Source organism: Hypanus sabinus, chromosome 4 (assembly GCF_030144855.1).
Source record: "Hypanus sabinus isolate sHypSab1 chromosome 4, sHypSab1.hap1, whole genome shotgun sequence".
Taxonomy (NCBI): domain Eukaryota; kingdom Metazoa; phylum Chordata; class Chondrichthyes; order Myliobatiformes; family Dasyatidae; genus Hypanus; species Hypanus sabinus.
The window spans coordinates 92,977,313-93,265,670 of record NC_082709.1 but is presented as its reverse complement, the minus strand read 5'-3'; the positions used below and the strand labels follow the sequence as shown (position 1 = coordinate 93,265,670).

General features: G+C 41.7%; 2 protein-coding genes across 9 annotated transcripts in view; both read left to right on the top strand.

The window, feature by feature from the left end:
* pdia5 (protein disulfide isomerase family A, member 5) overlaps nt 1-106,426 on the top strand; it is a 194,758-nt gene extending 88,332 nt beyond the window's left edge. For both annotated transcript variants that reach the window (XM_059967674.1, XM_059967675.1), the window contains 7 exons: nt 1,763-1,899; nt 21,387-21,457; nt 21,688-21,851; nt 24,538-24,668; nt 81,943-82,013; nt 93,749-93,883; nt 105,389-106,426. In XM_059967674.1, coding sequence (XP_059823657.1) covers nt 1,763-1,899; nt 21,387-21,457; nt 21,688-21,851; nt 24,538-24,668; nt 81,943-82,013; nt 93,749-93,883; nt 105,389-105,460 — 781 coding nt within the window. In that variant the 3' untranslated portion in view covers nt 105,461-106,426. The remainder of the gene's footprint in view (nt 1-1,762; nt 1,900-21,386; nt 21,458-21,687; nt 21,852-24,537; nt 24,669-81,942; nt 82,014-93,748; nt 93,884-105,388) is intronic.
* A 29,764-nt stretch (nt 106,427-136,190) lies between these two features.
* Nucleotides 136,191-281,322, top strand: sec22a (SEC22 homolog A, vesicle trafficking protein). 7 transcript variants are annotated; one of them, XR_009511710.1, is made up of 8 exons: nt 136,198-136,484; nt 148,458-148,651; nt 185,551-185,714; nt 188,597-188,776; nt 219,981-220,099; nt 237,167-237,232; nt 242,321-242,431; nt 259,794-259,927. XR_009511710.1 is itself a non-coding variant. In XM_059967669.1 (8 exons), exons 3-8 carry the CDS (start codon nt 148,470-148,472, stop codon nt 259,992-259,994), a joined length of 912 nt encoding a protein of 303 aa, XP_059823652.1. In that variant the 5' UTR covers nt 136,198-136,484; nt 136,962-137,049; nt 148,458-148,469; the 3' UTR covers nt 259,995-263,572. The 7 variants fall into 7 exon arrangements, 6 of the variants coding, with proteins under 6 accessions (XP_059823654.1, XP_059823652.1, XP_059823655.1 ...); XM_059967669.1 differs by lacking the exon at nt 242,321-242,431 and adding an exon at nt 136,962-137,049 and having other exon boundaries at nt 259,794-263,572; XM_059967671.1 differs by lacking the exon at nt 242,321-242,431 and having other exon boundaries at nt 136,191-136,276; nt 259,794-263,572.
* The last annotated feature ends 7,036 nt before the right edge of the window (nt 281,323-288,358 follow it).

Genomic DNA, 288,358 nt, shown 5'->3' with positions numbered 1-288,358 from the left:
GACTTGAGAATCGGCAACAAACTCTCCCCACCATTTAGAGAAAGTGGTCATTCGACTACAGAGACCTCCATTCGCAGCATCTGTGCCACAAAATTCTGCTGTTTCTTCTCCTGCGATACGTCAGTTGGCACCAGTGGCCTGGAGTCAGTCGTCCACAGAGCCGTACCTGGAGAATGTCAGGAACGGCCTGTCGGTCGGTGAGCTCCAAGAGCAGGAAATGATCGCCATGAACTAAACGCAGTAGACATCAGTAGAACCCCAGCCACCCTGAGAGGATAAAGAGACATTAAAGAGAGGAATTTAAGCTGGTTCCACAGATGAGCTCGAAGAGGCAGTATTTGGTGCCATCTTAACTCTGTCCAATTCAATTAAATTCAAGTTTAATTGTCATTCAACCATACATGAAAACTATGAATACAGCCAAATGAGACAGCATTACTCTGGGGTCAAGGTGCAAAACACCATTCCAACAGTCACACACAAGAGCATATTTATTGAATAATGTAGCCGCCATGACACTGTGGCTTGACGCTGAGTTCTCACACAAACCTATGTAGAATAACAGACCTCCCAATCCACCAGGGTCATCTCTCCACCGGCCCCAACACCCAACCCGGCATCTGCTAGGCAATACTATGACTTAGAGGCCCAGTACAGGCACATATAGAATATTAGTAAAAACGCAACCAAACAAATATATATGTATATAGTCCAGACCCATCTTGTTGACCTATCAGTTGAAATCTTCAGTCGACCACCACTGCAGTGTGCCACCCCCGGTAGAGCACAATTACTCTGACACCTCTCCCCAGCAGCTGAAAAGCAAGCTTGGGGCCCGAGTCCATTGAATGCTGCCAAAGTAATCTGCAGTCAGCCTCAGTAGAGCTTGTTTTCTGCCAAGCGAAACCCTGGGAGGGCAACATCGTCTTTGTTCTGGATGCTGCACCATATCACTCACGGTGAAGAGCAACAGCTTTTGACTCCTCACTCTGGCACTGCATACAGGCAACACCAGTGTCCTCTGTCTTGGGTCAGTCTTTCAAGTTGTCCCAAGGTATAGCCCCTCTTTGAAGATCTTTCCTCTCCCAGGAATAAGGACTTCAGAGCTTCTGCTGGCATTTCAGTAGCTCTGAGTTTTTACAGGAAAACCTACTAGCCCCATGCCCAACACTCTCCCTTTGGCAGCTGGGTTTGGGACTGTCCATGGCAGAGTTCGTCTAGACAATACCGAACCATTAATTTGTCTGGTCCCATTGACCTGCACCTTGACCATAGCCCTCCCCCTCCATACCCCGCCTATCAATGTACTTATCCAAATTTCTCTTCGACATTACAGTTGAGCCTGCTTCCACCACTTCTACTGGCAGCACATTCCACACTCTCACCACCCTCTGAGTGAAGAAGTTCCCTCTCATGTTCCCCTTAAACATTTCACCTTTTACCTTTAACCTATGATCTCTAATTCTAGTCTCACCTTTTTCACAGTGAAAAAAGCTTGCTTACATTTACTCTATCTGTACTCCTTATAATTTTGTATACCTATTGTTATCTTGCACCTATCTTTTATTTTTGTCCATGTGAATGTTAATCTGGACAAGCTGTATTCATTCAACCTTAAGAAGATTTGCTCATAATGTTAAAAATAAATGCTCTTGTGATGTGGAGGGTATTGGTCACATCAAAGGGTCAAACAACAGCTTGTCCTGTGATTTATCTTGTGCATACATTTACTTAATGCAGTTGCATTTGCTTTTTCCATCAGCCCGCAGGCTCCACAGCCAAAGGCTCCAGAGGTCTCGTGGGCAGATCAAGACTCTGCAGTGTTCCATTTAACAGACGATAGCTTCGATCACTTCTTGAAGGAACATTCATCAGTGCTTGCCATGTTTTATGCCCCCTGTAAGTTACAGCTTGAGTTTAAATAGTCTTTTTCTTTGTCGCCTATACACATATCTGTAAGAGTTATGGAAATTCAACATTAGTTGCTTGTTTTTAAGGTTCAAAGTTAAAAGGTTCATTTTTTATCAAAGTATGTATGCAATATACAACTTTGAGATTCTTCTTCTCCAGATAGCCACGAAACAAAGAATATCATTGAATTAAGTTAACAGACGGACATACTTTATTGATCCCGAGGGAAATTGGGTTTTGTTACAGCTGCACCAAACAAGAATAATGTAGAAATATAGCAATATAAAACCATAAATAATTAAATAATAATAGGTTAATCATGCCAAGTGGAAATAAGTCCAGAACCAGCCTATTGGCTCAGGGTGTCTGACACTCCAAGGGAGGAGTTGTAAAGTTTGATGGCCACAGGCAGGAATGACTTCCTATGTCACTCAGTGTTATATCTCAGTGGAATGATTCTCTGGCTGAAAGTACTCCTGTGCCTAACCAGTACATTATGGAGTGGATGGGAGTCATTATCCAAAATGGCATGCAACTTGGACAGCATCCTCTTTTCAGACACCACCGTCAGAGAGTCCAGTTCCACCCCAACAACATCACTGGCCTTACGAATGAGTTTGTTGATTCTGTTGATGTCTGCTACCCTCAGCCTGCTGCCCCAGCACACAACAGCAAACATGATAGCTCTGGCCACCACAGACAGTTAAAAAAGAGATAGCAAACCCACACCCACCACACACAAAAAAAAACAGCAACACGATCATTAATGGCCCAAACCCTCTCCCCTCGCATAAAACGCAGCAAGAACATTGGTCCCCAAACCCCATTCCCATACACAAAAAAAAAGCAACAAGAACTTCAATCATCCCAAACCCCTGCACAAAAAACCTAACAAAAGTGCAAAAGGGACATCAATCCCCAAAACTCCTCCCCCTGCACAAAAAGCAATGAAAAAGAATGGGCAACAACACAGAACATAAAAATCATAAATCTGAAGAAGCCCATAGCCATAGTCCAAATCCATAAACACAGAACCTCTGTAGTATCGTGCAACAGATGGAATGAGAGAGACATGGCTCGAGTGCAGAGATCTACCTTTCGGCAACAGCGATAGGCTATACAGGCCCTTTGTACAGCAGCAGAATAGGTGCTGAACCCTTGCTCACCTTCCACATTCACCTCAATGTTTCAATCTTCCCATCATTTTAATTGGCAGAATTGGCTCATCAATAGAATTTAACTATGGGTTTTTCCAATTTGTACTTGCAACAGAAGTCTCTGCTTTCTACAATGAATTCTGTAGAATCAAGTCTAACTCGATTTTTTAATGTATCAAAAGGGCAGGTAGGTAGGCAGAGGGGTAGACATGGCTCTTTTGATTAAAAAGTGAAATCAAATGCTTAGAAAGGTGACATAGGATCACAAGGTGTAGAATCGTTGTGGATAGAGCTAAGAAACCATAAGGTTAAAAAGATTCTGATGGGAGTTATAAACAGAATCCTAAACGGTACTAAAGAGATAATCCGCAACTTACAACAGGAGATAGAAAATGCATCTCAAAAGGGCAATGTTGTGATAGTCATGAGGAATTTCTGTATGCAGGTAGATTGGGACAATCAGGTTGATGCAGAGGGCAAAGTTGTAAAATGCCTACAAGATGGCTTTTAGAGCAGCTTTTGGTTGAGCCCACTAGGAGATTGGATATCCTGGATTGGGTATTGTGAAATGAACTTGAATTGATTTGAGAGCTTAAGATAAAGGAACCCTTAGGGGCTAGTGCTCATAATATGACAACATGCACTCTGCAATTTGAGAAGGAGAAGCTAAAGTCAGATGTATCAGAATTACGGAGGCATGAAAGAGACGTTGCCCAGGATTGATTGCAAAAGAATACTGGCAGCCATGATGCCAGAGCAGCAATGGCTAAAATTTTTGGAAGCAGTTTGGAAGACACAAGATATATGCATCCCAAAGAGGAAGAATGTATTATAAAGGGACCATAGCTAACAAGAGAAGTCAAAGCAGACATAAAAGCCAAAGAGAGTACAATAGAGCAATGATTAGTGGGAAGTTAGAATGGGAAGTTTTAGAAAAATAACTGAAGGCAATTAAAGTCATAAAGAAGGAAAGAATGCAATATGAAGGTAAGCTAGACAATAGTATTAAAAAGGATACAAAAAGTTTCTTCAGAGAGGCAAGAGTAGATATTGGACTGCTGGAAAATTATGCTGAAGAGGTAGTAATTGTGCTGGGGAGACAAGGAAATGGCAGGTGAATGGAATAAGTTCACTGTGAAACACCATAGCAGTAGCCAGAAGTTTAAGAGCGTCAGGCGGCAGAGAGTATGTGAAGTTGCCATTACTAGGGAGAAGGTTCTTCAGAACCTGAAAGATCTGAAAGTAGATAAGTCACCTGGACCAGATGCCTACACTCCAGCGTTCTGAAACAGGTGGCCAAAGAGATTATGGAGGCATTAATAATGATCTTTCAGGAATTGGTTGATTCTGGCATGGTTCTGGAGTACTGGAAAGTTGCAAATGTCATTCCACTCTTCAAGAAGGGAGAGAGGCTGAAGAAAGGAAACTATTGGCCAGTGTGTCTGACCTCAGTCATTGGGAAGATGTTGGAATGATATGGTTTTGAGGTACTTGGGAACACATGATAAAATAAGCTATAGACAGCATGGCTTCTTTAAGGAAAAATATTGTCTGACAAATCTGTTGGAATTCTTTGAAGAAATAACAAGCTGAATAGACAAAGGAGAATCGGTGTGTGTGTGTACTTGTAGTTTCAGAAGGCCTTTGACAAGGTGCCACACATGAGGCTTCTTAAAAAGTTAAGAGCCCATGGTATCGAAAGAAAAGTACTAGCATGGATGGAACATTGTCTGACTGGCAGGAGACAAAGATGAGAATAAAGTGAGTTTTTTTCTGGTTAGCTGCCAGTGATTGGTGGTGTTCCTCAGGGGTCTGTGTTGGGACAGCTTTTTACATTATATATCAATGATTTAGATGATGGAAGTGATGACTTCGAGGGCAAGTTTGCAGATAACATGAAAATAGGTGGAAGGGCATGTAGTTTTGAGGAAGTAGAGGGGCTACAGAGAACTTTGACAGATTAGGAGAAAGGGCAAAGAAGTGGCAAATGAAATACAGTGATGGAACGTATATGGTCATTCACTTTGGTAGAAGAAATGAAAATGTAGATTGTTTTCTAAATGGAGAAACAATTCAAAGATCTGAAGTGCCAGAGGTACTTGGGAGTCCTTGTACAAGTTCACTAAAAATTAATTTGTAAGTTGTTTCAGTGGTATAGAAGGCAAATGTGAATTTAGCTTTCATTTTGAGAAGACTAGAATATAAAAGCAAGTATGTAATTTGAGGCTTTATAAAGCTCTAGTGAGGCCTCACTTGGAGTATTGAGACCCCTTATATTTTTGGGCCCCTTATATAAAAAAGATGTGATGACATTGGAGATGGTTCCAAGGAGGTTTGTAAAAATTATTCCAGGATTGAAAGGCTTATCGTCTGAGGAGTGTTTGATGGCTCTGGGCCTGTACTCACTGGAATTCTGAAAGTGAGGTTGACCTCATTGAAACCTATCAAATTTTTTTAAGCTGGTTTTCATCGTGCTGTGATCTGTTTTCTTTATGAATGGACGGGTTGGAGAGATCAGTTGACCTTTGCCCAGAACCTTAAGCCTCCTACCAAATCCCAGACCAATGAAGGGAAAAGATCCCTCAGAATGTCTGCTTTGCATTTTCTAGTACTCTTATCCCTTCTCAAAAAGAGTTATAAATGATCAGGCAAGATTGCAAACTCTGGCTGCTGCCACTAATGCTGTTGTAACCTTAGCTTCCACATACAGGTGCATCAGTATCATAGCAGTTAGCATGACACTATTACAGTTTGGGGCGTTGGAGTTCGGAGTTAAATTCCAGTGTCCTCTGTATGTAAGTTTGTATCTTCTTCCTGTGGGCACATGGGTTTTCTCCAAGTTCCTAACACAATCCAAAGGCAGTCTAGAAACATAGAAAATAGGTGCAGGAGTAGGCCATTTGGCCCTTCGAGCCTGCACCGCCATTCAGTATGATCATGGTTGATCATCCACCTCAGAATCCTGTGCCTGCTTGTTTGTAGGTTAATTGGTCATTGTAAATTGTCCTGTGAATAGACTATGGTTAAATTGGTAGGTTGCTGAGAGGCATGGCTTGTTGGGCCAGCCTGTTCAATGCTGTATCTCTAAATAAGTAAAATAAATATTACTGGGTCTTGATTGCATGGTGGCATTTTAGCAATGAGAGAGACTAGATGGCAGCAATCCACAGTGTCTTGGAGCTGAGCCAGAAAGCTAAACAAAGTCAGGCACTGAAATCATGAGTTAATCAATACAACACTCGTTATTGGCGGTACTTGAATTAGGGACAATGGGAGCTAAACAGCAGCACAGTTTGTGGCTTAATCACATTTCAGCAAGAAGTGACATCAGACCGAGCCTCTTCCTCAGCGAGGAGCTGATAAAATCTGACAGGTTTAGTCCTCGCCAGCTATTATTTCCACATTCTGTGCATTGTGGTTGCCAAGTGAAATGAATTCTTGAGGCTTTTTGGGAAAGCAGACATTACACAAAGCTGTTTCTTCCATCCTAAATGTGGCAACGAAGATGCAAAGAAGTTAGGTGCTATGCCCTAGTGATCATTTTCAGTCTTCCCTGGCTGATTGTATATAATAGCAAATTTTCACTAAATTGTTGCCCAATTACTTTGTTACACTTGCTCTAAAAATCTCTTGATTTCAATCTTGAATGCACTCAATGATTGTCAACAGCATTCTGCAAAGAAGTACATTCTCTGAGTGAGGAAATCAAACTACTGACCACGGCAAAATAATCAACAGAGAAATGACAAGCACCTGTAACTTACTTGCCCACGCAGAGGCATATTGAATCTCCCCATAAAAAGCTAACAGATGATGCCAAAGAAAAGGACTATGTCAGGAAGAAAGGAATTAAATGTTCTCTGGAGGGTCTGAAGAAACTAGGTTTATTCTGTTGGATGGCAGGGCTCAGTAGCATAGCAGTTAGCATAATGCATTGCAGCGACCTGGATTCAATTTCTACCACTGTCTGTAATGAGTTTATACGTTCTCCCCGTGATTGTATCATTTCCTCTGGGTGTTCAGGTTTCCTCGCAGACTCCAAAGACATATGGTTAGGGTTGGTAAGTTGTGGGCATGCTATGTTAGCAATGGAAACATGGGTACACTTGTGGGCTGCCCCCAGCACATTCTCAGAGTCGTTGACGCAAGCACTATATGTTTTGATGTGCGCACGACAAAGAAAGCTAATCATCTTCTATTTAATATATGTATTATATAACCGTACACAGTAAGAAACTCCCAATGATGTGGGTTAGGGAATGATCAGTAACAAAAAGACACAGCCAAGAAAAATTGACAAAGTTTGAAGTGAAATGTGATCACATAGCAAATTATGACCTGTACAATGTGAAGACAGAATTGAAGCAGATTTAATACTGATTCTATTGGAGAAAAGTGTGTGAAAATAGAGAGAAGTAAGTTCAAAATGGATAGCTTTCATAGAACCAGACATAACCTCTTGTAATGATATATATTTTCTTATAATCTGCTAATAAATAGGCTGAATGTATTTTATAACTACTGAGGTATCTATTAAAATGAGATAAATATACTTCAAACCTTGTCCTCTGTAAAGAGATTTAAAATCCAGGTTCTTGACTATCGCCTGATAGGACTCACATCGACAGTGATGAAATGCTTTGAGAAGTTGGTTATGACTAGACTGAACTTCTGCCTCAGCAAGGACCTAGACCCATTACGATTTGCCTATCGCCACAATAGGTCAACAGCAGACACAACCTCAACGGCTCTCCACACGACTTTAGACCACCGAGACAACACAAACACCTACGTCAGTGTAGTGTTCTCGTGCAGGGTGTAGAAACTCTGAACTAACACCAAGTTAAACCGAAGTCAATGAAGACAGGATCGCAGTAAGATTAACCGTATACTGTTCACTCTTCCACATTAACGTATGTTGAAAACTGTTGATAAAACAATGCAAAGTATATACAGTATTTTTTTCCTTCTTGGCATCACATTTACATCATAAATACTTGTAAAAGTAAAATGACAACAAACTATATTACATTAAAGTACAACATACAGTCAGAATCTACCTACGCCATCAACAGCTTTAAATACACTTCAACACAAACTATCCAGCAACGCTTTCAATAGCACAAGAAAATAAACTTTATCAACCATCATTTCTTTTAACAGAAACAGCGTTAACATTTTTACTGCAACATATCGACTGTCATATGAACTTACGGCATTGCCACTGTGATGATTCTTATTGCGTAGAAATGGAACTTTTCTCACGCTGCTCCTGCACACACAAGCCCCCTCCTTCCCATTTCTCCAAACCGGTATTTACCCTCAAGACGCGACGAAACCGGGTGTGACGTCATCACATGCCGCAATACATCACAGATAATGATAATGAACAACTGCAACGTAGTTATCAACCTTAACTTTAACTAGAAAATAATTACAAACGAATTACTAAAACAAAAATGTAATAAAGCTAAACAAATGTCTTAAGGGTAACACAGTCAGGATGCTGTTCATTGACTATGGCTCAGCATTTAATACCATCATTCCCACAATCCAGATTGAGAAGTTGTAGAACCAGGGTCTCTGTACCTCCCTCTGGAATTGGATCCTCAGCTTCCTATCCAGAAGACCACAGTCTGTGTGGATTGCTGACGATCAACTCTGGCACACCTCAGGGGTGTGTGCTTAGCCCACTGCTCTACTCTCTATATACCCATAACTGTCTGGCTAGGCATAGCTCAAATACCACCTATAAATTTGCTGACGATACAACCATTGCTGGTAGAATCTCAGGTGGTGACAAGAGGGTGTACAGAAGTGGTCACCAACCTTTTTAAGCCCAAGATCCCCTACCTTGGCCTTAATGAAAGGTAAGATCTACCTACTAAATCGTTTAGAGAAAAAACGGCTCAGATTGTACTTCCAACTTAAGGCCTTTTATTTGGGCTAATTGTATTTGAATTACATAAAATGCTTTTGTCAAACTTTCAAATTAATTCAACCAAGAAAACACTGTAACTAGCATATCAAACAGGCCATAGCTGTCTTTCTTTAAGAATATTACAATACTTCATACCTTTAATTCTGTTTCATTATTTAATTTTATTTCAACATGAAAAATAAATGAATAAAAATCGACTGTTGCGTTCAGTGTGATGACTGGAGCTGAATACTTCCTGCTAGTTTCCTGAAATTTGGCTCATAACTACAGGCAGCCAGTCTGAGACAGTCTGTGAGGTGTCTGTCAGTAAGGCAGCTCCTGTACTTCGATATAATAATTTTCATCTGTGAAAATGCAATTTCACACAGATAACTTGACTCAAAGTAGGCACTGACCTTTAGTGCACATGTGTTGAGATGAGGAAACTTCTCCCTGCTGACAAGCCCCCAAAAGTCACTTTCCCTTGATCTTGCTTTAAGCTCGATATCATTTTGCAAATCAATTATTTCCATTTCAATATCACTTGGCACACCAAATACTTGCTGGAATTTGGCTGCTATCTGTTCTATATCGATCAGCAGAAATGGGTTTGAAATAAATGCAGCAATATCTTTCATGCGTTTAACTCCCCAAAACACCGATCGAACTCTATTGCCAGTTTGTCTAGGTAAGCACAGTACCGCTCAAGGCGAAAAGCATTTTTTTCCTTGATGGCCTGTAACATTTTCTCCAAGTTGGGAAAGTGTGTCAGCCTCCCATTCTTTAAATTTGAAATCCAAACACCGAGCTTGGCCTTAAATGCATTTACTGTGCTTATCATGTGGGGCAGGTGTCGATCTTTACCTGTGAGATCATTGTTAAGTGCGTTTAATTTAGCCATTAGGTCTGCCAGAAACCCTAAGTTCAGTAGCCACGCATCATCTGATAGTTCCTTGTGCTCCTCATTTCTTGTCGACAGAAAAGTCTTTTATCTCAGGCAGCAAGTCAACAAATCTTTGCAGCACTTTGCTGCAACTCAACCACCGAACATCAGCATGAAGAATTATGTCTCCGTAAGCGGCATCGAGCTCATCCAATAATGCCTTGAATAAGCGGTGCTGAAGCGCTTTTGCTTGAATCAAGTTTATCAGTTTGACCACAAGTGTCATTGCCACCAGTTTATAAATGGGATGTCGTGTTCACAGACATTTTTTAAACTCATTGTATCCTCACCTCTCGTTCTCTCCTTCAAGTGCAAAAGAGTGAGGAAGTCCTGCTTTATTGTAAAATCCTGGAAAGCCATTCTGACAAATACAACAAGCTGAGCTGTTTGCGTTACATCCAGGGATTCCTTAACCTGTAGTGAAAAATATTCACAGTGACAAGTCCTTTAACACTTGTCGAACCACGTCCTCTGACAGTGACTCTACCCTCCTTGTCACTGTTGCAGGGCCAAGCAATATATTACTTGGTTTTGATGTCGTTTTTCTTTTTAAAGGCATTAAAAACAGTCTCTGCCGGAATGGCCTTTGCTTCCTTGAATAAATCGCCATCTGTAAAAGGCTTCTTGTGTTTAACCAAAATGTGACTTACACGAAATGATGCTTCAATAGCAGCCTTATTTTGAGCAGCATGTTTTCTGAAAAGCGATTGCTGGGCCTTCAACCCCGAACAGAAGTGGAATTCCGCAGCCCCGGAAACAATCTTTCTTTACAAACAGCTTTCCGTAGCGGGAGTATTGTTATATTTCCATTATCCTAATTAGTATTACTTATTTTTATAATGCTCACATTACAACAGTATTTGCGTATTTATTTTTCTTTTTTTTCGGGAGCTACTGGGAAAGTCTCAAAGATCAACCGCGATCGACTGGTTGGCAACCACTAGTGTACAGGAATGAGATATGCCAACTAGTGGAATGGTGCCACAGCAAATACCTGGCACTCAACGTCAGTAAGACAAAAGAGCTGATTGTGGACTTCAGGAAGGGTAAGAAGAAGAAACACATACCAATCCATTAGAGGGATCAGAAGTGGACAGAATGAGCAACTTCAGGTTCCTGGGTGTTAAGATCTCTGAGGATCGGTTCCAGTGATGTCATTGTCCAGAATGGCAGCTTAAATCAATAACTCCTCCGGAAAAATGCATATTTTGCCCTGTTAATCCATCAAATACAAGATCTTTCAAAAATATCTGAATTGATCGGGGGGCAAGAATGGGGAAAAAGAATAAAGATTTTAAAAAGCATCACTGCGGAGATGCATCACTGTGGATGAGAGGGGTGCAGCGAGCGGATGTCCTACCCAAACGCGTGGTAGTGAGGTTGATGATAGGCCTCGTTCGGGCAAAGCAACAAATATGATAAAAATAAGAGAGATATGGGGATTCCAAAAAGATATAAAACAGCAACTAAATGATATCAAGTCAGAGTTCGCCAACAGCAGTCAAAAAATAGCAGCAGAGACACGAATTGAGAAGGTGGAAGATCGTGTGCAAAACATGGAACTAAGTAAGATGATAAAAATATTAAATCAACAAGAAAGTAAACTGCTTGACCAGGAGGGAAGATCACTACGGAAAAATATCAGGATATGCGATGTTCCTGAAGGAGCGGAGAGTTTGTCTATGACGGAGTTTGTACGAAAGTTGCTGTGGGACGCACTAGAGATTCCTTCGACTGTAGAGCTTGAAATTGAGAGGGCACATCATACGCTCACCCCATGGCCTACTGGAGACAAAGGAGATAAGCCATGTTCAATAGTAATTAGATGCCTTCGATATAATACCAAGGCAGAGATTCTACAAAAGGCCTGGGAAAAGAAGAGGGTATTTTTGGACGGGAAATTAATATATTTCGATCAAGATTACCCCCGCCCCCCCCCCCCCCGGCAGTCCTGCAGAAACGTAAAGAATACTCTGAAGTAAAGCGAATATTAAAGCAAGGAAAGATTAGATTCCAAACTCTGTACCCTGCTAAACTTCGAGTGTTTTATGAAGATGGGATGCAACTATATCAGACAGTGGAAGGGGCAACTACAGACATGAAGGCTAGAGGGTTGCCTGTGAGCGTGATCAAACCGAGGGAAAGCCTGGCTGAGCAGTTATCCTGCTCTGCTTGGGAAATAGTGAGAGAATCGAGAAAGCAGGGGACGGGAGGAGCGCGAGAGAAATATATCAGGAAGAGACTGTGAGTTTTCCGAAGACAACCCTCACCCCCTCCGGAAGAGCCATAAGCTTTGGCTAACTTTAAAAAGGTTGATAAACTAGATGGAAGCAAAAATAGATGGTGCTATACCTATCTCGAGAAATACTTTTTATAATGTGGATTTTATATTAGTCAATTAATCTTTTTTATTCATTCATTCACTCCTTTTTCTCCACCTAATTGAGAACATACATATGGGAGGAATACACAGTGAAATCTTTTCTGTGTAATGGATATAGATTTGTTCACTTACTTTTATGAGTACTGCGGTGGGGGCCCTCAACTCACAGGTAGGAAGGGCTATCCCCCACTGCTAGACGTTCCCTCTAGCTCAACCCAGGGTCATCTACTAGAGACCTCAGCCTTGGAATCACACCTTTGTTGCCTTTTTTTTATTATTCATGTTTCTTGGTTCTTATTTGTTCAGGGAGTAGATCAATTAAGTTTTATTCTGCTAATTTCAATGATATACAGACAGATACATACACATGGCTAAGGACAAAGTAAAATTAATTTCTTTTAATGTCAGTGGGCTGTTCAATCAAACGAAGTAAAATTATATCCAAAATGAAAAAAGAACAAACCCATGTAGTATATTTACAGGAAACTCTCTTAAGTGATAATGAGCATGGAAAACTAAAGAGAATGGGCTTCACTAATTTGTTTTTTTCCTCATATAAATCAGGACATAGGAGAAGAGTTGCTATTCTTATCTCAAGCAAGCTAAATTTTGAAAAAGTATTCAAAATGGGAAATAAGGAGGGCAGATATATTCTGGTAAGGGGGGATATAGACAGAAATTCAGTTACTCTATTGAATATATACGCACGCACCCCAGGAAGTGATATTAATTTCTTTCAGAAAATTACTAATTTTATTGTAATGGAAACAGAAGGTCTCCTGATACGTGGGGGAGACTTAAATTTACAATTACAACTAAAGTTAGATTCTTCCAATAGAAAAACCTATGAAACAAAATCCTTACTTAAGGAAGTTAATACACTTTTTGGTCTAATTGATATATGGAGAGACCTTTTCCCTCAACGGAAGGGATTACACTCATTATTCTGCCCCCATTCTGTACATAGAAGAATAGACTATTTCATAACATTTGGATAAGGCAAAGACAAAATAAACACCTGTGGAATTGGGACAATAGATGTAAGGCTACGTCCACGCTAGACCAGATAAATCTATAACCGAAGCTTTTTCTCTTCGTTTTGATCCTCCACCCACACTAAATTGGCGTGTTCCTCCCCCCAAAACGGAACTTTTCTAAAACACCCTCCAGAGTGTGTAATTTTGAAAACACCGGATTGGCCGGAGCAGTGTGGACGGGGTAACCGGAGAAATCTAAAAATGCTGTCATCACGTGCCAGAACAGATGGTGACGGCAGCGCGCTATTTCATTGTTTTCTTGAACGCAACCTAACAATTTCAGAACAGACGACAACAAGACTGAAGCCAGAAGAGTTAGAAATGAACTCACCAAATACTTTGACCCATGACTTACCGAATAAATAAGTACACTCACTTTGCCCTGTTTTCTATCCTTGCTCGTATGAAGGTGGTTTACCTATTTATGCAAGTACTTCTCTGACAATAGATATGTAACAGCCTAATGTAACATTGTACGGAAATACAAGATAATACTGATGCAGACATGTTTTATACATTTAACAAGGGGCTTTATTACTGCAACAGAGTTCACCAGTTTTTCAATGTTCGTCATCAGTCAGGTCAATCTGTCTGCGAACTCCCTGTCGATTGCCTCCATACGCCCTAGTATTTTTTTATTTTTAGTTTTAAATCCTCCTGCACGAGATCCAATAGCTGTCCATTGTTTAAGTTTTTCTAGTCTGTAACTGAACAAACATGCACCAACTCTTTCATGGCGAGATTCGACACCAAACGTATTGCTTGTTTTCGGTAGATGTTCCCTGCGCATGCCCAGTAGGAGGAAATTCGCCAAAATATCCGTTTCAATTTGGACAGAGATATTTTCAAAACACTTAGTGTGGACACCTATTGTTTTTGTGCGAAACTGGTGTTTTCAGAATTATCCGGTCTCATGTGGACGTAGCCTGAGTGACCATGCACCTATATATTTATCTGTTGATTTTGACCTACAACCAAAAAATACTATTTGGAAACTAAATTCAAGTCTACTCAATGATTCCAACTTTAAGGAACAAATTTTAAAATAAATTGGTCTTTATTTAGAATTCATTGATATTGGAGAGGTTTCACCTCCCATTCTATAGGATACTCTGAAGGCTGTTTTAAGAGGGAAAATTATAGCGATATCTTCATATAAGGAATAAAACATTAGAGGAATTACAAAATAGGCTGAAAGAACTAGAAAAAACACAAATTGGATTTGACACAGGACAAAGAGGAAATTTTAAAAATTAGGAATAAAATTAATAGTTTGGCTAGGCAAGAAATCAGGAAAAATCTAATATTTCTGAAACAGAGACATTATGAAAGTGTATCTAAGTCTATGAAAATACTGGCGTGGAAACTGAAAAAAAGATAGCAGAAAATACAATTCATAGAATTAGGGATCCAAGAACAAAAATGATCTTAAAAAAATAAGCTAAGTGAAATTCAAGAAGCTTTAGAAGTGTTTAACAAAATTCTATATTCCAAATGGAATCATAACCCAAATTGACACCTTTCTGAGTTCTCGAGTTACCCACTTTAAGCGAAGAAGAAAAAAATAGAGTGATGACTGCTGACATAACTGAAGTTGAACTAAAAGGTGCAATTAGTTGGCTTAAATTAAGCAAGTCACCAGGATCAGATGGGTATATGACAGAGTATACGACAAAGGATTTAAAAATAAGTTAATTCCTGTCTTACTCCCCACACTGAACTGGGCTCTAAAAAAGGCACAAATGCCACCCAGTTGGAAGGAAGCGATAATCTCAGCTATACCGAAAGGAGGCAAGGATAAAATGGAAGGTGAGTCATTTAGACCAATATCCGTTCTTAATGTCAATTATAATTTATTTACCTCTATCATGGCCAAACGATTAGAAGAGTTTCTACCCATACTGATACATAATGATCAGACAGGTTTTAAACAACAATGCCAAACACAAGATGATATACGAAGGACACTTCACATTATGGATCATATACCAAAAAATAAAATTGAAGCAGTGATAGTGATAAGCGTGGACACTGAAAAGGCATTTGATTTGGTTAATTGGAATTTTCTTTACAGAGTTTTACATAGATTTGGTTTCCATGACACAATTATTAAAACGATACAGGCACTATATGACAACCCTACTGCTAGGATCAAAATCAATGAATATTTATCAAATAGTTTTGCCCTAGAAAGGGACACGAGACAAGGTTGTGCATGGTCACCACTACTCTTCGCATTATATCTGGAACCATTAGCTCAATACATCGATTATCAGCCTATATATTAAAAATTAAGGAAGATACAGCAAGATGGAACCTAATTCCTTGTTTTAGTCTCAGTTCAAGGATTGAATCTATTAAACTGAATATACAGCCCAGACTATTATATCTCTTTCAGACCCTACCAATAGAGATTAATCAAAATCAATTTAATGAACGGAACAAAATGTTATGAAGATATATTTGGCAAGGTAAAAGGCCTAGAGTTCATCTCAAAATATTGCAATTAGCCAAGGAAAAGGGGGGATGGGGCCTACCTTCTCTTAGAGATTATTATTTTGCAGCACAGTTGAGAGCTGTGATGTTAGTGGAACCCATCATATGACACTCAATGGAAAAACATTGAGGAGGGGATACTTCCCATCCCCACACAGGCAATTTTGGCTGATAACAACCTACAAAGATACATCAATGCTATTGATAACCCATGAGTGAAATGGACTTTTAAAACATGGAAAACTTATAAAAGAATATAAACTGGAGGGAGATACTGCAGTTCTTAAATGGTGCATATGACTTGGATTTTACACCAAATAAACTGGATGCTAGATCTAAGGACTGAACAGCTAAAGGAATAACAGTTCTTTGTAATATAATGAAAGAAGGAACACTGTTCAGTTTTGAAATGCTTAAAGAGAAACACTTATGAGAAAAACAAGATTTTTATCGGTATTTACAGATGCGACAATATGTTAATAGGACGGTTAAAAATGTAACCAAGGCAAGAACATGTTCGATAGAGCTATTTAGAAAAGCACATAATTCAGATAACATTAGTAGAATCATTTCAAGCATGTATAAGGGTTTGTCAAATCTTAAAACACATTCGACTTCATACCTTAAATGCATAGATGGAAATTACAATGGACGTTTACAAAATGGAGAAGATAACAGCATCTGTTAATCATAAATTGGAACAATTTGATTCATACTGGGAAAATGGTTTAACTACATAACACCTCATAGGCCTGATTTTATCCTCACAAATCAATGAATATGTTGTGAAAAAATGATCACTCCCTACTTGTACATAGTTTTCTCCTTTCGCTTGTTCTTTCTTTTCTCTGTTTTCTATAAGTGTATGCCTCAGATAAATATTATGTAGAGATTTGTGGCATATGTGACTTTATGATATATATGTACAATATCTAAATACATCTTACTGGAAATGTTTGTTTGATGATGAACTTCAATAAAAAAAATTACAAAAATATCTCTGAGGATCTAACCTGGTCCCAACATATTAATGTAGTTATAAAGAAGGCAAGATAGCGGCTATAGTTTATTAGGAGTTTGAAGAGATTTGGCATGTCAACAAATGCACTCAAAAACTTCTACAGTTGTACCACGGAGAGCATTCTGACAAACTGCATCACTGTCTGGTATGGAGGGGCTACTGCACAGGACCGAAAGAAGCGGCAGAAGGTTGTACAGTCAGCCCTTCTTATCCACGAGGGATTGGTTCTGAGACCCCCTCGCGGATACCAAAATGCGCAGATGCTCAAGTCCCTTATTCAACCTGTTCAATGCGGTGGACCTTAGGACCCAGCAGAACACCAGACCTTATTTAACCTGTCTCAGTGCGGTAGACACTAGGACCCGGTGGCAGAGATCTGAATCCGCAGTGTTTCTGTTCACAATCACAATTGAAAATAAAGTGGAAATAAAGTGGAAATTGTGTTTCTGTTCACAATCACAATTGAAAATAAAGTGGAAATAATAATCTGTGGAGATCTGAAATAATAATAAGTGGAGATCTGAATCCGCAGTGTTTCTGTTCACAATCACAATTGAAAATAAAGTGGAAATTGTGTTTCTGTTCACAATCACAATTGAAAATAAAGTGGAAATAATAAAGCGATTAGAAAGAGGTGAAATGCCATCGGTCATTGGAAAAGCGTTAGGCTACATCGGTCAATGATCGGAACAGTTTTAAAGGATAAAGTGAGGAAGGCTCTGCCCCAATGAAAGCTACAATTATTACTAAGCAACGCAGTGGTTTAATTATTGGGTTTTGGGGTTTTGAGTTGCTGATCCTCGACATCAACGAAGCGGAGTGGAGAGCGCACTCGGGAGTGATCTGTCACTGGATTTAACTTGGGAACTTCCATTCCCGAGCCCAGTGCTGAAACATACATTCTGAAGTGTTTTATATGCATAGAAAGGTAAAATATATACTATACACTAAAACAAATGTTTGACTAACTGACGCTAAATAATACTGGATGTACCTGTTCCGACTTACTTAGTAAGAGAACTTCCGATTTTTTTCGATCCCGATCCACAATAACCCACACACATCCTCCCGTATACTTTAAATTATCTCTAGATTACTTATAATACCTAATACAATGTAAATACTATGTAAAATAGTTGTTATATTACATTGTTTAGGGAATAATGACAAGAAAAAAAGTCTGTACATGCTTGAACAACAATTGCTGGAAGAGCACTTCACAGTTCTCGCGATTCGCGGTTGGTTGAATTCGCACATGCAGAATTTGTGGATAAGGAGGGCCGACTGTAAATTAAGCCAGTGTCATCTACAAACCCCATTTCCAGAAAAGTTGGGATATTTTCCAAAATGCAATAAAAACAAAAATCTGTGATATGTTAATTCACGTGAACCTTTATTTAACTGACAAAAGTACAAAGAAGATTTTCAATAGTTTTACTGACCAACTTAATTGTATTTTGTAAATATACACAAATTTAAAATTTGATGGCTGCAACACACTCAACAAAAGTTGGGACAGAGGCATGTTTACCATTGTGTTACATCACCTTTCCTTTTAATAACACTTTTTAATTGTTTTGGAACTGATAATACTAATTGTAGTAGATTTGCAATTGGAAATTTTGTCCATTTTTGCTTGATATAAGGCTTCAGCTGCTCAACAGTACGTGATCTCCGTTGTCTGATTCTCCTCTTCATGATGCGCCATACATTTTCAATAGGAGATAGATCTGGACTAGCAGCAGGCCATTCAAGCACACGCACTCTGTGTCTACAAAGCCACACTGTTGTAGCCCATGCAGAATGTGATCTGGCATTGTCCTGCTGAAATAAGCATGGATGTCCCAGGAAGAGATGTCGCCTTGACGGCAACATACGTCTCTCTAAAATCCTAATATACACCTCAGAGTCAATGGTACCTTCTCATACATGCATCTCACCCATGCCGTGGGCACTGATGCACCCCTATACCATCACAGTTCTGGCTTTTGCACCTTTCGCTGATAACAATCAGGATGGTCATTTTCATCTTTGGCACAGAGAACTCTACGCCCATTTTTTCCGAAAAATAGCTGAAATGTGGACTCATCTGACTACAACACACGGTTGCACAGTCTTTCGGTCCATCTGAGATGAGCTCGGGCCCAGAGAAATCGCCGGCGTTTCTGCATAGAGTTGATGTATGGCTTCCTCCTTGCATAATACAGTTTCAAGTTGCATTTCTGGATGCAGCGACGGACTGTGTTAAGTGACAATGGGTTTCCGAAGTACTGCCGAGCCCAGGTGGCTATAATTGTCACAGTAGCATGACGGTTTCTTAGGCAGTGCCGCCTGAGGGCTTGAAGATCACGGGCATTCAACAGTGGTTTCCGACCTTGCCCTTTACACACTGAGATGTCTCTGAATTCTCTGAATCTTTTCGCAATATTATGTACTGTAGATGTCGAAAGACCTAAATTCTCTGCAATCTTGCATTGGGAAATGTTCCTTTTAAACTGACTAACAATTCTCACGAATTTTGGCACAAAGGGGTGAGCCACAACCCATCCTTGCTTGCAAAGGCTGAGCCTTTGATGGATGCTACTTTTATACCCAGTCATGATACCTCACCGCTACCAATTAGCCTGCTTAATATGGAGTCTAACCGGTGTTACTTGAATATTCTGTGCACTTTTCAATCTTATTTTAACTCTGTCCCAACTTTTGTTGAGTGTGTTGCAGCCATCAAATTCTAAATTTGTGTATGTTTACAAAATACAATTAAGTTGGTCAGTAAAACTATTGAAAATCTTTTCTTTGTACTTTTGTCAGTTAAATAAAGGTTCATGTGAATTAACATATCACAGATTTTTGTTTATATTGCATTTTGGAAAATATCCCAACTTTTCTGGAAATGGGGTTTGTATGGCACTAGCCTACAAAGTACCCAGGACATCTTTAGGGAGCGGTGTCTGAGAAAGGCAGCATCCATTATTAAGGACCTCCAGCACCCAGGGCATGCCCTGTTCTCAATGTTACCATCAGGTAGGAGGTACAAAAGCCTGAAGCGATTCAGGAACAGCTTCTTCCCCACTGCCATCCGATTGCTAAGTGAACATTGAAGCATTGGACACTACCTCATTTTTTTTAAATGTACAGTATTTCTGTTTTAGCATGTTTTTAAAAACTATTCAATATACATAATTGATTTACTGTTTTTATTGTTATTATGTTTTTATTTATTTTTTTCTCTCTGCTACATTATGTATTGCATTGAACTGCTGCTGCTAATTTACATTCTGGTGATAATAAAGCTGGTGATTTTGAACAGTTGACAGGTGTGCATGAGTAAAGCTGTACTCATTGCTGAGGCAGCAGCTGGTAATAGTCACAGTGTCAGGAAGATATTAAACATGAAAATAATAGCTAAGGACTAACCCTGTCTTGTCCTGTCTACTTATCATTCAGGCAGAGTGGTTTGGTCTTGTTTGGTGCTACTTACTGCTCAGATGTAATTAAGCCACAAATTAAGTCATCATTTAGTTGAGCAATTCAAGTACCAATACCATCAATTACAGAGAGTCAGTTATGAGTTGCAATATTTTAGCATTTGTCTTTGTTTAGTTTATTGATAGACTGGACCTGAAGTTGTGCATCATTTGTCCAGTCTCTCAGTTTCCACCTTCTTTAGCTCACAACATTTTGTCCTTTCTTTCTGGCACTGGATATTGACTAATAGGTGAAAGCTTAAAAGAGTGATGTAATTTGAAAATTTGATGATCAGGAGAGTTCTCTCTCCTGCCTTATATTCAACTATCGATTAACACCTGGATTGCAGATTACCTTCATCTAATGACAAGGTTATTCCTTGCACAAAATGTCTGCAGTATCAGTAAAAGTAACTATTCCATTAGTTTTCTTTGCAAAGTACTTTAGCAGTTTGGGGGAGGGGTGGCACAGTGGCAAATTGGTTAGCATAACACTCTTACAGTGCCAACTAATACCAATTGGAGTTCAATTCCTGCTGTTGGCTGTAAGGAGTTAGCATGTTGTCCTTGTGATCACGTGGGCTTCCTCTGGGTGTTCCGCTTGCGAGCTGCCCCAGCACATCCTCGCTAATTTGATATGACACAAGCAACACATTTCCCTATTGATGTACATGTAAGCAATTTTGACCATCAATTGCTTTATTTAATAATTTTCTCTACCTGTCCATAGAATTTTGATTATTTATGGGCACAGAACTCTTTGCCTCCTTTAACCTCCAATGTTGGTAGTTTTTCACCACTTTCTTCGTGCATTAACCATTTAATACCATCTAGTTTTCTTTGAACTGTGCTAGATCACTTGAGATAGCAGTAGAAACCAGGTAATTGCAAAGGGTTCACAAACATTTTCTTGCAAATGTAAATAATAGATGTGAAGTAAAAAATTACCTCCACCTGTCCTATAAATTTTTTTTGATTGTACAATATTGTATGGAGCTGAAGGGCCAAAGCTAGTAAAGTTCATCTAATTTTCATTCTCTTTTCAACTCAGGGTGTGGACATTGTAAAAAAATGAAGCCAGATTACGAAGAAGCTGCTGAATTGCTGAATAACAACAATAATGTAAGGAAATGTTTCTGTTCTTTCCCAACACTTGTTTCTGTTTAGCCAAACTTGTGGTAATTGAATAGATACATGCACGAAAGGAGAACTTTCTTATCCCATAGCTTCTTCCTCTCTTTCAAAATTCAAGGTATTTGTTTAATTTCACTCCTTTTTTTCTTCCCTTTCTGTCCCCACCCTCCTTACCCTCTCCCCCTGCTTCCAGTCACTGTTTTCCATTGTCATCCTAGAGCCCAGGTGTGTTGGCTGCAGTGGATGTGACAACCCACAAGAACTTGGGAGAAAAGTACCAGATTACTGGCTTCCCAACACTCAAGTACTTTGAAAATGCAGAAGAGAAGTGGACACTTCCGCATCTACGAACCAAGGACAAAATCATTGAATGGCTGCACAAGTATGTACTGTTGCTGACTAAACATTGTAATCTGTGCTTCCAAATAACCTGCATGGGTTGCACAGAGTGCAAGATAAAGTATATTGCTTGACGGTGGGAAGATGGTGCAGTGATGAGGTTCAGAAGATAGACTTGCATTTGACTAATAACTTGCACTCCTGGGAGGTGCAGCTCACCTGCTTCTCACTTTAGATCTACAGAGAAAATACATTTAGCCACCAAAATGGATCATATTTATGGAATTCCTTTAAAGCAATTAAATAAGCTTACGAACATCAAGTCTTGAGTAAGACATAATAAAATGCTGGAGGATCTCAGAATCAGTTTAATATCACTGGCATATTTTGTGAAATTTGTAGTTTTGTGGCAGCAGTACATAATTTGCAATACATAGTTTTTAAAAACTATAAATTACAACTAGAAATGCATATAAAATATAAATACATAGAGCAAAAAGAGATCTAATAAATAATAAAAGTGAATTCGTGTACATGGATTCATTATCCATTCAGAAATCTGATGGCTGAGGAGAAGAAGCTGTTTCTGAAACATCGAGTGTGTGCCTTCAGGCTTCTGTACCACCTACTTGATGATAGCAATGAGAAGGCAGCACAGCAGTGTAGTGGTTGGCACGCTTTATAGTACCAGTGCCTGGGTTCATTTCCTGCCACAGTCTGTCAGGAGTTTGTATATTCTCCCTGTGGCCATGTGGGTTTCCTCCATTTTCCTGCCAAAAACGTACCGGTTAGTAAGTGAATTGGTCATTGTAAATTGTCCCGTGATTAAGCTTGGGTTAAATTGAGGGTTGCTGGGTGGCGTGGCTGGAAGGGCCTGTTCTGCGTCATATCTCAGTAAATAAATAAAGTAAAAAGGGCATATCCTGAGTGACAGGGGTCCTTAATGATGGATGCCACCTTTTTGAGGCATCACCTTTTGAAGATGTCCTTTACTGTAGAGACTAACACCCATGATGGACTAGGCTGAGTTTATAACTTTTTGTAGCTTTTTCCAATCCTGTGCAGTGGCCCCTCCATACAAGTCAGTGATACAGCCAGTCAGAACGCTCTCCACAGTATTTCTGTAGAAATTTGCAAATGTCTTTGGTAACATACTAATTCTCATCAAACTCCAAATGAAATATAGCATGTCTTCTTGTCACTGTTGCCTTGGGAGAGATAGGGGAGAAATTACTGGAAGTTGGAGAAATCGATGTTCAAGATATCAAGTTGAAGGTCACCCCGGCCAAATATAAGGTGTTGCTCCTCCAACCTGAGTTACTCTCTCATTCCTTCCAATTCCTTCCCCTCACCTACTCATCACTTCTCTCTGGTTCCTCTCCTCCTCCTCTTTTACTCTTCCATCTATCCTCTCCCAGTTTCTTACTTCATCACCCTTCCCCACTCGGCTTTCAGCCGTTACCTTGCACTTCCCTCCCTCCCCCTTCTCTCTCTCTCTCTCTCTCTCTCTCTCTCTATCTCTCCCCCTCTCCTCTCTCCCCTCTCTCTCTCTCTCTCCCCCCCCCCCCGACACATACACACACACACACACACACTTTTTTTATTCTGGTTTCTGTCTGCTTCCTTTCCAGTCCTGATGAAGGGTCTCAGCCCGAAACGTTTATTCTCTTCCATAGATGCTGCCTGACTTGCTGAGTTCCTCCATCATTTTGTGTGGTCATTAAGCAAGTTCAGTAGCCTGCATAAGACTGATTATCAAATCACACCAAAGTCTTTAGGATCTTTTAGGATGGATGAAGAAAATCAAATATATTTTAGAGGAACTCGGTAGGCTAGGCAGCATCAGTGGAGAGAAATAGACAGTGGAAGTTTCAGGTTGAGACTCTTCATCTGCACTAATTAATGACAAGGTGATTGGGACCAGTGAATTGGAAACTGATTTGGTATGAGGAGTTCTGTAGGTGGGAAGGGACAAAACAGGAGGATAAGTTGGATTTGCCTATGGATTGTAAGTTCAGTAGGGCAAAAGCAGTCAGAAACAATAGGCCTACCATGGCATTCTTCATTGTGAATCTTGGGAGGAAATGGAAATGGTCATCACGGGATTCAGAAACTATCATGTTTGAGATTTAGGAGGGGAGATCTGCTGAAGTGACAGTATATGATGATTTTTGGTGGAATTATGGTTCCAAGATGGATATGAGAAAGTGTCCGAGAGCTGCCATCCAGACTGCAAGGCAGAGGTTATTGAAGGGATGAGGAGTTACTTGCAGGACAGGGCCAATGAACACATATATATCTAGAGGAGATCCAGTCCCTTCATAGATCTGGGACACCTCGTGCTCACAACCATTTTAACAGCCTCCAATTCTCTGACTCTCATTGTCTCATCTTTAAACTAACTGAAAATCAGGTTTATTATTACTGACTTATGTTATGAAATGTGTCTTGTAGCAGCAGTATAGTGCATTACATAAAAATACTTTAAGTTACAATAAGAAATATATTAAAAAATAAACAAAAAGTGCAAAAAATTTGGTAGTGTTTTGGTAGTTTGGTAGATTCAGAAATCTGATGGTAGAAGGGAAGAAATTGTCCCTCAAGCATTGAGAGTCCATCCTGTACCTCCTCACTGATGATAGCAAAAGAGATCACTTACATAAGAAGCTGCAGCACAGATTATTTTCTGCAATGTTCTTTTTCATTTTCTTCTTTTTCCTTCCTACCAGTCCACAAGCTCCTCCACCACCCGAACAGTCTTGGGATGAACAGCAAACCAGTGTCACCCATCTCAGTGTCGAAGATTTTAAAGAGTTTCTAAAGAAAAAGAAACAAGCTCTGGTCATGTTCTATGCCCCCTGTAAGTTTTGCATTTTTCTAACCTTAGGTGAATTCTTGAACCTAGTACTTTCCCTGCCAATAGAATTCTGAAGAGAGAGTCTAGGAGTGAACTGTTGCACAGATTTGATATGTTCTTTTACTTATTCATTTGTAGATGGAAGTGTATATCCATCCTTAATGTGAACACCTTTCCTGAACCCTTGCAGTCATTCTGGTGGCAGTGTAGTTGAGTAAAAGAGTTCAAGGTTAAGACCCACTGACAGCAAAGTTATGATACTAATAAGGATGTTTCTTACAGTGGAAGAGTCTAGGATCAGAGGGCACAGCATTAGAATACAATGATGTCCCTTTTGAACGGAGATGGAGAGGAATTTCTTTAGTCAGCAGATGGTGAATCTGTGGTCAGCATTAATACAGACGGCTGTGGAGGCCAAGTCATTGGGTATACTTAAAGTGGAAGTTGATAGGTCCTTGATTGGTAAGGACATCAAAGATTACAGGAAAAGGGCTGGAGAATACGGTTGAGAGTGATTAATCATGATGGAATGGTGGAGCAGACTCAATGGGCTGAATAGCCTAGTACTACTCCTATGTCTTACTGAGGTCATCCATTGAATGGAATCAAATGCAGATATTGCAACTTAGCTGCCAGAGCAGAATGATATGGAGAGCAAGTTGTTGCCCATGCAGTAGGCTTCCCCTCTCCTCACAGGAGTTCAATGCTGAACTCACCTTAAGAACTCTGGCTCCAGATTTTTTCCTTAGGATTTACTCCTGAAGCCTTCTCCATGAGTAGGTATAGCCACAAGTCAGTGGAGATTTGAGATCAGACTTCTCCTTCTCATTGGTGAGCTGCTAACCACAGCTGATGAGCCCCATCTGCCAAAGTGACTAGTTTTATGGCACCTGTAACCTCCATTTGCCTCTTCTCTTGTCAGTAGAAACGGTTCCACTAGGATGAGCAGCTAAACTACATGTGAAGGCCAGGTGCTGGACTTGGTTGTCAGAGTCTATTTGAGACGCACCTTTGGGAGCATTTAATAGCTAGTGGGAGCTTATTCCCCTGTCAATGACAACTATAAGGAATCTCCTATGTCTGATAGTCTCAGTAAGTGCCATGTCGGAGCATATGGTGTCTGGCTTAGAGGTGATCTTGCAGGTGATGCCATTCCTGCTTGCCAATATACATGACAGTAAGTGTAGGAATAGCGTGAGATGGAGGATAAATGGGTGGCTGAGGGAGCAGGGGGCAGGGATTCAGATTTCTGGATCATTGGGACCTCTTTTGGGGCATGTGTGACCTTTACAAAAAGGAAGGGTTGCACATGAATCCCAGGGGGACCAATATCCTGGAAGGGAGGTTCGCTAAGGCTATTGGTGAGAGTTTAAACTAGAATTGCTAAGGGGTGGGAACTGAACTGAAGTGACAGAGGAAAGGGAGGTTGGCTCACAAATAGAGGAAGCTTGGAGACAGTGCAAAAGGGAGGATAGGCAGGTGATAGAGAAGGGATGATTTGAGATGTGTCTATTTTAATGCAAGGAGTATCATGAACAAAGCAGATGAGCTTAGAGCGTGGATCAGCACCTGGAGCTATGATGTTGTGGCCAGTACAGAGACTTGGATGGTGCAGGGGCAGAAATGGCTACTTCAAGTGCCAGCTTTAGATGTTTCAGAAAAGATAGGGAGGCAAGCAAAAGAGGTGGGGGCTTGGCACTGTTCATCAGGGATAGTGTCATGGCTGCAGAAAAGGAGAAAGTCATGGAGGGGTTGTCTATGGAGTCTCTGTGGGTGGAAGTTAGGAATAGGAAGGGGTCAATAACTCTACTGGGTGTTTTTTATAGACCACCCAGTAGTAACAGGGGCATTGAGGAGCAGATAGGGAGACAGGTTCTGCAAAGGTGTGATAATAACAGGGTTGTTGTGGTGGGAGATTTTAATTTCCCAAATATTGATTGGCATTTCCCTGGAATGAGAGGTTCAGATAGGGTGGAGTTTATTAAGTGTGTTCAGGAAGGTTTCTTGACACAATATGTAGATAACCCTACAAGAGGAGAGGCTGTACTTGATCTGGTATTGGGAAATGAACCTGGTCAGGTGTCAGGTCTCTCAGTGAGAGAGCATTTTGGAGATAGTGATCACAATTCTATCTCCTTTACCATTGCATCGGAGAGGGATAGGAACAGACAAGTTAGGGAAACGTTTAATTGGAGTAAGGGGAAATATGAGGCTATCAAGCAGGAACTTGGAAGCATAAATTGGAAACAGATGTTCTCAGGGAAACGTACGGAAGAAATGTGGCAAATGCTCAGGGGATATTTGCGTGGGGTTCTGCTTAGGTACATTCCGAGACGGGGAAGGATGGTAGGGTACAAGAACTGTGGTATACAAAGGCTGTTGAAAGTCTAGTCAAGAAGAAAAGAAGAGCTTACGAAAGGTTCAAAAAAACTAGGTAATGTTAGAAATCTAGAAAATTATAAGGCTGGCAGGAAGGAGCTTAAGAATGAAATTAGGAGAGCCAGATTGGGCCATGAGAAGGCCTTGGCAGACAGGATTAAGGAAAACCCCAAGGCATTCTACAAGTATGTGAAGAGCAAGAGGATAAAACATGAGAGAATAAGACCAATCAAGTGTGACAGTGGGGAAGTGTGTAGGGAACCAGAGGCAATAGCAGAGGTACTTACTCACTACGGAAAAGGATCTTGGTGATCGTAGGGATGACTTGCAGCAAAATGAAGAACTTCAGCATATAGATATTAAGGAAGGGGATGTGCTGGAGCTTTTGAAAAGCTTCAAGTTAGATAAGTCACTAGGATCAGACGGGATGTACCCCAGGCTAATATGGGAGGCGAGGGAGGAGATAGCTGAGCCTCTGGCAATAATCTTTGCATCATCAATGAAGACAGGAGAGGTTCCAGAAGATTGGAGGGTTGCAGATGTTGTTCCCTTATTCAAGAAAGGGAGCAGAGATAGCCCAGGAACTTATAGACCAGTGAATCTTACTTCAGTGTTTGGTAAGTTGACAGAGAAGATCCTGAGAGGCAGGATTTATGAGCATTTGGAGAGGCATAGTATGATTAGGAAGAGTCAGCATGGCTTAGTCAAGGGCCCATTGTGTCTTACGAGCCTGATTGAATTTTTTGAGGATGTGACTAAACACACTGATGAAGGAAGAACAGTAGATGTAGTGTATATGGATTTCAGCAAGGCATTTGATAAGGTACCCCATGCAAGTCTTATTCAGAAAGTAAGGAGGCATGGGATCCAAGAGGACATTGCTTTGTGGATCCAGACCTGGCTTGCCCACAGAAGGCAATTAGTGGTTGTAGACAGGTCATATTCTGCATATACATCGGTGACCAGTGGAGTGCCTCAGGGATCTGTTCTGGGACCCTTACTCGTTGTGATTTTTATAAATGACCTGGATGAGGAAGTGGAAGGATGGGTTAGTAAACACAAAATACACTGCAGATGCTGTGGTCAAATCAAGAAGTACAAAAAAGCTGGATGAACTCAGCAGGTCGGGCAGCATCCATTGAAAGGAGCAGTCAACGTTTGGGGTCGAGACCCTTCGTCAGGACTAAAGAAGGAGGGGGCATGATGAGGCCAAACTTTGGTTGGAAGAACAACATTTCATATACTGTCTGGGTAGTCTCCAGCCCCTTGGTATGAACATCGAATTCTCCAACTTCTGGTAATTCCCTCCCTCTCCCTTCCCCCATCCCACCTTCACTCTGTCTCCTCTTCTAGCTGCCTATCACTTCTCATGACTCTGCCTTCCTCTACTACCCATAGTGCTTTCCCCTTAGATTCCTTCTTCACCGCTCCTGCCTATGCCCTCCTTGCTTCCCCTCCCCACCCCTTGATCTTTCCTCTGATTGGTTTTCCACCCTCCCCCCACCTTCTTTATAAGGCCCCTGCTCCCTCCTTCTTTAGTCCTGACAAAGGGTCTCGACCCAAAATGTTGACTGCTCCTTTCAACAGATGATGCCCAACCTGTTGAGTTCATCCAGCCTTTTTGTACATCATGGGTTGGTAATTTTGCTGATGACTCAAGATTGGGGGTGTTGTGGATAGTGTGGAGGGCTGTCAGAGGTTACAGCAGGGCATTGATAGGATGCAAAACTGGGCTGAGAAGTGGTAGATGGAGTTCAACCCAGATAAGTGTGAGGTGGTTCATTTTGGTAGGTCAAGTATGATGGTGGGATGTAGTATTAATGTTAAGACTCTTGCCAGTATGGAGGATCAGAGGGATCTTGGGGTCCGAGTCCGTAGGACACTCAAAGCTGCTACGCAGGTTGACTCTGTGGTTAAGGAGGCATATGGTGCATTGGCCTTCATCAGCCATGGGATTGAGTTTTAAGAGCCGAGAAGTAATGTTGCAGCTACGTAGGACCCTGGTCAGACCCCACTTGGAGTACTGTGCTCAATTCTGTTCACCTCACTACAGAAAGGAAGTGGAAACCATAGAAGGGGTGCAGAGGAGATTTACAAGGATGTTGCCTGGATTGGGGAGCATGTCTTATGAGAGTAGGTTGAGTGAACTCAGCCTTTCCTCCTTGGAGTGAAGGAGGATGAGAGGTTACCTGATAGAGGTGTACAAGATAATGAGAGCCATTGATCATCAGATATCAGATATCATCAGATATCAGATTATCATTGATAATCAGAAGCTTTTTCCCTGGGCTAAAATGGCTAGCACGATAGGGCATAGTTTTAAGGTGCTTGGAGGTAGGTACAAAGGGTAAGTGATTTTTTTACACAGAGAGTGGTGAGTGTGTGAAATGGGTTGCCAGCGATGGTAGTGGAGGTTGAAACGATAGGGTCTTTTAAGAAACTTCTGGATAGGTACATAGAGCTTAGAAAAATAGAGGGCTATGGGTAAGCCTAGGTAGTTCTAAGGTAAGGACATGTTCGGCACAGCTTTGTGGGCCGAAAGGCCTGTATTGCGCTGTAGGTTTTCTATGTTTCTATATAGTTCGCTGATTTGGGAATACTTTTGATGCGTAACTTCCATTGTTTTATTGATTGGTGCACACAACAGCCACAGTTTACTAGCGATGGAAGAGCGAATTTTTCAGGTGGCAAATGGGATACAAATTCAGCATGTTTCTTTGTGGATTTGTCACACCACACTTGGAATATGGTGAGAAGTCTTGGGACCCTTATCTAAGAAAGGATGTGCTGGCTTTGGAGAGGGTCCAGCAAAGATTTACGAAAGTGATCCCAGAAATGAGGAACGTTTGATGGCTCTGAGCCTATACTCGCTGAACGTTAGAAGAATGAGAGAGGAACTCATTGAAATTCCTCAAATATTGAAAGGCCTAGAAAGAGTGGATGTGAAGTGGGCGTGTTTGTAATAGCAGGGAAATTTAGGGCAGAAAACACAGCCTCAGAAAAGAAGGACATCCCTTCAGAACAGAGATGGCAGAGCAGACTGGATGGGCAGAACAACCTAATTCTGCTGCTCTGTCTTTTGGTTTTCTGGATAAGGAATGAGTCAGTGCATAGTCTTAAAAATAGAAGAAGCTGGAGAGGGAATAGCTCCTGGAGAAAATGTGGGGTGAATTGACAGTTTATAAATGGGGGCTGTATTGATATCTTTTTGAAGAAGAGTTATGAATTGTGGAGACATTACTAATATTGTGCAGTGGAAAACTGTTGTCAAAGGGTGCTAATAGATTAACATCTTTTAAAGGTGAGGGCAGAAGATGAGATTGGTGTAAAAGAATCATAAATGGACTCTTGATATAGGTTATTAAATTTAAAATAATCTTATTTAAAACTAGCATTCAGGGGAAATGAAAATTAGGAAGCTCCAAGTTCATCTCATGGTTTGTATTAATTGACAGAGAAGCAAGCCTCCTATGTTATTATTGCCTGAAGCACAAGAGAAGAAAAAGCTTTATTTTTTAAACTACTGAACATTTGTGGACTACGAAGACATTCCATTTGAAGCTTAAAAGGAATGAGACAGGAATACTCAGAGATTTAATGGTTGGGTTCTGGTAAAGCAGGCTTTAATATTAAATTTTACTGAGAGCAATGGCTAGAAGATGTTTCACCACAGAAATGGATGTTGCAGGTATGATGTTTTACCTTAGAAGTTGTACAAGGAAGAAAATGCTGTAACTTTTCAAGGAAAGGTAGATTAGATCCTAAATAGATTAGAGTCTAAATGACAATAAACTGAACCTGAATCTGAAATAGCTGACAAAATTGAACTAAAGAGAAGAGAGGAAGTTTCCAGGTGAGGCAACACTTCACCTGTGAGTCAGCTGGTGTGATATACTGCATCCGGTGCTCCCGGTGCAACCTTCTATATATTGGTGAGATCCGACACAGACTGGGCGACCGTTTCGTGAACACCTATGTTTTGTCCGCCAGCGAATGCAGGATCTCCCAGTGGCCACACATTTTAATTCCACGTCCCATTCCCATTCTGATATGTCTATCCATGGCCTCCTCTACCGTCAAGATGAAGCCACACTCAGGTTGGAGGAACAACACCTTATATTCCGTCTGGGTAGCCTCCAACCTGATGGCATGAACATTGATTTCTCCTTTAATACCCCTCCTCTCCTTTTTACCCCACCCCTTATTTATTTATTATCCCTCCCCCCCCCCCACTTTTTTCCCTTTTTTTTCTCTCTCTGCTCCTCTCACAATCATTCCTTGACTGCTCTCCATCTCCCTCTGGTGCTCTCCTCTTCCTTTCTTTCTCCCTAGGCCTCCCGTCCCATGATCCTCTCCCTTCTCCAGCTGTGTATCCCTTTTCCCAATCAACTTTCCAGCTCTTAGCTTCATCCTTCTTAGCTTCACTCCTGCCTTCTCCTAACATTTCGGATCTCCTCCTGCCCCTCCCACTTCCAAATCTCTTACTATCTTTTCTTTCAGTTAGCCCTGACGAAGGGTCTTGACCCGAAATGTCGACTGTACTTCTCCCTATAGATGCTGCTTGGCCTGCTGCGTTCCACCAGCATTTTGTGTGTGTTGCAGAGAAAGCTTATACTGAGACTCAGATGAGAGTTTAGTGGGACTAGGTTGGGTTGTTTTGGGCAGCACAGTAGCGTAGTGATTAGCACATTGCTTCACAGCACCAGTGATCACTGATCAGAGTTCAGTTCCTATTGTGTCTGTAAAAAGTTTGTATATTCTCCCCGTGAACATGTGTGTTCCCTGTGGAAACTCCACTTTCCTCTGACATTCCAATAATGAGTTACGGTTAGTAAGTTCTGGGCATGCTTCATTGGCGCCAGAAGCATGGTGGTACTTGAAGACTGCCCCCAACACACTTCTCACTGATTTGATTTGACACAAACAATGCATTTCTCTGTATGTTTTGATGTACCCATAAGAAATAAAAGCTAGCCTCTTTTAACAACGAGCCAGCCATTGACTGAAGTAGACAAATAGCTGTCTTCTGTGTGATAGAAAGTGGCTTCTGGTTAATTGGGTCATCAGTTAATTGGGACAGCCATTTATTTAGAAACATAGAAACATAAAAAAATAAGTGCAGGAGTAGGCCATTCGGCCCTTTGAGCCTGCACCGCCATTCAGTATGATCATGGCTGATCATCCAACTCAGAACCCTGTACCTGCTTTCTCTCCATACCCCCTGATCCCTTTAGCCACAAGGGCTATATCTAACTTCCTCTTAAATATAGCCAATGAACCGGCCTCAACTGTTTCCTGTGGCAGAGAATTCCACAGATTCACCACTCTCTGTGTGAAGAAGTTTTTCCTCATCTCGGTCCTAAAAGGCTTCCCCTTTATCCTTAAACTGTGACCCCTCGTTCTGGACTTCCCCAACATCGGAAACAATCTTCCTGCATCTAGCCTGTCCAATCCCTTTAGAATTTTATACGTTTCAATAAGATCCCCCCCCCCCCCCCAATCTTCTAAGTGAGTATAAGCCTAGTCCAGGGGTCGGCAACCTTTACCATTGAAAGTGCCATTTGGACCAGTTTCCCACAGAAAAGAAAACACTGGGAGCCACAAAACCCGTTTGACATTTAAAATGAAAAATGCAATAACACTGCATACAACGTTTTTTTTTGCCTTTATGCTAAGTATAAACAAACTATAATGTGTTGCATTTATGAAATCGATGAACTCTTGCAGAGAAAACGAAATTACATTTCTGCATGCTTCAAAAACCTGTTGAACTCCAAGAAAAAGACGTTGGTTTGAAGGTTACTTTTAAGTAAAATATTCAATGTCTATTTGAGTTCTTCTTGTATTTATGAAAAACGCCGAACATAAATTGTCCGCCAGCAGCAAACCAAAAATAAAGTCAGCCAGCTCTCAACCTGAAAAATAAAAGGACTATTTCACTGAACAATGAAAAAATATGAATATACATAAAATAATAGGCAATTAAAATATTTATCATACTTGGTTAATGGCTGTGCGTCCATTCCCCTGAGCTGTGTTCAGCGTGTTCAGGTGCGCTGTCATGTCTACCATGAAGTGTAGCTTTTCCAGCCACTCTGGCTGTTCTAGCTCAGGAAAGGTGAGCCATTAGCTGCCCAGGAAAGTTTTCACTTCTTCCAGACACGCGACAAAGCGTTTCAGCACCTCCCCTCTGGACAGCCACGGGACTTTGCTGTGCAGCAGGAGATCAGAATATGCGCTTTCCAGCTGGTCCAGTAACAAACGGAATTGACGGTGATTTAAATTTTTTGCCATTATTTTATTCTGAATGACAACATCCATTACTTCTGTGCATTCTGGAGGAAATGTTTGAGCGCACAGTGCCTCTTGGTGCAAGATGCAGTGAAAAGTCAGCAGCTTTCTGTCCAGCGACTTCTGCAGTAAAGCCACAAATCACTTGTGCGCTCCTGTCATACTTGGTGCCCCATCAGTAGCTACTGACACCAGGTGGGTAGTCTTTATTCCTTTGGCTCTTAAACAATTCAAAACAGCCTCACAGATGTACTCCCCCTGTGTTTGGCCTTTTAGAAGTATCAACTCAATCATTTCTTCCTGTGGCCCGGCAGAGTTTACATACCGGCAGAACAGCACTATTTGTTCAATATCACCTTTGTCTTTAGACTCGTCACAGGCAATCGAGTAGGCCACAGCTGAATTCATGTCTTTAATTTGCTGCATTGTGATGTCTTCTGCCATTTTTATGGTTCTGTCTTTGACAGTCTTTGCAGAGAGGGGCATATCCCTGATTTTCTGCACAATTTCATTCTTGTTTTTATAGTCCATGAATAGATCTTCTGAAATCCTAATGAAAGATTCTTTTATATATTCACCATCTATAAACAGCTTCCCGTGCCTGACTATTTCCTGAGCGGCAACAAAACTAGCATACGTAGTTGATTTTCCAGACTTCAGCCACTTCTTGAAATGATTTTTGCTCAGATCAATCTTCCACATCAGTTCTGAAACGTCTTTTTTTCTCTCATCTCCAACCGGATATTTTTGAGCAAAGGCTGCGTGTTTATTCTGGAAATGTCTTGCGACATTTGACTTTTTGTTGTTTGCTAATTTCTCATTGCATATTAAGCATACCGGTAAACCAGTCTCGTCAGCAGTGAAAGCAAATGAATCTGCCCACGTATCATTAAACGTTCTGTTTTTTTCAGTCACTTTTCTTTTTTTAGAATTCTCCATGGTTCGCCTACCTTGGATCGAAAAATTAAAGAAATCGCTCACTGGCGGGTGTCGGGCATTGGCAGTGGTGACGTATATTAATAGCGACAAAAAATGCGTTTTATTTAGATTGTACAAGATCACCATAATCTTCAGATTTAGAATTACATTTCAAAAACTAACAAACTAACATAAAATACATTTTAATTAAATACTCATCATTTATTTTCCAAAGCCACAGGGAGCCGCAGCACAGAGATGAAAGAGACGCATGCGGCTCCGGAGCCGCGGGTTGCCGACCCCTGGCCTAGTCAATCCAGTCTTTCTTCATATGAAAGTCCTGCCATCCCAGGAATCAATCTGGTGAACCTGCTCTGTACTCCCTCTATGGCAAGAATGTCTTTCCTCAGATTAGGGGACCAAAACTGCACACAATATTCTAGGTGCGGTCTCACCAAGGCCTTGTACAACTGCAGTAGAACCTCCCTGCTCCTGTACTCAAATCATTTTGGTATGAATGCCAACGTACCATTTGCCTTTTTCACCGCCTGCTGTACCTGCATGCCCACCTTCAATGACTGGTGTACAATGACACCCAGGTCTTGTTGCATCTCCCCTTTTCCTAATCAACCACCGTTCAGATAATAATCTGTTTTCCTGTTCTTGCAACCAAAGTGGATAACCTCACATTTATCCACATTAAGTTGCATCTGCCATGAATTTGCCCACTCACCTAACCTATCCAAGTCACCCTGCATCCTCTTAGCATCCTCCTCACAGCTAACACAGACGCCCAGCTTCGTGTCATCTGCAGACTTGGAGATGCTGCATTTAATTGCCTCGTCTAAATTTGGGACAACTCTTAAACAGCAAAAACAAATCAAGAAAATAACCTGGATTCCCTTAGTTTATTTGGGGCATTATGCAACTTAATTGGGACTGAAGACTGTTGCCAAACAGTTTCTAAATGTCAGTTGCATGCTCTTGTTTGGTTGTTAGACACTACACAGTGCTTGGAGTGAACAGTGTTTAAATAACACCAGTTGCACATACTTGTGTTCAAAAAGTAGTGATTTTTGCTCACTGAGGTTTCAAGCATTCAGGCTTGGAGATGCGAGACATGGCTGAGAATTATAAAAGAAAGAATTTCACAACATCAACAAGTTAGAAACTACAAAGAATTTGAACGTATAGACAGTCACCTTGAATGGTACAATTAAAATGAGGATTTGGAGGATGCAGTCATTGAAAGCATTGTATGAGGCAGTCCATTATCTATACGAGGTGTCTACGCTGATTTTGTTCATTTACAGTCAATAAAAGCATAAACCTGGTTGATTTCCTCCATCATAACAATTCGGAATGGATACACATTTTTATAGTGTAATAGTATTTATAGTTTTCTAATTTATTCTGTATTTCATTGAAGTACATAATATTTTACTCAGTTAAACAGTAGTTTGTCTTTTTGATACTTTTTTAACAATTTCCCTGAAATTTCAGATAATTGGGGCAGCCATTGAATTGGGTCAAAATGCACTGGTCCCAATATGTCCTGATTAACTGGAATCCACTGTACTCTCTATTTAGGTGAGACAGGTACTTCAACAATATGCCCTATTCTGAGCATGGATAATGGAAATGCATCTCCTGCTATGGCTGTGCTGTCTACACACTGTGCTTAAACACTGTCTCTCGCATACATCTCTTTTCACATTGCCATCCCTTCACAATTTTTGATGTAGCACTAACTTGAGCACACTAGCAAAGATTAAACATTCTGGAGTTGTAGAGGAGAAATAAATCACCCTATGACATTCCTAATGATTCAAAGCAAAATGCTTTTGTTGCATAAATTCTGGAAAGGTGCCAAACTTTTTGAAAATACTCAGCCTGTCAAGCAGAATCAGGGAGAGAAAAACAAGGTTATCCTTTCATACCAGTGAGAATTCATAAGAACCAATACTGATGGAATGTTACTGAACTGAAACCTTTACTCAGTTTTTGTATTTCCATCATTTTTGGTTCTTATTTCTAATGTATTAATGAAAGCTGTTATGTCAGTCAGTGTGTAATAATAATGGAACTGCTGTTTGGGTATAAAATGATATTTTCAAAGGGGACAGCAGAAAAAAAATTTTCTCAGATGTGATATGGGACCTGCTCAGTGTTATATCTTCCCATTTGCTTTAGTTTTTCCAGTTTGCTTTTTATTGATGCTTCTCATTGCTTCAGAAGTTGATCTTATTTAGAATCAGGTTTATTATTACTGGTGTACTGTATATGTCATGAAATATGAAAGACTAAATGTTGTCACACACTGTGAAACTGCTGAGTTTACAACTCTGCCTTTGGGAATTTGTTTCTATTTGATATTCCCAAAATAAAGCAACAGAAATATCGTCAATAAGCAACAATTTAATTCCAGTTTTATTTAGTTGGTCAGAAGGTCAATTGTGTTCTGTTCTGGTCACTTAATTAGAGGAAGGATGTGGAAGTTTAGAGAGGGTGTGCAGGAGATTTACCAGGATGCTGCCTGGATTAGAGAGCATGTCTTATGAGGAAAGGTTGAGTGATCTGCAGCCTTTCTCTTTGGAGGGAAGGAGGATGACATGTGACTAGAGAGAGGTCTACAAAATGATAAGAGGCATTGATAAAGTGGACAACCAACACCCTTTTCCCAGGGTGGAAGTGGCTAATACAAGGGGGCATAATTTTAAGGTGATTGGAGGGAAGTATAGGGAGAATGTCAGAGATGTTTTTTACACACAGAGTGGTGGGTCCAGGGAATGCTCTGCCAAGGGTGGTGTACAGGCAGTTAGAGATATTTAAGAGACTCTTAGATAGGGTCATGGATAAAAATGGAGGGCTATGTGGGAGGGAGGTGTTAGATTGATCTTGGAATGTGTTAAAAGGTCAGCACTACATTGTGGGCTGCAAAGCCTAGAACTGTGCTGTACTGTTCTGTGCTCACCAGAAGACAACTGTTATGTGGTACAACATTCAGCAGATTTTCCTTACATCATTCACCATAACTTCTGCCATCTCCAAATCCCACCGCCAAGCACACCTTTCCCTCCCTCCCACTTTCTGCTTTCCACAAGGATCGCTCCCTATTCGACTCGCTTGTCCATTCATCCCTCCCCACTGATCTCGCTCCTGGTACTTAACCTTGCAAGTAGAACAGGTGCTACACCTGCCCCTACACCTCCTCCTTCAGAGCTCCTTCCAGATGAGGCAACACTTCACATTTGAGTCTGTTGGGGTCATATACTGTGTCCAGTGTTCTCGGTGTGTCTTCTTGTATATCGGTGAGACCTGACATAAATTGCCAGAAGAAGCGGGATCTCCCAGTAGCCACCCATTTTAATTCTACTTCCCATTCCCATTCCTGCAGGTCCACCTATTGCTTCCTTCACTGTCACAATGAGGCCACACTCCAGTTGGAGGAGTAACACCTTATATTCCATAAGGGTTTCCTCTAACCTGATAGCACGAGCATCAATTTCTCAAACTTCCAATAATGCCCCCCCCCTCACTCTACTCACATTCACCATTACCTTTTCCTCTCTCACCTCATCTCCTTGCCTGCCCATCATGTCCTTCTGGTGCTGCTCCCCCCCCCCCCCCACATTTCTTTCTTTCATGACCTTCTATCCTCTCCTATTAGATTCCCCCTATATCTCTTTCATTAATCAACTTTCCAAGTCTTTGCTTTAACCCTCCCTCCCACCCCATTTCACCTAACACCTTGTGGTTTATCCTCCCATCCCCCATTCTTGATTCTTCATTTTTTTTCCAGCCCTGATGAAGCATCAACTGTAGTCTTTTTCCATTGAGGCTGCCTGGCCTGCTGAGTTTCTTCAGCATTTTGTGTGTGTTGCTTGGATTTCCAGCATCTGCAGATTTTCTCTTGTTTGTGACTGGCCTATAACCTGACCTACATTTGCAAGAAAAAGTTTGAGAACTCTTTACAATTACCAGTTTTTATTTAGCATAATTACTCATAAAATGTGATCTTCATCCAAGTCACAATAATAGACAAACACAATATGCCTAAACTAATACACCGATAGTTGTACTACTACTTGTCAATACTGAGTACACCATTTAAACGATCATAGTATAAGTTCAAAAAAATATGTGAACCTCTGGGGTAATGCCTTCTACAAAAGCTATTTCAGGTCTGGTGTTCCAATCAATGAGATGAGATTGGAGGTGTGGGTTGTAGAGGTGCCCTGCCCTGTAAAAAAGACACACAAAGTCAGGTTTCTGACAGAGCCTGCTCTTCTCAAGAACTGTCTATGTGCACCATGCCTCAATCAAAACAACTTTCAGAGAACCTTCAAAGAAGAATTGTAGAGATGCATGAAGCTGGAAAAAACATCTCTAAGTACCTGAGAATTCAACAGTCCACAGTAAGAGAAGTTGTCTACAAATGGAAGAAATTTAGTACTGTTGTACTCCCTAGGTGTGGGCAACCTGTAAAGATCACACCAGGAGCACAACATGTAAAGCTGAAGGAGGTGAGAAAGAATCCAAGGGTAATAGCAAAAAACCTGCAGAAATCTCTAGAACTTGCTAAACTCTCTGATCATGAGGCAACTATAAGAAAAATACTGAACAAGAATGGTGTTCATGGAAGGACACCACATGAGAAACCACTGCATGCTTCAAATTTTAAACAGACCAATGGTCGTCGTAACGGCCATTGTCAGAGTGGACTGAGGCAGAGTGCGATGGCTTTGGCTCAATCAGGCTTTGGTGAGAACAGGCAGTGGCGAGGTTGAACGGGGCACCACTGCGCAAGCGCATGAAAGTTGTCCTCTGAGATCAGCAGGGGAATTTAAAAAACGAGCTTCACTCCAGGTGAGGTAAGGCCGGTAAGCTCCTTTATTTTAATTAGCAGGAGTAGGTAATGGAGGCAGCAGTTAGGGCAATTGAGTGCTCCGTTTGCAGTATGTGGGAAGTCAGGGCGAGCACAATTGTCCCTGATGACGACACCTGTAAAAGGTGCATCCAACTGCAGTTCCTGACAAACCGTGTTAGGGGACTGGAGCTGGAGCTGGATAAACTTCGGATCATTTGGGAGACAGAGGCAAAAATAGGCAGGAGTTTCAGGGAGATAGTCACCCCTAGGAGTCAGGAGACAGGTAGCTGGGTGGCTGTCAGGGGATGGAAGGGGAATAGACAGGAAGGGCAGAACACCCCTGTGGCCATTCCCATCACCAGTAAGTATACCGTTCTGGATACTGTTGGTGGGGACTACCTACCAGGGACAAGTTGCAGTGGTTGTATCTCTGGCACCGAGACTGGACCCTCAGCTCAGAAGGGAAGGAGGGAAAAGAGGAGAGCAGTAGTGACAGGGGATTCGATAGTTAGGGGGACAGAGAGGAGGTTCTGTGGAAGAGATCGAGAATCCCGGATGGTCTGTTGCCTCCCTGGTGCCAGGGTCTGCGATATCTCGGATCCAGTTCTCAGTATTCTCAAGAGGGAGGGTGAGCAGCCGGATGTCGTGGTCCATGTAGGGACCAATGACGTGGGTAGGAAGAGTGAGGAGGTCCTGAAAGGTGAGTTTAGGGAGCTAGGTGCCAAGTTAAAGGACAGGACCTCCAGGATAGCAATCTCAGGATTGCTACCAGTGCCACGTGCAGGTGGGTTTAGAAATAGTAAGATAATGCAGATCAACACATGGCTGAAGACATGGTGCAGGAGGGAGGGCTTCAGATTTATAGATAATTGGGCAGTTTTCCAGGGAAGGTGGGACCTGCTCCAACAGGACGGTTTACATCTGAACTGGAGGGGGCAAATATTCTTGCAGGTAGGTTGCTAGAGAGGCTGCATTAGATTTAAACTAGATATGAGGGGGGAGGGGAACCAGAGTGTAGGAACAGATGTATGGCAGAAGGAAGTAAAAGAAGACAGTAAAGTTCTTTGTACTGTTAGAGATAAACAGAGAGGAAGAGATGGAGAATTTCTTAAATGCATTTATTTTAATGCTAGGAGCATTGTAAGAAAGGTGGATGAACTTAGAGCATGGATGTAATAGAGAAATGGAGGTCATTTAAAGGCAAAATTTTGAGAGTACAGAATCTTTCTGTTCCTGTTAGGTTGAAAGGAAAGGTTAAAAGTTTGAGAGAGCCATGGTTTTCAAGGGATATTGGAAACTTGGTTCAGAAAAAGAGGGAAATGAACAATAAATATAGGCAGCATGGAGTAAATGAGGTGCTCAAGGAATATAAAGAATGTAAGAAGAATCTTAAGAAAGAAATTAGAAAAGCTGAAAGAAGATACAAGGTTGCTTTGGCAAGTAAGGTGAAAATAAATCTGAAGGGTTTCTACAGTTACATTAATAGCAAAAGGATAGTGTGGGATAAAATTGGTCCCTTAGAGAATCAGAGTGGAGCCAAAAGAAATGGGAGAGATTTTGAACAATTTCTTTTCTACGGTATTCACTGAGGAGAAGGATATTGAATTGTGTAAGGTAAGGGAAACAAGTAGGGAAGTTATGGAAACTATGACGATTGAAGAGGAGGAAGTACTGGCGCTTTTAAGGAATGTAAAATTGGATAAATCTCTGGGTCCTGACAGGATATTCCCTAGGACCTTGAGGGAAGTTAGTGTAGAAATAGCGGGGGCTCTGACAGAAATATTTCAAATGTCATTAGAAACAGGGATGGTGCCGGAGGATTGGCGTATTGCTCATGTGGTTCCATTATTTAAAAAGGATTCTAAGAGTAAACCTAGCAATTATAGGACTGTCAGTTTGATGTCAGTGGTGGGTAAATTAATGGAAAGTATATTTAGAGATGGTATATATCATTATCTGGATAGACAGGGTCTGATTAGGAACAGTCAGAATGGATTTGTGCGTGGAAGGTCATGTTTGACAAATCTTACTGAATTTTTGGAAGAGGTTACGAGGAAAGTTGACGAGGGTAAAGCAGTGGATGTTGTCTATATGGACTTCAGTAAGGCCTTTGACAAGGTTCTGCACAGAAGGTTAGTTAGGAAGGTTCAATCGTTAGGTATTAATATTGAAGTAGTAAAATGGGTTCAACAGTGGCTGGATGGGAGATGCCAGAGAGTAGTGGTGGATAGCTGTTTGTCACGTTGGAGGTCGGTGACTAGTGGTATACCTCAGGGATCTGTACTGGGTCCAATGTTGTTTGTCATATACATTAATGATCTGGATGATAGGGTGGTAAATTGGATTAGTAAGTATGCAGATGATACCAGGGTAGGTGGCGTTGTGGATAATGAAGTGGGTTTTCAAAGCTTGCAGAGAGATTTAGGCCAGTTAGAAGAGTGGGCTGAACGTTGGCAGATGGAGTTTAATGCTGATAAGTGTGAGGTGCTACATTTTGGTAGGAATAATCCAAATAGAACATACATGGTAAATGGTAGGGCATTGAAGAATGCAGTAGAACAGAGTGATCTAGGAATAATGGTGCATAGTTCCCTGAAGGTGGACTGTCATGTGGATAGGGTGGTGAAGAAAGCTTTTGGTATGTTGGCCTTTATAAATCAGAGCATTGAGTCCAGGAGTTGGGATGTAATGTTAAAATTGTGCAAGGCATTGGTAAGGTCGAATTTGGAGTATTGTGTACAGTTCTGGATGCCGGATTATAGGAAAGATGTCAACAAAATAGAGAGAGTACAGAGGAGATTTATTAGAATGTTACCTTGGTTTCAGCACCTAAGTTACAGAGAAAGGTTGAACAGGTTAGGTCTTTATTCTTTGGAGCGTAGAAGGTTGAGGTATTTAAAATTATGAGGGGGATAGATAGAGTTGACGTAGATAGGCTTTTTCCATTGAGAGTAGGAGAGATTCAAACAAGGGGACATGAGTTGAGAGTTAGGGGGCAAAAGTTTAAGGGTAACACAAGGGGGAATTTCTTTACTCAGAGAGTGGTAGCTGTGTGGAATGAGCTTCCAGTAGAAGTGGTAGAGGCAGGTTCAGTATTCTAATTTAAAGTAAAGTTGGATAGGTATATGGACAGGAAAGAAATGGAGGGTTATGGGCTGAGTGCGGGTCAGTGGTACTAGATGAGAGTAAGCGTTCGGCATGGACTAGAAGGGCCAAGACGGCCTGATCCATGCTGTAATTGTTATATGGTTATATGTTCCACAACATTTCTGGGACAATGTTCTGTGAACAGATGAGACAAAAATGGAGGTTTCTGGCAGAAATGTGCATCACTATGTTTGGAAGAAAAAGGGCACTGAACATCAACACCAAAACCGAAACCTCATCACCTCTATGAGGCATAGCGGAAGGAGAATTATGATTTGGGGCTGCTTTGCTGCCTCAGGGCCTGGACAGCTTGAATTCAAAATTGTATCAAGACATTTTACAGAAGAACGTCAGGGTAGTGGTCCATCACCTGAAGCTTAAAAGAAGTTGGATGATAGTCCGCAACACAAGAGTAAATCAACAACAGAATGGTTTAAAAAGAAGAAAATTTTTGTTTTGAAATTGCCAAGTTTGAGTTCAGATCTTAATCCTATTGAGATGCTGTGGCATGACCTGAAGAGGGCTGTTCATGCAAAGTATCCCAGAAATATTGCTGAACTGAAACAGTTTTGCATGGAGGAATGGTCTAAAATTCCTCCTTGCCATTGTGCAAGTGTGATCAGCCTCAATAGGAAATGTTTGGTGGAGATTATTGCTGTCAAAAGATGTTCTACCAGTTATTAAATGCAAAGGTTCACATACTTTTTCCAGCCTGGACTGTGAATGATTAAACAATGTGTCCATTTAAGACATGATGAGTACAATTATTTGTGTGTTATTAGTTTAGGCAGATTGTATTTGTCTATTACTGTGACTTAGATGAAGATCAAACCACATTTTATGAGTAATTAATATATAGAAAACCAGATAGTTGCAAAGGGTTCACAAAGCCTTTCTTGCAACTGTAAATTACAAATCCTTGTGCTACTCTGGATTTCTTGAAGTCTGTTGCAAATCAGAGCATTGGAATTTTGGTATTGTCTCGAGTCCTGCAGTTCTGAACGAGTTAGAGGCAAATCTGGAATAAACAAACTTTACCTTTTATATGTGTGGCTATAGCTTGTTTTACTTGTTTCCAAAGATAAGGCTCATAAAACAATTGTCGTGAAATCCCTTTCAAACTTCACAGCGCTTTATGTCCAATTTCCATTCATATCTCTAGCTCTATGCAACAATCTTTAAGGGCTAAAAGGAATAAAGATTGAATAGTTGCAGCAAAGTGTAAATTCAAACGCTGCTTTCTGCAGAAGAACTTTAATCTATTCTGTGTAATTAAGATAGAAAATAATTGAGTGGCATTTTTGAAAAGAATCCCCCTTAGTTGCTACGAGGATTCACATCTTGAAGAAATAAGAATTTTCAATTTTTTTTGAAGTTTGCCAAATATAGGTGAGAGCAGTAGGGAAGTAATGTTCTCATGGAGAAGGATGAAAAATACACATACACAAAATTTGACTATGGTTTATTTGGTAATATTGTTACCATAAGACATAGGAGCAAAATTAGGCTATTTGGCCTATTGAATCAATTCCATCATTCCATCTTGACTGATTTATTATCCTTTCCAGCCCATTCTCCTGTCTTCTCCCTGTAACTTTTGACGCTATTACTGATCAAGAACCTTTCAATGTCTGCTTTAAATATACCCAATGTCTTGGCCACCACAGCCATCTGTAGCAATGAATTTCAGAGATTTTCCATTCCCTAGCTACAAGTGTTCCTCCTCCTCCATTCTAAAGGGATGTCCTTGTATTCTGAAGCTGTGCCCTCTGGTTCGAGACTGTCCCACTATAGGAAACATTCTCTCCACGTTCACTCTGGGTCATTCAGTAGCTTCTGGCCTAAGCTGTTTGGCACCCTCCAGACCCAACATCTCCACCAATAAAAAGAACAAGGGCTTCAGCAACACCACCCCTTGCTCTGCTTGAGTTTGCATGCTGTCCTGGCATGGAAATACATTACTGTTCAAAAAGGCAATTCACAATAGACAATAAATGGTTGGCTTATAAAATGAATGAGTAAATAAATAAAAATCTCCTAGATTTGAGTCAGAAAATTTGCAGATTAAAGATTCAATAGTGAAATTACTGCAACTAATTGTAGGCCTGTACCAATGCAGTCCTGAGCGAGAGCAATATTGATGGAGTGCTGTCTGCAGGTGAGATGTTAAGCAGAGGTCACATCTAGGCTTGCAAAATGAAATTGAAAGAACCTCTTGCTAATTGAAGTGCTCTCTGCAATTTGCAGGATGACATTTCTCAACCCAGCATTACTGTAACAGTTGATCTTACCATTATCTTGTTTTGTCTTTTAGGACTCACTGTGTGCAGTTTGCTTGCTTTATTTCTTATGTTTCAGCATCAGTGTTTAAATTAGTTAATTTGCCTTAAACTATATGGAATGTCCCCAGGGTGTGAATTACATGAATGCAGATGCTTCCTCTCAAGTATGGATTTTATGGCATAATGGCTGCATAATATATTGCAATATATTAAAGCTTTTTAGTTAAAACTTTGCACAGCTCTTTACAGATACATGCAAGTATACAAGAGATTCTGCAAATGCTGGAAATCCTGAGCAAAACATAAAATGCTGAAGGAACTCAGCAGATCAAGGCTGCATCTATGGAGAGGAATAAATGGTCAACATTTCAGGCTAAGACCATTCATTGGGACTGGAAAGGAAGGGTAAAGAAGCCAGAATAGAAAGATGGCAAGAGGGGAAGGAGTACCAGATGGCAGGTGATAGGTGAGTGAGTGGGGGAGGAGTGATGTAGTAAGATGCTTGGTCCTGTAGTTGACTATTGCAATAAGTAATAGGACCAGTTAGTTGCAGTCTTTCTCTCAGAGTGCCTCTTCTAAAATGTCGGTTGTTTATCTTTTTATAGAATTTCTCTTTTCTGCCTGATATGTTTAACTTTTCCAGCATTTTTATCGTTTTTATTCAATTTTGTCTTGGTTTTTCTAATCCTGCATGTATAAAAGCCAAGCTACCCAGCAGATTTTGCTACTTTACCCTTAATGTTGCATAGGCTGCCTTCAAGCCATTTGGACTCATCCTATCACAGACATTCACTTTGTTCTACATATCTCTCCCCCCCCCCACTTCTCTCCCACTGAAATCTAACTTGCACCTCCTTCTTTCCCAGCCTCAAATGTTGCCTGTTCCCTCTTTTCATAGATGCTGTTTGACCTATTGAGTATTTGTAGCAATTTTTATTTTAATTTCAGATTTTTAGAGTCTTCAGTTTTTCTGTTTTCATCTAGGGTTGCTTCATGTAGCTTTGAATCTATATCTGCAAGTGGTTTCTATAGAAACCAAAGGTATATTATGGTAGGGCCCTTTGTACAAACTGTAAAGATGAAAGGCCATGAACAATAAGTCATCTTATCCGTGATTCTTCCAAAAAAAAAGGAATGAAACATGTGGCAACATTTACTTTTAATTGCCATTGTGGTTAATCTGTGGAATTCATTGTCAAAGATGGCTGCGGAGGCCAAGTTATTGGGTATATTTATAAAGGTGGTTGATAGTCTCTTGATCAGTAAGAGTCAAAGGGTATGGACATTATGCAGGAGAATTGGGTTGATATGTAGGAAATGCTGCAGCTAATTTAAATGCCTTAAACTCCCACACCCACATTCTAGCCTGCAATGCCTTTTAGTATTTGAAAGGTAAATATTATTAATCAGAGCCTGAATAATTCCTGCCCTCTTTGAAACAGTGCAGGTGAGATCTTTTCAGTTTACCTGAGAGAGGGCTTTTGTTTAATCCTTTTTGAGAAGGAACACTTCCAGCTCGGCACCATTTCCTCATTTTGCCCTCGAGTATCAACTAATTTGTGTTTGGTTTCAATGTAAGTCTAGTTACCAAGGAAGGTCTTGCCCCTTCTGGTATTTGTTACAATCTTTGGAGCCAAATAATCTGTTTTTGATGAATCAGGGAAATAGTAGTTTTCAACACAATCTACCTTAGCTTCAATCCATCAAGGCAGGTAGTTGTTCCACACATTGTGTATGTGGTGCAACACCAAAAATGACAGTGCTTTCCTGTGAGATCAGGGTGAAGCAATGTACTTTGTGGAGGTAGGAATGTGCATGATTTTAGCAACCAGAATGTTTCTGACTGGAATTCTATCTTGAAAACGTACATTCTCATGATGTGCTGACAGTATGTCCAGCTTGGGAAAGAGGAAATCTTAGACAGCTGTGCTATTTCTCAAATGTGGACACATTGTAATTATTGTAGTCCTAGCTTAGTGTTCGTACAGCACTCAGGACTCTGCTGTCTTGAGTCTCATTCTCATGCTGAACAGAATCAGGTTTATTATCACCAGCATATGTCTATATACTTCTTACTCATTGTTGCAAAAACAAAGGAGCTGGTTGTGGATTACAGGCTAACTCCTATTGACATCAATGGATCTGGGCTTGAGAGGGTGAACAGCTTTAAATTCTTTGGCATAAACATTACTGAGGATCTCATGTGGTCTGTACATGCCAGCTGTGTGGTGAAAAAAGCACAACAGCACCTCTTTCATCTCAGACGTTTGAAAAAGTTTGGTATGGGTACCCAAATTCTAAGGACTTTCTACAGTGGCACAATTGAGAGCATTCTGATTTGCTGCATCACTGCCTGGTATGGAAACTGTACTTCCCTCAATCACAGGACTCTGCAGAGAGTGCTGTGGATAGCCCAGCTGATCTGTGAATGTGAACTTCCCACTATTCAGGGCATTTACAAAGACAGGTGTGTAAAAAAGGCTCTAAGGATCATTGGGTCGCCCCAACCACAAACTGTTCCAGCTGCTACCATCCGGGAAATGGCACCACAGCATGAAGGTCAGAACCAACAGGCTCTGGGACAGCTTCTTCCACCAGGCCATCAGACTGACTCATTCATGCTGATACAATTGTATTTCTATGTTATATTGACTGTCCTATTGTACATACTATTCATTATAATTTACTATAAATTGCATATTGCACATTTAGACAGAGACCTAACGTAAAGATTTTTACTCCATATATATGAAGAATGTAAGTAATAAAAGCAATTCAATTTAATTCAATATTAAATAGTTAGATTAAAAGAAGTGCGAAATAGAAATAATATAACGGGGGCTAATACCTATGATGCAGCTGATTAATTTATGATTTTCAGTAGCTTCTTTCAGTCCTGTGCAGTAGCTCCCTCCTCAAACACTAAACAGTGATACAGCCTCTCAGAATGCTCTCCACAATTCATCTATAGAAGTTTTCGAGTGTTTTAGGTGACAACCAAATCTCCTCAAACTTCAATTGAAATATATCCGCTTTCTTCCCTTCTTCATAGCTGCACCAATATGTTGGGAGCGAGTTAGATCCTCAGAGATAATGACACCCAGGAACTTGAAATTGCTTACTCTCTCCACTTCTGATGCCTATGTGAGGATTGGTTCGTGTTCCCTCACCCTTCCTAAAGTCCACAATCAGCTCTTTCGTCTTACGGACGTTGCGTGCAAGACTGTTGTTGCTAGCTGGTATATCTAGCTCCTGTATGCCTTCTCATCTCCATCTGAGATTCTACCAACAGTGGTTGTATCATCAGCAAATTTATAAATGACATTTAAGCTGTGCATAGCCACACAGTCATGGGTATAGAGAGAGTAGGGCAGTGGGCTAAGCACACACCCCCTGAGTTGCCCCAGTGTTGATCATTAGTGAGGAGGAGATATAATCTCCAATCTGCAAAGATTGTGGTCTTCCGGTTAGTAAATTGAGGATCCAATTGCAGAGGGAGGTACAGAGGCCCAGGTTCTGTAGCTTATCAATCGTGGGAATGATGGTGCTAAATCTGAGCTATAGTCAATGAACAGCACCCTGACATAGGTGTTTGTATTGTCCAGGTGATCTAAGGCCATGTGAAGAGCCATTGAAATTGCCCTTGCTGAGGTGGGTACTCCATCGGGGCCTCCCACCTTATGAGGGTACACCCTCCTGAAAGACTGCTTAACATCGGCCTCTGAGACAAAGATCACAGAGTCACCAGGTGTAGCTGGGATCTTCACAGCTGTAGTTATATTCTCCCTCTCAAAGCGGGCATAGAAGGCATTGAGCTCATCTGGTATTTAAGCATGCTATTAGGTTTTGCTTTGTAGGAAGTAATGTACTACATATCCTGTCGGAGTTGACATGCATCCAATGTTGCCTCCAGTGTTGCTTGGAATTGTTTTGTTGCTCTTGAAATAGCTATCCACAAATCATACCTGGTTTTCATGTGTAGAACTAGGTCACCAGACTGAAATATCACAGATCTAGCCCTCAGCAGACGGCAAACCCCCTGGTTTATCCATGGCTTTTGGTTTGGGAATATGCATCAAGTTTTCATAGGCACACGCTCATCCACACAGGTTTTAGTGAAATCAGTAACAACTCCAACATACTCAACCAGATTTGAAGATGAATCCCAGAATACATCCAGTCCACCGATTCAAAACAACCCTGTAAGCACTCCTGTGCTTCCCTTGTCCATACCTTCTTGGTGCTCACCACTGGTGCTGCAGTCTTCAGTCTCTGCCTATACTCAGGGAGTTGAAGTACAGCCAGGAGGTCAGACTTTCTGAAGTGTGGACATGGACTGGTGGTGTAACAGTGGTCCAGTGTGTTGTTTCCTCTGGCACTACAAGTAATTTATTGATGGTAATTATTTTGTGACTTTTTCAAGCTGGCCTGGTTAAAGTTCCCTAAAATGATGGTGAAGGTGTCAGGGTGTGCTGTTCCTACATGTTGATCCCACTGCTCAGATTATCTAGAGCCTGTTTGACATTGCCCTGAGGTGGAATGTACACCACTACCAAAATGATCGCTGAAATCTCCCATGGTAAGTAAAATAGACAGCACTTAATTGTGAGATATTCCAGGTCTGGTGAGCAGAATTGGGACAACTCTGATACTTTTGTGCACCAAGAAGAGTTGATCATGAGACTTACACCTCCGCCTCTGCTTTTGAGCGGCTCATCAGTCCTATCCTGACAGTGTATAGTGAAACCTGTCAAGCTGAATCACTGTGTCTGGTACTGAAGGGGTTAACCAGGATTTTGTGAAACAAATTATGCAAGCAGTCCTAATGTCCATCCTATATGGCATCCTAGCTCTGAGATCTTCAATTTTATTTACTAGAGACTGTACATTTGCCAGTATGATAGTTGGTATTGGGAGTCTAAAACCCCATTTTCTTAAACACACCTGTATCTGTGATTGGCAGCTACATTTCCTTCGAGGACTCAGTCACAATCAACATTATTTCCGTCGGTTTTAAGCTGTGATGGTTTGTTCAATTGCATTGAAACATCTTTATTAACTGTACACCTGAGTGATTTATTAATCACCTGAGTTGAGATTCTCAGGTGAATCAAGTTGAATTGGGTACATTTAATGGTATCCATCAGTGCAGGTATAGTTAACTATAAATTGTACTGACTGAAGAGTATTTTTAAGTAAAGTCACAGGCAGATACCTTTCTAAAGCAAAAAGAATCTTAAATTTTTGTCAAAGTTAGTGCAACTCTGAAATTATTTACTGCATTCTCAGGGTGAAAATGTTAAATTCTTGAGGGCGTAGCTTTAGTACGGTGGGGGGGGTAGTTTTAAGAAGATTTTCCGGGCAAGTTTTTTTTTACACAAAGTGTATTACGTGTCCGAAACACGGTGCCAAAGGAAATGGTGGAAGCACTATGGCCAGGTGCAGATTGATGGGAGTTGGATGGGAATAACATTGTTCAGCACAGCCTAAATGGGCCAAAGGGCCTGCTTCTGTGCTTATAGTGATTTTAACAATTTGGCAATAACTAGATGGGCCAAAGGGCCTGTTTTTGTGCTTGTAGTGATCCATAATAGTTCGGCATGGACTAAATGGGCCAATAGGTCTCTGTCTATGCTGTAGTACTCCATGATTTGTTCTCCTAATACACCAGAGTGCCAATTTAGTTGAAGAGAAAAATGATTGATCTGCTTGAAATTTCTTGTAAAAGACTGAAACTGGGGATATTTTCCATGAGTACAGAGAAAATTAAGGGGGTAATTAATGCCGTTGCTCAAAATGTTGCCAGAAGAACAATGGCCAGCGAACATACAGTAGATTGAAGATCATTTGAATAAGTTCAAAGAGGAGATGTTGTGTTTTTTTCCAAGTACTCTGAATTATGATGAGAGATGTATTCCCTGAAATGACTATAATCCAGTAACACTTTCAAAAGAGAATTAGATGAATACTTGAAAAGGGACAAATCGAGCAGACCATAGAATATCTCATTCGAAGAACTACCACAAGTATGAAGAATCAAATGGTGTTCTTTTGTGCTGTATAATCACACACAGTGGATCTAAAGTGGAGTCCAAACTATCCTTTTGTGCACAGTAATTCTATACAAAGCAGCTGCCTTTTTTAGAGAACCATTGACATTTTCAAAGATAAAAGATAAAGATTATCTTCATTTGTCACATGTACATCAAAACATGAAACGTGCAGTAAGATGTGTTGTTTTGCGCCAATGACCAACTCTGTCCGAGGATGGTGCTGACACGCCCTGTAGGTATCACTATACCTCTAGCGCTATCGTAGCATGCCCACAACTCACTAACCCTAACCAAATACCTCTGGAATGTGGGAAAAAACCAGAGCACCCGGAGGAAACCCACAGTCATGAATATACAAACTCCTGCAGACAGCAGTGGGAATTGAACTCCAATTGATGTTCACTGGCACTGTAAAATGTTTACACTAACTACTAAACTTAACATGTCACACCTTGGATATTCATATCTGTAAATTAATATATTCAGCAATCATTCTCTCATCTGATGATTTGTGCTAGTATGAACAGTGTAAAGTTTACTGAGCTACTGTGAAAAACAGGTCTTGCATACCATGCATACATATCAATACATTGCAACAGTGCCTTGAGGAAAAACAATAATAGGATAAGGTGCAGACTAAAGTAGTTCAGTACAGAGAAAGTGTAATACAGGTATATGGTAAGTGGGGAAGTATTCAATAGCAGGAGAGAAGCTGTGCTTGAGCCTGGTGGTGCATGTTTTCATGCTTCTGTATCTTCTGCTCAATGGGAGAAGGAAGAATATCTGGGTTGGGTGGGATCTTTCATTATGGTGAATGCTTTACTAAGGCAGTGAAAAGTATAGTTAGAGCTGTGTCTACAACTCAGCAGCTGCTTGCAATCGTGGGTAGAGCAGTTGCCATAGAATGCTGTGATGCATCTGGATAGTTTTCTATGGTGTATTGATAAAAATTGGTAAAGGTCAAAGAGAACATGCCAAATTTCTTTAGCCTCCTGAGGAAGTAGAGGCTAAATTTCTTGGCAGTGATGTTAGTGTGGTTAAACTAGACCAGGCTTGTGATGTTCACTCAACACACAAAATGCTGGTGGAACGCAGCAGGCCAGGTAGCATCAATAAGGAGAAGCGCTGTCGACGTTTTGGACCGAGACCCTTCGTCAGGACTAACTGTAAGGAAAGATAGTAAGAGACTTGCCCATCACTCTGTCTGTTCTCCATCTCCCTCTGATGCTCCCCTCCCCCTTTCTTTCTCCCGAGGCCTCCCGTCCCATGATCCTTTCCCTTCTCCAGCTCTGTATTCCTTTTGCCAATCACCTGTCTGGCTCTCAGCTTCACCCCACCCCCTCCAGTCTTGTATCATTTCGCATTTTCCCCTCCCCCTCCTACTTTCAAATCTCTTACAAAATCTTTTGTGTTGCTTGAATTTCCAGCATCTGCAGATTTCCTCATGTTTGCCTAGTGATGTTCACTCCAAGGATCTTGAAACTCTCAGCCTCAACATTGCTGTTATAAACAGGAGCATGTGTACTTCTCCCTTTCCTGAAGTCAGTGACCAGCTCTTTTGTTTTGCTTACATTGAGAAAGAAAGAATGAGGGTCAGTCATCCCCTAAGTATGCCAGTGAGTCTAGCATCCAAGTCCTGGAGTTTGGAGTCTTGTTGTCAGCAAGTCCTGATGTTGATACTGAAGATCGGAGCCCGAATGTCAATCAGGTGTCCGGACTCCAAAGCCCCGATCTAGTCTACTAGTCCACTGGAGGTGTCAGAGGCTTGTCAAAGGGTGGGAAGCCTGTCTGTGTGTAGATGGATATGTGGGAGGGAGGAAAGTGGCTTGTTGCTCTTGTTCCCTTATTATTGTAGCTGTTGCACGTTATTCTGTGAACGTAGTGGGCGTAGTGTGTTGGTGCTAGACTGTGTGGTGATACTTGCAGGCTGCCTCCCCAGCTCATCCTTAGGCTGTTAACGCAAACAACACATTTCACAGTATGTTTCTATGTACATGTGATAAATAAAAGAATCTGATTGCTGGTCAAAAAAATTTGCTGGTGACTGAACTTGTAATGACTATTCAAATTACTGAGGGCATCTTAACCTCTAATAGCACCACTGAACTGACAAAGCCAGCTGATATCGTTTGCTCTGTATGACTCAATTCACATTTCCTATTTTTATACAACATAGAAGAGCAATCCCATTCATAGAGTTTGAGTCCATTTGCTAATGTGGGATGCCACTTTGTGATTCCATTACATTCAGTTGGAATGGTTGACTATATTCAAAGTACAAATGAATTTATTATTGAAGTATGTATACGTATGTTACCATATTTGTACCTTCAGATTCATTTTCTTACAGGCATTCATGGTAGATACATAGAAATACAATAGAAAAACTACACACAAATATGGACAATGTGCAAATATTTTTTAAAAATTTTATAATAACAAATAATATTGAGAATAAAAATTGTACAGTCATTGAAAGTGAGTCCATAGGTTATGGAATCAGTTTAGTGCTGGGGTGAGTGAAATTATCCATGCTGGTTTAGGAGCCTGATAGTTGAAAGGTAATAACTGTTCCTGAATCTGTTGGTGTAGGACATAAAGGTTCCTGTACCTCCTGCCCGATGACACCAGCATGAGAGAGAATGGTCTGGGTTGGTGGATGCGGGTCCTTAATGATGGATGCTGCTTTCTTATGGCAGTGCTGCTTGTGGATGTACACAATAGTGGGGAGGGCTTTTTCTGTGACGGACTGGGCTGAATCCACTACTGTTTGCAGTGCAGGAATTGAGGTGATAAACAGGATGGTGGGGAGGGGAGCTAACTAGAATGATTGATCAGATTTACTGTCTTCGGGAAGGAATCAGAATCAGATTTAATATCACCAGCATATGTCGTGAAATTGTTGTTTTGCAGCAGCAGTACATTGCAATACATTATAATAAAGACTATATGTTGCAATAAGAAATACATATTAAAAGTAAGGAGTACAAATAAAGAAGAAAAAATTACTGAGGAAATGTTCATGCATTCAATGTTCATTCAGAAATCTGATGATAGAAGGAAAGAAGCCATTCCTGAAACATTGATTGTTTGTCTTCTGGCTCCTGCACCACATCCTGGACAGTAGCAATGAGAAGAGAGCATATCCTGGGTGATGGGGGTCCTTAATGATGGATGCCAACTTCTTGAGGTTTCGTCTTCTGAAGGTGTCCTGGATGCTAGAGAGGCTAATTAACATGATGGAGCTGGCTGAACTAACAACTTTCTGAAGCTATTTCTGATCCTGTTCAGTGGCCCCTCCATACCAGATGGTGATGCAACTAGTTAAGATGCTGTCCACTGTACATCTGTAGAAATTTGCGAGTGTCATTGATGACATACTGTACCAGTTCTCTTCAAACTCCTAATGAAATACAGCCTCTGTCATTTCTTCCCTGTAAGTGCATCAACACGTTGGGCCCAGGAACTTGAAGACTGCTCACCCTTTCTACTTCTGATCCCTCAATGAGGATTTGTATGTGTTCCCTCAACTTACCGTTCCTGAAGTCCACAATCATTTCTTTGGTCTTAATGACATTGAGTGGAAGGTTGTTGCTGCGATACCACTCAACCAGCTGATCTATCTCACTCCTGTATGCTATCTCACCACCATCTAAAATTCTGCCAACAATAGTTGTGTCGTTGGCAAATTTATAGATGGTGTTTGAGGTGTGCCTAACCACACAGTCATGAATATAGAGAGAGTAGAGCAGTGGGCTAAGTATACATCCTTGAGGTGCACCAGTGTTGGTTGTCAGTGAGAAGGAGAAGTTATTTCCAATCGGCACAGACTGTGGTCTCCCATTGAAGAAGTACAGAGGCTCATGCTGTGGAAATTTTTGTTTAGAACTGAGGGTATGATTGTGTTGAATGCTGAGCTTGAGTCAATAAACAGCAGCCTGATGTCAGTATGATCCATATGATCCAAGGCCAAGTGGAGAGCCAGAGAGATTGCATCCACTATAAGATCTATTGGAGCAATAGACAACTTGCAGTGGTTCCAGGTCTTTATTGAGACAGATGTTGATTCTAGCCATGACCAACCTCACAAAGCACTTCATCACAGTAGATGTGAGTGCTGCTGGGCGATAGTCATCGAGGCAGCTCACCCTGCTCTTCTTGGGCACTGATATAATTGTTCCCCTTTTGAAGCAGGTGAGATCTTCTGACTGTAACAGTAAGAGATTGAAGGTATCCTTGAACACTCCCACTAGTTGGTTGGAACAGGTTTCCAGAGCCCTAACAGGTACAGCATCAGGGCCTGACACTTTGCAAGGATTTATCCTCTTTAAAGATGTTCTGATATCAGCTGCCATGACAGATCACAAGGTCATTGGATGCTGCAGGGGTTCACATAGATGTAGTTTCCCTCTAAATGTGTGTATAAAAGGTGTTGAGCTCACCTGGGAGTGAAGTAACAGCCTGCAAACCCTGCCAGAGCGGATGTGCGTCTGATTCAGTCTCTAACCTCAATTGGGATTATTATTTGCTTTTAAAATAGTCTTCTGTATGTTATAGATGCATTTAATGTCAGATAAATGTACATAATATACATCCTAAAATTCTTTTTCTTTGCAAACATGCACAAAAACAGAGGAGTGCCCCAAAGAATGAATGACAGTTAAACATTAGAACTCCGAAGCCCGCCCCCAGCTCCCACCTCCTACACACAAGCAACAGCAAGGCAACGACACCACCTCCCCTACCAGCAAAAAAGCATAAGCACCCTCCACCGAGCAGTCAAATATGCAGCAAAGCATGAATAAAGACACAGACTTGCAGTATCCCAAAGACTACTCATTCACCCAGTATTCAACATACCACAGACTCTCTCTCTCTGCCTAATAAGGGAAAAAGAGGTGTCCCCATTTCACAGTGAGAGGGAAGACATAGCAACTCGCTGATTTATGATGTTAAAAGTCTGTTGCGTCACCAGAAAGGCTCAGATCTCTGGACACACACCAGGCTGCTGTTCTCCAATGATGCCTCAGTCGGGGTACTGGCCTTGAATCAGCCCATCTCCCAAGCCATAAAAATCCGGCACCTTGAAGACACACTCATCTTCCAGGCCGCATCCTTGGCATATCTAAAAGCGGCTGGTCTTAAGGCCCTGAGCGCGGGTCCCATTCCTGCAAAGAACCAAAGTCAGAATGTAATTCCAGATCAGGGTCTTCAAAAGAACCGTGAAAAGGAAAAAAGGAGATATCAAAAATAGAAATAGAACTATTTCCAAAGATGCAATCAAAGGAGTCACTATTTAGCATATTGTTGTTATACCTGGACGACTTCTATAGTTCTGGATCACTGGTCTTGAATGCCACAGATCTAGCTCTCAGCAGACTTCAAATTACCTGGTTCATCAGTGACTTCTGATTTGGGTATGGCTGGTATGCTTTTGAAGACACACACTCATCCACACAGGTTTTAATGAATTCGGTGATAATTGTGGCATACTCATCCAGTCTCAAAAATGATCCCTGAATATTGCCTAGTCCACTGACTCAAAGCACTCTTGGACCATACCTTGTTGGTCCTTACAACTGATGCTGCAGTCTTTAGTCTCTGCCTGTACACTGAGAATAGAAGTACAGCCAGGTGATCAGTCATGAAGTAATGATTTTCACATTTTCTATTCATAGTCCTTATAACGTTCTCCTTCGCGTGTAACGAACGCCGAATTAAACGTCGAGATAAACCACAGTCAATAAGAACCAGATCGCAGTAAGATTAACCATTTACTGTTCACTCTTCACATTAACATATGGTGAAAACTGTTGATAAAACAATACAAGATTGATACAGTATTTGTTCCTTCCTTAATATCACATTTCAATTGTAAATACTTGTAAAGGTGACTATAACTACATTACACTAAGGTGCAGTATACAGAGAGAGTTTACCTGCTCCATTGACTACTTTAAATACACTTCCATGCAAACTATCCGCAACTCTTTAACTAACGAAAGCATAAACATTATCGACCGTCGTTACTTCTAACAGGATCGGCATTAACATCTTAGTTCAATATATCGATTATCTATTAACTTACAGCGTTGCTCTCACTGTGATTTCTCATGCCTGCAAAACAACTTCTGCTCAGGTGTGCCTCGTGGTGAGCCCCCACCCTCGTGCTAATTTCAAACCGGTACTTTCCCACAAGACGCGGCGAAACCGGATGTGATGTCATCGCATGCCGATATATTTTACATGCAATGAATATACTTTAAACACTTCTAATTCTAACTAGAAAATACTATCGAATGAATTACTAAGCGAAAATATTATAAACTAAATAACTGTCGTAAAGACAGCACAGTCCTTATACATGCTGTCTTTTCCTTAGAGTTGGGAAGTCAAGAATGAGAGGACTTGGGTTTAGGGCTAGGGAGAAGAGATTTATTCGGAACCTGAGAGACAATGTTTTTGAATGTTCAAACTAAATTTGTTATCAAAGTACGTATCCAGTATGTCACCATATACTACCCTGAGATTCATTTTCTTGCAGGCATTCACAGTAGAATAAAGAAATACAATAGAATAAATGGAAAACTACACATAAAGACAGCCAAACAACCAATGTGTAAAGGAAAACAAGTTGTGCTAAAACAGAAAAGCAATGAGAAGAGAGCATGGCCTGGATGGTGAGGGTCCTCAGTGATGGATGCTTCACCACTCTCTCTATACCCATGACTGTGTGGCTGTGTATAGCTCAAATGCCATCTATAAATTTGCTGATGATACTACCATTGTTGGCAAAATCTCAGATGGTTACAAGAGGGCATACAGGAGTGGGGTATACGTACCATTTAATTGAGTGATGTCACAATAACAACCTTGCATTCAACATAGGAAGACCAAAGAGCTGGTTGTGAACTTCAGGAAGGGTAAGCCAAGGGAGCACAAACCAATCCTCATAGAGGGATCAGAAGAGGAGACAGTGAGCAATTTAAATTTCCTGGCTATCAATATCTCTGAGGATATAACCTGCTCCCAACATATCGATATAGCAATAAAGAAGGCAAGACAGCAGCTATATATCTTTGGGAGTCTGAGGAAATTTGGTTTATCAGTCTTCAGTTTGGGGCATGGGATGGCATGGTATATGGACAGGAAAGGAATGGAGGGTTATGGGCTGAGTGCAGGTCGGTGGGACTAGGTGAGAGTCCCAACTAGAAGGGCCGAGATGGCCTGTTTTCATGCTGTAATTGTCATATGGTTATATGGTAAGTGTTCCTGATGATAGTATAACAGTTTGTTGGCTCCTCTAGTTCTACAAGTGATTTGTTGTTGATAATTATTTAGAGACTTTTTCAAGCTGGCCTGGTTGAAATCCCCCAGCCATCAGGAGGTGCTGTTTCTTTTCTGTTAATTATATCACTCAGTTCATCTACAGCAGGGGTTCTCAACCTCGGGTCCATGGACCCCCTTGGCTAAAGATAGGGGTCCATGACATAAAAAAAGGTTGGGAATCCCTGGTCAAGAGGTTGTTTGAGACAGGCCTGAACTGCCAGAATGATGACTAAGATTCCCATAGTAGATAAAATTTACTTCATTGCGTAATGTTCCAGATCGGGTGAGTATGACTTGGACAGAATTGCCATGTTTGTCCACAATAGACAGCCCTAGCAGATTCACAGGTGAAGTGCTGCCTCACCTGGAAGGACTATTTGGGGCCCTGAATGGAGATGAAAGTGGGGGGGGGGGGGGGGGGGGAGGGGAGGTAAAGTACGTTTGGTGGTAGGATCACTTTAGGAATGGCAGAAGTTGCAGATAATGATGCGTTGGATACGGAGGCTCATGGGGTGGCAGGTAAGGACAAAAGGAACTCTATCATTGTTAAGGCAGCAGGTATGTTGGGTGAGTGCTGATGTTCAGGAAAGGAGGAGTTGCATGTGAGGGCAAGATTAATCGTGGAGGAAGGGAAGCCCTGTTCTTTGAAGAAAGAGGACATCTCTGATGTCCTAGAATGCAAATCTTGGAAAAAGATGTGGCGGAGACAAAGAAACTAAGAAAAGGGAATAGCATTTTTACAGGAAACAGTGTGGTAAGAGGTATAGTGAAGATAACTGGGATTTGATGGGTTTATAAAAGATGGCAGTCAACAGTCCGTCTCCAGAGATGGAGATAGAGAGATTGAGGAAGGGAAGGGAGGTGTAAGAAGTGGTATCCCAGAATCTTGCAGCATTGAAGGAGATCAATACAAAAGTACTGCAGTCCTGAAAATCTCAGCAGGTTAGTGAGCATCTGTTGAAGTAACAGTGTCTGCATTTAAAGTTAGAGTTAGAAAATTGTATCTGTTTGCTTTAAGGTGTAGGGCAAAGAGAAGCAGAGGAAAGGATCTAAGGTGAAGGTTGTAGGACTGATGAGTATTGTTTTAAAAATTGGCTCCAGATGTGATATTATTGTAAAAAGTAAAACCATTGTCTTGAACTGAAAATACAATGTGATGCAATCAAAAGGAGAAATGAGTTCTCAATGAAATTAGTTGAAACAGGAGATGTAAGGACCCTCTTGAAGGGTCTCGTCCTAAAACATTAACTGTGTATTCACCTCCACTGCCTGACTTGCTGTGTTCCTCCAGCCCTTTGTTTGTGATGCATAGAAACTGTTTGTCATTGTTTACACTTAACAAAATTCATTTTCTTAACGAATTTTCTCTTCATCTTCTCAAAGCTAAGAATAGCCTAAGTGTCTTGGACTTCACCATTACTGGCCGTCCTGAAGTCTGTTACTGTCTCCCTCATTCATTAAAGTTTTGAGAACTTTTAAATTATGTCCTGAATGCCCAAGAAGAAGTCACAAATGTACATCAGAAGGGGAAGAGGTTCCAGTGGCAGTTCCAGGGATTATAAATGTGTCTTCCCTCCTGTCTAATAAACACTTTATTTATAGCATTATAGCACTGCAGTCAGCTTTCTGACCCTTAGCCAATGCAAGTCCCATGCTGCCACAGTGTTCTTACTATCAAATTCTTCAGTTTTGTTAACATCCTTTGGAGTGAATTTTGACAAATACACAGATAAGACATCAGCTGCACAAAGCTCATCAAACCTATCTCTTACATTCCCAAGGAACTTAATTAATGCTCACGCCTGTTTTTACTGACTTTCATTTATTATCCCACAGTTTTTCACTTTTTTCCTCCGATGATTTTCTTCAAGTGTTGCCCCTCACAGTCATTAAGTTTGACAAGCCTGTAACTGCTAATTTATCCCTCTTATCCACCCATAGAATAACATTAGCTTTGGAACAGACCCATTTGTCCTATGATGTTGTTCTGAACCAATTAAGCTAGTAAGCTCTTATTACACTAATCTCTTCTACTAGTAGTGGTTCCAGTAGCAATTCTAGGGATTACAAGTGTGTCTTCCCTCCTGTAGACCATAAGACATAGGAGCAGAATTAGACCATTTGGCCCATCAAGTCTGCCTCCACTATTCTTTTGTGACTGATTTATTTTCCCTTTCAACGCCAGTCTCCTGCCTTCCCCCATAACCTTTGATGCCCTTACTCATTAAGTACCTGTCAACCTCTGTTTTAAGTACACCCAATGACATGCCTTCACAGCCATCTGTGGCAATGAATTCCACAGATTCACAACCTCTGGTGAAAGAAAGTTGTGCCCTTTTCCCTCCAGAGATTTTTTTTAATCCCTAAGTCTATCCTGTGTATTTCTATTTGTCATTTTGATATCGATAGAAAGGTATTTAGTTTCCTTTTTTTTTGCATATGTATTACCACTCTTTCCCTTTGTATTTAGAATAGCACAATAGTCACTCTCTTGGTACGTCAGTAAACACAATGTCTATGTGGATAAGTGTTTCAGCATCACATTTTTTTTCTAAGAATCAAGGTTCTGCATCATTTTAATGGACATTCTGCATACATGTGTTTATAAATTCAGTTGGAGAAGACCAGCAAACACCTGAATTCATAAACATATCAATGTATGCTCCTTAATGCTTCCCTGTCATTAGCAGAAGTTGTTTTTAAACCTGCATTGTGTGAATCATTTCCAAATTAACTCTGTCTTTAATTTGGGGAGAAGAGCAATTTCTAAATTAACTTTAAAATTCACAACTCATTTCAATGGTTTCCTCAAAATGATGGATTCGTTCTGGAAGGAGATGTGGCAAATTCCCTGACTTGTTATTCACAACACTTGTTACAGGTACTTTGTAATGAAGTTAAAACACACAGGAGTTCTTCAAAGTTGACATTAAGTTTATCACAAGTACATGTATACATAGGTGCCATTAGTTACTTACTTGCAGCAGCATCATGGGCACATCAAAGTTCAAAGTAAAATTTATTATCAAATTACATATATGTCACTATATATGTTCAGGGAAGTTTCCTTAATCAGTACATAGAGGTCCCGACCAGAGAGAGTGCTATACCAGATCTCTTATTAGAGAATGAGACACGACAGGTAACAGAAGTTTGTGTGGGGGAACACTTCGCCATTTGTGATCACTGTGCCATTAGTTTCAATGTAATTAAGAAAGAAAGCAGGAGGGCTAAAAGAAGGCATGAGGTTGTTCCAGCAGACAAGGTGAAGGTGAATCGTAAGGGCTTCTACAGATATATTAAGAGCAAAAGGATAGCAAGGGACAAAATTTTTCCTCTGAAAGATCAGAGTGGTAATCTATCTGTAGAGCTAAAAGAGATGGGGCAGATGGTGCCATTGCTCTGTTTGCAAAATGAAATCAGATCTTTAGAAAGAGATGACATAGGGTCGGAAGATGTTGAATTGTGGACAGAACAAAGGAACTGCAAGTATAAAAAGACCCCCATGGAAGTTATATCCAGACCCTCAAACAATAGCAAGGGTGTGGTCTACATTACAACAGGAGATAGAAAATGCATGCCAAAACAACAACGTTACAGTAATCATGGGGGATTTCAAAATGCAGGTGTATTGGGAAAATCAGGTTGGTGCTGGATTCCAAGAGAGTGAATTTCTAGAATGCCTGCAAAATGGCTCTTTAGGGCAGCTCATGGTTGAGCCCACTAGGGGATCAACTATTCTGGATTGGCTGTTGTGCAAACCAGAATTAGTTAGAGAGCTTAAGGTAAAAGAACCCTTAAAAGCAAGTGATTATAATGCGATCAAATTCACCCTGAAATTTGAGAAAGAGTGGATAAAGTCAGATGTATCAGTGGAGTAAAGCAAATTACAGAGACATGAGGGAGGAGATGGCCAGAGTTGTTTGCAAAAGAGCACTAGCAGGGATGATGGCAGATCAGTAATGGCTGGAATTTTTGGAATATACATTCCAAAGAGGAACTATTCTAAAAGCAAGATGACTCATCTGTGGCTAACAAGAGAAGTCAAAGTCAACATAAAAGCCAAAGAGGACATATAATAGAACAAAAATTAGTGGGAAGTTAGATGATTGGGAAGTTTTTAAATATCAACAGACGGCAACTAAAAAAGTAATTAAGAAGGTAAAGATGGAATACCAAAGTAAGCTAGCCAATAATATTAAAGAGGATACCAAAAAATTCCTCAGATACATAAAGTGTAAAAGAGAAGTGAGAGTGGATATCGGACTGCTGGAAAAATGATGCTGGAGAGGCAGTAATGAGGGACAAGGAAATGGCAGATGAACTGACTAAGTATTTTGCATCAGTCTTCACTATGGAGACACTAGCAATATAGTGGAAGTTCTGGATGCCAGGGGTCATGAAGTATGTGATGTTAGCATTACTGGGGAGAAGGTTCTTAGGAAACTGAAAGGTCTGAAGGTAAATAAGTCACCTGGACCAGATGGTGTTCACTACAGGGTTTTGAAAGAGATGGCTAAAGAGATTGTGGAGGGATTAATAATGACCTTTCAAGAATCACTAGATTCTGGAATGCTTCCAGAAGACTAGAAAATTGCAAATGTCACTCCACTCTTCAAGAAGTAAGAAGGGCAGAAGAAAAGAAATTATAAGACATAGGACCAGAATTAGGCCATTCAGCCCATTGAGTCTGCTCCGCCATTCCATCGTAGCAGATTCCAGATCCCATTCAACCCCATACACCTGCCTTCTCACCATATTCCTTGATGCCCTGACCGATCAGGAAACTTTCAACCTCTGCCTTAAGTATACCCATGGATTTGGCCTCCACCACAGTCTGTGGCAGAACATTCCACAGATTCACCACTCTCTGGCTAAAAAGAATATTCTTCTTTAGGTCCATTCTAAAAGGTCGCCTCTCAATTTTGAGGCTGTGCCCTCTAATTCTGGATACTCCCACCACAGGAAACATCCTCTCCATATCCATCCTATCTATTCCTTTTAACATTCGAAATGCTGATTGTTAAGGATGAGGTCTCAGGGTACTTAGAAGCTCATGATAAAATAGGCCTTAGTCAATATGGTTTCTTCAAAGGAAAATCTTACCTGACAAATCTGTGAGAATTCTTTGAAGAATAACAAGCAAGATAGCTAAAGGAGAATCAGTTGATGTTTTATACTTGAATTTTCAGAAGGCCTTCGACAAGGTGCCACACATGAGGCTGCTTAGCAAGCTATGAGCCCGTGGTATTATAGGAAAGATTCTAGCATGAATAAAGCAGTGGTTGATTGACAAGAAGAAAAGAGTGGGAATAAAGGAAGCCTTTTCTGGTTGGCTGCCAGTGACTAGTGGTCAGGGGTCTGTGTTGGGACCAATTTGTTTTATGTTATGTGTCAATGATTTGGATGATAGGATTGATGGCTCTGTTGCAAAGTTCGTAGAAGATTGCTTTCAGGGCAGGTAGCTTTGAGAAAGTAGTGAGGTTATCCCGAAGGACAGTTTAGGAGAATGGGCAAATAAGTGGCAGATGGATTTATTTTGTGCATCCATTTGCAAAATGAGGTATCAGAAAAGCCTAAAAGAGCTTGTAAGGGTGTTACACTTAGCATAAAACTAGACATAATTAATCATTTCGAGCATGGTGAACGAAGTAAGGACATAGTGAGTTCGGCTAAGGAGGCTGGGTTTGTGGAAGTTGACGAAGATTATGTTGAAGAGGTTTTGGCATCCCATGACCAAGAACTGACAGATGAAGAGCTGATGCAATTGCAAGAGGAAAGGATAACAATCGAAACAATGCAGTAGTAAACAGCCTGAAAAGTGAAGTCGTCCAGGAACTGAACGTGAAGCAATTGCATGAGGTTTTCACTGCGATTGACAACGCTGCAATGATTGCAAAAAAGTATGACTTTAATTTTGAAAGGGTATGTAGGTTTAAGGCATATGAGTGCTTACAGAGAACTGTATGATAGAAAAATGCGCGAGGCTAAACAGTCAAGCATACTGTCGTTTTTCAAGCCTTCCACATCAGCCACAGCAGGCAACAAACTCGACCTTCGACACTGAGGCAGGCAGACAAAAGAAGGTGACCTGCCTGCCCTGATGGAAACAGACGACGATGAGATGACACCCCAGTCTCCTCTGCCTCCCACCACCCCAACCTCTGACGGCTCAGCCTAACACACCTTGCTGTCTTACCGATTGCAATAAGTGAAACTACACTGTACATACATTATTTCTACTTTATATAGGCTGTGTATTTTTATGTGTAATTTGGTATGATTTGGCAGTTTATAGCTTAAAGTTTACTGGAGAGAGTGCTTCTGCCAAGAGTGCTTGCGCCGCGAGTTCTGCCAAGAGCGCTTGCGTAAGATTTTCACTATGGTGGACAGTGCTGCAATGATTGCAGAAAAGTATTTCTACTTTATATAGGCTGTGTATTTATCAGATCATTCCTGCTTTTACTATATGTTACTGTTATTTTAGGTTTTATGTGTTATTTGGCATGATTTGATAGGTTATTTTTTGGGTCTGTGAATGCTCACAAATCTTTCCCATATAAATAAATGATAATTGCTTCTTCACCTTACGACATTCCAGCTTATGAACTGTTTCATAGGAACGCTCTACCTTCAGATAGTGGGGGAAACCTGTACTGTTTTGGGAATTGAATGCTCATGCATTTTGATAGAAGAAATGAAAGGGTTGACTATTTTCTAATTGGAGAAAATACAAAAATCTGAGTCACAAAGGGACTTGGGAGGCCTTGTGCAGGATTCTGTCAAGGTTAAATTGCAGGTTGAGCCTGTGTGAGAAAGACAAATGTAATGTTAGCAATGATTTCAAGAAGACTGGAATATCAAACCAAGGGTATAATGTTGAGACTTTATAAAGCACTGGTGGGGCCTCATTTAGAGTATTGTGAGCAGGTTTGGGCCCCTTATCTTAGAAAGGATGTGCTGACACGGGAGAGGGTTCAAAGAAAGTTCACAAAAATTATTGCAGGATGGAATACCTTGTCATATGAAGAGCGTTTGATGGCTCTGGGCCTGTATTCACTAGAATTCAGAAAAATGAGGAGTGACCGAACTGAACCTAACAAATGGTGAAAAGCCTTGATAGAGTGGATGTGGAGAGGATGTTTCCTATGTTGTGAGAGTCTAAAACCAGAGGACACTGCCTCAGAATAGAGGGTGTTCCTTTTAGAACAGAGGTGAGGAGGAATTTCTTCAGCCAGAGGAGGTACAAGTGGCTGTGGAGGCCAAGTCTCTTTGTCTGTATTTAAGATAAAAGGTTGATAGATCTTTGATTAGTCAGAGCATAAAGAGATATGGGACAAGGCTGAAGACTGCGGCTGAGGGAAAAAATGGATCAGCCATGATGAAATGGCGGAGCAGACTCAAAGGGCTAAATGGCCTAATTCTGCTCCTAAGTCTTATGGTCTTATCCTAAATGGATTTTTTGCATCTGTGTCTTTTCAAGAGATGTACACAGTTTTTAGATATGAGGCAATGCAGTAATGAAGTTGTGGACCCTATACAGAATAAATAAAAGGAGGTGTTTGCTGTATTGTGGCAAATTTGGGTGGATAAATCCTCAGGGCCTGACAAAGTGTTCCCTTGGACCCAATGTGAGGCTAGTGCAGAAATTGCAATGATCCAAACAAAGATATTTAAAACATCTTTAGCCATGGGTGAGATGCTGGTGGATTGGAGGATAGCTAATGTTTTGTTGTTTAAGAAAGGCTCTAAAAATAAGCCAGGTAAATATTGACCGGTGAGCCTGACATCAGTAGTGGGAAAGTTATCAGAAAGTGTTCTAAGGGACTGGATATATAGTATTTGGATAGACAGGGACTGATTAGGGATAGTCAATATGGTTTTGTGTGTGTTAAGTTGTGTCTAACCAATCTTGGAGTGTTACGAGGAAGTTACCAGGAAAGTTGACGAAGGCAAGTTAGTGGATGTTGTCTGCATGGACTTTGACAAGATCCTCCATGGGAAGTTGGTCAAGAATGTTCAGTCACTCAGGATTCAAGATGAGGTAGTAAATTGGATTAGACATTGTCTTAATGGCAGAAGCCAGTGAGTGGCAGTAAATGGTTCTCTCTCTGACTGAAGGTCTGTGACTAGTAGAGTGATGCAGGGATCAGTGCTGGATTCATTATTGTTTGTCATTTATGTCAATGATCTGGATGATAATGAGGCTAATTGGATCAGCAAATTTGCGGATGACACCATGATTGGGGGTGTTAACAGCAAGGAAGCTAAAGCTTGCAGTGGGATCTGGACCAGATGGAAAATCGGGCTGAAAAATGGCAGGTGGAATTTAATGCAAACAAGCGTGAGGTGTTGCTTTTTGGGAGGACCAACCAGCATAGGTCTTACACGATTAGTGATAGGGCACTGAGGAAGTGCAATAGAATAGAAGGATCTGGGAATACAGATCCATAATTCCTTGAAAGTGGTAACACAGGTACATAGGGCCGTAAAGAAAGCTTTTGGCACAATCAATGTACTGAGTACAGGAGTCGGGATGTTGTGTTGAAATTGTATCAGAGATTGGTGAGGCATAATTGGGAGTATTATGTTGCAGATTTGGCCACCTATCTACAGGAAAGATATAAATAAAATTTAAAGAGTACAGAGAAAATTTACAAGGATGTTGCCAGGACTTCAAGACCTGGATTACAGAGAAATATTGAATAGGTTAGGGTATTATTCCCTGGACAGTGAAGATTCAGGGGGGATTTACTGAATTATGAGGGGTGTAGAAATGGTAAATGCAAGCAGGCTTTTTCCACTGAAGGTGGAGCTTCTTCGCTCAGAGGGTGGTGAGGGTGTGGAACAAGCTACCAGTACAAGTGGTGAATGTAGGGTCGATTTTAACATTACAGAGAAATTTGTATAAGTACATGGATGGGAGGGGTATGGAAGGCTGTGGCCAGGGTGCAGGCTGATGGGACTAGGCAGATTAATAGTTTGGCATTGACTAGATGGGCTGAAGGGCCCGTTTTGCGCTGTAGTGCTCAATGACTCTATTCTTGTAGGCATTCACAGTAAATACAGAGAAACACAGTAGAATCAGTGAACAAAAATGGACAAATGATCTTTGTGCAAAAGACAGGAAAACTGCGCAAAAATGGAGAGTGAAACAAAATAAAATAAGAATAATAAATAAATATAGAGCACATGAATTGTAGTTCCAGAAATTGTGGAAGCAGTTCAGTGATGTTATGAGTAAAGTTCAAGAACCTGATGGTTGAGGGGCAATAAACATTCCTTATCTGGTGGTGAGTCTTGAGGCTCTTTCCTGATGGCAGCAGTGAGAAGAGCACATGGACAAGATGGTGGGGCTCCTTGATGATGGATCCTGCTTTCCTGTGACTGAGAATTCCCTGAGAATGTGCTCAAATATCTTGTCCCTAGTGCTTGTATTACTCTTTCTATGATCTTGCTAACCTGTGGCGCAGTTTTAAAGACTGATATATTTGTATTCAGAGATATCATTTCCCTTCCACCCCACGTGGAGTTGTATCTTTTAAGTAATAATTAGTGACCTTTCTATTATTCCAACAAAAATGTGTTCACTGACTGCCAGTTATTTAGTAATTTGCATATTTGTTAACATCCCCTTGTAATATTTTTAGTGTTCACCTTATTATTAACTATTTTCCTGTTCCAGTATTTAGTATCATATGAGAATTGCCTTATATTCAAAATATAAATTGTAAATGAAGTTGTAAACTGCAATGGTCCCAACTTTGACCTTTGTGGAATCTTCCATTCTCTTCTTTCTATCTTGAAGCACCTTGAAATCAATTTTACTTTCTCTGGCCTATTATGGAATAAAATTTTCGAAGACTTTTTGAAAATCTGCATAAATTATCTCTACTCCATTACTCTATCTCCATCACCCATTCAAAATTCAATAAAGTTGTTTGAGCAAAAATTTTCCTTGCAAAATCTTTTCATTACTATACACCTCCTTTCTAGCTATGTGTTCTTTCCATTAGTGGGGTTTTCATTGATTTTCCTACCATTGGTATTCAGCTGACTGGTCTACCATTACATGGTTATCTATTCCTTTCCTTAAAAATTACTGTCAATCCTTTAGCACTTTGGATTTTTGTAACAAATTTCTAAATGTGTCATAATGTCTTGCTACATTTTCATTAGATATTTTTCCCAAATGTCATGGATACAATCCATCTGGATCAGAGATTCTATCCTTTGACTAGTTGGTTTACTTTATTCCTTTTTTTAATATATACAACAATCTTGTTCTTGTATTTGGTTTTATAATCTGTTTTGTGTCATCTGGTTCTACCTTCTCTTAGGGAGAGTAATGTCAGAACTGTTCTTCAGTCTGCACTTTTTCCTCAGTGCAAAATGGCTAATACAAGTGGGCATAGTTTTAAGGTGACTGGAGAAGAGTGTGGGGTGAGGGTGTAAAAGCAAAACACACAAAATGCTGGAAAAAGTCAATAAGTCAGACAGCTTCTATGGAGCGGAATAAACAATCCACTTTTCGGGTTGCGATCCTTCATCAGGATCAATAGATGCTGTCTGACTTCTGATTTTTGAGTTCCTCCAGCCTTTTGTTTGTGTGTGCTGCCCAAGATTTCCAGCATCTACAGAATCTCTTTTGTTTAAGGGAGGATGTCAGAGGTAATTTTTTTTTATACACAGAGAGTGGTGGTTGCATGGAATGAACTGCCAAGGGTGGTGGTAGAGGCAGATACATTAGGGACATTTAAGAGACTTAGATAGGCATATATATGAAAGAAAATTGGAGTGTTACGTGGGTGGAAAGTGTTAGATTAATCTTGGAGTAGATTCAAATGCCAGCACAACATTGTGGACTGAAGGGCCTGTACTATTCTGTGTTTTATGATTAAGGAACAAGTTGTGGGTTGAAGCTCCAATTCAAAGGCCTGAGGCTATAATTGTGATGCTTAGCACATCAGCATTTATTGTTCTTATGAAGTCTCTGGAGACTCCAACCTTCAGCCTCTGATGAAAGTGCACTAGCCCTTGTTGATTCCGGCTGTACATAGAGTTTGCATTTCGTAAAAACAGTATCGTAGATTGGTAATTAGTTCATTATTGACTTGAGTCAATGAGAGCTTGAGAGCTGTGGCAGGGCTTGAATGCTATCACCTTCTCAAGTAAAATGGAAGACAGTAGGGCTTTGCTTCCAGGTGAGCTCAATGCTTTTTCTGCTTGCTTTGACTGTCAGAACACAGAGGAACCATTGCAAAGCCCTACATCTCCTGATGATCCTTTGATCTCAATATCTAAAGCTGACATGTGGGTTGCCTTCAGGAGACTGAATCCAAGGAAGGCATCGGGATGATCTGTGCTGACCAACTGACTGGAGTGTTCACTGAGATCTTTATCCTCTTCCTTTGACAGCACATGGTACCCACTTGCTTCAATTAAATCAGTGCCCAAGAAATGACCTGCCTCAATGACTATTGCCCAGTTGCACTTACATCCACAGTGATGAAGTGTTTTGAGAGGCTAATGATGAAACATATCAGCTCTTACCTGATAGGCAACTTCGATCCATTCCCATCAGAGTAACAGGCCCACAGCAGATGCCATCCCATTGGCTCTTCACTCAACCCTGGAACATCTAGACAGCAAAGATCCAGTTGCAAGACAAAGTTTGTGAACCCTTTGGAATTGCCTGGTTTCTGCATTAATTACTCATAAAATGTGGTCTAATCTTCATCTTCACAATACTAGACAAACACAATCTGTCTAAACTAATAACACACAATTGTACTTCTCATCAATACTGAGTACACCATTTAAACAATCACAGTCTAGGTTCAAAAAAGCATGTGAACCTCTGGGGTAATGCCTTCTACAAAGCTATTTGGAGTCAGTGAGATGAGATGAGATGAGATTGGAGGTGTGGGCTGTAGAGGTGCCCTGCCCTATATAAAAAAGGCACACAAAGTCAGGTTACTGAGAGAGCCTGCTCTTCTCAAGAAAGATCTATTTATGTGCATCATGCCTTGATCAGAACAAATTTAAAAGTCCTCAGAAGAAGAATTTTAGAAATGCACGAAGCTGGAAAGGGCTACGAAAACATTCCTAAAGACCAAAGTGTTCATCAGTCCACAGTAAGAGAAGTCGTCTACAAATGGAGGAAACTCAGTACTGTTGCTACTCTCCCTAGGAGTGGGTGTCCTTCAGAGATCACACCAAGAGCACAAAGTTCATTTCTGAAGGAGATGGAAAAGAGCCCAAGGGTAACAGCAAAAGGTCTGCAGAAATTTCTAGAACTTGCTAAAATCTCTGTTCATGGGTCCACTGTAAGAAAATCTCTGAACAAGAATGGTGTTCGTGGAAGGTCACTACCAAGGCAATTACTGTTTTCTAAAAAAAAAAATTGTTGCTCTTTTCAAGTTTGCAAAAGACCACCAGGATTTTCCACAACACTCTGTGACAACGTTCTGTGGACAGATCAGACAAAAGTTGAACTTTTTGGCAGAAACCACTATGTTTGGAGGAAAAAGGGCATTGCACACCAACAACAAAATCTCATCCTAATCTGTGAAGCATGGTGGAAGGAGCATCATGGTTTGGGGTTGCTTTGCTTCCTCAGGGCCTGGACAGCTTGCAGTCATTGAGGGAACAATGAATTCAAAATTGGATGAAGACATTTTATAGGAGAATGTCAGGGTGGTGGTCTGTCACCTGAAGCTTAATAGAAGGTGAATGATGCAACAAGACACAAGAGTAAATTCTGGTTTTGAAATGGCCAAGAGAGTCCAGAGGTTAATCCAAATGAGATAAAAACATAAGAAATAGGTACAGGAGTAGGCCATCTGGCCCGTTGGGCCTGCTGTGCCTTTCAATAAGATCATGGCTAACCTGGCCATGGACTCATCTCCACCTAACAAAAATCTATCCAACCTTGTCTTAAGTATACTTACTGAAGTAGCCTCTGCTGCTTCATTGAGCAGAGAATTCCACAGATTCAACACCCTCTGGGAAAAGCAGTTCCTCCTCATCACAGTCCTAAATTTCCTCCCCCAAATCCTGAGGCTATGTCCCCTAGTTCTAGTCTCACCTACCAGTGGAAACAACTTACTGACCTCTATCTTAGCTATCCCTTTCATAATTTTATATATTTCTATAAGACCTCCTCTCATCCTTCTTAATTCCAGTGAGTACAGTCCCAGGTGACTCAATCTCTCCTCATAGTCTAACCCTCTCTAATCTGGAATCAATCTGGTGAACCTTTTCTGCACTGCTTCCAAAGCCAGTATATCCTTCCTCAAGGAAGGAGACCAGAACTGCATGCAGTACTCCAGATATGGCCTCACCAGTACCATATACTGTTACAGCATAACATCCCTGCTCTTAAATTCCATCCCTCTAGCAATGAAGGCCAACTTTCCATTTGCCTTCTTGATAGCCTGCTGCACCTGCAAACCAACCTTTAGTGATTCATGCACAAGCACTCCCAAGCCCTTCTGCCAGCAGCATGCTGTAATCTTTTACCATTTAAGTAATAATCTAACCTTTCACTTTTCCTTCCTTACATTTACCAACATTGTACTCCATATACTAGACCCTTGCCCACTCACTTAACCTATCTATATCTCTCTTCAGACTCTCCGTATCCTCTGCACAATTTGCTTTTCTGTTAAATTTAGTATCATCAGCAAACTTAAATACACTGCACTGAGTCCCCTCTTCCAGGTCATTGATGTATATCCTAAACAGTTGCGGAGTGCTAACCCCTATGGCACACCACTCACCGCTGACCGCTGATTGCCAATCAGAGAAATACCCTTGTATTCTGCTTTCTATTGGTTAACTAGTTCTCTATCCAAGCTAATATATCACCCCCAAGTTTATGCATCCTTATCTTATGGAAAAGTCTTTTATGAGGCACCTTACCAAACACCTTCTGGAAATCCAAGTAAATAACATCGTAAGTTTGTCAAATAGGACCTCATTGTCCTACTGCTTATTATGTAAGTCCTACACAGGTTTGTCCTCCTAAAATGCAACACCTGACAGTTATCTGCATTTAAATTCCTGCTGCAAGCTTACATAGCCTTCCTTGCTGTCCACTATGCCCCAATCTTGGTGTCATCTGCAAATTAGCTAATCAAATTTACTACATTATCATCCAGATTGTTGATATAGATGACACATATTGTTTCCTCTGCAGTGTAATGCCAGCCTCCAAAACCTATTTTCCAGTTATTTCAGTTATTTATTGAAACATACAGTGAATGCTTTGTTTGCATTAACAACCAGCACAATCAGAAGGTGTGCCAGGGATTGTCCGCAAATTTCGTCACACATACTGCATAGAATGCTCAGGAGATCAACAGCAAAACAAGCCCCTTTTCTCCCTCCCTCCCTCCCACCCACACACATACACAAACAGTCCTCCAACACAGGTTTGGTGATTCAGCTGAGGTTGAATCTTAAAGTGCTTGAAAGACCAGTCATATACAAAGGTGACTAGTTTACAGCTGCAGTCTCAAATACCATTTCAAGATTCAAGATTGTATTTGTCATTCTCCAGTACAAAAATTTAAAGGAGAATGAAATGATTGCCACTCTGGATCTGATGCAGCATTAAAAAACACAATAAATATAAATATAAAAGCAATCTTATAAAACACAATGTATCAGTAACTGATGAGTGTTCCCGTATATACATAAGATTAGCTTATATATACTGACTGATTGTATGTACATAAAGTGATGCTAGGTACTTGAGTATCTGAATATGAGGTGACTCTGACAGGAAATGATCAGGTGACTGAGTGACTCTCAGCACCAAGTAGCAGCAGGGCAGATGACAGTGAAGGTATGAGGTGTGGAGTGTAAGCAAAAAGTGGTGATGCATAAGGGGATGAAGAGTGCTAAGGGGCTGTGGAGAGGAGTAGCTGATATGATATAGGAGTGCTGGGGAAGGTTGGTGGGTGGAGGTGATGGCCTGGGGGAAGTAGCTGTTTTTGAGGCTTGTGGTCCATAAGACATAGGAACAGAATTAGGTCATTCTGCCCATTGTGTCTGGTCTGCCATTCTATCATGTTTGGTTTATTATCTCTCTCAACCACATTCTCCGGCCTTCTCCCGGTAACCTTTGACACCCTCAATAATCAACAACCTGTCAACTTCAGCTTTAAATATAGCCAATGACTTGGTTTCTGCAACAGTCTGTGGCAATAAATTCCAATAATTCACCACCTGTTCCAATGACATGGGTTTTGTGTAATGTCTCCCCTCCCCTGATCGGATGGGACAAACAGTCCGTAGGAGGTGTTGGTGGAATGCTGCATGATTTTAGACAAATTTTACATTTTAAATAAATACCATAATTCAATTGTAAACAAGAGAAAATCCTGCTGAAGAGTCTCAACCTGAAACGTTGACTGTACTCTTTTCCATCGATGCTGCCTGGCCTGCTGAGTTCCTCCAGTATTGTGTGTGTGTGTTACCATAATGCAGTGGTAACTTGTGGCCACTATGCATTTTCTTATTAGCATTCACGTGTTTTCCAGAAGTGCACTTCTATTTCATGAACACACAGTTGGTTCATTATGTCCACTGGAGCAGAAAAGTGTATCCTGCTTATGAAATCCTTGAACCTCATGGGGATTTCAGATTGCAAGTGATCCTCAATAGTAATTGGAATTTCCACTTGGGAATAATAGACCCGAGGAATATTCAGTTCATTTTCCCTGCACGAGAGAATCGGGGACTCTGTCAACAGCCATGCCTTCTGTGAAAAGGAGAATTGTTCTCAGAAACAATGCCTAGTTGTTTGACCTCCCAGGCTTCTCAATCTATGACCACCAACTATGACTGCAAGCAGTTCAATGTGAGCACTCATCTGATTTGAAAGTTTGGGCTTCCGTTCAGCGGAGTGTCAGGTCAATTTTGGTTTGCTCAGATGCCTACGTGGGTGACAGAGCACAAGCCCAGAACTGTAGATCTGTACAACGCTTAGTTTTCAGTTTGCTATGAAGCTTGGCATTCATATTTGAACAGCACTAAAGAAGTCAGTTTTGTCATCAGTTCTAAAGCACAAATTACATTGATTAGAAATTTGAGTTAACTAACATCCAAAGATGTGTGGTGCAGGTAGCCATGGGAAGTGAATAGGCTAAAAAGTTGTTGATGCATCTTTGAATTTATTTAAATCTTATATGCATCCCACAAAGTGAGGGAGTAAATACCTTTGCATTATGACTGTTGCAATATACAGGCACGTGAATTTTATAATGGCTTGTAGAAAGAAGCTGTCCCGTAGCCAGTTGGTCTTAGCTTTAATGCTGTGGTATCGTTTGCCAGACAGAAGCTTCTGAACAGTTTATAGTTGGTGTCCCTGATGATCCTCCAAACCTTCTTTCTGCATCTACAGCTGTGAATGTCCTCAGTGGAGGGAAATTTCCATTCATCGATGCACTGGGCTGTCCCTACCACTCTCTGCAGTGCCTAGTGATCAAGGTTGGTGCAGTTACCATACTAGGTGGTGTTGCAACCAGTCAGGATACTCTCAATAGTGCCCCTGTAGAAAGTCTTGAGGATTTGGGGGGGCTCATGCCGAACTTCTTCAGTTGTCTGAAGTGGAAGAGACGCTGTTGTGCCTTTTTCGCCACACAGCCAGTGTGTACAATCCAGATGAGATCTTTGGTATCAAGGAACTTGAAGCTGCTCACCCTCTCAACTGCAGTCCCATTGATGTTGATTGGAGCGAGCCTGTTTCTGTTCCTCCTGTAATCCACGATCAGCTCTTTTGTTTTTTTGGACATTGAGGGAGAGGTACATCTTGGTACCACTGTGTCAGGTATTAATCTCTGCTCTGTAGGCTGACTTGTCATCGCTAGAAATAAGGCCGATCACTGCATCATCTGCAAATTTGATCAGCACAGTTGTGGGTGTAAAGGGAGTAGAGGAGGTAACTCAGGACACAACCCTCGGGAGCACCTATGTTGAGGGTCAGAGGAGCTGAGGTGAGGGAGCCCACTTGTGGGCGATCCAATAGGAAGTCTAGGATCCAGCTGCATAAGGCAGGTGCAGGCCAAGTTCTCTGAACTTCCTGTCAAGTCTGGAGGGAATATTGCTGTTGAATGCTGAACTGTAGTCCAGGAACAGCATACTAATGTATGCATCCCTCTTCTCCAGATGAGTGAGGAGGCTATGTAGTGCTGTGGCTATGGTATCAACAGTTGACTGGTCCCGTCGGTAAGCAAGTTGTAGGGGTCCAATGTGGGTGGTAGCATGCTTCAGATGTAGTCTTTAACCAGCCTCTCGAAGCATTTGCTTATAATTCAGTTGAGTGCAACAGGACGCTAATCGTTCAGGCATGCTACCTTGGTTTTCTTAGGTACAGGGACAATGGTGGACGATTTGAAACAGGAGGGCACTACTCACCAGGAGAGGGAGAGATTATAAATGTCCGTAAACACCCCAGCCAGTTGTTCCACACATACTTTCAGAATCCGCCCTGGGATGCCGTTTGGCCCTGCTGCCTTACAGCTGTTGACATGTTGGAATATTCTATGTACTTCAGCCTTGGAATTCTGTGTACTCCTAGGGAATCCAGTCCTGTCAACCTCAAATAGAGTGTAAAAAAACATTTAGCTCGTCCGGGAGCAAGGCAGCAATATTGGCTGTACTGTTGTGTGTGTCATTGTCACAGAGTCTGTGTCGGTGTGTTTGTGCATGCATGTGTATGTGTGTATTGGAGTGTCCTGACCCAGTCCAACTAGTTAATAGACTGGGTCAGGTCACTCCAATGCACCTAATGAATTAGTTAATAGTTAACTAGAGCTGGTAGCTAGATCAGAATAATGTCCACATTTGGGAACAATGAAAGTACAGATACAGCTTAGCTCTGGAGGTATGGGAGCGATATGGTAACAGAGTAGTTATCATAGCATTTTACAGAGCCAGAGTTCCGTGTGACCACGTGCTCCGGCTTCTTCCCACATTCCAAAGTTGCACAAGTTAGGATTAGGCATCTGTGGGCTGCCTTTGTTGGCACCAGAAGCATGGCAACACTTCCAGGCTGCTCTCAGCATTTCTCAGACTGTGTTGGTTGTTGATGCAAACGATGCATTTCACTGTTTGCTTCAATGTACGTGTGACAAATAAAGTTAATCTCTACATAGCTGTTGATCATGCATATTGTGTTTTTAAAGACTAAATCACTAAAATTGACGTACTGAGCTAGATGGTAAGATATTTTCTGATAAATGGTTTGCATTGGGTTGGCCCATCTTTCATTCTGATTTAACTTGTATTGATGCAAAAAAAAAATGCTGTGTGCTTGTGTTTGGGTGACCTGACCCAGCGTGATAGCTAATTTATATTAAAGTCCATTATAACACAATGAGGAAAGTGAAGTGTTCTTGCACTTAAAAAGTGCTTTGCAAAACACAACTCAGAAGACCAGCCATATGAAGAGGATCCACTCTGGCTGGGATTATAAGTTTCCTCGATGAGGTTCTCCAGTATTTTGAGTGATGATTTCTTTCCTGCTGTATCTCAAGGTGAAAGCAGTTGGTTGCAGAGGTGGAGGGCTGGTGCTACATCAACCTTCCTTACAGTCCAGGAGTTATTTTCCATCAAATATATCTGAGCTCTCAGAGCAATTCTGTCAATGTGTTTGTAGATTGCATATATGTCTTTTGCTGGATGGATGCAATTAGTGTTTGCTAGACTAGAAACGAGGAGTTGGTAATTCAAAGAACAAGAGCATATGGACTCCCACAAAAAGCAACGAGGACCTTGAGCTCCCAGAAGTGCTACTTTGACACGATGTATGCATTTATGGGAGCTTCCAGCCTTATCCTGTAAAGTTTGAAATGTCTGGTGGAAGTGATATGCTACAACACATACAGTAGCTTGCCACAAGTGGTAGCAGAATCTTACTTTGGAGACCGTTTGCTCTAAAGTGTAGCAGATATTCAACCTCAGAACCTCACGACTCACAAATAACTGACTTTTGGAGGAGCCCTGTACTCCATGTGAGAAGCTGAGCTCCAGTAATTAGTCAGCTCTACTTAATGAGGGTGGTATTGCACCACTGTTTGCACTCGTCATCAAGAACAGCACAACTCTGCACATCATGGAAACCAGCCTCCGCTATGCATTCTGTCTATACTTCCCAATGTCTCATTAAAGCGGCCAACATAATCAAAGACCCCTCCCACCCCTAGACATTCTCTCTTCTGCTTTCTCCCATCGGACATACCACAAGGCTCAAGGATAGCTTCTACCCCACTGTTATAACACAGTTAAGTAGTTCCCTAGTGCAATATGTTGGACTCTTGCTTTCACAATCTACCTCATTATTTTCTTGCCCTTATTGATTGCCTGCACTGCACTTTCTCTACAGCTGTTACACTTTATTCTGCATTCTGTTGCTCAACTTGTTCTACCTCAATCTGTATGAACAGTATATACACTATATCTCGGTACATGTGACATTCATCTTTCCATATGCAGCTACATATTCTATGGGTAAAAATTATTTGTATATACATAGAATTCTTCATGACAACAACTCATTACAATTATTTTGAAAATGTGGTCACTTGCAGAAACACTGCTCCCACAGAATGGTGCGAGTGTAGTATGAGCTGCCAGTGGAAGTGGTAGATTGGTAAATATGGGTGCAATTGTGACACTTAAGAGAAATTTGGATAGATACATGGACGAGAGGGGTACAGAGGGCTGGGTGCAGGTAGTTGGGACTAGGCAGAAGGTGGCACAGACTAAATGGGCTGAAGGGCCTGTCTCTGTGTTGCAATGCCCCATGACATCTCAGTGAAGTTTAATTCATTGTTTGTAATGTGCATATTGCATCAGGAGCAGAGCAGAGCATCAAGTGTAAAGGAGAACAAAATAACTGTTACTCCAGATCCAATGCAGCTCAAAACTCCCCCAAAAAAGATAAAGAACACAATAATAAATTTAAAAACCCACAACAAATCTAAATACATAAGATTAGCTCATACACATAGATTGATTGCCTATCAAGTGACACTAGGCCATAAATAAAGTGACTGATAGGAATTAATAAAGTAGTGGTGGAGTTAGTGGGTGGAGGTGTTGATCAGCCTTACTGCTTGGGGACATAACTGCTGTTCTTGGCACAGGTGCTCTGTAGCCTCCTCCAAGATGTTACTGGCTCTTTCCCAGCATCTTTCTGCATACAAGTCTTGGTGGTGGGTATGCTGGTGCCAGAGATGCATTAGAAAGTTTTCACTACCCATTCTGTCTGCCACTGACCAGTTTCTCTACCAAGCACCGATGCAGCTTGTTAGGATGCTCTCTAATGGCGAGAGTTTGGATGTGCAAAGGTGAACTCTCTCCATTCTCCTCAGAAGGAAAGGCTTCTTGACTGTGTGGAATGTGTCTTGGAGCATGACAGGTTGTGTGTGATGTGTATGTTCAAGAGTTTCCACTACTGTGTCACTGATGTAAAAGGGGGTGTTAGTGGTGTAAGTTCTCCTGAAATCGATGGCCATCTCCTTTGTATTGTTGACATTAAGGAAGACAACAGAGATTTGAATCACTTCTGATAGGAACTGCCAACCGGAATAATCCTGGCCAAAATGCAAAAGCCTGAATCATCAGCTCATGGGGTTTTCTATATTCATATTACAACTGAACTTAATAGACAGCGTCAGTGGAGACTTTTCTTCCTCAAACCCTTTGGAGAATATGCCAAGTCTGTGTTGTGTTGAGCAGTAATCCCTGCAATTTTCACTTTTTATACATCCATGGTGTTGAAAGGCAAAAAATGGTGCAGTTTACTGCAGTTTACAGGTGCATGAGAACCATAGAAATTTATAGCACTGGATGGAGACTAGTCAGCAATCCATGCTGTCAAAAAGAAAAGGAGCTATTTATGCGCAACAGAGTCAGGCAGGCAAGGCAGATCCCAGATCTGAATGACAGCTTACATTGTTGTCCAGCCTCAGGGAGAAGAACATCATAGTATCTGGTGCATGACCTCTGATATAGTGAAGAATAATCAGCCTTGAATTGTTCCTGAAAGTTGCTCTTTAGAAATTCCCACTTAGATAAGAGCCATAGAGTAGCACAATGCAGATGTAGGTACGTTGGTCCATCTAGTCCATGCTTACCTGTTTTCCTGTTTAGTGACTTCGACCGGCAGCTGGACCACTTCCCTCCATAACTGTCTTATCTATCTACCAATCGAGCTCCTGCTAAATGGTGCAATCAACCAACATCCATCATTTCCACAGGCAGCTTGTCCCAAACTCGTTCCACCCTCTGAGTGAAGGAATTCCCCCTCAGCTTGCCTTATTAAATATTTTACCTTTCGCCTCTAGTTCTAGTCTCGCTCAACCTCAAAGAAAAGTGCCTGCCTGTATTCACCCACTCATAATGTTGCATAATTCTATAAGATCTACCCTCATTCTCTTACACCCTAAAGAATAAAGTCCTAACAAATTCAACCTTTCCCCTTAACTCCTCAATTCGTGGCAGTTTCCTTGTAAATTTTTCTTTCGATCTTATTGATATCTTTCCTGTAGGAAGGTGACCAGAACTGCACACAATGCTCTGAAATGAGGATTTCAGTTGCCAAGTTTAAATGTTACTAAGTGCCTAGTCCCAACTACCTGCACCCAGCCCTCTGTACCCCCCTCGTCCATGTATCTAACCAAATTTCTCTTAAATGTCACAATTGAACCCATATTTACCAATCAACCCTCTTCCACTGGCAGCTCGTACTACACTCGCACCACTCTCTGAGCGAAGACATTCCCCACCAGTTCCCCTTAAACATGTCATCATTCTCCCTAAAAATTATAGTGTATTAGTAAGCACAGTCCTTCACAGTGCACTAGTTGTAAGATCAGGGTTCAATTCATGCCACTGTCTGGAAGGAGCTTGTACATGACTGTGCAGGTTTCCTCGGTGGGGGGAGGGGGCTCCTCTTTCAAAAGACATACGAGTTAGGGTTAATGAATTGAGGACACGTTGATGCTGGAAGCATGACAACACTTGCAGGCTGCCCAGCACAACCCTCGCTGATTTGATTTCAAACAAAATATGTATTTCACTATGTACGTGTGACAAATAAAGCTAATCTCTAACCCTATGACCTAGTCTCCCCCAATCTGAGGTGAGAAAGCCAGCTTGCTTTCACCTATCTATACTCCGTATAACTTTGTATACCTCTATATGATCTTCACTATGCTCCAGGTTGAATCTCCAAAGTTGTATTGATGTCATTTATTGTGAATGAATCTGTATGTAGTGGGCAGATCTTTTGCAGACTTGAAATGACTCAAAACCCCAGCCCCCCTCCCTCAAGTGTTTCCTCAATGAGTCATAGAGCTATAAGCTATAAGCCTACCGTGCCAGTAGTCTGTGTCAAACTATTATTCTGCCTAGTCCGATTGACTCACACCCTTCATACCCCTCCCATCCATGTACCTATCCGAATTTCTCTTAAATTTTGAAATTGAACTCGCATCCACCACTTCCACTGGCAGCTCTTTCCACACTCTCACCACCTTCTGAGTTCCCCTTAAATATTTCACCTTTCACTCCTAACCCATGACCTCTAGTTCTAGTCTTACCCATCCTCGGTGAAAAAAGCCCACTTGCATTTCCCCTATCTATGTGCTCCTCTATCAAATCTCTCTTCATTCTCATACACTTTAAAAAAATAAAGTCTTAATCTATTCAACCTGTACCTGGGACTTAGGTTCTCAAGAACTGATATCTCAGGACCTGCATTCGATGGAGTTCAGAATAATGAAAGAGAACTTATTGAAACCAACCAGATACTGAAAGATGTGGGTAGCGTGGATGTAGAGGGGATGTTTTTGTTAGAAGGGCAGTCTAGGATGTGATGTCTCAGAATATAGGGATTTTCCTTTAGAACTGAGATGAAGAGGAATTTCATTAGCCAGAGGATGGTGAATCTGTGGAATTCATTGCCACAGATGGTTGTGGAGGCTGTCATTTGGTGTATTTAAAGCAAAGATTGATAGGTTTTTGATCAGTCATGATCAAAGATTACAGGAGAGGCAGGAGAATAGGATTGAAAATAAAATCAGCCATGAATGAATGTTGGAGTAGTCTGGATGGGCTGATTGGCCTAATTCTATTTTTGTATCTCATGGATTGGTAAAGCCTTGTGTTGTGCCTCACTAATCAGCTGGGAACCAGATTTTTGTAGCTCCACACAGTAGCAAAGCAGTTAGCATAACACTGTGACGCAATTTCCGGGTGCTCCAATTTCCTCTCATATTCCAAGGACGTATGGCTCGATTAGTGAGTTGTGAGCATGCTATGTTGGCACCATGATGACATTTTTAGGCTGCTCAGCACAATCTTTTCTGATTTGATTTGATGCAAGCTATTCATCTCACTACATGTTTCAATGCACATGTGACAAATAAAGCTAGTTTTTTTTAGCTAATCTCAAATAAAATATGTAAGATTCCAACCTAGTCAGGTGACTTTCAACCTAGGATCCATCCAGAGACCTATTCCATGTATCACCACGTTGTGTGGGTAGATGACTGCCAACCTGAGGCAGTCCATCCCTCAGCAGAAGATCCCAAGCAGCTAGCCAGTGCATGGCCTACAGACACTTTACCATCCACATTTATGGATAATGAAGACCTTGTGTACAAGTGGGATCAATATCACATCTGATTTATTCTGCCAATGCCACACACAGGGCTGGAGAATGGAAATGCTTTGTTTCAGTAATGTCACATTAGAGTTCTCTCCATACATAAACTGTTAGGATGAGTAGCTCCCATGAGGATTATGCATGATCACAATAACATTAGAAGAACTAACAGAGCATTGTACATTATGCCGCCAACTTTGGAAGATATAATGAAAGATTAATTTTTTTTAAATTCGTTCACTTTTTCAAATATCAGAGATCAAGCTTTCTGATTGTGATCAATGTGAAAAATGAACAGCTCTTTCATTATTTTTCATTCTAGGGTGCCCTCACTGTAAGAACACTATCCCGCATTTCGCAGCAGCTGCCGACCACTTTAAGGAGGAGCGAAAGGTAATTGTATGCCTTAAGGGACTGTTCCAGTCTCTTAAGCTTTATGCAAAACATTTCAGCTTTTCATTAGCATGAAATTGCACAAACATCTCCCCCATGGCTTGTTGGTGGATGCCCCAAGTGTGGAATTAGAGTAATTTAACTCGAGTAGTTGCACTGTAAATAAAAAACCGAATAAGGTCTTGTTGAGAAGGGTGTTGAAAAGGCAGAGAGATTCAAGATTATGAGAAGATCTGGGGGTACACTTAGAGAGAACCAGAATACTGGAATATTACACAAAAAGCTGGAGGAACTCAGCAGGTCAGGAAGCATTAATGGAAGGAAATGGACATTCGACATTTCAGAAACAGATTTATTTTTGCTGACATATAGCATGTAATTTGTTGTAAGAAATGAATGAATGAAATTAATTTATTTCAGTCAGTAAAAACGTAACAAAAAGCGTCATTTACAATGATGAGTTCATAATGATGATTTCATAGGACAAAATTACAACAAAAAACACAGATAAACTTGTGATGTGTGTTGCTTCAGGTTGTGGCATCTACGGTCTCGTGTCTCCACATTAGAATATCTTTGTTTATCCTCGCAGTCAAGATGGAGATTTCATACTCAATTCAGTAGGAAATTCAAGGGAAGTACAATGACATAAATAACCAGCACAGCTGCTGCCTCAGCAGTAGAGAAATATTTTAAACTTGACCTTGAGTGTTGTCTGAGAGGAGTTTGCAAGTTCTCTTTGTGACCAGGTTTCTCCAGGTACCCTGGTTTTTCACTCACAGTGTTCAGGCTCACGGGTTGGCCAGTTAAGTGGCTGCTGTAAGTTGCCTCTAGAATGGATGTGAGTGGTAGAGGTCTCAGCCTGAAACATCGACTGTACTCTTTTCCATAGATGCTACCTGACCTGCTGACTTCCTTCAGCATTTTGTGTGTGATGAATGGTAAAATTGGATGGGGTGGGATTGATGGGAATGTGGAGAGAATGAAAATAGTGAAAATGTAAGAGTAGTGCAAGTGGGTGATTGATAGTCTGCGTGACTCTGCTTCCGTGCTTTATATAGGAAATTCTGTGACAAAAGTGGAGCTAGCTACTACTAGAAATACTTGAAAAAATATAACCAAAGGGCAAAGTAGACGAATATGAGGGAGAAGCAATTAGAAGGCTATGTTGATGAAGCTAGATGAAGATGGTTTCAAGAAGTCTCCTACAGGCAGAAACCTGATGATCTGTATAAATTTGTGTGCCATAGATCATTTGGAACTCTGCATAGACTTGGGATTGAACCTGAAACCATTCTTGACATTTTATCCAAGTTGCAGTTGGTCTCAGCAATATTTTTGTATGAGTGCGAAAAATTTGGACACATGATCCAGTCCCAACAATTACCTGTTCCAGAAAACATGCATCAGGTGAAACCAGATTGGTGACACAGTGTCACTTTCCTGAACAGAGTCCTGGTATCTTGAGGCAGTAAATCACTACTGAAGCATAAAATTAATGCTCAGCATAGAAATGGACTACGCTTCCTATCTTGAAATCCATACTTTATCCCTCCTTTTCAAATAGGACTACAGATCTGGGAATACAGATCCATAAATCCTTGAAAGTACCATCACAGGTTCATGAATCAAAGTTTTAAGTACAGGAATTGGGATGTTGTATAAGACGTTGGTGAGGCCTAATTTGGAGCACTGTGCAGTTTTGGTCACAACAACAGGAAAGATATGAATAAGATTGAAAGAGTGCCGAGAAAATTTACAAGGATATTGCTAGTACTTGAGGAATTGAGTTACAGAGAAAAATTGAGTAGGTTAGGATTGGAGCACATGAGAGTGAGGGGAAATCTGATAGAGATATACAAAATTATGTGGGGTATGGATAGGGTAAATGCAAGCAAGCTTTTTCTGCCATGGTTGAGTGAGACTAGAACTAAAGGTTATAGGTTAAGGGTGAAAGGTGAAATATATGAGGGGACCTGAGGAGGAGCTACTACTCTCAGAGGTTGGTGAGTGTGTGGAACGAGTTGTCAGCAGAAATGGTGGATGTGGTTGATTTCAATGTTTTAAGAGAAATTTGGGTAAGTACGTGGACAGGAGGGGTATGGAGGGATCAATGAGACCAGACAGAATTACAGTTTGGTGCAGAATATACTGCTGAAGGTTCTGCTTCTGTGTTGTAGTACTCTATGACTGTATGACTGGATATATTCACCCATTTGAAATTGAAACCCGGGAGAATCAGTCCTTCTGACTGTTGTAATTCACATCACTGCAACCCTTCTGATCGCAGTTTGTCAACATTTTGATGACTCTGCTGATTTGGAAAGAATTAACATTTCATTAAGCTCAGGAGCATTTAGCTGAGCAATAGATGGTACAGAGCTGTATCAGTGAATGAAGCAGTGATTCCTGCTCAGACTGGGCCAGAGTTTTGAGTTCTTTTTGTTTCGTCAGTTATCATCTCAACTGCTTGCTGGTGTCCACCACCTACCTTGTCTTTGACCCCTAAAAACCTGCTGGAAACAAAACACAAAGTGAATCTGAGATTAGAATTCAAAGCAGTGCTGAAGAAGTGCTGTGTTACCAGTAGTGGCGCCAGGTGTCAGCCATTGCTCAGTGGTCGGAGGTTCAGGTCCCTATCCAGGAGAACATGCAACAACTCCTGGCTCTTGCTGTTTGGTGCTGCTCTGTAAGTAGTAGTGCAATCTCTCAAGTCGAGTAAGATGTTCTCCCAAGGGATTGTCGTTTGTTTGGTTCTCAGGTGGCTATAGAGGCTGTTCCAGAATCAACATATTCTGGTGCAGTATAGGCACGACTAAGTGGTAGCTGTGGTTAATGGTTGGGTCTTTTGGTTGTTCAGTCTCACTGTTCACAGCTGCCACTTGTTCTCTGCAGCACAGCAGAAATCACTCTCATACAGCACAGCTCCCTCCTGAACAGATTTCTTCCAGGTGTATCTATTGAGTGTAATGTCTTCCCAGTTTTTAGATGTAATGTTGAATTTCTTCAGGCTGAATTTGATGTTATCTTTGAAGAGTTTCCTTTGCTCACCAGGGTTCACTGACCTTCCTTCAACTGGGAGTGAAGGATCAGTTTGGGGAAACAAGCGTTAGGTATCCAAATTACATGATTTATCCATTGGAGTTATCATAGTGGGGATGCTGCTCATGTTGGTCTCCAGTACGCTGGTGTTAGTGCATCTGTCAGTAAGTATACATTGGTAGAGATGTTGTCTTTCAGAAAGGATGACCATTGCAGGACTTTGAGTCTTCACCAACATCCTTTCAATACTTGTCGTCAATGTTACTGAAATATGAATTATTATGTGGGACTCACTGTGGTCAATCTGGCTGCCATTATCTCCAGTACATAGCTACAGGTCAAAAAGTAGTTATGGATTGTAATCACTTTAAGCCATCCAGAGGTATGGAACTTATTTTATATTCAGATATCTTTTCTGTCACAAAATAAGAAAATTTAGCCCATTTTAACCTTTCAAACCAAGAAGACTTTGGTTACCTTTCTGAGTGTGATGTTTATAAAAAGATTTCATTTATTTCCTGGGTTTTTCCTCTTTCAGATTCAGATTTATTTATCACACATACATCAAAATATACAGTGAAATATGTTGTTTCCATCATTTTTCCTCATTCATCACCTTTTGACTTTATATGTGCTCTTATATTAATCCAAATAAACCTTTGTGCCTTTAGTCCTGAAAAATTTAGAAGCATGGTAAAGAAGATTTGGTGATAAGCCATGTGACCCAATAGCACATCACAAAACATTAGTCAGTAAAGCATGTACAACTTTTCAATCAAATGATGGCTGCTTTTAACGCCATTTGTACACTTATGCTTCCATAAATCTCTATAATCTTGTCCAAAAGTAATCTTTAAATCCGTTCTGAAATTGCTAGATGAAAATTCTGCCCACTTTCTGCCCACCAGTCAATTCCAGAATTCCACTACACTTTTTATGAAAAAAATCGTAACAACTTGCTTCTAATTTTAAAGTTATTTTCCATTGACCAGAGGAAATAGTTTTTAATTTATTCTGTCTAATCTTTCAATCCGTTCTATGAGAGATCACCCTGTAACTTTTTGTACCTGAAGATATACACATCTGGTCAGTGCAACCTTTACTCCTTTCAAACGCTATGCTGAATTTACCTTATCAATGAGTTACAGAACTTCCAATACTAAATAGCCAAACTGAGCACTACACAAGTACAAACTGACATATTGACCTCTGCTACTCCACAACCTTGCTTTGCAGAGTACATATTAATCAGCAGCTTGCGTTAATGAAGAAAAACATGCCCATTTCTAATGCTGTTCTTGCAGGAGGACTTGCAAACATTGCAAAAAAAAAATCAATTATCTTTATGCTGCTTTGTTTGCTTTCCCTCTTTTCCCAAATGACTGTCAATAACAATTCCATTAAGCCCATTCCTTTTTGCCAATAAACCAGTTATGTGAACAGGATATTGTACTCATAAAGGATCTAAGTCACTTCAGGCTGCTTAGATGTGATGTCAGACTCCCTTTGATCTATCAGCACTTTCGGAGTGTCCCGCTAGCTGCCCTAAGCTGAATTAGCTGATCTGAGAAGAGTTCCAAGTTTTCCTGTTACAGCTTCTTACTTTGTCACCAGTTGGACTTTCCTAGCATTCAGATAGAGTCAGAACACCTATAAAGTCTATGAGTTCAATTCAAACGCAAAACCCCTTTCTACTTTTTGTTTTGAATGTGGAAATATCAAGAGCCGTGAGGTAATGTTACAATTCAACAAACCTTGGTTAGACCACACTTGGAATATTGTGTTCAGTTCTGGTCACCTCATTATAAGAAGAATATTTCTTTCATCCATGTGCCTGTCTAAGAGTCACTTAAATGTCTTTAGTGTAACTACCTCTACCACCACCCCTGGCAGTGCATTCCATGCACATACCACTCTCGGTGTAGAAATCCTACCTCTGACATCCCACCTATATTTTCCTCTAATCATCTTAAAACTATGCCCTTCATGTTAGCTGTTTTGACTCTGAGGGAAAGTCTCTGGCTGTCCACTTGATCTTTGCCTCTTATCATTTTGTACACCTCTATCCAGTACCTCATCCTCCTATTCACTCAATCCTAATAAGGCGTGCTCTCCAATCCAGGCAGCATCCTGGTAAATCTCCTTTGAACCCTCTCTAAAGCTTCCATGTCTTTCCTATAATGAGGTGAATAGAACTGAACACAGCATAAAAGTAAAAGCTTCTATAGATATGTAAAGAGGAAAAAAGTTAGTGAAGGCATCAACAGAGGAGATTTTATAATAATGAGCAGGCAAATTATACTTTGGTTCTATATTAACAAAGGAATGTGCAAGTGTTATGATATGGCAACAATGAATATAGAATTGAGACAGGTTTTTATAAACAAAAAACATTTATTAACCCTGCTCAATAAAAAAAATGAAAAGTAAACAAACGACTAACTTAACCAGAATTTAACTGCTATACGGCAACTCGAACAGTTCTTAAAGTGATAAATGCGAACACAGTTCTTAAAATGATAAATGCAAAAGACCAAATGATTTACACAGTCAATTAGGGGAGACTTTACTGAAGTAACAAATTCCTCCACGATGTGATGTTACTGCTGATCCCAGCGGGAATATACCTTGCCTGAAGGATTTACGACGAAGGAAATTAAAAATAGCTTAATTCTTGGCGAATAACCCTGCTCCAATCCTTTCTGCTCTTATAGCAGGGACTATCTCGGATGCAGGTTACTATCTTTTTGAACGAAGATTAAATAAGGTCAATCCTGTATTACCGCCGACACCACCAACTTCTCTCGATCCTTCGGGTCTCCGTACCGCCATAAATCTTCACTCTCCGATTGGACTAAACTGCAGCAGCGTTTGGCGAGACTGCTGGCAAAAACCTTTGAGACTTAAGGCAGAAAGTAAAACTCCACTTTAAAACAAAACTGCATCATGAGACGAATACGCAGCATAACAGAGTCACTGACGAATTAAATCACGAACTGACCCGCACAGAGTCTTGCCATCTTCAGAAGTTTTCTGATGACTCTGCCATAGCTGGATGCATCAGCAAGGGAGATGAGGCTGAGTACAGGGCTACGGTGGGAAACTTGTCACATGGTGTGAGCAGAATCATCTGCAGCTTAATGTGACAAAGACTAAGGAGCTGGTAGTGGACCTGAGGAGGGCTAAGGCACTGGTGACCCCTGTTTCCATCCAAGGGGTCAGTGTAGACATAGTGGAGGATTACAGATACCTGGGGATACGAATTGACAATAAACTGGACTGGTCCAAGAACACTGAGGCTGTCTACAAGAAGAGTCAGAGCCGTCTCTATTTCCTGAGGAGACTGAGGTCCTTTAACATCTGCTGGACGATGCTGAGGATGTTCTACGAGTCTGTGGTGGCCAGTGCTATCATGTTTGCTGTTGTGTGCTGGGGCAGCAGGCTGAGGGTAGCAGACACCAACAGAATCAACAAACTCATTCGTAAGGCCAGTGATGTTGTGAGGGTGGAACTGGACTCTCTGACGTTGGTGTCCGAAAAGAGGATGCTGTCCAAGTTGCATGCCATCTTTGACAATGTCTCCCATCCACTCCATAATGTACTGATTAGGCACAGGAGTACATTCAGCCAGAGACTCATTCCACCGAGATGCAACACTGAGCATCATAGGAAGTCATTCCTGCCTGTGGCCATCAAACTTTACGACTCCTCCCTCGGAGTGTCAGACACCCTGAGCCAATAGGCTGGTCCTGGTCTAATTTCCACTTGGCATTATTTGCTTGTTATTATTTAATTATTTATGGTTTTATATTGCTACATTTCTACATTATTCTTGGTTGGTGCAACCGTAATGAAACCCAAATTCCCTCGGGATCAATAAAGTATGTCTGTCTGTCTGACCTGCGTCACAGCAAGGCTTTCCCCTTTTATACCTGTTGAAACAGGTCATCACATGACCTCTCACTGGCAGAAAATTACATCACCATCACAAGACCATTACATAATGCTCATCAGAGACTCAATTACATCGTGGTCATGTGACAGTCACAAGATACCCACTGGGTATGTAACACAAGTAATCTAGAAATGTGGAACACTGGATTAGAGAGAGGGAGGAACTAAATAACATTGGTATGTGTAGGGAAATGCTGATCACGAAACTGAAGGGCCAAATAGCCTGCTAGTGCTCATATTTTCTGTATTTCTTTCCGGGATTATGAGGAAGGAGAAATAAATATTGTCAGGATAAAATAATCATCAAATAGCTAACTGTCTGATTTAAAATAATTAATCTTAACGTGTCATAGTCGCTTTACCCGAGATTATTTTGCTGCCCTGTGCATTGGTTGTCAGGTAGGTTTTAGTAGTATTTGAATCTCTGCCGCCTGCTGATTTATTGTTTTTAAGTTGCAGTGAACTGTAGTTTAACATGCTTGATGCACAATTTTTTCCAATGCTAAAAGATCCTTCAAAAGGTGTGGTGCCCAGATCCAAACAGTATCCACAGCCAAGCTTTGTAAAATAATACACACAAACAGTTGGAGGTTCCCTCCCCCCCCCCCCCCCCCCCCACACACACACACACACACACACACCTTATTCTGGCTTCTTCCTCCTTCCTTAGCAGTCCTGATGAAGAGCCGCAGAATGTGTGGCAACCCAGGACATCCTTGGGTATGCTAATTGTTAACATGAAAACATGAACAACACAATTCCCTGCATATTTTGATGTACAGTACATATGATAAATGAATCTGTATCCAAAAAATGTTGATGGTTTATTCCCCTCCTTAGATGCTGCCTGATCTGCTGAGTTCCTCCAGCATTTTGGGTGTTATTCCCTGTAATAATACATGTATGAGATACATGTAATACACATGCATTATCATGAATTTTTTTAACTAAGTATGTTATCCCAGGTTTATTTATGAGTCCAAACAATAGCATTTTAGTTGCTGTCAGCTGTTTCCTGCACCCCTTCCACTTCGCATCTTCCTTTAACAGAACAGAATTGATGCACATTTTTCCTCTCACCTTTGACTTTGAAGATGGAAAGGTGGCTCCTGTTCAAGCTGCGGTGACAGTAGTGTAAGGTATTACAGTGCCAGGTCATGTAATGTTGGCTCTGCAAGCATGGTGACACTGGTAAGCTTTGTTGTTGACACATTTCACTGTATGCGTCGATGTACGTTTAACAAATAAAGCTACTGTTTAACAATCAGCCTAGAGCAATACCTTAACCATCATGGCAGATCATTGAGCTTGAGTAGTAAAAAGACCTACATCAGCAAAATGTGCCATCGGTTTCCCTTCATGCAACACCATTCTGTTATTATGTGGGATCAACCCTGTGCATGTTATTATTTTAGAAAGATATTCTAGAGTTGCTGGAAATCCAGTTATACACACAAAATGCTGGAGGAACTCAGCAAGTCAGGCAGCATCTCTGGAGGGAAATAAACAGTCAACTTTTTGGGCCAAGTTCCTTCGTCAGGAAAGGAATAGGAAAGAGGTTAGAATAAGAAAGTGCGGGAGGGGAAGGAATACAAGCTGGCAGTGAGACCAGGTGAGGGGGAAGGTGGGTGAGATGAAGTGTGAAGCTAGGAGGAGATAGATGAAAAAGATGAACGGCAGAAGAAGATGGAGTCTGATAGGAGAGGACACTGGACCAGGGGAGAAAGGGAAGGAGTTCAAAGTGCTTTACAATGGGATAAAGTACAAACATAAAAATAAAAGACAAAATTATGTTTGTTTAAAGCAAGGTTTAAGATGGTACTGGTGATTTATACTTCTTCATCTAAAATACCAGAATGTGTTATTTCTTTAGATGCTGAAAAAGCATTTGATAGAGTTGAATGGCCATATTTATTTACTACAATGCAACAATTTAATTTTAGTTCAAAATTTATATCATGGATTAAATTAATATACCATAAACCTTTAGCTTCAGTTTTTTACCAATAATCAGAGATCCCCTTTTTTTCAGCTATTTCGTGGTACAAGGCAAGGTTGCCCTTTTAAGTCCTTTACTATTTGACATCGCTTTAGAACCGTTGGCTATAGCTATTCGTGAATCACCTAATATTCTCGGTATTACCCGTGGGGAGAGGACGTATAAAGTATCGTTATATGCTGATGATTTGTTATTATATATATCTGACCCTGAAAGATCTATCCCTGCTATTTCGTCTTTGCTTGCTCAATTTAGTAATTTTTCTGGTTATAAATTGAATTTTAACAAGAGTGAACTATTTCCATTAAATATGCAAGTTCCCAATTTATAAACATTTACCATATAAAATTGTTACAGATTATTTTACTTACCTAGGTATTAAAATTACTAAAAAGCATAAAGATTTATTTAAGGTTAACTTTTTACCTTTAATTGATCAAATTAAGCAACTTGCTATTAGGTGGTCTCCACTATCTTTGTCATTGGTTGGTAGAGTTAATGCTATTAAGATGATGATACTACCTAAGTTCTTATATTTATTTCAAGCATTACCAATTTTTATTCCTAAAGCTTTTGTTGATACTATTGACTCTAAAATATCTTCTTACTTGTGGTAGAACAAAAATCCTAGATTGGGTAAAAAATATTTACAGAAGCCTAAGAAGGAGGGCGGCTTGGCTTTACCAAACTTAAGATTTTACTATTGGGCAGTTAATATACGATATTTAATATTCTGGACACAAGAATGGACTATAGCTACTTGCCCACAATGGGTAAATTTGGAATGTAAATCTGTGCAAGATTTTTCACTGATTTCAATCTTAAGATCTTCACTTCCTTTCTCTTTATTCAAATTGAATAAACAGATAACTAATCCTATAGTCAGATATACATTACGAATTTGGTTTCAATTTTGTATATTTTTTGGTTTGAATAAATTTATTTTATCATGTCCCATAATATCTAATTTTTTTTTTGGCCTTCATCTATGGATCAAGCTTTTCTTTTATGGAAAACAAAAGGTATAACATGTTTTCGTGATCTGTTTCTGGATGATAACATTATGTCCTTTGAACAGCTATCTAATAAATATAATTTACCTAAAACCTGTTTTTTTAGATATTTGCAATTTAGAAATTTTTTGTATAATGAGTTACAGTCTTTTTTGAAAGAATGTCCATTGGACATTACAGATAGAATTTTAGCCCTTAATCCTTATCAAAAGGGTTTAGTAGCCATCATTTATAAGATGATCATGAATTTACAGTTAGATATATCAGAAAAAATTAAGGAATGGCAAGAAGAGTTGCAGTGTCATATCTACTGAGCAATGGGAAAAAATTTTATTATTGGTAAATTCGTCCTCTATTTGTGCTAAACATGCCCTAATACAATTTAAGCTTGTACATAGAGCTCATATGTCTAAGGATAAACTGGCTCGATTTTATTCTCATCTTAATTCAACCTGCGATAGATGTCATTCTGATGTTGCTTCATTGACTCATATGTTCTGGTCTTGTCCTTGTTTACAAAATTATTGGAAAGATATTTTCAGTATTATTTCAAGAGTTTTAAATATTAATTTCCAACTGCATCCTCTTACTGCAATTTTTGGTTTACCAATGACGGATAATAATCGTTTATCCGCTTCATCTCAACGAATGATTGCATTTGTTACATTAATGGCTAGAAGATCTATTTTATTGAATTGGAAAGAAATTAATCCTCCAACTGTATTTCAGTGGTTTTCTCAAACTATTTGTTGTTTGAGTTTAGAAAAAATTAGAAGTGTGGTTTTTGAACCTTCAGTTAAATTTGAAGAAACTTGGAGACCTTTTATTCAACATTTCCACATGAGTTGAATTGTCTTTTCCTAAACCTTACTTATATTATCCTTAATTAATTGGATGGAGGTTCGGAGTTATTGGCACTACTGTATATGTACTTAATATTATTCAATGGCCCATGTTGGTTAGTGTTTTTTTTCTCTCTTTTTTTGGGGGGTTTTTCTTTTTTTTTCTCTTTTTACTTCTTTGTTCATTAATGTTCTGAGTTTGAGAGGTTATATATTTTTATTATTATGCATCTGAATGTATTTAAACTATTAATTATGGACTCTCAAACATTTTGTATTCATGTTTCATTTATGTTTGTTTAAAACTAATAAAAAGATTTAAAAGGAAAGGACAGGTATGGGCCATATCAAGGTGGTAGAACTCAGGCCCAAGAGAGATGGAGCAAGGTTTGGGCAATTTAAATGCCATGCAGGATTGAGAAGGTCAGGATGTTAGGGTCAACGGCGAGGAACAGGAGGGTGTTTAGCTCACCGCTTCATGAGGTTTGCTCACCTATGCATTGAACTAAGGCTGTGGCCTGCAACCAATAGGCTCTTGGATCGACCGTGACTGGGTCACTTTCATGAACTTTAGTTCTGAATGTTATTTGCTTATTTATTGTTTGCACGATTTCTTCTTTTTTCCGCACATTGGATGTTTGATGGCTCATCTTTTTTTATGAGTTCTGTTGGGTTTCTTTATTTTATGGCTGTCTGTGAGGAGACAAATCTCAAGGTTGTATATAGTTTGCATTCTTTGATAATAAATGTACTTTACTTTGAACTTAAATAGGTTTTGAACTGACATTTAAAAATGTCATCTGAGTTTGCATCCCTTTTAGGCATTGAATTCCACAGTTTAGGAACGTAGATATTTTATCCTTACTTTAGTACTTTATCCTGCAGGTTGCCTTTGCTGCAGTCGACTGCACGAAAGGAACAAATCATGAGCTGTGCAAGCAGGAAGGAGTGGAAGGCTACCCTATGGTCAGTTATTACAACTATGGCAAGTTCATGGAGAGGTATAGTGAGGAACGATCGGTGAGTGCGGGTGCCTAATAATTCTGTGCTTTGGAGTGTTTGAATCCTCTTGGGACTCAGAGTGGCCGCGAGATGATGTACCGATGGTGCTTCTCAGAATTGTCAGCCCTCTGTGCAAGTGGGAGGTCCACTATGTTTCAAGGTACATCAATCACAGGATAATTCAGTGTAAGCTGGAAGAGTTCACCAGCTGTTGGGGGTTTCCTGTTGGACTCAAGATTGATGTCAACACTTCAATAAAGTGTCAGCTGTATCTCAGTGAAGAGTGTGGGTTCAAGCCCCACATCTGGTACTTGAGTTCAGATTCCAGTCTGACACTCTAGTTCCATTACTGAGGGAGCATTGTGTTCTTAATGGTGTCATCTTTAAACCCTCCAGGTGCGCATTCAGGTATTTTAAATGAGCAACAATGATTTTCCTGATGTCTTGGCTAAAATTTGCCTCAAAAGACACTATTATCTCATTCACACAAGAGATTCCACAGATACTAGAAATCCTGAAGAACAAACACAAAATGCTGGAGAAATTTTGCTTCTGTATCTTATGTCTTATGGTCCTGTCCCATCTTCCCTTTTTCCATTCTCCATTCTGGCTATCCTTCTCACTTATCCTCTGGTGCCCCTCCTCCTTCCATTTCTTCCATGGTTCACTTACTCTCCTATCAGATTTCTTTTTCTTCAGCCCTTTACTGCTTCCACCTATCACCCCCCAACTTCATGCTTCATTACCCTTCTTCCACCCATGTTTACCTTACCTGGTCTCACCTAACACGTGCTAGCTTGTACTCCTTTCCTTTCCCCCACCTTCTTATTCTGGCTTCTTCCCCCTTCCTTTCCACTCCCAATGAAGAGTCTCAACCTAAAACATTGGCTCTTTATTCCCCTCCATAGATGCTGCCTGACTGCTGAGTTCCTCCAGCATTTCTAGCATCTGTGGAATTGCTTGTGTTCATGCATTTGGATAGGATGCTTTCTATGGTTCTTCAATAACAATTGCTGAGCATCAAATGTAGGATCATAAATATTAAGATCAAAAGTCCTTCTGGCCTATGGTGCCTTCAAATAAGATCATGACTGCAAAAAATAAATCCAAAATACTCTGCTGATATGTGAACACCAAAAGGGTGGTAAGAGCTGAGATAATGCCATTCATGGACCAAAATGAAATGTCTTGGAAACAAAACACAGTGCTGAGGATCAAAAGGTGTTCTTAAGAGAGTGTTGCCAGCGCTCAAGGACCTGAATTACAGGGAAAGGTTGAATAGGCTAGAACTGTATCCCTCAGTGCATAGGAGACTGAGGTACCTTATGTAGGTATAAAAATCGTGAGGAGCATAGAAACATCCAGCACACTCTGTATATGTGCTGAGGACAGCCACAAGTGATTAGGGTTTAAGCTCAAGTCATCAGCGTTCTTTTCCCTCCGCAGATGCTGAGTTCCTCCAGCTTTACGTGTGTGTTAGAAACCATTGGATTAGAGTGTAAACTGGATATCTTTCTCATAGTTTTAACTCTTCATATGCTTTTCCTACATTTTTACGGTACTGAATCTGGCTGTTTCATATGTTATTCTCATAGCTGGAATGTCTTGTTATTTCCAGATTCAAGATAGTTCAATGTCATTTCCTGTACACTAGTGCTAAGAAGACAAGATATATCTGGATCCAATGAAGCACAAAGAAACACAATTAGATAAAGGATGATTTTTAAAAACACAATAAATATAAATGCATAAAATGGTTTATATAAAATGATTGGTATGTGCATAAAACAATGCTAGGCACAGGAGAGTGTAAAGGTGACTGACAGGAAATGATAAAATACTGGTGGTTGAGTGTGTGGAGAGGTGGGAGCATCAATCAACCTTACTGCTTAGAGAAAGTAACTGTGTTTGAGTCTGGTTGGTCGTGGCGTGGATTCTACATCTGACCTAGTATAGTCTGAACTAGATTTTAATATAGGACCACATGACTTCTTTGTCCTTCTTATCTCTTTTATTCTTCGTTCTTATTACACTTAATAAACAGCCATATCCAACAAGACCATAAATCATAAGGGCAGAATGAGGCCATTTGGCCCATTGAGTCTCCTCATCATAGCTGTTTTATTATCCTTCTCACCTACATTCTTCTGCCTTCCCACCATAACCTTTGACACTTCATTCTTAACTTCCAAAGAACCTTTGCATTACAAAATCACCAGATCCAACAAAATGAAACAAGTTTCAAGTTGCAAGTAAAGGGAGTGATAGAGAGAACAAAAGGGAATGTCTGTGATGATGCCTTCTCACCTTTTCATCAGGCAGAGGATTTTAAAAAATCTGAAAGCCCATACCACCAGGCTCAAAGACAGCTTCTATCCCTCTGTTTTAAGACTATTGAATGGTCCCCTAGTGTGATAAAATGAACTCTTTGACGTCACCTCCTATGACTTTGCGCTTTATTGTTGGAGATGAGGTGAAGACCAAGAGGAATTGAATTAGACAAGTGGTGCTGTTAAAGAGGGCAGTAAATGGATGTATGGAGGAGAAGAACAAAAGAGATGAACAAATACCATAGGGGAGAAATAAAACTAAAAGAAGGAAATGTTAGGCATAAGACTGGAATGGTCTCTCTCAGGTCCTACCACCAGCTCCCAGAGACTCCCATCTTCCTCTCACACCACCACCCCTTGTACACTCCAAACCTCCCTTCTCCTCAGATACTACCAACCCCCTACCCCTCCGATTCCAACTCTCATCTGTGCCAGGTCTTCACCATTCCCTCTGAATTTCCCCTCTCTGAAGCAGAATGTCCTGTCCTTAGTAAGGGTTTCACCTTTGTCCCCCTGCGCTCACACCTCAGCGAGTTCTGCATCCGCCATGATGTTCCGTTCCCCTTCCCTCCGTCTCCATGTACATAAAATATACTACAAATTTCAATAAGAAATATGAAAAATAAATAGTATAAAAATAGATCAAAAATAGTAAGCAGTATTCATGGGTTCATGGACCATTCATACACCCAATGGTTGTTCCCAAAACCTGGAGAAAAATATACCAGTGTTCAGGCAGATTTAGGCTCGAAGTGTCAATTGGTTATTCTTCTCCATAGATGCTGTCTGACCTGCTGAGTTCCTCCAGCATTTTCTGTGTGTTATTCTGGATTTCCAGCATCTGAAGAATATCTTGTGTTTCAGAAAATTACCAGTTGATGCTGTGGATTAGGATCTGGGTGTGAATCCAGAAAAGCCTGCTAGCTGCAGAGTTTCCTTAAAGAAACTAAATGCTCTGTATCCAAATCCTTGTAAACAAGAAACAGCTTTGCCTCCAATTCAAGTGTCACTTAGGTCCAGCTGAGAGAAGTTACAGAAGGCTAACAGGAAAAAAAGTCACAGAATACTATAGCACAGAAACAGGCCTTTCAGTCCATCTAGTCTGTGTCAAACTATTATCCTGCCTAATCCCATTGACCAGACCACAGCCCTTCATACCCTTCCCACCCTTCCCATCCATGTTTCTTTCCGAATTTCTCTTAAATCTTGAAATTGAACCTGCATCCACTATTTCTGCCGCAGCTCGTTCCACATTCTCACCTCCTGAGTGACATTACCTATGATGTTTCCCCTCAAACATCGCACCTTTCACTACTAACCCAAGACCTCTGGTTCTAATAGGCATAAAAAACTTTGCTGACACAGTGTCAAGGCAAGAATCAGAATTAGAATCAAGTTCTGAATCATCATGACCTGATTCGGCACAGACTTGAAGGGCCAAGATGGCCTGTTTCCGTGCTGTAATTGTTATATGATTCTGAAGAGAATCATTTCATGGAAATACATATTTAAGGTAAAATGCCAAAGAATGAGTTTTTCTGTTGCTGCAGCAATGCAGTACATGATAAACATAAAAACAATAGAAAATAACGTAAATTATTATGTTGATGAAGGGTTTCGGCCTGAAATGTTGCCACTACCTCCTCCCATAGATGCTGTCTGGCCTACTGAGTTCTGCCAGCATTTTGTGTTTTTATAAATTATTATGTAATTTACGTGATAGAGTAAAAGTAATGTAAGAACATTAGGGTAATGTAGTCTGAAAAGATGGGTTATCATGTGCTCAAGTGTAGTCAGGTACAGGTGACAACAAAAAACTTGCTTGTGATATTACAGGTACATACAGCATACAGAATATAAATTGTACATAAATTAGACAGTGAAGTGAGGGAGGAAAAATATAAACTGCAAAACCAAGACCTCAGTGTAAGGGAAAGTACACAGGGACAAGTCCATTGTGGTGCAAGAGATGAATGTGCAGTTGAAGAGAGAACCGATTAAGTTCCTTTGCTGAGGTGGGATAAGGATTGAGCTTTTCAGGAATTGAAGATTATAGGAAGGTAGCCATTCCTGAAGCTAGTAGTGTGAGACACGAAGCATCTGTACCTCCTGCCAGATAGTAACAGCTAGAGGAGAGCATGATCTGGCTGGGTCATGATGATAGATGCCTCTTCCGTGAGATAATGACTTGCATAGATGCTGTCAGTCTTGTCAGTGATGAGGATAACTGTGCCTGTGATGGACTAGGCATTGCTCACTACCTCTCCAGCCAATCATGTCCCTGCGTGTTGGCATTGCCATACCAGGCTGTGAGGCGACCCATAATGAACAGTACTTTGGGTCTGAGACTTTGGTGAGGCAAATTGGATGGAGCTCACCAAAGTTGGATGGATGCAGTCAAGTTAGCATGAGGATTGCAGTGGTGGAATTGATGGAATGTGGTAGAGAATCAAAATCAAGCTTACTAACCCTGACATAAGTCTTAAAATTTGTTGTTTTGTGGCAGCAGTACAGTGCAGGCATAACAAATTACTGTAAGTTTCAATAAAAGTAAATATTGTGGAAGAGGAATGGCAAGGCAGTGTTCTTGGCAGATCTAATGGGAGAGATGAAGAAGTTGTTCCTAAAACATTGTCTCCTGTACCTCCTCCCTAATGAGAGCATGTCACAGGAGGGCCAGCTCTTTAACTTCATTAATATACATCTTCTTCACACACCACCTTTTGAAGATGTCCTTGATGGTGGGGAGGGTTGTACCCTACTGAATCAACAACCCCCTTCAGCCTCCTATGATCCTGTATATTGGAGCCTTCATACCATGTGGTGATGCAATATTCTTAATACTCTCCATAGTACATCTGTAGAACCATAGAACATTACAGCACAGAAACAGGCCTTTTTGCCCTTCTTGGCTGTGCCGAACCATTTTTCTGCCTAGTCCCACTGACCTGCAACTGCCCATATCCCTCCATACACTTCTCATCCAAAAACCTGTCCAAGTTTTTCTTAAATGTTAAAAGTGAGCCCGCATTTACCACTTCATCTGGCAGCTCATTCCACACTCCCACCACTCTCTGTGTGAAGAAGCCCCCTCCAATGTTCCCTTTAAACTTTTCCCCCTTCACCCTTAAACCATGTCCTCTGCTTTTTTTCTCCCCTGGCCTCGGTGGAAAAAGCCTGCTTGCATTCACTTTATCTATACCCATCATTATTTTATACACCTCTATCAAATCACCCCTCATTCTTCTACGCTCCAGAGAATAATGTCTAACCTATTCAACCTTTCTCTGTAACTCAGTTTCTCAAGTCCCAGCAACATCCTTGTAAACCTTCTCTACACTCTTTCAACCTTATTAATAACCTTCCTGTAACTCGGTGACCAAAACTGCACACAATACTCCAAATTCAGCCTTACCAATACCTTATACAGCCTCACCATAATATTCCAACTACACCTCCAATCTTTGTATCATCAGCAAATTTGCTGATCCAATTTGCCACATTATCATCCAGATCATTGATATAGATGACAAATAACAATGGACCCAGCACTGATCCCTGTGGCACACCACTAGTCACAGGCCTCTACTCAGAGTAGCAATCCTCCACTACCACTCTCTGGCTTCTTCCATTGAGCCATTGTCTAATCCAATTTACTACCTCTCTATGTATACCGAGTGACTGAATCTTCCTAACTAACCTCCTGTGTGGGACCTTGTCAAAGGCCTTACTGAAGTCCATGTAGACAACATCCACTGCCTTCCCTTCATCCACTTTCCTGGTAACCTCCTCGAAAAACTCTAATAGATTTGTTAAACATGACCTACCACGCACAAAGCCATGTTGACTCTCCCTAATAAGTCCCTGTCCATCCAAATACTTGTAGATCCTATCTCTTAGTACTCCTTCCAGTAATTTACCTACCACAGACATCAAACTTCCCGGCCTATAATTTCCTGGATTACTTTTAGAGCCTTTTTTAAACAACAGAACAACATGAGCTATTCTTCAATCCTCCAGCACTTCACCCTTAGATACTGACATTTTAAATATATCTGCCAGGGCCCCTGCAACTTCAACACTAGAATCCTTCAGGTCCTGGGGATTTATCTACTCTGATTTGCATCAAGATAGCAAGCACCTCCTCCTCTTCAATCTGTATCGGTTCCATGACCTCACTACTTGTTTGCAATATTTTTGCAGAAATTTGCAAAAGTTTTAGTGACATACCAAATCTCCATAAACTCCTAATGAAGTATAGCCACTAGTGTGCCTTCATCATCATTGAATCAATATGTGGCCCTAGGATAAATACTGTAAGACCATAAGACATAGGAGCAGAATTAGACCGTTCAGCCCATCGAGTCTGCTCAGCCATTCTGTCATGGCTGGTCCTGAATCCCACTCAACTTGCCCTCTCACCATAATCTTTGATGCCCTGACCAATCAGGACACTATTAAGTTTTGCTTTAAATGTACCCTTGGACTTGGCCTCCACAGTTGTCTGTGGCAGAGCATTCCACAAATTCACTACTCTCTGGCTAAAAAAACTCCTCCTTACCTCTGTTCTAAAAGGTCACCCTCAATTCTGAGGCTGTGCCCTTTAGTTAGAACATCAAATAGTACAGCACAGTGTGTGCCCTTCGGCCCACAACGTTGTGCTGACCCTTAAACTCTGCCTCCCATTTATCTCCCCCCCCACCTTAAATTCCTCCATATATCTGTCTAGTAGTCTCTTAAATTTCACTAGTGTATCTGCCTCCACCACAGATTCAGACAGTGCATTCCACACACCAACCACTCTCTGAGTAAAAAACCTTTCTCTGATATCCCCCTTGAACTTCCCACCCCTTACCTTAAATCCATGTCCTCTTGTATTGAGCAATGGTGCCCTGGGGAATAGGTGCTGGCTGTCCACACTATCTATGCCTCTTAATATCTTGTATACCTCTGTCATGTTGCCTCTCATCCTCCTTCTCTCCAAAGTGTAAAGCCCTAGCTCTGGACAACCAGCCATAGGAAACATCCTCCTCATAACCACCTTATCATCATTCATTAGGTTTCAATGAGATCCCTCTCCCCGACATCCTTCTAAATTCCAGTGAGTACAGCCCCAGAGCTGCCAAACACTCCTCATGTGTTAACCCCTCCCCCTTCATTCCCAAAATCATCCTCTTGAACCTCCTCTGGACTCTCTCCAATGACAACACATCCTTTCTGAGATGTGGGGGACAAAACTGTTGACAAAACTCCAAGTATGGCCTGACTTATAAAGCCTCAACATTATCTAGTTGTTTTTAATTCTAGTCTCCTTGAGATAAATTGTCAACATTGTATTTGCCTTCTTTACCACAGACTCAACCTTCTGAGAGTCTTGCTCGAGGATCCTAAGACCCTTTGCAACTCTGATGTTTGAACCTTCGTCCCATTTAGATAATAGTCTGTACTATCGTTACTTTTACCAAAATACATTTATATACATTTCCCAATACTGTATTCCACCTGCCACTTTTATGCCCATTCTTCCAATTTATCTAAGTCCTTCTGCTATTGCATTACAGGTTTCCCCTGCAATCCGAAGGCAGAGCGTTCCTATGAAACTGTTTGTAAACCGAAATGCCATAAAGCAAAGAAGCAATTACCATTAATTTATATGGGGAAAATTTTTGAGCATTCCCAGACCCAAAAAATAACCTACCAAATCATACCAAATAACACATAAAACCTAAAATAACATATAATAAAAGCAGGAATGATATGATAAATATACACCCTATATAAAATAAAAATATTGTATGTACGGTGTAGTTCCACTTATCAAAATCAGAAAGACAGCAAGCCAAAGTCGATTTAGAGAAAAAAAAATCAGTACGTACAACTGCCCGCACAAGGTTTCACAGTCATTGTAGTCTTTCTCGGGGTAAACACATGTATAAAATGGGTGCCTTTTTCTCGTAAAAGCGAAAATCCTCTTTGGTTAGCAAAAACAGGTACTGATGTAGGTCTTTCGTAACAGCGAGTTGTCATAAAGTGAGCGTTCGAAAAACGGGGGACGCCTGTACTTTCTCAGCACGACCTACCCCTCCACCTAACTTTGTATCATCTGCAAACTTTACCACAAAGCCACACAGGAACTTGAAGCTGTTCTCCCTTTCCACCACTGACCCCTTAATGAGAACTGGTGCACGTTCTTCCTGACTTCCCCTCCCTGAAGTCCACAGTCAATTCCTTGGTTTTCCTTGGGTTCTAAAGGACATCCCTTTAGATAAGGAAAACATAGAAAACCTACAGCATAATACAGACCTTTCGGCCCACAAAGTTGTGCTGAACATGTCAGTACCTTAGAAATTACTAGGCTTACCCATAGCCCTCTATTTTTCTATGTTCCATGTACCTATCCAAAAGCCTCTTAAAAGACTCTATTGTATCCGCCTGCACCACTGTTGCCGGCAGCCCATTCCACGCACTCTCCACTCTCTGCATAAAAAAATTTACCCCTGACATCTCCTCTGTACCTACTCCCCAGCACCTTACACCTGTGTCCTCTTGTGGCAACCATTTCAGCCCTGGGAAAAAGACTCTGACTATCCACACGATCAATGCCTCTCATCATCTTATACACCTCTATCAGATCACCTCACATCCTTCTTCGCTTCAAGGAGAAAAGGCCAAATTCACTCAACCAATTCTCATAAGGCACACTCCCCAGCCCAGGCAACATCCTTGTAAATCTCCTCTGCACCCTTTCTATGGCTTCCACAACCTTTCTGTAGTGAGGAAACCAGAACTGAGCACGGTACTCCAAGTGGGGTCTGACCAGGGTAGCTGCAACATTACCTCTTGGCTCCTAAATTCAATTCCATGATTGATGAAGGCCAATACACCATTAGCCTTCTTAACCACAGAGTCAACCTGAGCAACTGCTTTGAGCATCCTATGGACTCGGACCCCAAGATCCCGCCGATCCTCCACACTGCCAAGAGTCTTAGGCATTAATACTATATTCTGCCATCATATTTGACCTACCAAAATGAACCATTTTACACTTATCTGTTGAACTCGATCTGCCACTTCTCAGCCCAGTTTTGCATCCTATCAATGTCCCGCTGTAACCTCTGACAGCTCCCCACACTATCCACAACACCTCCAAACTTTGTGTCATCAGCAAACTTACTAACCCATCCACCAGTTCCTTATCCAGGTCATTTATAAAAATCACCAAGAGTAAGGGTCCCAGAACAGATCCTTGAGGCACTCCACTGGTGAATGACCTCCATGCAGAATATGACCCGTCTACAACCACTCTTTGCCTTCTGTCGGCAAGCCAGTTCTGGATCCACAAAGCAATGTCCCCCTTGGATCACATGCCTCTTTACTTTCTCAGTAAGCCTTGCATGGGGTACCTTATCAAATGCCTTGCTGAAATCCATATACACTACACCTACTGCTCTTCCTTCATCAATGTGTTTAGTCGCATCTTCAAAACATTCAATCAGGCTCGTAAGGCACAACCCGCCCTTTACAAAGCCATGCTGACTACTCCTAATCATATTATACCTCTCCAAATGTTCATAAATCCAGACTCACTGGTCTAAGGAGGAATTTATTTCGCCAGAAGGTGGTGACTCTGTAATTCATCACCACAGATTGTAGTAGAGGCCGAGTCATTGAGTATACTTTGTTACGTATCCCGTAACTGGATAACTCACCAGCAAAGATAGAGAGGTCCGTTGGAGTCTGATGGCACTATTTTCGAACGTTTTATTCATAAAGGGGGGCACAAAAGTAAGGTTAATACAAACATTCAGAACATATACATTGGCAAAACTCAATCTAAAGCACGGGTATAGCAATAATCATCATTAAGAAAATAATCTCGACTGTTGTCTAGGGGATAATATATTGTCCGTTGGAAATATAAAAATCACTCAGAACTCTGCAGGCTTCAGTCTTTTTGGGGAATCACTGGGTTTCATGTTTTTCAGAGTGAGGAGAAACGGGAAAAACTTGCCCGGGTCTTTGACGAAGCAACACCGTTGAATCAGGGGAGCTTTGTTTCCCTGTTATTAGTTCGAAGTCCTTCTCAGTATTATCAGCCACCCGCTCCCCAGGCAGAGAAGTTACGGAGTGCACGTGGCTTTTGACTGGCTTCCAGCTATCATGGGAGCATTGAGCGATCGAGTCCTTCTGGTGCGTCTCTCTGGGGTACCACCTTCTGCAGTCCCCTTTTATCTTGACTTGCAGAGTTGTAGATGTCCATCAAAGTAGGGTGATGTAATCCCCACCCCCACGTTGCTCGAGGGTGTCCATATCCGTGGTAGCTGTCACGTAGCAAGGTCATGTCTCTAAGAGCCATGGCCAAAACCATTACATTGTCTCTCATTTGCCTGGGTCCAAGACCCGAATTAATAGCGCTCTTGCGATTCTCTCAGAGCTGTGGTACATTCATAACAATTTAAAGTGCAAGTTGATAGGTTCTTCGTTAGTAAGTGAGTCAAAGATTATGGGGAGAAGGTAGGAGAATGAAGTTGAGAGAGATAATAAATCAACCATGATGGAATAGTGGAGAAAGCTCAATGGGCTGAATAGCCTGTTTCTGCTCCTTTTTCTTATGGTCTTGCGGACATTGCGTGTAAAATTGTTGTTGTGATACTACTCAACCAACTGATCTTTTTCTCTCCTACCACTTCCTTCTACGTTCAATCCTACTGCATCACTGTAGGTGATCACAAAAGAACAAAAACCTCTTGGAAAGATGAGATGAACATTCCACTTGTATGGTCTTTGTAGGAATTTAGTATCAATAGTAAGTCTTTGTCAATACTTAAGGATTAAATATCAGCTTTATTTGTCACATACATCAAAACAGACAGTGAAATGTTTTTGTTAACAGCCAACGTAGTTTAAGGAGATGTTGAGGGCAGCCTACAACTGTTAGCTTCCAGCATCAATATAGTGTACTCACAGCCCTAACCCATGTCTTTAAAATGTGGAAGGAAACCAGAGCACCCGGAGGAAACCCACATGGTCACGGGGAGTACGTACAGGCAGTGGCAGAATTGAACCCAGGTCACTTGCCACTGTGCTGCCCTTCACTGTACTGAAGCATTCACAATAAAGTCTGCCAGCAATTGCAGTATTTAAATCAAAATATTCACTGCTCCTTCAACGTGTTTTTATTTCTGTATTTCAGGAAGACGGGTTTATCAGTTACATAAGACGAATGAAGGGACAAGACTACGTGAAGGCAAGGGAGGAGTTGTAACCTTGCATACTTCACTTGCCACTGCACTGCAACAAAACCCTGTTTCCATCACTACTGTACTGAAACTTCACACTTTCCAAGGACTAAGGGTTTTGAAAAATGAAGAGTAAGCAATTTATATAAAAATAATTATAACAGTGGATCACTTGTAGTTCCTTTTTTTAAAAAAAAAGGACAGCATAGTGCTACAAGAAAAGTATAATTAGAATTTGAATGTCACATTATCCACTCTTGTGTCCAAATACAAAGTTTGTAACTAGTGACCAACTGGTATAATTTAACCTGTGCCAATATTTCCAGACTTTCACCCCTGCTGTCTGCAATATCCCAGTTATGGGATAATTTTTCAATGGATTCACAATGGGGTTCAATAATTGCAGGAGAAAGCCATTCCTTCAGACAGTTTGAAGACACACGTGTGCACAATGTGGAGCCAGGCTGAAGCATCCATCTGCCTTATTTATCCGGCTGGACTGAGCCATTCTTGCATACCAACAGAGAAACATTACAGTTGGACTGCATCAGTCAAGCTCTAGCTCGTGTTCTATGCAAATGTTTTGTAGCTGCAGATTTTCTACAATAAGGTCCATAAATTTGGATCAGGTTGCCTGAGATTGCTGGGTTTTTATTTAGAGGGTGAGGGTAATGGTTGTGGGGTGGGGGGGGGGGTACTGAATCAGAAGCGGTTTCAAGTTTTAATCAAACTGCTCAGGGATGATGGAAGTAAGGTCCAAATGCAGCAAGTTAGATGTGATTCAGTTTGAATTCCATGATAACACATGATATCAGGATTACTTGCTACAGATTTGGTAAGTAGAAAGTTAAACAAAATGGAAAAGTTATCTGTATAAATTCAAGCTTTGGATATTAGTCCATGAATGACCAGCTATTTTTGAATTGCATGTTCAAATATGGAAAATTTGACCTATTGAAGAAATCTAATAAAGTGATTTTTTTGGTGTTTTACTTGTGCTCATTTTATAAATTCCATTGCTGTCCAAGATTTCATGGATTATATATCAGATTATCATCACAGGTTTAAAATGTCAAAGGACTCCAAACACAAGGTTTTATCTTATGTTACTTTTCCTACTGGGTTGACATCGATTAACTATTAGGGATATTAGTTATGTTCAAGACTCTTAAAATTTCCCGACTTTCTCTGTACACGTCCTCTGTTTGAGTCGATGTATTACCTTCTGTTTCATTCCATTGTTTCTCAAGTAAATGATTCCAGGTTTGAATGGCTTGTCATATGAAGAACATTTAATGGCTCTGGGCCTGTATTCACCAGAATTCAGAAGAATGAGGGGTGACCAGGAAGAAGTGGCAGATGAATGTAGTGTAGGGAAATGTATGGTCATGCACTTTGGAAGAATGAATAGAGATGTAGACTATTAAAAATGGATCTTGTGCTTTCCTGGAATATGTGACTAAGGCCCAAGATGGCACCATTTACAGCAGCCGTGTTGTGTACTCCAAATTGGTATAACCTTCTGCATGTCCCTCTACTTCATTCTGCATTTCTCTTCCAAGAAGCTGAAAGTCACATCAGGTATGATCAATTGACTCTTGAACATTGGAAAGATGGCATTCAATAATAACATGCTGCTCTTCTACCTCTGGAGCCCTCTGTTTGCACGAACCATGGGAGGTTCATTCGCTACAAGGAATTACCAAGGAAGCATCGTCAGAGGTGAGGAAGAAGAGCAGCATCTTAGTTAGGTTAAGACAGTATACAAACCGGCTGCCACTTTCTACCATACTCCTGGCCAACACACAGTCCCTGCACAACAAGCTGTGTGAGCCGAGAGCCAGAATCTCCTACCAGTGGGAAACAAAGCACTGTAAATTGCTTTACCGAAGCCTGGTTGTCAGAGGAAATACCAGACCAAGCCACAAAACCCATTGGGTTCTCTGTGTTCTGAGCGGACAGGTCTAAAGACCTCTCGGGGAAAAGTAAAGGTGGGTGAGCGTTTCACGGTGAACAATGCTTGGTGCAACCCAGGTAGCACACAGCCCCTCAAATCCTTTTGCTCCCCGGATTTGGAGTACCTTATGCTGCTATGTTGACCTTTCTGGCTGCCTAGAGGATTCACATCAGTTATTATTACAGCTAAGTACATCACACCATAGGCTGATACCAACCAACCTGGCTGTCAATGAGCTTTGTGAAACCATCAATATCCATGAAACCACACCCCCAGAGGCTGCTTTCATCATCACTGGAGACTTTGACTAAGCGTCACTGACTAGAGTTTACCCATAGTTCTGCCAACACATCGAGGTGAGCACATGGAGAGGAAGCATATTCTACCACTGCTACTCTCCTTTAACCATATAACCATATAACAATCACAGCACGGAAACAGGCCATCTTGGCCCTCCTAGTCCGTGCCGAACCCTTAATCTCACCTAGTCCCACCTACCCGCACTCAGCCCATAACCCTCCACTCCTTTCCTGTCCATATACCTATCCAATTTTACCTTAAATGACACAACTGAACTGGCCTCTACTACTTCTACAGGAAGCTCATTCCACAATCCTTTCCACAATGCCTACAAAGCACTTTGCTGCCCTCCATTTGGAAAGTTTAACCATTCCTTCATCTTGTTCCTACGGGCAGAAATTGAAACAAGAAGCGGGCATAGAGAAAGCTTTTCACTGCTGGTCCAACCAATCAGACTTAATGTTTCAAGACTGCTTGATAGCGTCACCTGTGTATAGCGTATTTACGCTTTGATAGCGTATTTCGAGCTGAGAACATCTCTGAATATATGGAGCTGGTCACAAGCTTCATTCAGAAGTGCACTGAAGACATTGTTCCCCAAAAATCTGTTCAAGTCTACCCAAACCAGAAGCCTTGGATAAATAGTTCAGTGCCTGTTGCTCTCAGAATGAGGGATAAAGCCTTCACCCCCGGAGACCAACAGGAGCTCAAAAGATGCCATTGTCATTTACATAGAGCCATCAAGGTGGCAAAATGGCAACACAGGGACAAAATGTAGTCACAACTCTGCGACAATGACGCAGTATGGCAAGGACTGCACACCATCGCGGACTTCAAGAGGAAACACAGCAGTACAGCTGATATTGCCGCCTCTCTCCCAGATGAGCTAAATGTTTTTTATGCTAAATTCAAGGTTGATAGGACTGAGCCTCCAAGGAGAGCTGCTGACAAGACCTGCTCCTTGGTCATCTCCAAGACTGAGGTACATAGAATATTCTAATGTGTCAACAGCTGCAAGGCAGTGGGGCCCGACGTTATCCCAGGATGTGTCCTCAAAATGTGTGCTGAACAGTTGGCTGGTTTGTTAATGGATATTTTTAATCTTTCCTTCTCCCCATGTGTAGAGCCCTCCTGTTTCAAATCATCCTTCACTGTTCCTATATGTAAGAAAACCAAGGTAGCATACCTGAACAACTGATGTCCTGTCGCACTCACCTCAATTATAAGCAAATGCTTTGAGAGGCTGGTTAAAGTCTATGTCTGCAGCATACTACCACCCACACTGGACCCCCTACAATTCGCCTACCAACAGAACCAGTCTACCGATGACGCCATAGCCACAGCACTACACACCATCCTCACTCACCTGGAGAAAAGGGATGTTTATGTGAGAATGCTGTTCCTGGACTACAGTTCAGCATTCAACACCATAATTCCCTCCAGAATTGACAGGAAGTTCAGCCACCTCAGCCTGCACACCACCTTGTGCAGCTGGATCCCAGACTTCCTATCGGAATGGTAGTAAGGATGGGCTCCCTCACCTCTGCCCCTCTGACCCTCAACACAGGTGCCCCCCAGGGTTGTGTCCTGAGTCCCCTCCTCGACTCCCTTTACACCCACGACTGTACTGCCACACACAGCTCCAATCTCCTCATCAAATTTGCAGATGACAAGACTTTGATCGGCCTTATTTCTAGCAGTGATCAGATAGCCTACAGAAGAGAGTCTGACACCCTGACACAGTGGTGCCAGGATAACAACCCCTCCCTCAATATCCAAAAAAACAAAAGAGCTGATTGTGGAACGGAGACAGGCTCTCCCCAATCAATGTTAATGGGTTAATGACAGGGTGAGCAGTTTCAAGCTCCTCGGTATACACATCACCAAAGATCTCACCTGGACTGTAGACACTGGCTTTGTGGCAAAAAAGCACAACAGCATCTCTTTCACCTCAGGCAACTGATGAAGTTTGGCATGGGTCACCAAATCTCAAGCCCTTCTACGGGGGCACCACTGAGAGCATCCTGACTGGCTGCGTCACTGCCTGGTAAGAGAACTGCACCACTTGATCACTGGGCACTGCAGAGAGTGGTACGGATAGCCCAGTGCATCTGTGGATGTGAACTTTCCTCCACTGAGGACACTTACAGCAGCAGATGTATGAAGAAGGCCTGGAAGATCATCAGGGACACCAGTTGCACCAGCCATAAACTGTTTCAGTTTCTTCTGTCTGGCAAGTGATACCACAGCATTAAAGCCAGGACCTGCAGGAAAGCTTCTTTCTACAAGCCATTAGACTTAAAATTCACATATCTATACATTGCAACAGAGTCATAATGCAAAGATTTTTACTCCCTCACATTGTGAGATGGATGTAAGATTTTTAAAAATTCTAATTTTAAAATCAAGGCAGGTACAGATAACGATTATAACTAACGTTTCGATGACAAACTTAGCCATCTGAAGCCCAAGAACAGTTTATTTGTGTAAACTGTTTTCTAAATGGGAAGAAAATTCAAAAAACTGAGGTGCAAAGGGATTTGGAATTCCCCATACAGGTTTCCCTAAAGATTAACTTGCAGGGTGATGAGGAAGATGAATGCAATGTTAGCACTCACTTCAAGAAGACTAGAATATAAATACAAGAATGGAATGCTGTGGATTTATAAGGCATTGGTCAGACTGCACCAATACTGTGAGCAGTTTTGGTCCCCTTATCTAAGAAAATATGCAATGCCATTGGAGCGGGTCCAGAGGAGGTTCATGAGAATGATTCTGGGAAAGGGTTAACGTATGAGAAGGGCTCAATAGAACAAATGGCCTAATACCTCTCCTATGTCTAATGGTCTTATAATTCCCATTTTGCAAACCCTACTTCAGCATACTTCCCTAAATTAACAAGCAAGACCACAGCAGAGGAGCAGTTGTTGTTATTATTGTCTCTCTGTCCAAGCACAGTTTTCATCTTCAGATGCTCTGTTCTTCTAGTTTGGAGTTAACTCTCACCACTGATATACAGCCCATCTGCACCCAACTGTCGGACCTCCATTTGAATGGAGACCAAACCAATCCCTTCTTCTGCTACCTAGTAGAATCTTCACTCACATTCAAGTTTTCATCTTCATTTTTTAAATGTGTCCTTAGCAATTTTTGCTTTCCTTTATCCCTTACAGTCTAGCAATCTTCTGCATTCTTCCCATTTGGGCCTCCTACATATCCCTGGTTTCAATGTGTGCCCATTTCTCCAGGCATAGAGTCAAAGAGTCAAACAGCATGAAAACAGGCCTTTCAGCCCAGCTGGTCAATGTTAACCAAGATTCCCACCAAAGCTATTCCGACTTGCCCATGTTAGGCCCTTCAAAACTTTCCTATCCATGTACCTGTCCAAGTACCTTTTAAGTGCTGTTAATATACCTATCCCAAACAGCTTTTCTGGGAGCTTATTGCAGAGGTGGTCTGCATCTGGATGCAGACCTCCTCTGCTGAAGTAGGTAACTCTTGGGATTCTATTAAATCTTTCCCCTCCCACCTATTTCTGGTTTCCCCAACCCTAGGAAAAAGACTGCACGTTCACCCTATCTATGTCCCTGATAAGAGGGCATGATAGTGTAGTGGTTAGAGTAACTCTATTGCAGTGCCGGTGACCTAGGTTCAATTCTGCCACTGTCTGTAAGGAGTTTATACATTCTCACCAGGAACATGTGTGTTTTCTCTAGGTGCTCCAGTTTCCTCCCACATTCCAAATAGGTACGGGCTAGTAGGTTGCATTGGTGTATTTGGGCACCGCGGGTTTATTGGACCAGATGAGCCTCTTACCATGTTTTATCAATAACTGAATAACTTTCTACACCTCTGTCAAATCACCCTTCAATCTACACTTCAATGAAAAAATCCTAACCTCAACCTTTGAGCTCTGGAGCTGTACTCGCTGAAGTTTAGAAGAATTAGGGGGATCTCATTGAAATCTATCAAATATTGAAAGGCCAAGATAGAATGGATGTAGGGAAGATGTTTCCTATAGTGGGGAGTCTCGCACCAGAGGCACAGCCTCAAAATGAAAGATGTCCCTTTAGAACAGAGGTGAGGAATTTCTTTAGGCAGAAGGTGGTGAATAGTTAAAGTGGAGATTGATAGGTCCTTGATTAGTAAGAGCACCATAGGTTATGGGGAGAGGGCAGAACAATCAGGTCAGAGGCGTAATAAATCAGTCACGATGGAATGGCGGAGCAGGCTAGATGGACCAACTGGCTTAATTCAGCTCCTATGTCTTATGGTGTTAACCACGCTCCATAATTCAGTTCCTCGAACTCAGCAACATCCTCGTAACTTTACATTGCACTCTTTCCTGTTTGATGATATCTTTGCTCTAGTAGGGTGACCAAAACCGAACACAATAGTCTAAATGCAAGCTCACTAATACCTTGTAGAACAGCAACATAACATAACCACAAGGGATTCTGCAGATACTGGAACACACGCAAACAACTGCAGGAACTGAGTAGGTCAGGTAGCATCTATGGAGAGGAATAAACAGTCAATATTTGCGGCCGAGACCTTGATTCAGCCTGACATGTCAACTGTTTGTTCCTCTCCATAGATGCTGCCTGACCTGCTGAGTTCCTTGAGCCAAAATGTCCCAGCTGCTATACTCAATACCCTGACTGATCAAGCGCATGCATTTAGAAGTCTCCTGCAATCATCCTCTGGTTCACTTGAAAAAAATGCAAGGGACATTGAGTAAACCACAAAGACTTTAAAATAATATTTTTAAATTGTAGAGATAAAGCCTGCTGACAGGCTGAGGTCCTCAGTGAATGATGCATGGGTTACATCTGAAGTGTTTTCAGGGAGCTGTTCCACACAGCATCATTATTTTCCACATGAACTATATTTATTTATTTATTCAGAGCAGAGCCACTTAATCTGAGGCTTTGAAAGCCAAAGCATCAGAGGTATCCTTGTCTCCTTCATGACAACATCCTGTTTACAAATGGAGATCAAATAATACCTGCCTTCAAAATTCATCCGTGCATAATTCTAGCTGATGGATGATCTGCAACATAAAACATCTCAGGTTTACATGAATCAATGGTCTTTTCTTGAATAAGGATTTTTACGGATGAGTAACAGATTGTCCATCAGTCCAATTATGAATCTTTTGCTAAAGTGCCAACCTAATTTTTCATTAATCTAGAAGCCTTTTTTTTTAACCTTTACTGGATAGAGAAGAACAAATTGGGATCTAAAGTCACTTTAGACCATAAGTCATAGGAGCAGAATTAGGCTATTCAACCCAACGAGTCTGCTCTACCAATCAATCACAGCTGATTTATTTGCCTTCTCAACCCCATTCTCCTGCCTTCTCCCCATAATCTTCCACCTGCCCTCACAAATCAACTTCACATTAACCTCCCACAGTCTGAAGATGCACCGGTCATTAATTGGTCATTATAAATTAGGCAGTGATTAGGTTGATCTGCTTTCTCAGGGATTACTGGGGCAGCTTGGCTCTAAGAGCTGGAAGGGCCTACTCCACACTCTATCACTACATTAAATTAAATGAATATGTCCAATGACTGGGCTTCCACAGCCATCTGTGGCAATGAATTCAACAGATTCATCACCATCTAAAAGGATGTCATTGTATTCTGAGGTCGTGGCCTCCAGTCCAAGACCCCCCCCCCCTCCACATCCACTCGATCTAGGCCTGCAAAGCCCTTATCAAGCCCTAGCTTTCTCTCTGTTATCATTGTACTTGCATTGATTTCTGCTAAAATGATTTCACAGCTTATAATTCTATCTTTCACACAATGTTTTTACAGGACTACTTCACCCACCCAATGCCAAATGCCTACTTGCCCTGTTGTTTCCTTCAGCGATACAAATGAAAGAAGCAGCAGAGATAGAGGCCATTTGGCCTATTTTGTCTCCAAAAACTCAAAGAAAGAAACATCCCAGTTATTTGCACTGACTCTTTCCTCATAGAGATGAATCTTTCTCTTCCAAGTATTTATTCACCTACCTTATGCCATAGATTATAAGCCCCTGAGACATAGAAGGAAAATTAGACCATTCAGCCCATCAAGGCAGCTCCGCCATTTATTATGGCTGATTTGTTTTCCCTCTCAGCTCCATTCTACTGCCTTCTACCCATAACCTTTATCGACCTTACAAATTATGTACCTAGCAACCCTCCACTTTAAATGTATACAATGACTTGACCTGCACAACCATTTGTGGCAATTAATTTATATATTGACACATGGAATTATGAAATCAAAGCCATTACTGAAACTTGGCTACAAGGAGGAGCAGGACTGGCAGCTCAATGTTCCAGGGTTCTGATATTTCAGACATGATAGAGGCAGAGGGGTGAAGGGTTGGGGGTGGCTTTGCTAGTCGGGGAAAATATTACAGCAGTGCTTCGGCAGGACAGATTAGAGGGCTTGTCTACTGAGGCCATATGGGTGGAGCTGAGTAACAGGAAAGGTATGACCACATTAATAGGGTTGTATTACAGACCACCCAATAGTCAGCGAGAATTGGAGGAGCAAATCTGCAGAGAGATAACAGACAACTGCAGGAGACAGAAAGTTGTGATTGTAGGGGATTTTAATTTTCCACACATTGATTGGGGCTCCCACACTGTTAAAGGTCTAGATGGGTTAGAGTTTGTGAAATGTGTTCAGGAAAGTTTTCTAAATCAATATATAGAGGTACCAACTAGGGAGGATGCAATATTAGATCTCCTATTAGGAAATGAGTTAGGGCAGGTGACGGAAGTGTGTGTAGGGGAACACTTTGGTTCCAGTGATCATAACACCATTAGTTTCAATTTGATCATGGATAGAGATAGATCTGGTCCTCAGGTTGAGGTTCTAAACTGGAAAAAGGCCAAATGTGAAGAAATGAGAAAGGATCTAAAAAGCGTAGATTGGGACAGATTGTTCTCTGGCAAGGATGTTGTTGGTAAGTGGGAGGCCTTCAAAGGAGAAATGTTGAGAGTGCAGAGTTTGTAAGTTCTGGTCAGGATTAAAGGCAAAGTGAATAAGAATAAGGAATGTTGGTTCTGTAGGGATATTGGAACTCTGATAAAGAAGCAGAGAGAGATGTATGACATGTATAGGAAACAGGGAGGAAATAAGATGCTTGAGGAGTATAAAAAGTTCAAAAAAACACTTAAGAAAGAAATCAGGAGGGCTAAAAGAAGACATGAGGTTGCTTTGGCAGTCAGGGTGAAGGATAATTCTAAGGGTTTCTACAGGTATATTAGGAGCAAAAGGATAGTAAGGGATAAAATTGGTCCTCTTGAAGATCAGAGTGGTCGGCTATGTATGGAACCAAAAGAAATGGGAGAGATATTAATTGGGTTTTTTGCATCTGTATTTACTAAGGAAACTGGAATGGAGTCTATGGAAACAAGTAGGAAGGTCATGGAACTTATACGGATTAAAGAGGAGAAGGTGCTTGCTGTCTTGAGGCAAATCAGAGTAGATAAATCCCCAGGACCTGACAGGGTATTTCCTCGGACCTTGAAGGAGACTAGTGTTGAAATTGCAGGGGCCCTGGCACAAAATATTTAAAATCTCGATATCCATAGGTCAGGTGCCGGAGGACTGGAGGATAGCTCATGTAGTTCCGTTGTTTAAAAAAGGCTCAAAAAGTAAGCTGGGAAATTATAGGCTATTAAGTTTGACATCAGTAGTAGGTGAATTATTGAAAGGAATACTAAGAGATAGGATATACAAGTATTTGGATAGACAGGGACTTATTGGGGAGAGTCAACATGACTTTGTGCATGGTAGGTCATGTTTAACCAATCTATTAGAGATTTTTGAGGAAGTTACCTGGAAAGTGGATGAAGGGACGGCAGTGGATGCTGCATACATGGACTTCAGTAAGGCCATTAACAAGGTCCCGCATAGGAGGTTAGTTAGGAAGATTCAGTCGCTAGGTATACATGGAGAGGTAGTAAACTGGATTAGACATTGGCTCAATGGAAGAAGCGAGAGAGTGGTAGTGGAGGATTGCTTCTCTGAGTAGAGGCCTGTGACTAGTGGTGTGCCACAGGGATCAGTGCTGGGTCCATTGTTATTTGTCATCCATATCAATGATCTGGATGATAATGTGGCAAATTGGATCAGCAAATTTGCTGATGATACAAAGATTGGAGGTGTAGTGGACAGTGAGGAAGGTTTTCAAAGCTTGCAGAGGGGTTTGGACCTGCTGGAAAAATGGTCTGAAAAATGGCAGATGGAGTTTAATACATACAAATGTGAGGTATTGCACTTTGGATGGAAAAACCAAGGTAGAACATACAAGGTAAATGGCAGGACACTGAGGAGTGCAGTAGAACAGAGGGATCTGGGAGTATAGATATATAATTCCCTAAAAGTGGCATCACAAGTAGATAAGGTTGTAAAGAGAGCTTTTGGTACATTGGTCTTTATAAATCAAAGTATTGTGTATAAGAATTGGAATGTAATGGTGAGGTTGTATAAGACATTGGTGAGGCTGAATTTGGAGTATTGTGTGCAGTTTTGATCACCTAATTACAGGAAGGTTATTAATAAGGTTGAAAGAGTGCAGAGAGGTTTACAAGGATGTTGCCGGGACTTGAGAAACTGAGTTACAGAGAAAGATTGAATAGGTTAGGGCTTTTTTCCCCAGAGTGTAGGAGAGTGAGGGGTGATTTGATAGAGGTGTATAAAATGATGATGGGTATAGATAGACAATAGACAATAGGTGCAGAAGTAGACCATTCGGCCCCTCGAGTCTGCACCACCATTCTGAGATCATGGCTGATCATTCACTATCAATACCCAGTCCCTGCCTTGTCCCCATATCCCTTGATTCCCCTATCCATCAGATATCTATCCAGCTCCTTCTTGAAAGCATCCAGAGAATTGGCCTCCACCGTCTTCCGAGGCAGTGCATTCCACACCTCCACAACTCTCTGGGAGAAGAAGCTCTTCCTCAACTCTGTTTTAAATAACTGACCTCTTATTCTCAATCCATACCCTCTGGTACTGGACTCTCCCAACATCTGGAACATATTTCCTGCCTCAATCCTATCAAATCCTTTAATTATCTTAAACGTTTCAATCAGATCCCCTCTCAATCTCCTCAATTCCAGCGTGTACAAGCCCAATCTCTCCAATCTCTCTGCGTAAGACAGCCCTGCCATCCCAGGAATCAACCTAGTGAATCTACGCTGCACTTCCTCAATTGCCAGAATGTCCTTCCTTAAACCTGGAGACCAAAACTGTACACAATATTCCAGGTGTGGTCTCACCAGGGCCCTGTACAAATGCAAAAGGACATCCTTGCTCTTGTACTCAATTCCCCTTGTAACAAAGGCCAACATTCCATTTGCCCTCTTCACTGCCTGTTGCACTTGCTCATTCACCTTCATTGACTGGTGAACTAGGACTCCTAGGTCTCTTTGCATTTCTCCCTTACCTAACTCGACACCGTTCAGACAATACTCTGCCCTCTTGTTCCTGCTTCCAAAGTGGATAACTTCACATTTATTCACATTGAATGACCTGCCAAGATCTGCCCACTCACTCAGCCTATCCAAGTCTCCCTGTATTCTCCTAACGTCCTCTTCGCATGTCACACTGCCACCCAGTTTAGTATCGTCAGCAAACTTGCTGATATAGTTTTCAATGCCCTCATCTAAATCATTGACATAAATCGTAAAGAGCTGTGGTCCCAATACAGAGCCCTGTGGTACCCCACTAGTCACCTCCAGCCAGTCTGAGAAACACCCATTCACTGCTACCCTTTGCTTTCTGTCTGCCAACCAGTTTTCTATCCATGTTGAAACCCTGCCCCCAATGCCATGAGCTCTGATTTTACTCACCACTCTCCTATGTGGCACCTTATCGAATGCCTTCTGAAAATCTAGGTATACAACATCTACTGGCTTACCCTCATCTAACATCCTTGTTACACCCTCAAAAAACTCCAACAGATTAGTCAAGCATGATTTGCCCTTGGTATATCCATGCTGGCTCGGCCTAATCCTATTTCTGCCATCTAGATGTGCCACTATTTCGTCCTTAATAATGGACTCAAGCATCTTCCCCACGACTGACGTTAAGCTAACAGGGCGATAGTGCTCTGTTTTCTCCTTCCCTCCCTTCTTGAAAAGTGGGACAACATTAGCCACTCTCCAATCTTCAGGAACTGATCCTGAATCTAAGGAACATTGGAAAATGATTGCCAATGCATCCGCAATTTCCTGAGCCTGATAGAGTGAATGCAAGCAGGCTTTTTCCACTGAGACCAGGGGAGAAAAAATACAGGTCATGGGTTAAGGGTGAAGGGGGAGAAGTTTAAAGGGAACATTTGGGAGGGCTTCTTCACACAGAGAGTGGTGTGAGTGTGGAATGAGCTGCCAGATGAAGTGGTGAATGCGGGCTCACTTTTGATATTTAAGAGAAACTTGGACAGGTATATGGATGAGAAGGGTTTGGAGGGATATGGCCCAGGTGCAGGTCGGTGGGACTAGGCAGAAAAATGGTTCAGCACAGCCAAGAAGGGCCAAAAGGCCTGTTTCTGTGCTGTAATGTTCTATGGTTCTAAGATTCTATTTTTTCCACCCTTGTCAAACTAAAGAAATTCTTCCTCATCTCTGTTCTAAATGGACGTCCCTCTATTCTGAGGCTCTACCCTCTGATCCTAAACTCAGCCACTATAGGAACCATCTTTGCCACATCTACTCTATCAAGGCCTTTCAGTATTCATTAGATTTCAATGAGATCCCCCCTGACTCTTCTAAACTCCAGTGAGTAGGGGCACAGAGTTATCAAACACACCTCATACCTTAATCCTTTCATTCCTGGAATCATTCTCCTGAGCTTCCTCCAGATCCTCTTCCAAAGGCCAGATAAGAGACCTAAAATTGCTCACAATACTCCAAGTGTTGTCCTACCAATGCCTTATGAAGCCTCAGCATTACATCCTTGCCTTTCTATTCTACCTTTCTTGTCAGTTGTTAATGAATCTGTTTTGTCCGCCATTTTAGGGATAAGTTTTCATAACAAAGCATCACTCTCAAGATGCTGGAGGAACTCAGCAGGTCAGGACAGTCAACATTAGGACAGACCCTTCATTAGGACCAAATTTCCTCCTGCAGGGCTTGGGGGGGGGGTGGGTGGGGGGAGTGCTGCTCTCATGGAAGTGTTTCCTTTTGGACTATCAAAGCAGGAAATTCCAATAGCACGAATGTAGAGAACAGCAGGGGTCCTGGCCAATATTCACTCCCAGTCAAGGTCACCAGCTCAATTTGGCCTTGCTACTTGATGTTTGCTACCATGGACAATTTGACTACCACAGCCCCCAAGTGGCTACACTTCAACAATGCCTCCTCTAATTTTTATTTACAACTGAATGGACAGACCATTGCTCTGAGCAGGGAATTGTTACACGACGTGAAAACTATGTAGCCTTTTAGATGTTTTCTGTAATATGCATACTATGGAAATTGAAAAATCACGTACTTTTGAATTTATTTATTAATTGAAGGGTATAATGAAATACTGCACACAAAGAAAATCTTCCAAGTTTTGTAAACTTGTTCTCGCCTGTCTTTATTACAAATCTATTGTCTATTATCACTGTCCAGATCAATTTCACATCCTGATGAAAGCTACATCTAAATCCTTAATACATGATCTCAATGTTCCACTTATAATATGTTTCTGGATTTACATCTGATTGAATTTATGTTCGCAGTCAGTACTAGAAGCTTGAAATGTTCCAACAATGTCAACAAGAATTGACAGTTCTTCAAAGTCTTCGTTTATAAAGCACAATATTCAACATATCAGTGAATGTCTTATTTGAACCAGTTTTAGCTTTCTTAGAAACAGTTTATTAACAATGACTTAAAGCGCAACTCCCCTGTGGCTTTTAATTCCCATTCCAACATGTCGGCCCATGGCCTCCTCTTGTACTGCGATCAGACCACCCTTAGGGTAGAGTAGCAACACCTTATTTGTATAGCCTCCAACCTGATGACATGAATATCGATTTCTCCTTCCAGTTAAAAAAAATCCTTCCCCACTGCTCTTCTGTTCCCCACAGTGGCTTCTTACCTCTTCATGCCTCCCCTAAGTCCCCTCCTCCTTCTCTTTCTCCTATCGTCCACTCTCCTCTCCTATCAGATTCCATTAGACAGAGGAACAGAATTAGGCTATTCAGCCCATCAATTCTGCACCACCATTTCATCATAGCTGATCCATTTCCCTCTTAATGCCATTCTCCTGCCTTTTCCCCTGAACTTTCACGTCATTCAAGAACCTGTCAACCTGCATCATAAATGCACCCAACAACCTGGCCTCCATAGCCACCTGTGGCAATGAAGTTCACAGATTTACCACTAAAGAAATTTCTCCTTATCTCCATTCTAATTGGATGTCCCCCTATTTTGAAGCTGTGTCCTCTGGTCCTAGACTCTCCCAACAAAGAAAATGTCTTCTTCATATCCACTCTATCTTGGCCTTTCAAAATTTGAGAGGTTTCAATGAGATTCCCTTCAGTCTTCTAAATTCCAGTGAGTACTGGCACAGAGCCTTCAAATGCTCTTCATATGATAACCCTTTCAATCCCAGAATCATTCTCCTCTGAACTTGCTCCAATGTCAGCAAATCCTTCCTTAAGTAAGCCCAAATCTGCTCACAATACTCCAAGTGAGGCCTCACCAGTGCCTTATACAGCCTCAACATTATATCATAGAACCATAGAACATTACGGCATAGAAAAAGGCCTTTTTGCCTTTCTTGGCTGTGCCGAACCGTTTTTCTGCCTAGTCCCACTGACCTGCACCTGGCCCATATCCCTCCAAACACCTCTCATCCATGTACCTGTCCAAGTTTTTCTTAAATGTTGAAAGTGAGCCAGCATTTACAACTTCATCTGGCAGCTCATTCTGCACTCCCACCGCTCTCTGTGTGAAGAAGCCCCCCCCCCCCATGTTCCCTTTAAACTTTTCCCACTTCACCCTTAACCCATGCCCTCTGTTTTTTTTTCTTTCTCCCCTAGCCTCGGTGGAAAAAGCCTGCTTGCATTCACACTATCTATACCCATCATAATTTTATATACCTCTATCGTCTCCCCTCATTCTTCTACGCTCCAGGGAATAAAGTCCTAACCTTTCAACCTTTCTCAGTAACTCTGTTTCTCAAGTCCCAGCAACATCCTTGTAAACCTTCTCTGCACGCTTTCAACCTTATTAATATCCTTCCTGTAATTCGGTGACCAAAACCGTACACGATACTCCAAATTCAGCCTTATCGATACCTTATACAACCTCACCATAACATTCCAATTACACCTCCAATCTTTGTATCATCAGCAAATTTGATGATCCAGTTTACCACACTATCAACCAGATCACTGATAGAGATTACCAGTAACAATGGACCCAGCACTGATCCCTGGGGCACACCACTAGTCACAGGCCTCCATTCAGTGAAGCAATCCTCCACTACCACTCTCTGGCTTCTTCCATTGAATCAATGTCTAATCCAATTTACTACCTCTCCATGTATACCTAGTGATTGAATCTTCCTAACTGACCTCCCATGCAGAACCTGGTCAAAGGCCTTACTGAAGTCCATGTAGACAACATCCACTGCCTTCCCTTCATCCACTTTCCTGGTAATCTCCTCGAAAAGCTCTATATATTGGTTAAACATGACCTACCACACACAAAGCCGTGTTCACTCTTCCTAATAAGTCCCTGTCCATCCAAGTACTTGTAGATCCTATCTCTTCCAATAACTTACCTACTACAGACGTCAAACTTACTGGCCTATAATTTCCTGGATTACTTTTAGAGCTTTTTTTAAACAACGGAACAACATGAGCTATCCTCCAATCCTCTGGCACCTCACCCGTAGATACTGCCATTTTAAATATACCTGCCAGGGCCCCTGCAATTTCAACACTAGTCTCCTTCAAGGTCTGAGGGAATACCCTGTCAGGTCCTGGGGATTTATCTACTCTGATTTGCCTCAAGATAGCAAGCACCTCCTCCTCCTCAATCTGTATAGGTTCCATGACCTCACTACTTGTTTGCCTCATTTCCATTGACTCCATGCCAGTTTCCTTAGTAAATACAGATGCAAAAAACACATTTAAGATCTCCCCCATTTCTTTTGGTTCCATGCATAGCTGACCTCTCTGATCTTCAAGAGGACCAATTTTATCCCTTACTATCCTTTTGCTCTTAATATACCTGTAGAAGCTCTTAGGATTATCCTTCACCCTGACTGCCAAAGGTACGTCATGTCTTCTTTTAGCCCTCCTGATTTCTTTAAGTGTTTTTTTGAACTTTTTATACTCCTCAAGCATCTTATTTCCTCCCTGTTTCCTATACATGTCATATATCTCTCTCTCTGTTTCTTTATCAGAGTTCCAAAATCCCTACAGAACCAACATTCCTTATTCTTATTCACTTTGCCTTTAATCCTGACCAGAACATACAAACTCTGCACTCTCAAAATTTCTCCTTTGAAGGCCTCCCACTTACCAATCACATCCTTGCCAGAGAACAATCTGTCCCAATCTACGCTTTTTAGATCCTTTCTCATTTCTTCACATTTGGCCTTTTTCCAGTTTAGAACCTCAACCTGAGGACCAGATCTATCTCTATCCATGACCAAGTTGAAACTAATGGTTTTATGATCACTGGAACCGAAGTGTTCCCCTACATACACTTCCGTCACCTGTCCTAACTTGTTTCCTAATAGGAGATCTAATATTGCATCTCTAGTTGGTAACTCTATATATAGATTTAGAAAACTTTCCAGAACACATTTTACAAACTCTAACCCATCTGGACCTTTAACAGTATGGGAATCCCAATCAATGTGTGGAAAATTAAAATCCCCTACAATCACAACTTCCTGTCTCCTGCAGTTGACTGCTACCTCTCTGCAGATTTGCTCCTCCAATTCTCGCTGACTATTGGGTGGTCTACAATACAACCCTATCAATGAGGTCATACCTTCCCTGTTTTTCAGCTCCCCCCATATGGCCTCAGTAGACAAGCCCTCTAATCTGTCCTGCCTGAGCACTGCTGTAACATTTTCCCTGACTAGCAATGCTACGCCGACCCGTCCCGCCCCCACTTCATCCCTCTGCCTCTATCACGTCTGAAAGATCAGAACCCTGGAACATTAAGCTGCCAGTCCTGCCCCACCTGTTGCCATGTTTCACTAATGTCTACAATGTCATAATTCCACGTGTCAATCCAGGCCCTCAGCTCATCAGCCTTCCCCACAATACTCCTCGCATTGAAATAGACACACCTCAGAAGATTATTATCACCACACACAACCCTTCTATTTGTGACTTTGCATGACATCATTTATTTTCACCCCCGCTCCACTATCTACTCTGTCACTCGGATTCCCATCCTTCTGCAAATCTAGTTTAAACCTCCCCCCAACAGCACTAACAAACCTCCCTGGAAGTATATTGGACCCCTTGTAGTTCAGGTGTAACCCGTCTCTCTTGTACAGGTCCCACCTGCCCCAGAAGAGGTCCCAATGATCTAGAAATCTGAAACCCTGCCCCCTACACCAGTTTCTCAGCCACGTGTTCATCCGCCAGAGCATCCTACTCTTACCCTCACTGGCACATGGCACAGGTAGCAATCCTGAGATTACCACCCTCGAGGTCCTGCTTTTTAACTTCCTACCAAGCTCTCTGTACTCACTTTTCAGGACCTCCTGACTCTTTCTACTTATGTCATTGGTATCGATGTGTACCATGACATCTGGCTGCTCACCCTCCCATTTCAGAATGCTGTGCACGTGATCAGAGACATCCCTGACCCTGGCACCCGGGAGGCAGCAAACCATCCGGGAGTCTCTGTCACGACCACAGAATCTCCTGTCTGTACCCCTGACTATGGAGTCCCCTATCACTACCGCTCTCCTCTTCTTCCTCCCTCCCTTCTGCACTGCAGAACCAGACTCAGTGCCAGAGATCCAGCTGCCACAGCTTGTCCCAGGTAAGTCATCCCCACCCCCAACAGTATCCAAATTGGTATACCTGTTGTTGAGGGGTATGGCTACAGGGGAGCCCTGTTCTGCCTGCCCTTTCCCCTTCCCTCACCTGACAGTAACCCAATTACCTGTGTACTGCTCCTTTGGCGTAACTGCATCCCTGTAGCTACTATCTATAAACTTCTCATTCTCTTGATGATCCGGAGGTCATCCAGCTCCTGCTACGTGGTTTGTTAGGTCACCAGAGGTCTCCCTGACTTCCCACATCCTGCAAGAGGAGCATTCCAACATCCTGCCTGGCATTCTCTCTACTCTAAGCAAACAAAACAAAACTTACCGAACCTACCCTCACCTCTGCCTGTTCACGCTGAAGCCTGTTGAGCCAAAGCTATACCACTCTGACTCAGTCCACTCCAACGATGGCCGCTGTATATGGCGGTCTTTTTTTTAAACCTTTGGTGTGCGCCTGTGCAGTCTAGCCTCTGTGCCCTGTTCTCGAACTTCCAGTAATGTCCTCAACCCTCTTCTACACCAGTCCCCATTCTCATTTCCCTCTTGCACTTTATTTCCTAACCTGCCCATCAACTCCCTCTGCTACTCCACCCCCTTTTCTCTCTTCCATGGCCTTCTGTCCTCTCCTATCAGATTCCCCCTTCTTCAGTTCTGTATCTCTTTTACCAATCAACTTCCCTGCTCTTTGCTTCACCCCCTCCTCTCAGTTTCACTTAACGCCTTGTGTTTCTTACTCTCCTGCCCCACCTTTGTTCTCTGACTCCTCATCGCTTTTCTCCAGTCCTGCTGAAGGGTCTCGGCCTGAAACGTTGAATGTACTCTTTTCTATAGGTGCTGCCTGGCCTGCTGAGTTCCTCCAGCATTTTGCTTGTGTATCCAGCATCTGCATATTTTCTCTTCTTTATTCCCACTCTTTGCCTCCTGCCAATCATGCAATGCTCTATCCAAGCTAGTATCTTTCCAGTAACACCATAGGCTCTTATCTTGTTTAGCAGTCTCATATGTGGCACCTTGTCAAAAACTTTCTGGAAATCCAAGTGCACAACATCCATCAATTTTCCTTTGTCTATTTGCTTGTTAGTGTTGCTGTATGGCCAAGTGGTTAAGGTGTTGGTCTAGTGATCTGAAGCTCGCTAGTTCGAGCCTTAACTAAGGCATTGTGTTGTGTCCTTGAGCAAGGCACTTAACCACACATTGCTCTGCGACGACACCGGTGCCAAGCTATATTGGCCCTTGCCCTTCCCCTAGACAACATCGGTGGTGTAGATAATAGGGGACTTTCAGCATGGGCAACTGCCAGTCTCCCATACAACCCTGCCCATTTCCACAATTTTTCCTCATGAGCCAAACATCATCGACCTGCAGCTCCATTTCTTTAACACGTTCTCTGAGGAGTTGCAGCTCAGTGCATCTGCTGCAGATGAGGTTATCTGGGAGGCCGGAGGTCTCCCAGAATTCCCACATCCCACACAAAGAACAAAACACCGCCCCTGAAACCATCCTACTGCCTTAGTTACAGGTGAAGAATGAGCAAGAAAAATCTTACCAGATACGTCACCCACACTTGTTCACCCAAGCCTGTCGAGCGAAAGCCAAAAGTCTCCCCACTCTAACACTGGCCCACTCCACTTGCCCCTGCCTTATTCTATTTGACCTTGGTTCATTCCTCTCCAGTCCTTTACTTTCCTTACCCACCTGGCTTCCTATCACCTTCTAGCTATCCTCCTTCCCTTCCCCACCTTTTTATTCTGGCATCTTCCCCCTTTCTTTCCAGTCATGTATAAAGGTCTCATCCTGAAACGTTGACTGTTAATTCAATTCTGTAGATGGTGACTAACCTGCTAAATCCCTCCAGCATTTTGTGTGCATTGCTTTGGATTTCCAGCATCTGCAGTCTCTCTTGTATTTATGGTTTACCAACTTCCATTCTGTATTTATTGTTACAATTTGTAACAGTGTTGTAACTTGAAACACTGACAATATAAATACATTAAAAATACATATAAAAAGTTTTTCAAAATAAAAGTCTGGTACGTTTATTATTTAGAAAATTAATGGATTATATTCACTAACACATAATTAAAGGGCTTTTCACAATTATATTAAAATAGATTTCAAAATTATATTAACATCATACAATTTTGAAATCTATTTTAATATAAGAAAATTATAAAACTATAAACTATAAAAGAAAATTCTAGCTATGCAGCACAAGGGCTATGTGAGTGGGAGTATTTCAGTTACTGTGAAGCTGCGTAGCATAGAGGGAACTGTGTTTCAGAGATTCATCGGCTGTTGAGCACAATACAACACCAAGTCAAAGGGAATAGTGGGAGAGTGACTGAGTAATTTAGCTTTAGCTGAGTAGTGCACCAACTTCTCACTCAATGTCAGCAAGATCAAGGAGCTCATTGACCTCAGGAGGAGGAAACTAGAAGTCTGTGAGCCAGTCCTCATCAGGGTATCAGAGGTGGAGAGTGTCAGCAACTTTAAATTCCTGGGCGTTATCATTTCAGAGGATGTGTCCTGGGCCCAGCACGTAAATGCCATTATGAAGAAAGCATGGCAGCGCCTCTACTTCCTTAGAAGCTTTCAATGATTTGGCATGATAAACCTCTATAGATGTGTGTGGAGAGTGTATTAACAGGTTGCATCATGGCCTGGTGTGGAAACACAAATATCATTGAATGGAAAGTACTACAAAAAGTCCAGTCCATCACGGATAAGCCCTCCCCACCACTGAGCAACCTACATGGAGCATTGTCACCGGAAAGTGGCATCCATCATTTGGGACCCCCACCATCTAGGCCATGCTCTTTTCTCCCTGCTTCTGCGATCAAGAAGGAGGAACCTGATGACCCACACCACAGGTCAGGGTAGTTACTATCCCTCAACCATCAGGCTCCTGAACCAGAGGGGATAAAATCACTGAACTGTTCCCACAATCTATGGACTCACTTTCAAGGATTCCTCATCTCATGACCTCAATATGTATTGCTTAGTTGTTTTTTATTTGCACAGTTTGTTGTCTTTTGCCCATTGGTTGTTTGTCCTGATGAGTGCAGTCTTCCGTTGATTCTATTGTTTCTTGGATTTACCGGGTATGCCCAAAAGAAAGCGAATCTAAGGGTTTTATATGGTGTTATATATGTACTTTGATAATAAACTGTCTTTGAACTTTGAACAGAATTTCAAATCTCACCAGAGCAGCTGTGGAATTTACTTTGTTTATTAAATAAATCTGGATCAAAAAACTGGAATTAGTAATGGCAAACTACTGTTTTTTGCCAAAACACACCTGAATGTAAGTCCAGAACCATGGTGATGTGTCTAACTCGCAACAGCTCTGAAACGATCCAGCAAGCCACTTAATTCAGAGGTAGTTAGGAAAGGGAAACAATTCCTAATAATTCATTCATCCGAGTTATGAATGAAAATCTCCCTACTTGGGTGTGGCATGGTAATGCTGTGGCTTGTATAATGCTGTACAACACCAGTGATCAGAAGATCAGGGTTCAATTCCTGCTGCTGGCTATAAGGAGTTTGTATGTTCTCCCATGGATTTCCTACCACATTCCAAAAGACATTGGGGTTAGGGTTAGTAAGTTGTGAGCATGCTACACTGGTGCTGGAAGTGTGGTGACACTTCGGGGCTGCTTCCAGCTTATCCTCAGGTCACAGAACTATTCACTTTATGTTCCGATGTGCATGTGACAAGTAAAGCTTATTGAATCTTAACGTCCAAATTCTTGCCTGAAATACATTTGTCCCTGAGTGATAAAGGTCCCTGAGAGATTCTTGCATTCTGTTAACTCTTAACAATTAGCAGAGAGGGACCAGCATATGGCTGTGTTGGTAATTATTATTTTGAGAGCAGTACTATCTTGTTTACCTCAGTGGTGTGAAATAATACTGGCAGCGTGTGTGAAAAAATCAGTCATGGCCGAATTGATGTATGTCAGATGTGCAAAATCTGCAGAGTGACATCAGTGAGATCATGAATACAGATATTCTGTTCAGAAGCATCCAATTTTCATTTCAGAACTATATTGCATTTAAAAATATTTCGTCTACAAAAGCCATTTGTGAGCCCAGAACACCTGAAAGCTTAAGAGACAGCAAAGGATTAAAATAGCTGTTTACAAGCAATGTGCTTGTGCAGAGAATGATGATGGATTCACTGTACGACCAACTGATTTTTTTTGTCATGACATTAATAATATTCATTACCCATTCAATGTTCTGGGAATGATTCCCCAATGAAATATTGCCATGGGACTTTTAATTTAATCAGATTGTGATCTTCAGGTTATATTTATTACATGAACATTGAAAGATAAAGTGAAATGTGGCATTAACTATCAGCACACCCAAGAATGTGCTGGGGGCAGCCCGCAAGTGTCGCCATATACTCTGGCTCTAACATAGCATGCTCACGATGTTCAGCCAAACAACAAAAGCAGTAAACAGCTACAACAACAAAACAAGACTACAGCCCCTTTCCCACACTCCACAAAATCCACACACCAGTAGGCTTCCAGCCCCAAGAAAGGCCCAGACTCATGAACATCAGGCCACTCACTGACAGAGGTGACCCAGAGGCTTTGACCTTCAGGCCTCTCCCTCCGGACTCACTGACTTTGAGACTGTTGGTCTTCTACTTCTGGACCTCACCCTTTGGACTTGCCTTGATTTCTGGACCCTGCTAATCCAACCTCTGATATTGTTCCCAACAGTCCTGTATTATCGGGGATCTGTGGGAAGAAAGGAATTGTTGATGCTGTCAATTCCTTGTTGTTTTTGCTTGCCTATAATGTGATGAGACCCAAAGATAGGAGAAAGAATGAAGCTGCAACTTAAAGTATTCCTTTATTCAGTAAATCCATGCCATTACAAAATCTCAAGTTCAATTGTACATCGTCAGGCATGATTATATAAATGATATACACAAAGAACATCCAAGGCGTAGATTGGAACCACGATCAATTAGTGAAGTCAGACTGGAATTGATTATCAGTTGATCAATAGGTGTTGTTTCAGCTCGCAGTAACACCTCCCTCTCTCTGGAAGATGATTACCTGCAGGATTTTAAGTGAGAGTTGATTTGGATTGGAACAACAGGCTTATGCTGGCAATCAGTCCTTAGTGGTTGCAGCCTGTCACTTCGTCACGATGTTGCTTGTCGCAGTGCTGGTAGTTGTGGAAGGTTTGGTTTAACTGGGGTAAATCAAACCCCTCCAGGAGGAGATGAATGTCTAGCTCTGGGTTTGATGATTTAACCATATAACAATTACAGCACAGAAATAGGCCATCTCAGCCCTTCTAGTCCATGCCGAATGCTTACTCTCACCTAGTCCCACTGACCTGCACTCACCCCATAACCCTCCATTCCTTTCCCGTCCATATACCTATCCAATTTTACTTTAAATGACAATACCGAGCCTGCCTCTACCACTTCTACTGGAAGCTCGTTCCACACAGCTACCACTCTCTGAGTAAAGAAATTCCCTCGTGTTACCCGTCAACTTTCGCCCCCTATCTCTCAACTCATGTCTTCTTATTTGAATCTCCCCTATACTCTCAATGGAAAAAGCCTATCCACGTCAACTCGATCTATCCCCCTCATTATTTTAAATTCCTCTATCAAGTCCCCCCTCAATCTTCTACACTCCAAAGAATGTAGACCTAACTTGTTCAACCTTTCCCTGTAACTTAGGTGCTGAAACCCAGGTAACATTCTAGTAAATCTTCTCTGTACTCTCTCTATTTTGTTGGCATCTTTCCTATAATTCTGTGACCAGAACTGTACACAACACTCCAAATTCGGCTTTACCAATGCCTTGTACAATTTTAATATTACATCCCAATTCCTATACTCGGTCCGTCAGAGAAAGCAGGATCTCCCAGTGGCCACACATTTTAATTCCATATCCCATTCCCATTCTGATATGTCTATCCATGGCCTCCTCTACTGTCAAAATGAATTCAAACTCAGGTTGGAGGAACAACACCTTATATACCGGCTGGGTAGCCTCCAACCTGATGGCATGAACATTGACTTCTCTAACTTCCGTTAATGCCCCTCTTCCCCTTCTTACCCCATCCCTGACATATTTAGTTGTTTGCCTGTTCTCCATCTCCCTCTGGTGCTTCCCCCCACTCCCCCTTTCTTTCTCCCGAGGCCTCCCATCCCATGATCCTTTGCCTTCACCAGCTCTGTATCACTTTCACCAATCACCTTTCCAGCTCTTAGCTTCATCCCACCCCCTCCAGTCTTCTCTTATCATTTTGCATTTCCCCCTCCCCCCCCACTACTTTCAAATCTCTTACTATCTTTCCTTTCAGTTAGTCCTGATGAAGGGTCTCAGCCCGAAACGTCGACAGTGCTTCTCCTTATAGATGCTGCCTGGCCTGCTGTGTTCCACCAGCATTTTGTGTGTGTTGTTCCTATACTCCTTTACTCAATGCTCTGATTTATAAAGACCAGCATACCAAAAGCTTTCTTCACCACCCTATCCACATGAGATTCCACCTTCAGGGAACTATGCACCATTATTCCTAGATCACTCTGTTCTACTGCATTTTTCAATGCCCTACCATTTACCATGTATTTCCTATTTGGATTATTCCTACCAAAATGTAGCACCTCACACTTATCAGCATTAAACTCCATCTGCCATCGTTCAGCCCACTCTTCTAACAGGCCTAAATCTCTCTGCAGGCTTTGAAAACCTACTTCATTATCCACAACGCCACCTACCTTAGTATCATCTGCATACTTACTAATCCAATTTAGCAACCCATCATCCAGATCATTAATGTATATGACAAACAACACTGGACCCAGTACAGATCCCTGAGGCACACCACTAGTCACCGGCCTCCAACCTGACAAACAGTTATCCACCACTACTCTCTGGCATCTCCCATCCAGCCACTGTTGAATCCATCTTACTACTTCAATATTAATACCTAACGATTGAACCTTCCTAACTAACCTTCCATGCAGAACCTTGTCAAAGGCCTTACTGAAGTCCATATAGACAACATCCACTGCTTTACCTTCGTCAACTTTCTTCGTAACCTCTTCAAAAAATTCAATAAGATTTGTCAAACATGACTTTCCATGCACAAATCCATGTTGACTGTTCCTAATCAGACCCTGTCTATCCAGATAATAATTTGCCCAGTGAACTTGCTGTGCTTTGGAAGTACATGGTTGCTGTGGTGGTGCCTGTAATGTCTGTCTACTGGTTTGACAATCTGACCTGGTACCAAGTGGTCTTGGCCATTATGATACCGTCTGACCCACACTGCACCTCTGGACTTACGTAACTTCACTCATCAACCACGGTCTCTGTGGCTGCCTTTGTGCACTCGACCAATGTTCCCTCTAATGTGTAATGACCAGTGTGCACAAAAATCTTATGCTGTGCAAATTTTTACCTAGTGACAACAATGTGTGTGCTCTAAATTTTATAAATAGAGGTATTCATTTTAACAGCTAGCAAAACAGTGTGAATAAAAACTTTGATCTCCTCTGGGTTTGATTGTTTTCACTCTCGTTCATCTGCACTCTCACAAAAAAATACGTAGCAGGCCTGTAGTGGGTAATGAGGGATTTTCTCACCAGAGTTTTTGTGCACCATCCATGTGTAACTTGCTTGCTAAATGATGCTTTAAAAAGTCAAGTTTCCAAATATCACACCATTCCTTCCCACTTGCAAATCCTACAGCAACTTTTGCATCATGTCAATACACTCAGGTAACACCAGTTTCTGTGTGGTACATAAATATTTCTCGGAGCTGCATGTGGCTGACCTCATGAGCTTTCAGTGTAGCAGTTTCTACTGTTTTATTAAGCCATTCCACTTTAAATGAACCAAAAATTCCTTTGCACTTCATGTAAACACAAAGTACACTGCAGATGCAGTGGTCAAATCAACACGTACAAACAAGCTGGAGGAACTCAGCAGGTTGGGCAGCATCCGTTGAAACAAGCAGTCAACGTTTCGGGCCGAGACTCTTCATCACTGCCTGACCTGCTGAGTTCCTCCAGCTTGTTTGTACATGTTCCTTTGCACTTTGCTTTGCTTCCTATTGCTTCTTTGGAATTTGAAGTGGTGAATCAATCATTCCTTCAATAAAAACAGTATAAATAAACCAGTTCTAAAATCTTCAGACAAATCATCACAAACTCAACGTTGTCAACACTGTCTGCATCAGAAACCAGAAAAGGAAATGTGATTGTGTACGATCATGAAATTTATTTAACACCTTAGAGGGAACATTGTATCTGAACATTGATGTTGGATGCTGTGGCAGCATTGCATCCAACACTGCAATTTTCTTCCCAGAGGCACTTCAGCTGATGACTTCCACTCGAGGCCTGGATGCTGTATAATTCAATATGTCAGCAGCAATGTGTTGAGGGCCTCGGTCAGTGCTCCTTCCCCTCTTGATTGCAGAAGTGGCCATTTAAAGGTATCCACAAACCTCTCTGCTTGGCTTTTAGACCATGATATGGATGATATGGGGGTGAGCAGATGTGGATAATTCAACTCTTCTGGCAGAACATGGCAAACTTCTGTGAACTGAATTGAGTGCCATCATTAGAAACAAGTGTTCCTGGTCTGTAATAGCTATTGAATGGTAGCATCTGTCATTGTTGACCTCATAAATAACATTTCTGGCCATTTGCAATAGCCATCAACCAGACCAAGGTAGGTACAACCATTGATTGGGCCAGTAAAGTCAATTTGTACTGACTCCAAGGTCTGGTAGCCCTGAGGTCATGGTTGTTGATCAGCTCTAGTTGGATTCTTTGCTGCCAACGAGCATTGGGTAACACTGCTTGCATACAGATGTGATATCTTCATCTATGCCCAGCCAGTACACAAAGCTTCTCACCAGGACTTTCAGTCGATTGATGCCCAGGTGACCACGGTGGAATTTTTTTCAGTACTTCTTGTCCAAATGTTTGTGGAATCATTATTCTGTCTCCAAACATTAGACAGGAGGCCACAGTTGAGAGCGATGTATGATGTCAGTAAAAGAGTACAGCATCTTCTTCAACCTTGACTGGCCATCTGTCAACAAGGTATCTGGAGATACGCTGAAGAGGATGATCTGCAGCCGTTTCTGCTCTGATCTTGTTGACCATGACTGGGAGACCTTCAGCAGCACCCCATACAACCCAGTGGACTTCAAAGTCCACTGAAATTGCAGCTAAGACTTAGTCTTCATTTTTAGTAACCTGCTGATTCATAAGTTTGGAGAGGGCATCTGACTGATGTGTACTTGATTTTAAAATCATAGGGTAATAACATCATTATCCACCTTTGTAGACTGTTAGCTATATACACCAAATGCCTTTCTTAGACCCAAATTTGGACAACGACAGCTTCTGATCAGTAAGGAGAGAGAAGCACTCACCATAAAATATCTTATGGAATTTCTTCACAGTGAAGATGGTTCACAAGGCTTCCTTCTCAATTTGTCCATAGTTCCTTTCTGCTGCAGTCAATGATCTGACTTCTTACATGACAACTTTTCCTTCATCAGGGAAGATATGGGATATGATGGTCCCCATCCCGTAGCTGGATACAAACGGCGCAACAACAGTTAGCAACTCTGGGTTGAAATACATCAAGAGAAGGTTGGATGACAGTATATTCTTCACCTGATCAAAAGCCGTGTGGCATTGTTTGGATCACTTCCATATAGCACCCTTGTTGACTAAGGAATTGAATGGTTCCTTCAGTCAGTGCATTGCTGGAAGAGATGCAGAATAATGATTGATTATGCCCAAAACTGATCGTAAAGTGCTGACATCTGATGGTGGAGGCATCTTTAAGATAGCTGTGATGATTTAAGGATCTGGGCAATGACCATCTCATCTATGATGAATCCCAGATACTTGCGATGCAGGAGGCTATATTATTCTGCCCGAAGTCACAATCCAAAATCTTGCTTGAAACATGATCCAGTCTGATCCACGCCCTTCACGATGAGCAGCAACACCATCAGTACCACTCAGCATGCTATCCATAAGCTGTTGGAAAATTGAAGGAACTGCCTTTACCTTGAAAGGCAGACAGGGGAAGAAAATCAACACCCTAAGTGTTGTAATGGTGAGAAGCTCCTGTGAATTTTCTGCCACTTCTACCTGGAAGTAAGATTCAGCCAAGTCCAAATTTGCAAACTGTTCAATTTTGCAAAGTGAATCTTCAAGTACTGGTAATGGATACTGTTATTTAAGGACTGTGGCGGCTCGCCCACGAACTGGCTCCAGCAGTCGCAGGTGAGTCCACAAACAGCAACAACCGAGAGGCTCTGAGTGCGGGGCAGACCGCGGCCTGGAAGCTGACGTCACTTCCGCCCCGCAAAGAGCGGGGGATACTGGGAGCGGGCTCTTAAGCGTGCGCGGATTTAAACAGTAAACAGTTCAAACAACACACAAAATGCTGGTGGAACACAGCCGGCCAGGCAGCATCTATAAGGAGAAGCACTGTCAACGTTTCGGGCCGAGACCCTTCGTCAGGACTCAACCAGACCCTGCTCGACCCAGTGTGTTCCTTTCACTCGTTGTGTATCAGCGCGACCACGGGACCTTATTTTCAAAGCTTTTAGGCGTTTGCAAAGGATATTTTCCTTGCCAATATTATCCTTGTTCATTTCTACACACCCTCTCTCTTCAGCACTGAAATATTATACTATCTTCCATTTCTACTAGAGCGCAATTTTGTATCCATATTGCAATTATTGCAATATGGATACAATAATTGCTAAAGTAATGGATACAATATGGATATTGGATATGGATACAATAATTGCAAAAGTAATGGCTGTTCTAAGACTTAAGAGATTCTGCAGATGCTGGAAATCTTGAACAACAAAACAAAATGCTAGCGGAACTCGACAAGTCAGGCAGCATCTATTGAGGGCTATAAGCAATGTTTTGTAATAAGATCCATTATCAGAGTCTCTGTCCAAAACACTGTTTATTTCCCTCTATAGATGCTGCCTGACTTGCTGAGTTCCTCCAGCATCTTGTGGGTGTGAATGTTGAAAGGTTCCCAAGGTGCTAAGGTGGACTCTTGGCCTCACAAACTATCTCATTATGATCCAGCACTTCATTTGTCCTACTGCACTGCACTTTCTCATTGGCCGTTATACCTTTTCTACCTTGTTCTACCTCAAAACACTGTGCAGTGATTAGATTAGTATAAATAGAATGCAAGAGAAAACTTTTCACTCAGAGGTTTTTTTTTTACCAAGAGTGGTAGAGTCATAGAAAAGTGCAGCACAGAAACAAGCCCTTCAGCCCATCTAGTCCATGCCAAACTATTTAACCTGCCTACTCCCATCCACCTGCACTGGTGACATAGCCCTCCATACCCATACCTATCCCAGCTTTGCTTACACATTGAAATTGAGCTCACATGCACCACTTGTGCTGGAAGCTCATTCCAGACTCTCACAATCCTCTGTGTGAAGACTTTGGGGTTCTAACATTTAACTGTCATTCATTCTTTGGGGGCAGACCTCTGTTTTCGTGGATGGTTGTGAAGAAAAAGCATTTCAGCATGAAAATTGTATATGTTTCTCTGACATTAAATGTACCTTTCATGGTGTAGTCTGTTTTGTCATATGCTTTAGTGGATTCTAAATGACAATAAACTGAATCTGAATCTGACCTTTGAAACCAATGTCTTGTACTGTAGGTTTTTGCAAATAAAACATCATAAGGTGCTTTATATTTAAGATAAACCGTAACAACTCATTTATTGAATTCCAAACACTGACGCAAAAAGCATGGCAACAGAACTTTATGTGAAACATCATCTCGTCAGACCAGCCTCTAAAGGCGAAACCCCAGCTAAATGTTGGTGATTGTGAATTATGTACATTTCCACCAATTAGATTACCCTACAATACAGCTTCAACCTAACATCCTGAACTCTATACTTTGATTTATGAAGGCGAATGTGCCAAAAGCTTTCTTTACAACCCTATCTACCTGTTCTCAGATCCTTTTGTTCTACAGTACTCCGCAGTGCCTTGGCACTTGTCTGCATTAAATTCCATCTGCCATACTGCCATACCTTAGGGACATTTAAGAAACTCAGCGATAGGCACATGAATGAAAGAAAAATGGAGTGCTATGTTAGGAGGGAATGTTAGATTGATAGGTTAATATCTGAGAGTGTACCGTGCTGTAATGTTATATGCTCTATATGTTATGCTAACAACTTCCCTAAACCCTGGTTATTTGCAATCGGCACAGTACCAAGAGCGCGTGCGCCATTTGACCGGGGGGTGGGGTGGTTTCCGAGGTTGCGCATGCGCCCCAGATTCTGCCAGAAAGAAAAGCACGCATGTGCAAAGTGTTCCGTCTGCCGAAGAGAGGTGGGGCTGAAACGGCGACGTCGCTGAGCCTCGCTAGACGCATGCGCGCTGGGGTTTACAGTGTGGCTGTCATGAGAGATAGTGCGTCTGCGCTCAGGGAAGCGGGAGCGCGCATCTGAGGCCGGTGGAAGGAGGTGGGCCCGGTAACCGGCTGATCACTCCGCCGCACGGCTAGTGCCACAGCGGTCGCAGATACCGCGCTGCGGGAAGCGTCTTGCCTGGTGCAGCGGCGCCGCCGGTTGCTGGGGTAACGATAGGGCTTTGGCCGAGAGGCCCGCTTCCCGGAAGCTTCGAATCGGTTTCGGCGCTGCCCCGACAGACCGGCGGAGGGGGAACCATTGGGTAAGGGCAGGGGGCACGGAGAGTGGGCGCCTGCCAACATATTCAGGAAGCGGGGACAGCTGGCGGCACCGAGAGTCCCGGTGAATCGCTGGCCGACGCAATCCCCGCTGCTCTCCACAATCTGACCCTGTTACCTGCCACAGATCCCTGATCTCTGATCCCAGCTCTCCAGTCCCCAAGTTCCTCCTGTATCCCGCCCCGTCTCATATCTCTTCTGCTCCCAGATCCATCCCTTCCTGGTTTCTTCCTGAACCCTAGAACTCACCCCTACCTTACCCCTTTCCCCAGATGCTTGCGTCCTGTCTCGTCCCTGATTCCCTCCACACTGACCCCCATCCACCCCTTGCTCCACACGCTAGAATACCCCAGCTACACACACACATATATATGTTATAATAATGGTTGCTATAGGGGATGATAGTGAGAATAAGCACCCACAAACTATTAAATGCTCCCAATGTCGTGCCTCTCAAACAGCCCCTGACAACCACTAGCTCCTGGTCATCACGTGGCTTTGCTACTAAGACTGTCGGAACCGTTTCAACGGACAGTAGCAGGGGCAGAGGTGGGTTACTGGCGCCTTAAAACCTGTCGCTTCAGTCAGTTGGGGCTTGTCAGTCGTAGTTGGCACTTCGTCTAGGAGAAGGAAAACTCTGATCTCTATACCTACTCATAGGGAAGGCTTCAGGAGTAAACCCTGAGGAAGATCCAGAGCTGGAGACCCTAAGGCAGTCCTATGTTGAGGTCAATGCTGACTGGCAACTTCTGTGATACCACTGGTGCCATACTGTATCCATTTCTGCTGTTCCTTTGGGTTCATCAGCTTTGTGTAGAGGGGGAGCTTGCTATATGAGCAACAGCTTGCTCTCCATATGGTACTTCCCAGGCTTGCGTATTATGTAGACAGCTGGGATGCACGTTGCAACAGAGGGTCTCAATATAATAAAAAAACAGAAAATGCTGCAAATATTCAGCAGATCAGGCAGTATCGGTTGAAGGAGAAACAAAGTCCAGGTATTGGCTTAATATCCTGTTGTTACACACTGTTTATTCCCACCCCTATCCCACACCCTTCAAACCAAATTTTGTGTCTTCACTGTCGTTCTCCACCTGGCCTTATTCCCCATACCTACTTTACATTCACTATTCCTCCTCCCTGCTGTCAGACAGAAGCTACTGCAGCACAAGAACCAGAAATGTGCAGCTGGGTAACAGCATCTTTCCCCCGACACCGTTCTGCCACCCTGCACACATTACCCTGCTGCACTCCCCAACTCACAGACACACTCTTATCTTCCACTGGTCACCTTTCGTCTTTTATTGCTGCTGTTTCACATATTTATACTGCTGCTTGTTTTATCTTAATAGTGCCAATAATTTTGTACTGTCTTACATAAACATGCCCCTTGCACTTTATGTCGACCTGCTAATCTTCAGGCTGTGCCACTCAGGGACTTGTATTAATATTGTTTTGTGGTGGATCATAACTATATCAACAAAATTACCTCCAGGATGGCTTGTATAGCTACAGATACTGGTAATCTCTACAGCCAACCTCTTTTTTTTAAAAAAAAGGCAACCATGTTAACATTTACAAATATTTCTGATTCAGAACTCTATTATAGATTGTAACAAGACGTAAACTGTTTACTTGCTTTCTTGATCCTGAGCCTACCACATTTTTAAGGACTCTTAATAGTGTTTTCAATTCTGTTAGGAAAATTTTAACATATCCTTACCGCTATACCACTCCCATCCCACCCCAGACCCCTGATCTCTGATCCCAGCTCTCCAGTCCCCAAGTTCCTCCTGTACCCCACCCCATCTCACATCTCTACTGCTCCCAGATCCATCCCTTCCTGATACCTGCCTGAACCCTAGAACTCACCCCTACCTTACCCCTGAAGGTGTATGGTGTATTGGCCTTCATCAATCGTGGAATTGAATTTAGGAGCCGAGAGGTAATGTTGCAGCTATATAGGACCCTGGCCAGACACACTTGGAGTACTGTGCTCAGTTGTGGTCGCCTCACTACAGGAGGGATGTGGAAGCCATAGAAAGGGTGCAGAGGAGATTTACAAGGATGTTGCCTGGATTGGGGAGCATGCCTTATGAGAATAGGTTCGTGAACTCGGCCTTTTCTCCTTGGAGTAACGGAGGATGAGAGTTGACCTGATAGAGGTGTATAAGATGATGAGAGGCATTGATCATGTGGATAGTCGGAGGCTTTTTCCCAGGGCTGAAATGGCTGCTAGTGAGTAGGTACAGAGGAGATGTCAGGGGTTAAGTTATTTACGCAGAGAGTGGTGAGTGCACGGAATGGGCTGCTGGCCACGGTGGTGGAGGCGGATACGATAGGGTCTTTTAAGAGACTTTTAGATAGGTACGTGGAACTTAGTAAAATAGAGGGCTATGGGTAAGCCTAGTAATTTCTAAGGTACTGACATGTTCGGCACAACTTTGTTGGGCTAAAGGGCCTGTATTGTGCTTTAGGTTTTCTATATTTCTATCCTTGAAACTGGAGTTTTTCCAAATGCCTTCAAACTGTGCCTGTCAAACTTCTTAAAAATTCAAACCTTGGTGTGAGGTACCAGCTAACTACAGGCCAAAATCAAATCTTCCCTTACTGGGCAAGATTCTTAAGAAAGTAATTTTCAATTAACTCATCAACTTTCTAAATGAGAACAATATTCTAGAAAAGTTTCAGTCAGGTTTTAGAGCAAACCACAGCTTGGAGATGGCCCTTACCAAAATTGTCAGCAACCTTAAGCTCAGCACTGATGCCATCAGAGTTTTAAGTACTGTCTTCAACAGAATTGGCCACAGCATTTTTCTCAATCACATTACTGACTCTCTGGTCATGCGCTTAATTGTTCTTGTTCATATATCATTATTTTGTCTGTTTATTTGTGCAACATTATTTTGTCTGTTTTCTAAGAGATATATTGTACCTTTTGGTGTTGCTTGAGGAAGCTGTCTTGGTCCCCTACTCTTCTCTTTGTACATGCTGCCCTTAGGAGACATCATTGGAGAGCATAAACTTGATATCCACGTTTACACAGATGACACACAATTGTATATCTCAGTTAAGCCTGACGACGATAACACCTGATCTTCTCTGACTTCTGGTCTGGCTGCAATAAACAAATTGATGAGCAATAATTTCCTAAAGCTAAATGAAGATAAAACTGAGGTACTTTTGCTTGGTCCCAAAGCCAATCTTTGGTAAACTTGGGATAAACTTCTTGATAAACTTGGAAACTTGGTTCCCCTTGTAAAATCAGAAATTCTTGAACACTGCTGGTGTTTAGAGCAGCAATGATGGCCCTCCATCTCTAGTGGTGTTCAGGGCTTCCTTCATAATGTCAGTAGCTTCCTCTTGGTTTTTACTACTATCAGTCATACAAATCCCAGGTGGACATTCCGGAATACCTTTGCATTCAGATGTAGAAGGGTTGTTCATTGTTCTTTCTGTAACAATTTTGTTTTACCAGTCAGGTTTGCTAGCCCTAAGCTGAACTCCCAAGCCATTATCCTGTGACCTGTTTGGCATAGATGATCCGACTAAGAGCCAAAGCATAAATCTCTTATTCCAGCCAGCATAACTCTCTGGGTCATTGAAGCACACAAGCCTCCAAATCATGACAAGGTAGTGGTCCTCTTGGAGGAGAAGTTCCTATCCTGTGTGTTATTCTTGATTCAGATTTGAATTTAAAATCCCACCTACAGAAAGTAACCCTAGCAGGATTTCTACTCATAAGAAATATTGCAAAGGCACCTTTGTCTCTGTTATGTAATAATGCTGAAAAGCTAACTCACACCTTTATGGTGAATAGATGAGATTACTACAATGCACTTTTTACTGCCCTTCCAAAGTAATCTATTGACAAACTTCAACTCAGTCAGAATGCTGCAGCTAGACTTTTAACCAAAACCAGGATTAAATCTTGTTTTTAAAGCTCTTAATGGTCTGGGACCTGAGTACATCACCAAATTATTTTCAATTTATAATCCTGCTTGAGCTCTTAGGTATTTTTCTGCTGATCTTTAAATTTAAACAATCTTCCCCTCCAAAGGTAATTGGCTTGACAACTCTTTTGAACAACACTCTTAAACTGTCAAATTCAATACCTAAAACTATAAAGGATGCAGGTTCACTTTTTAAGTGCTGGCTGAAAATCTAGTTAACTGTGCTTTTAACTAACATTTTTGATTTTTATTTTCATGTTTATTTTTATTTTTACTTTATTTTCATGTTTATTTTTATTTTTACTTTATTTTCATGTTTATTTTTATTTCTACTTTATTTTCATGTTTTTACTTTTATCCATTGTAAATCACTTTGAGCAACGTCTGTATGAAACGTACTGTATAAATTATTATTTTTGTTATTATATGTGCTGTCATTGTCACAGCCAGGAGAGGTAGTGGGGATGAGATCCTACTACCTTTTAAATGCTTCCAATGGTGTACGTGTCAAGTAGCCTTCAACAACCAAGTCCAGCTCCTGATCTTCATGTGTGGCTCAGCTACTAAGTCCATTGGAACTATTTCTACTGACAGGAGAAGGGGCAAAAACTGGTTACTGGTGCCTCAAAACCAATTGCTTCGGGCTCATCTAGGAGAAGAAAAGCTCTGATCTCAAACCTCTGCTGCCTTACGGCTATACCCACTTGTGGGTAAAGCTTCGGGAGTAAACTCCATGGAGAAGTCTGGAGCTGGATTCTCTATGGCAGACCTACATTGAGTTCAATGCATACTAGCAACTCCTGCGACGCTGCTGGCGCTAAACTGTATTTGTCTCTGCCATTCCTTTGGACAGTAGCTTCATGGAGAGGGGCAGCCTGCGCTGAATGGGCAGAAGTTTGCTCTCCATATCATACTGCCCTGGCTTGTGTATCACGTAGACAGCTAGGATGCAATATCCATAGTCGACTCTGACCAATGGAGGGCCCTGTCTGACCATATGTACTGTGATTTAAGCTTTGGCCCTTGAGGAATGATGTTACTTTTAGCTATATACATGACAATAAACTATTGACTGACAGTAAACTTGAACAGCTCCCTACAACCTGATCTAGTTTCTCCACCCTAACTACATGGCCCTTCCTCGACACCACCTTGTTTCTATTCTCCAAGTCTGATACTGCTCCTCATGTTCAAACACCTCTAATCATCGTCTTCCTTTGCCCTGATTCTTACATACTCGCTGTAAATCATTTTGCACCCCTCACCCCAGCACTTCCCTTCTGACTTCCTTTCTTTGTGACCTTCTACTCTGACAGTGTCCAAGTCCCTCAGTGATCTCTGCCGTGTTACAGTTCAGGCTGCAGCTGAGGTCAGTCAGATTCTGACTTCTGAGATTTTGATTTTGCTTTCCTTGTTGCTTCAAGATTGGGTGAGGGAGGAAATATTTCCCTCATACTCTTGGCATCAACAGACTTGATCATCTTGCCTACTTGTTTACATCAGTAGAGGATATTTGGGAACTATTAATTGATTCAATGCAGCATACCAGAAAAAGGAGAGATTGTTATCCTGATGAGGGTCTCAGCCTGAAATGTAAACTGTTTATTTCTCCACCCACCCACCCCCCCCCTCCCCCATAGATGATGCCTGACTTTCTGAGTTCCTTCAGGATTTTGTGTGTGTTGCTCAAGATTTCCAGCCTTTGCAGAATCTAAACATAAAAGATTCTGTCCTAACAACCAGCGTAAGTCCTGATGAAGGATCTCAGCCCGAAACATTGCCTGTTTATTCCTTTCCATAGATGCTGTCTGACCTGCTGAGTTCCTCCAGTATTTTGTGTGTATTAATCTGCAGAATTTCTTGCTTTTGAAACATCAATATTTTCACTTTTGAAAGTTCTACAGATCAGAGCATCTACATAGAATGTAGATTTGTTGTGTGGAAATAGGATTCAACTTGATTATACTGTCAGGTCAAGGTGGCGCCAGTGAACAATGATTCCTCGGGTGACATCTTTCAGATAGCCAATCTCTTCAAATATCTCACTTTCTCTACATCTTCTGCTTGTTCTTTTTGTCTTGATTGTGTTATGGAAACTGTCGGAGCCCGTGATGTGCAGTTCAGAATTCGATACCAATGATCTTGTGCTCTGCTGTGTCCGGAGAGGACCTAGAATATGAGCTGCCTTGTGGAAAAGGCCAGAGATGGGGTCCTGAAGAGGACCAAGAACATAAGCTGCCTCATGGAAAAGACCAGAGGCGGGGCGTGCAGTCATGAACGACTTCGGTTTGAAGCGTCAAGGAAGATAAAAACATTGAGGTGAATGTGGAGGAGGTCAGTGGTCACTCTCAGTGCAGGCCATGGGGATGGCAGCGGGCAGTAGCCAGGTCAGTGATGTTCAGACCCAGTGAGGTAGTCGCTCTTAATGGAAACACTGAGTTCATGCAGCCACTCTCCTCGAATGTTGATGGGACGATGTTATTGATATTCTGAGATGTATGTGATTATTGGACTGTAATTTAAATTTTCAGTGTTTTCATGTTGCCGATTGGCAGATGGGTGATTACTTTTTGTGAGAGGGAGGAGTCGGGGATTTGGGGCCAGCTGTTCTTGTTGGTGTTTTTCTGTGTGGGCAATCTGTTAGTTTGTTGTGTGTGAGAGTGGATTGGAGGTTCAGATGTTATTGTCGCTGTTTTTCGGTGAGGGAGGGATTGGGGTTTTGTTGTTTCAGCTGTTGGTTTCCATGTTAGTTTTCTGTACAAGGGAAGGGGTGAGGAGTTTCGGGGTTTGCGAGTTTTGCATCTTTTTCTTTATTCATGCTGAAGGGGGAGTTGATGTCTTTTCTTTCAACAACACCCACGATTTTTATGTGTCTTTTAGCTATCTGGAGAAGACAAATATCAGACTTGTATTGACCATGTATACTTTGATAATAAAATGAACCTTTGAAACATGCAGACTCAGGTTGTCACACCCACCATCTAGGGTCACCAGGTAAGATTCATAGCCACATAGAGAAGGTAGTGAAGTTTGAAACTAATTTGATGTGACTAATTTGATTCATTTGGAAAAGTTGCCTAGATTCTGAGTGTACTTTCTGTAGTTTAGAAGTTTTTCGTTAGCTGATTGAGGCATATTAAATGATAAAGTTGTTCTTAGAACATTGAACAAGACAGTGCAAGAGCAGGCCTTCTGGATCTACAGTGATACCCATCTCAAGTAATCCCATATACTTGCACATGGGCTTTATACCAGTTTGTGTGTCTATCTAAATGCAAGCAGAAGAGTGCCATTAGGTGAGCAGCATATTTGCATATGCTGAGGTAGATCCTTGTTTTCATCCCTACCCGTATTTTCATATATTGTTTGACAGAATTATCTTTTGCTGTGCAAAAGTAAGCAGGTGGACCACAATATAAATAGAAGATAGAACAATAAAGCACAAAATTTCTCTTAGCCAGAGGTTAGTGAATCTGGAATTCATTGTCAGATACGGTAGTATACTCCCCCACTATTGGAAAAAAAATCCTATCTACATTCATCCTTTCAATATTTGATAGGTTCCAATAAGATTTCCTCTCATTCTTCTAAACTCCAGTGAGTACAGACCAGAGCCACCACATACGCCCCATATGATAACCCTTTCATTTCCGGAATCATTCTCATGAACCTCCTCTGGACTCTCCCATGCCAACACATCCTTTCTTAGATAAGGGGCCCAAAACTGCTCACATTACTCTACGAGTGTGGTCTAACCGATGAAGTATATCAGCTAGGCATATGGCTAGATGCATGAACTGGCAAGATTTAGAGATATATGGTCCGTGTGCAGCATTACATCCTTGCTTTTCTAGTCCTCTCAAAATGAATGTTAACATCACATTTGTTTTCCTTAATCCTACGTCTAATGTTTTCCAAACTGAAACTGTCAGACCTTTGATACAAGGTATGATGGATAGATAGGTGGAGTTCAGATAGGATAGAAATCAACCTTGATCCATTCAATTGAGGAATGTGGTTGAGTGAACAGAACATTCATCCACATATTTGTTATTGTTTTATGTGTATGTGCATAGTGTTACTGATTCTTGAATATTTTAGAAAAAATGTTTCCAAGACTTGTTTCTAGGGGATTTTCCAGACTGTTGGCCTTCATAGGCTTGGCAGTTTTACAGTGTGACTTACAGCTGGCTCTGCAATAGAAATTAGTTGAGTATTGCAACATGAAAGCCTTTAAATGGTTTTCTGGTGCATTTTTGGAATAGTTTAAGGAAAACCATTCCCAAATGGATGTTACATTCAAAAATGAATGAAAGTTTAAACAAAAACTTGAAGAAATTATTTGGATATTGAATGAAGACTATAAGCAGATGATAAAGCAGAGTCACCAAACAAATCACTCTTGTGATACTAAAAGTGAATAATAACGTACATCCATACTATAATCTGTAACTATCACCATGAAGAAACTGCCTATATCTCATTGGCTGCCTCCACTGAAACTTGCCAAGCAATATTTTATTTTTATTGAGATACAGTGTGGAATTGGCCCTTCTGGCTCCTCGAGCCACGTCCTCTGGCAACCTCCAATTTAACCCTCACTTAATCATAGGACAATTTTCAATAACCTACCAACTGGTATGTCTTTGGACTGTCTGAAAAAAACCTATGTGGTCACAGGGAGGACTTAAAAACTCTTTACAGACAGCAGAGAGAAATAAATGGACTGCTGTTCTGATCCTTTAACACTGGCAGTTTCCATGTTGAAGATCATAAAGAGTGCCTTTCTCATATTGATGGATTTTTTTTTCTTCATGGCAGCCTCTCAATGTTGAGGATGACTTGCTTCCATAAGACCATAACACATAGAGCAGAATTAAGCCATTTGGCCCACTGAGTCTGCTCTGTCTTTCAGTAGTGGTAGTGGTAGTCTGTCAAACCCTGGGTGGGAAGATTTGGAGAACTGGCTGATGCCCATCCAGTGGGTTCCCCCTATCCACATCACTGATGCAGTCCAAGGGAAGGGCAAGTGCCGATACAGCTTGGCACCAGTGTTGTCACAGAGGTTGCCAGAGTGAAGTTGTAAACAAGGTCAAACTGCCTTAGGGACCAAGGCTCTGGATTTCTTCCTCGGGGTTTACTCCCAAAACCTTCCCCATGGGTGGGTATGGCTGCAAGGCAGTGGAGGTTTAAAATCAGAGTTTTCCTTCTCCTAGGCAGGCTGCCATCCAAGGCTGACGAGCCCCACCAGCCCAAAGCAACTGGTTTTGAGGCACCAGTTGTCCACCTTTGCCCCTTGTCTTGTCAGTAGAAACAGTTCTGCTGGGCCTAGTAGCTAAACCACATGTGAAGGCCAAGAATTAGACTTGGTTGTCAGAGGCTGTTAGAGATGCATGCCACTTAGAGCACTTTATAGGTAGTGGGAGCTTATCAGCACTACCACCCAAGGAACCTTGCCATCATGACTGATGTATGAATAACATTGGTATAATTTGGGCTGGAAGGGCCTGTTATCTTGTTGTATCTCTTAATAAATAAATAAGTGGAAGCAGGACAAGGGTTGATGATGTGTATGGAGGTGTAATTGGATGGTCTTAGTGGGGATTGAATAGGAAACTCAACATAGAACAACAAAGTTTTGAACTTCTTACGTAGTTGTAAGTTACAGAAATGGACTTGGTGACATGGCAATAAAGTTTGTGACAATGGCTGTTATCATTTTAATTCAACTACATTTTAAATCCTCGCATCCTAATTTGCCAGCTGTTCTTGCTGTACAAAATTTCAAGTGATAAATTTGAATTTGACAGCAAAGCAGCAAAATTGTTTTTTTATATGGTGGGTGATTAATAAAGACACAGATTTCCACATGGCACACAACTGGAATCCAGATTTATTTTGAGGTTTTTATAGCTTATAAAAATGTAGCCCAGAGCTATGAAAAGTTGTAAAACTTATCTTATTGATTAATTTAAAGATGGTGTTAATTTAAGAGCCTGCTAAAAGATAAACCAATTAAGGAGCTTAATTAGTTACAAAATTTTTGCAGTATTAAACAATTATTGCACTATTTCTAATGTGCAGTGAAATAATTTGGACCATAGAGATTTAAAAATTAGCTATCTTTATCACATATGTCAAAGCATAGAGTAAAATATATTGTTTATGTCAAATCAAATAAGTGAGGATTGTACTGGGCAACTTGCAAGTGTCTCAATGCTTCCAGCGCCAACATTGCATGCCCACAACTCACTAACTATAACGTGTATGTCTTTTTGGAATATAGGAGGAAACCAGAGCGCAAACTCCTTGTAGTCAGAGGCAGGAATTAAACTTTAATCTTACAGCGGGTGCTGTAAATTTTTGTGCTAACTGCTACACTATCATACACCCTTAATGCTATGATAACCTATGCTGTTGTTGACAATTATTTTCTCTAATTATTATTCTTGGTTATATGCCGGAATGGCAAACATTGATTGGCTATCTAACCAGGATCTTTTGCCACAAAACCTAAAGCTTTGCTTCTCACTCTCACTGCTGAAACCTTTATCTGAGGTGTCTTGATTAGAAAGAGGTTTATTTCTCTTCAGTGGGATCGTGAGGCCAAACATAGTTCACAGAACATGGAGCAGTACAGCACAGTGCAGGCCTTCTGGCCCACAATGTTGTGCCAATTTTTTAACCAATTTAATGCTTCCCTCCTATATAGCCCTCTATTTTTCTATCATCCATGTACCTGTCTAAGAGTTTCTTAAATACCCCTAATGTGTCTGCCTCTAACTCTATTATCTCACCACTCTGTGTAAAGATCTTATCCCTGACATATACTTTTCCCCCAAACACCTTAAAATTATGCCCCTGATATTAGCTATTTCTGCACTGGGAGAAAAGTGTCTGGCTGCCCACTCAATCTAAGCCTCGTATCATCTTGTGTAGCAATATCAAGTCACCTCTCTGCAGTTTTAAAACAAGACTGCATGTGTTGGAAATCTGAAACAAATACAGAATATGTTGTTACTGGTACCTTTTGAGTGGGAAGATAGAATAATGCCTCTGTTCTAACCTGGCTGACAAGAGACATGTTTACTTCATGTGTATTGTATGACTTGGGAATGCAGCAGTATCAATTGTTGTACTGTCAAATCATCAATGCTGCTGACATTAGCTGCTTCAGTATATACAAAATCATGAATGTTGCACCTTTATTGTACAGTTTTGTGAAAAATCACAGGGACAACTGCAGGATAAATTGGAAGCTGCTGACAATTTCTGAGCAGCATTTACCATAAGTCGCATATTTCAATGTCTGGATGTAACATTTGAGGAATTGATGATGGAACTCAGTGAGTCTCAAAGTTCAAAGTAAACTTGTTATCCAAGTACACTGGCCACTTTATTAGGTATACCTGTACACCTGCTTGTTAATGAAAATATCTAAGCACTCAATCATGCGCAGCACTCAATGCATAAGATCACTTAGACATGGCCAAGAGGTTCAATTGTTGTTCACACCAAACATCAGACTGGGGGAAGAAATGTGATCACAGTGACTTTGATTGTGGAATGATTGTTGGAGCCAGAGGGGATAGTTTGGGTATCCCAGAAACTACTGATCTCCTGGGATTTTCTTGTACAACAATGTCTAGAGTTTACAGGGAATGGTAAGGAAAACAAAAAACGTCCAGTAAGTGACAGTTCTGTGGGCAAAACCGCCTTGAAATTGAGAGAGGTCAGAGGAGAGAATGGCTGATTAGTTCAAGCTGACAGGAAGGCAACAGTAACTCATTTAGCCATGCATTACAACAATGGTGTGCAGATGAGTATTGAGTTGTTGCTGCATGATTGACTGAGTAGATATTTGTATTAATGAGCAGGTGTATGTAATAAAGTGGCTGCTAAGTGTATGCTTACTATCCTATTGTTGAATGTGTTTTGGATGTAACCATTAATATGCACTAATTTGCCAAAAATCAGTTCTGTAATTGTCTTTCACCACCCTAGGGGCTGTCAGAAATGTCCATGGTCCTGTTTGCTTCAGTGGTGCGTGTTCGAGATGGCCTTCCACTCTCTGCTTCTACTGATTATGAACACAATAAAGGAGTGCAGGAGAGCAAGAAGCATCTAAAAGTTCTGTCAAAAAAACTAGGGCATCTGCCTGATCGATGTACACTGAAAGATGTAGACTACAATGTACAGTAAGTTATTGATATTCCCATCCCCTCTTTACTTTAGGAGGATATGGTGTATGTTTTAAATGTTTTGTAAAATTATATCACTTCTGTTAATCAAGCAAAGTGACAATCAAGTAATCAGACAAATTTGAGCAACACACACAAAATGCTGGAGGAACTTGGCAAGTCAGGCATCATCTATGAAGAGGAATAAACAGTTACTGTTTTGGGCTGATCCTTTCATTGGGGTTGGAAAGGAAGTGGGAGTAAGATGGTGGGTAAGGAAAAGGAGGAGAAGTATAAGCCGGCAAGTGATAGGTAAAACCAAGTGAGGGGATGTGGGCGGGTGAGGAAGGGGGGTTTGAGGAAGTAAGCAGAAGGTTATGTTGCTGTTTGGGTGAGTGCAAGGTCAGAATAGGAGAGCAGCAGAAATCACGGGGGTGCATGAGAGAGGCTATCTCTGAACTCCCATCAACGAGAAGATTTAAACTTCCTTCAGAGTAGACATACCTGGAAGAGACTTTGCAATAGAGGAGCAAATCATAAACTCAAAGGTTTTGCAGAAATCCAGACAACAAAATGCCAGAGGAAATTGTTATCTTATTTTATGGATGTTACTTGCAGGAACTGGATTAAGCATTTAGTTCCAAATATGATCGATATATTATTTTCCCTGAAGAAACTATCAATCTTACGATTTGCGAGGGTGAGTTCCAAATTTCTACCGCGCTTTACGTATAGTGCTTCATTGAGTCATAGAGTTGTATAGCATGGAGATGGGCGCTTCAGTCCACTGGTCTATGCTGACCATCTTGCCTATCTGTACTACAGTCATAGAGCAGTGAAGCACAGAAACAGGCCCTTCAGCCCATTTAGTCCCATGTTTTCCAGTATATACTAATTTTACTAATCCCACTTTTCTGTATTATGCTTTGCTTGATTCAAATACCTGACCAGAAGTCTCATCAATGCTATTAATGTTCCTGCTGCTTATACGACCACCTCTTGACAGCTTATTCCAGGTACCAACTACTCTTAGTGTGAAACGTTTATCCCTCAGATCCCCTTTAAACATCCTCCCTCTTGCCTTAAACATACGCAGTTATGGACACTCCTATGATGGGGAAATAGACACTGGTTACCTACCTTATTTATCCCTTTCTTAACTTGATATGTGCTTAATATGTTACCTCTAGCTTCCAGGGCAAACCGACCTAACCTATCCAGACTCAAATCTGCCATCTGAGGCAGCATCCCTGTGAACATTTATCTAAATTACGTTATTCCTATAGTATGATGATTAGAACTACACACAGTACTCTCAAGTACAATATAGCAGGCTTTACACAATTGTTAACATCACATCCCAACTCTTGTACTCAATGCTTCAACTGCCGACAAAATCAGGCAGGACGTTCCCTTTACAGAGCATTATTTGTACTCCAAGTCTCTGTTCAACAACAATCTCCAGCACCTTGCCATTTACAGTGCATGTCCTGCTCTGAAATGCATCACTTTGCAGTTGTTCGAGTTTATTCCATCTGCTACTCCCTTGCACTGGCAGATCTGTATTCTGTTGTAACTTTGGATAAGCTTCTTCATTGTCCATTATACCACCCATTTTGGTTTTTGTGCAAACTTACTAATTTGCCTTGTGTTCTACCTTATGTATAATTCATGTTCATTTAAATTTGTTAACTTATGTTTGCCATGTTGTTAAATAGCTAATTTTCATGGCATTTATACCCTGTGCATGTATGCCTATGACAACAATAAATCTGAATTTGCATACTACCTTGAGATTTATTTTTTTGCGGGCACTTACAGGAAAAAAGAAATACAATAGAATTTTATTTAAAAAAACTATACATAAACAAAGACTGACAAACAACGAACATGCAAAAGAAGACAAATTACAAAGAAAAATAAAACTGAGAGTATGAGTTGTAAAAGAGTCCTTGAAAGTGAGGCTGTAGGTCATAGAATCAGTGGAAATAATGATGTATGAATCTGTTCACTGGGATCTGCCCAAAGTCCAGAGAATTTTGGTAAATTATCACAAACTTGTCTGTTATAACTTCTGTGATGCATCCCATCAGGACTTGTCTATCTTAGGCCCGCTAGTTTGCTCATCACTACCTCTTTAGTGACAGCAATTGTATCAAGGTTCTCACCTTCCATCGTTTCCATAACATCTCTCTTTGGCATGTTAGATATCTCCTCCACTGTTAAGATTGACAAAAGATAGTTGTTCCAGGCCTTGGCCATTTCCATACTATTCGATATTTATTTCCTCTGCTCATCTTTCAAGGGACCTTCTCTTTTCCACTTTATAAAATCTTTTACTATCTGTATAATTAATTCTAGTTTACTCTTATTACCTAGCTTCCCCTTTCATATTGTTTGCCTAGTGATTATTTGTTGATTTTTAAAGCTTTCTGAATCTTCCATTTTCTCACTAGTCTTTGTATGCATGACCTTTTATTTTGTTGCCTTCTTTTATTTCCTTAGTTTTCCTGACTCTTACTGTCCTTGTTCTTCAACATTCAAATTTATTACTGAAGTATGTATGCCATAAGCAGACTGGAGATTCATGTTCTTGCAGGCACTCACAAAACAGAGAAACACAATCGTAATTCAGATCATTTGGGAGGCTGGGTGGTGAGTTAAAGGTAGGATATATAGAGAGGTAATTACACTCAAGGTGCAGGACACAGGAAACTGGATGACTGTCAGGAAGGAAAAAGGGGTTAAACAGCCACTGCAGAGTGCCCTTGTAGCCATCCCCTCAACAACAGGTGTTCCACTTTGGATAGTGTTGGAAGGATATCCTAGCAGTGGTAAGTCACAACAGTCAGGTCTCTGGCTCTGCGACTTAGAAGGGAAGAGGGGTAGAAGAGGTGAGCCATGCTGATAGGGGATTTATTAATCATGGTACAGAAAAGAGGTTATGTGGATGAGAATGAGATTCAGGGATGATATGTCACCTCCCAGATGTCAGTGTCCGAGACATCTTGGATCAAATCCTTAGCATTCTGAAGTGGGAGGGTGAATAGTCAAAAGGTCGTGATCCTCATAGATACCAATGATAGAAGTAGGAAGAGTAACGAGTATCTGCAAAGTGAGTTCAGGAATTTAGGTACCAAGTTAAAAGGCAGGACCTCAAGGGTTGTGAACTCAGAATTGCTACCATGTGCGAGTAAGGAAAGAACTAGGAAGATTGTGCAGTTTAACGCATGGCTATGGAGTTGGTGTAGGAGGGAGGACATAAGATTTTTGAAACATTGGGCTCTCTACCAGAGAAAATGGGACTTGAACAGAAGAGATAGTTTGCACCTGAATTAGAGAGGGACTATTATCCTAGCAGGAAGGTTTGTTAATGCTGCACGGTCGGGTTTGAACTAGAGTTGCAAGGAGATGGGAACCAGAATGCCAAAACAGATAGTGGGGAGGTTTTGGAGAAAGATGTTGCAAGACCTCAGCCAAAGTGAGGAATCAAAAGATTGAGCATGGTGCAACTAATGTCCCGAGTTGCATATATTTGAATGCAAGAAGTACTGTAGGAAAGGCAGATGAGCTCAGGGCATGGATCAACACATGGAATTATGATATTGTGGCCATTAGCGAGCCTTGGTTGCAGAAGGGCAGGACTGGCAGCTCAATAGTCCAGGGTTTCCATTGTTTTAGATGTGACAGAGCAGGAGGGATTAAAGTTAGGGGAAGTGTCATGACAGTGCTCAGTCAGGACAGACTGGAGAGCTCATCTAGTGAGGCATTATGGGTGGAACTCAGGAATACAAAAGACATGAGCACGTTAATGAGGCTATATCACAGAATACCCAGCAGACCATGGGATTTAGGGATCTACATTTGTAGAAAGATCGCAGACTGTTGCAAGCAACATAAGGTTGTTATAGTAGGTGATTTTAACTTTCCATATTGACTGGATCTCCCATACTGTAAAAGTCTCATCAATTTTATTGTCATTTAACTATATACTGTACATGTATACCGTCAGCAAGACAACATTTCTCTGAGCCAGGGTATAAAGCACTATAACATACGTAACACACATAACATACAATAACTTATGAAAGGGACAGATGGGATAGAGTCAAATGTGTTCAGGAATGTTTCCTTAATCAGTATGTAGAAGTCCTAATGAAAGAATATACAATACTTGATCTGCTATTAGGGAATGAGGCAGGGCAGATGATTGAAGTATGTACAGGGGAATATCTAGTGATCATAATGTCATCAGTTTCAAAGGAAATACGGAAAAAGTTAGGTCTGGTCTGCAAGTTGAGATTCTAAACTGGAGAAAGGCCAGTTTTGATAGTACTAGAAATGATCTGGTAAGTGTGGATTGGGATGGGATATTTTGGCAAAGTGTGCTTGGTAAATAGGAGGAGTTCAGAAGTGAAATTTTGAGAGTAGAAAGTTTGTATGCGCCTATCAGAATAAAAAGTAAAGACAACGTGTTTAGGGAAAGCAGTTACAAAGCAGGTATAGGCAGGTAGGAACAAGCTATGGAGTATAAGAAATGCAAGAGGACGCTTAAGAAATAAATCAGGAGGGCTAAAAGAAAGCATGAGGTTGCCTTAGCAGACAAGGTGAAGGAGAATCCTAAGGCATTCTGTAGATGCAGTGGTGCTAGAAAGTTTGTGAACTCTGTAGAACTTCCTGCATAAACATGACCTAAAATGTGATCAGATCTTCACATGTCCTAAAACTAGATAAAGTGAACCTAATTAAATAAATGAAAAAGTATAATGTTATTTATTTATTGAGAAAAATTATCCAATATTGCAAGTATTTGTTGGAAAAAATATGTGAACCCTTGCTTTCAGTAACTGTTATGACCCCCTTGTAACAGTAAAATCTTCAACCAAACGTTTCTGGTAAATACTGATCTGTCCTACACGTGAACTTGGAGGAATTTTAGGCCATTCCTCCTTACAAAACTGCTTCAACTCTGGGGTGCTGGTGGACTTCCTTGCATGAACTGCTTACTTTAGGTCCTTCCACACCATTTCTATAGGATTAAGGTCAAAACTTTGACTTGGCTATTCCAAAGCATGAATTTTCTTCTTTTTAAACCATTCTGTTATTGATTTACTCGTCTTTCGGATCATTGTCTTGTTGCATTATCCAAATTCTAAAAAGCTTCAGGTGCTGTCCTGACATTCTGTAAAATTTTTTGATATAATATTAAATTCATTGTTTCCTTAACAATTGCAAGCTGTCCAAGGGATGGGCAATAAATGTTGACGTAGCTGGCGACACACACATCCCATAAATGAATAAATTTTAATAAGGCCCTGAGGCAGCAAAGCAGCCCCAAACCATGATGTTCCTTCCACCATGTTTCATGAGGTAATAAATTGGATTAGACATCGGTTTTGTGGGAGAAGCCAGAGAGTGATAGTAGGTGCCTCTCTGACTGGAGAACTGTGACGAGTGGAGTGCTGAAGGGTTCGATGCTGTTTGTTGTTGTTTGTCATCTCTATCGATGTGGACGATAATGTGGTTAACCTGGATCAGCAAATTTGTGGATGATACCAAAATTAGGGGGGAGGGTAGTGTTCAGCAAGGAGGACTATCAGCTTACAGCGGGATCTGGGCCAGCTGGAAAATGGGCTAAAAAATGGCAGAAGGAATTTTATGCAGACAAGTATGAGGTGTGCATTTTGGTAGGACCAACTAAGGCTGCGTCCCTGTGAACATTTATCTAAATTACATCCTTCCTATAGTATGATGATTAGAACTACACACAGTACTCTCAAGTACAATGTAGCAGGCTTTACACAATTGTTAACATCACATCCCAACTCTTGTACTCAGTGCTTCAACTGGCGACAAAATCAGGTCGGTATTACACAGTGAACTGTAGGGCACTGAGGAGTGCTGTAGATACATAATTCATTGAAAGTGGTGTCACAGGTAGATAGGTTTTTAACAAAAGCTTTTTGCCCATTGGCCTTTGTGAATCAAAGTGTGGAGTGCAGGAGATGGGATGTTATGTTGAAGTTGTATAAGTTGTCTAATTCAGAGTATTGTGTGAAGATTTGGTCACCCACCTACAGTAAAGTTGTAAATAATGTTGAAAGAGTACAGAGTAAATTCACAAGGATGTTGCTGGGGTAGGAGGACCTGAGTTGTAAGGAAAGATTGAATAGGTTAGGACTTTATTCCTTGGAATGTAGAAAATTGAGGGGAGATTTGATGGAGTTATACAAAATTATGAGGGATGTAGATAGGGTTATTGCATGCAGGCTTTTTTCACTGAGGTTGGGTAGGACTACAACTTAAGGCTGAAAGGTGAAAAGTTTAAGGGAAACATGAGGAGAAACTTCTTCACTCGGAGAGTCGGTGAGTGTGGAATGAACTGCCAGCATAAGTGATGCATGTAAGCTGGATTTCAACATTTAAGAGAAGTTTGATTAGATACTTGGATGGTAGGTGCCTGGAGGGCTATGGCAGGTCATTGAGAATAGGCAGTTTAAATGGTTCACCACAGACACGAAGGGCCAAAAGGCCTGTTTCTGTGTTGTTTTTTTCTATGACTCTTAAAAAACACTCACAACAAAGACTGTCACATATTCAATAATACAAGAGAGGACAAATTGCGCAAACATTTTTAAAAAAAGTAAGCTTATAAATCATGGAACATGAACCACCAAGTCCACAAAGGTCAGTCCATAGTTGCTGAGCCAGTTTCATGCAGAGACGAGTGAAGCCAGTCCAGGGGCCCAATGATTGCAAGGTAGCAACTGCTACCAAATCTGGTGATGTGGGACTCAAGACTCCTGTACCTCCTGCCCTGTTGCACACCATGAAAATAATCTTCGAAAGTCTTCTACTGTTCTGCAACCTAACAATATTCCTTGCATTTATTAATTCTTATGAAAGCAAAATTAACTGTGCAATATGTTTTTACTAAATTAAATGGAGATTAATGTGTTCTGCAAACCACTTTATTCAGGCTTGAAATATGGGTGAGAGTGAGCCCAGGGGTCAGCTGTGCTTTTATATAGTTGGCAGAGAACTGGAAATGTCAGTTTGGCCTCTTGTTGTTTGGCACTTGTGTAAAATTATGTTAAAGTTGCTTTTGGTTGAAACTGCCTTAAAATGAAACAAAGCCAGCTTTAACTATTGTTTAGGAGGTTCATGCCTCCTGAAACAATTTTGCATTTTTCATTAATCAACTTAATGGCATCGTGTTTCTGCAGTTCCTAACACAATCTGAGCTTGGCCCCTACCTTCTTATAATGCAGACTTACTAAGCCAGGGGGTCAATCAGGGAAATGAATGAATGTGATGAAAGATGTCATCTTTAATCCACAAGTAATTCATTACCTAGGACTTGAGGAATTTAGTTTCTAAAGTACATTTTATTTATATATACAGGTAGTCCCTGAGTTACGAACGTCCAACTTACGGACAACTCGTACTTATGAACCGAGGAAGGAGAACGCCGTCCACCATTTTAAGTCGGATCACAATGCCTTTCACCATTTTAAGTTGTTGCTGTTGACACTGTGTTGAGTGTTTAACTTTGTATTTGGCTTAAATTTTTCTTAGGAAGATTCACCCTGACCCCGCCGCCCCCCCCCCCCCCCGTTCCAGTTGGCTGGTGGCGCAGTGAGATCAGCACTGGGCTCAAGTTTGATCCAGTGATAGACGGCTCCCACGTCGGGTTGATGTTGATCCAGTGACTCCCGTACCATCCATGCCGAGTTGATGTCGAGTTCGCAACTCGACCTCATAAAAAAAATACTGCCACCTCCAGTTTAAATTCCTACGCGGAATATTGTGGATGATCAAATATCCAAACCCAGCATAGCCCTCACTTGTCCCATTTAATCTGTCTCAGTGCGGTGCAGTTTAGGACCCGGGCAATTCAGTGCTGTGGTCCTTAGGACCCAGCAGACCTCGGGAACCGGCGCAGGTCAGGACCCACCTCCCGCAGTGTTTCTGTTCCATTGACGGGAAGCAATCATAATTGAAAATAAAGTGGAAATAATAAAGCGTTTGGAAAGAGGTGAAACGCTATTGGTCATTGGAAAAGCGTTAGGCTACAGTCAGTCAACAATTGGAAAAATTTTAAAGGATAACAGATAAAGTGAAAATAATGGAGCATGTTGAAAGGCCGTGCCCCAATGAAAGCTGCAATTATTACTAAGCAACACAGTGTTTTAATTATTTGAATACATACGTTTCTTAAGTGTTTTAGATACATAGAAAGGTAAAATATATAAATATATACTATATACTAAGACAAACGTTTGACTAACTGATGCTAAATAATCCTGGATGTACTTGTTCCAACTTGCGTACAAATCCGACATAAAGACGAATTGAGGAACAGGACTCGTACGGAACCCGGGGACTGTGTGTGTGTGTGTGTGTGTGTGTGTGTATTCTTTTCATTTTTACATTTTGTAGCTTGATCCTTGTGAGTTTAATTAATTATTATTCCTCTATCACGGGTTCCCAACCTTTTTATGCCATGGACCCCTACCTGTGGACCCCAGGTTGGAACCCCTGCTCTAGCAAATATTGTTAGTTCAAACAATGCTGCTAAAGACCCATCTATACTTTGAATGAAACGGACACTCATTTAATAACTGGCTAATTCTTTTCCTTCATCTTTCCTTGATCTATTCCATGAATTGATTACTATAAATAAGACAGGTTTTCCTGACACTAGCACATTATTTTTACCATCTCCTGACCTGCAATGTAATATTTTAGATGTGCTTTGTAATTTCCTTAATTGTCTTCCATGTTTTTATAACATTGTCCACAGATGCTATTTTTCAGATAAGATTCACAAACTATATCAACCATTTGGCTGAGGGGATCATCTCCAAATTTGCTGATGACAAGTCAGAAAATGAGCAATGATTGCAATGTTTCAAAGGGAATATAGACAAGCTAATTTAAGTAGGCAACAATTTGGCAAATGCGGTATAATGTTTAAGAATGTCAGTTTATTCGCTTAGATGAAAGAACAAAACAGAACTGTTGAGTTTTCTAAATCGGTGAAAGGTTGGGATGTCTTCCAGGGAAGATGGGACTTATACAGAAGAGACAGTTTGCACCTGAACTGGAAGGGGACAAAGATCCTAGCTGCAAGGTTTGCTAGTGCTGCATGGGGCAGTGGTGATTAAAATAGAGTTTCAGGGGGATGGCAACTAGAGTGCCAGAACAAATAGTGGAGGTTGAGGACCCAGATGTTAAGACCGCAGACAAAATCAGGAATCAAAAGATTGAGAATGAAGCAACTAATGTTCTGAGCTGTGTATATTTCAATGCAAGAAATATTGTAGGAAAGGCAGATGAGCTTAGGGCATGGATCAACACTTAGAATTATGATATTATTTGCCATTAGTGAGACTTAGTGCAGGAGGGGAGGACTGGCATCTCAATATTTGGATGTTCTATTGTTTTAGATGCAACATAGTGGGAGGGATTAAAGGAGGAAGGGGTGGTATTGCTAGTCAGGGAAAATATCATGGCAGTGCTCCGTCAGAACACTGGAAAAATCGTGTAGTGAGGCTGAGGTATATGAACGGTATAACCACATTAATGGGGTTATATTATAGACCAATAGTCTGCAGGATTTAGAAAAGCAAATTTGTAAAGAGATTGCAGACTGCTGCAAGAAATGTAAGATAGTTATAGTAGGTGATTTTAACTTTTCACATATTGACTGAGATTCCCATATTGTAAAAGGACTAGATGGGATAGAGTTTGTCAAATGTGTTCAGGAAATTTTCCTTAATCAGTTCATAGAAATCCAGACGAGAGAGTATGCAACTCTTGATCTCCTATCATGGAATGAGACAGAGCGGGCGAGTATTTTGCACTTAGTAATGCCATTAGTTTCAAAGAAAATTTGAAAAAATATGGGTCTGTCCGCAGGTTGAGATTCCCAATTGGAGAAAAGCCAATTTTGATGCTATCAGAAAGAACCTGGAAAGTATTGATTGGGACGGTATATTTTCTAGAAAAGGTGTATGTAGTAAGTAGGAGGCCTTCAAAAGTGAAATTTTGAGAGAACAAAAAGTGAAAATTTGAGAATTGGAAGCTTGTATTGAATGTGCTTGTCAGAATAAAAAGTAACTAGCAAACCTTGGTTTTCAAGAGATATTGAGGCCCCAATTAAGAAAAAAAAAGGAGGTGCATAGCAGGTATAGGCAGTTAGGAACAAATAAGGCACTTATGGAGTATAAAACATGCAAGATAACACTTAAGTAAGAAAGCAGGAGGGTTTAAAGAAGATGTAAGGTTGCCCTAGTAGTAAAGATGAAGGAGATTCCTAAGAGATTCTATAGATATGTTAAAAGCAAACGGATTGCATGGGAGAAAATTGGTCCTCTAGAAGATCAAAATAGTAATCCATGCTTAGAGCCAAAAGAGTTGGAGGAGATCTTAAATGGATTTTTTGCATCTGGGATGTGGACACAGTCTATGGAAGTGAGACCAAGCAGTACTGAGATTATGGACCCTATACAGATTACAGAGAATGAGGTGTTAGCTGTCTTGAGGCAAATTAGAGTGAATATATCCCCAGGGCCTGACAGGGTGTTCTCTTGGATCCTGTGGGAGCTAAGTACAGAAATTGCAGGGGCCCTAGCAGAGATATTTAAATCATACTTAGTGACAGGTGGGGTACCGGAGGATTGGAGGATAGCTCAGGTTGTTCCGCTGTTCAAAAAAGTCTCAAAAAATAAACCAGGAAGTTAGAGGCCAGTGAGCCTGACATCAATGGTGGGAAAGTTACTGGAAAATATTTAAGGGATTGGATGTATGAGTATTTGGATATACATGGACTAATTAGGGATAATCAGCATGGGTTTATATGTGGTACATCGTGTCTAGCCAATCTTATAGAGTTTTTTGAGGAAGTTGATGAAGGGAAGGCATTAGAAGAGATTGGTAAAGAAGACTGTTATTTAGCATTTAAGATGAGGTAGTAAATTGGATCAGATATCGGCTTTGTTGGGGAAGCCAGAGATGTTTGCTTCTCTGACTGGAGGCTTGTGACATAGGGATTGATGCTAGGTTTGTTGTTGTTTGTCATCTGTATCAATGATCTGAATGATAATGTAGTTAACTGGATCAGCAAATTTGCTGATGATACCAAGAATGGTGGTGTAGTGAACAGCAAGAAAGGTTATCAGAGCTTGTAATGGGATTTGGACTAGCTGGAAAAATGGGCTGAAAAATGACAGATGGAACTTTAATGCAGTTAAGTGTGAGGTGTTGAATGCAGGAGATGGGAGGTTATGTTGACGGTGTTTGAGATGTTAAGTGAGGCCTAATTGGGAGTGTTACCTACCTACCTACTACAGGAAAGGTGTAAATAAGGTTGAAAGAGTACAGAGAAAATTTACAAGGATGTTGCTAGGATTGGAGGACCTGCAACCGGCTGGGATTATGAGGAAATATTGAATAGGTTAGGACTTAATTGATTGGAACAAAGAAGGCTGAGGGGAAATTTGATACAGATATGCAGAATTATGAGGGGTATAGATAGGGTAAATACAAGCAGGTTTTCTCCACTGAGGTTGAGTGATGGGTGAGAAGTGAAATGTTTAAGGGGAACATGAGGGGGAACTTCTCTACTCAGGATCGTGAGAGTGTGGAATGAGCTGCCAATGCAAGTGGTGCATGCGAGCTCAATTTCAACGACGAGTTTGGATAAGTACATGGATGGTATCGGTATGGAGGGTCATGGTCAGGGTACAGGTTGATGGGACAGGCAGTTTAAATGGCTTGCCATGACTAGATCAAAGTTCAAAGTAAATTTTACTAACAAAGTACGTAGTTGTCACCATATGCAACTCTGACATTCATTTTCCTGTGAGCATACTCTGCAATTGCATAGAAGAGTATCTATAACAGGATCAATGAAAGATTAACTGGAGTGCAGAAGACAAACTATACAAATGCAAATATAAATAAATAGCAATAAACACTGAGAACATGAGATAACAAGATAAAGAGTCCTTAAAGTGAGATCATTGGTTGTGGGAACATCTCAATAGATGGCCAAAGTGCCTGTTTCTGTGCTGTACTTGTCTATGACTCAGTGTTGGGAAACACTGATGTTTAACAGGAAATGGACTTGGCTGACACATCATGAGAACCTAACATGTGAGTGCAGTGAGGAAATAGGAAGAAATATAGTTTGTTGACATGAATTGCTAAGTCCTAAATTTACTAGGTCCATTTCTGACACCTCCCTCCTCTTTTTTGATCTCTCTGTCTCCATCTTTGGAGACCATCTGTTGACTGTTGGTCTTTGGGTGAACAGCATATTTGCACATGCTGAAGTATATCCCTGCTTTCTTCTAGAATTACATTTTGCTATTCAAAAGTAAACAGATGGACTACAATACATAAATAGATCAGTACAGTGGGCCAGCTGTGGTGTAGTAGCATCAGCACTGAGCTTCAAGGCAGATGATCTTGAGTTCAAACCCAGCTGGGTTCCAACCTGGGCAGCCCCAGTATCTGTGCGGAAGAAAGGCCTGGCACTCTACTTCCATATCTTGCCATGAAAACTCTATGGATCTTGTGGTCTATGAAGTCATGAAGAGTCGGACTCGACTTAACAACTGAACAACAACAGGACCACAAGAATATACCCTTTGGCCTAGGATGTCTGTACCAAGCATGGTGGCAAATTTAATAATCCTACCTGCCTGCTATTAAGCCATACCCCTCCATTCCCTACCCTCTCACGTCTGGTTTAATACTACTATACAGTGTATCAGTCTACAGCATACTAGAGAAAACAATCCAAATTTGTCCAACCTGTCCTCAAATCAAATAGTCTAATTACTTGTGTTGTTACTTTCAGGAAACTGTTGACTTGAACCCTAAGATCCCTCTGCATATCAGTGTTCCTAAAAGTTAAGCTATTTAGTGTATAATTTCTCTTTACACTTGATGTTCCAAAGTGCAAGACCACTATTTCTCTGCCTATATATCCAATCCAGCGGAATCTTTTGACAACCTTTTTCACTACTTACAACTTTTTTTGTATTTTTTTGTAGTCTGCAATGTTACTGATCACCACATCTACATTTTCATCTGAAGCATTTGTATAAATCACAAATAAGAGGTCCCAGCATCAGTCCCTGCAGAACTCAACTGTAAAACTTCTAGTCAGAGAAACATCTCTCTATTACTATGACCATGTCATTTTTTAATTCAATCTCCCATGTCACCAGGTGCTCCATGTTTTTTAACCTTCTTGTTCAGTTTACAATTAGTGATCCTGTTAGTTACCAAAGTCCACATAAACAACTTCCACTGATCTAACGTCATCAGTTATTTTGTCAACTTGATAAACTTAATCAAGTTATTTAGACATGCCTATGACACGCAAACCAAAACTAATAAATTAATGAATGGTGAAAAATTTTGTTTTGCATGCCAGCCATATGGATCATTTCAAAACATCAGTACACTGAGGTCATAACAGAATGCTCCCCAACTCTTCCTCAGATACATTGATGACTGCATTGGTGCTGCTCCTTGCACCCATGCTGAGCTCGTCAATTTCATCAACTTTGCCTCCAACTTTCACCCTGCCCTTAAATTTACTTGGTCCATTTCTGACACCTCCCTCCTCTTTTTTGATCTCTCTATCTCCATCTTTGGAGACAATCTGTTGACTGACATCCTTTATAAACCTATTCACCCTGTTTCTTGTAAAAAAAAAACAAATCCCTTTTTTCAGTTCCTTTGTCTTCGCTGCACTATTCCCAGGATGAGGCTTTCCTTTCCAGGACATCAGAGATGTCCTCCTCTTCCTCCACCATTGATGCTGCATCACCCAGATCTCCTGCATTTAACAGACATTCGCACTCACCCCATCTTCCGCTGCCTTAACAGTGAGAGTTCGTCTTGTCCTTACTACCACCCCATGAGCCTCTGATTCGAGCACATCATCCTCCGCAGATTTTGCCATCTCCTCAGGAATCCTAGCTGTGATTCCCTTGTCTAATCTCCCTCCTATTGCTCCTATTCCAGCAAACAGCCAAAGAGCTACACCTGTCTATCCTATCCGAGTTCCTCCGGCATTTTGTGTGTATTGCAACAGAGTGAAATGTTACAGCTACAGAAAAAGTGTAATGCAGGCAGACGATAAGACGTAAGGCAATAACAGGCTAAATTATGAGGTCACAAGTACATCTTATCATACTGGGGAATTGTTCAATAATCTAACAATGGGTAGAAGTTTTTCTTGAGCCTGGTGGTGTGTGCTTTCAGACTTTTGCCTGAGGGATTGGGGAGAAGAGAGAATTTTCAGAGTGGGTGGGGTCCTTCATTATGTTGGATGCTTTTCCAAGTCAAAAAGCAATGTAGACAGAGTGCATGGAGGAGAGGCTGGTTTTCATGTTGTGCTAAGCTGTGTCCACAACTCTCTGGAAATCCTTACTTACTAATAAGCCTATGCTTTTCCAATGCAAGATTAAGAACCATTTTAGAAGAAAGCTCAGTCTAGGTGTTGTGCATCCTAGTTCACTGGAGAAAGTAGGGGTTAATACTATTAAAGCTTGATTAAAAACTATCTAGTCCTTGAGGTATATGGAGTTGAGAATTTCAACTGGCTTACTTGTGTTCAAACAAAAAAGGACCAAGCTGGCAGTTATCCTTCAGCTAAATGTGAGTGTTCAGAACTTTTAGAGAATGTAATTTAGGGGGAGAAAACAATTAGCATTTGAAAAATTCTCGACAAAGTAAGTGAATGGTTACTACATAAGGTAAGAGCGTATGGAATTGACTGTAATATATTGGCATAGATGGGGAGGCAGTGCAGAGAAATGCTCACTAGGTTGTGGGCAGTTTTGGGCCCTATATCTAGGAAAGGATGCTTGCAATCTAATCACAACCGAGAAAATCTGCAGATGCTGGAAATTCAAGAAACACACACAACTGCTGGAGGAACTTGGCAGGCCAGGCATCATCTTTGGAAAAGAGTATAGTCAGCATTGCTCTTGTAGGAGAATGTTTAGAAAAGGTTTGTGAGAATGATTCCAAGATGAAAGTTATGTTCTTCCCCTCTCCCCACCTGCTATGAATGTTTTAATTCTCATCTTTTTTTCTAGTCCTGGTAAAAAGTCTTAGCCCAAAACATTAGATGTTTATTCCTTTCCATAGGTGCTAACTGACCTGCTGAGTTCCTCCAGTGTTTTTGTGTGTTGCCTTGGATTTCCAGCATCTGCAGATTTTCTTGTGGTTGTGAAAGTTATGAGGGTTGAGACTTTGAATTTCTTTTCCCAGAGGGCTTTAGATACAGAGTCACTGAATATATTCAAGGTGGATACTTGAACCACAAATTAGAGGTATGGGAGAGTAGAAAAGTGATATTAAAGCCAATATTGAACAAGTCCCTGTCCTATTGAATATTAGGGCAGGATTAGGGCCAGTTGGCTTGTTTCTGTTCCTGTTTCTGTTTGCTGTTGCCTATGATTTGTTAGAATAAAATAATGTTACATCAATTTAGATTAAGTTCCTTATGAGTAATGAGGGTACTTTGTTTCAAAATCATTTTCATTATCACTGAAATATGTCATAAAATGTGTTGATTTTGTGGCTGCAGTACTGTGCAAGACATAAAGATTATCATACCTTACACAAATAGTGCAAAAGAGGAATAATGAACAGCACACACAAAATGCTGGTGGAACACAGCAGGCCAGGCAGCATCTATAAGGAGAAGCACCGTCGACGTTTCGGGCCGAGACCCTTCATCAGGACTAACTGAAAGGAAAGATAGTAAGAGATTTGAAAGAGGAATAATGAAGTTGCGGCAACCCACTTTCTGCGCAGGTGAACTGGCTCACAAATAGCCAACATGCGGGGAGAGACTTTGGTAATGCACCTCTGATGTCATTTCCGCCCGGAGGGCTAGGGATTAAATGTTAGCGCCGCGAAGTTGGAATAAACTAGTCTTGAAAAGCGTGTCGTTATTTCAGTGCTGTGTGTAGCACATTGCTACATTGATGACCCCGACAGTCCAAACGGGATTTGGACCATAGATGACCGACTCTTCATCTGTCCACGCAGTTTCACTGAAACTGCCAACTTCCTAGACGCTGCGACCAATTGTGTAGTTTAGCCAAGCAGAAGCCCATTTCCAGATTCAGCAGATATCTTCTGATTCCACGCATTGATACCACGTGGTGAGCACCCTTGACCAGGAGATGGCCGCCCAGGTTGCGGATTTCATACAGTCGCCCCCAGAAGAAGGCAAATATGAAGCATTCAGGGTGCTGCTCATTGAGAGCTTTGGCTTCTCATGGCGTGAACGAGGTGCCTGCCTGCTTCACCTGGATGGTTTGGGAGGCAGATTGCCGTCAGCATTGATGAACGAGATGCTGGCCCTAGCCGATGGACACAAGCCCTACCTCATGTTCGAGCAAGTGTTCCTAGAGCAACTACCCAAAGACATACATCTGCTGCTGGCCAACGCAGATTTCAGCGACCCCCGGAAGGTGGCAGCCCGGGCAGACGTGCTGTGGAAAGCCAAGAGGGAGAGCATAGCGTACGTCAGTCAGATTACCAGGCCATGCGCCCAACTGCGGACCAGACCAGACCCGGCAGGGGGCACGCACAACACAGAGGCAGGAGTGAGGAGGCCAGTGAACAGTGGTGTTTGTAGTGTTCTCGCACAGGTGTAAAATAACTCTGAACTAAACACCAAGCATAAACCAATCAATGAGGCGGTCCTAGTAAGATTAACCGTTTACTGTTGACTCTTCCACATTAACGTATGGTGAAAACTGTTGATAAAACAATACAAAATATATACAGTATTTGTTTCCTTCTTGACATCACATTTACATCATAAATTCTTGCAAAAGTAAAACTGCAACAACTATATTACATTAACGTGCAACATACAGTCAGAATCTACCTACGCCATCGACTGGCTTTAAATACACTTCAACACAAACTATCCGCAACTCTTCAAATAACAAAAAACATAAACTTTATCAAGCGTCATTACTTTTAACAGAATCAGCGTTAACATTTAAAATTCAACATATTGATTATCTCATGAACTTACGGCGTTGCTTCACTAATGTTTCTAGTGTGTAGAAAGAAAACTTTTCTCGCGCTGATCCTGCACACATCCTCCTTCCCGTTTCTCCAAACCAGTATTTTCCCACAAGACGCGGCGAAACCGGGTGTGACGACATTGCATGCCGTGATATATCACAGACAACGAATTTACTTTAAACAATCTTAACTTTAACTAGAAAACAATAACAAATGAATTACTAAAGCAAAAATATAATAAACGAAACAAATGCCTTAAAGGCAACACACTCCCCGCCTGACCTTCGTGAGGTCACAATGAACATAATACAAAACTTCAGTCTCTAAATCAGTCCTTAGGTAAAAGTAGAATGACTTCTGCAACTGGCCTTTGGTAAATTTTCGCATCACCTTGGTCAGAAGTTTTCAACTCAACCTTCCTGACATGTCCATCCCTACTAGGGAATGTGGCAGTGATTCTGGCCATTGGCTAGCTGATGCGGGCGATTTGCTTATCCCTGAGCAGGACTAAATCTCCAACTTGAAAATTCCTGCAGGGTTCTGTCCACTTTTGTCTGTGTTGCAACAAAGGTAGATATTCATTTCTCCAACGGGACCAGATTGATTTGCCAGAGCCTGGACCTGTCTCCAATGCTTTGTGTACAAATCCTTATCAGAGAAGTCCCCAGGTGGAGGGGGAGCTCCTGCCTCCTGCGTAAGGAGCATTGATGGCGAGAGTATGAAGGGGTTTTCCAGGTCAGAAGACACAGGTAGGAGTGGTCGTGCATTTATAATGGCTGTGACCTCTGCCATTAGTGTGCACAGTACCTCGTGGGTCAGTCGGATGCGTTGCAGAAACATTGAATCAAGAATTCTTCTGGCGATACCAATCATCCGCTCCCATGCGCCTCCCATGTGAGAGGCGTGTGGTGTGTTAAACTCCCAGTTGCATCCCTGCTGACTGAAGTACTTTTGCACCGTTTTGTCCATCCCCAGCTCCTTTGACGCTCTAACGAAGTTCGTGCCACAATCAGACCTTAACTGTTTTGCAGGGTCTCTTAGTGCAAAGAAGCGCCTGAGAGCGTTAATGCAACTGGATGTATCCAAAGATTCGATGACCTCAATGTGAACCGCTCTTGAACTCATGCAGCTAAACATGATGGCCCACTGCTTGCTCTCTGCTTGTCCTCCTCTGGTGCGTCTCGTAGTGATAGCCCAGGGACCAAATACATCGAGCCCCACATATGTAAAAGGAGAGGAGGCTTCGAGGCGTTCTGGTGGGAGGTCCACGATACGTTGAGCTTCCAACTTGCCTTGCAGTTTCCTTCAAGTTACACATTTGTGAAGTACTGAATTGATCAGTGTTTTACCTCCCAAGATCCACAGTCCCACTGCCCTTATTGCTCCTTCCGTCAGGTGACGGCCCTGATGCTTTACCTGTTCGTGGTGATGGTGAGTGAGCAGTAAAGACACATGGCTGTTTTTGGGCAGGATTACTGGACTCTTTTCTGCAGCTGGAAGTTGGGAGTGTATTAACCGGCCTCCAATGCAAATGATATCGTTCTTCAGGATCAGGTTGAATTTCCTCAAAGGGCTGTCCTTTGGTATTGGTTTATTAGCCTGGAGAGCCGAAAACTCCCATGCAAAAGCTGCTGTTTGAGTTGCTTTAAAGATGACGTCCTTTGCCTGGGCCAATTCGTCCACAGTGCGAGGTAAGTTACATTTGTGCCATAAGAAACGGAGGAAATTGTGATGGTCCTCCTGTACTAAGAAGCAATGGAACATCTGCTGGATGTCCGCTAAGGTTGCGACCTTCTCCTTCCAGAAGCGCAGCAGGATCCCGAGAAGGGTATTGTTAAGGTTGGGGCCTGTAAGGAGCACGTCATTAAGGGAGATACCTGCGCACTGAGCACTGGAGTCAAAGACCACCCTGACCTGATTGGGCTTTTGTGGGTGGTAAACCCCAAACATTGGGAGGTACCAGCACTCCTCGCCTTCCCACAGCTGCGGTGCTACCTCAGCGTGTCCATTAGCGAAGGTCTTCTCCATAAATGCTACGTATTGTTGCTACATCTCAGGTTTCCTTTTCAGGGTTTTTTGCAAGGACGTGAACCACTAGACTGCCTGCTCTTTGTTGTTTGGCAAGCGCTGGCATGGTTCTCTGAAAGGTAGTGGGGCGACCCAATTATTTGCTTAATCTCTGAAGACCTTGGTGTTCATTATTTTTAAGAAAATGGTGTCTTGAGCTGATGGAGCAAGTTTATTATCATGCTCAGTTTGAGCGAAGACTGACTGACCCAGTGTCTTGTCGGCTACTTTACATTTGTTAAAGCCTTGTCTTGCTTCCTTGATACACATGAAACTTGTGCAGGGTTGAAAAATTGAATGGCAGCCACTCTCTAGCACATTGGTCTTGAGTGTGTTAACTGTCGGTTTGTGTGTGCACCTCTCCTATCACCACCCAGCCCAGATCCAGGCGTTGGGCAAAGGGGGCGTCGTGTGGTCCATTGACCTGCTGCCTAACCTTGTGCACCTGGAGAATGCCTCTTCCTAATAGCAGGAGTATTTCTGCTTTTGGATCCAGTTCTGGGATGTGCTTGACAATGTGGTGGAGATGTGGCTGGTGTAGCACTGCACTTGGCGTCAGGATCTCAGTGCGGTTATTCAAAATTTCATTGCACTCTAAGAGTGGAGGGAGACAGATAACAGCTTTACCATCCAGGGACTCGAGCTGGAAGCCTTCTGCCTTCCTTCCATGAGTTTCCACGTTGCCTGAGCAAGTTCTAGGGTAGTATGGGAACTGATTACTCTCAATGTTTAACAAATCAAAGAACTCTGGTCTGACTAGTGAGCGATTGCTCTGATCGTCCAGAATTACATAGGCTTTGATGGCCTTGTCTTTGGCTCCCTTAGGGTGCACCTTAGTGAGGCAGATCTTTGAACAAGAACGGATTGGCTGAGCTTGACCGCAAACTTCTGTGCAGCTTGAGCTGACAACAGTTGTCCTGGAGTGAGCCTCTCCCTCCCCGCCGTCCTGTTGTGAGGGTGAAGGAGCTTTGTCGGTTTGTGGTAACGGGCCAGGATGCATGGCCCCATCGTGATTAGTGCTATTACATTCCGGGCACTTCACGGAGATCGTACTCTCTAGCAAGGTGAGTGGTAGAGGAACAGCATTTAAAACATATTTTTTTCTCCTTGAGAAGGGCCATTCTGTCTTCAAGGGGTTTTTTCCTAAACGTTCTGCATTTTTTGAGGGAGTGTGGTTTGTTGTGCAAAGGACAATTCTTGCTAGGGTCATTGTTAGTTGTAAAGGCTTCAGTTTTACACACTGAGACAGGTTTATTAATGTTGAAATTATTCAAAGTGGATTTAACTGGCTTGGTATAAATTGTACTGCTACCTGGACTCATGAAGCTCAGGTCGTTTCGCTTCTTTGCCTCATTGCACACAAACCTAGTGAAATACTCAAAGGGAGGAAATCGACCATCATTCTCTTCCTTGTACTCTGAGCCAACAGACACCCACCTTTCCTGCAGCCCAAATGGAAGTTTGTCCACGATTTGTCTAATCCCGTATGAAGTATCTAGGTATAATAGACCAGTTAAATAGCCATCTTCTTTGGCGCCTTGAATCTCCATGAGTAAATCTCCGAGCTCTCTTAACTTAGTGTGGTCCTTGGCTGACACCTTAGGAAAATTTTCCAGTTATCAGAATAGTGCCGTTTCAATAATTTTAGGGGCCGCATAGCATTCCCGAAGTCTCTCTCATGCTTTGCGTAAGGCTAGCTTGGGGTTGTTAATGTACACTGAACATATGTATCTCACCTGTTCGCATGATTCTTTTCCCAGCCATTTTGTCATAAGATCCAACTCTTGGGTTGCACCGAGCTGGACTCCGTGGATAGCGTTGGCGAATGAGGGGTACCACGCACGGTAATTTTCAGGTTTATCGTCAAACTGATATAATCCTGAAGTGACGAGATCTCGTTGTGCTAAATATTGTGCCATGGGTTCAACTGCAAGTGGCTTGCTGGCTGAGGGAATATGTCGGCGGGTATATGACTGAGGGTGTACATTTGTTACGGAATTTGCTGTTCTGAATTCAGCCTTTGCCTCTCTTCTCACCAAATCTGGTAAGTTTGGTGTCGAGAAGTATTTGTCATCATCTCTTTCATTCTTGAATTCATCGCAGAGTTGCAAGGATAAATTGCCTTCCTCAGGTGAATGTGATGCAATTGGGCCTCTCTGAGACTCCTCGAGAGGTGGGATGTTAGCATACAAGTATGGAGAGGAAGAATGAATCTTCAAGTCCATTTGAGATCGACATAGTCGCTTGTGTGTTCCAATTTGGTCTTTTCTGAAGTAGATTTTACGTCAATCAGAACATGCATTTCTTCAGCACTTTCTATTTTCTCTGTTTCCACCCTGGCAGCTTCTGCTTCTCGGTGTAGCGTCAGCACTTCTAACTCTGACTCTATCCTTACCTTTTCCAACTGGTTTTCAGCTTCTCTGGCAGCCACTTCCTTTTGGTTTTCGGCTTCTCTGGCAGCCACTTCCTTTTGGTTTTCGGCTTCTCTGGCAGCCGCTTCCTTTTGGTTTTCGGCTTCTCTGGCAGCCGCTTCCTTTTGGTTTTCGGCTTCTCTGGCAGCCGCTTCCTTTTGGTTTTCGGCTTCTCTGGCAGCCGCTTCCTTTTGGTTTTCGGCTTCTCTGGCAGCCGCTTCCTTTTGGTTTTCGGCTTCTCTGGCAGCCGCTTCCTTTTGGTTTTCGGCTTCTCTGGCAGCCGCTTCCTTTTGGTTTTCGGCTTCTCTGGCAGCCGCTTCCTTTTGGTTTTCGGCTTCTCTGGCAGCCGCTTCCTTTTGGTTTTCGGCTTCTCTGGCAGCCGCTTCCTTTTGGTTTTCGGCTTCTCTGGCAGCCGCTTCCTTTTGGTTTTCGGCTTCTCTGGCAGCCGCTTCCTTTTGGTTTTCGGCTTCTCTGGCAGCCGCTTCCTTTTGGTTTTCGGCTTCTCTGGCAGCCGCTTCCTTTTGGTTTTCGGCTTCTCTGGCAGCCGCTTCCTTTTGGTTTTCGGCTTCTCTGGCAGCCGCTTCCTTTTGGTTTTCGGCTTCTCTGGCAGCCTTTTTCATTTGGTTTTCGGCTTCTCTGGCAGCCGCTTCCTTTTTCAATTTTGTTTCTTGTTCGCACCTTGGCAGCTTCTGCCTTAGCTCTTGCTTGGGTAGCCTTACTTGTTGATGCCCTACTGCCCCTGTCGCTGGATGGCAACATCTTGATGCTGGATCGTGTTGTCATTGCAGCACTTGAAACACTTGGTAATGCCGCCTTTTCACTGTAGTGTTCTCGCACAGGTGTAAAAGAACTCTGAACTAAACACCAAGCATAAACCAATCAATGAGGCGGTCCCAGTAAGATTAACCGTTTACTGTTCACTCTTCCACATTAACGTATGGTGAAAACTGTTGATAAAACAATACAAAATATATACAGTATTTGTTTCCTTCTTGACATCACATTTACATCATAAATTCTTGCAAAAGTAAAACTGCAACAACATTAACGTGCAACATACAGTCAGAATCTACCTATGCCATCGACTGGCTTTAAATACACTTCAACACAAACTATCCGCAACTCTTTAAATAACAAAAAAACATAAACTTTATCAACCGTCATTATTTTTAACAGAATCAGTGTTAACATTTAAAATTCAACATATTGATTATCTCATGAACTTACGGCATTGCTTCACTAATGTTTCTAGTGTGCAGAAAGAAAACTTTTCTCGCGCTGATCCTGCACACATAAGCCCCCTCCTTCCCGTTTCTCCAAACCGGTATTTTCCCACAAGACGCGGCGAAACTGAGTGTGACGTCATCGCTTGCCGCGATATATCACAGACAACGAATTTAAACAATCTTAACTTTAACTAGAAAACAATAACAAACGAATTACTAAAGTGAAAATATAATAAACTAAATAAATGCCTCAAAGGCAACACAGTGTTTCTACCACCAGCGGTAGGGCACAAAAGCCAGCCGTTGTCACCAGCCCTGCAAGGACCAGGGCCAGCTGCTGCTAATGACTATGGCGGCTGGCCACCAGGACAGCCTCTTGTACATCTGGGACAAACAGTCAGGACGCCACTTCTTGGTCGACACCGAAGCGGAAATCAGTGTCTTGCCCCCAACGGGGTACGACACCCATAATAGGAAGCCAGGACCCACCCTGAGGGCCACAAACAGCAGCACGATACGGACCTACGGCACCCGCACACTACAGCTGCAGTTCGGCGCCAGCCGGTTCACATGGGACTTCACACTGGCTGCCATGGCCCAACCACTCCTGGCCCAACCAATCACTTCTTGCAAACTCACAGCTTGCTGGTCGACTTGCAAGGGAAAAGACTGGTACATGCCGAGACTTTCCAGACATTCTCCCTGAGTGAAGCCAAGTTGCCGGCCCCACACCTGGACTCCATCACTCTGTCGGACAACAAATTCACCAGAATCCTGCCGGACTTTCCATCGATTCTGGCACCGCAGTTCACGGCAGCCATGCCCAGACATGGGGTACAGCACCACATCCCGACCCAGGGACCACCCCTCCATGCCCGCGCACGAAGGCTCCCCCGGGAAAAGCTCCGCCTGGCAAAGGAGGAGTTCAAGAGGATGGAGGAATTGGGGATCGTACGGAGGTCCGACAGCCCATGGGCCTCCCCCCTGCACATGGTGCCCAAAGCAGCCGGGGGTTGGAGACCATACGGCGACTACCGCAGACTGAACGAGGCTACAACTCCAGACCGCTACCCCGTGCCATACATACAGGACTTTGCAACAAACCTGCACGGGACAAGAATCTTTTCCAAAGTAGACCTCGTTCAGGGATACCATCAAACCCCGGTACACCCTGAAGACATCCCCAAAACAGCACTCATCACCCCGTTCGGCCTGTTTGAGTTCCTCTGAATGCCGTTCGGCTTGAGTAATGCTGCTCAGACGTTCCAGCGGCTAATGGATGCGGTGGGACGCGACCTGGACTTTGTGTTCCTCTATTTGGACGACATCCTTATAGCCAGCAGTAGTCGTCAGGAGCATCTGTCCCACCTCCGCCAGCTGTACTCCTGCCTGAGTGATTTTGACCTCACGATCAACCCGGCCAAATGCCAGTTCGGCCTCAATACCATTGACTTCCTGGGCCACAGGATTACCAAAGACGGGGCAACACTTCTGCCTGCCAAGGTAGACGCAATCTGCCACTTTGCCCAGCCCAACACAAAGGCCTACAGGAGTTCGTTGGTATGGTCAACTTCTACCACCGTTTCCTCCCCTCAGCAGCCCATATCATGTGCCCTTTGTACACCCTGATGTCGGGTAAAGGCAAGGACATTACTTGCAACAAGGAGGCCGCGGCTGCTTTTGTTAAAGCCAAGGAAGCCTTGGCCAATGCCGTGATGCTGGTGCACCCCAGAACGGATGTTCCGACGGCCCTCACAGTGGACGCATCCGCCACAGCAGTCTGTGGGGTGCTGGAGCAGCTCATTGAGGGGCGTTGGCAACCCCTGGCGTTCTTCAGCAAGCACCTACGACCACCCGAACTCAAGTACAGTGCTTTCAACTGGGAGCTGTTGGCACTGTATCTGTAATCCGGCATTTCTGGTACTTCTTGGAAGGCAGGCCATTCACTGCGCTCACGGACCACAAACCATTCACCTTCACGTTCACGAAGGTGTCTGATCCCTGGTCGGCTCGCCAGCAGCGACTTCTGTCCTACATCTCCGAGTACACGATGGACATCCAGCATGTCTCGGGAAAAGACAACTTCGTGGTGGACGCACTCTCCAGACCAGCTATCCAGGCCCTGTCCCTGGGGGTGAACTATGCAGCACTGGCGGAGGCGCAGCAGGCAGACGACGAGATGCCCAGCTACAGGACTGCAGTCTTGGGTTTGCAGCTGCAAGACTTTCTTGTAGGCTCAGGTGAGAGGGCCCTCTTGTGCGATGTGGCTACCAGCCAACATCATCCCGGCAGTCTGGAGGCGGCGAGTTTTCGACTCCATACACGGTTTGGCGCGCCCATCTATCAGGACAACTGTCCGGCTGGTCTCCAGCAAATTCGCCTGGCACGGACTTCACAAACAGGTCAGTGAATGGGCCAGAACCTGTGCGCAGTACCAAACAGCCAAGGTGCAGCGGCACACTAAAGCCCTGCCGCAGCAGTTCGAACCCACCCACCGAAGGTTCAACCACATTCATGTGGATATCGTGGGCCCCCTACCAATGTCCCGAGGAGCGCGGTACCTCCTAACTATCGTAGACTGGTTCACGAGGTGGCCAGAGGCAGTCCCGCTCACCGACACATCTGCCGATTCCTGCGCCCAAGCACTGATCGCAACCTGGGTATCTCGCTTTGGGGTACCGGCCCACATTACCTCCGACAAAGGTAATTCACCTCCAGCCTGTGGTCAGCTATGGCCAACCTGTTGGGAACGCAGCTACACCACACAACTGCCTACCACCCACAGTGGAATGGACTAGTGGAACACTTCCACCGTCACTTGAAGTCGGCTCTCATGGCCCGCCTGAGAGGACCTAACTGGGTGGACGAGCTTCCCTGGGTCCTGCTTGGAATTCGCACAGCGCCCAAAGAGGATCAGCTGAGTTGGTGTACGGCGCGCCCCTGGCCGTCCCAGGAGAGTTCATACCAGCCCCAAGGGGGCAAGAAGAAGAACCTGCAGCTGTCCTGGACAGACTACGTGAAAGGCTCGGCAACCTGGCCCCCGTACCAACTTCACAGCACGGACTGACCCCGACCCATGTACCCAAAGACCTGCAGAACTGTAAGTTTGTGTTTGTATGAAGGGGCGAACACTGGGCACCGCTACGGCGGCCGTACAAGGGGCTGTTCAAGGTGATCAGCAACAACGGGTCCACGTACGTTCTGGACATTGGGGGGAAAGAGGAGGTTTTCATGGTGGACTGACTCAAACCAGCCCATATGGACTTGGCGCAGCCGGTCAAGGTTCAGGCACCGAGGCGCAGAGGCAGACCTCCCAAATAGAGGCTGATCCAGACTGTGGACATTGGGGGGTGTATTGCCGGTTCTGGGGGGGGGGGTTTATGTGGCGACCCACTTTCTGCGCAGGCGAACCAGCTCACAAATAGCTAGCGCGTGGGGAGAGACTTTGGTAATGCACCTCTGATGTCATTTCCGCCCGGAGAGGGCGGGCGCTAGGGATTAAATGCCAGCGCTGTGTGTAGCACATTGCTACAAAGTAACGTTTATGGGTTCATGAGCCGTTCAGAAATCCAATGGTGGAAGGGGAAGAAGCTGTTCCTATTAGCAGGTCAGACAGTACCTGCAGAGAATGTACCTAGATCATCTACTCTTCTCTCCTACCGTTACATGACCACCTGACTATTTACTGGACTTTTTGTTATTGTACTTAAGATACATGTGTGTACTTTCAAAAAGCTTTAGGCAAATTACTATGTAAAGATTAGCTTGATTTGTCATATGTACATTGAAATATACAGTGAAATGCATCATTTATTGCAAATCTGTAGTCCGCAAATGTTCCCACACCTCCAGCACCAAAATGTGTGTCAGTGACATGCCCCTGACAGTACTTAATTGGAATGTGGGAGGTAGCCGAAAAGCCCAGAAGAAGCCCACACTGTTATAAGGAATATGTACAAGCTCCTAATAGTCAGCGGGAGGAATCAAACCCAGATCTTACTGTAACTGCTGTAACTGCTATGTTACCATGCTTCCCTATGTTAGACTTGTTAGCAAAGTTAAAAACCATGGGATTAAAAGGGCAGAAGAAAAAAGGGCAGAAAATAAAGATGGTGAACATATGTTTTTAAAAGCTGGAAGATAATTTAGAAATTGATTTTAGAACCTCTGCTTTTTTGATTTTCGAGCCAGATTTTGGTTAAACAGCATAATTTCAAAGTTTATAACCTGACTCAGCTTGTAGATATATTAGATCACAAGTAATCAACTTCATGAGGGTATTGAAAGTCTAAGAATGGAAGGCATGTGGTAGATACAATTTAATTCAAATATAGAGTGATACCTTCCAGTAAAAACAACAAAAAGAGGCAATGTAATGCTGATATACAGTTCTAAAGGAATGGAGAAACTGAGGCACTACTGGGTATTGGTATATAACCCAATACCCGAATTGGTATTGGTATAAGTTTTCTTATAGACCACTCTCCCTCTACACTTCTCTTTTCCAAGTACCTGACAGAACATCTTTTGAATGTTTTAATTGTGTCTGCCTCCAGTACTACCTCAGGAAGCTCATGACAGATATTCACCACTCTGTGGAAAAGCTTACCTCTGAAATCTTTAAATTTCCCCCCTCACTTTAAAACCAAATCCATAGTTGTAGACTTATAGACTCCCTTGCCTTTGGAAAAAGATTCTGACTTTGTGAAGTGTGTGGAAAAACTTGCTGACATTTCAGGTCATACAGAATCTCAACCCAAAACATTAACCATTTCTTACCTCCCCCACCCACATCCCATAGATGCTGCTCAGCCTATTGAATTCTCCAGCAGTTTGTTTTTTTTCTCTCTAGTTTCCTGTATCTGCAGTTGTTTGTGTTTTCCCTCTCACTGTCTATTCTATCTCTACCCATTCTGTAATATATGTACCTCAATAGTGTCACCCCTCAGCCTCGTGTCCTACGAGAATAAACCCAGTTTATCCAATCTGTCCTTATAATGATAGAATCTTGGTGAATCTTTTCTGAATTCTCTATCTGGCTACCACACAATATTCTTAAGTGTGATCTAACAGGTGCTTTGTGCAGCCCTACTATGAAATACTGTCTTCCACACCAAATGCCTTTTTAACTCTCCTATCCACCTGTGTTGCCACTTTCAAGAAGCAATGGGTTTGCATCTCAAGGTCTCTCTGCATCAGTGCTCCTAAAGTCCCTGCCATTTATTCCATAAGATCATAAGAGTCCAAACAGACAATTTAGCCCGTCGTGCCTGCTCTGCTATTCTATCATGACTGAATTTACTATTTCTCTCAAATCCATTTTCCTGTAACTTCCGAAGCCTTTGCAAGGCCACTGTATATGCTATTGAAACTATAGGTGCTGTATGCTGCATTTGACTATGCGTACTGTGCTTTGCATCTTGGCCCCGGAGGAATACTGTTCTGTTTAGCTGTATGATTAAATGACAATTAGGCCTGAACTTGAACTTAATTAGGACCCTATCAACCAATCCATTCCATATGTCTTTCTTGTGACCTTGTCATTTTTGGCTTGATGAATGGAGGTACAGGTATAAAAGAAATAGTATGTAGTTTATATACTGGTGAGGCTTCAGTTTAATTAGTATTTTCATAACTACTTTTCACACATTGGGAAGAATGTGAAACCCTTAGTTAGATACTGGGGTTGCATACAAGAGACACTGAGATTGTTCTCCATGGTTCAAAGCAGATTAGATGGAGGAATGTTTTGTAAGGAATAATGTATTTCAGATGGCACAAGGATTATTCACCAAAAGACAAAGATTATAGATATAATCAAAAGAACAAGAGATGACAGGGATATTTTTCTCTTAACACGGTGAAGGAATTAGCTCCATTTGTAACTTTCTTATAGTATTTTTTCCTTTTAGGATGAGTTTGCCAAATAGGAAACTTGCCAGTTATAACCATTGTTACGTACCCCGTAACTGGGTCACTTACCAGCAAAGATAGAGAGGTCCGTTAAAGTCTGATGGTACTATTTTTAACCGTATTGGTAAAAATACACAAAAATAATATCAATGCAAACATACAGATAATATACAGCATCAATACTATAACTGTGCGGGTGTGATAATAATAAGAAATAAGCTCTATCGTTGTCTAGGGGATAATGTATTGTCCGATGGAAATATAAAAGTCATTAGCTCATTCGGGCTGCAGCCTTTGGTTGGAGTCAAGAGAGACAGATGTTTAAACTTGCCAGCTTTTCCTTTTTATGATGTCGATCCTTCGAGAGTTCAGTTTTTTTGTAGTTGGTCCTTTTAGCTAAGCCGTTCCGTGGACGCCCGCCAATTCCTAGGCCAAGGAAAAGGACTCACACGAGCCCCACCGGCTGTCGCTATTAAACTCTGTCACGGGATTTCTAGCATTTCTCTGGGTGCGTCTCAAGGGGTTGTTCCCCAGACCCTCTTTTATCCTGACTCACAGGGTCTCAGATGTCACAGGGTGGAGGGATGTCTCCCCTCAACCAGCCCACTTTTGGTCATTCCCTGAGGGCTTCAAATAAATAGCACAGTATTCAATACACAATTCCGTCTCCAAGAGACAATGGCCGTTTCCCGACGCTTTGTATCGCTGAGGGGCCAGGACATTCCAAACGTCTCTCTCTCATTTCCTGGGTCTCCTGACCTGACTTAATAGCGATCTTGCGATTCTCGAAAAGGAGGGGGCTACTTTGGGACTCAGAGTTGGGCACAGGTGTAACACCATATAACAATTACAGCATGGAAACAGGCCATCTCGGCCCTTCTAGTCCATGCTGAACGCTTACTCTCATCTAGTCCCATCGATCTGCACTCAACCCATAACTCTCCATTCTTTTCCTGTCCAGAGACCAAACCAATTTTTTTTAAAATGACAAAATCGAACCTACCTCTACCGCTCTTACTGGAAGCTCGTTCTACACAGCTACCACTCTCTGAGTAAAGAGGTTCCCCCTCGTGTTACCCCTAAACTTTTGCTCCTTAACTTTCAACTCATGTCTTCTTGTTTGAATCTCTCCTAATCTCAATGGTAAAAGCCTATCCACGTCAACTCTATCTATCCCCCTCATAATTTTAAATACCTCTATCAAGTCCCCCCTCAACCTTCTACGTTCCAAAGAATAAAGACCTAACTTGTTCAACCTTTCTTTGTAACTTAGGTGCTGAAACCCAGGTAATGTTCTAGTAAATCTCCTCTGTACTCTGTCTATTTTGTTGACACCTTTCCTATAATTTGGTGACCAGAACTGTACACAATACTCCAAATTTGGCCTCACCAATGCCTTGTACAATTTTAACATTACATCCCAACTCCAATATTCAATGCTCTGATTTATAAAGGCCAGCATACCAAAAGCTTTCTTCACCACCCTATCCACATGAGATTCCACCTTCAGGGAACTATGCACCATTATTCCTAGATCACTCTGTTCTACTGCATTCCTTAGTGCCCTACCATTTACCATGTATGTCCTATCTGGATTATTCCTACCAAAATGTAGCACCTCACACTTATCAGCATTAAACTCCATCTGCCATCTTTCAGCCCACTCTTCTAACTGACCTAAATCTCTCTGCAACTTTTGAAAACCTACTTCATTATCCACAACGCCACCCATCTTAGTATCATCTGCATACTTACTATTCCAATTTACCACCCCATTATCCAGATCATTAATGTATATGACAAACAACATTGGACCCAGTACAGATCCCTGAGGCACCCCGCTAGTCTCGGCTTCCAACCTGACAAACAGTTATCCACCACTACTCTCTGGCATCTCCCATCCAACCATTGTTGAATCCATTTTACTACTTCAATATTGATACCTAATGATTGAACCTTTCTAACTAACCTTCCAGGTTCAGATTTATTTATCACATTTACATTGAAGAATACAGGTTTTTAAGCACATCAAAGATTATGGAGAGAAGTTGAGATGGAATTTCAATCAGCCCTGATCAAATGGTGGAGTAGACTCGAAAACATTAAACTAATTAAAAGGAAAAGATAGAGTCTGAAATATGAGTTTAACATTATGTTTTACTTTAAGCGAGGCATGCACATATCACATGGCAGCAAGAAGATGTATGCAATTCACATATTTTATATATAATCCATAATGAATTATTTAAATGAGCAAGAATACTTAATCAAACAATATATATATACACACACACACACACACACAAGATTACTCAAATATCACTGAAATATTAAATACACGACACTCCTCTCTGCTTAGCTGTAAATTCCAACTCAATATAGAAAGCATCTCAATGATATACACAATATACTATATAATACAAATACAATACAGACATTCACAGCATTAGTAAATTTTAAGTTTTCCCAGTTAGGCCAAAAGATTTAATTGCTCTCAAGGCTTTCTTACTCTTGTGGGTAATGTCTTTCCTGACAAGGGGGATGGCTCTGCTTGCCAGGTAAGACTTGTAGCTGTGAAACAATCTCAAATTCTGGGGCCTCTTCTATGGTAGTTGTAGGAGTTGATTCTGAGACTGTAGGAATTGGTTCTCTGAATGTACTTCAATTCTTACTTCTTTTCAAGTTCTTGTCTTTCTTTTTCTCTCCTTCCTTTTTCTTCTAATTTCTTGTCTTGCTGAGTTTACTAAATTTCTTGAATAATTAGGTCTTGTTTATCCTCTTGCATTTCCATAGCACTTATGTCATTCTCTTCTTTTTTTCCTAGGATGTGCATCTTGATCTAGGGAAGGTGTATTTAGTTCACTGGAGTATTCTGTTATTAGTCCTTCTATTGTCCTTTACGATCTGATCTCTCCGCATGGTTTCCTCATCCACAGCATCATCTGACGAATTCTCTATTTTTGTATCTAACATTGACTCCTTTCTTTTTGTCCTTCCATTCATCCAGCTGAGCTTTGGTCTTTGCATTTACTTTTACAAGCTGCTTCTTGTCTCACACTTGAAGTTCATTCAGTAACCTAAATGCATGCAGAGTAGCTTCTTGTTCTTCATTTTCACAAAAGCCAGATGCTTGCAGCTTTCCTGAAGCTTTATGAACTCCCTTCCAGCTTAAAACCAAGCCACACTTTGCAAGTAACTGCTTGATTTCTCAGAAATGTTAGCTACAAAAATTGTTGTAGTTGGACAACGGCTTTCATCACTTTCACAATTCCTCTGAACAGCATGGTTCTTTCTTAGTCCAGTATGCTTTCTAAACACAGGCACAAAGGTTGGCACCAACACCTGGTTCCCCTCTTGGGCAATGGTTCATGGTGTCCAGCATTGAGACAGTTGTGGCATCATAGAAAAGAGCAACACAGAAACAGGCCTTTTGGCCCTTCTTGTCTGTGGTGAACCATTTAAACTGCCGACTCTCAGTGACCTGACATAGCCCTCCAGGCACCAATACCTTTTTAAATTCACTTTCAGTTAACTCTGTTACAAGGAATGTGACATGTAAATAGTGGATGGATCTCCAATCAAGTTGTTGTTGTCTCAGCCAATCATGCCCCCACAATGCTGACCCTCCTGTTTTTACCACATACAAGCCCAATGTGGCTTGTTGGTTGTTGTATTTCACTGTAACAAATGTCATTCCCACAGGAGTTTTCTTTTTTCCTCCAGTGTAAGTTCTTAGTTGGATATCTGTAGGCTTCAGTTTTGTATCTTTGAAAAGCCATTCAAACGCATTTTGTGGAATGACAGAAATAACCAAGCCAGTGTCCATTTTCATTTTAATTAATTTGGCATTCACATCTGTCATTAACCGTATTACTTGTCAATATTGTTAGTTTTCACATTGTAAATCTCAAGGCTACACATCCTGTGTCACTCTCATTATTATCGGATTTTTCATCACCAGCCTGCGGATCATTGCTCAATTTGAATTTGGAATTTGACTTTTTATCTTTTTCTCTTCTCTGGGCAGTCCATTAATTTTTTTCTGCTCTACATGCTCTTCATATGTGTCCAACTTTGTTACATTTTCTGCATTTCACCTATCTGTATTGGTTTGGTGTATATGAGCCCCTGTCACAATTTGTTTGGCCAGGCTGGTTTCTGTTTGGATGTTGCAGTTTTGTTCATGCTCAGTTTCATTCCTGACTGCAACTCAATCACACCTGTCTGGCAGCATCCGTTGAAATGTGCAGTCAACGTTTCGGGCTGAGACCCTTCGTCAGGACTGAAGAAGGAGGGGCAGAGGCCCCATAAAGAACGTGGGGGGAGGGTGGAAAAGAAACCCACGTTCTTTATGGGGCCTCTGCTCCATCCTTCTCCAGTCCTGACGAAGGGTCTCAGCCCAAAACATTGACTGCACATTTCAACGGATGCTGCCCGACCTGCTGAGTTCATCCAGCTTTTGTACATGTTGATTTGACCACAGCATCAGCAGTATACTTAGTGTGAATCACACCTGTCTGCTGTTTACATTGATAAAGCAATTTGCAGCTGCTCTTTTAAATGTTAGTTGTGCTTCAGTTAGGAGCAGTTTTTGAATGCTGTCTTGTAAGATTTTACAAACTAAACGGTCTCTCAGTGTATCATTAAGCCCATTACCAAACTGACAATGCTGAGACAATCTCTTCATTTCAATCACATACGCTGAAATGAATGCCCTTTCCATATGAAATGTAGTGCATTCTGCAATCAACAATGTTGTTGGTTCTAAATGCTTCTGCTTTAATTTCACGATATCAGCAAAGCTTATTTCTGCCAGTTTGGTTGGAGCAGTCAAACTCATAAGCAAACATTTCCTTTAAATCCAGTGCACTCAGTAAAATTGACACTTGCTTCTCATCAGCTATTCCATTTGTTTTAAAATACTGTTCAATTTTCTCTGTATATAAAATCCAGTTATCCACTATGTAATCAAACATTTCTATCTTTTGGGTGTGGCCAGCCATTTCTGCTCTTTGTTTTGTGATTATTCTCACTTGTTACTCACTGTTTATGAATCTGTGAATTCTTCCATTTTAATGTGTTTTTTAAACTTGGTATGGTTCAAAGAACAGATGCTGCACTGCTTTTTTTAAAACTGGTATGTCTCACTGTGCTTCAACAAGTCAGTAGTCACTCAAGTTCATTTTAAAAAATTACTTCATGTTATGATTTGTAACTCCCAAAACAGTAAACCAATTAAAAGGAAAAGACAGAGTCACGTGCTTTACATATAACTCATAATTACTGAAATGAACAAAAATGATTAATCAAACAACATGTATATACAAGATTACTCAAATATTACTGAAATGTTAATTACACAACAGACTCAATTCTGCTACTGCGTCTTATGGTCTAATTCCTTTCTTGACACACTGAGTTCGTCCAGTAGATTGTTTGTTGTTTCAGGTTCCACTATCCGCAGACTTTTGTGTCTCCAGGCTGATACAGGCTGTATCTTTATCTGTATCTTTACTGTATCCTTACTGATACAAGCTGAAGCAACAATGGTTTACTGTAGATCATTTTGAAATGTATCAATCAATCATGCAAATATTGCTATTTGTAAATTAAGGTGTTAGGCTTGGCTTGGTATTCTATCAGGTTTTAATACCCATGAACTATTCAGCCATATGACAATTTAGAAGTGATAAATACTGGGAGCAGATATCGGGGGAGAATTTTCTTCAGTTCATTTATTATCTGATCTGAAGTCATATGAGTGGATTGTCTGCTTTCCATTGTGTATAATCTCACAAAGCCGGAGTAGAGGATGATGTAGGTTTTTAACATCAGAGGGATGGCAAAGAAAAGCTTTCTTCCATTTTACACACTTTGGGAGGGCTGTTCACAATCATGTACTTCTATTGCTACAGCAGTGATTTGCTCTTCCTCATTATTGGTAATGAACAACAATGCAATCTGTTTCCTTTTAGCCTTTCAATGGATTTTACTTTTATACAGGCTTTTATAAACTGTGCAGTAAAGCTAGCCTTGTTCTTTCTATTGCAATATGAGTTTTTCTTGAAGTTTAGCAATAAATCTGAGAAGATATATTTGAAATGCTTGATCAGAATTGATTTGTTATTTGCATGGTTTTCTAACATCAAGGTTTGCTTCTACATTAAGCTCTTGGAGCATTGTTGAAGAATGATGTAATGCCATAATGGCAATGAAAAAGAAACAGCATAGACTGCTAGAGTGCTGTCTGCAGAAGGACTGTCACAATTCAAGAACGCAGGTCAAAATCTCTGCTCAAGTAATTAGGGATTGGAATTAAAATTTCACGTATGAACAAAACCTCAAGATTCACTGGTTACAAAGAGAAACATAATTTTGGGGATTCACTGGTACTGAGAAGATTGAAGAAGACTTAGTGCTCTTTAAGAACATTATTAAGTGGTATTTTGATTATTTCCTCACTCAGTGGAAGTTATAGCAAGTTTGTTGCAAGTTAAGATAAACACAAGAAAGCAGTTCATGAGTTTGAAGTATACAGTTGTCCCCCGTTTTTCGAACGTTCGCTTTACGTCAACTCGCTGTTACGAAAGACCTACATTAGTTACCTGTTTTTGCTAACAGAAGGTGTTTTCACTGTTATGAAAAAAGGCAGCACGCACTCCAAGCAGCCGAGTTCCTCCCCTGGAACTTCATTCTAGCCGGCATTGCTTAAACACGTGCCTGTGAGCATCTGTGCTTTATGTGGATTTATTTTGTGCATCCGTTAGTAAGATGAGTCCTAAGGTATCAGAAAAGCCTAAAAGAACGCATAAGGGTGTTACACTTAGAGTAAAACTAGACATAATTAAGCATTTCGATCATGGTGAACAAAATAACGAAGATGATGTTGAAGAGGTTTTGGCATCCCATGATCAAGAACTAAGAGATGAAGAGCTGATGAAGAGGAAAGGATAATAATTGAAGTCGAATGCAGTAGCGAACGGCACAAAAGTGAAGTCGTCCAGGAACTGAACGTGAAGCAATTGCGTGAGATTTTCGCTGCGATTGACAATGCTGCAATGATTGCAGAAAAGTATGACTTTAATTTTGAAAGGGTACGTAGGTTTAGGGCATATTTGCAGGATGGTTTGAGTGTTTACAAAGAACTGTATGATAGAAAAATGCGCCAGGCTAAGCAGTCAAGCATACTGTCGGTTTTCAAGCCTTCCACACCAGCCACAGCAGATGACGAACCTTGACCTTCGACATTGAGGCAAGCAGACATAGAAGAAGGTGACCTGCCTGCCCTGATGGAAACAGACAATGATGACACCCCAGTCTCCTCTATCTCCCACCACCCCAACCTCCGACGACTCAGCCTAACGCACCATCATCAATGTGCTCGCTGTCTTCCCGATTCCAGTAAGTGAAACTACACTGGGCGTACATTATTTCTACTTTATATAGGCTGTGTATTTTTATGTGTTATTTGATATGATTTGGTAGCTTCATAGCTTAAAGGTTACTGGAAAGAGTACTTCTGCCAAGAATGCTTGCGCCGTGTGTTTTTGCCACAAGTACTGCCGCGAGCACTGCGGTGGACAGTGCTGCAGTAATTGTAGAAAAGTATTCCTGCATTATGTAGGCTGTGTATTTATCAGATCATTCCTGCTTTTACGATATGTTAATGTTATTTTAGGTTTTATGTGTTATTTGGCATGATTCGGTTGGTTATTTTTTGGGTCTGCGAACGCTCACAAATTTTTCCCATATAAATAAATGGTAATTGCTTCTTCACTTCACGACATTCCGGCTTACAAATTGTTTCATAGGAACGCTCTACCTTCGAATAGTGGGGGAAACCTGTACTTTAACAGTGAAGATGTTTTTTTCCTTTTATGAAAACAATGTTGCAAACTATTGAAGTAAAATCTTTAAATTATTTTACACTTGATAGCGAGTTTAGTGTTAGATTAGATTAAATGAGAAAAACATGTTTACTGTGAAAGTTTTATTTGTCTGTTTCATTTAAATGCTTAGTCAGTAAAATTTAGTGTCAAAAAAAAGTATTTTTTTTCAAAAGAATTGATTGTTTAATATATCAACAAATTGTACAATAGTGTAATTTATTGTAATGTTCATTTTGCTAAATTACACATGACTATTCCATCAAAGTAATAGTTTTTCATTATTTTCTTTATTGTAGAACCAATTAAATTGCCCTTTCTCTCCTTAGTTTTATAAGTTCATTAGGAGTTGGGTATATGATGATCTGCTCTGAAAATTATCCAAACGTGCTCGCTTTTTGTTTCCTGGATGAACTGCAACGAGAATTCATTACTTTATATGATACAATGAGGATTAACACGGCTGTCAGACCATACTCCTTCATCGAATTTGGTGAGCTTCCAGGCTTTTATAAATTGCTAGTCTGATGATGGAAGTAATGATAATTTGCCTTCTAAAGTACTAATTTGTGGAGTGGAAAGACTTGAAAAGTGTTAATTACATATTACTGAGAGAAAGATGATACACTTTGGAAAATGTTAATTTAATTTTATTACATGGACTATCATTTGTCATTTTGCCACTCTAAGGTTTTGTGTATTAGTCAAACCTTTTATATGGAAATTTGGAGGTGATTTAGGCTATTCTTGTTTAATTGAGACCAGAAGGCAGTTGATCATTTTCTGATAAAGTGTGTAATAATGTACTGTGAATAATAAGCAATATATAATGTCTCTTTAATATCCAATCATTTGAGTTATGCAACAGGGAGTTTAGCAGTAGTGCTGCAGTCCACCATCGCAGCAGGACTTGTCTGTGTCAGGGACAAAGTGGGCAGGAAAAATTGATATGGACACTCCCATCCACCCCCTTCAAACTACCTTTTCCAAAAGCCTCCTCCTGCAAAGCGCTATAGGCCTATTAAGACAAAAACTTAATGTCATCTTAAAAACTTCTTCCCCCAGTTAGTTAATTTGAAAAATCATTCTAGTTAGCTCCACCACCCACTCTTATCTATTGCCTCAATCACTGCACTGCACTGTAAACACTCTTTATAAAGTTGTTTACATTGTAAATACAGTATTTATGCACATAATATTTCATACCTGTACTTTAAGCTCTAACTTATTTTCAATGTATTTTTATTTTTATCTAACTTATTTTTATGTATTCTTTATAATTGTTGAATGTTGTGATTTTTTTTTGTTGCTTGTTGCAGCCTGATCAATACACCACAGCAAATTCCTAATACATATAAATGCATATGGTGAATAAAGTTGATCTTTGATTCTTTTTAGAATGAGATAAACAATTTGAATAATGGATATAGCATGTTTGTTTTATAGGTTAACTTACCTCAATAGGATTTTTCTCCCTTGAAGACTCAACCATATCTTCCTCTTATAAATTGGAGATGAGGCTATGAATTCATTTGTAAAGTTGCTCTCAAATGTTAGAACTTCAGCAGAGGTGCCATCTACACCTTTCTTTCACTTGACTTATCACTTTTTCAACTTCAGAATCAAAATCAGGTGTAATATCAGTGACATAAGCTGTGAAATTTATTGTTTTTGGCAACGTTTTCAATGCAATACATTAAAAAATGATGTGTATTACAATATATTAAATGAGTCCTCTTTGCTAGAGTGGCTCAAGTCCATGATGGAACTGGCTGAGTTAACTTCTTGCTAATCTAGAAAAGTAGCAACACTGGACCAGATAGTGTGCTTTGGGATGAAGTCAGAGGCACTGGTGTCAAGGTTAGAATTTGTAGAAAAGTCTCTTGAAGTTTTAAGCTTTTTAAGATTATAGGCTAACTATAGTAATCTCCTTGGTTTGTCTACCACAGGGTAAATACATCAGGTAGACAGGTAGTGTAGAGGTTAACACAACACCATTAGAACTCAGGGCTTTCTGCAGTTTGGAGTTCAATTGTGGTGCCTTTCTGTAAGGAGCCTCTGTATGTCTTCTGCATGAAATGCATGGTTTTCCCTGGCTGCTCAAGTTTCCTCCCACAGTCCAAAGATGTACTGGGTAGGTTATTGGTTGTTGTAAAATTGTCCCATGAGTAGGTTAAGGTTAAACCAGAAGTTGCTGAGACAGCATGGCTCAAAGGGCTGGAAGGGCCTTCTTTATGCTGTATTGCTAAAATAATGGATGGATAAATAGACAAACAAATAATCATGGGGTGATCCTCCTTAATCCATGCTTCACTTGTCTGAGCAGCTGCTTCTTGAATCCCATTATAGATGCTGCCAATTTCAGGTATAATGAATGTGATTTTCATTGCACAACAGCGACAAGCATAAACAACCACAGATAGCCTTTCTTGTCCTTGCAAAATCCTTTGACTCCCATCAATCAAGAGGGATTGTGCAGAATCCTTTACATAACAGGCTGCCTTCAGAAATTTATTTCCATTCCATGTGTGCTATGTGCTAGATTACACTTACGTGCCTCATATTCACCAGATTCCAGCTCATTCAGCTGACATCTCTGCCACCTTTGTTATTCAATCTCTGAGGTCTCCACTCTTTTCACAGGCCTTTCCTTTTGTTCACTTTTTCCCTGTCCTCTTTCTTTAACTTAAAACTTGCTGAATTTTTAACCTTTCAAAATTTCATCAACTTGAAATGTTAACTTACACTCAGTGGTCATTTTATTAGGTATAGGAGGTACCCAACAAAGTGGCCACTGAGTGTATGCTGCTGCTGTAGCCTATCCACTTCAAGGTTTGACATGTTGTGCATTCAGAGATGCTGTTCCCATTCAGGGGTTCTACTGAAGTTGGATGGGGATACAACTAGAGTTCATGGGTTAAGGATAAAAGGTGAAAAGTTTAAGAGGAACATGAGGAGAAACTTCTTCACTCAGAGGGTCGTGAGAGTGTGGAATAAACTGCCATCACATGTGCATGCGAGCTCGATTTCAACGTTTAGGAAAAGATTGGGTAGGTATGTAGATGGGAGGGGTATGGAGGTCCTGGTGCAACTCAATGGAAGTAGGCAGTTTAAATGGTTTAGCACGGGATAGATGAACCAAAGAGCCTATTTCTGTTTTGTACTTTTCTACAACTTTTTTTCACACCACAGTTGTAACACGGGGCTATTTGAGTTATTGTCACCTGTCTGTCTGCTTGAATCAGACTGGCCATTCTCCTTTGACCTCCCTCCTTACCAAGGCCTTTTTGTCTACAGAACTACTGACCATTACATTTTTTTTCACATTGATTTTTGGTCTTTATTTGTAAGACAGTGTTTTCTTTAAATCTGTAGATAATTTTATCCAGAAAACCAAGCAGAGGTTTAACAACCCCCGGTCTTTGTCTACGAAGATAAACCTTGCTGACATGCAGACTGAGATCAAATTGAGGCCAGCCCATCAGCTTACAGTATATGATCTTGGAGCAACAAATGGAAGCTTACAACCACGTTCTTCCCCCCACAAGGGGATAGGTGAGACCCTTTTACTTATAAGAAATTTAATAAAAACTGTGCCCATGATCTGTTTTTCTATCAATCATGCTATTGTTTGCACTGTTGTAACTATATGTTGTAACTATGTGGTTTTGTGCAGGTCTTGTAGCTTTAGTTTTTGGTCTTGTTTTGTCTGGTGGCTTTGGAGCTCCTTTCTGGGGAACGCACGAAGATGGTAGCGTGCTATTACTACACAGCAGCCTCTCCGGACTCTGGGTTGGGGATTGCCACACATTATGTAGATTTTCTGGTGTAGTCTGTTTTGTCATGTGCTTTTGTGATATCATTCTGGAAGAACGTTGTCTCATTTTTTAACTGCATTGCATTTGTGGTTTCTAAATGACAATAAACTGAATCTGAATCTGAAAAAGCCATTCACTGCTCCAAGTTGACCCGACTTCACTTTCTCTGCTAAGATTTATCACCTTTTGAAGTGTTACGTACCCCATAACTGGGTGTCTGACCAGCAAAGATAGAAGAATTCGTTTGAGTCTGGTGGTACTATTTTCAAACAGTGTTTATTAGTAAAATATACAAATCAATATCAACAATGCAAATATATAGATAATACATATTAGCAATACTAAACCTAAAAGTGTGGGTATAATAATAATCAATAATAAACAAGCTCTATCGATGTCTAGGGGATAATGAATTGTCATATGTGAATATAAAGTTCAGTTCAGTTCATACGTACTGAGGTAGTTGTTGGTGGTTTTGTTGTAATTGTTGGAGAGAGAGAGAGAGAGAGAGCGAGCAAACAGTAACAGCTGCAGCCAGGCAAACCTTCCTTTACGTTCTTGATCCGTCGATGTGTTGTTGTGGCCATTCAGGTATGACCCCTCTATCCTTCAGCCAGACCATTCTTCTGTGGTGGACTCGCCACCCAGGCAAGGGTGGACACACACACAAGCCCCCACCGGCCCTGCTGTAACACTATGAGTTAAGCTGACCGATCCTTTGCTCGGTCCCCGATGCCCCACACCTTCTCGTGGGTTCCAACACTCAAGCTGTGCTCACTAGTGTGTCTCCTGGTGTGTCTGAGGGGTGTCTCCCCAGACCTCACTTTTATCCCCACTCACGGGGTCTCAGGTGTCAATCAATTTTGAATAACCATATAACCATATAACAATCACAGCACGGAAACAGGCCATCTCGGCCCTCCTAGTCCGTGCCGAACTCTTAATCTCACCTAGTCCCACCTACCCGCACTCAGCCCATAACCCTCCACTCCTTTCCTGTCCATATACCTATCCAATTTTACCTTAAATGACACAACTGAACTGGCCTCTACAACTTCTACAGGAAGCTCATTCCACACAGCTGTCACTCTCTGAGTGAAGAAATACCCCGTCGTGTTTCCCTTAAACTTCTGCCCCCTAACTCTCAAATCATGTCCTCTCGTTTGAATCTCCCCTACTCTCAATGGAAACAGCCTATTCACGTCAACTCTATCTATCCCTCTCAAAATTTTAAGTACCTCGATCAAATCCCCCCTCAACCTTCTGCGCTCCAATGAATAGAGACCTAACTTGTTCAACCTTTCTCTGTAACTTAAGTGCTGAAACCCAGGTAACATCCTAGTAAATCGTCTCTGCACTCTCTCTAATTTATTGATATCTTTCCTATAATTCGGTGACCAGAACTGCACACAATATTCTAAATTTGGCCTTACCAATGCCTTGTACAATTTTAACATTACATCCCAACTCCTAGACTCAATGCTCTGATTTATAAAGGCCAGCGTTCCAAAAGCCTTCTTCTCCACCCTATCGACATGAGACTCCACTTTCAGGGAACTATGCACTGTTATTCCTAGATCTCTCTGTTCCTCTGCATTCCTCAATGCCCTACCATTTATCCTGTATGTTCTATTTGGATTATTCCTGCCAAAATGTAGAACCTCACACTTCTCAGCATTAAACTCCATCTGCCAACGTTCAGCCCATTCTTCTAACCGGCATAAATCTCCCTGCAAGCTTTGAAAACCCACCTCATTACCCACAACACCTCCTACCTTAGTATCATCGGCATACTTACTAATCTAATTTACCACGCCATCATCCAGATCATTTATGTATATTACAAACAACATTGGGCCCAAAACAGATCCCTGAGGCACCCCGCTAGTCACCGGCCTCCATCCCGATAAACAATTATCCACCACTACTCTCTGGCATCTCCCATCTAGCCACTGTTGAATCCATTTTATTACTCCAGCATTAATACCTAACGACTGAACCTTCTTAACTAACCTTCCATGTGGAACTTTGTCAAAGGCTTTGCTGAAGTCCATATAGACTACATCCACTGCCTTACCCTCGTCAACATTCCTCGTAACTTCTTCAAAAAATTCAATAAGGTTTGTCAAACATGACCTTCCACGCACAAATCCATGCTGGCTACTCCTAATCAGATCCTGTCTATCCAGATAATTATTAATACTATCTCTAAGAATACTTTCCATTAATTTATCCACCACTGCTGTCAAACTGACAGGTCTATAATCGCTAGGCTTACTTCTAGAACCCTTTTTAAACAATGGAACCACATGAGCAATACGCCAATCCTCCGGTACAATCCCCGTTTCTAATGACATCTTAAAGATCTCCGTCAGAGCTCCTGCTATTTCTACACAAACTTCCCTCAAGGTCCTGGGGAATATCCTGTCAGGACCCGGAGGTTTATCCACTTTTAAATTTCTTAAAAGCGCAGTACTTCCACCTCTTTAATTGTCATAGGTTCCATAACTTCCTTACTTGTTTCCCACACCTTACACAATTCAATATCCTTCTCCTTAGTGAATACTGAAGAGAAGAAATCATTCAAAATCTCTCCCATCTCCCTCGGCTCCACACGTAGCTGACCACTCTGATTCTCTAAGGGGCCAATTTTATCCCTCACTATCCTCTTGCTTTTAATATAACTGTAGAAACCTTTCAGATTTACTTTCACCTTATTTGCCAAACCAACCTCGTATCTTCTTTTAGCTTTTCTAATCTCTTTCTTAAGATTCCTTTTACATTCTTTATATTCCTCGAGCAATTCCTTCACTCCATGCTGCCTATATCTATTGTAGACATCCCTCTTTTTCTGAACCAAATTTCTAATATCCCTTGAAAATCATGGTGCTTTCAAACCTTTAACCTTTCCTTTCAACCTAAGAGGAACATAAAGATTCTGTACCCTCATAATTTCACCCTTAAATGACCTCCATTTCTCTATTACATCCTTCCCATAAAACATCTTGACCCAATCCACTCTCTCTAAATCCCTTCGCATCTCCTCAAAGTTAGCCTTTCTCCAATCAAAAATCTCAACTCTAGGTCCTGTCCTGTCCTTCTCCATAATTATATTGAAGCTAATGCTATTGTGATCACTGGACCCGAAGTGCTCCCCAACACATACATCTGTCAGCTGACCTATCGCATTCCCTAACAGGAGATCCAACACTGCCCATCTCTAGTCGGTACTTCTATGTATTGTTGCAAAAAACTATCCTGCACACATTTCACAAACTCTAAACCATCCAGCCCTTTTACAGAATGAGCTTCCCAGTCTACGTGTGGAAAATTAAAATCTCCTACAATCACCACCTTGTGTTTACTACAAATATCTGCTATCTCCTTACACATCTGCTCTTCCAACTCACGCTCCCCATTAGGTGGCCTATAATACACTCCTATCAGTGTTACTACACCCTTCCCATTCCTCAATTCCACCCAAATAGCCTCCCTAGAGGAGCTCTCTAACCTATCCTTCCAAAGCACTGCCATAAGATTTTCTCGGACAAGCAATGCAACACCTCCTCCTCTGGCCCCTCCTACTGTATCACACATGAAGCAACTAAATACAGGAATATTTAGTTGCCAATCACACCCTTCCTGCAACCATGTTTCACTAATAGCTACAACATCATAATTCCAGGTATCAATCCACGCTTTAAGCTCATCCACCTTTCTTACAATGCTCCTAGCATTAAAATAGATACATTTAAGATACTCTCCACCCCCTCCTCTCTTTTCATCCCTAATAATGCATTCAAGCTTATTATCCTTTTCTTTCTTCTCCCCTACATCTTCGGGCTGAGCGCATCACTTCTCCATCACCTGCCTTTCCTCCCTCACACACTGTCTATTTACTTGCTCTACTGGTGAACTAACCTCCTCTCCCATGGTTTGCTCAAATTGATTCCCGCCCCCCCATCTTACTAGTTTAAAGTCTGCCCTGTAGCCCTAGCAAACCTCCCTGCTAGAATATTGGTCCCCCCCAGGATTCAAGTGTAACCCGTCCTTCTTGAACAGGTCACGCCTGCCCCAGAAGAGGTCCCAATGATCCAGAAACTTGAATCCCTGCCCCCTGCTCCAATCCCACAGCCACACATTCATCCTCCACCTAATTCTATTCCTACTCTTACTGTCGCGTGGCACAGGCAGTAATCCCGAGATTACTACCTTTGCGGTCCTTCTTCTTAACTGCCTTCCTAACTCTCTATACTCTCGTTTCAGGACCTCTTCCCCTTTCCTACCTATGTCATTGGTACCTACATGTACCATGACCTCTGGCTCCTCACCCTCCCACTTCAGGATATCTTGGACGCGATCAGAAACGTCCCGAACTCTGGCACCAGGGAGGCAAATTACCATCTGGGACTCCCGATCACCTCCACAGAACCGCCTGTCTGAACCCCTGACTATCGAGTCCCCTATTACTATGGTCCTCTTTCTTCTATCCCTACCCTTCTGAGCTACAGGGCCATCCTCTGTGCCGGAGGCCCGCCCACTGTCACTTCCACCAGGAAGGCTGTCCCCCCCAACAGTACTCAAACATGAGTACTTATTGTCAAGGGGTACAGCCACCGGGGTACTCTCTAGTACCTGCCTCTTCCCCTTCCTGACCGTGACCCACCTATCTGCCTCCCGTGGCCCCGGAGTGACCACCTGCCTGTAACTCCTCTCTATCACCTCCTCACTCTCCCTGACCAGGCGAAGGTCATCGAGCTGCAGCTCCAGTTCCCTAACTTGGTCCCTCAGGAGCTGCAGTTCGGTGCACCTGGCGCAGCTGTGGACGTCCGGGAGGCTTGGAGACTCCAAGACCTACCACATCCGACACCGAGAACAACAAGCTGCCCTCACACTCATACTTCCCGAAAAACTGAAAAATAACAAGAACTAAAAGATAAACCTACTGTGCCCTCTTCTGCCTAAGCCCCCTGAGCCCAAGCCCTACACTCTGCGCCCGGCTCACTCTGCTGCCCGCAAACGAAGCTGCCCGCCTCTTAAGGCTGCGTTCTTTTTATATCTTCCCTCCTTCCCAGGCCTCCTCACGGGCCTGCGCAGTCCCGCCTCTCAGAACTCCGATCTGAGACGCAATTGGACAATTTGAAAATGGCCGCCGCCGCACTTCCTCTCAAAGCCTCGCTGTCCTCGTCCAAAAGAGAACTACCTCACTCAGTCTCTCCTTTTTTATATCTTCCCTCCTTCCCAGGCCTCCTCACGCGCCTGCGCAGTCCCGCCTCTCAGAACTCCGATCTGAGACGCAATTGGACAATTTGAAAATGGCCGCCGCCGCACTTCCTCTCAAAGCCTCGCTGTCCTCTTCCAAAATAGCTTAGTCTATCAAACCAGCCCACTCCGGCTGTCCACTGAGGAATTTTAATGAACAGAATGGTACCAAGTAAACAGCCCTCTTCAGAGCCGTAAGTCTTTCAGGAGTCATAATATGGTGGGTCAACAAGTCTCTCTCTCCCGGTGTTATCTCTCCCTTATCTGAAGCAGATGTTTCAGTCCCAGTATGTTTTCCCTTTGTCTCTCGTTCTCTCTCATTAGCAGCGTGGTAACAGTAACAGTTTGTGATTCTCCCGGGGGTGGGGGGGGGAATATGGGCAACTCTGCACCCTTCTGCCCATCAGAGCTGTTCATCCTTTTTAACAGAAGAAACATCAGTTCATCTCAGATAGGCATGTCATATCCTTCCATTACATCCTTCTGGTCTCCACAGTGAGTTAAGCAATATCAAATGTTGATTCTGATATTCCTATTTCCAAGTCAAAATAAATTTATTGTCAAAAGTATATACATGTAACCATGCACTACCTTGAGATTCATTTTCTTGAAGGTATTTACAGTAGATCAAAGAAATACAATAGAATCAATGAAAGACTATACACAAAAACTGACAATGTGCAAAAGAAATCAAACTGCAAATAATGTAGTAAATAATACTAAGAACATTAGTTGTAGTCCTTGAAAGTGAGTCCATAGGGTGTGAAATCATTTCAGAGTTGTGCTGAGTTAAGTTATCCATGCTGGTTCAGGAGCCTGATGGTTGAAGGTTAATAATTGTTCCTGAACCTGGTGGTGGGGGAACCTAAAGTTCCTATGCCTCCTTCCCAATGGCAGCAGCAAGAAAAGAACATGAACTGAATGGTGGGGGCCTTTGATGATGTACGCTGCTTTCTTGTGGCAACACTCCACCAGTCCCATATTTTATTCATGATTGCTATTTTTACCTTGATTACCATTCTTACTGTTTAATCTCACTTTCCCTTCCACTTTTCTCTTATTTCCTCTTTTCTGCATATTAAGACATGTTTATGATGTTAATCCACTTCTAGCCCTGTTAAAGGGTCATCAGCAGAAATGTTGCCATGTTTTGTGGCCTGAGTGGTTTTGACACATCTTCCTTTTCCATTCCTTGTCTATGTCTTGGTAGCAACAGCTTGCATCTGATTAGTAACCTTACTGGATAAAAACTGTAATAATTGACATTGACCACATTCTTTAGGCCTACCTTTTTTGATTGATTATCTGTCATGATAGTCATGTAATGGTATGTTTTATTGCATTAAAGGCATTATTCATATGATGATGCTTTTGAGTTGTAAGATGTTTGTGAATCCTTTGTATTTACCTGGTTTTCTGCGGTAATTAAGTGTGGTCTGATCTTCAGCTCAGTCACAATAATAGGCAGACACAATCTGCCTAAAGTAATAACACACAAGCAATTGTACTTTTCATGTCTTTATTGAACACATTTTTAATCATTTACAGTCCAGGCTGTGAAAAGCATGTGAACCCTTGTATTTAATCACTGGTAGAATCTCCTTTAGCAGTAATAACCTCAACCAAATGTTTCCTGTAGCTACTGATCAGACATGCACAATGGTGAGGAGGAATTTTTAGACCATTCCTCCATATAACATTTTTAGTTTATCTACATTTCTGGGATACCTTGCATGAACATCCCTCTTCAGGTCATGCCACAGCATCTCAATTGAGTTAATTTTCTTTTTGTTAAATCATTATGTTGTTGATTTACTCTTCTGTTTCAGATCATTGTCTTGTTGCATCATCCAACTTCTATTAAGCTTCAGATGATGGACTACTATCCTGACAATCTCCTGTAAAAATGTCTTGATACAACTTTGAATTCATTGATTGCAAGCTGTCCAGATCCTGAGGCAGCAAAGTAGCCCCAAGCCATGATGCTGTTTCCACTGTGCTTCACAGTTAGGATGAGGTTTTGGTGTTGGTATGCAGTCCCCTTTTCTTCTAAACATAGCAGTATGCATTTCTGCCAAGAACTTGTCTCATCTGTTCACAGGACAATGTCCTAGAAGTGTTGTGGAACATTCAGCTGGTCTTTTACAAACTTGAGACATGAGGCAATTTTTTTGAAGAACAGTGGTTTCCACTGTGGTGTTCTTCCATGAACACCATTCTTGTTCAGTGTTTTCTTATAGTGGACACATGAACAGAGACTTTAGCAAGTTCTCGAGAGTTCTGCAGGTCTTTTGCCCTTACCCTTGGCTTCTTTTTCTGCTCCTTTAGTATTGTGCATTCTGATCTTTACAAGAAGCCCACTTATAGGGAAAGAAGCAACAGTACTGAGTTTCCTCCATTTGTAGACAATTTCTGTTACTGTGGACTGATGATCACTTGCATCTTAAAAATTGTTTTTGTAGCCTTTTCCAGCTTCATGCATTCTTCTTCTAATGGCCTCTGAAAGTTGTTTTGATTGAGGCATGGTGCACGTGAACAGATCCTTCTTGAAAAAAGCAAAACTCTCTCAGTAACCTGACTTTGTGTGTCTTTTTTTTATAGGGCAGGACACACCTCCAATCTCATCTCATTGATTGGAACAACATGGGTTTTTTGAACCTAGAGGGTGTTTAAATGCTGTACTCCATATTGACGAAAAGTACAATTGTTTATGTGTTATTCATTTAGGCAGATTGTGTTTGTCTATTATTGTGAGTTGGCTGAAGATGAAACCTCATTTTATGAGTAATTAATGCAGAAAACCAAGTAATTGCAAAGGAATCAGACTTTTTCTTGCAACTGTATGTAGTGCACAAGATAATAAAATGCATAGATAAAGTGGACAACCGAGACATTTTCCCAGTGTGGTAATAGCTAATTCAAAGGATCTTTAAGATGTTTGGAGGAAAGTATAGCAGAATGTCAGAGGATGATTTTCTACACAGAGAATGGTAGGTATGTTGAATGCACTACTTGGGGTGGTGGGTGGTAGAGGATATTACATTTGGGACATTTAACAGATCCTTAGATAGGCATATGGAGGGTTATGTGGGAGGGAAGGATTAGATTGATCTTAAATAAGTTATAAGGTTGGCCCAACATTGTGAGCTGAATGACCTGTCCTGTGCTGCAGTGTTCTATTTTCTATATCTTACCTTTACAAGCAGCTTTCAATTTCATCTAACTTTAAAAGGCCTTGTTTCAACTTTCTTTGTACTCCCAGCTGTTTGTTTAGCTTTTGAAACCTCCTTCTCAATCTCTTTAACACTTGAATGGGCCAGTGAAGGAGTGGAACTTTGAGGCTTTGACTCAAGCGGCTTTGAAGAGAAGAGGGGGAGGATGAGCTTGCTCCCAGTTAGGCTTTACAGTACCTCCTGAGATGGTGATGTGCCTTTCGTGTGAGATGTGGCAGTCTTGGGGGATCTCCCCCCTCCCTCAGAGTCACATCTGCCAGAAGTGCATGCGGCTAGACCAGGGGTCGGCAACTCGCGGCTCCGGAGCCGCATGCGTCTCTTTCATCTCTGTGCTGCGGCTCCCCGTGGTTTGTTAGTTTTTGAAATGTAATTCGAAATTTGAAGATTATGGTGATCTTGTACAATCTAAATAAAACATTGTGGAGACCCCATTTCCTGGCACATCTGAACCGGCTCACAATTAGCCACCATTCCGGCTAAGGGAGATAGCCTATGGAGGTTTGTGAGTACGTGTCTTTTGGAGCATCCGCGCCCACGGGCACGGGTTGAGGGAGGCTTTAAAGCAAGGCTGTTTAGTTCGAATAAAGTTATCTTTGACTGCAGTGTCGTTATTTTAGCGCTGCGTGTAGCACACCGCTACAACATGTTTTTTTATCGCTATTAATATACATCACCACTGCCAATGCCTGACACCCGCCAGTGCGCGCTTTCTTTTAATTCTTCGATCCAAGGTAGGCTAACTATGGAGTAACCTTCAACCCAACGTCTTTTTTTCGGGGTTCAAAATGTTTTTGTTGCATGCAGAAATGTAATTTCGTTTTCTCTGCAGGAGTTCAAAAATTTCATAAATGCAACACATTATAGTTTGTTTATACATAGCATAAAGGCAAAAAAAAAACGTTGTATGCAGTGTTACTTCATTTTAAATGTCAAACGGGTTTTGTGGCTCCCAGTGTTTTCTTTTCTGTGGGAAATGGGTCCATATGGCTCTTTCAGTGGTAAACGTTGCCGACCCCTGGGCTAGACGATATAGAAAACCATGTAAGGGATCTGGAACAGCAGCTGGATGACCTTCGGCTCATAAAGGAGAATGAGGCAGTCATAGATGAGAGCTACACCACACATAGGCTGCCAGAAGCAGGTCGTTGGGTGACAGCCGTGGGGCGGGGGAGCGAAGGTAAGTAGACAGGTAGTACAGAGCACCTCTGTAGCCATTCCCCTGAATAATAAGTTTACTGTCCTGGATACTGTTGGCAGGGTCGACCAACCAGGGGTGAGCCACGGTGGCAGGGCCTCTGGCACTGAGTCTGACCCTGTGGTGCAGAAGGGTGGGATGGAAAAGAGGAGAGCTGTTGTCATTGGAGACTCTATAGTCAGGGGAGCAGACAGGAGATTTTGTGGATGTGAGAAAAACACCCACGTGGTTTGTTGCCTTCCAGGTGCCAGGGTCCGGGATGTCTCTGACGGGTGCACAACATCCTGGTACGAGAGGGAAAGCAACCAGAAGCCGTGAGACATGTTGGTACCAATGACATAAGCAGAAAGAGGGATGAGGTCCTGAAGTGTGAGTTTTGGGAACTAGGCAGAAGGTTGAAGAACTGGACCTCGAGGGTGGCGTTCTCAGGATTGCTGCCAGTACTACGTGATAGTGATGGTAAGAATTGGAGGAAATGGCAGTTGAATGCATGGCTGAGTAGTTGGTGCAGGGGACAGGGTTTTAGATTTTTGGATCATTGGGATCTCTTCTGGGGAAGGTGGGACCTGTACAGATTGGATGGGTTGCACCTGAACTCGAGGGGGATCAATATTCTTGTAGGTAGGCTTGCTAGCATGGTTCAGGAGGGTTTAAACTAATTTGCAAGGGGGATGGGACCCGGAGTGATAGAGCAGTGGAAGAAGTGCATGGAGTAAAGCCAGATCTAACATGTAGAGAGGCTTTGAGGAAAGAGAAATAGAATAAAGGGTGTAAAGGTAGTAAGGTAGATGGGCTAAAGTGCACATACTTAAATGCAAGAAGCATCAGGACCAAAGGTGATGATCTGAGAGCTTGGATACATACATGGAATTTAAGTGGTAATAGCTAATTCAAAGGATCTTTAAGATGTTTGGAGGAAAGTATAGCAGAATGTCAGAGGATGATTTTCTACAAAGAGAATGGTAGATATGTTGAATGCACTACTTGGGGTGGTGGGTGGTAGAGGATATTACATTTGGGACATTTAACAGATCCTTAGACAGGCATATGGATTAATTTAATTTAATTTAATTTAAATTTAAAATAAGTGGCCATTACAGACACTTGCTGGCACCAGAGCAGGAATGGATTCTCAATATTCCTGGATTTCAGTGCTTTAAAAGGGTTAGAGGGGGAGAAAGTGGAGGAGGGGTGGCATTACTGGTCAGGATACTATTACAGCTACAGAAAGGGTGGGTAATGTAGCAGGATCCTCTTTTGAGTCAGTATGGGTGGAAGTCAGGAACAGGAAATGAGCAGTTACTCTATTGGGAGTATTCCGTAAGCCCCCTGGTAGCAGCAGAGACACCAAGGAGCAGATTGGGAGGCAAATTTTGGAAAGTTGCAAAAATAACAGGTTTGTTATCATGGGTGACTTTAACTTCCCTAATATTGATTGGCACCTGATTAGTTCCAATGGTTTAGACATGGCAGAGTTTGTTAAGTGTGTCCAGGATGGATTCCTGTCATAGTATGTTGACAGGCTGACTAGGGGGAATGCCATACTAGATTTAGTATTAGGTAACGAACTGGATCAGGACACATATCTCTCAGTGGGTGAGCATCTGGGGAACAGTGACCACCACTCCCTGGCCTTTAGCATTATCATGGAAAAGGATAGAATCAGAGAGGACAGGAAAATTTTTAATTGGGGAAGGGCAAATTATGAGTCTATAAGGCTAGAACTTGTGGGTGTGAATTGGGATGATGTTTTTGCAGGGAAATGTGCTATGAACATGTGGTCGATGTTTAGGGATCTTTTGCAGAATGTTAGGGATAATTTGGTTCCAGTGAGGAAGATGATGAATGGTAGGGTGAAGGAGCCATGGATGACAAGTGAGGTGGAAAATCTAGTCTGGTGGAAGAAGGCAGCATACTTGAGGTTTAGGAAGCAAAGATCAGATGGGTCTATTGAGGAATATAGGGTAGCAAGAAAGGAGCTTAAGAAGGGGCTGAGGAGAGCAAGAACTTTGTGAGTAGGATAAAGGAAAACCCCAAGGCATTCTTCAATTATGTGAAGAACAACCGGATGACAGGAGTGAAGGTAGGACCGATTAGAGATAAAGGTGGGAAGATGTGCCTGGAGGCTGTGGAAGTCTCAATGAATACTTCTCTTCGGTATTCACCAATGAGAGGGAACTTGATGACAGTGAGGGCAATATGAGTGAGGCTGATGTTTTGGAGCATGTAGATATTAAGGGAGAAGAGGTTTTTGGAGTTGTTAAAATACATTCGGACGGATAAGTCCCCAGGGCCTGACGGAATATTCCCCAGGCTGCTCCACGAGGCAAGGGAAGAGATTGCAGAGCCGCTGGCTCGGATCTTTATGTCCTCGTTGTCCACGGGAATGGTACCAGAGGATTGGAGGGAGGCAAATGTTGTCCCCTTGTTCAAAAAAGGTAGTAGGGATAGTCCGGGTAATTATAGACCAGTGAGCCTTACGTCTGTGGTGGGAAAGCTGTTGGGGAAGATTCTTATAGATAGGATCTGTGGGCATTTAGAGAATCATGGTCTGATCAGGGACAGTCAGCAGGGCTTTGTGAAGGGCAGATCTTGTCTAACAAGCCTGATAAAGTTCTTTGAGGAGATGCCAGGCATATAGATGGGGGTAGTGCAGTAGATGAGATCTACATGGATTTTAGAAAGGCATTTGATAAGGTTCCACATGATAGGCTTATTCAGAAAGTCAGAAGGCATTGAATCCAGGCAAGTTCGGCCAGGTGGATTCAGAATTGGCTTGCCTGCAGAAGGCAGAGGGTTGTGGTGGAGGGAGCACATTCAGATTGGAGGGTTGTGGCTAGTGGTGTTCCCCAAGGATCGGTTTTGGGACCTCTACTTTTTGTGATTTTTATTAACGACCTGGATGTGGGGGTAGAAGGGTGGGTTGGCAAGTTTGCAGACGACACAAAGGTTGGTGGTGGTGTGGATAGTGTAGAGGATTGTCGAAGATTGCAGAGAGACATTGATAGAATGAAGAAGTGGGCTGAAAAGTGGCAGATGGAGTTCAACCCGGAGAAGTGTGAGGTGATACACTTTGGAAGGACAAACTCCAAGGCAGAGTACAAAGTAAATGGCAGGATACTTGGTAGTGTGGAGGAGCAGAGGGATCTGAGGGTACATGTCCACAGATCCCTGAAAGTTGCCTCACAGGTAGATAGGGTAGTTAAGAAAGCTTATGGGGTGTTAGCTTTCATAAGTTGAGGGATAGATTTTGAGAGTTGAGGTAATGATGCAGCTCTATAATACTCTGCTTAGGCCACACTTGGAGTACTGTGTCCAGTTCTGGTCGCCTCACTATAAGAAGGATGTAAGCATTGGATGGAAGCATTGGAAAGGGTACAGAGGAGATTACCAGGATGCTGCCTGGTTCAGAGAGTATGGATTATGATCAGAGATTAAGGGAGCTAGGGAGCTTTGGAGAGAAGGAGGATGAGAGGAGACGTGATAGAGGTATACAAGATATTAAGAGAAATAGATGAAGTGGACAGCCAACGCCTCTTCCCCAGGGCACCACTGCTCAATACAAGAGGACATGGCTTTCAGGTAAGGGGTGGGAAGTTCCAGGGGGATATTAGAGGAAGGTTTTTTTACTCAGAGAGTGATTGGTGTGAGGAATGCTCTTCCTGAGTCAGTGGTGGAGGCAGATACACTAGTGAAATTTAAGGGACTACTAGACAGGTATGTGGAGGAATTTAAGGTGGGGGTTATATGGGAGCAGGATTTAAGGGTCAGCACAACATTGTGGGCCAAAGAGCCTGTACTGTGCTGTGCTATGGTCTATGTTATGTTTGACTGGATCATGACTCTCCTATTACATTTCATCCTTCATTGAGACCTTTTTTACTGTCATATCCAGAGAATAAAAATATAGAAACATAGAAAATACAGGCCCAATACAGGCCCTTCAGCCCACAAAGTTGTGCCAAATATGTCCCTACCTTAGAAATGACTAGGCTTACCCATAGCCCTCTATTTTTCTAAGCTCCATGTACTATCCAAAAGTCTCTTAAAAGACCCTATCGTATCTGCCTCCACCACCATTGCTGGCAGCACATTCCACGCACTCATCACTCTTTGCGTAATAAAAAACTTACCCCTGACAGCTCATCTGTATGTACTCCCCAGCACCTTAAACCTGTGTCTTCTTCTGGCAACCATTTCGTCCCTGGGAAAAAGCCTCTGACTATCCACACGATCGATACCTTTCATTATCTTATTCACTTCTATCAGGTCACCTCTCATCCTCTATTGCTCCAAGGAGAAAAGGCCGAGTTCAATTAACCTGCTTTCATAAGGCATGCTCCCCAATCCAGGGAACATCCTTGTAAATCTCCTCCACACCCTATGGTTTCCACATCTTTCTTATAGTTAAGCGACCAGAGCTGAGCACAGTATTCCAAGTGGGGTCTGACCAGGGTTCTATATAGCTGCAACATTCCCTCTCGGCTCCTAAACTCAATCTGGTGTAGTCTATTTTGTCATATACTTTATTGATATCATTCTGGAGGATATTGCATATCGTGGTTTTTAAATGACAATAAACTGAATCTGAATCTGATTTGCCAGGAGCGCTGCCACAAGAAAGCAGCATCCTTTATCAAGTACCCCTACCATCCAGTCTATGCTGTCTTCTCACTGCTGCTACTAAGGTTCAGGAGCCTTAGGTTCCACACCAGTAGGCTCAGGAACAGTTATTACCCTACTATAATTGGACTGCTGAACCAATGTGGATAACTTAGCTCATGTTAACTCTGAACCGATTCCACAAACTACAGTCTCACTTTCAATGACTCTACTACTCATGTTCCCATAATACTGAAAACGCTGGTATAAATTACATATACTTTTATATATATCTTATACTTTTTATACAATTTCTCCTTTGCCCATTGGTTCTTTGTCAGTCTTTATATATAGTTTTATTCTATTATATTTGTTTATTTTCCTGTAAATTACTGCAGGAAAATGAATCTCAAGGTGACATATATGTACTTTATTAATAAATTTACTTTGACTTTTGAGTTCAAATTCTTGTTCTCTTGACAAGGCCACTGAGAAATATGGAACGGTAATGAACATTATGTTGCCAACTGTTGACTTTCCAAGCTCTTACCTGTTTTTTTATTTTACCTTCTATTTATATTATATCATTTATTTTTGGAATCCTCAAATAATCAGCCAGAATGCTCATTTCATTTTTTTTCTAGTTTTCTTGGTTTAACAATCTTTGTATTACACTTGCGGCATTTTTATACTTGGGGTATATAACAATACATTTCTCTGTGTAGTTTACTAAGTGTGCTTTGAGCTTCAGGCATTCCAACATATTGAAATCCAATTGCTTTAACTTTCCTGTGTCTAATATAAGCATACAATGTCAATTTGATTGTCATCCTCCACTACAACACTTGAAAGCAGACAATTAAGGCTTTGTCTGCCACACTACCAGGTTCAGGGACAGTTATTACCTTTCAACCATCAGGCTACTGAACCTGTACGGTTAATTTCGTTCACCTCAATTTTGAACTGACTCCACAACCTACGGGTCATTTTCAGTATCTTTACAGCTCATGTTCTCAGTTTATTTGTATGTTTGTTTATTTATGTTTGTCAGTTTTAGTTTGTGTGTAGTTTTTCATTGATTCTGTTGTATTTTTGTGTTGTGCTGTGAATGCCCACAAGAAATGAATCCCAGGGTAGTATACAGTAACGTGTGCGTACTTTGATAACAAACTTACTTTGAACTTTTGTTTGCAATTTTTCTGTGGCTTCCAATGTGTAGAACTTCTCTCCTCTTTGCCTTTAAGCTAGCTTGTATGTTCCAAATGTTAATCAAATATACAGTAGTTGCAGTAATTGAGCATTTTTTTTGCACAGACTTGTGCCTGTGCTGTGGTACACTTAATCTGTAAATAGCTACATCTTGTAAATAGCTATTTTAGGTTTCTTGGCTTCTGGCAAAAAGTTCAGAGGTATGCTAAGTGTTTCCACTAATCCCTTAGTTTGAGGACTTATCTGTATTAAATACTGTGGCAGCAAGTTGGTGACAAGGAGTAACAATAGCCTGCTTTGTGCTGTTTACCAGAGAAATGAAAATAAGGGTGTGCAAGTTAATGAAACCTGTATGAAGGGTCTCAGAATGTTTTGCTGCATAATGGTGCTATTTTAAAGCAAGTTGTTGAGGCTGATCATATGAATGTTATCTTGAAGACCATGCACATTTCTTAATAGGAATCTTTGTCATTTATCAGTGCATTGGTCAATATGCCATCAGTTTTAATATTCTTTTGTTTTGGCATAATTGGCAATGCACCCATGTAACCTACATTAAAAATGGTATACAGGTCCACAATACCTTATCTGAAATCCTTGGGGCCAGTTGCATTTCGGAATTCAGAATGTTTTTGATTTCAGAATCCCTCCTTATTGGTTCCAGGACCCCCAACGGATACCAAAAGACACGTATGCTCAAGTCCCTTATTTAATCGTCTCAGTGTGGTTGGACTTTAGGACCCGGCGGAGCTCCAGACATATGCACATCCTCCCGTATACTTTAATCATCTCTAGATTACTTATAATACCTAATTCAATGTAAATGTTATGTAAGTGGTTGTTATACTGTAGTGTTTAGGGAATAATGACAAGAAAAATTTTTATTTCCAACAAAAACATACAATAAAGCATAAAACTATACACCTTCAAACGAACAGAATCAAACACATGGTAAATGACTTATTGGAATAAATGTAGAATGTCATGTCATTATAAAACTTCAGTAACTTGTCTTTCTATTTCTTTAAATCATATAGTGATAGTTCTGACACCATATTCTTCAGTAAGATGCCAGGCAGACACACCACGATCAAGCTTCTGCAATAACTCCACTTTCTACGTTATTGATAATGATAGATGCTTCCTTCTTTTTTTCTCATTGTTACCCATAGGGGTATCTGTAGCTCTTTTTGACATTTCCACAGCAAAATTAAACACAAAGTCAACAGTGGACACAAGATATCAGCAAACACCAAATGCACATGTAACCAGTACGAGCGCTGAGCCACAACTGACTTCCGGCGGCCTCTGCTAGTGCTGCCACGTCACACCTGAGTGATGTCAGCCGTTGGCAAAAAAACTTTGGTTTTTGGAGCTTTTCGGTTTTCAGAATTTTGGATAAGGGATTGCGGACCTGCACTTGGAAACTTACTGCAGAAAGTCACAAACTTTGAAAGGCTTCTGAATGCAGAACTAGAATTAGGTCCACACATTTGAGAGATTTATTCTGATGTTAAATTTTTGGTGTTCTGGGAAAGGAGGGGAGGTAGAGAGGTGTTTGATGGTAGGATCTTGTTGAAGATGGCAGAAGTTGTGCTGGATGTGGAGGCTCATGGAGTGGTAGTCTGTCCATGGTGGTGCGAAGATGGGTTGGGGGCAGATGGCTGGGAAATAACGGAGATGCAGGTGAGGGCATCATCAATGGTTGAGGAAGAGAAACCCCATTCTTTGAAGAGGGAGGACATTTCAGATGTTATGGAAGGGGAAGCTTCATCTTGAGAACAGATGTAGCAGAGATGTAAAAACTGGGAAAAGGGAATGTTGCTTTTACATGTGATGGGGTGGGAGAAGTATAGCCGAGGTAGCTGTGAGTCAGTACATTTGTAAAAGGTATCAGTAGACAGTCTGTCTCCAGGGATGAATACAGAGAGATTGAGGAGAAGTGAGGTGTTAAATATGGTGGTACATTCTGAGTGTGTGGGAAAACTGTTTTTGATTGGACTGGATTTGCTACCGCTAGGCAGGATAAAATGGAACATTGTATCAGATGCTGAAATCATAGTTTACATCTTATGTTATTTTTAGTGAATTCAACTGTTCTTTTTAATATTTTATTCATAAATGCTAACATTATCCAACCTTAATTAGCCTCTGTACTGAGTTTTGCTCACCCATTACACGACAACTGAAAAATTAAATGTCTTAAGAATAGTAGATTTTTTTTCTTTCCTAGAGGGCATTTGTGAACCAACTGAACTGAGTTTCTGTGATAATCTAATGGTTGTATGAGCATACTTATTGACATTAACATTTTATTCTGAATTTACTTTATGAACCGAGTTCCCAGGCTTCTGTGGTTTAAAGCTATGTGTGGATCAGTAATACAGGCCTCTTAGGTCATAAGACATAAGAGCAGAATTAAGCCATTTGACCCATTGAGTCTGTTCCATCATGACTGATTTACTATCCCTTTAAACCCCATTCTCCTTGTAACGTTTGACACACCTACTAATCAAGAACCAATCTGTGCCCTGTGTTCGTAGACGCCCCCCATGAAAGGAAACATCTTTTCCACATCCACACCATCCTGGGCCTTTCAATATTCAATAGGCTTCAATGAAATCCACCCCCCCCAACAACGTTGTTCTTGTTAGATGTATTGACAGAGCCATTATGTAGCTGCGCCCTATGCATCTCAGACAACTAGTTTTATTTTATTTACAAGTGCAATACTATTAAAATTAATAAACCTGGAAAATATTTGAAGTCATATGTTGCTAAAGTGTTGTGACAGACTGTCTTTTTAACTTCTTCAGTTATCTTAAATCAGTGTGTCTAGTTACTGACCCTCTTTCCAGTAGAAAGTTTCTCCTTGTCACTGTACCAGATAACATTGTTCCTTTACTCAACTATTCACTCAAAAACGTACATCATGTGCGACCATATTAAATCAATTTTCTACTTTAATGCTTTGAAGGCATAGCCATTTGCTGAATTATAACTACACATACAAAGTGCTGGCGGAACACAGCAGGGAATCCTTTGAAGGGAAAGGATCATGGGACGGGAGGCCTCAGGAGAAAGAAAGGAGGTGGGGAGCACCAGAGGGAGATGGAGAACAGGCAAACAACTAAATATGTCAGGGATGGGGTAAGAAGGGGAGTACTCTACCTGGCCGAGGCACAGCAACAACTCTCTGATACCTCCTCTTATTTACCCCTTGATCATGACCCCACTAAGGAGCACCAGACCACTGTCTCCTTATGGAGACAGTGATGGTGTCTCCATCACCAACCTTATCAGCTCTGCGGATCTCCCATCCACTGCCACCAACCTCATAGTTCCCACACCCTGCACTTCCCATTTCTACCTCCTACCCAAGATCCACTAACCTGCCTGTTCAGGTAGACCTATTGTCTCAGCTTGCTCCTGCCCCACCGGACTCATTTCTGCATACCTGGACACTGTCTTATCCCCCTTGTTCAATCTCTTCCCACCTATGTTCATGACACTTATCATGCTTTGAATTTTTTCAATGATTTTAAGTTTCCTGGCCCCCACCGCCTTATTTTCACCATGGACGGTCCCTATATACCTCCATCCCTTGCCCAGACGGTCCCAAAGCTCTTCGCTTCTTTTTGGATTCCAGACCTAATCAATACCCCTCTACCACCACTCTCCTCCGTCTAGCGGAATTAGATCTTACTCTCAATAATTTGTCCTTTGGCTCCTCCCACTTCCTCCAAACCAAGGGTGTAGCCATGGGCAGCTGCATGGGTCCCAGTTATGCCTGGCTTTTTGTTGGCTTTGTGGAACAGTCCATGTTCCAAGTCTATACGGGTATCCATCCCCCTCTTTTCCTTCGCTACATCGACGACTGCATTGGCGATGCCTCCTGCATGCATGCTGAGCTCGTTGACTTCATTAACTTTGCCTCCAACTTTCACCCTGCCCTCAAATTTGCCCGGTCTATTTCCGACACCTCCATCCCCTTTGTTGAGCTTTCTGTCTCCATCTCTGGAGACGGCTTATCTACTGATATCTATTATAAGCCTACAGTCTCTCATAGCTACCTGGACTATTCCTTTTCCACTGATACGTCTCTTGCAGAAGTGCTATCCCCTTCTCACAATTCCTCCATCTCCGCCACATCTACTCTCAGGATGAGGCTTTTCATTCCAGGACAAAGGAGATGTCTTCCTTTTTTAAACAAAGGGGGTTCCCTTCTTCCACCATCAACTCTGCTCTCAAACGCATCTCTCCCATTTCCCGCACATCTGCCCTCACCCCATCCGCCTGCCACCCCGCTTGGGATAGGGTTCTCCTTGTCCTCACCTACCACCCCACCAGCCTCCAGGTCCAACATATCATTCTCCGTAACTTCCGCCACCTCCAACGGGATCCCACTACCAAACACATCTTTCCCTCCCCCCGTCTTTCTGCTTTCCACAGGGATCGCTCCCTACGCGACTTCCTTGTCCACTCGTCCCCCCCATCCCTTCCCACCAATCTCCCTCCTGGTACTTACCCTTGTAAGCGGAACAAGTGCTACACCTGCCCTTACACTTCCTCCCTCACCACCATTCAGGGCCCCAGACAGTCCTTCCAGGTGAGGCGACACTTCACCTGTGAGTCGGTTGATGTGGTATACTGTGTCCAGTGCTCCCGGTGTGGCCTTTTATATATTGGTGAGACCCAACGCAGACTGGGAGACCATTTCGCTAAACACCTACGCTCAGTCCGCCAGAGAAAGCAGGATCTCCCAGTGGCCACACATTTTAATTCCACGTCCCATTCCCATTCTGATATGTCTATCCATGGCCTCCTCTACTGTCAAAATGAATCCAAACTCAGGTTGGAGGAACAAAACCTTATACACCGGCTGGGTAGCCTTCAACCTGATGGCATGAACATTGTCTTCTCTAACTTCCGTTAATGCCCCTCCTCCCCTTCTTACCCCATGCCTGACATATTTAGTTGTTTGTTTTTTTTTCTCTCTCTGCCCATCACCCTGCCTGTTCTCCATCTCCCTCTGGTGCTCCCTCCCTCCCCCTTTCTTTCTCCCAAGGCCTCCCGTCCCATGATCCTTTCCCTTCTCCAGCTCTGCATCACTTTCACCAATCACCTTTCCAGCTCTTAGCTTCATTCCACCCCCTCCAGTCTTCTCCTATAATTTAGCATTTCCCCCTCCCCCACTACTTTCAAATCTCGTAGTATCTCTCCTTTCAGTTAGTCCTGACGAAGGGTCTTGGCCCGAAATGTCGACAGTGCTTCTTCCCGTAGATGCTGCCTGGCTGGTGTTCCACCAGCATTTTGTGTGTGTTGTTTGAATTTCCAGCATCTGCAGATTTCCTTGTGTTTGCTGAATTATAACGCTCTAGCTCTCTGTTGAATAAAATATTCTTCATGGGTGGGAAATTAGGGCCACTCTAAGAACAAAAACTAGTCGGGAAAGTAGTTGGAATTCCCTTCGTTTATTTGGGACACTATGCCACAATTGGGGCAGGAGACGATTGCCAAACAATTTGCACTTGTGTGGCTGTTAGGTACTGCACTGTGCTTAGAGCAAACAGTCTTTAAATAGTGTGTGTTTGTGTTTAAAAAAAAAGCAGTGATTTTTCTCCCCAGTGTTGGGGAGAAATAGCAGCAAGACAACTCAGAGCTGTTTTGCTCACTGTCTTTTCAAGCATTCAGGCTTGGAAATGCAAGAAATGGCCTAGACAATTTCATTTCCGTAGCAAGTTAGGAACTATGTCGAATTTGAAGGTAACAACATTCTTTTTTATTTTTGGAGAATACATCTCATGATGCAATTAATGCATCATCAGTGATGTAACTTGGAGTCATTGGGTGTTTCGGGTCTTTCAACATCATAAGACCATAAGCCATAGGAGCAGAATTAAGCCATTTGACCTATTGAGTCTGCTGTGCCATCCAGTCATGGCTGATCCTTCTGATTCCTCAACCCCAGTTCCCAGCCTTCTCCCCGTAAGCTTTGATGCCATGTCTAATCAAAACCCATCAATCTCTACCCTAAACACACCAATGACCTGGCCTCTACAGCTGCATGTGGCAACAAATTCCAGAAATTCACCACCCTCTGGCTAAAGGAATTTTTCCGCATCTCTGTTTTAAATGGATGCCCCTCTATCTTGAGGCTGTGCCTTCTTATCCTAGACTCTCCCACCAGGGAAAACATCCTTTCCACATTGACTCTGTCCAGGCTTTTGAACACTTGAAAGGTTTCAATGAGATCCCTCCTCATCTTTCTATATTCCAGACCCAGAGCCATAAAATGTCCCTCGTATGATAACCCTTTCATTCCTGGAATCATCTTTGTGAACCTCGTATGGACCCTCTTTGATGCCAGCACATCTTTTCTAAGATGAGGAGCGCAAAACTGTTCACAATACTCAAGGTGAGGCCTCACCAGTCTCAACATCATATCCCCACTCTTATATTTGAGACCTCTTGGAAAAAAATGCTAACATTGCATTTGCCTTCCTCACCACTGACTCAACCTGCAAGTAAACCTTTAGGGTGATCTGCACAAGGACTCCCAGGTGCCTTTGCATCTCAGGTTTTTGGATTTTCGCCCCGTTTAGAAAATAGTCCGCACATTTATTTCTACTACCAAAGAGCATGACCATGTTTTTTCCAACATTATATTTCATAGAAACATAGAAAACACACAGCACAATACAGGCCCTTTGGCCTGCAAAGCTGTGCCGAACATGTCCCTACCTTAGAAGGACCTAGTCTGTACCCATAGCCCTCCATTTTTCTAAGCTCCACGTAGCCATCCAGGAGTCTCTTAAAAGACCCTACCATTTCTGCCTCTGCTGACGCTGGCAGCCCATTCCACGCACTCACCACTCTGCGTAAAAACTTATCCGTTACATCACTTCTGTACCTACTTCCAAGCACCTTAAAACTACGCCCTCTTGTGCTAGACAATTCAGTCCCTGGGAAAAGCCTCTGACTATCCACATGATCAATGCCTCTCATTATCTTGAACACCTCTATCAAGTCACCTCTCATCCTCCCTCACTCCAAGGAGAAAAGGCCGAGTTCACTCAACCTATTCTCATAAGGCATGCTCCCCAATCCAGGCAACATCCTTGTGAATCTCCTCTGCACTCTTTCTATGGTTTCCACATCCTTCCTATAGTGAGACGATCAGAAATAAGCACAGTACTCCAAGTGGGGGCTGACCAGGTTCCTATATAGCTGCAACATTACCTCTCAGCTCCTAAACTCAATCCCACGATTGATGAAGGCCAATGCACCGTATGCCTTCTTAACCACAGAGTCAACTTGCGTAGCAGCAGCTTTAGTGTCCTGTGGACTTGGACCCCAAGATCCCTCTGATCCTCCACACTGCCAAGAGTCTTAACATTAGTACTATATTCTACCATCATATTTGACCTACCAAAATGAACCACCTCACACTTATCTGGGTTGAACTCCATCTGCCACTTCTCAGCCCAGTTTTGCATCCTATCAATGTCCCATTGTAACCTCTGACAGTCCTCCACACTTCTCACAACACCTCCAACCTTTGTGTCATCAGCAAACTTACTAACCCATCCCTCCACTTCCTCATCCAGGTCATTTATAAAAATCACAAAGAGTAGGAGTCCTAGAACAGATCCCTGAGGCACTCCACTGGTCACTAGCCACCATGCAGAATATGACCCATCTACAACCATTCTTTGCTCTCTGTGGGCAAGCCAGTTCTGGATCCACAAAGCAATGTCCCCTTGGATCCTATGCCTCCTTACTTTCTCAATAAGCCTTGCATGGGGTACATTATCAAATGCCTTGCTAAAATCCATGTACCTACCTTTATCAATGTGCTTAGTCACATCCTCAAAAAATTCAATCAGGCTCATAAGGCACGACCTGCCTTTGACAAAGCCATGCTGACTATTCTTAATCATATTATGCCTCTCCAAATGTTCATAAATCCTGCCTCTCAGGATCTTCTCCATCAACTTACCAACCACTGAAGTAAGGCTCACTGGCTTATAATTCCCTGGGATATCTCTATTCCCTTTCTTGAATAAGGGAACATTATCCGTAACCCTCCAATCCACCAGAACCTCTCCCTTCTTCATTGATGATGCAAAGATCATTACCAGAGGCCATGTAATCTCCTCCCTCACTTCCCATAGTAGCCTGGAGTAGATACTGTCCAGTCCCGGTGACTTAGTCAACTTGATGCTTTCCAAAAGCTCCAGCACATCATTTTCCTTAATATCTACATTCTCAAGCTCTTCAGTGCACTGCATGTCATCCCTACAGTTGCCAAGATCCTTTTTCGTAGTGAATACTGAAGCAAAGTATTCATTAAGTACCTCCGCTATTTCCTCCGGTTCCATACACACTTTTCCATTGTCACACTTAATTGGCCTATTCTCTTCACGTCTTATCCTCTTGCTCTTCACATACTTGTAGAATGCCTTGGGGTTATCCTTAATCCTTTCTGCCAAGGCCTTCTCATGGCCTCTTCTTGCTCTCCTAATTTCATTCTTAAACTCCTTCCTTTGCCACTTTCTTGCCCATTCTCCTAATCTGTCCAAGTCCTTCTGCATCCTACTTGTTTCCTTAGAATTTTCCCTTAAGGAAACCATGCTGATTTTGCCCTATCTTGTCCCATCTCACCAAGTACTCCCATCATCTCATCCTTAACAATTGACTCTTAACATTTTCCCAATCACTGAGGTCAGGCTAACTGATTTATAAACACAAAATACTCTGCAGATGCTGGGGTCAAAGCAACATGCACAACTGGTCTATAATTTCCTTTCTGCTGCCTTCCTCCTTTCTTAAAGATTGGAGTGGCATTTGCAATTTTCCAGTCCTCTGGCACTGTGCAGAGTCCAATGATTTTTGAAAGATCATTGCTAATGCTGCCACAATCTCTACTGCTACTTCTTTCAGAACCCTAGGGTGCAGTTCATCTGGTCCAGATGATATATCTTTAGGTCTTTTGTATACCTTTAGGTCTTTTAGCTTTTTGAGCATCTGCTCCCTTGTAATAGTAACTGCATCCACTTCTCTTCCTTCACACTCTACAATATCTGGCACACTGCTGGTGTTTTCCACAGTGAAGGCTGATGCAAAATGCTCATTTAGCTCATCTGCCATCTCCTTGTCCCCAGTTACATTTCTCCTGCCTCATTTTCTAGCGGTCCTATATCCCCTCATCTCTCTTTTATTTTTTACCTGCCTGAAAAAGCTTTTACTATCCACTTTGATATTATTTGCTAGCTTGCTTTCATATTTCATCATTTCCTTTCATGATTCTTTTAGTTGCTCTGTAGGTTTTTAAAAATTTTCTAATCCTCTATCTTCCCACTAATTTTTGTTTCGTTGTATGCCCTCTCTTTTATTTTTACATTAGCTATGACGTCCCTTGTCAGCCACAGTTGTACTATTTTGCCATTTAAGTATCTCTTCATTTTTGGAATACACATATCCTGCATAATCCTAATTTTCCCCAGAAACAGATGCCACTGCTACTCTGCTGACATCCCTGCCAACAGCTCCTTCCAATTTACTTTGGCCAACTCCTCTCTCATACCACTGTAATTTCCCTTACTCCACTGAAATACTGTTACGTCAGACTTTACTTTCTCCCTATCAAATTTCAAGTTGAACTCAATCATATTGTGATCACTGGTTCCTAAGGGTTCTTTTACCTTAAGCTTCCATATCACCTCCAGGTCATTACATATCACCCAATCCAGTATAGCTGATCCCCTAGGAAGCTCAATGACAATCTGTTCTAAAAACCCATCAACAAACTCACTCTCTTGAGATCCATTACCTTCCTGATTTTCCCAATCAACCTGCATGTTAAAATCTCTCATGACTATCACATGCCTTTTCTGTTTCCTGTTGTAATCTGTGGTCCACCTCCCAGATACTGTTGGGAGGCCTGTATATAACTGCCATTAATGCCCTTTTACTCTTAGTAACTCTTTCTTAACTCAACCCACAAGGATTCAACATCTTCAATCCTATGTCACATCTTTCTACTGATTTGATGCCTTCCTATCCCTCCGATACAATGTGTAGCCTTGGACATTCAGCTTCCAACTACAACCATCCTTCAGCCACGATTCAGTGATGGCCTCAACATCATACCTGGCAAGATGTATTAGTGCAACAAGATCATCCACCTTATTTCGTATACTCAGTGCATGAGATACAACACCTTGAGTACTGTATTTGCTACCCTTTTTGATTCTGCATCCCTAATGTACTGAAACTCACCCTGTTGGCTGCAACTATGTGCTGCCTGCCCTTCCTGACAGTCTGACTGCATGCTATCTTTACTTTTTTACTACCTGTCCTATCCTGAGTCACATCTCTCTGGTTCCCAGCCCCCTGCCAAATTAGTTTAAACCCTCCCCAACAGCTCTATCAAACCTGCCCACAAGAATATTGGTCTCCCTTGGGTTCAGGTGCAACCCTTCACTTTTGAACAGGTCATGCCTTCTCCAGAAGAGATCCCAATGATCCAACTACCTGAAACACTGCCCCCTGCACCAGCTTCTCAGCCACGTATTTACCTGCCAAATAATCCTCTTTCTACCCTCACTGGTGCGTGGCACAGGCAGCAATCCAGAAATTACTACCCTGGAGATCCTGCATCTCAGCTTTCTATCCAGCTCTCTAAAATCTCTTTTCAGAACCTATAGCATTGTACCAATATGTACAAAATATACTAAGGCGTCTGGCTGCTCTCCCACCCTCTCCAAATTGTTGTGAAAGTGATCTGTGGTATCCCTGACCCTGGCACCTGGGAGGCAATATACCCTCCGGGTGTCCTGTTCACATCCATAGAATCTCCAGTCTGTTCTTCTCACTATTGAGTCTACAATCAATACCGCTCCCTTCTGCACCACGGACCCATGCTCAGTGCCTGTCACCTGGTCGCCGTGGCATTCCCCCAGGAGGTCATCCCCCACAAAAGTATCCAAAGCAGTATACTTATTTTTGAGGGAAATAGCCACAGGTGTGGTCTGCTCTCACTGCCTGTTTATATTTCAATTCCTCCTGACAGCCAGCTACTTGCCTCCTGCAACTTTGGGGTGACTACTTCCCTGTTAGGGAGATGAGGCAGAGTACAGGGCTACGGTAGGAAACTCTGTCACATGGTGCGAGCAGAATCATCTGCAGCTTAATGTGAAAAAGACTAAGGAGCTGGTGGTGGACCTGAGGAGGGCTAAGGCACTGGTGACCCCTGTTTCCATCCAAGGGGTCAGTGTGGACATAGTAGAGGATTACAAATACCTGGGGATATGAATGGACAATAAACTGGACCAGTCAAAGAACACTGAGGCTGTCTACAAGAAGGGTCAGAGCCATCTCTATTTCCTGAGGAGACTGAGGTCCTTTAACATCTGCCGGATGATGCTGAGGATGTTCTATGAGGCTGTGGTGGCCAGTGCTATCATGTTTGTTGTTGTGTGCTGTGGCAGCAGGCTGAGGGTAGCAGACACCAACAGAATCAACAAACTGATTCGTAAGGCCAGTGATGTTGTGGGGGTGGAACTGGACTCTCTGACGGTGGTGTCCAAAAAGAGGATGCTGTCCAAGTTGCGTGCCATCTTTGACAATGACTCCCATCCACTCCATAATGTACTGGTTAGTCAAGAGTACATTCAACCAGAGACTCATTCCACCGCGATGTAACACTGAGCGTCATAAGAAGTCATTCCTACTTGTGGCCATCAAACTTTACAACTCCTCCCTTGGAGTGTCAGACACCCTGAACCAAAAGGCTGGTCCTGGACTTAATTCCACTTGGCATGATTAACTTATCTTTATTTAATTATTTATGGTTTTATATTGCTATATTTCTTCACTATTTTTGGTTGGTGCAGCTGTAACAAAACCCAATTTCCCTCAGGATCAATAAAGTATGTCTGTCTGTCTGTCTGTAACTCTGATCACCATAAGACACCCCCACCCAGGTGATCCAGCTGTGGTTGATCAAGCCACAACTTGAGTTCAGGTAGCATGTGCTGCACATTTCCATGGGCTTGCTACCTTCATCCTGAGCCATCTAGAGGCTTTCTCTGCTGCCTTGATATGTGCAGATGGCTCGCTATCTCCTTGTACTAGTGATGCCCATTATGCTGAGGGCTCTGTAAAGAGACTGCCAGGCGAAGCTCCTGCAGCCCACTTCAATGGGCCTGCACTTTGCTTTCCATCCCTGCCTCTGACAGTTGCTGACCAGTTCCTCATATCTGGCAAGCCTCATCTCATGGGCCTCCTCCAGACACCCCCTCCCACGGCACTGTCAGCTGCAGCAGGATGTTTTGTTGCCTCTGAGACCAGGAGGATGTTTGGTCTCAGGTGACCTTGATGATGTGCTGTGGAAACTTTAGTTGTTTCTCCAGGTCATGAGTTGCCAGATGTGAGGTGGTGCCAGAATCACTGGGGGTGGCTTTACTCTTGCTTCTGGTTGCTCTCCAGCTCTCACAAAGGTGATGATTCAATTGCAGGGTTGAGCTTATCTGCTAATACAGATTCTTAAGATTGCTTCTGCAAGGGTCTTCAAATCCTGGTCATGTCTCCAGTGGTATCGGTCGTCTCCAAGAGCTTTCAGGCAACAGATCAGGATGTGCTCTGAGGTTGCTCTCCTGGAACACAACAGACAGGCTGGAGCATCAACTTTCCCCCAGCTGTGCAGGTTGGATGGACTGGCCAAGATATCATACACTTGATTCAGTGCAGCTCTGAAAATGAAGATTTGGAGAATGGAATCATCGAAGGCATTATATGAAAGCAGTCCATTTTCTACATTAGGTGTCTGTGTTGAATTTGTTCATTTGCAGTAGATCAAAAGAACACGGCATCATTCACCGTATTAGTTCCTCTGTCAATAACTATTAGAAACTAATACACAGCTTTTTGTACTGCAGTAATGTTGATAGTGTTCTAATTTGTTCTGTATTTCAGTTAAATACATAATTTGTTACTCAATGAAATGGTAGTTTATCTTTTTTTTACCTTTTTAACTATCTCCATGAAACTTTGGCTAATTGGGCCAAAATGTACAGATGTGTCCCAATTAGCTGGAATCCATTGTATATAATATAAAATTTAAATAAGTAGTGAAAAAGAGAGCAAAAATCATGAGATAGTTTGGTTCTTCCCACTTCCTTCAAACAAAAGGTGTAGCCATGGGCACTCGCACGGGTCCCAGCTATGCCTGCCTTTCTGTTAGCTCAGTGTAGTCTATGTTCCAAGACTACACTAGTGGCCATCTGCACTTTTCCTACACTATATCGACGACCACATTGGTGCTGCTTCCTGCACCCATGCCTAACTTGTTGATTTCATCCACTTTACATCCAACTTCCACCCTACCCTCAAATTTACTTGGTCTATTTCCGACACCTTCCTCCCCTTTCTCTGTCGCTCTTCTGGAGATAGCTTATCTACTGATGTGTATTATAAACCCACGGTCTCTCAGAGCTGCCTGGACCATACCTCCTCCCACCCTGTTACTTGCAAAAACACCATCCCCTTCTCTCAATTCCTCGGTTTCTGCTGCATCTGTTCTCAGGATGAGGCTTTTCATTCTAGAGCAAAGGAAATGTCCTCCATCTTCAAAGAAAGGAGCTTCCCTTCCTCCATCATCAACGTTGCCTTCACCCGTATCTCTCCATTTCACTCACATCTGCCCTCACCCCATCCTCCCCCTACCCTACCAGGGACAGGGCTCCTCTTGTCCTCACCTACCAACATACCAGCTTCCGCGTTCAGCACATAATTCTCCGCAACTTCTGCCATTTCCAATGGGATCCAGCCACCAAGCACATCTTTCCCTTCGCCCCCCCCCACCCCCACTTTCTGGAGGGTTCCCTCCGTACATGACTCCCCTTTGACCATTTGTCCCTCCCCACTGATCTCCCTCCTGGCATATACCTTTGCAAGCAGAACAAGTGCTACACCTGCACCTCCTCCCTCACAACCATTCATGGCCCCAAACAGTCCTTCCAGGTGAGGCGACACTTCACCTGTGAGCCTGTTGTGGTCATTTACTGTGTCTGGTGCTCCTGGTGTGGCCTCCTGTATATCAGTGAGACCCGATGTAGACTGGAATACCGTTTCACCGAACGCCTATGCTCTGTCCGCCAGAAAAAAGCAGGATCTCCCAGTGGCCCCCATTTTAATTCCACTTCCCATTCTGATATGTCTATTCAGGGCCTCCTCTACCGTCATGATGAGGCCACACTCAGGTTGGAGGAGCAACACCTTATATTCCATCTGGGTAGCCCCCTACCTGATGGCATGAACATTGATTTATCAAACTCCTGATAATGCCCCCCCTTTACCATTCCCAATAACCTTTTCCCACTCTCACCTTATCTCCTTGATGCCCATCACCCCCCACTGGTGCTCCTTCCACCCCCTTTTTTTTTCCATGGCCTTCTGTCCTCTCCTATCAGATTCCCCCTTCTCCAGCCCTGTATCTCTTCACCAATCAACTTCCCAGCTATTTACTTCACACCTCCCCCTCCCAGTTTCACCTATCACCTTGTGTTTCTCCATCCCCTCCCCTCCCCATATCTTTTTTTTCTCTGCTCCTGTTGAAGAGTCTCGGCCTGAAATGTCGACTATACTCCTTTCCATAGATACTGCCTGGCCTGCTGAGTTCCTGCAGCATTTTGTGCTTGTTAGTGAGATAGTGTTCATGGTTTCATCGTCTATTCACAACTCTGGTGGAAGGGAGAAAGAAACCGTTCCTAAAACATTTAGTGTGTATCTTCAGGCTCCTGTACCATCTCCCTGATGATAGCAATGAGAAGAGGGCATGTCCTGGGTGGTGGGGGTCCTTAATGATGGATGCTGCCTTTTTGTGGTACCACCTTTTGAAGATGTCCTCAATGGTGTGGAGGCTAGTGCCCATGATGGAGCTGGCTGAAACAACAACCCTCTGCAGCTTTTTCCAGTCCAGTACATTGTCACTTCCATACTAGATGGTGATACAAACAATTAGAAATAAAAATACTTTACAAGAACTGACTACTTAAAAACCTTAAACCACTCAGTAACTGTTTCGCTGGGTTAGCTAGCAGTTAGAGCTTTGAAGAAATCACATTGCAGTTCTTCTAAATGACCTTCTGATAAAGTTTCCCCCAAAGCAAGATGTTATTGCCTTTTCTGCAACACTTCTTTTCCTCTTCTGATCGAGGGCAATTGCTCTGGGAAAACTGGAAATCCAGGATGTGGTACTCATGGACTGATTATTGGGTCCAAGATGTAATTTCATATTAACTCGTGTACTGATCATTAGGGGCTAACAGATATTTCCAGCTGAACAAATGTTGGTGTCAACAAATAAGTTAGAAGCTGTAATATGCATCCAAATTCATGGTGCTGCTTTTTTACTGTTGGTTTTGTCACCACAGCTCCCAATCAGCGACTGGAACCAGTGAAGCTGCCAGGAGTTATATCTTGTTTACTAAGTCTGCTTTGTGCAGCTTTAAATCTAATCCGTGGATTTCATGCAGTGGAAAATTTATTTCAGGTGAGATTTCCTCCAGTCATGTGTTTACTTTCTTAATTAAATTTCAAGTTAAATGTCTTTCGTGCATCATGTTTAAGGACCAACATAAATACAGATCATTTTGTTTTAATTTTCCATCTTTCAATCCCAATACAAATATTTTCAGTCTTGTCTGAGAGGTGACCAACAGTGCTCTGCAGCACTGGCAAAAGGAGAATCTGAGACTAAGCTGACCCTTATAGTTGTCAGGCACAGAATAATCCACCCACGGAAGGCATGGGGTAGTGAATATGTGGAATCCATCACACAGATAGACCTCGAGGCCAGGTCATTGGATAGAGATTCAGTGGCCACTTGTTAGCTACTGAGTATATGTTCATTGAGTTCTGCTGCTGTTGCCCATCCACTTCAAGGATCAAAATGTTGTGCATTCAGAGATGCTCTTCTGCACACTACTGTTGTAACATGCAGTTATTTGAGTTAGTCACCTTCCTGTTAATGTGAACTAGTCTGGCCATTCTCCTCTGACCTCCCTCATTAGCAAGCTGTTTTAACCCATAGAACTGCTGCTCACTGGATTCCTTTTTGCATCATTTCCTGTAAACTCTTGAGACTGGCACCAACAATCATTCCATGGTCAAAATCACTCAGATCCTATTTCCTCCCCCTTCTGCTGTTTAGTCTGAACAACAATTGAACTTCTTGGCCAAGTATTAATGAGCAGGAATACAGGGGTACCTAATGAAGTGGCCACTGAGTGTATGTAAAATGGTGGTTGATAGGTACTAGATTAGTAAGGGTGTCAAAGGTTACAGGGAGAAGGTGGAAGAATGAGGTTGAGAGGGTTAATAAATTAGCCATGATGGAATGGTGGAGCGTACTCAATGAGCCAAATGCCCTGATTCTGGTCTATTTGCTCTATTTCTTATGGTCTAGAATAGAATTGGCAGAGTCCTTACTTCTGCTTTTAAGTGGTATAGAGCAAAGGATATTAATAAACCTTAGAAAGAAGAGAATTCTCATTAAGTTCTGAGCTCAAGTAATGAACCTTATTAAGTGGAGGCAGGCTGTGGTTGATGGTTGCAACTGAGTATGACATTAAATTAAATAGTTCTGATGTAATTACTTCTAAGCACATTGAGCAATTGTTTTCATTCACCTCCTGGAATATGTGAGTGTGTTGAGCCTGTTTTAAATAGCATAATATGGAAAGTGTAAATTATAACATGTCTTGCTTCTGCAAAAACAATCATTATTCAATCAACATCAAGGTGAATTGCTGTCCCTAGGATATGCAGCTGTGTGTATCTGTCTCTGTAATATGTATGATCATTACATATACACTCAGGGTCACTTTATTAGCTATACCTGTACATCTGTGCATTAATGCAAATATCCAATCAGCCAATCACATGGCAGTAACTCAATGCATAAAACCATGCAAACATGGTTAAGAGGTTTAGTTGTTGTTCTTCCCCATCATGTGATATAAGTAAGTGACTGTGGAATGATTGTTGGTGCCAGACAGGGTGGTTTAAGTATCTCAGAAACTGCTGGTCTCCTGGGATTTTCACACACAGCAGTCTCTAGAGTTTACAGTAAATAGTGTGAAAAACAAAATACATCTGTGAGCAACAGTTCTGTAGGAAAAACATGCCTTGTTAATGAGAGTCCAAGGAGAATGGCTAGACTGGTTCAAGGTGACAGGAAGGCAATATTAACTGAAGGAACCACACATTATAACTGTGATGCGCACAACATGTTGAGCCTTGAAGTGAATGGGTTACAGCAGCAGCAGAAGACCATATACATACATTCATTGGCCACTTTTTGAGGTACAGGAGATACCTGATAAGGGGGCCACTGAGTGTATATTAATTAGCTTTCTCTTCTAATTCTTCGAGGGGTTTGTGATAGTGACACAACCCTATTCAAATATGATACATTTCTAGCAGTGATGGGTGCAGTAAATGATCTTTAAAGCAGTGGCACTGTTCTATATGCTACTTCAAGGTGAATGCCTGAGATGTAATATACATTGTGAAAATGAGAGGCATTGATTGTGTGAATAGTCAGCGGCTTTTTGCCAGGGCTGAAGTGGCTAGCGTGAGAAGGCACAGTTTTAAGGTGCTTGGATGTAGGTACAGAGGAGATGTCATGTGTAAGTTTTTTATGCAGAGAGTGGTGAGTGAGTGGAATGGGCTGCCAGCGACAGTGGTGGAGGTGGATACGATGGGGTCTTTTAAGAGACTCCTGGATAGGTACATGGAGCTCAGAAAAAGAGAGGCCTATGAGTAACCCTCGGTAATTTCTAAAGTCAGTACATGTTCGGCACAGCTTTGTGGACCAAAAGGCCTGTATTGTGCTGTAGGTTTTCTGTGTTTTTAAAACTGTTCTCTTGACCCAAGCCTGTTTTACATTGAGCTTTTGATCATTTATTCCTTCTTAATATATTGGCTTGAATAGAAACTAAATTGATCAACATTGTCAATCCATTTGAAGCAAGTTGGCAGTAAACAAATGTATTAACTTTTTAACAGTTTTAAATGCAACCTTTCACAGAGAGGGATTGTGAATTGTTGAATAGAGCAAGCAATTCTATTTTTCAAATGTATTTAGAATGATTTTCCATTAGAAATCAAATAGGTTTTTGACCTAGATTTGAAGAGGTGATCACAAGCAAGACTATTAGTAGTAGTTGATAGAGAATTGTGTGCAGTTCTGGTCTCCTACCTACAGGAAATATATCAATAATCTTGGAAGAGTACAGAGAAAATTTGTAATGATGTTGTTAGGACTTGAGGACTGGAGTTATAGGGAAAGTTCAAGGTACATTTATGTCACCATATACTAAAGTCATAGACTCACTCATTGAAAAGTTCAGCACAGAAGCAGGCTGTTCAGTCCATCTAGTCCATGCCAAAACCATTAAACTGTCTACACGCATCGACCTGCATTGGGACTATACTATCCATACCCCTACCGTCCATTAATGTATCCAAACTTTGTTTAAACTTTGAAATCAAGCTTGCATGCATCAAAACTGCCGGCAGTTTGTTCCATGCTCTCACTACCCTCTGAGCGAAGAAGTTTCCCTTTGTAAACTTTTCACCTTTCACCCTTAAACCATGACCTCTGGTTGTAGTCCCACCCAACTTCCATGGAAAAAGCTTGCTTGCTTTTACTTTATACTCCTCATAATTTTATGTACCTCTATTAAATTTCTCCTTAATTTTCTATGTTCCAGTGAATGAAGTCCTAACCTATTCAGTCTTTCCTTATAACTCAAGTCCTTCAGATCCAGCAACATCCTTGTAAATTTTCTCAGTACTCTTTAAACCTTATTTACATCTTTCCTGTAGGTCTGTAACCCAAACTGCACAGAATACTCCAAATTAGGCCTCACCAATGTCTTATACAACTTCAACATAACATGCCCACTGATCTCCCACCTGGCACTTGCCCTTGCAAGTGGAGTTGCTCCCTACGCAACTCCCTTGTCCATTCATCCCTCCCCACTGATATCCCTTCTGGCAAGTGAAACAAGTGCTACACCTGCCCATGTACTTCCTCCCTCACTACCATTCAGGGCCCCAAACAGTCCTTTCTGATAAGGTGACATTTTACTATGTCTGGTGCTCTTGATGTGTCCTCCTGTGTATCAGTGAGACCCGATGTAGGTTGGGAGATTGCTTTGCCAAGCACCTATGCTCCATCCGCCGGAAGAAGTGGGATCTGCCAGTGGCCACCCATTTTAATTCCACTTCCTATTCCCATTCCGATATGTCTATCCATGGCCTCTACTGTTGCGATGAGGCCACACTCAGGTTGGAGGAACAACACTTTCTATTGTGTCTAGGTAGCCTCTAACCTGATGGCATGAATATCGATTTCTCGAGCTTCCGGTAATGCCCCCCCTCACCATTTCCCATCCCTTACCTGCCTATCACCTCCCTCTGATGCTCTTCCCCCTTTTCCTTCTTCCATGGCTTTCTGTCCTCCCCTATTAGATTGGCTCTTCTCTAGCCCTGTATCTCTTTCACCAATGAACTTCCCAACTCTTTACTTCACTATTCCCCCTCCCAGTTTCACCTATCATCTGTTGTTTCTCCCACTCCTCCCCACACCTTTTAAATCTATTCTTCATTTTTTTCTCACCAGTACTGCTGAAGGATCTTAGCCCAAAATTTCGACTGTACTCTTTTCCACAGGTTCCTCTAGCATTTTGTTTGTGTTGCTTGGATTTCCATCATCTGCAGATTTTCTCTTGTTTGTGATCCCTTCTCCTGTACTCAGTATTCTGATTTATGAAGGCCAATGTGCCAAAAAGTTTTCTTTATGACCCTATCTACTTGTACTTCCACGTTCAATTATATATGGACCTGTATTCCCAGATTCCTTTGTTCTACCACACTCCTCAGTGTCCTGCCATTCACTGTGTAAGGCTCAGCCTGATTGGTTCTACTGAAGTGCAAAACTTCATCTACATTAAATTCCATCTGCCATTTTTCAGCCCATTTTTTCCAGCTGATGCAGATCCCTCTGCAATCCATGATACCCTTCCTCACTGTCCACTACACTCCTAATTTTGGTGTCATCCCCAAATTTGCTGATCCAGTTAACTACATTACCATCCAGATCGTTGATATAGATGACAAACAACAACAGACGAAGTATTGATCCCTGCAGCATTCCATTAGTCACAAACCTCCGATCAGAGAGGCAAGCAATTACTACCACCCTCTTGCTTCTCCCACAAACCTGATGTCTAATCTAACTTACTACCTCATCTTGAATGTCGAGCAACAACCTTCTTGAACAACAGCCCATGTGGGACATTGTCAAACGTCTTAAGTTCATGTAGACAATGTTCACTGCCTTGCTTTCATCTATTTTCTCGGTTATTTTCTCAAAAGACTCAATAAGATTAGTTGGACATGACCTACCATGCACAAAGCTATGCTGACTATCTTTAATCAGTCCATGTCTATCCAAATACTTATATGCCTTAGAATACCTTCCAGTAACTTTCCACTACTGATGTCAGACTCACCAGCCTGTAATCTCCTGGTTTATGTTTGGAGCCTTTCTTAAACAGTGCACCAGCATTGGCTATCCTCTAATCCTCTGGTACATCGCCTGTCACTAAGGACGATTTAAATTACTCTGCTAGGGCCCCAGCAATTTCTGCATTTGCTTCCAGTAGGGTACTCTGAGATTCATTTTCCTACAGAAATACAATAGAATCAATGAAAAACTACACACAAATGAAGATTGACAACCAATACACAAGAGACAAGCTGTACAAATACAAATAATAAATAAATAACTTCAAGAACTTGAGTTGTAAAGTTCTTGAAAGTGAGTCCACAGGCTGTTGAATCAGTTCAGTATTGAGGTGAGTAAAGTTATCCACACTGAATTAAAAGGTTAGGAAGTTTGAATAGGTACAGGGATGAATGAGATTTGGAGGGATAGGTAGATGGGACTAGGCAGAACATCAGTTTGGCATGGACTACATAAGCCTGTTTCTACACTGCAGTACTCTATGACTCCAAATAAGAAAGGACTGCATTCAAAGTACAATGTTACCAATGTAAGGAAGTTGCTAAACACAGGAGTACTTAAAAACACCTGATACTTTTTGTGACATCACTGTCCTCCACCATAGTTTGTAACTTGTAATTGAGATATTGACACACTGAGGCAATGTCTCAGAATACAAGAATGTCCCTTTATAAGAGAGATGAAGAGGAATTTCTTTAGCCAGAGGGTGGTGTAAGAGGGGAGAAAGGCAAAAGAAAGGACATTATAGGCCAGTGCTTGGGAAGCCTTGGAGTCCATTATCAAAGTTAGCATAGTTTCTGTAAAGGGAAATCTTGCCTGACAAATCTGTTAGAATTCTTTGAGGAAGTAACAAGCAGGGTGGACAAAGGAGAGGCAGTGGATGTCATTTACTTGGATTTTCAGAAGGTGTTTGAAAAGGTGCCACACATGAAGCTGATTAACAAGATAAAATCCTTTGGCGTTACAGGAAATATGCTAGTATGTATAGAGGAAGGTGCCTTTTCTGGAGGGGTCAATATTGGGACCACTACTTTTCACACTGTTTGTTGATGATTTAGGTAATGGAGTTGATGGCTTTGTTGCAAAGTTTGCGGATGATAGGAAGATATGTATCATATCTAGCCAGGGCTGAAATGGTTAGCACGAGAGGGCACAGTTTTAAGGTGCTTGGAAGTAGGTACAGAGGAGTGTCAGGGGTAAGTTTTTTTACGCAGAGAGTGGTGAGTGCATGGAATAAGCTGCTGGCGACAGTGGTGGAGGCAGATATGATAGTGTCTTTTAAGAGACTCCTGGACAGGTATATGGCACTCGGAAGGATAATGGTAACCATAGGTAATTTCTCAGGTAAGGACATGTTCAGCACAGCTTGTGGGCCAAAGGACCTGTATTGTGCTGTAGGTTTTCTATGTTTCTATGATATGTGGAGGGGTATGTAGTGCTGAAGAAGCAATGCGGGTCTTAGACAAATTGGAAGAATGGGCAAAAAAGTAGCAGATAGAATGGTTTTGGGAAATATACAGTATGATGCTGCATTTTGGTAAAGGAACAATAGTGCAGACTATTATCTAAATGGGGAGAAGGTTTGAACATCAGGGGTGTAGAGACACCTAGGAGTCCTTGTGCAAGACTCTCAGAAGGTTAATTTACAGATTGAGTCTGTGGTAAAGAAGGCAAATGCAATGTTGGCATTGATTTCAAGGGGAATAGAATAAAAAAGCAAGGAGATAAAACTGAGCCTCTATAAGACACTAGTCAGGCCACACTTTGAGTACTGTCAATGCTTTTGGGCTGCATTCGCAGAAAGGATGTGTTGTCATTGGAGTCCAGGGGGGTTAATGTATGAGGAGCGTTTGGCAACTTTGGACCTGTACTCACTGGAATTTAGAAGAACACATGGTAATCTCGTTGAAACTTACCAAATGTTGAAAGGACTAGATAGAGTGGATGTGGAGAGGATGTTTCCTGTAGTTGGGCTATCTAGGACTGAAGGGCACAGTTTCAAAATTGAGGAGTGACCCTTTAAAACAGAGGTAAGGAGGAATATTTTTAGCCAGAGAGTAGTGAATCTGTGGAATACTCTGCCACAAACTGCAGTGGAGGCCAAGTTCGTGGGTATATTTAAGGGGAAAGTTGATCATTTCCTGATTGGTCAGGGCATCAAAGGATATGGTGAGAAGGCAAGTGTATGGGTTTGAGTGGGATCTGAGATCAGCCATGATGGAATGATAGAGCAAACATGATGGGCCAAATGACCTAATTCTGCTCCTATGTCTTATAGTCTAACAGGAGTAAAGAGAGATGAAGCATTCTGAGTAGAGATTTGTCTTGGTAAGATGAATAAGATGTTTGACAATCAAGATGACATTAGCTGTTTAAGTAGAGAGAGACTACATGGAATCATGCAGATTCCTTTGGGTGGGAGAGTTATTTTAGCCTCGCAGAAACTAGTTGGGAGTAGAGGCACATTGGGGAAAAAATGGGGTGAAGTACAGTTCATGACTAGTGCAACTTGACGTTTGAGTGATTAAAGGAAGTTATTCTAACCCTATAGTCATAATTGCTGCAGCTACAGTTAGGCTGTGTTAATTTAGGCTCTCAGCAGTCCAAGTATATTGGAACTGGAAAGACAGATTTCTACAGTGAGCACATTTCGAGTGCTATGATGAAGGGTATTTCAAATTCTAAAATGAACTAATTAAAAAAATACTTGTATGCAATTGCAATAAAAGTTAGGTTAATAAAACTAAAATAGAGTGAAGACTGGAAGTATAAAAATATTGAATCCCCTCCATGGTAATTAACATATTTGATAAATTCTATGAGTAATTCCAGTTAACAGCAAGATGATTAACACTTCTAAATCAAACTATGTGATTTGTGATAGTATTATGAGGATCAGAAATTGTTAATGTTTCTTTATTGGCATAATTCTGATACAATGGAATGTATGTTTTACTGATCCAAGACAGATAATGTGATATGTGGGAGTGGTGTGGAAATTTTGTGTTTGTTACCTTTATTTAACAAGAGTTGGGAAGAAACTTTTCTTCCTTGAAGAGATAAAGATAATTGGATATCTTTCGGAGCAAATATGGGTATGGGGAAGGGAGTGCAAATTGCTAAATATATATTTACTTTGCTGTGTATTATTATAAATTAAACTTTTATGTAGATTTTCATGATGATCATTTATATCTTATGGTGTTATGATCAGCCTTTAGCACTGGGTCTGGCAGTTCAAGAAGATAAGCATAGACATTAAATGCTGCCATTGCCAACAGCATCCACCTCCAGAAAAATGAACAACTAAATAAGATGACTTAATACAAAATGAACTTATGCAGCCAGGATTATGATATTGATCGGTTAATCTGTTTCTGAGATTGGAAAATATATCAGTCATGATGAATGGTGGAGAAGACTCAGTGGGCTGAATGGCCTAATTCTGCTCATGTGTGTTACGGTCTTATGGATATTTCCGTCACCTGAATAATATTAATTTCAATCACTAATGTGGGTACATTATTCACACCAAGTCGAGAAGAAATAATGTTTTCACTGCCTATTTATAGTGCAGCTGATACACGTAGCATCCAATGCATGAACTATTGTGCATTAGTGGTTAATTAGTATTCAAAATGATTATCTAAGTTTGTAAATTTTTGATATTTAAATATGTTGATGGGCATGGAGCAAAGACAGGAATGTGGAGTAGGGCCTCATATTATCCATAATCCTGTTAAATGTTGAATTAGCTTCATGAGGCTAAATGGCCAACTCCTGTTCCTGAAAGTGAAAATGGAAAAATCTAAAGATGCTCAAAATGTCAAACTGCTGGGAACACTCAACAAGCCAGGCAGTATCTGAGGAACAAGAAGCCACTTAATATTTTAGGTCAGTGATTCTTTCCAAACAATTAGGGACACATGTTTAGATGAATCACTGCAGCTAACTACAACAACACCTCCCAAACCTGCAGTTTATATTATAAAGAAGGATAAGGTCAACAGGCACTCTGGAGCACCAATACCTGCGAATACAAGAGGAATGTCATCTTTATTCAGAAGTATATTCTCCAACAGCACTTACTTCACTAGGACTATAGCAGTTCAAGAAGATCATCATGGACATTCTCTGACATTAAACCTATTGAAACTATCGACATTAAGTGCTGCCCTTCAAATAGCATCCACCTCCTGAAAACGAGTGAACAAATAAATAAGGTGACTTAACTCAAAACAAATATCTGCAGCCAGGAATATAATATTGATCAGTTAGTCTGTTTCAGAAATTGGGAGATAAATATTGGCCAAGGGAACAGAAATGTTTCCCCCTTCTAATTTATAATGGTGATGAGATATTTTGAATTATGTGTAGAGGTAGATGGGGCTTTGGTTTAATATCTCATCAAAAGATAGCCCTCCCCTAGATCTTTAGACCCAATTGCTGGATTAGAATGGGTCTACAAGAGGTAAGTGAGCTACTCAGTTCTCCTACAAACTGAGGAAATATCTTAATGGCTCTTCTTGGTTCTGGGTAGAAATGGAAAAATGGGAGAAGCATTGTGAGGTTATAGTTCTGGGCAAGATTGGTTATTTTAGTTTCATATTCCTCTGTAATTGCTATTTATTGTACTCTTTGGAGTATCCAACAATATGTTTTCAATGTGACCTCTCTAAAAATATCTTGTTTTATTTCAGAAATTTAGGTGATTTTGTTTCTACCTTCACATAGCAGGAAAAGTAAACAAATTCAAAGGAAGTAGTGTCTTACCCTTTACAAAGATTTTTCAGATTTATTTTGGTAGTTTTAAAATGGACACAATATTTATTGAAAAGTGTGCCATTGAATCATGCTAAGCACAGAGTTCTTGATCCTGGGATGCTTTCTGTTGATTCATTATTTAGCTCAGTGGCAACATGTTTCTCTATAAGTCAGAAGATTATTATTTCAAATTGCAGTTCAGTAACTGAACTGGCATTTCAGTGATAGAGACCCTCCAGAGGTGATACCATTTTGATGTGACACTAAGCTGTTGCATTTTGGGTGTTGTAAAAGATCACATGACATGGACATGTTAAAGTCCTGCTCAACCAATTAATTAACTATTCCTCTCAAAGCCAATGTTACTTTAATGGTGTTTTGGAAATTCTACAGATTTTCTGTTCAGGTTCAAGATTGTTTAATATATTTTCCAGTACAGAAGTGTAAAGGAGAATGAAATAAGTAATTGTTAGTTCAGCTCCATTGCAGCACAAAAGATACACAATAAGATAAAGAACACAATAATAATAAAAAAGAACATATTACATTTAAACACATAAGTCAGGTACAGGAGTGCCTGTAAATAAGGAGCACTACTACTACCACGTCAACTCAGGCCTAGGGAGCTGGTGTCGGGCACGATGATGGACTGCCCACTCCTCCCTCTCCCTCATCAGTGTGTTCAGTTCATCTACATTAGTTGCACCGCTATCTTCTAGGAGCATGTTGACCGTAGTCTTGGGAGGGCGCCCAGGGTTCATCCTCCCATGCTTGGGCTCCCATGTGATGACTAGGCTGGCAGGTAGCTCAGGGTGGCATAGACAGTGCCCCGCTAGTTGCAGTCTTCTTGCCCCGATTTTAGTGGTGAGCGTCGGTAGGTTGTCATAGAGCTCAACGTTCGTCATGTGCTGTTGCCAACACACGTCAAGAGCCATTCGGAGCATTCGTGTATAGCAATCATCTAGTGACTTTCGTATGGTCTTGTTGAGTGTCCACGTCTCGCATCCATACGTGAGAATGGACTCTATGACTGCTATGAAGATCCTCTTTTTGAGCCCTCTGGTCAGGTTCAACCTCCAGATTTCCTTCATGTTGTTCATAGCCCTCCATCCCAGCACTTTCCATATCTTCACGTCCTTCTCCGAACTCATCATTCTTGACCCGAGGTACTTGAAGTCTAAGACTTTCTTAATGGTATCGTTCTTTACGGTCTTGAGAGTACCTTCATCACAGTTGAACACCATGTACTCTGTCTTTTTAGCATTTAGGTGAAGTCCAATTATATTGCACTCAATTTCCACTTTTGTCAGTAGCTGCTGTGCTTCCTCCATCTGGTCAGAGAGCAGGACTATGTCATCTGCAAAACTGAGATCTGTGAGCTTAACTGGTCTGACCCTTTTGGTTTGTCCTGGTTTTATGGTAAAACCAAGCTTGTCATGATCCTTGGTAGTTTGATGTAGAGTGTAATCAAGGATGATTATAAAGATGTAGGGTGCCAGAGTGTCTCCTTGCAGCACACCAGCTAGGAGCTCGAACACTGCTGTTTCTCTGTCTGGTGATACAACTTTTGCCATGGTCTCGATGTAGCTGGACTCTATTGCTCTCAGTAGATGGTCTGGCTTTCAGGATCTTCAGCATTTTACCTCGATGAATGGAGTCAAAAGCTTTACGAAAATTGATGAAAGTAAGCATGGCTGATAGGTTGTTCTTCTTGACTTCCTCGATGATTCTATGAAGAGCAAGTATTTGCATTACTGTTGTGCACTTCTGCTGAAAACCATTCTGATTGAATCTTGCTCAGAGTCAATGGCGGTGCGAATCCTGTTCAAGATCATCCGATTGTATAGCTTTGCTAAGATGCAGGTCAAGCTGATACCGCGGTAATTATCTGTCTTCATGAGGGATCCAGACTTGGGGACAGGGATAGTTTTTGAGAGTGACCACTGTTCTGGTTTGTCGCCTTTCATCAGTGCTGTGTTACATATATCCAGCAAGATGTCATCCAGGTTGTAGTTCTTCAGGACATCTGGTGGTATCCCATCTGGTCCAGCGCTCCTTCCCTGTTTGAGTGCATATTTAGCCTTCTTCAGTTCCTCAATGGTGAATGGGCCATGTCCTCTTCTTCTTCCATATGGAGACTGACAGGAAATGACAATGTAGTGGTGGTTGGGAGTGTTGAGGGGTTGATCTGCTTTACTGCTTGGGGGGAGTAACTGTCCTGGTTATTGCATTGTCTGTATGGAATATTGTTGTAAATAATTGGCTTTCCATTACTTCATTTCTGCACTGATTACCTTTCAAAAGTTCAATGTCTACAAGGGTTTAGGACATGATGAGCTGTAAAAGTTGTTCTTCAATTCATGAACTCATTTCTTAAGTTCCTCTTACCAGCTGTAAAACTAAATTACTTTTAACTTGTTAGTAGAAGAATGGTTTTAAGGATATATAATTCACAGTTAGTCTTGAGTTACTGGCATTGCACAGGTCATTCAGAAATTTAAATGATTTATTTTAGTTATCTTTGTATTGTACTTTTTCACTATGGGTTAAATTAAATGGAGTAAATTTCATAACTGGGCCAGTTCTGGTGACGATGTGAGCTTGATGGCATGTACAGTCCTGAAAAATAATTCATCTAGAACAAGTTAGAGTGGGAGAATCTGAGGGAGGACAGAGTTGGGTGAGAGTGTTCTAACAGTTAGTTTCTCTGCCACCTGTGCTGCTCTCTAATCTCCTGGCTGGGGTGGCAGCCAACTATATTGTCCTTGACATGTCTTTGTAACTGGCCACTGGGCAAATCCACTACAATTATTTCCAGCACGACTCTTTCCTTTCCTTACTGGTGGAAAGTGCTTGGCTCAGTGCCGTTCCCCAAGGGCTTTTGCAGTCAGTCCAGACTTAGTCATGCATAAAATTATTGGCACCACTCTTCTGAGCTTCAGCATGTTGGCATCTAGTATGTTGTTACACAGTTCATGAAAGCGCAAGGGAACTTGGACTTGTTGAGTGCGCCCTAAATCTATGAAACATTCTGCATTTTCTCATTACGTTGCACTGGGATACAAAATACATACTTATGATCTTTGATTTTAATAGTATGCTGTTGCTGTCTTCAAAGGATGAAAGTAATCTGTTCTGCTGTTTGAGAATTTAAAACAACTTAGTTGTAAGCTAGATAAATTCTTAAGTCTAATGCAGTGTAATCTGTAATGTTTTCACTCATTTCAGATAAAAAATTTTGTATAGGTGATGAATGAGGCCCTCTGCTGGAATGATATACCATATGTATATTATGTTTCTTTTACTGATTATACATGTATAAAATCACCAGGTTTAGAGATAGAGTGAATGTACATGTTCTTTTCCCCAGGGAAACAGAATCAATAACTAGAGGGTATAGGATTAAGGTGATAGGGCTAAGATTTAAGAGGGACTTGAGGGGCAACGTCGTCATGCAGAAGGTGGTATGTACATGGAATAAGTTACCAGAGGAAATATTTGATACACTTAAAAAGTCATATGTTTAAGAATGTGGATAAGAGAAGTTTAAAGGTATATGGGCCAAGCATGGGTAAATGGGATTAACTTGATGGGGCACGATGGATAAAATGGGCCAAAGGACCTGTTTCTGTGCTATATGACTCTGATTCTATTTTCTCTTATTCTGTGCCAATAGGCACCCTAAGGCCAGCAGTGCACTTAATTCGCACTGACATAATGACTGTTTTACTTCTGAATATAAAACAGTGAAATATTGTCATGGGCAACGGAGTTGAGCCTGTCACACTATCAAAGTCATTACATATCATTCAGAAACTGTGTCACTCAAACTCAAGGAAACTAAACTCTCCTTCCGTCCTAGTACAGATGGAAGGTATACTGAGAAAATCAGTGTACTACGTACTGAAAGTAGGGAAGCTTCCTAATGGTACTTCATTAGCATTGCCAATACTAAACTCGTAGTTTACTTTGGGGGCATAGAAGACTGCCAGATGGTGGAATCCGGAGCAAACAAACAAGCTGCTGGAGGAACTCAGCAGGTCAGACAATGTCTGTACATGGAATGGAGAGTCAAGACCCCTCAACTTGACATAGTCCAGATGAAGTGTCTCAGCCTATGAGGTATTATGTAATTAAACCATTTTTCCCAGTATGAATCAAATTGTTCCAACTTATGATTAACAAATGCTGTTATCTTCTCCATTTTGTAAATGTCCATTGTAATTTCCATCCATGTGTTTAAAGTTGGACTCTCCTATGATAGCCATTTCCTAGTAAGAGTTTTTACCAGCCACCAACAGTATATCCATTAAATATTTATCTCTTTTCTACCATTCTTGAGGTATATACCCAAAATATATGGTCTTTCTTTCTAAGGGTATTTCACATTTAAAGATGTCTTGAAGGGCATTATGTATCCCACTCCAACAGTCTTTGATAATGCGGCATTCCCAGAAAATAAGATAATGGTTTGCATTTTGACTTCCACAATTTCTCCAGCAAACAGGGAGGTTACTATCATAATGGGATTTTTGAGAGGATGTACTAAAATATCTTATCAAGTTTTTCCATCCAAGCTTCCTCCATTTCTGTGAACTGGTACACTTCCATTAATGCCTCCATATTATTGTCCATTCTTCCTCAGATATAATTATTCCTCCTTCCTTCTCCCATTTTGTTTTAATGTATGAGGTCAAATGTATTTTAAGATTTGACAAACCCTTATACACGCTTGAAATGATTCTACTACCGTTATCTGAATTATATGCTTTTCTAAATAGCTCTATCAAACATGTACTTGCCTTGGTTACATTTTTAACGCTCTTATTAACATATTGTCGCATCTGTAAATACCGATAAAAGTCTTATTTTTCTTGTAAGTGTTTCTCTTCAAGCATTTCGAAACTGAACAATGTTCCTTCTTTCATTATATTACAAAGAACTGTTATTCCTTTTGCTGTCCAGTCCTTAAATCTAGCATCCAGTTTATTTGGTGTAAAATCCGAATCATATGCGCACCATTTATGAATTGCAATATCTCCTTCTAATTTATATTCTTTTATAATAGCTTTCCAAATTTTAAGAGTCCATTTCACCCACGGGTTATCAATAGTATTTATGTAACTTTGTAGGTTGTTATCAGCCAAAATTACCTGTATGGAGATGGAAAGTATCCCTCAACACCAGCTCCCAGCAGCATCTCTACTTTCTGCGAAGGCTGAGGAAAGTCCATCTCCCACCCCCCATCCTTATCACATTCTACAGGGGATGTATTGAGAGCATCCTGAGCAGCTGTATCACTGTCTGGTTCGGAAATTGCACCATTTTGGATCGCAAAACACTGCAGCGGATAGTGAGGTCAGCTGATAAGATCATCGAGGTCTCTCTTCCCGCTAATATGGACATTTACGCTACACACTGCATCCGCAAAGCAAACAGCATTATGAAGGACCCCACGCATCCCTCATACAAATTCTTCTCCCTCCTGCCATCTGGGAAAAGGCACCGAAGCATTTGGGCGCTCACGACCAGACTATGTAACAGTTTCTTCCCCCAAGCCAACAGACTCCTCAATACCCAGAGCCTGAACTGACATCAGCTTATTGCTCTCTACTGTGTCTATTGTCTTGTTTATTATTTATTGTAAAGCCTGCACTGTTTTGTGCACTTTATGCAGTCCTGGGTAGGTCTGTAGTCTAGTGTAGTTTTTTTCTGTGGTGCTGTCACATAGTTCAGTGTAGTTTTTGTATTGTTTCATGTAGCACCATGGTCCTGAAAAACATTGTCTCGTTTTTACTGTGTACTGTACCAGCAGTTATGGTTGAAATGATAATAAAAAGTGACTTGACTTGACTCTCCTTAGTGCTTTTCCATTGAGCGTCATATGACAAGTTGCACCAGCATATCACAGCTCTCAACTGTGCTGCAAAATAATAATCTTCTAAGAGAAGGTAGGCCCTATCCCCCCACTTTTCCTTGGCTAATTACAAAGTTTTAAGGTGAACTTTAGGCTTTTTACCTTGCCATATATGTCCTGATAACATTTTGTTCCATTCATTGAATTGATTTTGGTTAATCTCTATTGGTAGGGTCTGAAAGAGATTATAATAGTCTGGGCAGTATATTCATTTTAATGGATTCAATCCTTGAACTGAGACTAAAAAAAGGAATTAGGTTCCATCTTGTTATATCTTCCTTAATTTTTTTAATATTTAGGCGATAATTGCATTCTGATAATTTTGCAAAATCTTTTGGCATAATGATGCCCAAATATCTGAAAGATTCCATTTGCCATGCCCAGGGATATCTACTCTCAATTTCTCTTGGTGGGCTATAGTTATATGAAAGTAATTGGGTTTTATCTATGTTGATCTTATATCCTGATAATTGACCATATTGTTCAAATGATTGCATCAATTTAGGTGAAGAGTATGTTGGTTGTCCTAGATAGGTCAAAATATCATCTGCGTAACAGGCCAATTTATGCTCTGTCCCTTTAATAGTGATTCCCCTGATATCTTCATTTTGTCTGATGTATTGAGCTAATGGTTCCAGATATAATGCAAAGAGTAGTGGTGACCATGCACAGCCCTGTCTCGTGTCCCTTTCTAGGGTAAAACTATTTGATAAATATCCATTGATTTTAATCCTAGCAGTAGGATTGTCATATAGTGCCTGTATAGTTCTAGTAATTTTGTCATGTAAACTAAATCTATGTGAAACTCTTGTAAAAAAAAATCCAATTAACCGAATCAAATGCCTTTTCAGCATCCACACTTATTATCACTATTGATTTGATTTTTTTTTGTATATGATTCATAACATGAAGTGCCCTTCATATATTGTCTTGTGTCTGGGGTTGTCGTATGAAACCTGTCTGATCATTACGTATCAGTATGGGTAGAAACTCCTCTAATCGTTTGGCCATGATGGAGGTAAATAACCTATAATCTACATTAAGAACGGATATTGGTCTAAATGATCTACATTTCATTTTATTCTTGCCTTCTTTCGGTATAGCTGAGATTATTGCCTCCTTCCAGCTGGTTGGCATTTGTGCCTTTTTTAGAGTCCAGTTCAGTGTCAGGAGTAAAACAGGAATTAACTCATTTTTAAATTCTTTATACCACTCTGCCATATATCCATCTGCTCCTGATGACTTGCTTAATTTAAGCCTACTAATTGCAGTTTTTAATTCAGCTTCAGTTTTGTATTGATTTTCAAAGCTTTTAATAATGCATTTTTTAAACCAAACAGGACGATGAGGAGGAACTGAATACTGCTGCTGTATTTTTCATTGGAACTGCTGCAAGTTTGTATCAGGTGGGTTCTTGGTTGATAAGTAGCTTTTGAGGAAGTATTTTTGCTGGTTAGAAATAATCTGATATGTGTAAACTTCTTGTTCTTTAATTTCATAATTTCTTGAGAATTCCCTCAGATTGTTTTCTTGAATTACATTTCTTAAGGTTTTTCATGCACATACCTGTCATGGAGATGCATCCTATTTTATTAGCTTCAATACTTGGATGCCACTTGTCAAGGAAATAGTGCCAAGGAAGCCTAGTGGTTAGCACAACACTGTTATAGCTTGGGGTGTCAGAGTTCAGAGTTCAATTCCACATCATCTGTAGGGAGTCTGTAAGCCATCCTTTGGTTTTCTCTAAGTGCTCACGATTTAGCTGTGATTTAATTGGTAGATGCGGGGCAGCATGGCTCCAAGGGCCAGAAGGCTCTATTCCATGGTGTATCTCAATAAATAAATAGAAAGATAGGTAGAAACATTGATAGAGAGCAGACCCTGCAATAGATCAGCGCCATAGTTTCTTACAGAGTTTGTTGCATCTTTCTCCTTTTGATTGTTCCACGTATAGCCAACTCACTACTTAGATTGCTAACTATATCACAGATTTGCATATACAGTAATGGTTATCATTGTTAATCCAGTATCCGCAGCAGTGTACATTTATAAAAGAACTTTAATGTAATAGAATGTTGTAAGATGTTTCATAGTACAAAGTATTATAGCATATAGCATGGTATTAAACCTACCAATGACACCAATCCATGTGATGATATGGTAGTTGTTTCTTAAAGGGCATCAGCAATGCAGAGGTATAGGTAAGATAAATACTTTGGGCATAGGCAGCTGAATGCATGGCTGCCAGTGGTGGAGTGATTAAAATCAGGAATACACAAGAGGTCATCATTGGAGGGGTGCTGTCATTTCAGAGAGTTCTATGTGCTAGGGAGATGATAAGACTGAGGCAGATAACAAAGGAATGAAATGTTTGAACAGCTTGCCAAACCAGGTGCCACTATAGGTCATTGAGCTGAAATGTAATAGATGAATAAGACTGAGTGAGTTGGAAAGCAGACATCAGAGTTTTGGATCACAAGTTTATGCAAAGAAGAAATGTTTAACTGAAATTAAAACTTGACTGCTTCTTAATGAGTGCCCTTAGCTAGCAGCCTTTTATCTGGGGCACCATATTTTAGATGACTACAAAGTCAGGGCCTTGTCTTTCATTTAAGTTGGATTTTAAATGTACCACAACATTATTCAAAAAAGGAAAGAAATTCGTCCAGTTATACCTCATAGACACTACCAAACACAGTGAGGGTTTCTAACCGGCATTATTAGTGTACAAGTTAGTTGATGCTTTTGCTTACAATACAGGGATTGAAAGTTGCTTAGCAGTTTTAAACAGGATTGTGCAAATCAGTTGAGTTTCACATTAAGCATATATTGATAACCTATTGAATATTGAAAGGTCTAGATAGAGTGGACATGGAAAGGGTGTTTCCTATAGTGGGGGAGTCTAGGACCAGAGGGAAAAGCCTCAGAATACAAGGACTTCTCTTTAGAACAGAGATGAGCCAGAAGATGGTGAACCTGGACTTCTTTGCACAGTCAGCTGTGGAAGCCAATTCATTGACTATATTCAAAAAAAGGGTTGATAGGATTTTCATTAGTAAGGGTATCAAACATTATGGGGAGAAGGCAGGAGAATGAGTTTGAGAGGGATAATGAGCATGCTCTTTTCTTGCTGCTACTATCAGGAAGAAGATGCAAGGATCTCAGGATCACCAGGTTCAGGGAAAGTTATTACACCCCAACCATCAGGCTCTTGAACCACTGGGGATAATGTCACTCACTCCATCACTAAATTGTTCCCACAACCTATAAGACCATAATATATAGGAGCACAATTAGACCATTCAGCCCATCAAGTCTTCTCCACCATTCCATTATGGCTGATTCCAGATCCCACTCAACCCTGTACACCTGCCTTCTCACCTTAACCCTGACCAATCAAGAAAATATCAATTTTCACTTTAAATAATACCCCTGGTCTTGGCCTCCACCGCAGTTTGTGGCAAACATTCCTCAGATTCACTACTCTCTGGCTAAAAAAAATTCCTCCTTACCTCTGTTCTAAAGGGTTTCCCCTCAATTTTGAGGATGTGCCCTCTAGTTCTGGAAATCCCCGCCATAGAAAACATCCTCTCCACATACACCTGATCTAGTCCTTTCAACATTCAATAGGTTTCAATGAGATAACCCCACATTCTTCTAAATTCCAGTGAGTACAGGCCAAAAGCTGCCAAATGCTTCTCATATGTTAACCCATTATTACTCCTTATTACCCCTTATTATTATTCATGGTTTTATATTGCTATATTTCTACACTATTCTTGGTTGGTGCAACTGTAACAAAACCCAATTTCCCTCAAGATCAATAAAATATGTCTGTCTGTCTTCATTCCTGGAATCATCCTCATGCACCTCCTCAGGACTCCCTCCAAGGACAACACATCCTTGCTGAGATATGGGGCCTAAAACCAAGTACAGCCTGTCTAGTGTCTGATAAAGCCTCAACATTATTTCCTTGTTTTTATATTCTATTCCATGTAACATTTAATTTGCCTTCTTTACCACAGACTCAACCTGTAAATAAACCTTCTGGGACTCTTGCACAAGGACTCCTAAGTCCCTTTGCACCTCTATCGTTTGAATATTCTCCCCATTTAGGTAATAGTCTGCACGTTTCTTCCTTTTACCAAAATGCATTATCATACACTTCCCAATACTATTCCATCTGCCTCTTTTTTGCCATTCTTCCAATTTAAGTTCTGCTGCAATCGCATTGCTTCTTCAGCATTACCTACCCCTCCCCTGACCTTTGTATCAACTGCAAACTTTGCCACAAAGCCATCAATTCCATTATCTAAATCATTATCTAAATGTGAAAAGTAGAGGTCCCGATACTGATCCCCGAGGATCACCACGAGCCACTGGTAGCCAAACAGGAAAGGACTCCTTTATTCCGCTGCCTCTTGCCTGTCAGCCATTCCTCCCTTCTTAAAGAATGGAGTGGCATTTGCAATTTTCTATTCCTCTGGAACCATGCCAGAATCAAGTGATTCTTGAAAGATCATAACCAGTGCACCTACTGTCTCTCAGCAACCTCTCTCAGAACTCTGGGATGTAGACGGTCTGGTCCAGGTGACTTATCCACCTTAAGACCTTTGAGTTTGCCTGACACTTTTCCGTTTGGAATAACAATGATTCACTACTGCTCCCTGATACTCGTGGATCTATGGCACACTGTTAGTGTCTTCCACAGTGAAGACTGATGCAAAGTGCTTATTGAGTTCATTTGCCATTTCTTTGTTCCCCCACTTTACCTTGCAAGCATCATTTTCCAATGGTCTAATATCAACTCTCACCTCTTTTACTCTTTATATGACTGAAAAAAACTTCTAGTATCCTAGTTCATATTATTGACTAGTTTGCCTTGATATTTCATCTTTTCCCTTCTTATGGCCTTTTTAGTTACCTTTTGTTAGATTTTAAAAACTTCCCAATCATATGACTTCCCACTTGCTTTTGCTAGATTATATGCCCTTTCCATAATTTTTATGCTGTCCTTAACTTACCCTGTCAGCCAAGGTTGGCTAACCCTGCCATTTGAGAACTACTTCTTCTGTGGGATATGTGTATCCTGCGCCTTGTGTACTATTCCCAGAAACTTCTGCCATCATCTATGCCAGTATCCTACTCTAATTCACCTGGGCAAGCTCCAATCTCATGCCTCTGTAATTCCCTTTATTCCATTGCAACACTGATACATATGACTTGTGCTTCTCCCTTTCAAATTGCAGTATGGATTCAATCATATTATGATCATTACCTCCTAAGGGTTCCTTTACATTAAGCTGACTAATAAAATCTGGGTTATTACTCAACACCCAGTCTAAGGTAACCTTTCCCTGAGTAGACTCAAGCACAAGCTGCTCTAAAAGCCATCTCATAGGCATTCAACAAATTCCCTCTTATGATCGGACACCAACCTGATTTACCAGATCCCCTTGCATATTGAAGTCCTCCATTACATTTGTGTCAATCCCTTTATTACATGCCTTTTCCAGTTCCCTTTGCAATCTCAACCCTAAATCTTGGTTACTATTTGGAGGCCTTACTGTATATATGATTTTCATAATGATTTTCATAACTTGCAATTTCTTAACTCCGCCCACAAAGATTCAACGTTCTCTGACCCTATGTCACCTCTTTCTAAAGATGTAATTCCATCTCTTACCAACAGAGCCACACCACCTATGCCTTCCTACCTGTCCTTTCAATACAAAGTATATCCTTTGATATTAAGCTCCCAACTATGATCTTCATTCAGCCACAACTCAGTGAATGTCACAATGTCATATCAACCAATCTCTAGTTTTGCCATAAGTTTATCCACCTTATAGGATAGGGCCTCCGCCCCCTCCTTCTTCAGTCCTGACAAAAGGGTCTCGGCCCGAAACGTCGACTGCTCATTTCAACGGATGCTGCCCAACCTGCTGAGTTCATCCAGCTTTTATACGTGTTGATTATTCTGAATACTATGTGCATTTAAATACAGCACCTTCAGTTCTGCATTCTTTGCACTTTTGAATTTTTGCCTCTGTGGTACAATTTAAATGCACTCTCTGCATTTGTACCCAATCATTGGCTTGTCCTTCCGTACATTCATATTATACCCATGATCAACTTGTAACCCTGCTGGCTCATTCTCAACTCCTTCTTACTGGTTCCCATTGTTGGCCATGGTGGATTTAAAATATAGAAGTAAAAGGTAAGCTTGAATGAGTTAAGAACAGTGGAAGCAGACAGTTCTTTGTTCCTGCTACGTGCTTGGAGATGGAGGCTGCCATTTTATGGAACTGTTTGCACCCTCCATTTTGTAAGATGAAATTGCTTTGCTTTCAGTGTTTTAAAGAAGACACAATGATGCTTCAGGTAATTTGCAAGACTAGCGATCATTTCCAAATAAGAAGTTATTTGTGAGGTGTTCTTTGATATAACAAAACATGCAGGTTTATGAATGTTTGGGTTGGTGCCTGTTCTAGAGTGATTCGAGCTGGTTACTGAAGAGAATGAAGACCCATATATTATTGACTGTCACTTGATGGAAAGAGGGCAATAAATGGATGCTGGCCTGGAGCAGAATCAATAAAAAGGTATTAAGGGTCAATCAGACAATGACACTGGAATGCAATATTTGAATTGGTAAGGAACAAGTATAAAAGTGATGGAGTGTGCTATCAGCAATAACTGGAGAATCACCATCGCGAGGGAAAACCCCCATGCCGGAGGCTGAGAGAAGAAATGATCAATTGTCTGGCCAACAGAGAGCCCCTGTTTTGGTGTTATAAATTGGGCAAGTGAGTATTGGCACAGAGGGAACAGTAGAATTCACATTCTAAGCTGTTGGCCCATAGTTATGTTGTTGTTTGTGCAGAGACAATAAAGTGCAAGTTTCAATTAATTGTGAATTGCGTAGTGAGTTTCCCGATTAATTGTGAATTGCGTAGTGAGTCTCCTAACCTAGTTGCGTTAGGTCAATACCATCCTTCTGCCATGTTAATTTAAACCACTCCCAGCAGCTGTAGTAAATCTCCTCGCAAGGATATTGGTCCCCCTCAGATTCAAGTGCAACCTGTTCCAGTTGTACAGGTCACACCTGCCCCGGAAGAGGTCCCAATGATCCAGAAATCTGAATCTCTGCACCCTACTCCAATTCTTCAGCCACACATTTAACTGCCATCTTATTCTATTTCTACCCTCACTGTTGCGTAGCACAGGCAGCAATCTCAAGATTATCACCCTTGAAGTCCTGCTTCTCAAGTTCCTTCCTAGCATCCTGTAATCAAATTATCAGGACTTCCTCTCTTTTTTTTACCTATATGTCATTTGTGCAATAGGTACCACAACTTCTGGCTGCTCCCCCTCCCTTTTCAGGATATTATGAATGCATTCAGAAACATTGCGTCCCTGGCACCTGGGAGGCCAACTACCATCCATACTTCTTTATTGCGTCTACGGACTTGCCTATCTGTCTCCCTGACTATAGAGTCCCCTAATGCTGTTGCCATCCACTTCAGTTACCTACCCTTCTGAGCCAAAGGGCCAGAATCAATGCCAGAGGCATGGCTGCTGCACTTCCCCAGTCAGGTCTCCCACCCCCAAAAGTATTCAAAATGAGTACTTGTTGAGGGGGTGGGCCACAGGGTTATGCATTCCAGTATCTGACATTTGCCCTTCCATCTCACAGTCACACAGTTATCTGTCTCCTGTAGCCTTGGGGTGACTACTTCCCTGTAGCTCCTGTCTGTCTGTCATCTCCTCTTTTCCCCTAACAAGCTTAAGGTCATTGAGCTGCAGCTTCAGTTCCCTAACACGGTTTCTAAGGAGCCACATCTCAATGTACCCAGTGCAAATGTGGCTGTTGGGGAGGCTGGAACTCCCCTAGATATCCCACATCTGACACCAAGAAGAGACCACTAGCCCTGCAGACATACCCTCATTCTTTCAAGAGTTAAATTTAAAAAAAAACTTATCTACTTGCTCGCTGAAGCCTGTTTAGCCAAAGCCTTGACAATGACTACTCCTCTCTTTTATGAAGACTGGGTTTTTCAAGCTCTGCTCTGGATCTGCATGGGAACACCTCTATTGTGTCTATGCTGCTGTCCACTCAAAGACTGCAACTGAAAACTGGCTGCTTTTTCAAGCTCTGTTCCAGACCTATGCAGGAAAGCTTCTACTGCATCTGTGCTGCCATCCAATCAACTTTAAAGAATTCTTCATGTTCTTGATATTTATTATTTATTATTTCTTATTCTTTCCTTTTTCCATTTTGCATTTGCACAACTTGTCTTTTGCACATTGATTGTTTGTTCATCTTGTTGGGTGCAGTCCTTCACTGAATCTGTTATGTTTCTTGGATTTACTGAGTATACCCACAAGAAAATGAAAGTCAGGATTGTATATGGTGACATCTACTGTGATAATAAATTTACTTGAACTGTGACTCAAATCAGCCATGATTTCACCCCATATGTGAGTGACATTAAAGCTGATTCTGATGAAATGATGGAACAGATGGCCAAATGACCTAATTCTGCTCCTGTATCTTAGAATATACAGTTTACAGCAGTATGCTGGAATGTATGGACGATTTCCAAATGCTGAGAGAAGAATTATAGTACATGGTAAATTGGGATTTTTGTCTGAAAGATATATCTGGGAAGTGGGAATAAAGCCACACAGGTTTAGTGGAATAACAGATTTACTTTGGTTTTCTAACCTCAAGCAGTGATTGAAAAGCTTGACAGGAAGAATTGGGTGATCCATTATAGCTTCTAACTATTCAGTCTTCCTTGCAACTATCTATTTTATAACTAGCTAGCTTCTAACTATTTTATCTTCCTTGCAACTACAGTTCGTAATTCTATTACATCACTGATTGTAATCTCTTATACTTATGGGTTGAGGGAGTTTCTTGGCACATCAATAGCAAATAATTCTCTGCTGAACTTCATGAATCTTGCTCTTGCCGGCTAAATTGTACTGCATTCTTTGCTGCTGGAATTAACATTTACAAAATGCTCTTCATTTTTGTACTGTCTCCCAGAGTCCTTACAAACCCATGAATTTCCCTTGCAGTGGCGAGTAAGCTTATAGCTAGTTTACTCAGATTTTTTTTCTTTCATTGACCAAACTGACTTCACCCATTGTGTCTATACCAACCAAGTTCAAGTTCATTGTCATTCAGCCATGTACTTGTATACTTCCATGTACATGGCCTATCAGCGCTGTGAACAGAGCTTCACCAAGAGGGATTTCTTGCAGGTCAGCAGCGGTTATTTAAAAAGGGAGCTTCGCGAGCATTTGTCCATTGTACGTGGCCTATCACAGCGGCTATAACTGGAGTACCAGTCGTGAGTTAGATAGCAGGGAAGGTTCAGGCATAAAAGGGAGACACTGCCTAGCGGAGCAGTCATCGACAGAGTGATCTGAGGCAGAGTGGTAGGGGTTTGGCTCATTTGGTCTTCGGCGATAATGAGTTGAGGCAAGGTAAGTTTCCTGTGAGGGATTGAAACTGGAAATATGTCTATGAGGCCAGTGTTCTGTACTGGGGGTCAGACGTGGGAAGTCTGGGAGACTCCCAGCCTCCCGGATGGGAACATCTGCACCAGGTGTGTTGAGCTGCCGCACCAGAGATGTTGCTCCATGACCTTCGTCTGGTCAGGGAGAGTAAGGAGGTGATAGAGAGGAGTTACAGGCAAGTAGTCACACTGGGGCCTTCGGAAACAGTTAAGTGGGTAACAATCAGGAGAGGGAAGGGCAAGAGTCAGATACTAGAGAGTACCCCTGTGGCTGTCCCACTGAACAAATAAGTACTCCTGTTTGAGTACTATTGGGAGGGATGGCCTACCTGGGGGACGCAACAGTGGCTGCACCTCTGGCACAGAAGGGTAGGTAAAGGAAGAAGGCAGCAGTAATAGGGGACTCTATAACTAGGAGGTCAGACAGGCAATTCTGTAGATGCAGGAAAGAAACAAGGATGGTAGTTTGCCTCTCAAGTGCCAGGATCCAGGATGTTTCAGATCACGTCCATGATATCCTTAAGTGGGAAAGTACACAACCAGAGATCATAATTTATATTAATACCAACGACATAGGTAGGAAAAGGGAGGTCCTGAAAACAGACTACAGGGATTTAGGAAGGAAGTTGAGAAGCAGGACCTCAAAGGTAGTAATCTCGGGATTACTGCCTGTGCCACATGACAGTGAGAATAGGAATAGAATGAGGTGGAGGATAAATGCGTGGCTGAGGGTTTGGAGTAGGGGGCAGAGACTCAGATTTCTGGATCATTGGGACCTCTTTTGGGGCAGGAGTGACCTGTACAAAAAGGATGGGTTTCACTTGAATTCAAGGGGGACCAACAACCTGGTAGGGAAGTTTGCTAAGGCTATTGGAGAGAGTTTAAAGTAGAATTGCTGGGGGGGGGGGGGTAAGAACCAAACTGAAGAGACAGAGGCAGGGGGCAGTTGGCTCACAAATAGAAAAAGCTTGGAGACTGTGCAAAAGGGAGGATAGGCAGATGATAGAGAAGGGATGCGCTCAGACTGATGGTTTGAGATGCAAGAAGCATCATGAACAAAGCAGATTAGTACTTGGAGCTATGATGTTGTGGCCATTACAGAGACTTGGATGGCTCAGGGGCAGGAATGGGTAACTCAGAGTGCCAGGCTTTAAATGTTTCACAAAGGACAGGGAGGGAGGCAAAAGAGGTGGGGGCATGGCACTGTTGATCAGAGATAATGTCATGGCTATGCAGTCCAGTGTAGGTCTGTAGTCTAGTGTAGCTTTCTCTGTGTATTTTTTTATTACGTAGTTCAGTCTAGTTTTTTGTACTGTGTCATGTAACACCATGGTCCTGAAAAACGTTGTCTAATTTTTACCACTGTACCAGCAGTTATGGTCGAAATGACAATAAAAGTTGACTTGGCTTGACTTGGCAGCAGAAAAAGAGAAAGTCATGGAGGGATTGTCTACTGAGTTTCTGTGGGTGGAAGTTAGAAACAGGACGGGGTCAATAACTACTGGGTGTTTTTTTATAGACCACCCAATAGTAACAGGGACATCGAGGAGCAGATAAGGAGACAGATTCTGGAAAGGTGTAATAATAACAGGGTTGTCTTGGTGGGAGATTTTAATTTCCCAAATATTGATTGGTATCTCCCTAGAGCAAGGGGTTTAGACGGGGTGGAGTTTGTAGGTGTGTTCAGGAAGGTTTCCTGACACAATATGTAGATAAGCCTACAACAGGGAGGCTCTACTTGTTCTGATATTGGGAAATGAGCCTGGTCCGGTGTCAGGTCTCTCAGTGGGAGAGCGTTTTGGAGATAGTGATCACAATTCTATCTCCTTTACTATAGCATAGGAGAAGGATAGGAACAGACAAGTTAGGAAAGTGTTTAATTGGAGTAAGGGGAAATATGAATCTATCAGACAACAACTTGAAGGCATAAATTGGGAACAGATATTCTCAGAAAAATGTACGGCAGAAATGTGGCAAATGTTCAGCGGATATTTGTGTGGCATTCTGCATAGCTACATTGCAATGAGACAGGGAAAGGATGGTCGGGTACAGGAAACATGGTGTACAAAGGCTGTTGAAAATCTAGTCAAGAAGAAAAGAAAAGCTTATGAAAGGTTCAAAAAACTTGGTAATGATAGAGATCTAGAAGATTATAAGGCTCCACACACAAAATGCTGGTGGAATGCAGCAGGCCAGGCAGCATCTCTAGGGAGGAGCGCTGTTGACGTCTTGGCCGGAAACGTCGACTGCACTCCTCCCTATAGATGCTGCCTGGTCTGCTGCGTTCCACCAGCATTTTGAGTGTGTTGCTTGAATTTCCAGCATCTGCAGATTTCCTCGTGTTCGCAGATTATAAGGCTAGCAGGAAGAAGCTGAAGAATGAAATTAGGAGAGCCAGAAGGGGCAATGAGGGGCACAACATTGTGGGCTGAAGGACCTGTATTGTGCTGTGGGTTTTCTATATTTCTATGAAACTTCGTTCTTCCAGACCAAAATGTGGAATACAGTACATAAAACTCACACATGACCATAAAGAAATATTACAACAAATAAATTAACAATTAATAAAATAAGTGCAAGAAGATTGACATTTAGCATAAGATACATCACCAACATAAGTTAAAAAGTAAACATAATCCTACTGGTACTTCGTATGATGAGACCTGAGTGGTGGCAGGGAGTTCAGTAGTCTCACAGCTTGGGGGAGGTAGCTGTTTCCCATCCTAACAATCCTTGTCCTAATGCTTCAGTACCTCCTGCCTGATGATAAGGTGGGGGGGGGGGGTGTCAAAGAGATAGTTAGATAGATAAGAGGGATCCTTGACAATGCTAAGAGGCCTGTGTACACAGCATTCCTGATATATATATCCCTGCTGAGTGGAAGAAATATCCTGATGATCCTATCAGAATATAAGGAGACCAAATATTCTGGAACTTAGCTTAATATTTGTCAATTTAGTTGTGGTAATATTACTATGTGTTGCGTGTGGTGCCACATTAACATAGCAATTGGCATGCCGCTATTACAGCTCAGGCATTTCAGAGATTGGAGTTCAATTCAGATATCCTCTGTAAGAAGTTTATATGTCCTTCCAATGAGCACACGAGTTTCCTCCAGCTGCTCCAGTTTCCTCCCAGTCCAAAGATGTACCAGTAAGTAAGTAAGTTAATTGGTCATTGTAAGTTGTCCTGTGATTGGGCAATTGGTTAAATTGGTGGGTTCCTGAGCAGTGCAGCTTGTTGAGTTTGCAATACAGCATAATAAAAAACTGTAAATTACAAGTATATATATTTGAAAAGGTAAAATAAATACGTAAAGAGGAAAAAAGTAGTGAGGTAGTGTTCAATGTCCATTCAGAAATTGGATGGCAAAGGGGAAGAAGCTATTCCTGAATCATTGAGTGTGTGCCTTCAGGCTCCTGTGCTTCCTTCCTGAAGGTATGGGTGATGGGGGGTCCTTAATGATGGATGCTGCCTTTTTGAGGCATTTCTCCTTGAAAATGTGGGGAGGCTAGTGTCATGATGAAGCTGACTGAGTTCATAACTTTCTGCAACTTATTTCAATCCTGTGCAGTGCCCCCCCCCCAACCAGACAGCAGTGTAGCCAGTTAGAATGCCCTCCGTGGTGCAAGTGTCTTTAGTGACATATCAAATCTCCTCACACTCCTAATGAAATATAGCCACTTTTGTGCCTTCTTTGTAACTCCAATGATATGCTGGGCCCAGGATGGATTATCAGAGATGTTAACACTCAGGAACTTGAAATTGCTCACCCTTTCCACTGCTAATCCACTACAATAAAACAGAAGTTGATAGGCTCGTGATTAGTAAGGGTGTCAAAGGTTACAGGGAGAAGGCAGGAGAATGAGATTGAGAGGAATAATAAATCTGCCATGATGCAGTGCCGAGCAGACTCGATGAGCGAATGGCTTAATTCTCTTCCTATGTCTTATACTCATGGAATGTTCCAACTTTTATACTGGACACCTATGTGCTAAAGTTCTCAATACCATTCCCAATGCTCTTTTGAAGTATTTTAACATTTTCTTTTAATGGTCCTGGCCAGGGTTTCCTCTGAGTTAGTTTAGATACTGTATTTTTCAAATAAATTTTGAGGACATCCTTAGAACTTTTCCTCTGCCTGTCTGGTCATTTTGTGTCATGACAAACTGGGAATGATGTGTTAACCCTGCCAGAGGAACCTAGCTCATGAACAATGTGTGCTATGCTGCAGATGTTCTATGACTCAGTGGTGGCCGACATTTTATTCTATGATGGGGCAGGAGGGTGAGAACTATCTTTATTTACTTGGGGTCTCAATCCTGGGACTGTTGGTATGACAGAATGCAGATGTTGCCCCTCTTCCTTCCAGTGGATTTGGAGGACATTGCAGAGACAACATTGGAGGTATCTCTGAAATGTATTGAGATACCTGATGTGAATAATGCAAGACAGAATAATTCCGAATTGACTGCAGTCAGATTGTGCATTTCTAGCTGGAGTTCCTTAGAACAGACACTCAGTGGCCACTTTATTAGGTACAGGAGTAGAAGCTGGTGTTGCCTTCTGCTGATGCTTCTCATCCACTTCAACATTAGACATGTTGTGCATTCAGAGATGCTCTTCTGTTGTAACACATGGTAATTTGAGTTGCTGTAGTCTTCTTGTCAACTTGAACTAATCTGGCCATTCTCCTCTGACCAGGCGTTTAATGCATTGATGTGTTGCCACATGATTTTAGAGAGGCCCTCTCTTGGTCAGGGTCAACCATAGATGTTGCATCACAGCTGGCTATGTTATACGCAGGTCAGGGCAGTATGATATGGAGAGCAAACTATTGCCCATGCAGCAGGCTCCCCCTCTCCATGTAACTGATGAATCCAAAGGAACAGCAAAGACCGATACAATTTGGCACCTGCGGCGTCACAGCAATTGCCAGTCAGCATTGTACTCAATGTAGGACTGCCTTCAGGACTCCGGCTCCAGGTTTTTCCTTGGCGTTTATTCCTGAAACCTTCCCCATGAGTGGGTATAGCCGCAGTGTAGCGGAGGTTTGAGGTGATAGTTTTCCTTCTCCTGAATGAGCTGTCAGTATGACTGACGTGCCCCATCTGCCCAAAGTGACTCATTTTAAGGCACCAGTAGCCCACCTTTGCCCCTTCTGTCAGTAGATGCTGTTCCACTGGGCTTAGTACCTAAGCCTCACATGAAGACTAGCAGGTGGACTTGGTTGTCAGAGGCCACTTGAGACACATGCCATTCGTAGCACTTAATAGGTAGCAGGAGCTTATTCCCACTACCCTTACCCCCCACCACCACCCCCCAGCCTATGAGGTTTATGATCTGTCTCAGGGGTCAAGAGGCTTAGGACAGAAGACTGGTGGACAACTTCGTTGAGTGGTGTGGGTTGAATCACCTGCAGCTCAACATCACTAAGACAAAGGAGTTGGTGGTGGCCTTCAGGAAGGTGAAAATACCTTGCATTCCCATCCATCAAGGAAGCAAATGTGGAAGTTGTCCGAGACTACAAGTTCCTGGGAACTGAGCTGGCCAATAAACTAAACTGGAACAAAATAGAGGCTCTGTACAAGAAGGGACAGAGCCAACTGTACTTGCTGAGGAGGCTCCAGTCATTCAACATCTGCAGTACTATGCTACAGATGTTCTACAACTCAGCATTGGCCAGCATTTTATTCTATGCTGAGGCAGCAGGGTGAGAGCAGCTGATGCCAAGAAGATCAATAAGCTCGTCAGGAAGACTGTTTCTGTTCTGGGGGCTGAACTGGATTTCCTGTCTGAGAGGAGGATGCTGCAGAAGCTATGGAGCATTATAACCATTATTACAGCACGGCCCTTCTAGTCCGTGCCGAACGCTTACTCTCACCTAGTCCCACTGACCCACACTCAGCCCATAACCCTCCATTCCTTTCCTGTCCATATACCTATCCAATTTTACTTTAAATGACAATACCGAACCTGCCTCTACCACTTCTACTGGAAGCTCATTCCACACAGCTACCACTCTCTGAGTAAAGAAATTCCCCTCGTGTACCCTTAAACTTTTGCCCCCTCTCAACTCATGTCCTCTTGTTTGAATCTTCCCTACTCTCAATGGAAAAAGCATATCTACATCAACTCTATCTATCCCCCTCATAATTTTAAATACCTCTATCAAGTCCCCCCTCAACCTTCTACACTCCAAAGAATAAAGACCTAACTTGTTCAATCTTTCCCTGTAACTTAGGTGCTGAAACCCAGGTAACATTCTAGTAAATCTTCTCTGTACTCTCTCTATTTTGTTGACATCTTTCCTATAATTCGGTGACCAGATCTGTACACAATACTCCAAATTTAGCCTTACCAATGCTTTGTACAATTTTAACATTACATTCCAACTCCTATACTCAATGCTCTGATTTATAAAGGCCAGCACACCAAAAGCTTTCTTCACCACCCTATCCACATGAGATTCCACCTTCAGGGAACTATGCACCATTATTCCTAGATCACTCTGTTCTACTTCATTCTTCAATGCCCTACCATTTACCATGTATGTCCTATTTGGATTATTCCTACCAAAATGTAGAACCTCACACTTATCAGCATTAAACTCCATCTGCCATCGTTCAGCCCACTCTTCTAGCTGGCCTAAATCTCTCTGCAAACTTTGAAAACCTACGTCATTATCCACACCTACCTTAGTATCATTTCCTCTCACCCCCTCCATGGCATACTGGGCAAACAGAGGAGCGCCTTTAATAACAGACTTATTCCACCGAGGTTCACCACCAAACGCCACAGGAGATCCTTTCTCCCAGTGGCTATAAGATTTTTACAATTCCACCTCCCTAAGTATACAAGTATATGGTTTAAAATTACATCTGTATTTTGCACTGTAGCCCATATCATCTGAGCTGACCGTGTTGTCCATCTACATTGATCCCATATGCCCACAGTAGGTTTGTATCTTTCTACTCCTGTCCAAGTACATGGTGCATATGCCTACTTATTACTTCCTTTAGCAACTTCTTCTTCCCACCCTCTGCATAAATAACATTAAATTTCTTTTTACATTCATAATGAGATACTTATTTAAAATTTCTCTCCATCACCTTACATCTATGCCCTTTAGTTTTAGACACCCAAAGAAAAAGACTGATAACCACCCTAACTCTAGGGGCTGACACTCTAAGCTTTGTCATGACAAGGAATTACAAGGCCTCGAAATCTTCCTGAGAAATCCATACTTCTCATAATTTTATAAATCTCTTATAAGATCAACTCTCAGCCTCTTATATTGAGAATAAACCCAGTCCATCCAATTTCTCCTCAATACTAAAGCCCTCCATTCCAGGCAACCTCCTCATAAAGGTCTTGTGCACTTTTCCCAATGCTGCCACATCCTGAGAACTTCTCAAAGGACTCAACATGGGGATATAGGTAGGATGGTTTCCCCTAGCTAAGGAATTTAAAGTAAGGGAATTTGGAGCCAGGTTGTTTCATCTCTTTACTCAAAGGATGGTGAATTAATGGAGTTCTTTTTCCTAGGGTAGAAATGACTGATACAAGTGGGCATAATTTTAAGGTGATTGGAGGAAAATATAGGGGAGATATCAAAGGTAAGTTCTTTATGAAGCAAGTGGTGGGTGCTTGGAATGCCCAGCCAGGGATGTGTGTAGAAGCAGATATATTAGGAGCATTTAAGGATCCATGATTGATAGGGAAATAGAGAGCTGTGTAGGAGAGAAGGGTAAGTTAAAAGGTTGGCACAACGTTGTGGGCTGAAGGGCCTGTAATATTTTATTTGGAAAGAGAAATCCAGGATAAGAGGTGAAAGTAGGGATATAGCGATACGGCATGAAAATAGTATTGAAATTGAATATCAGACATTGTCTTAATGAGAAGCCTCGCAGGCTCCAAGAGCTGAATGGTCTGCTCCAGCTTCATTGTTTACCTTCACTGAGAATTGTTTCCCCAAGCTATGAGATTCACAATCTTACCATGAACCTTTCTTGTTAGAGGACAGTGTTATTGTATAGCAGATGCAACTTGCTAAAAGCCTTTAGTTTTGCTAATGAATGATGTTTGGCCAGTTAGTGTACATTGATGATGACTTGGAGCTCAGTCTCAAAATAAACACAAAGCATAATTTGGTTATCAGCAGTACGATTATTGATGTTGTGATTTGACTCACTAAAACTTCATTTGGACATTCTGTAGAAAATAACCCAGTCTATCCCATGTTTTTTGAAAATTAAAAATCCTCAATCTTGCAGTATATCCTCTTATGCCTGTTTGTATGTATCTCTAATGCCTGGGATAAATAATTAACAATTTTGGCTGCTTGTATTCTATGCTGCTAAACTGTGAGGAGCGAGAGAGAGCATAGGTTGTATCTTGACTAAGCTATCACCAAAAGCATTTATGCGGGATGTGCTTAAGATGTCCAAGGGATTTAGAGGAACAAATTTGTAAAGAGATTACAGACTGTTGCAACAAATATAAGGTTGTTATGGTAGTTAATTTTAACTTTCCACATATTGACTGGAAATCCCATACTGTAAAAGAACTAGATGGGATAGAGTTTGTCAGATATTTTCAGGAAAGTTTCCTCCATCAGTACATAGAAATCCCAATGAGAGAGTGCGCAATACTAGACCTCCTATTAGGGAATGAGTCAGGGCAGGTAACTAGTTTGTGTAGGGGAACACTTTGCATCCAGTGACCACAGCCATTAGTTTCAAAGTAAATGTACAGAGATAGGTCTGGTCTGCTAGTTGAGATTCTAAATTGGAGGAAGACCAATTTTGATGGTATCAGAAATTATCTGGCAAGTGTGGACTGGGACAGGCTGTTTTCAGGGAAAGATATATTTGGTAAATGGGAGGCCTTCAAAAATGAAATGTTGAGAGTACAAAGCATGTATGTGCCTGTCAGAATAAAAGGTAAAGATAACAAGTGTCGGGAACCTTGGTTTTCAAGCCCAGTTTATAGGCAAATAGGAACAAATGAGGTGATTATGGAGTACAAGAAATGGAAGAGAACACTTAAGAAAGAAACCAGGAAGTCTTTTAAAACGAGGCATGAAGTTGCCATAGCAGACAAGGTGAAAGAGAATCCTAAGGGATTCTGCAGGTATGTTAAGAGCAAAAGGATGGGAAGGGGCAAAATTGGTCCTCTGGAAAACCAGAATGGTAGTCCCTGTACAGAGCCAAAACAAATGGGGGAGATCGTAAATGAATTCTTTACATATGTATTTATTCAGGAGACAGATACAGAGTCTGTAGAAGTGAGGCAAAGTGGCATCAATTTCATGGATCCTGTACAGATTACATAGGAGGAGGTGATTGCTACCCTGAGGAAAATCAGGGTGAATAAATCTCCAGGGCCTGGCAAGGTGTTCCCTTGGACCCTACGGGAGACAAGTGCAGAAATTGCCGGGCCCAACAGAGATATTTAAAACATCCTTAGCGACAGGAGAGGTACCAGAGGATTGGAGGATAGCCAATGTTGTTCTGCTGTTTAGAAAAGATTCTAAGCAGAAAGCAGGAATTATAGGCCCATGAGTCTGACATCAGTTGTGGGAAAGTTATTGGAAGCTATTCTTAGGGACCATATATATAAGTATTTGGATAGACATGGAATGATAAAGGATAGTCAGCATGGCTTCATGTGTGGTAGGTCATGTCTAACCAATCTTATAGAGTTTTTCAAGGAAGTTACCAGGGCAGTGGATGTTATCTATATGGACTTCAGTGAGGCATTTGACAAGGTCCCACATGGAAGGCAGGTCAAGTAGTTTCAGTGGTTCGGCATTCAGGATGAGATAGTAAACTGGATTAGACATTGGCTTTGTGGGAGAAGCCAGAGGGTAGACACTCTGACTAGTGGTGTGCCGCAGGGATCAGTGCTGGTCCTTCGTTGTTTATTATCTAGATTAGTAAATATGAGGATGACACCAAGATTGTGGATGTAGTGGACAGCAAGGAAGGCTATCGGGGGTCTGCATCAGCTAGAAAAATAGTACCATAAAAAACCATAGTAGTAGGTCTTACACAGTGAACATACATAATTCATTGAAAGTGGCATCACGAATAGATAGGGTCATAAAGAAAGCTTCTGGCACATTAGCCTTCAAAGTCAATGTATTGGGTACAGAAGATGGGATGTTATGTCAGACGTTGGTGAGGCCATAATTTGGAGTATTGTATCCAGTTTTGGTCACCTACTGGTAGGAAAGATGTAAACAAGGTTGAAAGGGTACAGAGAAATTTTACAAGGATGTTGCCAGAACTGGAGGACCTGTGTTATAAGGAAAGATCAAATAGGTTAGGACTGTATTCTTTAGAATGTAGAAGATTGAAAGGAGATATAAAAAAGGTATACAAAATTATGAGGGGTATAGATAGGGTAAATGCAAGCAGGCTGGTTTCCATTGAGGTTGGGTGGGTTTACAACTAGAGGTCATGGCTTAAGAGTGAAAGGTGAAAAGTTTAAGAGGAACGAGGGGAAACTTCTTCACTCAGAAGGTTGTAAGAGTGTCAAATCGGCCTTCAGCACAAGTGGTCTGTGCAAGCTTGATTTCAACTCTTAGGAGAAGTTTCGACAGGTACATGGTTAATTTTTATATGGAGGGCTGTGGTTGCAGTGCAGGTCGATGGGAGTAGGCCGTTTAAACGGTTTCAGCATGGACTAGATGGGCTGAAGGGCCTGTTTCTGCACTGTTCTTTTCTATGACTCTGAATTTGTGAGGCAAGTTCTTTTATAGAGAGATTGGTAGGTACCTGGAACATGGTGCTTGGGCAGGTGGTGGACTTACAAACCCCATTTCCAGAAAAGTTGGGATATTTTCCAAAATGCAATAAAAACTAAAATCTGTGATATGTTAATTCACGTGAACCTTTATTTAACTGACAAAAGTACAATGAAAAGATTTACAATAGTTTACTGACCAACTTAATTGTATTTTGTAAATATACACAAATTTAGAATTTGATGGCTGCAACACACTCAACAGAAGTTGAAACAGAGGCATGTTTACCATTGTGTTACATCACCTTTCCTTTTAATAACACTTTTTAATCGTTAATCGAACTGAGGATACTAATTGTATTAGATTTACAATTGAAAATTTTGTCTGTTCTTGCGTGATATAAGACTTCAGCTGCTCAACAGTACGTGATCTCCGTTGTCTGATTCTCCTCTTCATGATGCGCCATACATTTTCAATAGGAGATAGATCTGGACTGGCAGCAGGCCAGTCAAGCACACGCACTCTGTGTCTACAAAGCCACGCTGTTGTAGCCCGTGCAGAATGTGGTCTGGCATTGTCCTGCTGAAATAAGCATGGACGTTCCGGGAAGAGACGTCACCTTGATGGCAACATATGTCTCTCTAAAATCTTAATATACACCTCAGAGTCAATGGTACCTTCACATACATGCAACTCACCTATACCATGGGCACCTATACCATGAACCCCCATACCATCACAGATGCTGGCTTTTGCTGATAACAATCAGGATGGTCGTTTTCATCTTTGGCATGGAGAACTTTACGCCCGTTTTTTCCAAAAACTAGCTGACATGTGGACTCATCTGACCACAGCACACGGTTCCACAGTCTTTCGGTCCATCTGAGATGAGCTGGGGCCCAGAGAAATCGCCGGCGTTTCTGCATAGAGTTGATGTATGGCTTCCTCCTTGCGTAATAGTTTCAAGTTGCATTTCTGGATGCAGCAACGGACTGTGTTAAGTGACAATGGTTTCTGAAGTACTCCCGAGCCCAGGTGGCTATAATTGTCACAGTAGCATGACGGTTTCTTAGGCAGTGCCGCCTGAGGGCTTGAAGATCACGCGCGTTCAACAGTGGTTTCCGACCTTGCCCTTTACGCACTGAGATGTCTCTGAATTCTCTGAATCTTTTCACAATATTATGTACTGTAGATGTTGAAAGATCTAAATTCTCTGCAATCTTATGTTGGGAGATGTTCCTTTTGAACTGACTAACAATTCTCTCACGAATTTTGGCACAAAGAGGTGAGCCACGACCCATCCTTGCTTGTAAAGACTGTCTTTGATGGATGCTACTTTTATACCCAGTCATGATACCTTACCTGCTACCAATTAGCCTGCTTAATGTGGAGTCTTCTAAACCGGTGTACTTGAATATTCTGTGCACTTTTCAATCTTATTTTAACTCTGTCCCAACTTTTGTTGAGTGTGTTGCAACCATCAAATTCTAAATTTGTGTATATTTACAAAATACAATTAAGTTGATCAATAGAACTATTGAAAATCTTTTCTTTGTACTTTTGTCAGTTAAATAAGGGTTCACGTGAATTAACATATCACAGATTTTAGTTTTTATTGCATTTTGGAAAATAACCCAACTTTTCTGGAAATGGGGTTTGTAGATAAGATAACAATATAAAGGGCATTTTGACAGACATGAGCAGGCAAGGAATAGAGGGATAGAGACCATCTGCAGGCAGATAGAATTACTTTAGATTAGTCAGCATGATTAGCACAGACAGGGTTTATTTGATAGATGAGGTAAGTCACTTGATCATTCGAGGCTGCTTCACAGTCAATAAAATCTTTTCTTAAACTCACCTTCCTGCCAAATGCCAACCTCCAAGTTCCCAATTAACTCTGTGTCAGCCACTCCCAGTTTTTAATGTTGTAAGTTCATGAGCATTCATCTCTCTTGTACAAAAATATTTGCTACCCTCGGATTGCATCAGAAATGCCTGAGATTTGTGGCGGTGTGCAACAATCTGTAGTTGAAGGTTTTGTGGTGTGGTCATTATAATAATAGATGAGATAGACCGAGACTTTTCTTGGAGTATAGGAGGTGGAGATCTAACCTTAGGGAAGGTTCTAAATCAAAACAGGTGTAGTTAAGATAGATGGAGTTTAAAACTAGAGGACCTAAACTTAAGGTGATATAGAAAGATTTTAAAAGACCTGTGGGGAAACTTTGTCATGCAAACAATGGTGGGTATATTCAAAGATTAAAAGTACATGTATAAATTATATAACTTTGAGATCTGTCTGCCTACGGGCAGTCACAAAGTAAGAAATCCAAAAGAACCCAATTTAAAAAACAGACTAACACCCTATGTGCAAAGAAAAAGAAAAAAAACACAAATCATGCAAACAATAGAAGCAAGCAACAGCATTCTGAAACAAAATCAAGTCTATAGACTGGAATTCCTGGAGCAGGTGGAGTGACCCAAAGCCTTGGTCTCAAGTTCATCATATAATGGGGTAAGCTGCTGTGAAGCTCGCAGACATGAAGTGTGTAGCAGTGGGAGCAGACTCAGAGCCTCAGCACCATGGGGAGAGGAGGGAACATCATTGCAGAGCGAGCAAACTCAGCCCAACCCTCACCTCTGGTCCCAGCACCCTTCCTTTCCAGTCTATTTGGGTTGGTATATAAATTGTCTACAAACATGCAGTGCCTAGACTTCACCACCAAGTCCAAAGCTGTGTGCTTGATTTCTCCAAATCAGCTCAGCACTTAGAGTAATCCAACCTCGCATCTGGTTTAGGTAGATGGGCACCAAAACTGCTCCATCTCGACTCCTCTTCGAGTAGATCGTTCCAAATCCATTTCAGTCTCCGAAACTGCCTCAAACATGTTGTGCCTTGACTTTACGATACACCAGCAGGACTCCTCATCCCACGAGTCAGCTTCACTTCCACTCACCTCTTCATTGTTTGTGGTGATAGTCTACCACGATTTACCTCATAAAAAGTGTTATTAATGATGTTTTTAGTCGTATTTCTTGACTTCTGAACTACCAGTAAGCTGTCGCACAAATGATCAAATGGTGGAGCACTATCAATGGGCTAAATGACCTAATTCTGCTCCTATGTCTAATGGTCTTGTATTTCTGATAGACATCTTAGCTGGCATGGATGATTTGAGCTGAAAGGCCTATTTCTGTGCTGTATAACTCTAAGACTCTAAAGGACACAAATTGTGGCCATGGACCATATGGAAAAACTCACCTAAAAAGCCATTGTAAGCAGCTCACCCATTGAATTGTAAACAAACTCTTTATTAATAATGTCTCTAGTGTGTATACTATTATCTGCCTTCCTCTGGCCTCAATCACTGCCACTAGTTAATTTGTGGTTATGTCAATAAGTTTAATAATGTACAATTACACTTGAATCTTGAAAAAATTGGAAGGTGCCTGATAGCTTTTTTCCCCAGCATGAACATTCCTGGCTTGTTTCTCCCCTTGTAACTTGTTTTTGTCACTTCAGCTCATTTAGAGTAGTTAGATTTTAGGCTGATCACCTCTTCCCTTGAAGTAAAGAAGCGCAGTTTATTACTAATGAAAGGCTGTAGAGATGAGCTTTACCCATTGCTTACATTATCTGAAATTCTAAACTGTATTTTAACTCTTGTTTTCTTTCAGTGTTACTTGTTAGCATGCTACAGTGGACAGAGGAATTTGAAATCATTCCTGATGTTTGGCGTCATTTGTCTCTGTAACCTCTATCTGCATGAACATCGTAATATTTGGCAGATTCTGTTTCATGTGGCAGTGGCTGCATTTTCAACTCTGCAGACATGGATGAGACAACCACAAGGAAAGGCCCCCGACTACAATGTCTGAGTGTCGGAGTACGGAGAATAGTTCCGTGTAAAGCACAGAATGACCTGGGGTATAGAGCCTGAAGTGAAAGATTCATGTCCATTATGGGCCAAATGATGAAACTTATTTGACTTCCTTGGAAACACTGTGGCACAATGCTGACACTCGAAGCTACTAATCAAGGTTGTGAAGATGAATTCCTGCAGTTAGGTCCTTATTGCTGCAATGTATGGGGTACTTATTTGGGCACTAGACATGAGGCTGGAAAATCCCTTGTTAGTGTTCTATTTGGATTCAATTAATATGAGATTGTTTGTCAAATTTTTGTTTAAAGTTTATTTCTCTTTGGTTCAAAAGGCAACTATTTGTATTTTGTATCACATACTATTTCTATCACATACAGTGAAATCACAAGGCTCTGCTTTTATGTTCAACTTCAGAGACTTGACCACTTAATTTGAATTGACACTCCCAATACAGGACTGAGGAGATACTGTACTACCTAAGATGCGCTGCTCAATTGAGTGTTCACATGAGATTCATGTCACCATCTGGATGGAAATTGAAATTCTCCTCCTATTTCTCGTTAGTATTTACATTTCATCAAGTACTTTTTAACCATAAAATACTTTACTTGGTCATTTATTATGCAGAAATTTGCTCTGTTTCCTGCATTACAATAGCAGCTGCATTTTTTTACCCCAAAGTATTTAATTGGTTTTCAAACTTTCAAGCAGCCTGCAATTACAAAGTATAAAAACAGGAACTGCTGGACAGTTCAGTAATTCAGGTTCAAGTTCAAGTTTATTTATTGTCATCTGCCTATACATAACAACGTTCCTCTAGACCACAGTACACCCACAATACATAAATCATACACAGCACATAAACCAAAATATTATACCATAAATAAGTTAATAAAATATAGTTCAAAATGAATGTAGTGAAGTGCAACACAGGTAAACAGTACAGAAAACAGATCAAACACGAGGAAATCTGTGGTCCTGATGAAGGGTCTCGGCCCGAAATGTCGATAGTGCTTCTCCCCATAGATGCTGCCTGGCCTGCTGCGTTCCACCAGCATTTTGTGTGTGTTGCAGAAAACGGATCTAGTGAAGAGAGCATGGTGGTGCCAGGGTATTCATAAATCTTGCAACCAGAGGGAAGAAAATGTTACCCAGTCTAGAAGTGCTGGACTTGATGCAGAAGGGGAGAGTTGCTTCTGTGTTCTTTGAACACAGAACGATACAGCACAGTAACAGGAAATTCAGCCTACAATGTTCTGCCAAACCAGCTAAAAAGCAAGTCAGAAGCACTGATACACTAATCCCTCCTACCTACATCATGTCCATATCCCTCCATCTTCCAAACATCCATGTGCCTATCCAAACGTGTCTTAAAAGCCTCTAATGTATTTGCCTCTACCACCATACCAGGCAGTGCATTCCAGGCATCCATCACTCTGAGTAAAAAAACTTGCCCCTCACATCTCCCTTGAACCTACACCCTCTCACCTTCAATGCAACCCTGGGAAACAAATACTCTCTGTCCACTCTATCTATGCCTCTCATAATCTTGTAAACCTCTATCAGATCTCCCTTCAGTCTCTGGTGCTTGAGAGAAAACAACCCAAGTTTATCCAGCCTCTTATGATAGCACATGCTCTCTAAACCAGACAACATCCTGGTAAACCTCTCTGCACCCTCTCCAAAGACTCAACATTCTTTCTACAGTGGGACAATCAGAACTGTACACAATACTCCATCATGTGTGGCCGCACCAGAGTTTTATAAAGTTCCAACATAACCACCTGACTTTTGAACTCAGTGCCTTGACTAATAAAAGCAAGCATTCCATAAGCTTTCTCAACCACCTTATCCACCTGTGTAGCCACAGTCAAGGAGCTATGAAGTTGGATCCCGAGATCTTCTCTGCTGAGCAACATCATTAAAGATCTTGCCCTTAACTGTGTCCTTGCATTTGCCCTAACAAGGTGCAACACCTCACACTTATCTGTCTTGGATTCCATCTACCATTTCTCAGTCTGTATCTGCAATGGTCTGTGTCATGCTGTATTATTTGCCAGTCTTCTACACTATCCACAACTCCACCAATCTTGGTATCATCCCCAGATTTACTAACCCACCATCTATATTTTCGTCCAGTTCACTTAAATACATCACAAACAGCAGAGGTCCCAGCACAGACCCCTTTGGAACTCCACAAATTTCAGACCCCAGCTCAAATAAATCCCTTCAACCATTATTCTGTCTTCCATGCACAAGTCACGTGCCGGTGATAATAAACCTGATTCTGACAGCCAAGTCACCAGAGACCCTATGCATATTAATCTTGGAGAGGATACTGATAATGATGAAAGGCCCAGCAATCTCTTTGCGTATCTCCTTCAATAACCTGGGCTATAGTTTGATCTGAAACATTAACTATTTCTACCAATGCTGCCTTTTGTGCTGAATGTTTCCAGTATATTTTTACTTCTATTTCAGATTTCCTGCATTTAGTTTTTACAGTTTTCATTTTAATCTGCCTATTTCCATCCACCTGCACCCAGACAATGGCCCTTCATACCCCTTCCATACAAGTACTCTCTTAAATGTAACATTTAACAAGCTTCTCTTAAATGTCAAAATCAAAACCACATCCACCTCTTGCGCTGGCAGCATGTTCTATGCTTTCACCACCTTCTGAATGAAGATGTTCCTCCTTATGTTCCCCCTTAAACATTTCACCCTTAACCCATGACCTCTAGTTCTAGTCTCACTCAATCTCATTGGGAAAAGCCTGCTTGTATTTACCCTATTTACACCCCTCATCTCTTAAATTTTCCTAAGATATTACTTTCTCATTTAAAATTTTCTCCCCTTCCTCTTTTCTCCCAAATCCCAAATTGAACTGTTGCTAGCCATAAAAGAAATCACGGGAAGAACTTAGCAGGTCAGACAACATCCATGGAAGCAGAGGGGTGGTTAATGCTTTGCATCTCAACGGTTGCCACTTTTGCATTTTGCAACAAAAATGCAGAAAAGCTGCAAATATTTAGCAATTATGCAGTATCTATGGAGAGAAAATTTGTATTAATGTTCAAAACGCTAATTTTAATTGAGGTTCAGGTTCTTTTCCATAGATGCTGCCTGGCGTGAGATTTCTAGCATCAATCTTCATTTCAGATTTTCCAGCATTTGCAGTGTTTTGGGCCTTTACTAACTAACTATAAAGGAAGCTGAATACAAGTCTTTACTGTGCCTCATCGATAATATTTAAAACTGACACAGTAGGGATTAGTTGTTTTGTAACTATGCCTGTGCCTGGGAATTCCAATTTGTGAGAGAATGCAAGAGTGAATTTTCTTGCTTCCAGGCCATACTTCAGTGTCACACTGCTGCCTTTTGGGATCTGAATGTTTTCCTATTTAGGTTTCCATAATTGAGTATTTATTTTATGAGAATTGTAACATGCTAATATCTATATACATTCATGTGACTGTGTTACAACATTTTGTAGGAAATTGGTAAGAAATAAAATACGTAATGCATATATTTAGAGAATTGAGCAAGCCCACATGGTTTCCACCAATACAAAATATGATGTGTAGACTGCATTTGTCGAGGGAATAATTTATCTTCTAAACTGGCACTGATGATCTGTACACTACTTTATCCTCCGCTGGCTCCAGGCTTTCAATCGCCGGTTCTTTGACTTTCTCACGTCCTGCAAAGATCACCCGTCTACAGACCACAGAACCTGCTAACTCCAACATCGGTAGGCCTGGATGTCTCCAGGCTGTGATCTCTGCTGTTGATCTCAACGGTGCTAACAATCCAGAGCAAATTCAAAACCTAGAGTCCCTCGCCATCAATGCAGGTTCCAACGACCTCCGACATCTCCAAAGTGCCAACTGTGCAACCTCTAACTCCGACTCCAGCCTTGACCTCCAGGCCGGATCTTCATGCACTGTTGCTGAAACCCCCATGTCCTCGGAGACGCCACCTTCTTCCCACCCCTCTTTTCCCTGAACACCCCAATCCTCTGACCTTCCTCTCTCCAAGGCAGAATGTTCTGTCCTCAGTAAGGGCCTCACCTTTATCAGCCATTCCCTCTGACCTTCCCCTCTCCGAGGTAGAACATTCTGTCCTCAGTAAGGGCCTCACCTTTGTCAACCTTCCCCTCTCCGAGTCAGAATGTTCTGTCCTCAGTAAGGGCCTCACCTTTACCAGCCATTCCCTCCGACCTGCCCCTCTCCGAGGTAGAACATTCTGTCCTCAGTAAGGGCCTCACTTTTATCAGCCATTCCCTCTGACTTTACCCTCTCCAAAGCAGAATATTCTGTCCTCAGTAAGGGCCTCATCTTTGTCCCCCTGCGTCCACACCTCAGTTTCATACCTACAGTGACGGTGAGTCTTCTTCTGCCGCCTCCGTCTCTGAGCCTATTTCTTTGGCAAGGACTCCCCACCCAGCAACTATGACCCCTTCTCCCGTCTTCTACCCTCCTCTTCCTGGACACCCTACCCTGGTCTTCTGCCCGTTCTGGACCTTTTCCTTGCCAACTGCAGATGGGACATTAACCATCTAGACTTTAACACCCCTCTCTCCTATTCCAACCTCACTCCTTCTGAATGCTCGGCTCTTCACTCTGCACTGATTCTAACCTCACCATCAAACCCTCAGGTAAGGGGGGTGCTGTAATAGTGTGGTGTACTGACCTCTACCTTGCCAAGGCCCAGCGCCAACTCTCAGACACCTCTTTACTCCTCAAACAGGACCCTACTAAGGAACACCAGGCCATTGTCTCTCAAACCATCACCAACCTTATTGACTCTGGGGATCTCCCATCCATTGCCATCAACCTGATAGTTCCCTCACCCTGCACCTCTCGTTTCAACCTCCTACCCAAGGTCCACGATCCCACTTGTCCAGGTAGACCCACTGTGTCAGCTTGTTCCTGCCCCACTGAACTCATATCAGCATACCTTGACGCTGCTTTATCCTCCCTAGTTCAGTCCCTTCCTACCTACATCCATGACACTTCACACACTCTGGATCTTTTCAATGATTTCAGGCCCCCTGGCCCCCTTCACCTTATTTTTACTATGGATGTCCATGAACAACCCTCACTCCTTCATAACCCTCCACTTTTCTATCACCCAGATGCCTATCTAAGAGTTTCTTTAAAGCCCATAATATATCTGCCTTTGCCACCACCCCTGGCAGGGCATTCTATGCGCCCATCACTCTCTGTGTCAAAAAAAACTCTTGATAACTACTTTACTGTACTTTCTTCCAATCACTTTAAAATCACAACTCTTGAACTCAATCCCCAACTAATGAAGGCCAACACACTATAATGCCTTCTTAACCACCTTATCAAATTCTGTAATTTCTTCTCATCTGTGTCATGAATGGTTGACCCTTTACTTTAAGACTGTAACCCCTGGCTCTTGATCATCACCATCCACTCCCCATTGCGCCTTGGGTGGCATCAATTTGGCATCTACTCTCAAGAGCCCAGAAAGAAAACTGGTAGGTTTCAGCAAGATCACCCTCCATACTTTTAAACTGAGCTTAACTACTCTAATATTTCCTCAAAGAACAGACCCACCATCATAGTAATTAGTCTGGTCTACCTGTTGCAAGCACCTAAAGTCATTGAGTGAATCTATTGCCTCGATAGGCATTTGGGCATGCTCACTGTTTTATGCAAGTAGACTGTCAGAAACTTGTACAGAGAAATGAGCCCATTGATCAAATATTGTACATTTAGTCCAAAGAAAAATTCAATGAAGAGTAATGTAGCTGATTCCAATGAACAAAGGTTTTGGACTTTATGGACAGTAGCTGAAGATAGCAGGGCAGTTAGATAAGCTATTAAGAAGACATACAAAGTATTTCATTTACTGGCCAAAGCTTATGTTAGTATTGTACTGTATTACGACCAGCAAAGTCACAGTTTGTTTACCTTCTGTTGGTCTGGTCACTAGTATGTTATTGCCCAAGCCAGAACACAGAGGAGATTCATAGGATTGGAAAACAGTAGTAATGAGGTTCAGAATCAGGTTTACTATAACTGATTTCTATGGTTTTGTGGAGGCAGTACAGTGCAAGACATTAAAATGGCTATTAGTTACAAAAATAAATAAATGGTCCAAGTTAGGCTCATGGACTGTTCAAAAATCTGATGGTAGATGAGAAGAAATTGTTCTTAAATATTGAGTCCAGATCATCAGGCTCCTGTATCATCTCCATCTATGATGGTCATGTGAAGAGGGCATATCTCAGATGGTGATGGTCTTTACTGATAAATGTCACCTCTTGAAGATGTACATGATGGTGGGGGGGAGGGGTTGTGCCGTGATGGAACAGGCTGTGTGTTCTGTGCAGTGGAGCCTCCATACTAAGCTGTAAAGCAAACAATCAGAGAATATTTGTAGAAATGTGCAACCTCCCCTTCCTGAAGTCCACAATTCCTTGGTCCTGCTGATGTTGAGTGCAAGGACATTGTTGCAACACCACTCAACCAGCTGATCTATCTCACTCCTGCATGCTTCCTTAACACCATCTAAGATTCTGGTGTCATTGGCAAATTTATAAATGGTGTTTGAGCAGTGAGTAGCCACACAGTCATGAGTGCAGAGAGAGTATTGCAGTATGTATCCCTGAGGAGCACCTGTGTTGATTGTCAGCAAGGATAAGATACTACTACTAATCCACACTGACTGTGGTCTCCTGATGAGGAGGTCAAGGATCTAATTACAGAGGCCATGTTTGAATGTTGTTAATTGGTACTTGGGAATTGATGGTATTGAACACTGAGCTTCAATCAACTTTACTAATGTCTACATGCTCCAAGGCTGATTGGAAATCCAATGAGATTGTGTCTGCTGTAGACAGTGTAGTAGGCAAATTGCAGCAAGTTCAGGTCTTTGCTTAGGCAGGAGTTAATTCTAGCCATAATCAACCTCCCAAACCGTTTCATCACAGTAGACTTGAGTGCTACCATGCTATAGTAATTGAAGCATCTTCGCCTGCTCTCAAAGCTGATTGATGTCCCTTTGAAGCAGATGGAAGCTTTGCACTGTGGCAGTGAGAGGTTAAAGATGTCCATGAACTCTCTGCCCATTTGCTCAGCTCAGGTTTTCAGTGCCCTGCTAGAGTACATCACTGGGGCCTAATGCCTTGAGAAGGTTCACCTTTTGAAAGATGTTCCAATGTCAGCCTCTAAAACAGAGAGCGCAGGATTACCAGATGCTGCATAGATTCTCCTTTTCAAAGCATATGTAAAAGGTGTTGAGCTCACTGGGGAGTGAAACATCACAGCTATCTACACTGTTATGTTTCACCATATAGGAAGTAATAGCATGCAAACAGCTGTCCTGCATCCAGTTGTGTCTCTAACTTCACACAGAATTGCTTTTTCACTCTCGTGATGGCTCTCCATAGAGCATCCATGAAACTTGAGAGGAGATTTAATTGCATATAAACGCTATGGGGAAGCCCTGGTAAGATAAACGTGGAGGATTTATTTAGACATAGAAGCACGGTTAGACCATTCACCCTTTGAGTCTGCTTTGCTATTTCCCAAAGCTGAGACAGAAGTAAATAGAGGACATAAGCTTAATTTCCACGGTTCAGTAAGCTTGCTTCCGCACAGGGATGATGATTGAAGAAAGCAGTGAGCTAAGGTTTGGTGGTAGTAGAAGGTAACTCGTAAATAGAATGGATCAAGCAGATAACAATATATTTTTGTCGATAAGGACATTATGTTGCAATAGGAGGTTAAGTATACTAGCACCAAATTAAGATAAAGATTAAAGAATAGCTTTGTTACAAGTATATCACAACATAAAGTCATAAAGAAATATGTCATTTGCATCAAATAAAATCAGCAAGGATTGTGCTGGGCAGCCCACAATTGTTGTCATATTTCCATTGCTAACACAGCACACCCACAGACTCACTAATCCTAAAGTGTACATCTTTGGAATGTGGGAGGAAAGGAGAATGCACCAACTGCTTACAGACAGCAACGGGAATTGAAGCTCAATCTTACAGCCAGCACTGTCAAGCCTTGTGCTGACCACTCTGCTACTGTGGTGCCCCCTGGTGCCCAGTTTTATGTATTACAGTTAGACATGGATTAAATGCTCCATGACTCGAGTAGGGCATTGAGAGAGGCAGACGGAGCTGTTACTCTTGATTCTATTCCAGAGAAACTTTGCCATCTCATTCAATGGACTCAACATGGCCAGTTCAGTGGTAGTGGGTAATCACTGATATTTGCGTACAAAGTAATATACAGATTTCTATCATTATGTTCTATAAGTTGGTTGAGCCTGACCTTTGTCTTGATGGACGGAAAGCCCTTGCCCTGATGCAAAATTCCCAGTCTGTTTCTAAATTAGTTTTTTGTATATTCGCTGACAATATTAATTTCTGCCCGTTTTGAAGTGCATCTGAAACATGACAAATGCTGACAGAAGCAACTCTGGACCAGCCGATGTAGAATAAACTATTGATCTGTTCAATGGACCAGAATCAATGGCTTGCAAACTTAACACATGACTGATGAAGATTAAATCAGTAATGTAGGCAAAGCATTTTAACTCTAAGAAAGTAAGTAAAAGCAGCAGTTAAGCCATTTGATCTATTGTCCCTATTATATCTCAATTGATCTTCTACTTGCGCTAGCATAACATTCCTAGACAGAAAATGTTAGAAATATTCAGCAGGTTGAGCAGTGTCTTTGCAGAAAGAAACAAACATAGTATTTCAGGCTGTTGTCCTATTGACAGAACTAAGCAAAATTAAAAAACAGGCATGGTTTAAGTTGCAAAGGTGGGGGGGGGGGAGAAACTGCAGAGAACAAAGAGCGGCAAGGGACTGAGAGAGAGGGAGTCATAGTTAATCATACTGCACAGAGAAAGGTCCTTTGGCCCAACTCATCCATGCACGTCCAATTGTCCCAGGTTTGGCCCATATCCTGCTAAGTCTTTCCTATCTACTTACTTGTCTAAATGTCTCTTAAACATTGTAATTGTACCTGTCTCTACCACTTCTTCTGGTAGCTTGGTCCATTTACCTACCACCCTCTGTAAGGACAAAAACTGCATCTCAGGTCCCCTTTTAATTTTTCTCCTTTGTCTTCTTTCACCTTGAATCTATATCCTCCAGTTTTAAACTCCTTCACTCTGGCAGGGAGAGGAAGACTGACCATCCATCTTATCTGTTCCTCCCATGATTTTATAAACCTCGGTAAGTTTATCCCTCAGTCTCCACACACCTAATTGTCCAGCCCAGGCCCTCCATTCCAAATATATGTTTATCCTCATGAATCTTTTCTGAACTCTTTCCAACTTAATGACATCCTTCTTATACCCAGGAAACCAGAACAGTGCAGTGTGGTCTCTCCAATACCTTATACACTTGTGAAGAGAGCTGAAACTAATTCATTGCAAATGATCTGGCTAAAGGAGACGAACACAGAGGAAAGAGAATGAAAAGCAATGAGTTACAAAGCACTTGCTAAATGCAAATAAAAGGACTATGTTGCAAGAGAAAATCAGGTCAGACAGCATCTGTCGAAGGAAATGGACAACGTTAATGTAGGTTGATGACCTTTCATCAGAACTGACCTATTCTGCTGAAATATTGATTATGTGAAGTTGTGGAATTCACCCATAAATTCAGCCTTATCTATAAATGGGAAGTCCCTGGGGAGTGTTTCAAATAGGAAGACATAGTACACCACAAATGGGTATAAGTACATAGTTCCCATAAAGTGGTGACGCCAGTAGACAAGGTGGCGAAGAAGACATTTGGCATCCTTGTTTTTGTTGTCAAGGTTTTGAGTATAATCTGAAGTCTTACCCAGAAGATTAAGGTGCATGGGACCCACAGTAACTTAGCTATTTGGATTCAGAAATGGTTTGTCTACAGAAGATTTAATAGGACTTTTTCTGGCTGGATGTCTGTGTCTGGTGGTGTTCTACAGGGATCCATCCTGGGACTTCAAATGTTTCTGATACATAAATGAGCTGGATGAAAACGTGGATGCATAGTTTGGGCGGTAGATGTTATCTACATGGATTTTAGTAAAACCTTTGATAATGGCCCCTCTCGGCAAGATTGTTAGGTTGTATGGGGTTTGGGGAACTAGTGGGGGGGTTTCAGAACTGGCTCAATGTTAGGAAGCAGAGAATGATGGCCGAAGGTTAATTTTCCAATTGGCAGTCTACGATGAGTGTAATGTTGGGACCTCTGTTATTTATTATTTATGTAAATGATTTGGATATGAATGTACATGGCATGGTTAGCAAGTTTGCTAATGATACTAAATGAGGGGGTTCTGTTGATAGTGAAATAGGTTACAATAAGTTATGAAGAGTTCCTCAGCAGTTAGGAAGATGGGCTGAGGAAGGGCAGCATTAGATTTCAACTTAGGTAAGTGTGAGGTGATGCATTTTTCGACAGTCCAGCCTGTACAGTCAATGACTGGGCATTAATGAGTGTTGAGGAACAGAGATACCTGGGAATATTTGTGCCTAAAGTGGCTGCACAAATAGTTAAGGTGATAAAAAGGTGTTTAGCATGCTGGCTTTCATAAGTCGGGGCATTGAGTTTAGGAGTAGGGACATTACATTCCAGTTATATAAACATAGAAACATAGAAAACCTACAGCATAATACAGGCCCTTTGGCCCATAAGTCATTGGTGAAGCCACACTTCAAGTATTGGGTACAGTTTTCGTCACCCTGTTTAAAGGAAAGACACTGTCAAGCTGGAGATGTTACGCAAGAGATTTATGAGGATGCTACCTGGACTAGAGGAGAGGCAGGTCATGCTAGATTTTTATTCCCTGGAGTGCAGGAGAACCTCAGAAGTTTAGGAATGCGGATGTAAGTAAGATGGGCCATCATAGTCTTTCCCCAGGGTTGAGAATTCCAAAAATAGAGAGCATTAATGAGAAAGGAGCAGTTTAAAAGAGACCTGAGAGGTACTTCTTTGCACGGACAGTACTGAGTACCTGGAATGAGCTGCCAGAGGAAGTGGTTGTGACAGGTACAACTGCAACATTTAAGAAGCATTTGTATAGGTACATTAAGAGTTATGGTCAGACTGCATCCAACTGGGAACTAACAGGGAGGTGCTGTGGTTGGCATGAACTAATCAGCTGAGGACATGTTTCCTTGCTGTATTACTACTCCATGATTCTACAAGGTCAAATAAAAATAGAATGCAAAATGAAGTGTTACAGTTATGGGAAAAAGTGCAGTGCAGGGAGCCTGTGGTATGTATTTTCAGCCTTTTGTATCTCCTGTCCAATAGGAAGGGGCAAAGAGCGAATGTCAAGGTAGGGTGAGGTCTTTGATAATGTTGACCTCTTTATCAAAGCCAGATAAAGTGTGGTGAGACCACAAGTGGAGGATTATGTGCATTTCTGGTATCCCACCATAGGAAAGATGTCATTAAGCTGGAAGAAGTTCCTAAGGGTTCTACCAGGACTGGAAGACTTGAGGCTGAATAAGCCAGGACTTTTTTACCTGGTGTGCAGAAGGGTGACTTTATACAATCAGGGCTATAAGGAACTGGTATAGTGCAGTCTAAATCTGGGGGCATAGATTTAAGGTGAGTGGGGAAAGATTTCAAAGTGGTCTTAGAGGAATCTTTATTAGTTTATGGATAAATGGAACAAGCTGCTAGAGGAAGTTGTAAAAATTAGCAACTTTAAAATTCTATTTACACAGGTACATGAATAGAAAATGTTTAGAAGGATATGCGTTAAATACAGACAGATGGGACTAGCTCAGGCAGGTACCTCAGTTGACATGGACAAGTGAGAAAGGTTTGATTTTATTCTGTGTAACTTTGATTCTATATCCCTTCATTCTTGTGGTGAACTACATATACCTGTCTAGACACACCCTCCCCCCACCCCACTGACTGCTCCTGTGGCTCCTCCCAAGGACCTCGATATAAAGGCCATTGGAGGCACAGCCCTGGCCTCAGTCTCCAGGATGTTGTGTGGTGGTCACTTGCTGCTTGTTCTTTCTTCCAGCCAATAAAAGCCTATATCTCGCCTCATGTCTCCGAGAGTTATTGATGGTGCATCAATTCTATCAATATTCTTAAAATCCTTGTCTTAAAATACTCTGTAACTGAGACTACAAAGCCCTCTTGACTGGAGAGATCAAAGGATTCACCACCATCTGAGTGAAGAATTTCATCTCATTTCTATCCTGAATCCTTTATTTTGAGATTGTTACCCTGGCTTCAGATGCTCCATCTAGGAGAAACTTCATCCCCGTACATGAAGTCACACAAAAGATTTGTGTGTTCAGTGACGTTCTTGAAAGCATAGGTCTAGTCTGCTTTATCTTTTCCTGAGGCCCAACCTCCATCTTATGAATCAATCTGATGAGCATGTGTTGCTCTTTATCGCACTATATCCTTGCTGTGATAGGACCACAGCGGACAACAATTCCACGACACCCTACACATGCAGCAACTGTGGCAGAGCCTGCCATTCCAGGATTGGCCTCAATAGCCACAGTCAATACTGCTCGACAAACCAGTGACTACCAGAGGCCCAATACCCATAGTCGACCACGACCAATGGAGGCTACACCCTGATAGGACCCCTGACATGATATTCCATTTGGGGTCTCACCAGGCTGCAATGCAATTATAGTAAGACTTCTTTACTTCTGTAGTCAAACTCTCTTGCATGCTGTTTGTCTTCCAAACTGTTTGCTGCACCTGCACGTTAATATTCAATGGAAAGACACTTATAACCAGATCTTTACAATCACAAAGCCCTTGTGGCAGGGTGGGGCTGGTGTGGATCTCACTGAAACCTATCGAATATTGATAGGCCTAGGCACAGGGGACGTGGAGAGGATGTTTCACACAGGGGGTGAGTGTGGGACCAGAGAGCACAGGCTCAGAATACAAAGATGAACTTGTCAACCTCTGCTTTAACTATACCCAGTAACTTGGCTTCCAGACACCTGTGGCAATGAATTCCACAGATTCACAAAGCTCTGGCTAAAGAAATTCCTCCTCATCTCTGAGCTGAAGGGACATTCTTGTATTCCAAAGCTGTGCCATCTGATCTTAGACGTTCCCCCTATAGGAAATATCCTCTCCTCATCCACTCTATCTAGGCCTGGAGTTCCTAACCTGGGTCAGTGGACTCCTTGCTTAATGGTATTGGTTCATGGCATTAAAAGGTTACAAACCCCTGATCTAGGCTATTCAATATCTGATAGGTTTCAATGAGATCCCCCCGCCACCTTTTCTTCCCAGCATCGTTCTTATGAACCTCTTCTGGACCCTCTCCAATGCTAGCACATCCTTTCTTAGATAAGGGGCCCAAAATTGCTCACAGTACTCCTAAGTGCAGTCTGACCAATGACTTAATTAGCCCAAGGCAGTGGTGTCATCTGCAAATTTGTAGATGGTTAGAGCAGAGTCCGGCCGCACAAACATGAGTGCACAGGGAGAAGGAGGATGAGGACACAGACTTTTATGGTTCCAGTATTGAGAATAATCCTGGCAGATATTTCCTGCCTATTGTCAGTCAGAAAGTCAAGAATCCAGTTGCAAAGGGAGGTGCTGAGTCTCAAGTCTAGGGGTTTGAAAGATGTATTTGCTTGGAATCAGAGTATTGAGAGTGGTGCTGTAGTCAGTAAACAATAGTTCAACATTGGTATGTGTGTTGTCCAGATGCTCCACAGTGGAGGGCCAGTGCGATGATGAACACTGTAGACCTGTTTTGGTAGTAGATAAATTATGTAATATAGTTTTACTGCGATTTGTATTACGTATTTGGAGTACAATAAATGAGTTGTTACAATTTTTCTTAAATATAAAATTTCACATTGGTGGCCCCCATGCTCCAGGATGATTCCAGAATTATTGAACATGTTGGCCAACACAGTCACTTTGAAACAGCCAGAGTTTGGGGAGAAAAATGCGGCTGCTTGGTTTGTACAAGCTGAGGCCCAACTCGCATTGCAAAAGATCACTGCAGACTACACAAAATTCTGCTTTGTGGTAGTTTCGCTCAGCAATTCTATGGCTGTGAGAGTGGTGAGTTTACTAGAACTGAAAATGATAAATACCAATGACTGCAAACTCACCTTTTACAAACGTTTGGTCTGTCGGAGTCTGAGCATGCCAAACTGTTGCTCTCCACGATGCCAAGCCATCGGAGCTAATGGACCACAGGCTGTTTCTCCTGGGAAATCACCATCCTTCTTTTATTTTTGCACATGGGACCTTGTCCTTGCTAAAGTGGCTAGATCTCTGCTCAGTTCAGATTTCCTGTGTGCCCAAGAACTATTAGTCAATCTTAAGAACTGCCAGCTTGTGGGTCCCCCTGCTCCCCAGCAAGTTCCCCACAACGACTCTGTCAAGCACATGCACCACCTCATGTGAGTTTACTCGACTGCTGGGCAAACTCCCAAACCCCTTCAAGCCCACATTCTCCACTACAGTCACAAAACATGGAGTCAAGCACCACATTTCCACAACTGGCCCGCCAGTCCACACCCACATGCGTAGACTGGGCCCAGAAAAGCTGGCAACCATGAAGGCTGAGCTTGCCAACATAGAAAGACTTGGTATTGTACAACAGTTGAATAATTCCTGGGCTTTGCCCTCCATATGGTCCCTAAGTTCAATGATGGTTGCCACTCATGTGGTGATTACTGATGCCTTAACAAGGCCACCACCGTTATCTGATCCAACATATCCAGGACTTTTTGACACGTTTAGCTGGAAAATTAATTTTTTCCAAAGTTGATCTAGTTTGGGGCTACCATCAGGTGCCAGTATGCTCAGAGGACATTCCCAAAACAGCTGTGATAACCCTGTTTGAGTTTCTGCACATGTCATTCAGGCTGAAAAATGCAGCACAGACAGGTGATAAGCTTCATATTAAAAAACATTTTTTTTACTTGGATGACATACTTGTCACCAGTGCATCCAAACACGAACACGTATCTCATCTCCACACACACTTCAAACATTTAAGCCAACATGGGTTGATTATTAACCCTGCTAAGTGCTGTTGTGTGTTGTCAACCGTGACTTTGTGGCATTGCATCTCCACAGAGAAGTGAAACTTCTCCAATCAAAAGTAGCCACTATTATGAATTCCCACTGCCCCACTCTACTAAAAAAACACAGAAGGTTTTAGTTATAGTGAATTTCTATCACCCCTTCATTCCGCAAGCTGCTGAACTTGTGCTGTATAGTGTGTTTAAAGGCAATAACCTAATCACGTACTTGACTGGTCAGCAGACATGACCAGGGCATTTGATGACACCAAGCAAACTCTTTCCAATGCCACCCTACTGGCACACCCATTCCCCAGTGCACCTATAGCTGTTACTACTGACACTTCAGACTATGCTGTGGGTGCTGTGCACGAACAGTTGGACAGAGGCGTGTGACAGCCGCTCACCGTCTTCAGCCAGTGCTCCGTCCCCCAAAAGGAAATTCAGCACGTTTGACCATGAGCTTCTTGGCCTTTGTCTGGCTGTCTGCCATTTCTATTGTCTTCTAGAGGGTTGACATTTCACAGCATTCATTAACCACAAACCCCTCATGCACACAATGTCCAAAATATCAGGTCTGGATGGCAGTAATGCCACCTGACCTACTTATCAAATTTCACAACTGACACAACCCATATCAAAGGGAAGAATAATGCCCTAACTGATTGCCTCTTACGGCCAGCCATTGAGGCCATACACATCGGGATTGACTATGATGGTAGGGCAGCCAACCAAGTTACTGACCCAGAGGTCCAGGCTCACCGAACAGCAGTCACAGGCCTCCAGTTGACTGACATTAAGTTTGAGGAAGCGGTGTTTCTCTCCTGTGTGATAACCTCAATCAGTTGTTCTCATAAACTGGTGATGGACTGCTTTTGACTCCATACATCTGGGCTGGAAGGCCTCACAGAAAATGGTTGCACTAAAGTTTGTGTGGCATGGCTTTAGAAAGGACATCCGTGATTGGACTGCAGCCTGTGTGGAGTGCCAGTGAGCAAAAATTAACTGTCATGTTCAGGCACCACTGGCACTTTTGATGTCTCTGAGCGAGAGTTTGACCATGTCAATGTGGACCTTGTTGGTCCTCTTCCCGCCTCCCCAAGGTTTCATGGACTCTGGACTGGACCACCAGGTGGCCAGAGGTTGTCCCTCTAGCATTGATGATGACCACAGATGTGGCTCGGGCATTCACCAGCACCTGGGTTGCTCAGTTTGACCGCAGTCCCTCGTTCATATCAGACCTCTGGGCTCCAATGGCCCAGAACCTCAGCGTTAGGGTACATCACACCACAGCATATCACCCACAGTCCAATGGCCTATGCGAGCCGTTTCACTGCTCATTAAAGGCTGCTCTGAGGGACTCCCTCACCGATGAGCGTTGGCATGATCGTCTCCCATGGGTCCTGCTCAGAGCCGCTCCAAAAGAGGACCTGCAGTTGTCCGTGGCTGAGTTGGTATACAGCCATTATGAGTGTCAGATGATTTTATTCCTGACAGCACAACCACCTAATCGGCCTTTCAACAGTGTTCCACCCTCAGTAAATTCAATTCCTTTGCACCTATTCCTATCTCCCATCATGGCGTACAGCACTCATGGGTTCCTGTTGACCCACATTCTGCCTCATTCATTTTTGTCTGCTATGATGCAAGCCAACATCCCCTTAGGCCCCCTTACAACAGCCCATTCTATGTTTTGGAATGGGGAGAAAAGGTTTTTATCATAGATAATAGGGGTAGATCATCTTAAGCTAGCCCTCCAAGGTTTGGAGGGTTCCACTACCATGTCCCTGGCATCATGACCTGACATGACCACGCCAGAGGCAACTGCTGTTATTCCACACATGGAACATAGAACCTGAGTCAGGCAGCTCACCCAAGCTCCAGACAGGCTCAGAATGCCAGTTGTGGTGAATTCTGGGGGTGGGGGTTCTGTGTAGGGTAACGTAATTGGTGGAAACATGCTTAATTCACAGCCACCAATATTGGGTTGGAGTTCACTTTAAGAGGCTGGTCTGATGTGATGACATAGAGTACTTTTACTGCTCTTTATGTTCAGTGTTTGGAACACAAAGAATGAGATGTTAGTTTTTCTTAACCATAGAGGCCTCATGGTATTTTTCTTTTGCAAATACCAAAAGGAGACTCAATAGTTAGGGGGATGGACAAGAGATTCTGTGACCATGAAAGACAAAAAATGTGTGTTGCTTCCCAGGTGTTAGGGTCAAGGATATCTTGGAATGGTTCCAGAATATTCTGAAGAGGGGGGAGAGCAGCCACAGGGCGTGGTGCACTTTGACAGCAATGACATAGAGGGGGAAGAGGTCCTGTGCAGTGAGAATGGGGAGTTAGGGAAGAGGCTGCAGAGCAGGATCTCCAAGGCAGTAATCTCCAAATTACTCTCAGTGCCACATGCTAGGCAGAGCAGGGATAGGATAGTAGTACAGATGAATGAGTGGCTGAGGGAGTGGTGCACAGTGCAGGGTTTCAGATGTCTGGATCATTGGCATCTCTTCTGTGGGAGGTATCACCTGTATAAATGTAAGGGGTTTCTTCTTTTATGTTACTGCTAAGGCTAATAAAATGGCTTCTTTGTTATATTAACTGTTGAGAAAGTGCTTCTCTCTCATAGCTTGTTTGGGTTATAATTACTGATAACGAGAATTGTATTTATTTGCTAACCAATTGGGATAGAGGTTATCCTTTCTTGTGTGTCTGTAAGCTATTGTTTTTGCGGACTTTGATGAGACGATGCGATGGGGATAGAGAGAGGAGACATGATGCTGTAAGCTGGACGATGGAACGGACCCCGAGCGGGAGTCCAAGGCCCAGGGTTTTTGGTGAGGAGAGGAGACAAGGACAGACTCGTGTGGAGCTTCTGGTTGACCACCGTGGTTGGTCTCAGGTGGCAGGTCAAGGAGGCTGGAAGGGATCGAATGGTGGCAAGAAGACTTCATTAACTGAGCTCCAACAGTTGTGCATGAAGTGGTTGAACTTTGATATGTTTGGCACCTGTTACTTTTCCTTTTATGTTGTATCTCTATTAAGTACATAGTTTCAGTGAGATCTATAAAGTGTTATCATTTAATCGCATATGGTGTGTTATTGCCTGTTATTTGGCGAGGTGGGGACATCACACAGCATCTACACAAGCTGATTACCCAGTTTGGTGGGGCCGAAGGCTGCTCCCCCTAGACGGAAGCGAGCTGAGTGAGCCTGAGGCTTACCGGGGTCTACATAAAAAGTACGGGTTACACCTGAACAGGAGCGAGACCAATATCCTTGTGGGCAGGTTTGTGAGGGCTAATGGGGAGGGGTTAAACTAATTTGGCAGAGTGATAGGAACTGGAGTGATAGACTTACAGATGGGGCAGTTGGTATAAAGGTTCAAAGTTTCATTTTATTATCAAAGTATGTATGCAGAATACAACTCTTGAGATTCGTCTTCTCCAGATAAAATACAGAAAAACAATGGAAATCTTTGGGGAAAAAAAGACAGCCCCCCAACATGGAAAAGAAAAAAATAAAAATTCACAGAACCCAAATCTCCAGCCCCTCTCTTACACAAAACTAAGATCGCCCACCCAGAAAATGGCAGCTAGAACATCAAGCCCCAAACCCCCAACCCCCTTCCTCGCAATAAGTAATATATCACCCACAAGAAAAAAACAATGACAATAACATCAAACACCGTGCCCCACCCTTTCACACACAAATAACTTACAGATCCCCCAAACACAGCAAGAACATCAGAGCCCAAATCTCCAAACTATCCCTAACAGAAAAACAAAACATATCGCCCACAAGGACATTAAACCCCCAACCCGCCAAATGGCAACAAGAAAAAAGACTGAAGAAGTCCAATATAAACTACAGTCCACACCAAAAATCAAGTAAATCTCAGAGTTTTGAAATCACCTCAGCATCAAGGAGAGTGATCACTGGATCTCAGTCCTTCCGTGGAGAGAGATGGCTGACCCACAGCCTCCCGACTGCTGACTCACAGCCTCCGTGGAGAGCAACCACCGTCCCACAGCCTGCTCTGCATTCCTGTCTATGTTTCAATCTTCCTCGACACTTTGATTGACGAATAATGGAGTTGATCATCTTTGGTCTTCTCTTTGAGGCAGCTCATGTTTGCAGTCCTCTCTGGGAATTTTCTTGGGGACAGCAGAGCCACTAGATCATTCAATTGAACTCCAAACTGAAAGTCACTGGCTCCAACAGTTTCTGAAACACAATTAAGATGAAAAGAATAAGTATGAGATGTAGAAAAAGTGAAATAATTGACCTTCTGGAAATTGTCACCCATTGTTGGTGTGCCATCTTGCACACAAGCACATGGGTGCAGTGTGGATTGAGACCGTGAGGAAGGACAGGCAGATGATAAGACAATCAGTGGGATGAGTTGAAGTGTAATATGAGAGCAAAATTGAAAAAGGTGTTGAATACAGGATTGAATGTGTAGCTGAACTGAATTGAAACTGTATTTGTCTCTTGTGCCAGGTGACCCTGAGGCTCTAAACCCTCTGGTCTGGTGTGTTACTAGCATTGCAGAATGGATGACTTTGAATTTCTTTCAACTAACTTAGGAAAGAACAAATTCTGGTCATTGGTAATAATAATTAAGTGTGAATATTAAAAATAAACTTGATCTTTTAGCCTTACAAATCACATATTAACCATATTACTAGACTGTTCTTTCACTTAAGGAACATTGCAAGAGTTCAATTTCTTATAACATCTCAAGATGCAGAAAAATCAATACACACTTTTGTTTTTAACCAATCTGACTACTGTAATGCACTTTTCAGGACAGCCTATGAAAGATATAAATCAGCTGCAGCTTGTTCAAAATGCAACAGCAAGAATTTTAACAAAAAAAAGAAAAATCTGAGCACATTTCACCAGTTTTTTGGCATCACACTGGCTGCCTGTGTCCTTTCAGATCAATTGAAAAATACTGTTAATTGTGTATAAGGCACTGAATGACCTAGCTCCTCAAAGGTTTCAAAGGTACATTTAATGTCAGAGAAATGTAAACAATATACATCCTGAAATTCTTTTTCTTCGCAACCATCCACGAAAACAGAGGAGTGCACCAAAGAATGAATGACAATTACGTTAGAACCCTAAAGCCACCACCAATTCCCCCCCTCACGCGTAAGCAACGATCCCCCCTCCCCAGCCAACAAACTAAGCATCAGCACTCCCCACCAAGCACACAAGCGTGCAGCAAAGCATCGATAAAGACGTAGGCTTACAGTATCCCAAAGACCACCCAATAATTTGACATACCACAGGCTCTCTCTCTCTCTCACTAATAAGGGGAAAAGAGATGACTTCGTTTCTCAGCTCCTCCGTATATTTTGGAGTGTCTATCCCCTTACATCCCTAATCATAATCTTAGATTCATGAATTCTGGTTTGCTTTATGTTTCCAGAGCCAAGCATATAAGAACTGGAGATTCAGCCTTTTGCTCTTTCGTACCAAAAATCTGGAATACTCTACCAACTGAAATACATCAGGCTAGTACTGTGGAATGTTTCAAAATACTTCTGAAAACCTACTTTTTTAATTTGGACTACTTATACGATTACTTAATGCCTGTTGATATTGATTACATTTATATAATTTGGTATGTTTAATTACATTTTATTCTACATAATATTTGTCTTATGATTTTTAATTTTGTCTCAAATTTTTATGACTATATTGATTTATCTTTACAATTGATGTAAAGCCCTTTGAGCCTGCATATTAATGTATGAAAGGTGCTATATAAATAAAGTTATGATTATTATTGTTGTATTATTGCTGTGTTTTTATTTTTTCTCAGCTCAAGCTGGTAAAACTTGAGGTACAGGCACTAATTTCTCAATTCTCAATTTCCCAAGCACTCTCATTTCTCAATTGCTAGGAATTTTTGGACTATTCTGATGGTGTTTAGTATTGCGATTTTCTGGAGATTTATATAAATACTGGTGTATAGCCCTAATTGTTTAATGCAATTATGCAGTGATACTATTCGGATAATAGTATGGGGTGATACTATTGAGACAATGTATACACTGTTCATGTTCCATAGTCGTTCAATTTCCTCTTCACATATTTCTGGTGTTTTCCTCTTACTGATTTCTGTATGTTATGTGTTTTGGGAATGGTTTTTCTATTAAGTAAGTTGTTCTTGCTTGTTTATCCTGTAATATTATATTTGAACGGTTATGGATTGTCTTCTGTAATAACGGATCGGTCATAATAAAATTTGTCGGACTTTGACATCAAAACTGGATTGGGCTTGTATTTATAGTAAGGTATGGTGTCTTTCATGAGTTTGTATTTTAAAACATGACTTTGGTGAATAATGTTTGCCACTTGATTGCACTCGTGTAGGTAATCAGATTGAGTTAAACTGCTACAGGATCCTGTAGTGTGTTGGATTGTTTCTAGTTTCTCTTGGCGTTTTCTGCATTTATCGTCTTGAATTTGTTGGTCTTTTATTATGTATTTTTGATAGTTTTTTTGTGTTAACCATCTGATCCTGTATTGCTGCCAGGAACCCCTCTGTTTCTGGGAAGATATCTCCAACTCTGAGGCAGGCATTCAATACTTCCTTGTTGACATCTGGTCTGCTCAGATCATGGAATGTCTTCCATGGAGGGTTATGCTCTTCCATTGGTTAATTTTTTCTCCTATAGTGATAATTATAATAATATATAGTGATATAATTATAACATATAGTGATAATTACTTCATTTTTCTGGGTTGTGTTTTCATTTAAGCTTAGTGGTATGTACTTCTTATCAGAATTGCATATGCTCACCTGGAATGCTGAATCCTGTTTTCATTGATGAAAGTATTTCCTTAGAAGTTCTACCTGACTGTCGTGTAAATTTTTTAAGTCCTCATCCTCCTCCTGTCCTAGGTAATGTTAATCTAAATGTGTTCAAATGTACAAGGTGTTTTCTGAAACATGTCTTTTCAGTTCTTATTTTTCTTTGTGAATTTTCCAGATCCAGAATTATTATTATTGTTGTAATTTTATTTTTTCTCAGCTGAAACTGGTAAAACCTGAGGTACAGGCATAGCCAAGCACACTCATTTCTCAATTGCCAAGAACCTTTCGAATATTCTGGTGGTGTTTAGTATTATGAATTTCTGGAGATTTATGTAAATATTGCTGTGTAGGACTAATTATTTAATACTATGGAATGTTACCAATTGTAGATATTACTATTGGGGTAATGTATACCCTGTTCACGTTCCATAGTCTTTCAATTTCCTCTTTTAATGCAGCATATTTCTGTTTTTTTCACTTATTGATTTCTGTATGTTATATGTGTTTGGAATAGCTATATCTATTAAGTAAGCTGTTCGTGCTTGTTTATCCTGTAATATTATATTCTATAACATTAAACCATCATTCATCCCTTTGCAATAACTAAAACAGCATCATTCAAAGAGTTGTACATTTAAAAAAATCCCATGTATATTACTAAATTTTGAGGATTTTCCATTTTCAATAGACAATAGGTGCAGAAGTTGACCATTCGGCCCTTCGAGCCTGCACCGCCATTTTGAGATCATGGCTGATCATCTACTATCAATACCCAGTTCCTGCCTTGTCCCCATATCCCTTGATTCCCCTATCCATAAGATACCTATCTAGCTCCTTCTTGAAAGCATCCAGAAAATTGGCCTCCACTACCTTCCGAGGCAGTGCATTCCAGACCCCCACAACTCTCTGGGAAAAGACGTTTTTCCTTAACTCTGTCCTAAATGACCTACCCCTTATTCTCAAACCATGACCTCTGGTACTGGACTCTCCCAGCATCTGGAACATATTTCCTGCCTCTATCTTGTCCAATCCCTTAATAATCTTACATGTTTCAATCAGATCCCCTCTCAATCTCCTTAATTCCAGCGTGTACAAGCCCAGTCTCTCTAACCTCTCTGTGTAAGACAGTCCAGACATCCCCGGAATTAACCTCGTGAATCTACGCTGCACTTCCTCTACAGCCAGGATGTCCTTCCTTAACCCTGGAGACCAAAACTGTACACAATACTCCAGGTGTGGTCTCACCAGGGCTCTGTACAAATGCAAGAGGATTTCCTTGCTCTTGTACTCAATTCCCTTTGTAATAAAGGCCAACATTCCATTAGCCTTCTTCACTGCCTGCTGCACTTGCTCATTCACCTTCAGTGACTGATGAACAAGGACTCCTAGATCTCTTTGTATTTCTCCCTTACCTAACTCTACACCATTCAGATAATAATCTGCCTTCCTGTTCTTACTCCCAAAGTGGATGACCTCACACTTATCCACATTAAACATCATCTGCCAAGTATCTGCCCACTCACCCAGCCTATCCAAGTCACCTTGAATTCTCCTAACATCCTCATCACATGTCACACTGCCACCCAACTTAGTATCATCAGCAAATTTGCTGATGTTATTCTCAATGCCTTCATCTAAATCATTGACATAAATTGTAAACAGCTGTGGTCCCAATACCGAGCCCTGTGGCACCCCACTAGTCACCACCTTTCATTCCGAGAAACACCCATTCACCGCTACCCTTTGCTTTCTATCTGCCAACCAGTTTTCTATCCATGTCAATGTCTTCCCCCCGATGCCCTGAGCTTTGATTTTACCCACCAATCTCCTATGTGGGACCTTATCAAATGCCTTCTGAAAATCGAGGTACACTACATCCACTGGATCTCCCCCATCTAACTTCCTGGTTACATCCTCGAAAAACTCCAACAGATTAGTCAAGCATGATTTACCCTTGGTAAATCCATGCTGGCTCGGCCCAGCCCAATCCTATCACTGCTATCTAGATATGCCACTATTTCATCTTTAATAATGGACTCTAGCATCTTCCCGACCACCGATGTCAGGCTGACAGGTCGATAGTTCTCTGTTTTCTCCCTCCCTCCTTTCTTAAAAAGTGGGATAACATTAGCCATTCTCCAATCCTCAGGAACTGATCCTGAATCTAAGGAACATTGGAAAATGATTACCAATGCATCCGCAATTTCCAGGGCCACCTCCTTTAGTACCCTAGGATGCAGACCATCTGGACCTGGGAATTTGTCAACCTTCAGTCCCATCAGTCTTCTCATCACTGTTTCCTTCCTAATGTCAATCTGTTTCATTTCCTCTGTTACCCTATGTCCTTGGCCCAAAGTTAAAATATAGAGAAACAAATTTATTACAAAAATGCAAATAAGATCCTAGGTTCCATAGCCCTGATGTGAGAGATTCACATGTATTAAAGTATCAGCAGCCTTGATCGTCGGAGAGAAAGGTTGCAAGAAAGTTATGGCAAGTGCCTGAAGTCAGTTCAGAAGAAGGATCCTGGACCTGAAATAGTAGCTGTTTCTCTTTCCACCGATTCTGTTTAACCTTTCTGAGGTGTTTTGGGGATTTTCTGATTTTTGTCATGAGCCTACAAGAGCAGTATTAGGCCAAAAGACATAGGAGTAGAATTAAGCCATTCGGCTTATCAAATCTGCTCCACCGTTCTATCCTGGTTGATTCATTATCCCTCTCCACTTCATTCTGTAACCTTTGCCTCCCTTACTAATGAAGTACCTGGAAACCTTCACTTTAAATACACGCAATGACTTGGCCTTCACAGCCATCTGTGGCAATGAATTTCACAGATTCACCACCCTCTAGCTAAAAAAATGCCTCTTCATTTCTAAAGGGACATTCTTCTATTCTGAGTCTCCATGAACACTCTCTATAGGGCTGTCAATATTTGGTAAGTTTCAATGAGATTCCCCCTCATTCTTCTAAACTCCAATGAGTATGGGCCCAGAACCATCAAATGCTCCTCATACATAGAATTTAAAGTTCTACAATCTAAAAAGAAAAGTAGGAGGGTATCTGATTAGGAAAAATATGGTAAATCTAAGATAACTGCTTTGCGATAAGAAGGTAAGAGAATGGGACTATAACTCACTGGGAAATAAATCTAAGGTAGATGTTTCTAATAAAGTAGGCACTGCGTGTGTTTTCCTGGTCTTCTGCTGCTGTAGCCCACCCATTTCAAGGTCTAACGTGTTGTCCATTCAGGAATGTTCTTCACACCACTGTTGTAATATGTGGTTATTTGAGTTATTGTCCCCTTCATGTCAGCTTGAACCAGTTTGGCCATTCTCCTCTGACCTCTCTCACTAACAAGGCACTCTTGCCCATGGAACTCACTGGGTCTCACTGGAAAATAGTGTTTTTCACACTATTCTCTGTAAACTCTAGAGACTGTTGCGTGTGAAAATCCCAGATACTCAAACTAATAGAAATCTGAGATACTCAAACTACCCTGTCTGGCACCAACAATCATTCTGCAGTCACTTACTTAGATCACATGATGGGGAAGAACAACAACTAACCTCTTAACTATATTTTCATGCTTTTATACATTGAGTTACTGCCATGTGATTGGCTGATTAGATATTTGCATTAACGAGCAGGTGTACAGGTGTAGCTAAAAAAAGTGGCCACTGAGTGTATATGTAATGATCATACGTATTACAGAAACAGATACACACAGCTGCATATCCTGGGACTGTACTGCTTTTCTATTCTGATGTTTGATCCAAATAACAATTGAACCTTTTGACCATGTCTTCATTGATTGATTGATTAGAAATTTGCGTTAACAAACTGGTGTACATATGTAACCATATGAAATGACTACATAGTAATCATAGCTGATCTTCTTGACCATAAATAAAGGGAGATGAATGAGAATAGTGGAGATAAAATTAAAGAGCAAATGTGTAAAAAGTGGATCATTGCAAAAAGTGTCATGCAAAACAGAAACTGGGGGAAACATAAAATAAAAGAGAATCCTAAAAACACTCACCATGTCAAGCAGCATCTGTGGAGTAAGAAATGGTCAGTTAACATAACATCAAAATCGGCCACTTCTGACACAGACAGAGAGCAGAGGAAGGATGAGTTTTCTAAAAATGTTGGACTCAATATATTGACCCAAAAACTACCCTGTGCACACACAGTGAACCAGCTGTTCTGCTTGGTGTTTACACTGAGCTTGACTGGTGCAATGAATTCGGCCTAGGAGTCCAGTGGGAATGGGATGGGGAATTAAAGAGATCAGCACCTGGACTGGTCTTATAGAATGATTGAAGGAATTCTGCAAAGTGATCAACAAATCTGTATCAGAGACCAGCTTTGCAAAATACAACTCTGATATTTGTCTTCTCCAGATAGACATGAAATACAGAAAAACCAAACATCAACTCCACCACATGAAAAAGAAAAAGAAGCAAAATTCGCAGATCTCCAAAATCCCCCACCCTCCCCGCAGAAGAAAAACAGCAACAAAAGCAACAAATTTCCACCTCCTCCCCACAAAAAAAGCAGCAACAATGTGATCCTCGACCCCTCCACTCCAGAAAAAATCAGCTACAATAACAATCCTTGAGTCCCCTCAGTCGCAAAACAGAAGAGCAGCTGTTTGGCCTGTAACTGAGGGTGAGCTTATCATGGTGTTACCATTAATGCTCTCAAGTGGGTTTTTACCAAATTTCATTTAATAGCAAATATGTTATTAAATTAAAATTCTGTTAATTCACTCTCCAACTCTCTGGATCCTAATGGATTGGTGTTATTTGCTACTCTCCCTCTCCACGCAGTGGACCCCAGTTCCCTTCCCACACACATCCCTTCTTCCCACTTGCAACACTCCAGTTCCCCCACTCTCTTCTACTCCCCAGCCACAGTTCTCACTCTATCTTTCAACTGACCGCACTCTAGTTCCTACACTCCCTTTCCAGCGTAACCCCAAATCTGTCGATTCCCAAATTCTCTCTTGAATATTGTGACATAACTTGAGTTGAGTATGATGTTTTCCCTTAATGGAGAACACCAGTGCAAGACTTTATTTTATGGGCAGAGGCCGATGATGTCAAAGCCACATGTTTCTTGATAGAACGGTGTCATAGCATCCAAGGTGACTGAGGATCATTCACTGCCTTTGTGAAATGTCATTATCATGTGCTGTTGAGGTCTTGGTTGTATTGCTCTGGGTCTGGAGCCTCCACTTAACCTTACTACCATGGGTGACCCTACCGGAAGTTGAGCTCCAGATGGCATCGCTCGCGGGATCTAGGAACTCCCAGGTTTCCCCACCTCGTGACGATCCTTGGAAAAGCTCTTGAATAAACTTTTGGTAGAGAATAACTGAGATTCACAGCTCTCTGGGCGGAAAAAAGTTATCAGTAATGAGTAAATTATTGTATACTATTGTGAGAGGCAGGATCTACCAACTTTTGGAGAGACAAGGACTGATTCTGAATAATTAGTCCCAAAATCAGGTTACCTTGCAGGTTGAGTTGGAGGTAAAGAAAGCAAATGCAATGTCAGCATTTAGATTAGATTCTTAAACCAGAATATAAGGGCAAGGATGTATTGCTGAGGCTTCATAAGGCATTGATCAGACTGCACTTGGAGTATTGTGAGAAGTGTTGGGCAACTTATCTAAGAAAAGTTGTGCTGCCATTGGAGAGGGTCCAGAAGAGGTTCGTGAGAATGATTCAGGGAATGAAAGAATTAACACATGAGGAGCGATTGATGGCTCTGGCCTGTACTCACTGGAATTCAGAAGAATGAGGGTGGATCTCAGTGAAACCTATCAAAAGTCCTAGATAGAGTGGATGTGAGAGGACAGTGGGTGAGTCTAGTACCAGAGGGCACAGCCTTAGAATAGAGCCGATGTCTAATCCAATTTACTACCTCATCTTGAATGCCACACAATTGAACCTGCTTGACCAACCTCCCATGTGAGGCTTTGTCAAGTTTCTTGCTGAAGACCATATAGAGAACATCCACTGACATCATCATCAACTTTCCTGGTAACATCCTCAAGAAACTCTTTAAGATTGGTTAGATACCAAGCCAGGCTGACTATTCCTAATCAGCTCCTGTCTATTCAAGTACTCATATATTTGGTCCCTTAGTATACCTTCCAATAACCTTCCCACTACTGATGTCAGATAATTTCCTGTTTTATTCTTAGAGCCTTTCTTAAGCAGCAGAACAACATTAGTTATCCTCCAATACTCTGGTACCTCATCTGCCACCAAGGATAATTTAAATACCTCTGCTGGGGCTGCTTCAACCTCTGCACTTGCCTCCCACGAGGTCCAGGGAACAATTTGTCAGGACCTGAGAATTTGTCCATCCTGATTTGCCTCAAGCCAGTAAATACCTCCTCCTCTATCCTTTGCATGACCTTGCTGCTGCTTTGCCTCAATTCAATAGACTCTGTGTCC

Bases quoted from the DNA above. Each gene is read 5' to 3' on its own strand.
- sec22a (XM_059967671.1), top strand. From the start codon at position 148,470: ATGTCCATGGTCCTGTTTGCTTCAGTGGTGCGTGTTCGAGATGGCCTT. The intron at 148,652-185,550 runs GTAAGTTATTGA...TTCTCTCCTTAG, and splicing joins GATGTAGACTACAATGTACA to TTTTATAAGTTCATTAGGAG. The intron at 220,100-237,166 runs GTGAGATTTCCT...TAAACCAAACAG, and splicing joins CAGTGGAAAATTTATTTCAG to GACGATGAGGAGGAACTGAA.